Source organism: Opisthocomus hoazin, chromosome 2, assembly GCF_030867145.1.
Source record: "Opisthocomus hoazin isolate bOpiHoa1 chromosome 2, bOpiHoa1.hap1, whole genome shotgun sequence".
In the NCBI taxonomy this organism is placed as follows: Eukaryota; Metazoa; Chordata; class Aves; order Opisthocomiformes; family Opisthocomidae; genus Opisthocomus; species Opisthocomus hoazin.
This window is the reverse complement of record NC_134415.1, coordinates 103947796-104236153: the sequence shown is the minus strand read 5'-3', so window position 1 is coordinate 104236153 and position 288358 is coordinate 103947796. Positions and strand designations below refer to the sequence as shown.

The following is a 288358-nucleotide window of genomic DNA, read 5'->3' as shown; positions in this document are numbered from 1 at the left end:
GGTACCCTTGGTAACACGGGTGAAGAGACTGAGACCTGAGCAGCGAGGAGGGCTGAGCTGCGCCTGGATGGATGCAGACTTCTCACTGGCAGACATGGCACAGGGGCTAGGGCTGGTAGCCCTCCCCAGGGACCCCAGCACCTCCAGCCCCTGGAAGGCTCAGCTCATCTCCTCGCTGACGTTTGCACAAAAGATGTCAAATTAATCACCAAACCTCTGCCAGTAGCTCCCAGTGTTTTAAGAAGGTTTATGTTGAGCCATGCTGAGGGAGTGGCTGCACTAATTGAACAAATGGTTGAAATACTTGCTGTAAGCCAGAGGCTAAGCTTGACTACACAACGACGTGCTACACGCCCTTGCGAAGAGCTGGGCTAGCACCGATAAATGCGACCATCAATCTGGATCTTATTTCAAAATCAGAAACTTTTCTTTCTTTCTCCTTCTTTGTAACAGATTTCTTTTGGCTGTAGATCTGCATGTTACAGGCTGAGGGAGTTGGGGCTGTTCAGCCAGAGAAGGCTGCGGGGTGACCTTATAGCAGCCTTCCAGTACCTGAAGGGGCCTACAGGAAGGATGGAGAGGGACTTTGCACAAGGCTGTGTAGTGATAGGACAAGGGGGAATGGCTGTAAACTAAAGGAGGGCAGATTTAGATTAGTTATTAGGAAGAAATTCTTCACCATGAGGGTGGTGAGGCACTGGAACAGGTTGCCCAGAGAAGCTGTGGCTGCCCCCTCCCTGGCAGTGCTCAAGGCCAGGTTGGATGGAGCTCTGAGCAACCTGGTCTAGTGGAAAGTGTCCCTGCTCATGGCAGGGGGGTTGGAACCAGATGATCTTTAAGGTCCCTTCCAACCCTTACCATTCTATGATTCTATGATGTTGTACCCAGGGTTCACTGAAGCAGCAAAAGTCTGAGGCTGCGTTTTAAGACCACCAGTAAGAAAACCTTTGGAAGAGAGAGATTTTTATAGAGTGCTAAGCACCACTCTGGTTACGACACTCTTTAAAGCACTTTGAACTGAGTAGCTCTATGGGACCAGAAATACTCACATCAAACTGGTTTTGGCTTTTATTTATTAGTTTAACCATTTGTCTGTTTTCATTGTTTATCATGCAGTTAAACTACTCTCATGCACCTATAACTTAATCAATACATCATTGCATAAGTGAATCTTCTTAACTTGCATCTTGGAAATTTAAAAAAAAAAAGAATAACCACTCCTTAAAGAAAAAAAGGATCATAACTGGACTGGATATGAATTGCACAGACTATGGCTAGTCAGGTATTTTTAGCTGAAATTTTTTGGAAGGAGATACGAATGTCCTGAAATGAAAGCTTTTTCATTTAATTTATTGTTTTCATTTTGACCCTCCAGAGTGAGCTATTTCTGTGAATTTTTCAACTTGAAAACATTTAGAGAAATCATCCAAAGCAGCCTGACCACTGTGTTCAGTCATTCTGGAAGTGGAAATTCCAGCCCATCCAGTGTAAAATGAACACTGGCTTTGAAATAAGAGTGTGTGTATGAAAGTGTAAACATAAACAGACAAGCATGATTGACTGGAAAGACTTTGTAAATATAATTTTGAAACTTTTTTTACTAGAAAGATTTCACTTTTCGTTTGTGGTTTTGAACTGGAATCTACTCTCTAAATCTCATAAAAAAGTCAGAGATGTAAGTCAGGTTTCCTTCCTAGCTCTGGTATCATTGCTTTGTGGAACAGGTTAAAGGCACAAAGCAGTTATTAACCATGCAGATTAAAGAAGGGAGATCTAGCTTGAGTGTTACTGCCAAACCTTCCTCGTTTTGTTTTCCAAAGGAGATCAGTGTTACTGCTGGTTAGTAAATGCACAGCGGTGTGTGTGAACTGAGGAGGACAAGGGACAAAGGACAGAAGCTGAAACAAGAGAGATTCAGACTAGACCTAAGGAGAAACTTCTTCTCCAAGAGGACAGCCCAGCTGCAGAGCAGGTTGCCCAGAGAGGCTGTGCCATCTATATCCTTGGGGGTTTTGAAGACCCAGCTGGACAAAGCCCTGAGCAACTTGGCCTGACACCACAGCTGGCCCTGCTTTGGGCAGGAGGTTGGCGCTGGGGACCCTCTGAGGTCCCTCCCAGCCCGAGTTATCCTGTGATCCTAGTTTATCACGAAGGCTAAAGGAGCTACCTTTCCACCTGCCTGCCAGCACTTAAGCCTGTCTCCTGTCATCCACCTCTCTTCCATTGCACTGTGATTTTGGGCCCTTGCAAACAGCTGGCTGCTGCACGGCCCCCCAGCATCCCTGTGGCTCTGCTGAAGCTCAAGGAGTTGCCCTGCTGTGCAGCAGCCCAGCGCAGCGCATCCCATTCTTGCTCCTGCTTGCAACCCCCATCTTTGGTCATGTCCCTAGCACGTGACGCAGGAGGCAGAAAGGCATTGTGCAGGGGGGAGAGAGGGAAACCTCAGTTCTCCCCTTCCTGCTTGAAGCCTGAAGCTGTGCCTGCTGCTGCACGTGGAGCTGTTGCTATTCTCACGTGGTGATCTGTCTTCCTTGAGAGAGTATCCTCAAGGGATGCACAGTATTTATTTATGGTAACCTTTGGGTTTAATGTGCAAGCTGCACTGCATTTTATTACTATGTTTTATCTTCTGCAGAATATGTCTATGTAAGCCATCTCTCTGGGTGCAAAATTTGCTTTGGGGTCTTATTTTGACAGATTTAATGTTTCCTGATTTAGTTTAGCATTATTTAGCCTGTGATCTGTGAACTGCTGTTGCTCCACAGAACATCAAAGAGGTTCCACAAGATGATTGCGGACACCCCTCTCAAAAAAACCTCAAAAAACCACTCATATGCAGTCAAGCACAAAATGAAGCAAAATGAGGGAAATCAAATGATAAATGAGTACTTAAAGTTTACACTGTTGTTCTGGGTTGGAAAACAATAACATTGTGCTGGAATTGCAGGAGATAGTCTTTTCTTTTTCTCTCCAAATAGTAGACAGTCCTTTAATTAAAGAAGTTATCTGACATGTCAGTTAACAGAAATTAATTTAGATTTAGGTTTAGATGCTCTGAAAGACTTTTTGCACCTTATTGATATTCCGGCCACAACAGAGTACCTATTTGGGCAGTTAAAATTTCTGAGCATTACTTTTTTTAGAAGTGTAGCTTGCTAATGCCAACTATGATACTAATGAGATTTTTCATGATTTTGTGAGATAATGGATAAAACCTTCAGAAAATTCCTTTAATTGTATTGCCAGTGTTACTGTAATTGCCAACTGCGATACTGCAGCTGCATTAAATCTTGTTTTCTGAAGTAGAAGGAAAAGATTGCTGCCTTTCCACTCCGTGTTAAGAATGTTCTGTGAAAAGATGTCTTAGAACAAGTTTTAGGGGGTGTGAAAGATGTGTTGTGGACTTATCCCAAAGAATAATTTTGCCCTCTGCTAGAGTTTTATCAGTATGCCTTCACAGAGGAGTCGCAGTTAGCTCCAGATGCAGTTCATGTAGATGAGCAACCTCTCCTAAGCCTGGTTCTCTCTGCTACTACTCCTGAGAGCCTCAGGATCCTTCCTTCAGCCCATGGCCTGAGAGCAGGGCAAGTCAGGTGATGCCGCTTGCACGAGGTGGAGACCATCAGCAGTTAGGAACGTTTTTCTGATTGCCTGAAAGGAGTCGATAGCACAGTCCTCGAGGGCGGCTGTTGTGTTAGCCCCTGGCGCTAGCTGGAGAGCAGGCCGACTGGCCAGGCTCCTGTCTGCAGCCCCCAGCCCATTCCTCCCTGTGTCCCAGCCTCTCCTGCGGCATAGGGTCGGCTTCTCCCTTTGCTTCCTCCATCTGTTTTAATCACCTGACGTCTTTGAAGTCACTTCAAAGGTCTGCTGTTAAAAAATTAATATCCAGTAGATGATGCTCGCTGTTGTTTTAGGCAGGGAAACTGCCTCAAGTAATGGTCCTGCTCCTGTCTTGATGCTTCATTCAACAGCTGGGTACATTTCCCTGCATCTCCTTGCCTCTTAAGCGTGTAGTTAACCCTTCATAACCTCTTACAAACAGCATGCAGGAAAAAAGACAAGTAGTGAACACTAAGTGTTTTATTATACTTAAATGTGCAGCTATTGTACAAAGTTTGCTAGGCATGAAGTATTTAGGAATATTGCTTATTAATGATGACCACAGCATCTGTAGAAAACTGCTTCTTCTCCCGCTAGTTTTACATTTGAACAAACGCACTGGCCTTCACAGTGATATTCCTGCGTTTCAGTGATATGAGATTGGACAGAAATCTCACGTGTGTTTGTCCTTACAGATTTGCTGTACCATTGTGTAAGACAGGATCACCCACACTGCAGTCATTACTCACAGCCATAGCACATAAATATTCTTTTATTGGTGTTCGTGTTTTTATTTTGTGTGAAGCTGGAATGTAACCATTTAATATCCACCATTAAAATCCTACTCAGTATTTTCTAGGTATAACTGCCAAATGTGTAGTGGTGAGATGTTTTATAGGACTAAAGCTGAGAAGCCTGAGAGTTATCAGCTGGTGAGTCTGACCAATACCTCGAAGGATTTCACGGGACCAATGGGCAGGTTTTAGGCCTTAGAAATCTGTTTTGTCACAGGTAATTGGCTACAAATGGTGAAACTAGGATTCCCTCAACATTCCTTCCACTCTCAGCAGTACCTGCTTCTGTTTCAATTTGATCGCCTTCCAGCATGGATGTCTGGGGAGGGAGCAGAGACCGGAGCTCCACTGATCTAGTTGTAGTTGCTGTGTTCCTCTTTGAATTACAGATAACCTAATTACTCTCTTCCTTTCCTCTCAGTTGTGAACGTCTCAGCCCTAGAGAAAATACGACTCATTGTGTACGAGGAGTCTTCATTTTATCACTTATGATTGGGAAATTTTACTTGCTCTATAATGGCATCTTCGTGTTTCTGAATGCAGATTCATACATGCTGTTAATTTTTCAGCTTTGATCTTTTTTGTAGAGTGCTGTATGGGTTTGTGTTGGATCACAGTATTGCTCTTAAAAAAACCTGGTTCAGATCTCAACTACAAATGTCAGTAAAGTCTAATCTGCAAGATTAGAGGGAATGAAAACTATATCAAAGTGGAATTGATCAGTTCTCTAAAATTTCATCTCTGAATCTACTCTGAAATGACTGAGCAGATTTCTATATTCATGTCATAAAGGGATCTGGAGCCCTCCTTAGTGCAAACTATTTAGCTCTAAGGAGGGGAAAAATCAAGAACAAGTCCACAGTAATGACACTGACACAGTTGCAGTGAATTTTGACCTGCAAAACAAAAAAAAAATCATTAGAAAGAGCTTTTACTAGAATTACATTTTTTATTCATCTACTCTGAACTTTCTTAGACTGTCCTCAGGCATGGCACACCCCCCATGGACTATGAAGTCTGTAAGTCAAGGCTCTTGTTTACGGGCATGACTATCCATTTAAGGATACTCCCTGCTGACTCATCTGAAAGTGCAGCTTACAAAATATCAAGAAAGGCTCGTATTCAGTGGAGCACTGTGAACATGCCGAATTTCTCTGGGGTTGTTGTCTTGCATGGTGCACACCTGCCTAATAACAAAGGAGTGGAAGGCATTCAAGGATGAATGCATTCAAAACCTGCATGTCTGTGGAAACAGATATAAGATTAGGGTAGAATGAGTAACAGGCCTTCAATTAAGTCACGAGGTATGATATCTGAGCTAAGTTACCTCTTTGCAGTATTTCTCAGGCGTGTTTACTCCTGCAGATGAAGGACTTGTGATTCACTGGCGTATGTGGATCTCCCCCTACCTGCAGGCCTTCTTTGCTAAAGAAAGGAGTTTATTTTCTGGCATCGCAGGAAAATACATATTCCTTCATGAATATTAAAAGTTTTAGTTCCTGCTAAAGGTCTTCTTTAACTTAGCAGACGCTGTTTTCTTGAGTGGGTTCATCCTGAGTTCCACCTCAGAAAGGAATGTGTAAATATCATCCTTAATTAGAATTAAATAGTTCCCAAACTGTGTTATTCATGCAAGTTGTACTTTAAGTAGTAAACAAAATCTGAGACAGGTTTCTCCCATCTGGTATGATAGCTCATTCCAGTTCTGCAAACGGGAAGGAAACATAGAGAGAATACAACAGCAAGACTTCTGCAACAACACAGATAGACACTGAACAGTTCTTCATTTTTATTTACTGCCATAAGCCCGTAAAACTCAAGCCAGGGTGTGTCATGAGGATAACACAAAGAGAGCAGCCATAACATTTCTTGTCTTACTGATAACAGAATTAAATGTGACTTTTTAAGTAAAATCTCTGAAATGGTGAATACTGCAGGATAATGAAGACTGCTTACCATTATACAACTTGTTCGTTAAGCCATTTGTCAGGTAATTTGAACAATGAACAAGCTAACATGAGAAAAAATCTTAATATATTATTTTCCTGTAAGAAAAATCACCTTGTCCAGATACAGCAGTTGTGGGAGTCAGAGTGGGAGGGGTGGGAAGGGATGTGCACCATCTAATAATAGTCCTGCCATTCTCATGTGAGCATATGTTTTCAGCTTCGTATATGTTCTCCTTCTTTATCCATCTTAAGTCTTTGAATGAAAACACTGACTCTGCTCTTCTTGTCCTAGAGAAGCAGCATTATGCCTGTGAAGAGCTGATTTTGAGTAGCTGCTGGCAGAAAGCTGCTGACCTTGCCTGTGCTTGATCCATCTATTTACAAATATAGGAATACAGGTATGTGATGGGTTACCAAGTGTTTTCAGCTTCTCACTGTCCAGAGACATTTGGATTTGAGTGTACCTACTTATGCATTTGTGTGCAAAAAACTGTGGGAGGTCAGGAGATATGAAATGGAAAATGATGGAATCCTGGCTTATCTGGGTGTTTAAACACATCCTTTATCTCTATGTGTCTCTTTTTGTCCAAGGTCTATTGGAGTCCCCAGATACTACCACAGTCAAAAGAGATAACTGAAGTCTTTTACAGTGGACTAAAGTCCTAAACTCCTTTACTTGTTTTGCGATGCTATACTTGTCTCAGATAAGCTCATTCTTTGCCTATTCTTGAATACTTCCTTTCTTCCAGAAAGATAGCTAGAAGATGAATCAAAATGCCATTTCAACAGAAAATAGCTAGAATTTAATCTGATTACCACCTCAAACAAGGTTCTTTCTATAATATAATATGCTGACAGATGCATTCAAATAGCATGCCATCAACTTTAGGAAAGTTCTAGGTAAAAGCAAGAGATGCTTTTACTTGTTTTTTGCATTAGATTGTTTAGATTTTTGTAGAGAATAAATGAGTTGCTAGTCCTAGGAGGTATGCTTTGAGACAGAAGATAATTCTCAGCTTAGAGTACTTAATGAAGAATGAGTGTATGTTTTTGCATAGCATATCATAAGCAAAATGGTAAACTGCAAAGATGACTATGAAAAAGGATGTCCTTGTCAGCCTAAAATACAACAGTTAAAGGAACTGAGTGCAAATTCAAGCTCAATGTGGACACAGAGGCAAGATAAATTTGGGCAATGAGCTCCTTCGGCATTGGAAAGATCTTTTCTCACAAGTCATTGAGTCATAGAACCATAGAATGGTTTGGGTTGGAAGGGACCTTTTACATATCATCTAGTTCAGCCTCCCTGCCAAGGGCAGGGACAACTCTCACCAGATCAGGTTGCTCAAAGCCCTGAGCAGGTAACGTGTATCAAATACTTGCCTTTATCTGGACTTTTGTCCTTCAGTACCCTTAAGCCCATGTCTTTGCACAAGCAGCGCTTGCAAACTCATCTGAAAGAATTCCTTCTTTCTCCTCCTGAAAACAGAAAAATTAAAAAGTACAACCTAACAAACATCTAGAGATTGTAGCATTTATACTTTCTGTAAAGCTCATAATCCTGTATCTCAAGTCAGTGTTTGGAGTCCCAGATCAGGATCTTCAAGAGCCAAATATTTGCTCATAGCAACAGCATTAACTGTTCCTAAACTATTATTCCCTTATTCTGAAAACAGTCATTAAAAGTCACAATTAATCATACAAAAAAGAGAGAAAAAATCAATTAAAACTTTTCGGATATGAAGTACTAATTATTTCTTTTTAATTGTTTCCATTTGACTGTTGCCATAATTTTCCTAAGTAAAAGCTCCTGTGATATGATGATTTTAGGCAGTATTGTAGATTACAATACATAGCTTTCTCAGGTAGACCAAAAAAAAAATTAATTCAGGTGCCCTTTAGGTGTTTTTATTGTGAAACTCTGTTTTCCAAAGTTAAAGCAAATGTGTGTGTATATATAAGTATATGTAGGATTGCATGTGTAGAGTGGGCAGAAAGGAATGAAACACTGATTCTTAACAGAAATTTAAGAAAAAAAAGTAGAAAATGCATTTAAATAGAAAGTGCCCTTTTACTCTAGTCTGGAGATCGGTTTTCAGAATCAGAACAATTCAGAAGTATCTAACAGTAACCTGATGGCTTTGAAGAACTTTTCATGCCTTCCTTACACCAACTTCATTGCTACGAAAGAAGAGAGATGTGAATTCTTTTCAAACTAGTAATTTGGATTCATGTGGCGGTTTCCACAAAGACTGAAGAGTCTGAAGATCTGCATTTTGCAAAGTCAGATGCTCACTGATGCAGAAAAGGCACATGTCCCAATGTGGTGAGTGGCTCTTACTGAAATTGCTTACCTATTTTCTCTCATCACAAATGCAGTAATGAGAAAGGCCCTGTATGTCAATACACATCATTGAAATTCATCAAAAAGTATTTTAATTCCAGAGGAAAATTGTAGGACAGAATAAAAAATAATGGCTCTTTAAAACTATCAAGGTATTCAATCCATCTAGCATATGACTATTTCTTGCTATCTGTTTTATGGTATCTTTCGTGACAATCATCATTTGCTTACGACATATGCCATTTGGGTCTGTTGTTGGAATGTGCAGATAGTGTACTGTTTCTGTGGTGTAACACTGCCTTATCCTACGAATTGCCTAGCAATGAAGGGCTTTTGATGTTGTTGTTGACTCCTGAAGGTTTTACTCAATTAGTCTCATGTTCGTTTGGTGTTTTGTGGCCTAGAGATTAGAGATAGCTTGCAAATCCTTTCCTAAGATTGTAATCAGTGTCATCACTGTAGCCTACTATTAGACTTTCCATTAAATATGTTCCAAGATCTAATGGCTACATTGGGCAATGTGTAGGAATAAGAGCCTTTCTTATAATGAATCAACATGGGAGAATTAGATATCATCTTCCATGTTAACAGAATATAATTTTCTTGTGAAAAAATAGATATATTTACTAGTTCACTCAAACACATTTTTTTGCTGTTTTCTACACGACACAGGTATGAGAAATTCTGTCCCAGTAATTCTTAAAGAAAAAATGCAAGCATTTTGAAAATGCAAATTTTGTCCTAAAAGCGAGTTAGGTGGCTGCTTGTGCAGCACACTGGAGTGTTCAAGCTAGCAATGACTGAGCCAGCTGCAGGACTGGAAGTGCATGAAAGCCATATGCACCAGCCTTTCTGAAAAAATATTTACTAGCTGGGGTGCAGTGCAGAGCAAATGCAGCTATAGTAGTTCTGAGGCATAACTGATACATCCCTGCTGCCCTACATGCAGGGATGGCACAGCAAACAGGGCTAATCTGGGATTTGTTTTATATTATATTCACTTAGGCACTTATGAAAATGTTAGCATCTGAGCTGGATCCCCACCTTATTTGTTGTACAGCCTTGGCTTATCTCATACCGGTACCTCTGAAGCCGCTGTCTTCCATCACGATGAAGAAGACAAGTTTTGTCCACATCCAATTCTTTGACCATATGAGGGTCAGGTCTCATATCTTTGTACCCTGTTTGGACTTCCTTGTGGTTTTCCTCTGTCTGTATGTGGGCAGCGCGGTTCCTGTTTTGTGTGCTGCATAGGGAATAATTACATCAGAGGAATCAGTGCTTGTAAAACTAAATTAAGTAAGGTGGTGTAGCTGCAAGTAGATTTCCATCAGCCCTGTGTACACAAATTGGTGTCACAGTGGCACTTCCAGCATCTTCCTCCCTGCAATCTATATATTTCCCTCTGGAATCCAGTCTTTCTACATCCTTCCCTTCCTCTATTTAATCGCAGTCTGTAGTGTTTTCTTATTTCTTGGGGTCAAACCTAACTAGAATTAGTTGTACTGTGAGAACCTGAAGCAAGTTGATGAGCTTCATACACTTTTCTGCATGCTGATCTGTAGCATGGCTTGGACTACTGATGCTGCTAGGGAGCCCAGGGGGGTCATAAGTGATTTTGTGATTCCTCTTTGGTACTAAATCCATTTGGATATACTAACACATACTGCCAGTCATTAGTTCAAATGCTAAACTTCAGCACGCTATGCCTTGTAAAATCTGCTGCCAATACCTTATCACAGTTCTTGCTGGCATGATTTAGCTCTCAGAGGCTAGTAATTGTGAACATGTAGTTCTTAACCTTACAGCTGCAGAGGTATGTTACATCCTTTCTTGAAAAAACAGGCTGTGATTTCCCTGGTCTGAAAATTTCCTGCTGTGAGTGACCAAAGTATTCTTCACACACCTTGCGCTTTTCCTTGTGTGCTTTCAAATAGGTGTTCAAGTCAAAATGCAAGGTGGTTGTCTGTTTCCTTTCAGGCATAATGTTGCCACTAGGCATGAAATATGCACCCATTAAATCTTGTCAGCTCCTAAATCTGCTAGTATTACTGTCTGGATCCTCTTAAAGATATACTCTTCCACCCACAGCACACCTCTTTGCTGGTAGAAGAAAGTAACTTTATGTGATACTTACATCTTGGGTTCTGGCCAATGCTGGAGTCTGAACTATTTTACTGTTTGGAGCACCCCATCTTTGTTGGGTTGCCTGAAACTGCTCATCAGAGATTCAAATATAATGCAGTGTATTTATTAATGTCTTTCACAGTGTCCCACAGTGTACTGAAGCAGGCGTTATATTCACTTCCTTCTATTCAGTAAAGGTTACTTAAGATCTCTTCTTTCTCCTTTAGTAGTTTGCAATGAAGTTGTGTGTCTTCCTTGTGAAGTTGTGGAACTGTTGTATTCCAAACAGCACAGTCATGAGCACTTCTTCTGTCAGAGTATAACTCCATTCTGTGCCTGTCACAGATAGAAAATCCCCCTTTAATTAAAAAAATAAAAATAAAAAAATGGAGGGCCAAAGAAATTAAGAAAAGAAATTTTAGGTTGATCTAAAACGTTTATTTTTTTATTGGATACAGTATAGTTTTGTTGTCTCCTAGGCCTGGATTTTTTTCACTTTTGACCTTGTGTTTATTTTCTGCATTGTATTAGCATCATAGTTTTGATGGTGCTTTTGATCTTTCCTTGCCAATTCTCTTTAACATTTGCAGACAAAACTCACTTTCTCTCGACAGCCTCTCCTAGAAGCTGGACTAATATACCTCACAAAATAACCAAGCCTTTTATTATAAAGTTTTTATCCTCGATTTTTAAGGTGGATATCAGAATGCCCAACTCTTGGTGTTAGTTTGAAAAGATAAGGCAAAACAACCACCCAATTATCTCTCTGCAATGTCTCTCATTAAAAGTTTTTAGCACTGTTACAGTGTTCTGAGCATCATTCTTAAGACTGTAAAGCTATTATTTACTTTTTTAAAACTTCATTTTCTGATCTTTATCCTCCATGGGCATATCTGTGTTCCAAAGTGATTTGTAGCTCATAAAATTGTGCAGCATTTTAATCTGGAACACCAGCATTCCCAGTGGTCTCGGCCTCTGCATGCTGTTTATTTGCTTTGCTTCTTGTGCCTGTTTGGCTTCCCTGAGGATCACACTTTCTTTCTTCTTTGCAGGTCTTGCTGAACTGAGTGGTGCCTCACAGCTAGTCAATAGCACAGGAGGAATCCCCTTTCCTATGAAAACAGGTGTTTTATTTAAATGTCAGTTTGCTACAGTTTCAGTTGAAGTAACAGTCATGAAGAAAATCTTCTGAATACCTTCTTCTTACTTTTCCCTCCATTGGGATTTACTGCAGCATTCAAGTTCACAGAGGCTGCAGTAAGTCCCAAAGCCGGTCAGCTCTGTATCTGTGGGCCATTATGGCTGGATAGGCCAATGATCCCGGACATTAGTTGCTTGGTTGTTTCCTTCTATCATCAGTTGATGTGCAAGTCTTGTCATAAAGTAATTGCAGTTTAATTAACACTGATTTTCAGCTGTGCGTAGCTATAGATTAGACTATGGGCTTGGTTTTATTAGCTAAGGCTTCAACCTGCCTTGACACTCCCTCTTTCGAGTGCAAACTGGTTCCGTGGCAGCTCTGTCAAAGCTCAGGGACAAAGTCTCGCTTTATGTAAATTGTATGAATTCCAGTGAATGCAATGCACTAATGCAATTCTAATCCATCGGGCACATAGTTTTCTGAAAATATACTTAAATTTAAATTAAAAAACAAAAGAAAACATCTGGGCCTACATAAGCATAGATTTTTTGAAGGATGAGCGATGTAAACATTAGGGTATGGAGTTTTTCTCTGTTTTGTCATGAGGTCTACCAGATAATATGAACTCATTTGCTGTGTTTGAGAATCTGGCCAAGACTTCAGTAGTGATTTTGCCAGAGGAGGATGACAAGATATGGCCTATGTAGGTATTCTTTAAAGGCTTATTTAATGTTTTGCATTTTTGTCTGCTTTATACTGTGTCCCACGCCAAAACATAGACTACAGAGTTACAAAATACTACCATGTTTTATAGGGCATGAGATATTTCCATCTTTGATGAGTAACTGCTCAGAGGACTCTGCAGTCTATAAACTACAGAGTTGTTATGGAATTAGGCTGTTAATCAGGATTGTGCATTTGCAATACTCAGGCATGCCTGGAGGAGGAAATACATTGAAATAGCAAGAGGGCACCCGAATTTCACGTGATCCTGTTTTGTGGCACAATATCACTCAACTAGAAGGTTTGGAGTTGAGGTGTGACTCTTACAGGGCAATTCTGTTGTTTGTGGCCCCAGGTTCCAGATAGTGACCTGGTCTGGATTTAAAACATATATATTAACTTATGAAACATATTGTGTAGAGGACATTGCTCCCAATGAGCAAGGTCAGGACATGTATGCCTCTAGAACAAGCTCTACCATATCAAAACAAAATGTCACACAGTCGCTCCAACTTCACACAAGGAAATTCCAGGAGGGGTAATGCTACTGGTTAAAAATCTCATTTTAGTACCTATAAGAAGGTGTGGACCAGATCCTAATGACGGGGCTCAAAAAATATTAAAACAGCCTGTTCTTCATTGGTTTCCAGATTCAGAGTGTGATACAGAATATAATAGAAGGCAGTCCAGAATTTTAGAATTTCAATACTGTTCAGAAGATTCTGTCTTGTGAGAACTTAATATAAGCCTATATGGAGTCACAACATCATCATGTACGTCATTTTCAAAGCTGGAGCTTGATTTCCAAATACTTCTGTTTCCATAACATATGATTGGAATCAAAACATAAAGAACCCGATTTTCTATATCAAGTGGAACAAAGACCCTTGGCTTTAAAGATAATTAAAAAAAAAAGATTGCTTTTGCAATCCCACAAGGAGGTAGAACTTCTGCCTACACAGATTTGTCTGCATATTAATTTATAGATGGCTTGTCCTACATGGTCTGCTCATTACCAAACGAATATACCACATTTGCACATTCACATTAATAAATTTCCACTCTGTTCTGCTGCATTAAACTGATCTCTGTAGATTAGTTCAAGTGTATTGCAGGTTATTCCTATCAGAGAGTTAAAAATCCCTATAGACCTGCATTCAAATACATTTCAGTGCGTATTTTTTGTAGATAATTATTGCTTAAAGAAGTGAGGAGAGTCTACATCATATGCATAGACCCTGTATGCAAATCCACAGGGGAAAAGAAGCACACCAATAAGGAAGTCATTGTAAGATCAGTGTCATAGATTATTATATGCAGCAACATAAGGGAACAAAACATGAATTAAATAATTAAAAATTAGCTTAAATGGCAAATTAAATAATTAAAAACCATCGTAAGATATTGCCATAAATTAATGCCATTAAAATCACAAGCAATGCAGACAGGCCAGATGCCAGACATAAAGATCCAGCAGCGCCTGTTTGGCTGCAACTCAGATCTGTTTGTTCCGTGAGTCCAAGAGCGTAGACAGAAGCCCAGTAACCCAGCGGAAAGGATCCGACCTTCTCTTCTGTAGTGGCTCTTTTTTGCCAATTTTCTATAGCTGCTTGACCTACTACTTTGTCTTCCAGGTAGCCAGGATATTTTTCCCAGGTGCTAGGTGACACTAGCCTACAGCCGGTGCACTGGCCACCAGCCACCTTTTGATCATCTTTCTCTTGTTAGACTGTGAAAAATTCTTTTTTATGTATGGTGTCATTACTTTTTTAAGGTTCGCAAACCCTGATCACACCTGTTGTGAGTCTTTTGTCTTTCTGCACAGTATGAAGAGCTTTTGGTTCTCCCCTTTCCACTTTCACCCTGTATTTCTTTTTCATAGGCCTCCTAAACTGCTTTGTTCCATCTATTCACCCCAAACTGTGAGCGTGTAGAGCGCACTGAATACTGATGTTCACCACAATGTTGTGAAAATTAAATTAATTAGTATACTGATTGGTACTGAATTGCATAGACATGAAGACTTACATATGTGTTTATGTCTTAACTGAATTTTCACCTGAGCTCTGAAAGGGGAATAACTTTTCCCTAACATTGTATGACCTTCCCAGAAACAGAATATATATGTGACTGTTGCATTTGCTTTTGTGGAGTTTTTGCTAGGGTTTGTTAAGTGGTGTTTATTTTCGAGTAAACAAAGCTCCAAGGTTTGCACTGATTTTGTGTCTACACTCAGATCAGGATGGTCTCTTGTTTTGTTGGTTGCATTTTCGCATTCCTTGCTTTCAACATTGTGGCATCTCTTCCTTTACTAACAATGAAGAGGTCTCATCTAGACTGTATGTTCAGCCTCCTACCTGTGGCCAGAAGTCCTTTATCTATCGTTTATGAGGACTAGGGGGAAGCAAACTGAAAATTAATCTTCCAGGAAGCTCAACTGGATACCTGGCAGTGCTTGCTGAAGCATGTAGCTAGTGAGCAACACTGCCTGGCTGAAGAGGAGCAAATAAAAGGCTTTGTAAATTTTAGACTGATTTACACTCATGAAAGATTGTCCTTGCAGAATGGAGATCAAACTTTTTTTATTATTATTCTGCAAAATGTGTCCTTAGGAATGTAGTAAACTGCAGGTAATACTGATAATGAAATGTAAGAGGAGGCAATGATGTTTGCCATGTTACTTGCTTTCCTCCATCCCACAAGCCAAGGTACAGCAGACAAGTGCTTTAGCTCCATCTAGGAGGCAAAAAGACTATTACTGCATCTACTTAAAACCGGGTTCCACAGAGGTTTTTCGCATCTATAAACTGCATTTTAAAAGCTCTAGTTAATTAGTCTTGCTGTATCTCCCTGAGTCAGACTGCCATTTCTACCTTCATTTTTGTGAATGAAATTCTGCAATGAAGAGAGCCCAATTTTTCCCAGCGTAACAGCAGCGAAGTTTACACTGTAAATAACTCAGTTAAGTGGAGATAATAGAAGGTAAAACATTATTTAGACCAAATGAATTCATCCCTGAAAAGGGTGAAATTAATTCTAATAACATTATTGAAGGGGAAAGACCCATTTTAACAGAAACTGTGAGTAAAACATAAGAAGTAAATTTGGCTCTAAATGGCTGAGTCAAGGTCACACGGAAAGTCAGGTATAGGGATTGAGTCAGCCCCTGAAAGACCTTCTTCCACTTTACCCACCAGGCAATCCACTCCTTCCCAATTAGTAGTAGTTTGTCATGCTGAAGCCTGGGATGAAAAGAAACCTAGAACAAATTCTATCCTACAAAGAGATTGAATTTTCCATTTTTATTAAGTTTATTTTAGCTTTGTGATGTTGGGATCCCAAACACACTTCTGTTCTGACACATGTACCAGACCGATGTGGAATTGCTATTGTACAAAGGAATGGTAGATTTTTACCTGCCTGTTGTAGTAGTTATGTTGGAACATAAATGTCTTCTTCCCATCAACATCCTGTTTTCATTCTTTGCAAGACTGTTTCTCAATCTAGTCAGTATATCATGAAATCATGGTTGTTGATCTCCCACTTCTATGGCAGTCTTCCTGCTCGCTTCTTCACACACAGTTTCTACCTACAGATATTGTCAGCTCCTTGTACAACTGATTGTTCATCTTTCATCCTTTTTTTCTGCTTAGCAAAGTCTTCATTTTGCACCTTTTTTCTAAGCATTAAAAAAGACCACAGAGCATCTCCAGTTCCTTTTATATATCAGTGAGCTAATCCAAATTACAGAATGTTTTTCTGCAAGCCTGGGAGCATGTCTGCAGTTCTCCAATGTCTTAATAAAATATAATACACAGCTTCTGACATTAAACTCAGACAGAGACAGAAATAGCATTGTTACTACCTGCTGCCTAGTGTAGTTAAGCCTACCTAATTTATTGTCGTTCTGCATATCATGCCTTCTGTATACGTACACACACACACACACAGAGTCAAAATGTAGCTCCCAAATTAAAAAGGGATTTAAAAACATGTCTAATTCTAAGAACTGGTATGGTCTCCTTGCTTTTCCTTTTCTTATGCTTGCAGTTATACTCTAAGCATCCTGTCGCCCTGAAGCCACAATGTTTTTGAAGCTCTGAAGCAACTTTGCTGAATTTTGGTTTGTTAGGTCATACATTCACAGAGTACTTTCACTACACCTGAGTACTGTCACTGGATAGCTTTTTTCTGCTACCAATTACTTCACTGAATGTGATGGAGCTACTTATGACTAGTAAAGATGTCAGGGGCACCAGAATTGATCTTTCAATTTCTGGTCTCTTCTCTGTCTCATGACCATACCAGGGCTTCATGGCAGTACTTTATTTCAGTAATGGCTTCTTTTCATCACTATGTAGAAATGAGAACATGCAAGAAATTTAAAAGTCTTAAATGAATAAAAGCAACATTTGGATGTAAGTGATAACAACATTAACCTGGAGTAATTGCACCAATTTCCTTGAAGCTCTTCCAAATTTTATGGTGACACAGCTGAGATAACAGTACAAGCATAAATACCACTACGGGAGCAAAAGTATATTGGATAATGGACCTTGAAGATCATTCTTCTATGTAGACTTCAGAAGATAAAAGAAGATTAAGCAGCGTGCATCTAGGGAAAGATGATTGTAAACATAGATGTTTATATTCTGGAAGCTGTGGTTGCTTTGGATGCAATATGTGTGGAACACGGCTGACTGTGCCTATACACTGCCTAAATAAAATGCACATGGATTTCTGGGGCCTCAGCATTGTTCATTGCAGCAGCCAATGTGAGTGAGTTAAGAAACATTTCAGAATACTCTAAGCACTGCATTTATGTGGAGTATGAAAGTTTAAAGATCCTGGAGGCTTTAGATCAAACCTCTTTTCTAAACTCTCTGCATGAGACGTTCAAGCTATTTGTTGTCTGCAGGCTAAGCTCTTCGTTATAAAACATATACAAAGGCATTTTTTTATGAATATCTTTTGACGAGGACCCTGCATCTTCGCAGAATGAAAGCACTCAGCTTAAAACCACAGCTAAGCTTTGTTTTCAATCACAACTGTGCAGACAAGACCATATACCCACATAATTAAACATCTTCTCATTGTAACCTATATCAGTGTTTGCACAACAAGACCTTGTCACAGCAATTTAGAACAAAATTTGGAAGTACTGCTCTGGTACACAGTTTATTACAAGATGTGCAATTAGAAAAGGGGTAGGAGGAATTTAGCTAGCTCTCTTGGTTTACATGGCTAATATTCAATTTCTTCACACAAAAACAGTAAATGGAGGCATTGCTTTGAAGTCTTCAGCCCACCAGTATGTGGAGAACAAAAAATAGCTTGTTATTAAAAATGTGATTCTATAACTTTGTTGTCTTCCCTCATTTGCTTTTTTCTCCAAGACTGGTATAAGTTTTTGTTGGCTTTTGACTTACATGCTACAAAGGTTGACATTTTTACAAGTTACATTATGCACTTTTAATATCAGTATTCTTAAAAATACAAGTACATAAAATACTAGGATGCTTTTATATTTTGAGCAAATGTGCACTTTTTTCCTCCTCAAAATTGCTATTTTAGTTGTTTGTTCAGGAGATTAGACATACCTATGTCAATACAGCTCTTATACTTCTCTATGAAGGAGTGAATTGCAGAAAATTTGTTGAGGCCAAATGAAATTTTCTAGCCAGCTCGATCCTACAGTTAAATATGTGCAGACACATTAAAGTAGTAAAAGCCAGATAACTTTCAGTTGATGTTTAGTGAGGTTTTTTTCTTAGTCAGGCAGGAAATCCTTCAAACTTTCAGATTTGCATTTCCAAAGACTTATCCTTTTATTTGTAATGTTTGCTCTAAAAATGCATGATGTAGCCAGCAAAGACACCAAACTGATAAACAGAGACATTAAGAATGGACAACTCATAATAAAGTCATGGGCACAGGACACATTGCTGGGAAATCACTTTTCCAATGATGTCATGACCTTTAAATTCATGCGGTAGCATCTCACATCTAACTATATGCTCAAAATGAACCAGTTTACTAGAACAGAACTACAAAGTATAAAGATTTCTTCAGTGGGCTATAGTAATTTTAAAACCTTAGTTATATTTGTTGTATTTATGCAAACTCATCTTATTTGGGAACTTTTGCATAAATAGGTACTTCTTCATCTGGGATGTTTTCATTTTTACACTTGAATGGCTCTACAAGACACATTTCAATCATTGTTGAATATGGTGCTAAGGTTTAGCTGTCTCCATCATGTGACACTTAAATATTCACTGAACATATACAGCAAAATATTTGAAGAGACAGATTTCATTCAAAGAGATTTTGAGGGTGTTATGCAGATGTTTAAATAGCTAATCTTTCCCAAAATACAATGTTTTCCACCCAGTTGCATGCAGGCATGATTTACATTATCTCTTTGTTTTCATTCCCATAGAAGATCCCAGGATATTTTCCACAGGAAAAGGCAGATGAAACTCATTTCTGTATTTGTCAGTATTCGTGCAAGCATTGAATTGGGCTGCTTTCAGGAGAACATATCTGGTCAAAGTGTTCATTTCCTTTTTCTGATTCTTACTGGAGAAATGCTGGGCCATATTCTGTCTCTTCTGCAGCAGTTACAGCAGAAAATTAGAAGCAGGAGGTGTATTTGCTCTTCATCTTCTGCTGCTTATTAGGGATCAGCTATCTGAGCATTAAAGAGGGATTCTGAAGCCTGTTAGTAATTTTTAACTTAAAGTCAGGGAGAACAGAAAGAGTGACTGCACCAGCCCATCTGGCTCTGCATCATACCGTCCTCAATGTCTGTCGGGAGACACCCAGGGTACAAGGACATCAGGATGCTCTTTGAACTTTCAGTACTCTGAAGGTCAAGATTTCTTTATCAAGGGGTGGATTTTTTTTAATAAACCTTCACCAAGTCTTTCTTCCTTGGATACATCTAATAACTTTCTCTGAGCTATCTGAAATTTAGCATTCGTATCTTTTAGTCATTGTTACACAAGGACTTTCGCCGCTTGCACCTGCACTGATAAGAACTACTTGGTTTTTTTGGGAAGCCAGCCACCCTCTAGTTTTATTCAGTAGCCCTTATTCTTTTGTTGGAACACGTGGTGAGCAACTTTTTTGTTTTTTATTTTTTCAATCTCTCAGATGAGTCAGGTTCTTCTGTCTAATCCTCCTTCCTCCCAGTCATCTCTGGTGGCTCCTAAGGCCTGGTCTGGGTAAGTTAAAGGAGCCAAAAACAAGTGCAGCAGAGATAAGGAGGTAGTCATTGCTGGAGCTGCAGGATTACACAAACTTTTATAAAGCAGAAGAGTTAAAGGGATGGGAAGCAAACTGGTTGAGGACAGATGATAAGAAAACAGATGTTGTGTCTTTTGGAGGAACAGTTTCCCGTTCGACACTCATTCTGTGTTGTGGGCTGACTGTATTTGCCAACTTAACTTTAAAAGATGCTATTTGTTATATTATTAATATCCCTAGATCTTATGCCTCTTTTCCCTCTTTACTCTTCCTCCTTTACTTCAGCCAACAAGCTATGAAGTGAAGAACTAATCTCCAAAATCAGTGCTTGCTTTTATCTCTGTTAGTTATATGTTTTCTGTGCTAAACTCCAGTGTACTGAATCAGTACTGCCTGCAGCAAAGTACAGTATCACTTCGTGTAAAAATTAACTTAAAATCCACCAACCCCAAATGGTAAAAGTAATAATATTCTTCCTGGTGGGAATTCTAGTATGAGTGTTTATTACTACCCTAATAACTAATAGCTGCTGATTCCACACTGATCTGAACATATGTAGCTTACTTTGAAAGTGGTGATATCAGATTTAATGAATTGAAAATCTTGTGAATGATTTTAAGGGTCTAAGAAGAAATGTATTTCTTATGAAAGTTGACATTATCCACACTCTATGCAAAAGTTTCCTCATCTTTTCAAATAAAGAATTCCTTTAGTTTTTAAGGTGTCGTAGCAAAGGAGAAAAGAATGTGGCCTAGAGTTTTTTTATGTTTTCCATGTTCCTTTAGCACACAGCCATTAGTGAAGCAGAGGTGACGGTGACCGTGCTTCTGTCTCCCCAGCTGAAGTGGGAATGAAAAGTTTCCATAGTTCACAGACAGAATGAAATTTGCCCTCATAATGGAAAGGTTTTATAACAGACCTAGCTATATTAGGGCCAGGAAATATAAAGGTTGGACAAGCTTCTTAATTTTTAATTAAATTTTCCATTACATAATGGTGTAAAGTGCCAAAAACACTTTGTTTCACAAACTGACTGAATTATTTCTAAAGTTCCTAGTTACTTGGTCATGAACTTGTCTCCACAATTCATTATCTGGATACACTGTTTCTCTAATATATCTGACTATAATTTCTTGATACTGGGGGCTTTTTTCCATATACATCTCTGACCTTATAAATCAGCAAATTTAAGCATGACACATATGTGTTGAGATAGATAGGAACTACCTGTTCCTCTGTCAGAAAGCATTTTGGTAGTGGTTGTGTCACTGCCCTGTTGCAAACACATCTCAAACATCTCTAATAAAACCTACTGCAAATAGAAAAGATCTAATACACCTGCAAATAGCTAAATATTCTTCATGAAAGTACTACCAGACAAATAAAAGATGTAAATGTGGAGTTCTGGTCTTCTCAGTAGTTTTTCTTTCTAGAATTGTAGGTTCTTTTCCTTGAATAAGAATAGAAGTGGCTATATAATGTAGTAACACCAGAATAAACATTCCCATTCTAGACGACATCACTGTAAGCCTGCACATATTCCCCAATTATTGTAGAGTTCAGTCCTTGCTAAAGAAATTGCTTTAGTTGGCTCTAGAGACAATCCAAGACTCAGTTTAAGTTTTGCTGGTAACAGATTTTTCTTTGTTTGTAGTTTCCCCTTTCTCTTACTCTTCTAATCCCACATTACTTTCCTGTATCTACCATCTAATTTCTTGAGAGCAGCTGAGTGGGACACCGTGCAGTCTCAACTGTGGGTCAAAGATGGAGTTAGGCCTCATGTGCTGCTTGCTGTACATAACTTGATCTGTTGTGATGTTGTTCTCATCCCTCGTCCTGAAACAGAAACAGTATCCAGACTGATCTTATTCATGACACTTCTCACAAAACTCCTTGCGATTTGCAGTAGTCTGTGGATATCTGATTAAATCCTTTCCTTCCTCCTATTCAGCCTCCTCAGGACTGCATACAAGGCCTACATGTTTCTGAATCATAGAATCATAGGTTGGAAAAGACCTCCAAGATCATCAAGTCCAACCATCCACCCAACAACACCATGCCTACTAATCCATATCCCAAAGTGCCATATCTACACATTTTTTAAACACCTCCAGGGATGGCGACTCAATCACAGAATCACAGAATCACAGAATAGTAGGGGTTGGAAGGGACCTCTGTGGGTCATCCAGTCCAACCCTCCTGCCGAAGCAGGGTCATCTACAGCAGGCTGCACAGGACCTTGTCCACTCCACAACCTCCCTGGGCAGCCTGTTCCAGTGCTCCGTCACCCTCAGAGGGAAGAAGTTCTTCCTCATGTTCAGACGGAACTTCCTGTGCCTCAGTTTGTGCCCATTGCCCCTTGTCCTGTCACTGGGAACCACTGAAAAGAGCTTGTCCCCATCCTCCTGACACCCACCCTTCAGATATCTATAAGCATTTATAAGGTCCCCTCGCAGCCTTCTCTTCTTCAGGCTGAACAAACCCAGCTCCCTCAGCCTCTCCTCGTAGGGGAGATGTTCCAGTCCCCTCACCATCCTCGTAGCCCTCCACTGGACTCTCTCCAGTAGCTCTTCATCTTTCTTGAACTGGGGAGCCCAGAACTGGACACAGTACTCCAGATGAGGCCTCACCAGGGCAGTGTAGGGGGGAAGGAGAACCTCCCTCGTCCTACTGGCCACACTCTTCTTGATGCACCCCAGGATCCCATTGGCTTTCTTGGCAGCCAGGGCACACTGCTGGCTCATGGTCAACCTGTCGTCCACCAGGACGCCCAGGTCCCTATCCGCAGAGCTGCTCTCCAGCAGGTCCACCCCAAGCCTGTACTGGTGCATGAGGTTGTTCCTCCCCAGGTGCAGGACCCTGCATTTGGCTTTGTTGAACCTCATCAGGTTCCTCTCTGCCCAGCTTTCCAGCCTGTCCAGGTCACGCTGAATGGCAGCACAGCCTTCTGGTGTATCTACCACACCTCCCAGTTTGGTGTCATCAGCAAACTTGCTGAGGGTGCATTCTAACTCTTCATCCAGGTCGTTGATGAAGAAGTTGAACAAGACTGGGCCCAGTACTGACCCCTGGGGGACACCACTTGTTACCAGTCTCCAACTAGACTCAGCGCCGCTGATGACAACCCTCTGAGTTCTGCCATTCAGCCAGTTCTCTATCCACTTCACCAACCACTCATCCAGCCCACACTTCCTCAGCTTCCCTAGGAGGATATCATGGGAGACTGTGTCGAAAGCCTTGCTGAAGTCCAGGTAGTCAACATCCACGGCTCTCCCTTCGTCTACCCAGCCAGTCATGCCATCATAGAAAGCTACTAGATTGGTCAGGCATGATTTCCCCTTAGTGAATCCATGCTGACTACTCCTGATAACCTTCTTTTCTTCCACTTGCTTGATGATGGCCTCCAGGATAAGCTGCTCCATCACCTTTCCCGGGATGGAGGTGAGGCTGACTGGCCTGTAGTTCCCTGGGTCCTCCTTCTTGCCCTTTTTGAAGATTGGAGTGACATTGGCCTTTCTCCAGTCCTCGGGCACCTCTCCTGTCCTCCAGGACCTCTCAAAGATGATGGAGAGTGGCTCAGCAATGACATCCACCAGCTCCCTCAGCACTCGTGGGTGCATTCCATCGGGGCCCATGGATTTGTGGACGTCCAGATCACTTAAGCGATCCCTCACGCAGTCCTCCTCGACCAAGGGAAAGTCGTCCTCTTTGTAGGCTTCTTCTCTTACCTCCCTGGGCAGCCTGTTCCAATGTCTGACCACTCTTTCAGTAAAGAAATTTTTACTAATACCTAATCTAAACCTCCCCTCACACAACTTGAGGCCATTGCCTCTTGTCCTATCGCTAGTTACCAACACCCACCTCACTGCAACCTCCTTTCAGATAGCTGTAGAGAGCAATAAGGTCCCCCCTCAGCCTCCTCTTGTGCAGACTAAACAGCCCCAGTTCCCTCAACCGCTCCTCAGAAGACTTGTTCTCTAGACCCTTCATCAGCCTCGTTGCCCTTCTCGTGGACACGCTCCAGCACCTCTATGTCCTTCTTGTAGTGAGGGGTCCAAAACTGAACACAGTACTCGAGGTGCAGCCTCACCAGTGCCGAGTACAGGGGCAATGTACTGAATGTACAATGTAATGAAAATTAAGCTCAGCGTAATGAAAATTAAACTCTAAGTTACATTCTGAAAGGTGCACACAAAGTATGTGAGTTCTGTTTGGAGTTGTATTTTGTTTGGCACAGATTGCCCAAAGAGGTCATTTAGTCTCCATCCCTGGAGGTTTTCAAGACCTGACTGGAATAAGGCCTTGAGCAAAGTGGTCAGATATTGCAGCCAAACTTCCAGGAGAAGGGACTAGGGATTCCTGAGATCTCTCCATCCTGAGTTATTCTACCTTGTTCTGCTCCATCAACTCTATTCATTCTATAAGCTCCTGAAGCCCAGTAACACCTAAAATAAAAGATGGGATATGTCCCAACTAAGACATACTTATTCATACAACTGCATCTCACTTAAGTCACTTATTCTGCTGAAATCATGTAACTGTGTACTTCATCTATCCATGTCAGCTAACAACAAATAGTCTGGTGTACAGCACGTGCTTCTTATCACTGCCAGAGTTTCCGTAATAGCTTTTGGAGGCAGGATTCAGTTCAAGACTCCTATTTAGGTATCTAGGTGTGCTATAGGTGTTGAAGTTTCCATTACAGCCAATGGAATGACTTAGTTGACCAAGTATTATGGGTAGGATTCATCTGCTTCTGCACAGTCCCCTAGTGCCAGTTCAGACACACAGGGATGTGCAAGATGCCTACCAAGGGACACAGAATATGTGCACACCACCTGAAGTAATACTTGACATCAGTGTCTAGGCAGCTGAATTTCATTGTATGTCTCTGCTGAAGGATGGATTGAATTGCTTTCCCTGCACCAGTAACAGTACCTCCACTGACTGTAATGAGAAATGAGGCACTTGCTATGCCTGTAGACACCTAATAATTTAGGTATCTTCATCTCAGACTGAATCCCTGCATAGACAAATTCATCTGGAACTGAAGTTCATCTTCATAATAATTGATGAAATATATCTTTGTTTGGGATGAACATATGTAGCATTCATGGGCTGATTAGTGTTTGGGGAATGTAGACAGTAATAACTGCAGAGACATGTTAATATGTCCTGGTTTTATTTTGTGATTTCTGATCCATGTGAAATTTGTTTCCTGTAATGAATTTAGAAGGATTAAAAGGAAATCTAAAAGCTGGGAACTTGGGGGATTCTGAGAAAATGTGTTTACATTAACATACATTTTAATTCCTTTTGTTGCTTTGCAAACTTAACAGGAAATTTCTGTACTTCAGCAGTGGTCTGGAGTCAAACAATGAGGTCCACTCTTTCTCCAGTGAGAGTTTAAGCTAGTTAGATCTGTCAAATCCCTTCTATTGCATCTCCTCTGCATTTGAGAAAGCAATATGTTTGGAGGCACTACAGAAAAGTAGCCTTGAAGCAATATACATTTGAATTTGAAGTCTTTGGTAATTTCTTTAGTTTCATGAGGGCAAATTGTCTAAGTGGAAATTCTTTAGTAGTAACCGTCACTTCTTTTGATAACCTCTGGGACAGACTGGATAAGATACTTGTCTAACTTTGTTACTAGCCATGCATCCAAACGCCCCAAGGGGTTCTGATGGTCCTATTTCTGGACAGGCATGTTTTGCTCACTTTTCCAGACAAATCCTCACATGCATTGCCTGTGAAAGGCATCACTTCTCCTTCAGAACTGACCAGTTGGTGGCAAGACTCCCGTATCGCCTTGTGCAGACTCTGCATATGTATCATTTTGGCTGAATCCTTTACTCTCTCTCTGCTTGTTTCGGCATGCAATTACTTGGACATCCCAGATCCCCAGCATCCCAGCAATTATTTTATTTAAAAAGCAACTGAACTGAAATCATATTTCACTTCTTGGTTTTGATAGGGCAGCATGGACTCTATTCTTATGAAATCCCTGCTCAGCCTTCTGCTTTTTTTTCCTGTTTCTGGGCTTCATATACTATTCAAAATTGGTGTATTGGCATATTCTTTTACCAGTTAGGCACTTAAGATATTTCTCATGTATTTTATGGTGTTATGCTAGAGTACAAGCACTCACAGAATGGAAGACTAAGGCAAATGGACAGCTGGGTAGCACTAAAATTATGTTCACACCACATATTTCCCTCCTAATAAGCCTGCTGTCCAGAATAACATTCTAAGTTTGGGCCCTCTGCTTTCACCCAGAGAAGGTAAGTCCATGCCGGATTTTTTTACAGCACTGTGATTTAGTAGAGCTGTGCTGATGCTGTTAGTGTTGTGCTGTTGAGATACCCTGCCTCCCTCTATATGTGCATTTAGTCCTTTGAAAGGGCTGATGCACAGACCCAAGCACTGAGGTACTATTTCCTCACCATTGATTTCTTAGGATTGGCCCTGGCATGGCTGGGCATAATAGCAGTGTCACAGGCCCAGCTCAGAAGTTGACACATGCTGTAGATCACTCTCAGGGTAGTTCAGATGTGTCCACCTCCTGGTTTTGTGGAGATGAGAACTGAGCTGTACGTGTCAGCTGACCTTCAGTTTATGCAATGGCAGTAAATCCATGCTGTTTACTATGATAGACAAAACCTCTGGGTTTGCCAAACCTCTTCACCAGGAACCTTAACTAACAGATTGTTAATGGTGTTAATAATGTTTTAGCACAGCCACAATGTGTTGGAGGCTGGTGGGAAGTTTAGGCCTGGACAACCAGAAAATATTTATTAGTTCAAAAGAGAAGAGAGAGAACTGGATATAGGAATTACATTTTGTAGCAATGATCTTCTCTTTGAATTATTGCTAATTATCCCCTTTTATTGTTGTCAGGTCTTCTTAGCAATCACTAAAGTTTTAATTTTAACTCTTCTTTTCACAGCCACAGTAGGGGTATTTTCAGTTGCCTGCCAACAGTTAGTCATGAAAAAGTGGTGTGGGGGAGGAGGGGTTTCTTGTTTTTAACATACAACCTGAGCAGTTATCTTTTGGGCATGTATGCAGTGGGAGGTACGTGGGAGCTTCTCAAGATAAGGCAGCCTTTCATGCAAAGACTAACGCAAATCACAGCAATAGGAGGAAATTCAAAACAAGCCTATAATGCCCCTGAACCAAAAGTTTTCGAAACAGACCAGAATCAGCCCGCTGCGGGTTTGCTAGCAGTGAGTGTAGCTCCAAGATGGAACTTGTCTTGCTCTGGTAGCTCCAGAGAGAATGGCTGGTATTGGACTTCTGGCCAAGATCTGGGCATAGGGCATGACAGCACAGGCACTGAGGACTCTGACCCAGCCTGATGTGTCATGTCATTATACAGGGGCAGCTCAGCACAGAGAAACTTAAGCATTGCCATGGGACTACATCGTGATCTGTGCAGGCTTGCTCTGAACACTGTCTACAGGGTTGCTCCCAGGAGATGGATCAATGGTTGGCTTTTAAAATGAAATTCAATATCTCTGAAAGAGCTTAACATTCCCCCACCTCTTTTGATGAACTGTTCCAATGTTTAATTTTCATCCTCAGGGAAGTGGCCTGGCTTAAACTTCTAGCAGCTATCTCATGCTCTTATCTGTAGAACTGAAAAACTTCTCTATGTCCCACACCAGGTAAGTATCCATTACTTGTTACGGACAAGTGACCTCCATAGCTTTTTGCTGACTAGCTGAATGGAGTGTGCTCTTCAAGATTTACCATCACAGGGCTCCCTTTTTTTTCTGAATCTGCCCTCTTTAAATACTACCCATCCAACCTCTTTCAAGGGTTGAAGTGTAAGTATATAGTCAGTCACTCTGTGTTTGTCAGATATGTGCTAAGTCTTTGTTGCTGGCCCTGAATTAGCTGTGATGTTGCTTAGAAGTGATGTTGTTTCACCTGTTTTTACACAATCTAAATATTAGAAATATGTAAGCAGTTGTCTTCCAGATCTTTTTCCTGTTTTCAAAGATTAATTCCTAATGTATCATTCATTAAAGTATGTGATGTTTACAGAGCTTTCTGACTACCTACTTTAAGGCTGTTAGGTGTAGTTTGTCTGGGTCACACGCTGTCATGACCTGAAACTGTTTCATCCTGCCAGATCACTTTTGATGTTCATAAAAAATAAATAAATAAAACTTTATTTTCTACACATAAATGTAAAATCTTTTATACTTCAGATAGAGCAATGGCCTACAGACTTTCTTTTTCCAATTTTTTTTGATAATTCTTTTTGCCGTGTTGCCTACTGAGATTTTTTTTCTTTACTGGGCCTTGTCAGCCCCGTTTCCTGTTTCTGTATTAGTAAATCAATCAGCATGGTAAAAGCAATAGGCATGGCAACTCAACTGTCTGACCTATTTAATTGTTCTGTCTGTGCCTGGCAGCCTTGACAAGCCAATACTGCCACAAGCACTTCCTGAGCACAGTTTGGGATTTAGTCTTGTCCAGACCTCTTCTTCAGAGGCCAAAGACTTTTAATAAATAACATGCATGTAATGGCCTTTGAACCTCAAAACTGTGTAGTTTGCTAGTTTACAGGTGTGTTTCAATATGTAAATTAAAATATTTCCCATTTCTTTAATATGGATATTAAATGCAAAGTTAGAATTTGTGATGGTTTTGGTAAGAACTTAACTTTTCAAAGTTAATACAAATATTTCTGACTGGTCTAATGACATAAAAAGTTCATCAGTTAAAAAGTACAAGATATCAAATAAGCGTCTTTAACATTGAGATCACCAAAGCCATGATCAGTTCTCTTCTATACTTCAGGAAGACAAATGAAAGACTCATTTTAATCTTAGTATATACGTAGTATGACTGTAACACTTACAACCCCACATCCACTGTGACCTCCAGGTCGTTTTCAGCAGGCTGCTACTCTTCCAGCTATTTCGTAACCTGTTGTTATTTTTATGGGGTTATTCTGCCACAGGAGCAGAACTTGCACTTCTTTTTGCTGAACTTTCTGAGATTTCTCTTGGCTCAGTCCTCAAGCTTCTCACCTTCCCCCTAGATTAAAGCCCTACAGTTTAGCCCTCCACCCAAGCCCCTCAATTTATCATCACCTACTAATCTAGTTGATCAAGTAGGGTTTGCAGCTGGTAAAATCAGGCTGCCTGCTCCTTATCACTTTCCGGTCTTTCAAGTAACTGGAAATGGATTGCAAGAAGACGTGCTCCAAGACCTTTCCAAGGACTGAGGTAAGGCTGATGAGCCTATTATTCCCAAGGTGCTTCCTACTTCTCATGAAGATAAGCATAACATTGGACTTTTTCCAGCTGGCAGGGATTTCCTCCAGTTGTCATCTGCGTTTTGCAGATGATAGTCAACCTCCTCATGATAGCATGCTATTTCAACACCCTTGAATGAATCTCACACAGTTCCATGGATCTCACTACTACCAGCTTCTTCAAGTAGTCCCTAATCTGTTGATCCCCCACTGCTAGTTACCCCTCTCTATCTCATCAAGTTTGCAGATGACACCAAGCTGAGGGGTGTGGTTGAGACACCTGAGAGGTGGAATGCCATCCAGAGGGACCTGGACAAGCTTGAGAAATGGGCCTGTGTGAACCTCCTGAGGTTCAACAGGGCCAAGTGAGAGGTCCTGCACATGGGTCAGGGCAAGCCCCAGCATCAGTACAGGCTGGGGGATGAAGGGATTGAGAGCAGTCCTGCCAAGAAGGACTTAAGGGTATGGGTGGATGAAAAGCTGGATGTGTGCCAACAATGTGCACACGCAGCCCAGAAAGCCAGCCATATCCTGGGCTGCATCAAAAGCAGTGTGGCCAGCAGGTTAAGGGAGGGGATTCTGCCCCTCTACTCCACTCTGGTGAGACCCCACCTGGAGTCCTGTGTCCAGCTCTGGAGCCCTCAGCACAGGAAAGACAGAGTTGTTGGAGCAGGTCCAGAGGAGGGTGACAACAACGATCAGAAGGATGGAACAGCTCTGCCATGAGGAAAGGCTGTGGGAGTTGCAGTTGCTCAGCCTGAAGAATAGAAGGCTGCGGGAAGACCTATTGTGGCCTTTCAGTACTTAAAGGGGGCTTATAAGAAAGACGGGGACAGGCTTTTTAGGAGGGCCTATTGTGATAGGACAAGGGGTAGTGATTTTAAACTAAAAGAGTGTAGATTTAGACTAGATATAAGGAAGAAATTTTTTGCTATAACGGTGGTGAGGCACTGGAACAGGTTGCCCAGAGAGGTGGTAGATGCCCCATCCCTGGAAACATTCAAGGCCAGGTTAGATGGGGCTTGGAGCAACCTGGTCTAGCTGAAGATGTCCCTGCTCGTTGCAAAGGGGTTGGACTAGATGACATTTAAAGGCCTTTCCAACCCCAACTATTCTGTCATTCTTTGATCTCAGACCATACATGAGATGGGTGGTCACTGCCCTTTCTTAACTATGTTTTTGCAGAGCCACCATAAACTCATCTGACTGGTTCTAGTTTTCACACACGGTGGGTCTGCTTTTTCTGTTGCTGAGCTGGCTGGAACCAGATGACCAGCACGGGGCTGCCCTTGACCTCCTCCTACTTTCAGCTCACCCCTGAAACCCATCCCCCATACCAAACCCGTGCCAATTATTTTCAGTACACTCCTCAAGGGCAGGACTCAGCATTTCTCCTTGTTGGACTTCACGAAGTTCCTGTCAGCCCATTGATCTAGCCTGACCAGGTCCTTCCGAACAGCAGCATGACTTTCCAGTGTATCAACTGCTTCTCCCAGTTTTGTATCATTTGCAAACTTAATGAGGGAGCATTCTGTCCCATCATCCAGGTCATTAATGACAGCATTGATATTGGCCTTTGTATCACCCCCTGAGGTACACCACCAGTGATTGGCCTCCAGCCGGACATCATGCTGCTGATCACAACCCTTTGAGCCCACCGGTTCACCTGACTTACGTAGCCCAAACTTCACCAGTTTGTTGATGGGGATGTTATGGGAGGCAGTGTCAGAAATCTTAAAAACAAGATAAACAACATCCACTGCTCTTTCCTCAGCTACTGAGCTAGTCATTTCATTGTAGAAGGCTATTGGGTTTGTGAGGCATGATCTCTGCTTTGTAAAACCATGCTGAGTAGGCTTAACCAGCTGCTTCTCCTTCATATGTTTGAAAATGTCTGCTCTGTCACCTTCCCAAGGAACTGAGGTGAGGCTGCCCAGCCTTTAGTTCCCTAGATCTTCCTTCTTGTCCTTCTTAAAGATAGGAGTGACATTTGCTCCCTTCCAGTCCTCAGGATCTTCTACTGACTGACCTTTCAAAGGCAATCAAGAGTGGTCTTATAATAACGTTGACCAGCTTCCAAGCACTCATGGGTGCGTCACATCAGGCCCCACAGACTTGTGCATGTCCAGTTGGTTTAAATATTCCCTAATCTGGTCCTCCTCTTCCAAGCGTAGGTCTTCCTTGCTCCTGATTTCCCCCCTGGTCTTCAGGGCTTGGAATTCCCTGGGATTCTTGGAGGCAAATCTTATCAGTAGAGGTTGACACATTCAGCAGCAGTGCCCAGATTCAGCCAGCCAGTTTCACATGCCTCTAGCCTGATTTTCTAGCATACTAAGAACTAGCATCTCAAGAAGTTTTAAACTAAAATTTAGATCTTTATCTGTTTTCTTACTCTGCAGCTAGGCATCCAGAATTCAGTAATCCTTCCCAAAAGTGTTAATATTCCTCTCTACTGATCTCAATTAAACAACAGCTTATACACTTCCTGGACTCTGGTGCTTTGCACCCAGACCTGAAGTGCTAAAGAACACTAACCATCAAAACACACATACCTGCTTTACTTTACATGTAACATCCCTTGCATATCAAAAAGGTGTACTCTGCACCTGTGCATCTGTAATTAGTGATAAATTATAGAATTTTATAAAGTAACAAGTAACAAAAAAACAGACAAGTTTAATATATTTATTCCAAGATCAACTCTTGAAGGCTTGGTCTACCGGTTCATCCCACATCAGTAGGCTGCATTCACAAAAGAATACAGGTTGGAGGTGATTGCTGTAATCTGTACGTCTCCTCTCACTCGTATTTTAATTGAGGATTAGATAGCTATAGGGAAAATCTGGAATGTGTTCCTAAATGAGATGCTCTTTGGATGAATGTGGGACTTTGTCTTCCATTTTTTAAGTACTACAGCATTAGGTGGCCCAGGACACCACGAAAGGTAGCCACCCCAACACCTGGGTTATATTTATTTTTTTTTCTGGTGCGTTGTGTCTGGACAACTGGAAAATAGTTCTCTGAAATTAAAATGGCAGCAAATAACAAAGAGAAAAAAGTATGTTTCTATGTGATCGTTTAATCTGTGTAATAATCTCTTGCAGCAAAATATAAATAAAACCAGAAACAACAGTGAATGAATCTTATAAAACGTAGGAATTTTCCCTTTCCTATCCTGTTTTGGTGATAATTTCTTACTATAACTCCTCAGTATACACTGCATTGAGGGAATATTTATTTTTGATTAAGGAGGCATTTTTGGAATTTGAGTCCAACATGATCTTAATTAAAGGTTGGCATTTCCATTTTCCATAAAACCTTTTTGTAACTAGATCTATTGTAGAAATGATTACTTTTTCTTCTTGCTTTCGTATGTGAAACTGTATAATGATTTCTAAATATAAAAATTATGTGGACTAATGTTTCTTGGAAAGGTTAAGGACTTTACTCCAAAAGTAATTTTGAATACACGTAATTTATAGAGTACCTTAATATTGATACTTATTTCTCAAACTACTTCCAAAAGGGAGGGTAATTATTTCTCATAGCGTAACAGTAGATTTAATGGTCAAAAATTTTTCTTACAAAATTGACTGTGGTAATTGTGAAGGGATGCCAGGAGCGGCCACAACACCCAGCAGCCCTGGCTCGCGAGTCCCTCCTGCCCGGCCACTGGAGCCCAGCCCGGTGGCCCGCAGAGCTGGGGTCTCTTCCCAGGCTGGGGATGTGGCTGCCCCTTTCCAGTCTGCGGGCTCATCCAGCGGTGAAACTGAGCATGGGTCCCAGGTGCACAGGACACACACAGAGACAACGCTGCCTTCAGCAGCACCGACGTGTGGGGCTGACATCAGGGGTGAGCACAGAGAGCCCTGTCCCCTCCGGCAGAGATGGGAGGTCACTCTTGCGGGCATACACACGTCTCTCTCCAGGCTCACAAGCACACGCACAGTTGCAGATCCTCCAAGTACCACCATGGCCCCTCTGTCCATTTGATGCCCCTGCCAGGACCCCAGACCCTCTCAACCACCCCATGGTTCCCCGATTTGCCAGCTGGTCTAGCTCAGTGCTTGCTGCAGAAAGACAGACACACTCACATGCTCACTGCACAGGCACCCCACACCCGCCCATCCCCATGGACTCTCTACCCACCAGATATTCTTGCTCCGACCCGGGGCCTCCTATGTTCTAGTGAGTCCAGCTTGGAGTTTGCTGTTGAATGACAGATGCACACCCCATGCACACCCATTTTAGGGGTGATAGAGACACTTCCCCCTCCTCTCCACCCCCCCCCCCCGCAGCCAGCATCCAGCACATGGGCTGTGAACCACAGTCCTGCTCCTGCCACCAACGCTGAGATCCTCCGCTCACCTCACTCACACCAGCACCCCAGTAACTGGCACTCGGTCCTTGCAGCACTCACCCACATGGGACAGAGGGTGAGATCACATAGAGTGCTAGTTAAGAAAGGATGTAAGAAGACAGGACAGACTGCAGGGATCAGGTGCAGGGGTCCATCAGACAAGCATGTTGACTGACCCCTTTTTGCATGCGACCAGCCCCTTTTATACCCCTTCCTGTCAGTTCCCCCCTTCATTCCTCCTGCTCACTCTTCCCCTGCACATTCCCCCATCAGTGTGTATAGCTCCACTGACTCCCCTCCATCACCCTCCACCCTCAGGTCTGCAAAGTCTGGGTTTGCTTGCAGCTGCTTCATAGCCCACTAACTACTGTGCCTGACCAGATTTGTTTCTTGTCTTTGTCTCCATTATGTTTGTCTGTCAATTTTGTGTCTCTGTATATTCTTGTTTACGGCTTCCTTCTTTTCTTATTATCCCCTTTTTGTATTGAAAAGGTCCTTGACCATACACCCTTAAAAGAGCAGATGCTCTCTCCTTCCACGAATGCTTGGAGTTTATTCCATGGGTTGGCCAGACCACGTGTCTATTCCTTGCATGCTTCAAAAGGAAAAAGTCCAGCAGATTGAGTCAGAGTATAACTCTGCCATGAGGTGTGATATTAATTATAAAAGCTAAATATGTATTTCATCTACTATTGCCAAGTATTTTTGGTGCTTACAGACATGAAAGGAAGGCCCTGACTTCAAGAGCTTACCATATTTAAATAGAAGGTAATTAGAAAAAAGGCTCACTTCACTGAAGTGGGGTTAATGTTTCTAGAGACATTTTATTCTCAGTGAATGCAGAAGTGCCTCCAGAAGGCTGTTCAGACTTTTAACTCCTGTAGAGAAATCTTCTCGATTTCTGGAGGAGGAGCCTTGTAAGATTAACCTTGTAAGAGACATTGTCAACACTACCAGGCCAATGTCAGTTAACTTTGGCAAAAAATGCTCTGATGCTGTGTTTGTTCTTCCTCCATGCTCTCCATTTGTATGCCATCCCACATTTGCCATACCATACCCTGAGTGGAGGGCTGCCAGTCTGGATATGAAGGGGCAACAGTGCACCACAAAGAAGGTGAGAAAGAGGAAAATTGTGGGAATAGAAAAGAAATTAAAGGGAAGTGAGAGAGACTATGCCCAGTATTATAAGTATCAAAAACTAGAACTAAATAGTACCAGGGACCTAATATGGGGGCTGGAAGGGCCTGTGTAGACTGATCTTGGAGTATGCATTATCACATAGCCCTAGCTAGAGCCTTCATCAGCAGATGCTTCCACATCTGTCAGTCTCCATGGTCTGATTTCTCTCCTGAGGGAGACAGGATTAGAGCATGCTGATGTATGTTTCAGTTCTGATCAGCAGAGACACAACTTGAAAGTAGCTCAGACTTCCCCATTTAAACATACCTTGACTCAGTTTTAGAAGGAAGCTCCCTCTTCACTAAGTAGGAAATTAATATGACTAATCTCCTACTGTAGTTTCCAAAACTACAGACAGAGAGCATGAAAGTTGCCCTTCATGGCCTAATTAAAAAAACGTTTTCTACTTGACACCTTTTGAAGCAGATGATGTGTTGTGATTATGTGTTCATAGTCAACATGCTGATGATTCTGCAGTATTTGTTCTCAGTCAGTCCTGGAGTCTTGAAATAATTCCTACCTCTGATGATATTTCTTAGACTAAACCACAGGTTAGGGTGAACTGCTGGCTGAGCAATTATACTTGACTACATCTGTCGCTGTTAAGAAATCTTCATGGAAAAGATCCATTGCACCTCCCTGCTATATTTGGCAATAGAAGTTCTAAGATCTAGCAAATAAAGTTGCTTATTAAAGCTTCATTTTTCATACTAGTCATTCATTTTCACAAGGGATAACTGTTATACACTTAAACTACACACCTTTTTCAGAAGCAACATTTAAATACATGTGTCTACAGTCAAAATTAGAGTCCAAAACATTGGTCAGAGTACCCAAATGTGATAGTGCCTGAACTTACTGGGAGCTTCTGTCACTTTGGCTACAAAAATTTCAGTGTCTAGTTTGTATGGTTTGGTGCATGCTGCAAGTTCTTTCAGTCTTAGACACCCAGTACCATCTTTCCATGAGGATCTATACAGAAAAAATGGTGAATGAAAGCTTATATTCAGTGAGGGATTCCATATGGCAGGCAATTAAAGAATGCTTGGTCCTTAACAAATGTCTACAGGATCCGGCTTCTCCAATAATAAATTTACTGACATTTTCTCGTAAGTTGGGACTGAGGAATAGTTTTTACTCACCTAAGAATGGGCAGACCTTGACCCTCTTTAGCGTGGAAGTTTTTAACTCTGACCTCTTTGCCAGGATATAGTCTTAGGAAGGATCTTGCTCTTCCCCAGGAAAGCTGGGCCACTGCAGCAAAATAACTCGTATCTGAGTGTATCAAAGATGAGCAGATGAGATGAGCAGACAAGCATGATGATGTAGCCCACTGCTTCAGGTCATCTAAAAAATGGAAACCGTGCCCTTTACCATGATAGCAGGCACCATCACCACCACCTGCACAGCTGTTTTTAAGAATGAATATAGACAACTTGTCTGAAGAGAAGAGTCTAGACTCTGTGGCTGCTCAGTAGACGAAGGATGAGTCTACATTGTTGCTTTCACTCATATTGATAATGCACATTGCAAGGGAATCTCCAAAGCTTCCTCATTGACTGTGCTGTGATTCTTATCATGCACACACAAACTGAATTTATTTTGGATAGAACAGAACCGGGAGGTGTGCTGCTGATATGTTCTGGGCACTAGTGAGCATTCAGGCACAGGGACCAAGCCATCCTGCTCCTAGGAACAGCCATCTGAAACATTTGTAGTGTGGATGTCAGATACTCAGCACCACCTATTTTTCTGAATGAATTAGGGTCTCGGAGGACTTTCCTACTTGCTAATGTAGGCAGATCCAAAATAATTTCTGGCTTGATTGTCAAGATTGCAGAAGGGACAGATTTTAAGACCCTTTCATTTCTGTGAGGTTTTTTCCCGGGTAGCTTTAAGCACCTTCTCAATTTGAGTGTAGTTTTTTATTAGTTATCCTGAGGCACCTGTATCAGGGTACAAGAAAAAGGGTGCTGAACTTTAACTTTCATATGATGGGCTTAACTTGTAAGACTTTAGGTTGACAAGGGAGTCTTGGACTAACAATAGGTCCAAGACATCAGCTCATAACACCTTAAAATGTATTTCTCCATTTTCTAAATAGATATGGATTTCTAGTTGTGTTTTTCTGGTTGAAGTCAGTAGCACTGGAGGACTCACTTAAATGCTATTCTAATGAACTTCTAAATAAGATGCGTACATGCAAAAAAACTTTTGTAAACTGTAATCTGTGAGTTAATATGCTAATAGGTAAGACAACATATCAGTTGACCAGAGATATTAACAACCCCACATAAAGTTCAATCTATTGCTTTGGGGTTTTTTTAGTTACCACATTTTCAAGGCCAGGTTGGATGGAGCTCTGAGCAACCTGGCCTAGTGGAAGGTGTCCCTGCCCATGGCAGGGGGGTTGGAACTAGGTAATCTCTAAGGTCCCTTCCAACTCAAACCATTCTGTGATTCTATCATTCTGTGTTTCTATGATTCTGAAGAAAAGTTCATAAAAACATTGGAAGACAGAGGTTTCGATTAAATGTCAGAGTGAGGTCAGAGTATTTATCAGAGCCTCTGCAATGATTTGTCCATCTACTGGCTTCTTGCTTTCTTGTTCGTATATGCTATCAGATGTGTTGCTTCTCCCTTGTATTCATTTTGGTACTAAACCAAAAGCAATGATCAAAATGCCCTTTACTTTAATTTTCCCAATCCCATTCTTGTTAATGCAGGATGATTTCAGCAAGTCTAATTCATAAATATTCATAAATTAGCATAGATTTCTCTTTGTATGGATAAACTATTTACAGCAAAAGCACAGATTTTTTTCTATGTTAAGTTCCATTGTGTCAATTTTCAGTCAAAATTTAGAAGTTACCTTTGAACGATGGGATCATATTCTCTTTTTGTTGCATAAATCTAATCTGTAATACTCACAAAGGAAATGACTGCTTTCCTCTCCAATCTGCTAGCACACTGGATTAATAAACCTTCATAAAATAACAATTGTCCCCTAAAAAATGCTCTTTCAAGGAAGTAAATTCTTTCTTTCTTTGCGTGTGTTCTTTCTCTATTTTAGTAAGAAATTTCTGTCACCAGGAAATCTCCACCCAACTATATCTATCTATGTCTATGCCTATGCCTATGCTTATGCTTATGCCTAGATCTAGATCTAGATCTATATATGTATGTCTGTGTGTATAAATACATATAAAACAACTCTGTTTATGGTGAGTCACTTAGACATGCAGCACAATAATTTATTTAATCACCAAGCATCTAAAATTTAGTGCCATTTTACCACTACAGACACAAAGTCCAGTCTCATGTAGACTGTAATCTTCTTAACTCATGTAGATCTTTGGAATTACGCTGGATACACACTTTTGTAAAATTAGTATCTAATAAGTCACATTTAACCAACATTTCCAGTCTTTGGTAGCTGTAATCAAATGAATTTCTCTTCTTCAAACAGGAGCCAGACATGGGCTGGAAGGAGACTTACAGAATTTAGCAGTGGAAATTTCTGAGTTCTGCAGCCTCCTTTAAGCCACTATTAATTTATTTGTTATTTAATATATTTATTATTTAATCCACTGGAATAGGTTGCCCAGAGAGGCAGTGGAGGCCCCATCTCTAGAAACATTCAGGGTCAGGTTGGACGGGGCTCTGAGCAACCTGGTCTGGTTGGAGTTGTCACTGCTTGCTGCAGGGAGGTTGGGCTACATGACCTCTAAAGGTCCCTTCCAACCATAAGCATTCTATGATTCTATGGTTCTATGATTAACTATCAGATCATTCTTGCTTGTGTTGCAGACTCTACCTGCAAATAGTGGGTGGATCCTCAGCCCTTAGAAAATCACTCTTTCAAGGTTTCTTTGGCTAACAATACCTCAAGTCTGTATTACTCAACTTTTCTAACTTATGTATTATTTAAACTTTAAAAAATATAATTTTTTAAGTTTTCCTGAGATTTGTAATTTTTAATATTGATTTTTTCCTTATATACATTGCAGCAGTCAATCTAATACAATATATTTGAAAATTACTATATGCTATTATTTGATTTTTATATTAAATGAGAGTTAAGCTGTTGCTAAGTTTAACATGTAAGGATGCAGTAGTCGTTTTCTACAAAGCAAAATTATGCTGTCATTTATACCTATGTGCATCCACATGTATTAAACTGAGATCTGAGTTTCAGTCTCTGAATTCATTAATCTACCTAGTAATCTGAATAATCCAACATTTTAAATGACAAATACGTTCTTTGATTAGTCAGCGTTAAAATCTGAACAGACACAGTTCTCTAATGTAGGTACAAAATGGGAAAAGCACTATATGTCACTGCTGGAATTTCCACAGATTAACATCACTCCCCTACAACTTGTACTAAAGCAAGAACTATTTTTCATAGAAAAACCTGTGTGTTACCTATTCATTAGTATGCAACAGCTACTCTCTAAAGTATTACCCCATAATGGTAACAGAAAAATAATACTATAATGAAAGAAAAAGACCCAGATTATTAGCCCACAGAAATGGAAGAAAACTATTCAAAACCATAATGATAGATGTTCCGAAGAACACGAATTTAAAAACTATGACACTATTAAGCTATTTAAAGTGGTGTATGAAAAGGTACAATTATTAAAGAAGGAAAGAAGACAAATATCTTGCAGTTAAAATAAGTTTTGAGATGAGAAACTTTTTAAGGGTCTGATAAAATCAATATATAACACTAGTTGAAAGACACAAGAAAAATCTAAACTATACAGTCTGATACTGCCTGTAAACTTCTACAATGAAGTACTTTTTTCAGCTCTGCCAAGAAACCTATTCCCAATGAATTTAGTGAAACTGAGGAGTCATATGGAGAGAGGCTCAGCAAATCACTAAGTCACCTAAGACAATGAAACTAACTCCATGTCTGCAGGATTTAGAACCAATATCACCAATAACAGTGCCTCCTGTAATTTGCTTTTGGCAAGGACAGACTGCAAAAGTGATTCCACTGGACCAGAACTAAATTATGTCAGCTCAACTACTTGTTTATTTTACCTTCTGCTCAAGGATAAGAGCCAAAATAAAAGACAAAACTGTACAAAGGAAAATGTGAGTGATTACTTTCTCCCCGTTTAGTAGCAGTCCATATGCAGACAAAACACTTAAAAATCAGAATGTCTTAGATGGAAGTCGCCCATGAATACAGGACAAGAAGATCAGACACTGATGCTTTGCAGTCATGTGAACTGAGGTAGATCTATCACAGGTTTTAAGCTCCATATGAAAACAACCCTTGATTTCCTGATTTTCCACTGAAGAATCATCCCATTTTAAATTGTACACTCAAAGAAATAGAGGAAAACTCATACTGGCAGCCTGCCTCATTGGCATAACTACAAGGACAATTCTGTACAATGAAGACATGAAATGCAGCCATTACCCTCAGGCCAGGGAGTGCAAGTCACAGAAGGACAGAATTGCACTATTGCCGAGGTTGGAAGGGACCTCTGGAGTTTATCCAGTCCCACGCTCTGCTCAAAGCAGGGTCAGCTAGAGCAGGTCACCCAGGACCATGTCCAGTCAGGGTTTGAATTTACTATGTTTGAATTTATGCCCATTGCCTCTTGTTCTTTCCCTTGATACCACTGGGAAGTGTCTTGCTCCATCTTCTTTATTACCCCTGACCAACACATTGACATTTGTGTATAAATCTTCACCAGACTTAAAAATCCCAGCTCTTTCAGCCTTTCCTTGGATAACAGATGCTCCAGTTCCTTAGTCATCTCTGTGGCTCCCACTGGACCCACAACAGTATACCCATGTCTCTTCTGTATTGGGGACCTTAGGACTGACACAGCACTCCAGACGTGTCTCACCAGAGCTGAGCAGACATAATGGCAACACTCTTCCTAATGTAGCTCAAGATGACATTGGCTTTCTTTGCCACAACAAAGTCTCATGGTCAGCTGCCTCATGTTCACTGTGCTGCCTGCCAGGAACCACAGAGCATTTTTCTGACAAACCGCTTTCCATCTGGTCAGCTGTAAGCCCCTACTGGTCCATGGGATTATTCCTTTCCAAGTGTGTTTGACATTTTGACACCCTTTTCTAACTACCACCACCTCTACCATAGTCCTTCCTTCATTTCCTGTAGTAGCCTAAGGGGAATAAAGAGCTTCCCACTGACCCCTGTTACTCAGTTTCTGGCTGAAGCTTTGAGTGCTCAGTCTGCAGATCCAAACCCAAATAAGAGATCAAAGGCTTTTCCAAACTCAGTTCCTACTCTTGAGAGAAAACCTGGGATCTTCCCTCTTTTGATATTTCTTTCAGAGGAGCAAGTCTCTTGCCAGCCCTTACTTGGGAAAAGGTGGAGCCTGATTTTTCTAACATCAGGGAACAATCATGCAGATTTAATATGCTAAATGCATAAGCAATGCATAAATATGTTAAATTTAAGGTTTTAATTCAAGTAGAATTTGCTCTTGCTTCAGCATGAAATTCATTTTGAGGCCTGTGTAGAGGAGGTAGCTTGACACATCTCATACCTCCTTGTCCACTGTTGTAACATTGACTTCTATGTACCAACTTACATCTTTCTCACACTTGTTTTAACCCTCATCTTAACCTAAATCTCCCTTTTCTCCAACCACCTTTGCCTACTGCCAGTGCAGAAGTGAGGATATGCCACTACTGAGTCCCAGTCTAAAACATGTTGAAGTCCACAAAGTACCCACCCTGGAACCCACAAGGACAGAAGGACTTCCTATGGGGTCCTAAATCCAACTGCCTTCCCAGGTCCCTGCCATGATATTTATAATCCTAGTGAAACAACCAATGCAAGGGTACCTCAAAATTTTTTCAGGAGTTTTAAAAAGACTGCAGTTTCCCCGTGGAGGAAGGAGTTCCATTCCCAGGATATTTTTGTGTGGGAATGTAGGCAGCATAATTTAAGTCCCCTGGACTCATGGGCAAAGTGGTTTAAATGTTGATGTATGCAACAAAAGACACTTTCTATTGCTTGTGAATGTAGAATTCTCCTTTAATTTGGAAATATAATTCTAGTTCTATATTCATTTGGAGAAAAATTTGTGACAGAAAGTATTTAACAACTCCTATCTCTCAAAGGCAGAGCTGTTCCACAACAATCTAAGAATAATGAGGTGTACTAACTGATCAGTATTGTGGGATCAGTATTTTGGTCAGTAAAACACAGCTATTGTGGTTTATAAAACTTCCCTGTGCCAATGACAAGATTGAGGAGTGGGAGGTAGGAGGTGGAAGACGTTCTGAAAGCTAAAAAGGAACCCAAATGCTTCCCAAATAGAGCATCCACAAACACGCTGCCTGTGCTGTAAAGCGTTAGGCAATGCTGCCAATGTTCAGGGTGTCTATCACAAGGATACACAGTTACTCTTCCAGTTTATCAGAGGGATGCACGTTTATTCCTCCACAGTATACATTTTCTTCAGTGTATTTTCACATTAGACCCTCAAACTGTCTGCTTACTCACGAAGAGACAGTAGGGTTATCATGTCAAGGAGCAATATGGATCCTTATTATTTTAGACAAGTCTGGAATAAGTACAGTACCTAGAAAAAGTGAATATGAACATGCCTTTCTTGAAATACCAGATCTAAAGCTGTTCTTAAAAAGAAGATAACCCTGTTGCAAGATGAAGGAAAGAGAAAGGTACAAGGAAGAAAGTCACACAGTTTCTCTGCAGTTTGGTCGGTTATGTTACATTGGAATTTTGAACTTAATTTTGTGCAATGGAAATGCACATCTTATGGTTGGTCAGTCAAAAATTAATGAAAATACCACACTGCACTTATTTTCTTTGGCGCTCCCTCATGTTTTTTAATATATCACTGAATGACAGGGAATTGATTTTTGTTCAGCCAAGTTAAACAGTAGCTTTATATGTACTTGTATGTTGTTATAAAGTCATCTCTAATCTGCTTTTCTGCAGCCAAAACAACTTATTCAACCTTCCTTTGGAGGCCACATTTTCTAGACATTTCAATTATTTTGTGGTTCTTCTTTGACTCTTCCCAAATCGATCCACAGTTTCTTAAACCACACTGCTCAGGGACTGGGTGCATTTCTCCAGCTGGCATCTTGCCAACAGTAAGTGGAACTGGTGGATTATTTTGCATGTCACTCTTGTTTGTAAAACACGAGTTTGTAAAACTAGGCTAAAAGTATGCCTTTTCTCGTGATAAGGGTGGGACATTCTTTTATTTATTTTTTTGTTCGTAACTTCTAGGCCCTTTTTTTGAAGAACTGAGACCTGGTCAGCGTGCTGTTTATTATTCCTTTCTGAGTCACTTGGTTTCACTGAATTGCATCCTGTTTATTTTGGTTATTTCTTTATTTTGTTGAGATTATTTTGAATTTTGATCCTCATTGCCAAAGCACCTGAATCTATTCAAGCTTCACATGACCTACAAACACTGGCTTCCGCAGGTTTGTAGGGACTCAGTTACTGCCAAATAATCCACAGGAACAACAATTATAGGCTAAAATTGTCTATGCTGGGCAACCTCTACCTCCCTGGAAAAGTTCTGGAAGTCCACCAATTGATTGAAAACTGTTTGCATAAACATGGCTTATAGTTGTGTCACATGAATCAGCCTAATGTAGTATTTTCAACAACAAATAAATAAACAAACACACAAATAGATCTCATCTATTGGATCATACGTTTAGAAAACCTTTCTGTCCTAAGAACTGACAGTAAGCCTATAAATTTAATAGGTTCAGAAATCAGTAGTGTTAGCTATCCTAAAGAAAGGCTATAATATTAAGAATAAACATGCAATCAAAAAGGCATGAATATTTGTAGATTTTTCAGCTGTGTTCAGATAGAAGGTTTTACAATTCACCTAGAAGACCATGAGCTCTGCTGTGCATGTGAACCAGCCACAGATCTCAAAAATGTTGTTTTCTAAAGGCAATCTGTAACTATATATGCCAAACTTCCAAAGAATATAACAAATTTTGGTAATTTTTTAAATCATATCTCACATTAAATGTTCCGTTGTGTTATATATTTGGTCTATTTATGTTGGAAAAGGGGTTTTTTTTAGCAGACATAAATTTGAAGTATTTATTCATCTCTGAAGACTGCTGACAACAGGGGCAATGAGGGTGCAATCAGCTGTTAAACAGATTGTGGGACAAATAATTTCCTGTGCTGCTGGAATCTGAAAGCGGGTCTTGAAGGTGAGATGGTAGCCTGGCAGACACATGACTAAACATTGTACATGAGAACATGCTGCTACAGCAAACACTTGCTCAAGCAGACACATAAACCATCTGAGGAATACCAATGTGAGAATAAATATGAATGTTTTCATGACATTTGAATTTAATTATTTTCTGCCCATCCTGCTCCTCCAGAGTTTCTAGAGCTGGGATTAGCTCAGTAAGTGATTATGTAGTCCACGGTTTGAAAACCAGATTGCACCTGGATGTGAAATGTGAACATTTGGGACGGTAGAAATACTGTTCAGGGTGTGGAAAATGCTTAAACAAGAAGCAAGTTCTCAACTGAAGGCAAAAGTGCCAATTGTATGTATCCATTGGCCATAAATGATAATCAGTAATTGTTAAAGTTAGTTAAGTTTTACCTAACTATTGTTTTACAGGTTTTTTGTAAAAGGAATGCAAGTCTGCATTCTTGAGACAATCAGTGAACTGTTATCTAGGAAAAACAAGGATGATTGACTAAATCAATCACAGAATCACAGAATAGTAGGGGTTGGAAGGGACCTCTGTGGATCATCTAGTCCAACCCCCCCTGCCGAAGCAGGGTCACCTACAGCAGGCTGCACAGGACCTTGTCCAGGCTGGTCTTGAATATCTCCAGAGAAGGAGAATCCACAACCTCCCTGGGCAGGCTGTTCCAGGGCTCCGTCACCATCAGAGGGAAGAAGTTCTTCCTCATGTTCAGCTGCAACTTCCTATGCTTCAGTTTGTACCCATTGCCTTTTGTCCTGTCACTGGGCACCACCGAAAAGAGTTTGGCCCCATCCTCCTTACATCCACCCTTGAGATATTTGTAAGCATCTATTATGTCCCCCCACAGCCTTCTCTTCTTCAGGCTAAACAAGCCCAGCTCCCTCAGCCTCTCCTCGTAGGGGAGATGTTCCAGTCCCCTCATCATCCTCGTAGCCCTCTGCTGGACTCTCTCCAGTAGCTCCTCATCTTTTTGGAAGTGGGGAGCCCAGGACTGGACAATTCTGCACCCAGCCAGAATCACATTTATCAAGAAATAAGTCTTTTCGAAAGACTACATTTTTGTCAGGTGCAAAGCAAAACTATTTTCTGGGTGTTTTTCATACAATATTTGACGTTTTATCCTTTTCAATCCATTTAAAGGTATCCAAAATCCATTTATCGTGTTGTAGCTCTTAGAACAACACAGTGCAAATAAAAGGCTTGGGATCAGGTTTAGAATATCTTTTCCAGATTCCCCAGGAAGATGGTTCAGAGCTTTTAAATTTAATATTTTGGATCTCCATAAAGGCAACAAAAAGAGATCAATGAAGATCAGAACACTAATTCTCTAGCTGAAGGTGATTGCCCACTGAGCAGTGCTCACTTTTTCATAAGGTAGGAGAAAAGCAGAGAGAGAGCCCATTGATCCAACGAAGTTTGATGACTGAAATACCTCTGAACTGAGAAACTTGCTTCCAATTTCTGTGTGTCCCAAGGAAGTTCAAACCAACACATTTGAACACAAATCCACTCCCAGGGAGTTCCTAAATAATCTGCTGCCTACACCCTACAGAAAATGGGTTAACAATCAGCCAAGTGCATTGGCATGAGAATGGGTAACAAAAGAAGGAACCTGACCATGTAATCCAGTAGTTAGCTGGAAAGATTCTGAGGTCTAGTCCTGTCACTGTCATTTTTCTAGAGATTCTTCAATATAAAATGTAGAAACAATCCTGGCAACAAGGACTGGAATCCTTTGCTTCCTCCATCTGGAGAATTTTGCTTACTCTATTTAGCACCACAGGACAGCAGTGTCAACAGGGATGGCCTCCTAATCTGTCAGCTTTTAGCTTACCGATAGTGTCTCTGTCCTGGTAGTTGAGAAATACTGATGGAAACGTCTTCAGACAGAAGGAAGCCTACAGTGCAAGTTTACCATTAAACATCAGTTGAGACCATTATTTAATAAGGTTTGCTCTACTCTTGTCTCCTTTTCAAAGAATAAGTTTTTTCTTTGTTTAAAGGCATCTGGGATCAGAAGACTTGATCTGTAAATTTCTGTTTCACTTAAACACATAGAGCTCCAGAGAGGTAATCAACCCCAAGGGGATACAAATATCAGAAGCACATCTCAATATTTTTTATTGTGTAGTTTATGCGTAAATTCTGCTCAGCTTGTGTTCTCCTGGGAATCTGACTGTTAGACACATAGCACTTCATGGCACTTCCCATGCAACGTACAGGAGCTGTAGGTCTGTGAACCTGTCCTGGTAATACCACCTCCGGCAGTGAGGAAGGACAAAGCTGGATATGTGCCTTGTGGATCTGCACATACATAAATTCATTGTACATCACCATCAAGCAGAATTCAGCTATATATCATCTTCTGGGGGTAGTGGTGGATGAGAAGCTCAACATGAGCCGACAATCTGCGCTTGCAGCCCAGAAGGCCAACAGTATCCTGGGCTGCATCAGGAGAAGCTTGGACAGCAGGTCGAGGGAGGTGATTCTGCCCCTTTACTCCACTCTCATGAGACACTACCTGGAGTACTGCATCCAGCTCTGGAGCCCCTAACATAAGAAGGACATGGATGTTTTGGAGCGGGTCCAGAGGAGGGCCATGAAGATGATCAGAGGGCTGGAGTACCTCTCCTACTTGGACAGGCTAAGAGAGTTGGGGCTGCTCAGCCTGGAGAAGAGAAGGCTCCAGGGGGAGCTTATAGCAGCCTTTCAGTACCTGAAGAGGGCCTACAGGAAGGATGGAGAGGGACTTTGCACAAGGGTGTGTGGACAAGGGGGAACAGCTCTAAGCTAAAAGAGGGCAGATTTAGATTAGATACAAGGAAGAAATTCTTCACCATGAGGGTGGTGAAACACTGGCACAGGTTGCCCAGAGAAGCTGTGACTGTCCCCTCCCTGGAATTGTTCAAGGCCAGGTTGGATGGAGTTCTGGGCAACCTGGTCTAGTGGAAGATGTCCCTGCTCATGACAGGGGGGTTGGAACCAGATGATCTGTAAGATCCCTTCCAGCTGTTACCATTCTATGATTCTATAATTCTATGATTCTATGATTCTTTCAAATGAACAGTAGTTTAAAAACTTTAAATTGGTGCAGTGACTCAGCAGAAATAAAACTGGAGGGATTAAGATGCTAGTAAGGACTGTAAATACATCTTCAGATTACCCTGAAGGAATCCAGCACTACAGCAGTAAAGTCTCATGTCACCTTATGCACACATTGATGAAATGTATTCCAAAGTACTATTTGGGAAAAACAGAAATAAGAGCAAAGAAGATAGTATAAAACCATGTGTTAGTAATGTGATACACTGTAAAGGAATAAAAATAATGAAATGTAGAAGGTAGAATGTGTTTGGATCAAAATCAGTCTGGAAAAGAAAAGCACGTTTTACAAGGAAATGCTTTGAGTCTGTTATATGACCAGTTTCAAGCAAAAATAAAAACCTCTACAATCTTGTTAAAGAGGTAATTTTCTTGATAAAGAGATTATGTAGTATTTGTACTCTTTATGGGACTTTCTACTTTGAAGAATACAGAGAACATCAGTTACTCATGATGTGACAATGTACTCCTGAGAACAGATCCTCTTTCAGACTTAGTTCTAGAAAGTAGTGAGAGCTTCAGTGAAGGTTCGTTGACAGACACCGAATTTAAATTGAGCAATCACAAGCTGATTCAACTGAATGGAAAATATATAACCAGAATGCTAAAGCTAAAGCTTTTCTTTTACAGGAAGTAATCTGTAGCTAAAGGTTTGAGTCCATGTTATGAACCTTTAAGAACTGACAAAAAATGCTTGAAGTTCCATCCTTCTTTTACCTACCATCACTCACAGATTCCTGTCCCTAGACTCTTCACCTCTTCACAGACATTGGAGATATCTTTACTCGTGCCTTTTAAGCTGGTAATTTACTTTGGTCTAAACTAGAGCTGTAAAATGACACGATTAAAAAAAAAAATTATCATTTTCTTGTTGTTAGACAACTTGTTGAAGTCAGCAGGGGTTGCTCCGAGGCTCAGTGGCAACATGGCATATGGAATTTCTTTTAAGCTGAATACAAAATTTTGTGATGCTTGAAGCTCACATCAAGAGGAAAACACATTGAGGCTCTGTGTCTCCATAAATGGAAAGCCATTTCATACAGAATGTTAGAAATAAAGAAGAGCCTAAAAGAACTAAGGGGAAAATACAGTTTAATGAAGAAAGCTGAGCTCTATCTTGTAAACTGTGATGAACCGCAAAATGTTCATTCAAAAGCCATAAAAAACAAATGAAACAGAAAAGAAGTAGAGCTGTTCCTATACCAAGAATGAGGAAGATCATCTACATACGATGCCCCAAAAAAGGAAGATTATGTTTTGGTTTTCAGCAACACTAGTTTTTTAAAGTATTGGATTGTTACTGGGAATAATGCTACAGAAATAGAATTACTGAATTTAAGGAACAAACACAAGAGCATTGCATTCCGTAATCTCTCAACCCTGAAAGAAGTAGCAGATGAGATTAGTTCTCTGACACTTATGATTTTTAGTAAATACCTCAATCTGTGATTTATGCTGCATGACCATAGTATTATGCCCATTCATCTAACGTCAAGTTTTTAGAACACGGTTTAAGGGAAAGACAGACTTCAGTGGATATGCTTAGTGTTAAGCAAGTCCCTAAGACAGAAACCTGAACACAGTCTAAGCTTTGTCTAATCAAGATCTTGATCAGAATTCTATGTCATGAGCCCATCTTTCACTGAAATTGATCTCAACAAGGGTTTAAGAAGGAAGGGGGCAACTGAGGCCAGTGTGGCTAATTAAGGAATATGAAGCTATAAATCAATAAGCATAAAATGCTCACAAACCAAAAACTGCTCAGTAGAGAAAGCAGGCAGTGTGACCACAGTGAAGACAGAAGCAATCTCAGGAACAGCGAAGTAAAAAAGAATCTTTTAAATAGACACACATTTCAAAGCTTAAAAACGTGTTGGCTATGACTGGTGTCCTCCGGGACAACCATTTAGAGCCCATTATCATGCATTCGTATGAAGTTGTAAAACAGCTTCTAAAATGTTCTGTGTTTTTCATTTATGCTTGTTGGTTAGTTTTTTAATATTTTAGAATTTCCATGAGGTTCCTAGAGCTATTAAGCCTTTTTTCTGAACATTCTTCAGCTAGATCACAGAAGACATTAAAGACGAGATGAATAACTAGCTCTCCATATCACTGCACTTCAGAGCATGCACTGTGCTGATTTGGATCCTGTAGGAAACTCTCTGACTGACTGGGAACATGCCCAGTGAAGCTGGGAAGCTCTGAACTGTGAGATTTCTAGGTTGTTTTTTTGTATATTAACTCCTACAATCTTCATTTCAGTTACCCAGCAAGGATATAAGATGTCATTTGTAGTGCTAAACAGAGAATTTGTTTTTATAATAGCAAGCGTGAAATGCTCACTGTGAGCTGATCAAGATATGTAGCAAAAAACCTCAAAATTCCTGAAAATATTGAGATAAGCAAAATAATGAGTAGTATCAGTGTTTTCAGATATTGAATATGTTTCTGACCTTTTGTTTAAAATTTAAACTCCCCAGGAACTCCTATAAACTCTCAGACCATTTATTTCAGCCTAGTTTGGCAACCCTTAGATGTTTGAAAGGGACTTTGAAGCAGTTATATATCAACTTCTTTTTGTCTAATGATAGCTGACCATATTATGTGTTTCCTAGCATAATTCAAAGCAAGTCCCTAGCAATAATAATGCTTTAAAGATGTGCTAAACTGTGATGATTTGTGTCTAATATTGCCAGCATTGAATAGTCAATGTTTAATGGACCCCTAACTGTTCTTCCTCTCTAGCCATACTTTCTTGTTAATGTAGGGAAAAAGTGTGCTGCAAAGTAGTCTAGTTTAAACAAAGTTATGAGCTGTTCTATGAAATTAACTGCTAGTCAAACTTCCATTTTTATCTCCTGCAAATGCCAGTTACACAGATCTTACATCCCTGTATTTTCTAAAAGAAGAAAGTCTTTTTAAAACAAAAGGCTACTATACTTGACACCATAAATGGCAGCTTTTCAATTTCTTTAGGAAAAACAATACTTAAAAACCTCCTGTTTTCATATTTTGCAGACAACTGTTTAATGTACGGACTATTTCTTTGCTGTTTGTCATTCCTGTTTTTATGATGCTAACTCCAGTGATTTATTCCATTAAGAAGATATGAGACAAGTATTAAAGAAATTAGTTGAAAATATCCAGATAATGCTTTTCCACAGATTCTTGAGGTTTATCCAATGCCATCCATTAGTAATAGCTATTGCTGACAGAGAGATTGTAATATCTTTGGCAGCCATACTGCATTTCTTCTAGAAGGAAACACTGACAGCCTGTACAGGAACATTCATAGACACAGATTTGCTGTTCCCACCTACAGCTCTGTACACAGATGTGGACATCTGATAGATGTAAACAGGACATAAATAGGGTGTTTACATGCAACTGTTCCTAGAGTACTTCAAAATTTTTGTAATTATATGGAAGGATACCATTTCTCTCACAGAGGAGAAGCAGAATCTCCTAGACAAAGGGATTCCTTTCTTTTTACACTGTTAAGTCTGTGCAGTTTGGAGGTATGACTTGTTAAATAAAGATGGTCTTTTAGTAAAAATACTCCTGCTTCCTAGTTTTATAATTTAGGTTCATTTGAACCTTTTAGTGACTAAGGAATGCCAATAAATGTAATCCATTTTGCTGGTCTGGAAGAACTCTTCTGGTTAGAAATGTATTTGCTTTTTTATACTAAATATCAGATGAAATCAACCTAATTTGTTTTTGTAAGTATAAGTAGGTCACACAAACACAAACACAATCATGTCATGGTGTCATTACTCAGTGAGCCACAAGGCACAAATTTTCTTTTTTAGGCTATTATCGTGACCAAGTGGCAACTGCTGGATTAAAAATAGTATTTTGTTCATTAACAGTCCTCGTGACAAACATAAAACAAACAAAACAGACTATAATTTCACAAAACAAGTAGTCAGATTTTGAAAATCCTTCTCAGACCAAGCTGTGCATGCTGAAAATATACATCAAATTAAATGACAAAATTATGGAACAAAAACCAGCATGCTATTGAATACAAATAGTCTACTTCAAGGATCTTTGAAAGCTGGCGGGTTATCTGTGGGAAGTGTCATTGCGCTTTTGTTGCATTCTTATGTGCTTTCTGGGCATCTGCTGCCAGCAACTGAGGAAGAATACCGCACCTGATGGACCTTTAGCTTGCTTCAGCACAGTTGTTTTGCTTTCAGTGTACTGCATAGGTCCTGGGTGGGTCATTTAGCCTCACATACATAATGTAATGATACGTAACGTAAGAAACTCGTTGTTGAAATCACTGTCCAAAGCAAGAATGCTCCCTAATGGTAGCCACACATACAGACTGTGTGAGAGTGGATACATAACAATGCCTGTTGGTAGCTGTTCAAGTTGTACAAGAAAGCCTGTAGTATGCTGCACATATGTATAGTCATGTACAGCTAGAGCAGAGCGTCCTTCCCAGAGACTGGGGTGTGTGGATTTCGCTGTGGTAATGTGCTGTCACTTACTGCCATTCCTGTCTTCCCATTTTAGTACAGTAGCATGCTAGCTGGAGGGATCAGCTCCGGAACGTCACAAAATGCATAAGCCTCTGTTGACTGAGTTAGGTGATCCATCAGTGTTAGCTGTGTCTGAGGAGAGACCAACCATAAACTAGCAAGGTCAAAATGCCATCCTAAAATAATTTGATACTGATAAAATTTGCTTTCAGACATGTAATTCATTCTGTTGGCTTTTCTGGCATGTCTAGATGCAAAAGAAAACTGAATTTGATTGTTACTTTCATTTTGTGAGTCAGCTTCCACATTCGTGCTCTTTAAGACATTATACCATAGAATACAACAGAAGGTCCAAGTTCCACACACCAGAGCTATTTTGAACCACAGAAACAGACTTGACCCTAAGTAGGGTTGATGTATTTCTAGCACGGACAAGACTTGCCAAGCTACAGATGAATAAAATAGAAGTGTTTGCATAAAAGTACATATTAAATATGAAAAAAGGGCAGGAAAATGGAAAGAAAGAGAATGATAACCTTTCTCTTTTGGTGTCATTAAACATACACTTAACCACTTTGCTAGTTTAAGACATTCAAATAGCATAATACATGTTAGAAAACATCAGTTAGTTCTCAGTAAAGGTCAGGCATTTACTAACTTTATATTATATACCATGCTTCTGAAAGCATCAAAGGAGGCAAATATATATATATTCTTTGATTTTATTTTCTGTAGGGTTTGTTCTTTTTTTTTTTTTTCTTATATTTTAGGGATAATTAGGTGCCAGCTGCCTCTCAGTGTCACCTTTAACTCTCTCTGCTAAGGACACACTTTTCAGAATTACACTCTGAAACAAATATTGCAGTTGGCACAGAAAGGATTATTTTTCCTCCAGTACTTCACCTGAACAGCAGCTGTTTCTTGATATGAAAATTTGCATGGCTAAGCACAAAGCATTGGTTCTGCTGATAAACCAAGCAGAAATAGAAAGAATAAAAAAAATCACAAGTTTTCAGGAATGTTGGACATATTTCTAATATTTTCCCAACTCTTCATTTTGCACCTATTTTATTTTTTCTTCCTTGCACTTCATTCTTTTTTTAAGAAAGTTTTTTATTGTAAATGGTGCTTCACCTTCAGGGAACTGACAGATCACAGATCCTTTCTAATGCATTATCAGCCACAGATATGTTTGAATTTGTGCAAAGCTTTCAAATTATTGACCATTTTCTCCACCTGCTTATGGTAAAAATTATTTCATGGTTCAAGAATAGTACAAGTTGACTATAGCCAACAAAAATAACTATGAAAACCTCTCAGACGTGGATACCCACTTCTGTTCTCTTATGTATTTGTTCTGCGTAATTCTGTACCTATTTTTGTTCAGCTGCCTTTTCTAGCAATTAAATTCATTGTCAGAAATATTTGCTAAATAAAACCTAGATGAAATATTGATAAGAACAGGTTGCAAACTCTTATATCAATATCAATAATAGCAGTAAACTAATTGAGAAGTAAGACCATGCAACATTTTATATTCCAGCAAAATAATTTTTAGCCTCCATGTATTAGCAACATAAAGTCGAGGAACAGGTTACCAGCTAGCAGTATGCTGTATACATTATTTTATGTTTTACAGAGTTAATACATATAAAATTATCAAAGTCTATTAAGTTGCTTTATTAATGAGAAGACATACATTTATCTTGCATAGTATTTCGTCTTGTATGCCAGTTAAAATTACCTGAAGTAGTAGACTTCACTCATATTTAAAAAACAGAATATGCTTACAATAAACAAGTATGTCTAACGCTATAATATCAGCTGTAACTGGCCAGTTTCGAAATGCGAATAGTAATAGAATGAAAAGTTAGGAATAACAGATATTTGCCTGTTGTAGTTTAGAATGTTAGTTTAAAAAATATAAAAGTAAAATTAGACCTAATTTCAAAGATTAAATTTGTTCAATTAAATGTGTTCAATTACATTTAAGGTGCAGCTTGTAGCTCTTTATCTCAAAGATCCAAATCTCACAAGACATAAAAACAGACTTACATAACAGGTAAATCTTTTAAACACGGGTATAAAGAGTTAAGAGAAGAGAAAGGAAAATCCTGCATTGGTGTCTGTGAAGTAAACTGAAGAGAGTACAGCTCTCATGCACAGAATGGAAAAACAAAAATTTCTGAAGTGGATTCAGAGATACATTCTCTTCTGTACTTTAATAGGAAATCTAATATGTTAGTAAACTTCCCTTAACAAAGAATTTGCTTCATAACACTAGAAACTTCCACCTTTATTTTTGAGAAGGATCTGAGTCATCTGTGTTGAGTCCAGGTTGAGATCTTATGATTACAGCTCACAAAGTTCAATACACCAGGCACACAATAACCCTTTATGTTTACTGGGCGCCCATTCGAGCTTCACGCTAGAATGAAACCTTGTTTCTGCCTATCTTGAGCTTCATGCTAGAACGAAACCTTCTTTCTGTCTATCTTGAAGCAAATAACAAAGACACTTAAGTTCAAAACAAAGGTTCTTCAAGTTCCTTCTGTGGTCAGGGAAGGCTTCCAGACAAGCCTGTCTAAGACTGTGATTCTCTAGAGACTCTTCTGCCTTGCTTTCTCTCTCCACTCTGACTCTAGGATGATGACAATCCTGACTTGGATGTCTCAGTTCAGCATCTAAATTATTTTGGATAAACGTGACCATTATTCCATAGATAATAAAACATATGCCAAGAGGAGATCATCTATTAAATAGGATCAGTGTTCTATCTTTAGAGGCATGTAGGATAAATAATTCTGCCACCCATCCAACGCTGTTCTGCAGTTATCCTGCATTCCATGTGGAGCCAAAGGACTTGTTGACTTACCTGTCCAGAGGATTTCTTTCTAATCCTGACAAAGCTAAGACCGTGTAAGCAGTGAGCCAGTTACTGTATTGCATTCAATTTCTGATTGCTAGGGAAGTCAGTATTATTAACTTTTAATACTTCTAAGACACAAATCAGGGGAGTTTCCTGACAGTGAACTCTCCCTATTCCCCATGCATGCTCCAGACCTTGTTCTTATTCTTCCACTGGCAGGTGCCTACACGGCCTGCAGGGTCAGACAGGTTTCCCAAGGTTTGTCTGCTGACAGCTCATGAAGCTAGTTCATAGCTAATGTGGCTACCCTGTGAATGGCACAGTTAGACATACTCCTCATGGCTTAGACTCCCAGGGAGAAGTCCAGTTTAGCGAGTGATTTTTCACTTGATATTTCTTGTAGGTCCAAGTCTTGCTGAGTTACTGAGGGTGCAACTCAAACTGTCTAGAGTTGGGTCACCATCAGGTCCTTTAAAAGTGCTGATTACTGATCTGCCAGAAAAACATCTCTCCTCAGAAGAATTTCTAATGATTAGACGGTGAAAAATTGATGGAATTCAACTATCATCAAGCTTGCAATGGCTTTTTTGACTAAGATAGGAAATAATGAGAGGCACATAGATATTTCTTGTACTAAAAGGTGTTATTGGTTGCTGTGAATGGGTCTTTTCTCAACAGACAACAAGAAACTCAGTTTTAACAAAACAATGTCTAGTTCAGCCTTCTTCTGTCTTAAATATATGCAACAAGTAAAACTCTCTCACAGATTGACAGCTATAAAATTAAGACGACATCTCCTAAAGAACTTAGCCAAATATCAGAGCCAGGGCAGAGATGAGCTACATTTTCTGAGAGGTTTCCCTTTGACTGGTTGCAACAGAAGAGACATGCAGACTGTTTGGAAGAAAGTATACCCATGAGGACGAAAAGACAGGATGAAAAGCAGTCAAGCACGTGGTTCTAAGAAAGAAGCTCAGTGGGTGCAAAACTAACTGAGAAGATGACCGGAGGAAAATAAAAGCAAGGTCCTGTTTCTCCTCTGCTCAGGGAAAATGGGATTTGTATCTAAGATGAAGAAGAATCTCATTTTTGTCATTCATTTCTTCTCAAAACAGTCATGGGAGTTTCTGTCTACTGACTATCAGCTCAAAAACGTAATGAATAATGGAAGCCACAGAACTCTAAGCTGTCTAGGAAATCAGTTCTGCAAAAATACGTGATTGTCAGTCAGTGGAGAAAGCAAGTTATTTAGCACATACTAGCAGATGTTCTGCTGCTTGATTCTTCTTTTTGAAATACATTTCTGCTGCAGGTAGGAGAAATACAAGGGTTGTTTTTTATCATACTTAAGTGACATTAGCTTAATGATGATGTTAGATCCCCTGAGATCAGGCGGTCTGTTTCCCTCGAATCACTAACATCTTAACTATCAGCTACCTTAACTACTGTTCTCGGATGCTGCTTACATATTCACAGGGGATCTGAAAGCTAATTTTTCTGTATGTCAGTACAAATAGAATATAAGGCCAGTTTCTAGACAGAATACTTAAAAATAAATCTACATTGCTGATATGCTCTAAATTTTGCCAGGTTACATCTGTGTTAGCAAAGCAGTGATGTCCAGGTTCATGTTCCAGTCCTGAGGAGAATTGGCACAGTTTGGCTATGCCCCTATTACTAAACTGTCTCCAAGACAGGAGGATTCTTTATTCATTGACTCTAATGGGAATATTCCCTTGTCTATGCTAACTCCTGAACTAGTCCCAGAAATTGTTTGGCAGAGGAATTACTTACTAAAAACGAGGTCAAGAACAATTCTAACAGCTTTGTATGGTGGACACTCAAATTCCAGCACCTGGACTCATGCATTGGCACTGATGACAGTTTGAATAGTTTTTGTCACAGAGACTTTAGGTGAGATCTTTCTTTGATTTTTAACCGGTAGTTTTCTGGTTTAAGGCTATATCCTAATGTATACAATAGATTTTATTTTCAAGTGAAATGGAATAGTGCTGAGTCTGAAATGTGCCTGCCACCAGCAGGTTGGAAACCTTTCAAATTCTTCTCAAATAGAAATACTTTGTAAGTTTCCCATGAGTTGATGGTACTTCCTTAAATCTTTGTCTATACTCTATCTAAGCATCTATAATCCAGGGAGATATGTTATTGATTAACACAGAAACCCAGTGGGTTGTCAATTTTTCTGTCAACACAGAAACCCTGTGGGTTGTCAATTTTTGCTGTCAACCTAATATATGATCACTTTGGATTCCTTTCCCATTTTTTTTAACCTCTGTTGCCTCTTTTGTAAATGATCATTCATAAAATAAAAAGCAAAATCGATATTTTATTTTCTTATTCACTCCAGATAATGTAAGATTGCAACCAAGCAAGTATGCTCATTTTTCAGGCCCTGTAGGCTGTTGCTTTAGGGAAGATGAAGTGAGGGGGAGTAAATATCAATGTGCTAAATGTAGTGTGTATAGCCTTCTAGTGCCTAGAGTTGTCTGTTTTATGCTGAAAATGTGATTGTTAACACAACTTTGGTGTCTTTCTGGAAATGAAGAATCAGGGGGGGATAAAATCTTTCTTTAATGGTTCAAATGACTCTAAAACTGTTCTGTTTTTTCTTTGCTGATGCTTCTTTTTTTTTTTTTCGTAAGATATTTGCTAGCAATTTTATCACCTAAAGTTTTATAGCCCAGAAGTAAGTACATGACTGGAATTAGCACCATCTTCTTCTGTGCCAGATAAGGTGAGATCTCCCATGGCTGGTTTATTTAGCTCATGTCTTTGTAAGAAGTAAACTAGAATCCTTCAACTAATTTGACACCAGTTCTTCATTTCCTGGGAGCAATTTAAATGCAAGAAATATGTGGAATATAACACAGATTATAGCACTCCTTCCTTATAGTTGAAACTACTGCCAAAGTAATTTTTTCAAGTGGATCCCTAAAAACTTCAGGCTTTCTCTTCTGTCACCTAAGAAAAATTTCTGGAGTGCTTGGGAAGGATACAAAACCAAGTGTCTTTAAGTCAAGACATTTAGAAGGTTTCTTGATTTTTTTAAGAAGCATTTTAGGGGCTAGGAGACAAAAGCAATTCCTTGTGCTTAACTAGATCCACTGGCACATTGCTGCAATTCTAGTTTCTGGCTTTGAACGGGTTTTGAGACTGTGAGCAAGTGGAATAATTTAGAATGGCTCTAAGCTATCTCTAGCTCTAAGAACATCATTGGACTGCACCATAACAGAAGCCTCTGAATGACAGTAGCTGATTTGTCTAGTCATGCTCATGCATCCAAGGAAATATCTGTGTGATGCCACTCCATGTGCCTCTCTTCAAGCACAAATAATTCTTTGGGTTTCATTGAGAATGACATCAGACTTCCAGGGGCCACTAACTGACAGGAGTTGTACACATTCAGAGTGTACCTAGGCTTATACTAGTAAATTGAAACACAGTTTGGACATGGGTGCCCTGATTTGAAAAGTAAAAGAGGCAATTGCTAGAGGATTGTGTCTAGAATACTAATTTATCAACATAGACATAGTTTCGCTTTCATGATAAACGCCACTTATTTACTCAGATGGAAGCTCCCACGAGGGGCTGTGAGCTGTTGACAATGGTAGTTGGCTGCCTGCCTTAAAACACTGTGGGTTTCTTCATCAGCACTTAAGATGTGTTACATTTAAACACCACCCCTGTGAGCACCTGACCTAGACATAGTTAAGTGAAGCCCCCATGTTCCAAGAAGCCAAACTGAGCTTGAGAGAAGCCTTAATAGGTGCAGATTAAGAGCAGCGTCTGTTCATGCCTTTCCAGCAGCCTCCCTTCTGTGTAACCCTCAATAGGTAGCCAGTACAGGGAAGGAAGGCATTGATTAACAGCTGAAATAACAGGGCACACAGTCATAGTTCCGTTGTGATCCACTGCTTCAAGGGAAGAATATAATTTCAGATATACAGAAGATGTTAAAATGCTCGGTCTTGTGGATGCCTCTTTTTTTAATGGGCCGCATTGCCACGCTGGTCACAGTCTTGTAGTTCTGAGGTGCAAAGGTCCAGTGTGTAAGATACAGGATTTGGAATCAGAAGACATGATTTCGATTTCCAGCAGTGTGAATTATTTTCTTTGGGTCATTAGAAAGGGCTGCACATCTCTGTTTTCCTGTTTGCCCTCCCACATTTTTCTTTCTTGTCTGTTCCCTCAAGAAGGTCTTCAAAGATAACCAGGTTTTTAAACTCTGAATATGTTTTCTAGGCTACTGTGATTTTCTTTTAAATTCCACAGCTTGGAAAAAGAACAAGGCAGTTTGTTCTAACTTTCACGGACTTTTATTGATTTATAACTTCCATGATTTATTACCTGCGCTGCCTTATCTCATTTAACTAAAAACTCAGTCCAAACACAATGTGTATAGCACTTGTCACAGAAAACATCAAAGACAGTTCTCCTTTTACTAGGAAAATACATCCTAACTAAGTGAGCAAAGAGTGTTTCTGCAGGAAATAAATATTGAATCCTGTGGTATGGGCTGCAGGACCTGCAGCTGGAATCCACAGGAGAGGTAACCAACGGCTCCCTCCTTACATTTCAGCTCCTTCAGTAAGATGTAGGCCACAGTTCATCCATCATCAACCCAAGATCTGGGCGCTACTGGGTCACCCGGTAGTAACAGATGAAAAATATGGACATGAAGGCAGTTCTGACACTCAAAGAGCATATATAATGGGATATTTATTAAAGTTCTATGCTAGCTGTGAAGTATTAATGACTCCTGACCTAGCTCAAAAAACTCTTCAAAAAATTATGAACACATTTGTACTAACAGTGTTTGTACTGGTTAAGCAGTTCACATCAGGTAACTATGACCACTTTTATCTTGTCCAGTCCTGAAAGCAGATTTGCCGTCATATTGGGCCAAATGAAAAGGAAATACAGAGAAGATGGAAATGGGGATGGCCACTTGGGGGAATATAAAGACATCATCTAAGCTTGTAGGCATGGAGTTAGGAAAGCCAGAGGTTAGCTGGAGCTGAAACCAGTGAGGTCCGTGAATGAAAACAAGAGTTTCTTCATGTACAGCAGCCGCAGAAGGAAAACTGAGGAAAATGTGGGCTTACTGCTCAGTGTGCTCACCTAGAGACAAAGGGCACAGAAAAGACAAAGGTATTCAAAAACATTTTTCTCTCAGTCTTTAGTGGTAACATCTGCTCTCAGGTCCCGTGGGTCTACTAGCAGGGGGTGGGGGAATGTACACTACCCATAGCAGAGGAAGATACAGTTAAGGAACTCTTAGGCAAACTCAGCTCCATGGGATGCGATGAATCCAGTGATTCCTAGGGAAGCTGAGGAAGTGTGGGCTGGATGAGTGGTCGGTGAAGTGGATAGAGAACTGGCTGAATGGCAGAACTCAGAGGGTTGTCATCAGCGGCGCTGAGTCTAGTTGGAGGCTGGTAACAAGTGGTGTCCACCAGGGGTCAGTACTGGGCCCAGTCTTGTTTAACTTCTTCATCAACGACCTGGATGAAGAGTTAGAATGTACCCTCAGCAAGTTTGCTGACGACACCAAACTGGGAGGTGTGGTAGATACACCAGAAGGCTGTGCTGCCATTCAGTGTGACCTGGAAAGGTTGGAAAGCTGGGCAGAGAGGAACCTGATGAGGTTCAACAAAACCAAATGCAGGGTCCTGCACCTGGGGAGGAACAACCTCATGCACCAGTACAGGCTTGGGGTGGACCTGCTGGAGAGCAGCTCTGTGCAGAGGGACCTGGGCGTCCTGGTGGACGACAGGTTGACCATGAGCCAGCAGTGTGCCCTGGCTGCCAAGAAAGCCAATGGGATCCTGGGGTGCATCAAGAAGAGTGTGGCCAGCAGGACGAGGGAGGTTCTCCTTCCCCTCTACACTGCCCTGGTGAGGCCTCATCTGGAGTACTGTGTCCAGTTCTGGGCTCCCCGGTTCAAGAAAGATGAGGAGCTACTGGAGAGAGTCCAGCGGAGGGCTACAAGGATGGTGAGGGGACTGGAGCATCTCCCCTACGAGGAGAGGTTGAGGGAGCTGGGTTTGTTCAGCCTGAAGAAGAGAAGGCTGCGAGGGGACCTTATAAATGCCTACAAATATCTGAAGGGTGGGTGTCAGGAGGATGGGGACAAGCTCTTTTCAGTGGTGCCCAGTGACAGGACAAGGGGCAACGGGCACAAACTGAGGCACAGGAAGTTCCGTCTGAACATGAGGAAGAACTTCTTCCCTCTGAGGGTGATGGAGCACTGGAACAGGCTGCCCAGGGAGGTTGTGGAGTCTCCTTCTCTGGAGATATTCAAGACCCGCCTGGACAAGGTCCTGTGCAGCCTGCTGTAGGTGACCCTGCTTTGGCAGGGGGGTTGGACTGGATGACCCACAGAGGTCCCTTCCAACCCCTACTATTCTGTGATTCTGTGATTCTGTGCAGAAGAAACTGGCTAATTTCATTGACAGGCTGTTTCCTGTCTTCCTTAAAAAGTCATGACAATCAAGGAAAATTTCTGATGACTGCAAAAATGAAAATGTTGCATCCATCTTCAAGAAGAGCAAGAAGTCAGCTTCCACTCTAAATAGCAGAATTTTTTTCACAGAATTCAACAGAGATAATTGTAAATTTCCAAAAATAATATACATTGTGGTACAAAGTGAAACTTCCTCAGCATTCAAGTTCAGTATTGTTGCTTAAATGGGAATAATGTCATTATTCTTTTTTTGAAAAACTTGCCTATGAATGAATGTCCAGCAAAACAGTAATCACAGACCAAATCTAAAATCGAGGTTCAAAAGCCAGTCTCTAGGAGAGTCTTAGAGCAATAATTTAGTGTCTAATAACAGAAAATGCTACAGCTTATAGAACAGCAAAGAAACTATGTTTCTTAGGGCATGGAAAATGACAGTATTTGAAGAAAAGAAATTATTAACACACCATTTATTTAGGAAATGCACATCTTGCACTACAGGCTGGAAGAGAAAGTACTGCAAGTTACAAGACAATACAGTACAGTATTACAGCAATACAGCACAACATGATCCAGGGTATTATCAACACTACACTGTAACACTGCTTGCAATGGTATTAATAGCAAAAGGAGTCATTTGGCTGCCAGGTTAAGTGTATTCGCTCTTAACTGTATTCCTCCTCACAGGGTGGAAAAATATGATCTGACTAACTTTCCTCTAGTAAAGGGAGGGAATAATTTTTGGACAATGAATTAAATACCAGTTTCCTAGGAGATGGATTGATACACAGGAGGCAGTGTCAGCCCTCTTCTCTGGAGCATTGCTTGCTATCTAGTGTGCTCTCAACCTTCAATATTAAGCTCTGTTAATGGATCTGGGAATAAGAAACCTGTTTCTGTGTAAATGTCCTGAATTACTGAAGAGTAATTTAGGACAGTTTCCAGATTACTCACACTAGCCTCTCATAGTCTCCGTAGAAGGAGAGCTAAGATCCAAGCACAGACATTAAGAATGTATGTGTTACTAGAAGTCTGTGAGGTTATCTTGCCTGCATACACCACACAGGTACAATTTTGGGGGTCTTAATCTGCATACCAAAGTTGGAATTTCTGTGTTCTAAGGTGTACAATTATGCAGCTTTTGCACTGATGCTTCAACAGAAGGAGAAACCTGTTTTCTTCACTGTCTAAAAAGAAGGTTACAATGCTATATTCAGGAACGAATATTCTTTTCCTTAATTGTTTTCTTTTAAACTTTTTTTTATTTGCAGCTGATAATCTAATTTGGAAAACATTAAGTTCAACTGTAATCATCCATCTGCTGTTGTTTTGTGACAACAGTAGATGTATAGTTTATCTGGGGACAATTTGTGTATTTACAGTAAGCTGGATTTGCAGAAAAAAGAAAGGTAGCTGATTTTAAGGTGCAGCTTGCTACATTTATTGAACAGACTTTGTAGTGTATTCACCTACGAGTAATAAAGTACCAGGTATTTTATTTTTCCAAGGGAAACTTCAGAAATCTCACATAATTTCTAACACAGGAAAGCTAAGCCAAACCTTTTGTTATAATTAGCTGTGACAAGCCTTCATAATCTTGTGACCTGTATGAATGATGACACCTTCTAAAAGGTAGTTAAATTTTTTACCTTAATGAGTTCCACAGTCTATTTTTACCTTGTTGGAAGAAAAGCTGCTGGATCTATTCTGTATTTCCCACTTCTAATTTCATTTGGTGATTCCTTCTTGTGCCAGGAGTTAAAGATAACAGAAATATGTAGTTTGCCTTCCTTATGCTGTTCATTTTGGCACACTTTTACTGATATCCTTTCTGGCTTGTTTCCTGTAGTAAAACATCCCCATTTTTCAACTTCTTTTCGAAGACGTTCTGATTGTCTTTATCATTCTTACCACCCTTTTACAAAAATCTTCAAAACCTGCTGTGTGCTTTTTGAAGGATAGGTTGACTAGCACATCCAACAGTATTCCTGATAACACCACTGGTCTATTTAATGATACTATATTCTTGTATAATTCTCTACACTGTCTTTTCTCCCTGCACATACATGTTAATTAGAGACCTTCAACAAAGTTTAAAAACAATGTAACTAATAATTTGGGGTGCACTTACAACAGCTCTTTATTCAGTGTAGATTCTCAGTCTGATGGTCCAGCTCACTCTTATTATCTGGCAAGGAGAATGGAAAATGAAGAAGCAATTTAGAAGCCCTATAACAGAATACCTATATCTGTACATGGGTTATAAACCAACTCTGTTTAGGTATTTGTAGATGTGAGTAGATATTCTGAAGACAGAATAATATGTGGTTATTTTTGTACAAAATTATTTATTAAGCAAATTCACAGAAAGGAGACAAGAAAATAGTTAAAGGAAGGGAAGATTTTTTGAATTCTGACATTTAGTTTGGACTTAATGGACTTAGTCTGGACTTCAGTCAATGCACTAGTGCCATGATTTATGCAACTCATATAAATTTAGGTGCACAATTTCCCTTCCTTCGCCTCCTTCACTTACAGCACCTTAATTTTATGTTTTTACAGAAATCATAGTAAGGAAGTTCTGCGAAATTTGCAGATGTGGAACTGGAAGCTGGGATTAAGTGATGACAGAGTTTCCTATGCATGGTTGCAAGCAACTTGCTATGATGTGTACAAACACACAGAATCCTCATGAAGTTCATTAAGTATAATCCTGCTTGCAGTGACAATGTTTAGAGCTCTGCTGTGCTTCACAAGAAATGGCTTTTACACCTAGAGTTATGAAATCTACAAGAAAAAAACACTGAAGAAACATTGGGTATCATCTGAGAAGGCTTAAGTATTTCAAGAGGCAGGAAATTTGGAAGGAAAAAAGTGAATAATGCTTTTTTAAATAATACTTTGCCAAGTTCTGTTCATGCTTTAGCATGAGATCTTCAGATCTTTAGCTGAAGATATTGACTAATCATGATCCAGCTGCACTTTAACTGAGACAAGGCTGCCTTGTTTGCAAGCTATTTTATAAATGAAAAATGTGCAGCCAATGTAATTATATTTTTCAAATTAAAACACTCAGTAAATTAAATGTTGCGGTTAATAACACTGAAGTGCATTTCAACAACTATTTGGGTAGTTTATCTAAAATTTTGATTGTTTGAAACAAACATGACTTTAATAGGCTTGTTTTGTAAAAACATAGATGTAGCTATTGTAATTCTTATGTGGCTCTTCTTTGATTCCCTAATATTTATGGTTCTTCTTCTGGCTAAGCGTACCACCTTTCCAAAGCATCTAGACAGGAATAGCTAAACATAGTCTGGAAATAGGCATGCCTGTAATGAGTTCTTCTGGACCGTGTAGATGCCACTGCACTTTTAAGTAACAGGTGAAAACTGTAACAGGTAAAATTTGTAAACGCTATATTAACTGCACTGATTACAAGAAAGATTGTGTATGAGTGTAAATTAAATTATGCATAGAACTGAATATCACAAATAAGTGGTGTCTACTTGATCTTTTATCCTACGTAAATGAAATGCTTATAAGTCCTGAATATGAGAATGATTGAAAGAACAATTAAACTCAACTAATTTGTTTATTTGCAGTAGTGTATTGTTCCATTCTTTAATACAAGAAAGCTATATAGAGGTCATTTTGATGAGACTGCATAACTTTAGGCACCTGTGAAAACCCTAGTATGGGTTTTCTTTAGAAGAAGAGAGAATTAAGACTATCATGGAGTAAAAGTCCTTTCTTTCCTCCTATTCAGCCTCCTCAGAACTGCATGCAAGGCCTACGTGTTTCTGAATCATAGAATCATAGGTTAGAAAAGACCTCTAAGATCATCAAGTCCAACCACCAACCCAACACCACCATGCCTGCTAAACCATGTCCTGAAGTGCCACATCTACACATTTTTTTGAACACCTCCAGGGATGGGGACTCCATCAATTCCTTGGGCAGCCTGTTCTAATGTCTGACCACTCTTTCAGTAAAGAAATTTTTCCTGATATCCAATCTAAACCTCCCCTGATACAACTTGAGGCCATTTCCTCTCATTCTATCGCTAGTTACCTAGGAGAAGAGACCAACACCTGCCTCACTACAACCTCCTTTCAGGTAGCTGTAGAGAGCAATAAGGTCTCCCCTCAGTCTCCTATTCTCCATACTAAACAGCCCCATCTCCCTCAGCCGCTCCTCATGAGACTTGTTCTCTAGACCCTTCACCAGCATTGTTGCTCTTCCCTGGACACACTCCAGCACCAAAATATCCTTCTTGTAGTAGAAGGGCCCAAAACTGAACATAGTACTCGAGGTGCAGCCTCACCAGTGCCGAGTACAGGGCGACAATCACTTCCCTACTCCTGCTGGCCACACTGTTCCTGATATAGGCCAGGATGTCGTTGGCCTTCTTGGCCGCCTGGGCACACTGCTGGCTCATGTTCAGGCGGCTGTCGACCAACACAGAATCACAGAATAGTAGGGGTTGGAAGGGACCTCTGAGGATCGTCTGGTCCAACAACCTGTCAAAGCAGGGTCACCTAGAGCAGGCTGCACAGGACCTCGTCCAGGCAGGTTTTGAATATCTCCAGAGAAGGAGAATCCACAACCTCTCTGGGCAACCTGTTCCAGTGCTCTGTCACCCTCAGAGTGAAGAAATTCTTCCTCATGTCAAGTGGAACTTTCTATGCTTCAGTTTATGCCTGTTTCCCCCAGGTCCCTTTCCGCTGGGCAGCTTTCCAGCCACTCTTCCCCAAACCTGTAGCATTGCATGGGATTGTTGTGACTGAAGTGCAGGACTCAGCATCCGGCCTTGTTGAACCTCATAAAGCTGGCCTCAGCCCATCAATCTAGTCTGTCCAGATCACTCTGTAGAGCCTTCCTACCCTCAAGCGGATCGACACTTCCACCCAACTTGGTGTCATCTGCAAACATACTGAAGGAGCACTCAATTTCATCACCCAGATCATTGATAAAGGTGTTAAACAAGACCAGACCCAAAACTGAGCCCTGGTCACCACTCGTGACCAGCTGCCAACTGGATTTAACTCCATTCAGCACCACTCTCTGGGCTCGGCCATTCAGCCAGTTCTTTATCTAGCGAAGAGTACACCCATCCAAACCACGGGCAGATAGCGTCTCCAGGAGGATACTGTGGGGAACAGTGTCAAAGGCCTTACGAAAGTCCAGGTAGATGACGTCCACAGCCTTTCCCTCCTCCCCTAGGTGAGTCACCTGGTTATAGAAGGAGATCAGGTTGGTCAAGCAGGACCTGCCTTTCACGAACCCATGCTGGCTGGGCCCGATGCCCTGGTTGTCCTTAACATGCCTGCTGAGTGCACTCAAGATCAACCACTCCATAATCTTGCCTGGCACTGAGGTCAGGCTGACAGGTCTGTAGTTCCCGGGATCCTCCTTCCGGCCCTTCTTGTAGATGGGTGTTACACTGGCAATCCTTCAGTCATCTGGGACCTCCCCTGTTAGCCAGGACTGCTGATAAATGATGGAGAGTGGCTTGGCCAGCTCCATCAGCACTCTCAGGTGGATCTCATCCAGCCCCATAGACTTGTAGACATCCAGGTGGCATAGCAGGTTGTTAACTTCTTCCTTCTGGATTATGGGAGGTTTATTCTGCTCTCCATCCCTATCTTCCAGCACTGGGGGCTGACTACCCAGGGAATAACCAGTCTGAGTATTAAACACTGAGGCGAAGAAAGCATGAAGTACCTCAGCCTGTTCCTCATCCTTGCTGGCAATATTCCCCCTCACATCCAATAAGGGATGGAGATTCTCCTTGGCCCTCTTTTTGTTGTTGATGTAATTGTAAAAATATTTTTTGTTGTCCCTTACAACAGTGCCCAGCCTGAGCTCTAGCTGGGCTTCTGCCTTTCTAATTTCCTCTCTGCACAGCCTAATGAGACCCATGTACTCCTCTAGAGTCATCTGCCCTTTCTTCCATAATTGGTAGACCCTCCTTTTTTTTCCTGACTCTCAGCAAGAGCTCCCTGTTCAGCCAGGCCCGTCGTCTTCCCCGCCGGTTTGTCTCATGACACAAGGGGATAGCCTGCTCCTATGCCTTTAAGACTTCCTCCTTGAAGAATGTCCAGTCTTTCTGGGCCCTTTTTCCCTTCAGGACTTTCTCCCAGGGGACCCTCTCAACCAGTGTCCTGAAGAAGCTGCCCTCCAAAAGTCCACAGTGGGGGTTTTGCTGGCCTCCCTCTTTACTTCACCACAAACCGAGAACTCTGTCATTTCATGGTTGCTAAGCCCAAGACGGCCTCCAACCACCACATCTCCCACCAGTCCTGCTCTGTTAGTAAACAGCAGGTCAAGCGAGGCACCTTCCCTGGTAGGCTAACTTACCAGCTGCATCAGGAAGTTATAGGTGAGGAAGTTTGCTTACGCCTGGTCATGGGTCTGATCCTTGCACAGTTGTCTTTACCAGTAGCAGACACAGTCATTAAATGACTTCTTCTTCCTGCTCTCCACAGATTATGGGCTCATCTTGCAAAGTACATATGCATCTTTATTTTAAAGCGTAGATACAAAAAGATTTCAATAGTAGACAGAAATATAATTATCTGAGGCTCAAAAGCTGTCAAATGGCAAAGGGAAGAGAAAAATCTGTCCTTAATCATATGGACTGGTATTCTCAGGCACGAGATCTTCAGCTAGATTTGACTCGTAAAACGCAAGGTGACTGGAATGAAATACAAAAATATGGGTTTAATTCACTAATGGACTCATCTGATATTTCGGCTAGGCTAATTTCTGCAGTAGAAGGTTGATCTGTATCTAGACCTTTAAACATTTCCTGTTTGGTATTTTTTGGGTTATTTTCTTTTATTATCTTTTCTTCTTTTTGCAAGATGAATTATTGGTTTATGGTGTTTGACAGAGTAAATATCTGAGCCAGACGATGTCTAAGGAAAAGCCAGACACTGGATAACAAATAGCACTGACAATATTCTTTAATGCACAGCCAGGCAAGGCAAGACTTATTCAAATATGCAACTGACAGTAAGAGTTGAACACAGCATGCAATGTTCAATACTTGGGGAGCCGGAGAACACCACTAAAGGTTCTAGCTTTAGTGATTCTCTAGCAGAGACAGGTTCTGTTATTTATTCATTTTTGGCCCAGTATCGTCGTAGAGCCTGAACAGTCCAGCTCTTCACTGATTTGGTGTTCAGTTTTAGACTTCTTGCTAACAATCTCCTTGGTAAACATACACTTTATAGGTTCAGTAGCAAACTACAAAATAAAAACAAATCAGTACTGTCTATGCTGGCACAACAGTGCAGTTTCACCCCATAGACTGAAAGATTAGAAAGGGGTCAGATCAAAATGTAAGAAATTCTTTGTTTTCTTCAGAAATTATATGCCATTATATCTTCAATTTCTGATGCATAAAGCATGTTTTTCTATCATCACAAGAAGCCTCAGAACCGTTAGGGAAATTATGAAAAAGTTCTGCACGTTGCAGTGCAAAGAAGTGGATAGTCACTTAATAGCTCCTGTTAATATTTCATTGAAATTGAGAAAAATATTCATGCAGCAGTTAATTTAAAACAGGACAAAAGTAAGATCTTCCCTATTACCTAATGGAAATATTTTAGTAAGCTGTAGAAGATATAACGTAGGCATGGAATAAACTATCTAGACAGCAGTGAAGTTTTAAATGTCACATGAAAATATGGGTGCATAAACAGTATATGAAATCACACCTTAAGAAACAAAATAGCAAAGAGTGAACAAAGACATGAATACAAAAGATGTTGATGCCTTGTGAACTATTCTCATGAAAAAATACTTCTGTCTTGTTTTCTGATGACTTAATATAAAAATGGGAATCTCAAGAGGTCATACTGTAGAATAGTAGCAATAGATGATATAAAATCTTTGAGAAAAGATGTATTGAGAATCATTCTCTGTACCATACACAGGGCTAGAGAGAGTGCAGAGTGTCAATATGTGTCTGAGAAGTGGCGTAAAGAAAAGCAGGGTCAGTTAATTGGGACTAAGAAAAAATGGAACAGACACTAGGGAGGTAGTCTATCCAAGGAAAATGAAACCTACTGATGAAACTTAAAATAAAAATAGCTATGGGGAGGTTTTTAAACTAATGGTCTGAAAGCCAGTGTGCTGAAAAGCACACCATTTGAGATGATTCATCTGGTACTGAGGTTACAGAACGCTGTGCTGGAAGTGTAGTATATAGGACAAACCAAACAAAACTCAAACAAGTGACAGCAAAAAAAGACTGAATGAATAGAGTCTCATTTAAACAGGTCACCAAAAAAAACCCCAACCAAAACAAGACATATGTATAAATACCTCTGTGTAAAGGCTTGAAACCTTAAATGGAAGATGGATCACCTGAAATGGTTGTTTTAAATGAGGATGTTGGCAGGCAAGCTTTGGAAAGGAAGGAAGACACTCAGTAGCAGGTATAATTTATGTCAACATTATGCTGGACACCGGCACAGTCTGTAACTCTCTTTCAGACACTTCCTGGAAGAATTCAGCAAAAGCTGGAAATCACTTTAGCAGCCAGCACATGACCATGATATTCTGGAGAAAGGAAGGAAAATGGTTAAAATCAGGGATGTAAACCAAGTCACGCTTAGCTTGTCTCATATCAAGTAGTTCCTAACTACAAATGATACAGGAATGAGTTTATCAGTATTTGCCATTTAGAGGAAAGAATCACAAATGTTTTCCAAGGCCAGGTCATGCTCACATAAAATACTAAAAGGAATTAAATACTAAACTGTTACCCTAATAACTAAAATATGTAACCTCCAGATGAAAACAGTCCAGGAGACACTAAAGGTGTCAAATATGTAGCCAGAAATTTATAGGGCCTACAGAGGGTTTTGGAACACTGGACTGGTAAGTCCATTTTGCATACTTTGCTATTTGATGTAATACAGGTACCAGACACTTGAACGCACATAATAGAAAAAATCATACTTTTTTGAAGAGGAAAGGTACACATCACGTATCTGTTTCATTTCCCTTAAATGTTATGAGCTATACTTGTGTTTTCAAACATTTTCTGCTTTCAGGGTCTTTGAAATACTCTTTATGAAGCTAAATTATCATTTTGTAGTTCCTCTTACAGTTAATAATAAGTTCAAGGGGAGAAAAAAAACCCAGTAGAAATAAATAATTTTTTATGAAAATGGGAAAAGTTGCCAGTAGAAATCTATTACTAGATCCAGAGACCTACATTGGACTTGTGTTAGTCACCATATTCATGGATGATTTAGGAAAAGGCATGAATATAAAAGGTAGCAAAGTTTTTTAATGATGCTAAGTTGAGTAACAAAAATAAAATGATTGATGAAATGGAGATCCTTTCAAGCAGGGCTTGACTGAGGAAAAAGCATCACAAGTGGTACAGAAAAACTGGAATGGAAAATATTTTAATTTTTACAATATATGAACAACAACACAAAATTATCTGGCAACAGTTTTAAAGGCAGCACAGGAGGAACACTATAACAAACTATGCAAATCATTGCTTTTACTTATGGTGGAAACCAGAGGTTCAGATGGGTTCAGAAAACAATTAGGCAAAATTGCTGGGGGAAAACCATAATGACATATCTATTAACCAGACATAACAGTTTGCCTCAGGAAGCTGCTAACTTGCAGATTGCTCAAAGATTGGAAGTCGTAATGATGGAAAGTATCACTGCAAACTTGCCTTACCCTTATATTGTCCTCTACACAACTATTCCTGGCCACTGTCAGTGATACAACACTGGTTAGAGGGGTCTTGGACCTCATGCAACATGACCTGCTTTTCTGAGGGAGCAGAGAACAAAGAACCAGTCTGATGAAAGTAATAGCATGGTATAGTACTTTTGGTCTGATCTTACATCAGTAGGTCAGCAAACCTGAATACAGGCAATACAGGTCATGGCTTGTAATACAGGTGAGTGTCGTTTAGTTTTCGTACACCAAAAGTGATAGGTCACTCAAAACCGTCTTTGCCACTGTTTAGCTTCCCACTCTTAATCTGCTTGCTTTACTTAAAATGTACTTCCGGCAGAACAGAGATTTCTCCTTGCTGCATGTCGTAAAGGATAGACCCAGAACTCTAATTGCCATGAAAACCTTTACTATAAATAAGACAATGTTTTCTAGAGCATTGGGTGTTTGTGCTAAATTCATCTGGAAGGCCTAAAAAAACCCCAAAAATTATTTGTAGAAAGAAAAAAAGCTTTGTGCCTCTTCTTTCTTATTCCTTAGAATACGTAGTATGAAAGCATCCGTCTTGTCTCAGATCACACCAAAGATCCTGTGCTGTTTCCAAATGGGTCAGAGGCAGATGTTAGGGAAATTAATTTTAAGAAATAGTTTATATTTGGAGTTATATTTTCTCTGGCTTCAGAGCTCTTGAGTGCAATGTTGCATCCAAACTGCTTCGTTTAACAGCTTTGATGGACTTGTAATAAATTTGCCTTGGCTTCTACAACAATGAGTTCCAGTATTCACATAAACACAAAGTTAAAAGAGCTTTTCTTTTTTACTTATTTTAACTTGCTGACTGAAATTATCACTGGGGGTGCCTTGTCTTATAAAAAAAACAAGCAAACAGACATCCCTCTTTCAGCCTCCATATACAATTCAGAGACCTCTTTGGGAAACGTGTATTGTAATTTGTTCTATTGAGGTTGGATCTGTGCCATGATCATTAAATACGTTTGTTTTTAAATATTTGTAGACTTGATGAAGGAGTGAACACTGCAGATGGAACACCCTAATTTTCCTAATCAAAGCCAATTTTTTTTCTGAACTTTTAGTAATTGGCTGTTAATAAGCAAATGGCCCCAAAAAAGTGTGGAGGAACAGTGTACCTTTTTTTTTTTAATATGAATTGTACCACCTTGGAAGATATACCCGTACCATACAGGAATGATGCTGGGAAATTCTATTGCAGGTTGCACAACAGAATTTTCACCAAGACTCAGATTCTTACATTGCTTCCGGTTCATCTGAATTTGCATAACTAGACAGTGTATTATTTTAATTTGTATTACAGCAGCGTAACTCTACTGACATGAATGAAGCTACTTCTAATTTACAGTGGTGTGAATGAGACTAGGAAGAGACTGTTTCACTCCAAAAAAATTCTGGATTGGTGGATATTAATACTGAAGATGGTATGTTCTAACCAATAGCTGATGTTTCTTGTCTGATCACTACTAGAAACAGAGCAAGTTCTCTTAGCTTGCCTCGTTTTAATTGTGCTAGTGAACTACTAAACCAATAGAGCATAGCTGATATTCTTGCTATATTTGGGTAACTGTACCTTAGCAAGCTATTGGATTGCTTAAAAGAGGATCCTGTTGAACAAGATACTGCTTTCTACACACTAAGAGAAAAACGCCTGAGGTTGGCTAAACAGGGTTGACTGCTGGATGCTTTTTTACACCACCAATGGTTCCAAAAATTCAACATCAGGTTTGAATAATATCTCTCATGTTAAAACTAGCTTTGCCTCTCTAAGCTACAATTAATTACTGAATTAATTCTAAGACAAGAATGGGCCTAAAGGAAATGTGGTACTGCAAATGCATTGTGTGGCAGAGCATCATTATGTTCATTTGCAAGATTTGCTGATTAATTCATTCTTTACACAAAAAAATACAGTATTCATTTTTCTTTTGTGGCTCTTTACACCTTACTGCCTGGTAGTTTCTACCCTTATTAACCCACTGAATTTTATGGCTGTATAGATTTCCAAACCTGGCATTTCCTATCGATATTTCTCTCTTGCTCTCAGCTTCTCTCCCCTTGCTTATTTACCGTCTTCCCTTCTTCATTGTTCAGTTGATGATAGCCCATCTGCTTCTCAGGAACAACTTAGTGCAGTGGCCGGGGAAGCAGCACTTCCACCTTGAAATCCCGTTACAGGAGAAAAGATACCAGAGGGGCTTCACAGGCAAAGTCTGGAACATGACTGAGCAGGATTGCTCAAGTAAAAAAAAGGTAAAGCTGGTACTTTTCTATTGAACTGTCATGTGCCATACTGCTAAAGAGAGCGAAAGGGGACAGAGGAAAGCTGCTAAATGAGAACAGTGAAAGGAAGAAGGGAACGGAGGACGCATGCACACTGTTTGTCTCTGCTGCCAATATAGCAGTCAATTGCTCTTCAGCAGCCATGCTTGTGTGGTTTGCTTCCCAAGAATGAAAGCACCTTTTAAAATGTTCAGCAAAGGCTGAACAGAAACCCTCCAGCTCAGCTGCCTCTTAAACCAAGTTTGCAAAACCTTTAAAATTCATTCTGGTTTGATAAAAGGCTTCTAATTTAATATGCTATTAGACTAGTATGGAACTAATCCTCTGAATCAAATAGATTTTAAAATGAAAGGAGTAGTCTCTAAGATACGAGAAAATGCTGTCTATTTGTGTTATTAATAAAAACGTAAGTCTGCAATAGAATTATTATTATGGAGGGGGGAAATGTGTTTGACAAAGCAATAAACTTGGATGCTGAAGTAGGGTTGGTTTGTTCTCTGTGAATGTCAGTTCCTGGGAGCTATCAGATGCAATAAAGCATAAAATTGTGTTTGATTTATATTCACATGGTCTAATATCATATAATAAGTGGCATTGAAAGCCACAAGGCATATCTTCTAGGGCAAATAATTTCATTTCAGTATTTTTGCATTAGTGATGGAAAGTTATGGAATAGAAGAGATATCAATGTATGCAAACATTTTAGCTAAATAAAGTACCAGAGAGTACTCTCCTGAGATAGCAAGGTTAATAGATATAACCTTGAATTTGTGCTTCTGTTAAGTTCTTTGTAGCAGGTATATTCTTTGTTTGTAGGAGTTTGCAAAACCACATGTTAAACAGGTTTTGAACTGAAAAAAAAAGCAGTTAAAATAAGAATTACATACTTTTGAGCATTTATTGTTCACTTGTATATGAAAGGAACAGATGTAAACTGTTGCACTAGTCTTGATGCAAATAATATAATTAAAAGAAAAGATAAATCAGCACTAAAATTCATCAGGTGAATCTATTTTACTAACACGCTCTCACAAATTAGAAAGCCAGATGGGACTATTGTAGTCATCTAATCTGACCTCTTGCATACCGCAGGTCATGCGACTTTTCTGAATTAATTCCCATCTCAGCTAGCACTTATCTTTTAGAAAGGCATTCGATCTTGATTTAAAAATCTACAGCCAAAATGACTCAATTTGAAAAGTATTTCCTCGGTAGCAGAATTTTGTACATGGTGAGTATTTTCGCTTAGTCAGGTTTCACTCCTATGTACCTCAATCTGTTTTCACAGGTCTACTTACTAATACTGTCAAGGATCACATGAAACTTTCCAGCTATAGATTCACGATGAGAGTGTGCGCTTAGCTGATTACCCCTGATGTTTGGATCACCTGCCAGCTTCTTCAAGGTCATTGAACGATGGGTGTAGCAGAACCAAGAACTGACAGGAGAAATGCACAGTCTTTGATTCTTTGTCTACCATCACATTCTGAGATCTGTTAGTTAGCCCATTTTTAATCTTTATAATGTGCACCATATTGATTTTTTACTATCCTGTCTTCCTAATCAGAATTTGCTGTATCAATCAAAGTGAATGTCTTACAGTACTCTAGGAATACCAAATTTATGCAGTTTATCAATCTGCGTAATTATTTATGTCTTTATCAATCAAACTTGTAATTGTGTTGAAAAAAATGAGCCCTAAGATGTATTTTTCATAAAACTGTGTTGTTTCTTAATATTTATACCTTTTAAATTCAATTCCTTACTATTGGTGAGGGACAAAGAAAACAGGACTCTGTCAAAAAAGGCATTATCTGTTTCAGACTTTATGGCAACTTGGAAGCAAATATAGGAATTACAGACCAACAATGTCCTGGTTTCGATTGGGATAAAGTTAATTTTCTTCCTGGTAGTTGGTGTAGTGCTGTGTTTTGGATTTGGGGTGAAACTAATGTTGCTAACATACTGATGTTTTTAATTGTTGCAAAGTAATCAAGGGCTTTTTAGCTGGTCATACTGACCTGCCAACAAGAAGACAGCGAGTGCACAAGAAGCTGGGAGGGGTCACAGCTGGGACAGCTGACCCCAGCTGACCAAAGGAATGTTCCATACCATGTGACATCATGCTCAGCTTATAAAGCTGGGGGGAAGAAGGAGGAGGAAGGGGAGGACTTTCGGAGTGATGGTGTTTGTCTTCCCAGGTAACCATTATACGTGATTGAGCCCTGCTTTCCTGGAGACGGTTAAACACCTGCCTGCCAATGGGAAGTAGTGAATGAATTCATTTTGCTTTGCTTGCGTGTGCAGCGTTTGCTTTACCTATTAAACTGACGTTATCTCAACCCTCGAGTTTCTGCACTTTTACCCTGCCGATTCTCTCCCCCATCCTACCGGGGGGGAGTGAGCGAGCGGTTGTCTGGTGCTTAGCTGCTGGCTGGGGTTAAACCATGACAAACAAGCATGAAACATGAGTGTGGCTGTCTGTTACTGATCACCCAATGGTCATGCTCTATGTCTTTTCACCACTAGTGAAGACCATGACAAACTCCTTAAATGTGTCTCTTTTTGTGTATCAAGTAGACCTGCACTCCCGTTTTCTCAGGAGAGTTTAAATCACTTCCTGAAACTCCTACCTTAACTAATATAACCTTAGATGTTTTCATTGGTTGTGGAGTGTCTAATCTTTATTCATGATGCTTGCAAAGTCTGCCTTCCTAATTTATGTAAGATAGGTGCTGATCCTACCTTTGTATGTCCAAGTATATCTCAGTCTTTAATGTATTTAGCCTAAAAAGTCCACTCAACTTCCCTGTGTAATAGGAAAGGGATTTTTTCTTTATTTTGCAGGGAACTAAAGCAAAAAGAGCAGGTCTATAGAAATTGGTGCCCAAAGGGAGCACCAGGTGTAGGTATGCTGTATTGCACTTTGAACGCTATTGAGAAGGCTGCATACCTATAAAGAACAATTCAGGAAGATAAAGTACTGTCTGGAGCTAAGCACTACAGTGTTTTTTAATGTCTGCTTCTCTATTACGCTTCCGTGTTGGAAGTAGAGTGCCACCATAACAGTTCCTCCATTCCTACAGAGGAGCAGACTCTGCACTGAAAGGCTTAACTAAGCGAGGTGTGTCATTTCACAGTGGAAGTGGTGCTTATGTCGGACTCAGATGAGAACTGAACAGATTGTCTGAATAAGAGGGGTTTTTTCAGTCAGGGAGGGACAGGTTCAGAGCTATCTCTTCTCTTTTGGGAACTGTACACTGGGCAAAGTATGAAAATAATTCAAGAAGCAGTGACCAGGAGCCAGGATCCTGTCGCGCTGTGTAACTAGCACTTCTGGGCTCTCTTGAACTGCTTTCTGCCAGCTCAGCTCGATTCAGCATAGCTGAGGGACAGCTGCTGTCTGGAGATCCCAAGCTGGACGCTTGAAACAACCTCAGTGCAGGGAGTCTGCGTGCTAAACTCAAGCCTACAGTCAGCTCTCAGTGATCTTCAAATCCAATGAAATCCCACGCTTGTCTAATCAGTGCTCTTTAAGGATTTTCCCATTGGGGTTAACTCTTCTGTTTTGGCCCCACACCTAACCCAACTTTAAGAGGGGCACAGAAGGGAGACAGCCTCATTAGCCACTCATTTTTTACATTTTCTTTCACCCTGTGCTTCTCCACAGCAGCCTCCCACTGCCTTTAATCTACAAATATCTTGAATATCTAGAGTATTTAATGTGGAATGGTCTAAAGAGAAAAGCCTGTGTGAGATAGGGTAGGAAACCGAGGGGGAATAGGAGTCGGAAGAGGGGTGGACGGGTCGGGTGGGGGGGGAGATGCAAGTTTGGGGATGGGGGAAGGGATGCAGAGATGCCGGGGGGGGGGGGGGGGGGGGGCGGGAAGGCGGTGTGCGTGGTTTGGGGAACTAAAATCGACGTCGTCCAAAACGGAGGTGACTTTTCCAGCTGGGGTAGGTGCTGCCCGGCACCCGGGACTTGCAACCCGCCCTGACCAGCCTTTCCCCCGGCCGGGGGAAAGGCTGGTCAGGGCGGGCTGGGGACCGACGCGGATCCCCAGCCTATTCCCGCATTGGCTCCCGTAAGTTCCCGCGTCATTTTGTCTCCCCACACCCCGCTTTTCTCACTGACAACCACAAAGCCTCGATGGACGGGCGGGAGAAAGCTCGGATGCTTTGAGAGGGTCTGGTTTGGGGTTTTTTATTTCTTCTTTTGGTTTCCCCTCCCCCCCCAGCGCCCGGACCGACTACCAGGGATGTCCGGGATTCAATCCGAGGATGGTTCCCCTCCGTACAGGAATTGGACGACCGGGTCGGAACTAAACGAAACGCCGGAGGCTTTTTTAACCCCTTCCTCCGACTACGACGATGAGGAGTTCCTGCGATACCTCTGGAAGGAATATTTGCATCCCAAGGAGTACGAATGGGCGCTGATCGCCGGCTACATCGTCGTCTTCATCGTGGCTCTCGTCGGGAACGTCCTGGGTGAGTCGCGCTCCCCCGAAACTTCCCGTTAGCCCTTGCCGAGGTGCGGTTTGCCCGGATGGCGGCTGGGAACCGGCGGTGGGTTTCTCTTCTCCCGCTGGAAACGCTCGGGTCCCCAGCTGCGGGGGGGGGGGGGGGGGGGAGGGGGGGGAGTTAAGGCTGCACGGAAGGGCCCTTCTCTGCGGGACGGCGTGAAAACCGCTTCCCCCCCTGCTCTGCAGCCGCTGGGTGCCGGGGCCGGGCGGGGGGCGAGGGGCCCGGCGCAGCTGCCCGGGGCGAGCGGCGGGGGAGAGCCGGGGGCCGGCGCTGTCCGCCGGGCCGCGGTGCTGAAACCCGCCCGGGGGCTCCGCCTCTCCGCCCGCCCGGGGTTGGGGGGCGGCTGGGGGGGGGGGTTCCCGCTCCCCCTCACTGCCCCGGCCGTGCGTTGGGGGTAGGGGACGGAGGACGGAGCGGAGGGGGTGCGGGGCGCCGGGTAACGGGCGCGGGACGCGCCGCGAAGGGAGGCGACGGCGACTCCCTGCAGCAGCGGGGCTCCCATTGAGAGAAGCGCGGAGGGGCGGCGCCTCGGGGCCTGCCCCCTCCCCGCTCCCATTCACCCGTGAAGGAGGGCGCGGGTGGGCCGGCGGGAAGCGGGAGCGCTTACCGGGGGCGGCGTGGGGGGAGCGGAGAGCGGGGTCCGGCCGTCAGGAGCCCGCCAGCCGCTTCCCCTCCCGAGGGGGGGCTGCTCCTCCTGCCGCTGCCGGGGAGCTGTGGCCGGGCGGGGGGGGGGGGTGAGGACCTCGCCGTCCGCTGCTCCCTCCCGCAGCCGCGGGCTTTGCGTTGGGCTGGCAGCGGGGGGAAGGCGCCGGTCTCCGTCGGGTTTGTGAACGGGCACGCAGGCGGTGCGGGAGCCGGGGAGCAGGTCGCGCCGTGGGACCCCACGGAGCCGGAGTCACGGCCGTTCGCTTTGGTTCATTTACGCCGGTGAACATTTTCATGAACGGACTGGCGCACTAGCGCGCGCAGCCCTGCCATACGGGTCTTTCATTCATGTTTTTCAGAGGGATTTGTGCGTGTCAGGGCTGTCATCTGCGAGCTCCCTGGGCTTCCCGAGGCAAGACGCAAATATGTTTGCAGCCAAAGGGAAAATTTTGCAAGGCTTTTTTTTCCTTTCAACAGATTCATGACTGTTTTGGGTTTGTTTTGGGTTTTTTTTTTTATTTTTTCCGGGAATGGTGCGCCAACTGCCTGTAAACACCCAGTGTACACTTTGGCGAAAACAGTGAGTTTTCAGCCCAAGAGGTTGTGTTAGACCTGTTCAGAAGCCTGAGCATGTTTGCTCGCTCCATTCCTCGGCAGGCAGCGTAAAGATAATCGCCCTCGCAGAGACTGTACTTTAAACTAGGAAGAAAGGTGTCCTTCGTTCTTATCTAGAGCAAAGACCGTTTTAGAACTACCTGTGTTTACCTGTTCGCCTCCACCCGATCTGTAAACAGGCTGTCCTCTCCCCTCTAAGGATTCAAGGTCAAATCTGCAGCTGTGGGAGCTCTAGCCCTGTTTGCACTTTTTTCCCCTGAAGCCCCGAGGAGGAAAGCTTCCATCTCTGTGCACTTGCAAACAGAGACATCGGTGCTGGTGTAGAGCCAACCCTTCCTGATTTTTGTGTGTGTTATTTTTTTTGTTTGGGATGGAAGCCGGCATTTGGCTGTCCCCCGACCTTTCCTTTTCCTGAACTGCTGCTGCTCGAGCCGTTTGCTCTTTAAACTGCCTTTGTGCATTGCGCAAGGGACCTCACCCACCCAAACTGCTGCTTCTGTTTTACAGGCAAGTTGTTTGTGGGATCTGCAGGTGCTTATTAGCTGAACAGTCTCATCTTTATGCAAGAAAGCTCATACTGCACTGATTGCAGGCTCGGTGATTTTGAGGAGAGAAATGGATGTGGTCTAATGCTCTTTCCAAAGATATTTTTGTGAAACTTTATTTGGCTACCACTGAAAAGCTGATACAGAACAGTACATGTTTTGAAGTCTCTGAGAAGCTAATTTTTCCTGCTTGAAAAATCCATATTCAAGGTTAATCTGGGATTTAGTCACGGACCTTCTTGAAGCAGAGCAGAAGTTCTAAAGAGACTTTTAGTGGCTAATAGTGCTTTATGGTATCATCTTTAACAATGCCGTGTGTTCCTTTGTTTATGTTTTCCCCATGCTGCTGGACTACTGTGGCATGTGAAGTCAACGCTTTGATTCTATTTTGTCCATGTCCTATTCAGACAGCACTTCAGTAACGCGGAAAGACCCTTCCCTATGTGGTACTGGAAAATTGTATTTCTGCCTCTTCTTTTGATTTCTGCATTCACATGGGATGAAGAGGCTTATTGTGTCCCAGCAATAACATCTGTGCAAGTGGAAGGCACAGCACATCCCTCAGATATTAGTAATAAAGTAGATTGAAGCATTCTGACAGTTAATTAACAACCGAGGGTAGAATCACAAGCTTGAACTTTGATTGACATCTACTGGGCTCTTGAGTGAGCTGCACTGCAGGAATTCTACTTGCAGGAGCATATAACAAGGTCTGCCTTGCTATTTAGCTTTCAATTTAATCAGGGGAGTTGACATGCACTGTCCGAGCTGTTGCACAAACCAGCTAAAATGAAAACCATTAGCAAGTCTCTGCATTTGAATGCAAGTTTCATTATTGCATTCTGATTCTCGTGTATGCCCACATGGGCTGCTCACCTCAGATCTCAGTACAAGCCACTGAGTATAAACAGAAGAAGTTTTTAGGACATAGTCACACGAACATTCAGAGAATCTGAAATCAAGACGATAACATTAGCATGCTTTGTGCTATTTTCTGCTGCACTCGGTCACTGTTTATCACTAGAAGCAGAATAGGTGCTGAGGATAAGGACTTTCTGTTTTGCGAACAAGACCAAAAGATTTCTTTACTACTGCATAGCAATGAAACACTTGCAGCTTCTTTGCACAGCTAGTGCAAAACATACGACTTCTTAAGGGAGAATGTAAGTTGACTGTAGAGTAAATATCTGTTCCTTCTGTATTGGAAAACGTTGTATTAAATACACTTCTTAATAATAGAAAACTACATGATTAAAAAAGTAAATACATTTTCAGGACCTAGGGAGGTCTCTGGTGTGGTATCCACAGTAACCAGCTGCAGCAGTTAATAACTGGAAAAAAGACCACAAAGGATTAATAAGCAATGCACAACTCCATACATTTAACTCCATTTATACAGGTAAAGAATGGGAATGGTCCTTGTATAAGTTGTTCATTCGCATACGTCAGAACTTTTCTGATGAAATGGTTTCCCTTAGGGAACATGCATTCATCAAAACCAAAATATACATCAGAGGTCACTCGGTTTGACCAAAGACTGAAGGCAGAAGAAGCAGTTTTCTGCTGTCCCACCAGCTGGGCCGCTGGGCCTCTTGGCAGCCCTCCCCAGAGCTGGCAGGATCTGAGATCCTGGGGACACACAACCTGCCAGCACCCAGCTTGAAAGTCCTCAGCACTGCTGGCTTCCAAGGCCAAGAGACCATGGAGGACATCAGTGAGAGATTTCAGAAGCTTTCTTTACTCACACAATTTGATGATACTTGTTTTTCTTTCTAACTCAGAATGAAACCACATTTAATTGACAGAGAATTACTCTTCTCTGGATAGGTCTATTATTTCTGATCTATTTTGCAGTAACTTCTAGTTACGCTGAGATCTGTATAGAACCCCACTGTGGTCCTTTCCTCAAAGAGTTCATAGTCTGACTCATAGAGCTCAACAGCATGTTATAGTTCGATTTTTTAGGGCTGGAGAAGAAAAGGTTTGTGCATAGTTCTAACACCAGAGTTCTAGTCAAAGCCCATCAATGGGCAACTGTCTCAAATGCTGCTCTGTTATAATTTTTAAAGTATCTGGTGAATACTGAGGTCTATGCAGGCATGCACGTGTTGGTAAAATTGGATGGGTCATATATTCTTTTAAATGGTGCCATAGAATCGTGGAATCATAAAATGCTGTGGGTTGGAAGGGAACTTGAGAAGTTGTCTAGCCCAACACCCCTGCAGTGAGCAGGGACATCTGCAACTAGACCAGGTTGCTCCGACCCCCGTCCAACCTGGCCTTGAATGTTTCCAGGGATGGGGCCTCCACTACCTCTCTGGGCAACCTGTGCCAGTGTTTCACCACACTCATGGTAAAAAATTTCTTCCCTATATCTGGTCTAAATCTACCCTCCCTTAGTTTAAAGCCATTACTCCTTGTCCTATCACAACAGGCCCTGCTGAAAATATTTTCCTCATCTTTCTCATAACCCCCCTTCAGGTACTGGAAGGCCGCTGGAAGGTCTCCCTGCAGCCTTCTCTTCTCCAGGCTGAACAGCCCCAACTCTCTCAGCCTGTCCTCGTAGGAGAGGTGTTCCAGCCCTTGGAACATCTTTGTGGCCCTCCTCTGGACCCGCTCCAACAGCTCCATGTCTTTCCTGTGCTGGGGGCTCCAGAGCTGGACACAGGACTCCAGGTGGGCTCTCACCAGAGCAGAGTAGAGGGTCAGAATCACCTCCCTCGACCTGCTGCCCAAGTTTCTCTTGATGCAGTCCAGGTTGGCCTTCTGGGCTGCAAGTGCACACTGGTGGCTCATGTCAAGCTTTTAATCCACCAGTACCCTTACGTCCTTCTCATCAGGGCTGCTCTCAATCCCTTCATCCTCCAGCCTGTATTGATAGCAGGGGTTGCCCCGGCCCAGATGCAGGACCTCTCACTTGGCCTTATTTAACCTCATGAGGTTCACACGGGCCCATTTCTCGAGCTTGTCGAAGTCCCTCTGGATGGCTTCCTGTCCTTCTGGTGTATCAACTGCACCGCTCAGCTTGGTGTCGTCTGCAAACTTGCTGAGGGTGCACTCAGTCTCTCTAAGTCATTGATGAAAATGTTAAACAGCACTGGTCCCAGCACAGACCCTTGAGGGACACCACTTGCCACTGGCATCCATTTGGACATCGAGCCATTGACACTACGCTCTGGGTGCGACCTTCCAACCAATTCCTTATTCACCGAACAGTCCACCCATCAAATCCGTATTTCGTCAATTTAGAGAGAAGGATGTTGTGAGGGACTGTGTTGAAGGCTTTACAGAAGTCCAGATAGATCACATCCATAGCTCTTCCCTTGTCCACTGATCTAGTCACACCATCATAGAAAGCCACTATGTTGGTCAGGCAGGACTTGCCCTTGGTGAAGCCATGCTGGCTGTCTTAAATCACCTCCCTGCCCTCCACGTAACTTAGCATAGCTTCTAGAAGGATCTGTACCATGATCTTCCCAGGCACAGAAGTGAGGCTGTCAAGTCGGTAGTTCCCAGGGTCCTCACGATCCTCATGAATCCTATTTGATTACTGTAGAAGAGCCATATTTCATTTAATTGTGTTTTATTACGTTTAATTTTGTCCAGATTACTTGCAGAATCTGGCACTGAAAAGGCTTTACTTTTGTAATGTCAGCGTGAGAGTCACCTTAATCTGTTGGATGAATAGTAACTAGAGTCGCTTTATCATTTTTAAAAAGATACCATGTAAGAAATGATACAATATTTATACATTTCCTCTACCTAAGGTACAGAATGTGTGAGCTCAACTTGTATGAGTTTGAGCATCAGCTGAAGTGCATTGGTGTTTGCATAATGTCAGGATTACTGGCAAGAAAGGGTCATGCGCATCCTTGTGAGATACACAAAAAGTAGAAAAGCGTTAAAAGATGAAGCTGATTTGAAATTATGCCCTTTTCTTTCTAGATTCTTATATCGAGATGTATAACTAGTTCCACTCTATATGCTTTCTGATCAAAGAGTCCAGAGTTGGGACAGCTCTACATTCCTTTACCATTCTTTATGACGAAAGGCAACTCTGCCTAGTGTGAACAGTGCAGTCCTGTTGAACCCAAATCTAAAAAAGGGCAATGCCCAAGACTGAGGGAAGGTGAGCTGCCAGAGGTGCTCGATGTCTTGAATGGTTTTGGTTTTGTTGAATTTTACTTTCAAGATGTGCTCCTGATAAACCTGTGAAACTTTTAAAGAACTTTTCCCATCTGATTTTATACATTCTCAAAGCTGTTGGAGCTATGGTTCTGAAGACCAGCTCTGCTATTTCGACCCAAAACAGGGGCAACCTTGATGGTGGCAGGATATGCTGCCTCATATTAATTTTACATTGTGAGTGGTGTTGGAAAGAATCATCTGTCTATGGGAAGAGAGAAAGTAACTCAGCAGAGCTATTCAGCAACTGCACAACTCCAAGACCAATAGAAACAGTAAAGCCCTGTTTGCCAAGAGCTGAACAGAAACTAAAACATCTACTCCTTAGGTTATTGAAGTACTCTTCAGACAGAAGTGTCTTTGGGGCATTATCAAATAAAATGAAAGCTGTTGTCGCTTCCTGCTTTAACTCACCTTCTTTCAAAATGAAAAAAAAAAGGTTTTGGAATGCTTCTTTGTTTTCAAAGCATTATTTGCTTTTTGGTTTGCATGTCAAGTGAAACCTTTTTTTTGGACATTAGCAGCTAATTTACTTGCTGTACATCTCACAAGTGGAATTTGTCAGAGAAGAGCTAGAACGGACTGTTCCCCAGGGGAAGAAGAGCCAGGAGCGAAGGGCAGCAGCAAGACTGACAGGGCAGTGTACTCACCAACACGGTCCCACAGTGCCTGAGAGCATGGGAGGTCTGGTGATGTTTACCGAGGTTCAGTCTCCTCTCTGCAATCGCCAGACAAATCCATAGTGGTGAAGCAGGTCTGAGGTTAAGCCAGAAAGTCAAGTCCATGGGTGAGGATTACAATCAAAATCAGCAAGGCACGTGCATACTTGCAACGTGGTCTTCGCCTGAGTGAAGTGTGACAGCCTGAGCTTAAATACAGCTCCCAGGCAAAGAGGTGGCCCCCCAAAAAGAGGTGTGTCACACCTTTCTCCGACAGCTCTGTTCCCAGCAGCCTGATCCCAGCTTACATGCTGCCCAGTAGCAGAGCTGGCCTCCAGGCCAGGCAGTGAGCCCCTGGGCAGGGGCAGCGGTTGCAGAGTCTGGGGGCTCTCAGCCCTGGCAGGACTGTGCTCTGCCTCCTGGTTCTCAGCGCAGTAAGACTGCAAGGATTTTAGCCCAGTTTGGGGAATATTATATTGGCAATGTGGATTCACGATACTGATTCAGAAGTTGTACACTAGGCAAGATATTTGCTGTAGCACTTCACTAGCATAGTAAATGTGTTTTCTTTGTGTAGTCTAAAGAAAAGGGATTCTTACATCTACTTTAGAAACAGACATGGACACGGAAGGGTTTTTTCCTAGTGCAACTCCATTTTACACTGTCTGACAGACGAATTTTGAAGCATATGGTTTCAAAGTTGTACAGCATTTCAGCCACGGAGAATACCTTGATTTTAATGAGTCATGCAGGTTTAAACTGAATCACAGTGAAGCATGAAATCTTTTTATTGCAGTGTCAGGTGCAGTATGACAACTATATTTATGGTACTTCCATCTCTAACATGAAGTTTATGTAAGGATTTTGTAGGTTTTTTATCATTACTATGGATAGAAAAATAAGTATATCAAATGTGATGACGAAATAACTGGTCAATCAGTATAGTCAGCTCTGCAGAGGTGACCGGGGTTGCCAATTAATACTTGTAATGATTTGTGTGTGTATGCGCATGTGTGTGTGGTGGGACAATCTAAAACCAATCTGTCTGTGCTACTCAGTACAGTTAGCTTAGAAACTGTGTGATGGTTCACTTTCAGTTCCTCCAGAGCTGACCAAACCTGGCATCTTTGGCAGTCTGTTTTTATAGCATAGCTGATCTTCTGGTAATAACTCCCATTTCCAGAAGACTGTTAATTGTCTAAGATTGTGTAATGTGACTGAGTTAGAAAATGAATCCTGTGCCAATTAGATGTTTGTGCTATTACTCCCAATTGTAATCTGTAGAAATAAGCTTCCAGCAAGCAGAATTCAGTTCTTGTATTCTTCTCTAGTGCCACAATAATGAGGCAGTGCAATAAACACAGAAGAGGGCTGGAGAACATGAGTAACCCACAACCCTCAACTCCTAAGTCCCGTTAAAAGCCTGAGTACAATAGAGCACTTGGTAGCTAGAAAATATCTCAGAAAAATATATTGCTGCAAGCAAACTAGTTGCTGTATATCTGTTTTATTTATGTAGACTCTCGCTGTCTTTTGTGGGAGACAGTCCCCCTTTAGTATATTTCAGTGAAGCTGATATTCAACAAAATACTGTAAGATTTCACATGTTCAATGTTATGCAGATATATTCCTTACAGTTTCGGTATTTTTCCTAGAGTTTTACCAGAAAAAGGTGATGGAACCTGCATATACATAGTTGTTTATGTGTGACACATAGGGAGCATGGCCTAACAACCTACTCCTTTTGTTATGCTTCCATGGTTTTGTTCAAACTTGTTGACACAAGTAGCACGTCCTGTTGATGAGGAGCTTTTACCTCACTGGCAGGCTGTGTAATTCCTTCGTGTGTGCAGCCCAGAATATTGTCCATCTTTTTAACTGTCACATCACATACTCAGGGACAGCTGGGCATTATTATCAGCTGCAGGATTTTTTTCAATATTTCCTGTATAATAAATACTGTATAAAAATTATTTTTTGTTTGTGTCATTCTTTTTATGAATTTTTCAACATAAACTTGATCTTACATTGGATTCCTTTTTTCATATAAGATTAGTTATGTAAAAAATGAAGTAATGTGTGAGTTTAGAACTTAATAGTGGGTAAGAGATGGACAGCCCGGGAAGTAGATATCATCTTCCTATTCACAGAAGAGCTCACTTAGTTTTAGATCTTTTGTTCTCACTGCTGGTTTCAAAGCCCCCTGATTATATATACTCTGCAATTTAGTTCAAGTGCTCCTCACCGCATAATCAAGATCATCAATAAAGTTATTGAACGACTCATGGAAAGCCTTCCTAAAACAAATACAATAAGCTTAGTCTTAGGCACCTATTTTTTAAACTCTTAAATTAAAGCAGAAGAATCCTCAATCAGGAATCTTTCATAATGAAAATAGTTTCTATGACAGCATTTTTCCTTCCAACAGTATGCATTGATTCCGTGTTTCCACAGGGGCTCTACCTCTCCAGAATCCTGTCTGGTAGCCTACTCAGCCTTCCTTTCAACTTGACCCAGACCTTGATTCTCAGTGGGTAATGGCATCACCAAAAAAGACCAAGGAGGAGAATGACATATGAAGAACAAGTTTATTGCCAGATGGAAACAATTTTTTTTGTGGGTGTAGGGGGTAGTAATGTGTAACTCAAATCTTTTTAACGCATACTTTATATCACTGTTTGACTGTAAAATATTGTGAGGGAGTAAAGCTCTTTAGAAGCTTTCTGCCTCATGCATTTGGAGATGCTGATGACCAGTGCTTACAATCACAGCATTACTTCCAAATGACTGCTGGATGGCCATATTGTGATATTTCAGCCAAACAATTGTGATACTGAAATACCAAAGCAAAATGAAATTGTTGAAGTTTATTAGTATTACGGGAAAGAAAATAATTCTTTGTTTGCATTTACATGATTTGTTATTCACCAAAAATGAGGTAAGAGGTAGTGTCATTCATTTATATAAGGAAATGTGAGGTATTGCTTATTATGGAAATTATGTTTCTATTTTGGCCAAGAAGTCACACTGGAAGATGACCCCTTGAATAAGATGTTGATAAGATTTCTGGAGTGTTAGGTAAGTGATTTACGGTTGACAGGTAAAAAACAAATTGACAACTGCACCAGCAGTCCACCAGTGAAAGGACTGCAACACAACGTTTAATATGCTCAAGACAGCATAAATCTTCCAGGAGGCAAGCAGCTGCATTTGACACCAGCTGGAGCCTTTCGATTGTTTTCATACTCAGCTTGAGATACAATGAGCTACACTAATTGAATAGGCGGCATTACAGCCTCTAATTAAAATGTCCCAGGACACTAAACCAACAGGGATTAAATCTGTACATGAAAAATACCAATCTCACCGTACTGTCATATATGAGAGGGTTTTTTCTTCAGGAGGATGCTGAGGTAGCTTTCTGGATGGACTTCCAATAGCATCTCTCTCAAATTTTAAATTTGAGTTGAATTTGTTCTGTTCAGTCTTTTTTGGGACTTGCCTGTGAGACTTTTTTGGGGGGTGAGCGATCACGAACGTTTGGAGGATGGGGTGTGACACCGGCTTTCTTCTCGCAGAACTGTCCTCCTGCGGGGAAAGCTTCCCCCAGTTTTTCCACACAGTCACCCGGGCAGCTCCAGGTCGTTTCCGAGCCTTCACTGACACTGTGTGGCAGAGGTGGGAATAGCAAGCGTTTTGCTCAAAGCTTTGCTTGATCCTGGCAAAAGAAAATGAATGCCTCAGCAGTGAGATGAAGGAGTTATGAGAGTCCGATATCCTTAATAACCATTAGAAAAACAGCTGCCCTTTGTGGAAGCTGGCCTGTGTGTTTTCATTTGCAGCAAAGTTACTAACCGTACCTTGGAGAGTTTTTATAAAATAAAAACTGAAATACAGAAAGTAATAAAATACACTGGGCAGGTAATTAGGTTTCAGTACAGTTCTAGCAGTCAGGAAAATCATGCACAGTAGGAGCACGTTTCTCAGTTTCTTTACTCTCACTTTTCCACTTTTTTTTTTTTTTCCCCTTACTTCTGCTCCTCTCCAACGCCTGTGTTAATACTGTTTTCCCCACTTCCTCACTCTTGCTTATAGCTGGGAACATCAAAGGTTGCATAAAAGATTTGCAAATAATGTTAAATCGAGGTTTTTATTCAGAGCTATCTTCACTATTTCATAGATTTTCAGCAGAGGTCTGAAGAGCTCAGTTTATGCCAATATGTTGTGCCCTAACTGAACTGGCAACCTGTCGATTCCGTTGTGTTTCCCAAGTTTTTCAGCAAGGCTCGTGCTGCCCTTATCTCCTGTTTTATGATTTTGGAGTACTGTTTTGGTAAAACACCCTCCTGGTTGAGAATTTTTACTGCCTTTCTCATCATTGCTTCTTTTCGTCAAGCTGAGTGGAAGTCCCAGCTCTCTGCTATTTCACTCTGGGCAGGCAGATGGCATTTCTCACTCCACACGGCTTGCTTTCTCTGGCATGTTTCTTTCGGGTTTATGCAGGAGCTGAGTGCCTCCACTTCTCTATAGAACCACCTGAGATGAAAATGCATATTTAAAGGAGTAAGCACAGACAGTATACGAAACTCTTTTATTCTGGTGCTTAACTACTTATATGTGCAGTGGCATAGTCAAACTATTTTGAGCACCTATAAAATAGCAGTTTTTGAACACAGGCTAAAGCATCTTTTGCAATGACCTGCTAGATCACTGGTATATCAATGAAGCTATTGTCCAAGACTACTGAATGACCTTGTACTGTAGTAGACTCAGAAAGACATCGAGTCTGGAAAGAATATATTGAACTAACTTTCTGCCATTTAGACCATTCTGTCCTATTCAAATAACTTGCAGCAAATCCTCACAGCTCTCTTTAGCCTTGCACTGAAAGAAAACCTTGGCAGTGCTTGTGCAGGTTGAAAACAGCCAGGTCTGCAACCAGCAGAGGGCAATGGGTGGAGGGAAAAGCTGACTTCTTTTTAAAATACTTTCTCTTCAGAGCTTAACAGTCTTTCTTACACAAATTCATTTTTTATATACATTCATAGAATAAGTTTCTGGGAGACTTGATTATTATGGTAGTATGTAAACACACTAATTAAGATGCTTTTGTGCTGTGTGCCATAGAAAGAATGGAAAATGGTCTATTCTGCAAGGAACAGATGAGGTCAAGAGGGGAAACACAGGCATAAAGAGAGAAATCTAAAGTAACAAATCATCCTGCATTTCTATGCTTGTAAAGTACTATTTTTTCCACCGTTCAGGTGCCTCTTGCCCCCCTAGACTAGAATTCAAAGGAATTCAGAGCTATTTTCTGTACATTGGCTTTCCTGCATACTACTGCTCCCTGAGCAGCAAGGGGCACAGCCTTTCATATTTCTCTGAGGAATTGCAGGTGCTGGAAATCATCTAAATTCCGTCCGTGTTAAGCCAGTGTGATCTGGAAGGCTTAGTACAGAGCTGGGAATTAGGAGGCCAAGTTTCTTATTCTGTGTCTGATTTACTGTATGGCCTTTAGCAACTTCTGCACTCCACTTTCCTTGCATCAAAGATGAAAATGCTAATATTTTCTTAGCTCTCTGGGGTATCATCAGGCTTCATTTGCTCATACTCATTGAAAGATTTGAACACTACATGCAAAATGCTATGAAATGATTTCTGGTACAGTTTGCTGCCAATAAGATTGACCTCATATTTGTTAACTTAATGGATTTGTTTTACCTGGAATAATGCTTACTTTCAGGTGCTTTCCCCAAACAGGTCAGCACAGGAATGAGAACAGGCGTTGTCAAAGAGCATGCATACCTGCTTAAACCTGGCACCTTCAGGCACTGACATCCTTTACTGAAAAAGATGCACTTGCCTGAATCGGGTAGAATGCAGGCCTGTTGAAACCGTAGCATGAGAACTAAGTAGCTGACCACTGAACTTCTAAAACAACATTTTATTTAACTTTTGCCTATTAATAAAAGAAATAAAAAGTACAGAAAAACATTGCCACGCAATATTAACTTTTGCCTAAGTACAAGACAGGACCATACTTTCAGTATGAATTGTACTTAAGGCAAAGAACAAGCCATAAGTAAAAGCCCAAAGTGTTAAAATTGAAACAGTGTTTGTAATTTTTTTCCCCAGCATTGCATTTCCAACTGCGAACAGCTTTCCAGAGAGGCAGCAATGTATTATCTTCCCTGTTAAGTGCTGCCTCTGCATTGTCAGAATGTAAGTTACAACTGTAGTAATCCTGTGCACCAGGTGACAATGATAAAGCTCTGGATAGTTATGTTGTAATTATGATGCAACGCTGTGGAAATAATTACTTTATCAGGTAACTTAAATCACCCAGATGAGAAGGAAATACAATTAATATGATGTTCCCTTTATGGTTTTGATTTATAAGCTTTGCCTTTCAGATATCTGAGGCTATAGTGAAGAGAACCCGAAATTTTATATCCAGGAAGAAAAGAATAGAAGTAGTAGATACTGTGGGAGATTTTCTCCAAAAACAGTCCAAGAACAATGAAGAGCTTTGCAGAGGGGTTTTGACTTGAATTTACAGGAGTGTGATAAATGTATATCAAAGATTAAATTTATACAAGCTATAGAATTTGGAACTATGTCTGCAACACGGTAAAAGATTTGAAGAACATCTTTCGTGGCGCAACAGGGATTTTAGATGGAATTTAGACGGTTGTATCCTAAAAAACTGCTTGATAAAATCATCTTCTCTCAGAGAAACTGAAGGCCAGCTAGCCTCTCCCTCTCTCTTTGTCCTAAATTACCCCTAAATGTCTAAACATAGCCCTCATGATGAAGTGCTCCAGTCTCAGCTCCTGTTAAGATCTTGAATGAGTATTGTGCCAGTTTTGATCACTGCACTCTGACAACAAAGGTGCAATCCAGTCTGAAGAGTGTCCAGAGAACAGCAACAACAATGTTTGCAGAGGTTCTAAAAATTACCAGCAACGAAAGATAAAGAGTTCTGGAGTTCTACAAAAAAAAAACTGGGGAAAGGTGCTATAACGATCTTTACATATGTGAAGCATTGCTGCAGGGAAAAACTCTTCATTGCTTCTCGTCTACAGGAAAAAAAGTGATACAAATAACAGCAAAAGAAAGGCAGATTAGACATTAGAATTTTTTTTTTTAAATAAGGAAGCTAAACACTGCAACACATTTAAGAGAGGCATGATAACTGCACATATAATAGTTTTTAAAATGTAAATTTGGCAACAGCTGCTTAGTGGTAGTCTTACTGTAGTTGTGTTGGTCTAAAGACGTAAGACAAGATTTGTGTAGTGAAGTAATATACTTTATTAGATCAACTAATGCAGCTGGAAGATAGACACCAGCTTTCAGGCACACCATCCTTCTTAGGATCTAAAGAAGCATCTGATCTCAAGAGCTTATGTGCCTTTAAGTCTGTGTATTTTTTTTTCCAGCTGTTCTAGCAAGTTTAGTAAGAGAATGGCTTAACTCTAGCAGATTCCATTTTAGATTTGGACAACATCTTGAGAAGCCTTCTAACTCTGTTTAGCATTCTGTGATCTGTTTAGTATATCTAAATTAGGCATAGTGCTATATCCTGGCGTTTTAAGGAGACTTTGAATCTTCATCCAGATTTGCATGATGGATGAATTACTGTTTACAGAAGAGAAACCTTTGATGTACAAGGAGTTGTACTGTTTTGCTACAAGAAGTATAGCAGTCTCTACAGAAAAATTTGTGCATCAGTTTTTAAAAATCTTTTGGTAGCTGTACCCAAAACATTTAAAAGATATTGATTGCTACGCTCTCAGGGTTTTACTTCAAAAGTTGTTAAATAACTTATTTTTAAGCTAGTTTCTCAGGCTTAGTTTTGCCACTTTTAATGTATTAGCTTATGAACTTTCTGCAATCACGTGAAAAGACTGATTTTTCTCATTTCTAAAAGCCTTTCAAAATGAAAAAGAGGGAAAAGAAAAGATATAAAACAAGCTTTAAAGGCACATCTTGTAGAGTGTTTGCTACGTGCTGCTTTTGATCACAGTAATCATCATCAAAAATATACCACATTTAAATTGGGTAGTGCTTTATACTGCAAAAACTACTTTTATTTGCTTACCTCAAATGACAGTTGCCCAGACAACTGCTACAGATTGTCTGCAGATGTGATAGATATATTATGCCCAGCAAAATATTTTATAAAATGACTGTCATCTTCATACAGTACACAAGATTCCATGTGGTACTGATCTGAATTAAGCATCACACTATCATCAGAACAAGACAAACTTCTACAAGTGAAGAGGTGTATCACCGTAGAGCCAGTGGATTAAAATAGATGTGAAGAATCTTGTGTGGACAGCTAGTGAAAACAGTACTTATGGTAAAATAAACTGCTGCGGTCTCCTCTTTGTAGACTGTTTCTCTCTTCATGTACCCTCTTGTTTCCACTTTAAAAGAAAACCTATGGTTCTTACACCAAACTGCATAGTCAAATATTCTGTATTAAACAAAGGACACAAACATTTCCTCAATTCTGCAAAGCCAAAGGTTTTCCTGTTGAAGCATTCCCTAAGTCAGTTCCATCTCACTAATTTGTCTTTCCAAACTCAGTTTGCATTGCAGTGTGGAAGAATCATCACATGCGGACAGTTACCAACTATTTCATCGTGAATCTCTCTCTGGCTGACATTCTGGTCACAATTACTTGTCTTCCAGCAACTTTAGTCGTGGACATCACAGAAACTTGGTTCTTTGGGCAGCCCCTCTGCAAAGTGATTCCCTACTTACAGGTAGTGTTTTACGGCGTTTGTGTACACGTTACCTGTATTATGAAAAAGAGAAAGAACAATGCATCTTCCTAATAGTGGTAATCTAATGGAAGTCCATCCCTGCTACTGAAGTGGGTATCTCAGGGTACCTGCTGAGGATTGAAGGACTGTTCCACTTGTGAATATGTTTATGCTTAATAAATATTGTTCTTGGTCCTTCTGATTGTTAGACTTGGGCAATACACTTTCTGGAACGCGTGTCTGATATGCTTCACTTTTTTTGATCTGCTTTAATAATTCAGAGGGGATATAAAGCAATAAAAATGTCTGTAAATAGAATTACAGTCATTTGTACTCTGTGTGTGTGGACCTAAACAGCTACACAAGTGTGCAGAATAGAGAATCCAAACTTCTGAAGTGAGCCTGCGCTTTCATACATGTTTAATGACTTACTTTGCATGTTTCAGAAATAGTCCAAGTATCCTGTTTAACTGGGAGCTGATCAGATTGTCTGCCTTAAGCAATAATTGTCACCGCTCCTTGCCAGTGGGCTTAACTGGTTATGAGACCATCTGCCTCAAAATGATGGACAAATATCTTTTCTAATATAGCTAGTTAGACGAACTGACTGGGCATATTAGAATGGCAAGTGCTTGTCCTTTCAGCCATTATAAACCAAAAGAATTAAGCGGAACTCTGAATGTATGCAGGTGATCAGCTCTGTGCCTCCAGCACAATTTATATTTTCAGCAGACATCTGTATGGCTGAAGAGCCACATTGTACCATCTACTCGATAGAATCAAAATCACAAAACTTGTTTCAAAGCCTTCATTCTAGTGGAAGAAAAATCCAAAGAAGTGATTTTAAAAGCAGTCTTTTTCTGGGAATAATTTCTGTTTAGCAATTGCAGAATAAGAGCTAACTATGTTGAAAACAGAAACAATTTTTATAACTGGGAAAAAAGTACAATAAATAATTTTTAAAGCTCTGAAAAAATTACATTTACATGATATTTCCTTTTTTTTAGACAGTTTCAGTCTCTGTGTCTGTACTAACACTTAGCTGCATTGCTTTGGATCGATGGTATGCAATTTGTCACCCTTTGATGTTTAAAAGCACAGCCAAGCGAGCAAGGAACAGCATTATTATTATCTGGATTGTGTCCTGCATCATAATGATTCCTCAGGCTATTGTTATGGAGTGCAGCAGTGTGTTCCCAGGATTAGCCAATAAAACCACCTTGTTCACAGTGTGTGATGAGCGCTGGGGAGGTGAGTGTGTCATTGACCATAAAGACTGAATTTGTACTGCTGTTATGTGATAAAAATATCAGGACATATTAATATGCAGTCAAGTTGTATAAACACATCACAAAATGTTCTTAATTATATAAGCTTTCCTAGAACTACCATTTTTCAGATACTGTGAAATCCTATTTTCTTTTCTATTGCTAAGACTTAAAGTACATTTGAAACCAAGTTTAAATGAATGATGCTGGCTTGTGTCTTGACCGTGTTAATGTTTCCCAGCAGGCAGAAATGTTCCCACCCTTAAATGCTTATGCTCATACAATTCTGTGATCGATGGACATTGCAGGTTTACAAAGACTTTAGTATTTAGCCTTCAGAAATAACTGCATGAGGACAGAATTTCTGTTTACCTGATATATTGCTTTTATTAATTGATAATCTTTGACTAGTCTTCATAGATATCTCCTGGGACTTTAGTGCAAATTGCATGTCATTACAGAATTTATAGAGATGTCACCAATGTGGGGTAGCAAGTTAGTCTACAATTTGAAATTTGTCATGGACAAGATCATTTAAACAACTTTGTAAATGTAATCAGTTACAAATTATTCTAAGAAGTGTAATTCTGCCTTTTCAGATTAACTTTGAATCCAACTTGTCCTGTATTTGTATTCAGCTTTAAGAAATCATAAAGGTTGCCAGGGAGTAACTACGTCCATTTTGTCTCCGATCACAGCAAGTGGTGTTAGCCACCCACCCCAATGGTTAAGATTTGACTCTGGTGGGCCTTGGCATAACTCCAACGCTAATAGACTGTGTGAGTTACATGCTGTGACTCTGACGCTGGATATAATGGCCTTCAGTAATACCATTATTCACACACAGAAAAATAAAGCCAAGTTTGCCAAAGCATATACTGAAAGGTGCCTGTTTAATAGCCTCAAGTCAGACTAAAACACAATCAGATCCTCTCCCGGAGCTTCCTCTCTAAAAGAAGATTCCAGTCCTGTGAACAATTAAGATAAAATACAAATGGACCACCTGTACTTAATTATCATGATAAATTAGCTTAAGCAGCTTGAATTGCTGAGGGCTCTTCCATGTGCTCTTTTGGAAGTTCTTCCCCTGCTAACGGCCTTTGCAGGGCCACCGGGGAATTAATGAGAAGACATTAGCTATAGTATTCCCTGTTCTTTATCTCCTTCATCCCAGTTAGTCCTCAGGGACAGGGCAACGGGGCAGAAATAGCCATTAGCTAGCTAGGATTCATTGCAGACAAAAACGTGATGAAAGTTTGTAGGTTAGAGGAAGCCTCTGTTAAGCTACAAGTATTGTACTTGCTGTTTCATTGGAGAGGCCACATCTGCTCTTTACTTCTAGGGTTCTTTCTTCATCTGTGAACAATTTTGTATCCCATTCTACTGCTGGATGCTGCAGTATTTTTGTGGCTATTTTCTCTCACAGTGTTTGCTCCAGTTACAAATTGTGTCCCCTGATTTTGGCTGCGGAACTACTATGAAGTGCTGTCATCACTTCAAGGTTAGATCTGCAGCAAAGATTCTTCTAATCAACCTAGGAAATTAAAAGGATGGAAAGCACTTTAGTTAATTAATTAGGGAGCCAGGACAGCATTTTTTCAGGGAACACGATCTCAAAATCTTCCAGATCTGCACTGGCCACTTTTTTATTCCCAGCAGGAAAATGTTGCTTTTGAACTGCGGTGTCCGTAGTAGCCTTGGAACTATTTTACAGGGTGCCTTTCATTCAGGACTGCACTAGAGCAGTTGCAGGCCACAGATGTGCCTGAGCTGAAGCACACATTACACAAAATCAAACAAACTCTCACATGTTTTTGCAACACTCTACTGCTATGGAGTGTATTTTTCCAAAACGAAATCTATTGATCTTCAGGTTATGCTGTGAGCCTTTGCTTGGATGTTTGGAGAGGTAGGAAGGGGTATAACACAGGCAAGCACCTGTGCATAGAATTAAGTTCTTTTTGTGTCTGGCTTCAGAAATGAAGTGCAAACACCCCAAAATTACTTTTTTTTCCTCTTTATTTATATTGAGCATGAAATGAAAATCATTTTACATTAAAAATATGTTAAAGTTTTCTGAAATGGGAAGCTTTCATTTCCACCTAAAGATAACAATCCTATTTTTATCCTGCTGCCTTTTTAATGAATTATTCTTCTAATGATAATGATGGTTCATTGCTACTTCTTCTGCTGGAGCATTTCAGCTATCCATAAAAAATAACCCTCTCCACTTTCTAATAATAGCTATCATAGTAACTTGAGAGAAGACTTCTGTGTGTTAAGTTACAAGCAGGTTGCTCAAATCATGGAATTACTTCGTAAATATAGAGTTAACCATATACTATCAATGAGGATAAAACACTATAGCTTAACACATACCATTAACCTTGACATCCCTTTCAGACTATGGAGAATAGAGTGTCATTAGCTACCAATAATTTCCACTCAATTGAAAATGTCTAAGGACAATGTTTTGGGCCAAACTATAAAAAATGTAATTTTTCTACTGAGAACCTGGGTTTGAAACCACAAAGGCCCCCAAACAGAAAAACAAAAGGACATGGATAACAAGGTAGCAGTTTGTAATGACTGGTGAAACCTGAGGCCAGAGAAAGGAATTAAAAGCTAGTATTTTCAAAGAAACTAGTTGTCTTTTTGTTGGATTTTGTTCTGCCTTCTTTGACTATGGGAATATCTAGGGTCAAAGAAAGTTATCTAGGAGGAGGTCAAAGGAGAAAGAAATTCATGCTTCTATGAATAAGCCGTATTTGCAAAGAGAAAGTGGAGATGCAGGTACTGCACAGGCTCAAAAGACCTTGGGAAAATCCTGTAGGAGAGTCAATTAGTGTGAAGAGGAAAGGGATCATATTTGGGTGTTTACTGCCTTGTTTAGAACTGCATACAATTTATGCTGTCTAAAATTAGGGTACATCTGATGAAATCTTTGCAGAGCATCATGTACACTGTATGTTCTAAGGATGTTAAACCATGAATTGTCAAGGTTGGAACAGCAAAAGAGGTTGCTTAATGACACTTCCAAAAGTGTTTTGGAAGTCTATTTTAATGCTGGGAGCTCAGAGCTACTGAAACATGAGGTGCTATGGAAAACTAACTGGAAGGCGTGCCCAGGAAAATGTCAGAGATGCCAAAGCAGGAGACAGCACTGTACCCTACCCAGACTTCGGTCCGGCTGCTGAAATCCATAGAAGTCTGATGTGTGTCTGGAAGGAAGGTCTGATCAACACTGTAACACTTGGGCTCCTTAACAGTGAAAAAATAGTGACCACCCAAACTAATAAGATTTCAAGCATGCTGTTGGAGAGGTGCCAGTGACTGCTAATGGAGCAATAGTTCAGCCTAAAACAGGGCTCAACTTCTTTTTAATTGCTTCTGGCATTCCTGAGTATTAAAATTCATTGCCAGTTCTAGGCTGAGGGTTTTTCATTTCGAGTACTGTCTAATAACAATATTTTATTTGGGAATGCAGAAGGATCCAACATGTGACCTATGCAGACTCACTTAAGGAGCCAGTGTTGGCCACAGTTCTACAATAGTCTGTAATTGCTATGTGTTGAATTTGATGATAAAGTATCAAAATAAAAGAAATATATATTAAAATGAGTTCACCATGTGTCCAAGTCAGCTAAACACATTCTCTTAGAGCTGTTTGCAAAAAAGAGTGTTAGCCAAAATTCATTAGCCAACCCCTTTGCAAATGATAAAAAGAATATGGAGATAATCCTTTCCCAAAACTGCATGGCTGAATGGAGGCAAAGGGAAGACTTTCCGTTCCATTTCCTCTTGGACTACTCATAAAATAGTACAAAAAACATATTGTCTTAATTGTGGAAAACAAATAGCTAGAAATTGCATTGTTACATGAAGGTTTATACATCCTGTTTATTGAAGTGTTCAGAATTTAAGGAAAAACTTGAGGGTCATTTTAAAGCCATAATATTGTTAAAAAGAAGCCATAATATTGTTAAAATTATTCTTGGTGATATTGTCAATTGATAACACAGGTATAATGTATCAGGTTTGAAAATGTAAATTTAGTACTGGCTAACTGTGTAAGTACTTTGACTTAGGAATGTAGTTTGGAAAGGACTGTGTTGTGTCGTCAAATTTTCTACACTACAGGCACTCACTTCCTAACATCCCTATTTATTAGGCTTTATTCTAAAAGGGTACTCTTTTAGCTGCAGTGCTTCTTCATATTGGTAACTCCAAAACCTCGTAGGTATCTTCCTGAGACTATGGAACCTGGGAACTCTCTACTGATGCCCAACAAACTTGATAGTCTTGTTGCTTTCCCTATTCTTAAGGAAGCTGTCAAGGCTACCAACTTCATTATGACTGAAATCATTACCTGTGGCTTAAGGGGATATTTCATTTGCTAGACATAGCAAAACTGTTGGAGTCTGGGTTGTTTTCAGTTTGTATACATATGTATATGTATACATATGTGTATGTATGTATTTACACAAATATAATAAAATTCTGTCAAAAATCCAGAAGCTGTCATTTCAGTCTTCTGCCTCCTTCCTTCATTAAAAAATAGTCTAGGACTGGAGCACAGTGCTGAGAAAGAAGCTTTAGAAAAGTTTAAAATTTTTCTAATAACCCCTACAGCAGACAGAAGAAGGCTTGGTTTAGCACGCTGATCCTTCATCAGGTGGAGTAACGTATAACCAGTGCTGAGTAGTAATGCCGATCTCACCCCAGTCCAGTCCCTGCAACCACTTGTTTGCCTTTTGTCCTCTTCTCTCTTTTCAGTAAAACCATGGCCAGTAACGTGAGAATCGTTAATTTATTCTTGAAGAGATGGTTACTCCATCTAAGCACGATCTCCCTGCTGCCCCAAAGCCCATTAAGGGATCATGGGAGGCAAAAACACTTTTCTCCTCTGCTGCTTGACAGTAAGAGGTTCAGTAGTCCCAGTCAGGCAGCTGATACATCATCAGGACTGTAGACTGATTGATGTTCTCATTCAAGGAGCCTGGAACTCACCCACTTGATAAATGAATGATATCCCAAACCAGCCCTTCCTCCTTCGTGCTGCTGTGGTTATCACAAGGCTTTAAAGCTTTTCTTTGGCTTGAGAAGTTAAACAGTCATGCTTCTTAGGGAGAAGTTCTACAAAGGGCTTTGCCCTGGGTGGAGGAGGGACAGGTCTCCTTTGATGTTTAGCAGCTGGTACTTTCCAGGTGGCTAAACTTCAAAGGCAAGTGTTAGGATCTTCCTACAACCTGGTCCGTCAGCTCTTTGTAGATAGCTAGGCTCATTTAATGTTTCACTTTACTTGGAATGCTAAATTGGAAGCCATAAACTCCAGATGGCCTTTTAAATATGTACCGTCCTGCTACCTGAAAGAGGCCTGGCTGCCTGCAGAGCGTTGATGAGGCAGGTGGCACCTCCTTCCAAGCAGAAAGAATGTACTTTCAGCTCTGACCTCCTGTGATCCCAGTAAGTCACGTTACTCCAGTTTCTCCTTAATCTCTCCACCTGTGAAGCATGCATGTCAGTATTTCCCTGGCTGACAGGACAGCTGTGAGGCTGTGCTTTCTGGAATGCAAAAACAATTCTGAGATCATCAGCCAATGTACAAACCCAGGTTATCACCATTTATAAAAAAACCTGCCCCAAAAGGTCTGCCTTCCCCAGGGACACTGATGAGAGCTAGTAGCTGCAGGTTCTCAGTTAAGAGTTGGTAAGCCGGTTTGCTACAGTGTCTTTGAGCAAGCAAGGAGCCAAATGTTGCTCATCTGAATTTTTTGAATGCTGATCCATCAAAGCTGTCAAATATCAGTGGCAATGTCTCTATTACCTTTGCTAGCGATGAACATGGGCTGGATTTTGCTGTAGCAGGTTTCTGTTTCCCTGATACTGAAGATTTTCTGACTGGTGAGCCAGCTGGCTCTTTGAGGCCCCACACCGAGTGTGACATTACAGAAGTCTCGGCTTGAGGCTGAGCCTGAAATTAATGTGACGGTGTACTCCTCCCTGCTATGAGAGTTCTGGGCCAAGTCTGTGTATCTCCCTGTCTAATCAAACTCTCAGGGACTCTCCTGGCATGCAAAGGGACCTCTTCTTTGATAGCATATGCACTCTCAGTCACTCTAAGAGGCAGAAAATCAGTTTGACTCACCAACATTTTGATCTCATGCAACACTATTTTTCTTTCTTTTGCTTTTTCTTAAACTACAATCTATACAGAGTTTCAGTTGCAGATCTTGTCATCCTGCGATATTCAGAAATTCTGGAAAATAACATAAACATTCCTTCTTTACTCTATCCCCAAATGCAAAGCTTAGGATTACCGTGCAATCTAACTGCTCATACAGTGCATAGTTTCTCTTCTGCTACTTATTGTCACTCTGCATAATGTTCATTCCTTTTCTGAGGCCATCCACAAATGTTAAGCTGTAATTAATATCAACGTTTGGCATTACAAAACTACATTTGATGTTAGGAAAGTGTAAGTAAGTTTTCCAGGCCCCCACTGCATATTCGGCTATGATATCAGGACAAAACTTATGATACAACCTTCTTAAAAAGGCAATAGATTCACAGGACTTGTAAGAGTTTATCTCTAAGCAAGTAACATTCATAAGTTGTCTTTTGAAAAGACAGACACAGGAAACTGGAACACAATGATAGCAAACTCAATATTGTTAAAAGTGAATAAAAAAAAAATCTTGGAAGTTTCCTAAGTTTACAGGATTTTTCTGAATTAAATATATTTTTTTTTACTGTAATCATAATTCTATATATCACTGTGTATACCTTTAAGACACATTTATTCTGCCACCAAGAAGTGATTTCAGAAATGTCTGTCTCTCCTCCCATTAGTGTTCTGTGTGCTGTAGTCTACATTCTCTGTTTATAGGTGAAAGGCTATGCAATTCACTCAGGGATACATAGTAGCCTTTGTAGAATTAAAATTAAAGACTGTTACACAACCTGTTAAATACTTTTAAGATGAGGTAGGTTGAATAATTGATTAGCTATCGTTAGATAATGAAATGTTCTTTCACTTATTTAATAAAACCAAAACTTCTTAAGACTTCATACCTTAAGTAATAATGTGATATGAAAGCAATAATGTGATACGAGATGCCTGAGATAAAATCATGTTCATAAGAGAAGCAGAATATCTGTAGAAATGATTAAAAATCAATCCTGACCATAATATTATTGGATAAATCTTCCATTGTAACCTATTATGTTTAAAAACCACTTGCACATCTACATGATTAATTTGACTTAAAGTGATTATGAAAAGTATGTATAGTAAAAAGCATTTCTCCTATTTGAATTCTCTTTCCAGCTGAGGTTTACCCCAAAATGTATCACACTTGCTTTTTTCTGGTGACTTACATGGCACCATTGTGTCTTATGGTGTTGGCCTATTTGCAAATATTTCGAAAGCTGTGGTGTCGCCAGGTAAGTCACTTAAAATTACTTCTATTTGCTTGCTGTTGTGACTGTGTGCAGATTCCAACCTTCTTTAGATGCTCTGTGTTGTCACTTGGAACTTGGATTTTTTACATCCAACATCATTACCAGGTTCAGTGACACTGCTGGTTTACATCCCACTTGGACAGGCACTGAGATGCATTAAAAAATGAAGGCAACCAACCTGAATGTAAACCCCTTCTTGCTCATGTCTATGAAGGGCTTAGAGGGAGAGAAAGAGAGAAAAAGACAACAGAAAGATTGATTATAGGCAGAAGAAAGATCTCTCCCACTGTATCTGAAATGCTTACCGAAATACCCTTAGGTGACCTTATTTATACTGCTAAAATCTCCTGTAGCAGTCAAAAGTTAGGATTGACCTTCTCATTTTTTTGGTAGTTTGTACATTTTTTTTATTTCAGTTTTTTATTTTACAAAGTCTCAGGTTCATAACAGGTCTGATCCAAACAAAACTGAGACTAAAAAGTCCAGCTATCAGAACTGTGAGACTGGAATTGCCTGATGTGAAGCTGGCTGTTATCAGTAATGTCTGATGTGAATAATTTACAAATAATTGGCATGATTTCTAATGTCGAAGTCTTTTTTTTCCAAACTTCAAATTAATTATACAGGAAAGAAAAGTACGCAACAAAAAAACCACAAGCAAACAAGCAAGTACACAAAGAATATTTGAACTGAAGTGGCTAAAATGATGCAATTTTTTTCAGGAACATTTTTCCCCCTTCAACAATTTGAAGTGTTGTCATCTTGAGAATCATTTTCTGGATGCGAGCTGTAATCTGTCATACATCTGTCTGTGGTTCCCTCTGCTGTATTCTGCTTTGTCTGGAATTTATCTATGGCTGTAGTCCCCCGCCACCCCCTGCCCTGTCATTCTGTAAAGGACAATAAACTCATCCTGCTGAAGACATGATGCAAGATATTCCCTCTCCTGTCCTCTCAAATGGCTCTAACAGTGGTCATCAAGATATGGGCATGAATGGTTTCTCTCATCATTGTGTCTGCTACCATCCAAATTTCAGGCTGTCCTGGCCAGGTCATAATATCTGCCACATCAGGAGCATTTTCTGGGCAGTTCAAATTGGTCCATCAGAGAAATCACAAGTAGACTTTCGATTTCTGAATATACTTATGTTAAAAATAAAAATTAATCTTATGCTGACAAAACATACCTCTTGCAAATAGCTAAAATATAGGAAAAAACAGATCTGCTTTAAGGCTTTTTGTTATCATCCATTCATCATAATAGCAATTATTCTCATGTCTAATCATACTAGGGTAATCCAGAGTTGCTGTCTTTCTTGCTGTTTACCTTTATTATTTTTTACTTTTAATTTCTTCCATTTATAAGATTAAATAACAAGATAGTTTGAAGGTAAAATTTAACCTTTACAGTTTGAGGGGACTCTTCACCAGAGCAAATGATTTGCTCAGATAGTTTTGAAATTAAGTTCAGTCTAACATAGCTCTAAGATGCTCTGCATTGCTGAAGTTCTCTCTCCTCTAGCACCCAGTGTCCTTATCACCATATTCCTTCTTCACTTTCTCTTTTGTACTTTTTTTACAGTCTACCAAGTCTCTCAGACTGTGCATTAATTAAGTTAATACAAAGCAATTGTTCTTAACCTGCACATAGCTTGAGAACGCTGGTTCAGAGCAGCAGATGAATTAACTGGAAACCATTCTGGCTTTTGGGGAGTTTTTCCCCAGTAGTATTAGCTAGCTTATTTCTTCTTCACAATATTTCTTCTCCCTCTGCATCTTGTGTGCTGACAAGGGTAGGTTGATCCTTTTTGTTCAGTGGCAAAAAGACAAATACTGCTACAGACTTACTGCTACCAATGATGTAAAATTACAGATGTCTATTTTCCCAGCATAGGTGACAGCACTATGTGTAAGAGGCTGCACTAAGTGAAATTAAAACATCTGCACATCTATTATCAGCTATGACTTGGCTGCAGACATCAGGCATTTTTCTAAGTGAAACAGGTGTGACATAATCAGTCATGTAGAACAAATGAATGCAGTGCTCTTAAATGTATTATTTGATAATAGTTTCAATTAAGAAGTCATGCTGTTTACCAGAACTTCAGTTAAATGTAGTGACTCCAGTGCAAGGTAGAATGAGACTTCCAGATGTACGTGATAGAAAAAACACAGCAAACAGGAGATGCTTTCTATGCCTTAAACATTTCTAAAGGCTCTTTTTCAAAATGCAGCGTGTTGTGCATGCAAATTTTCAGATCATGAAAGGTGAGAAAGACAGATTCGCAAGCTATCCTTACCACACTTTGTGCAATAGCTCTTAAAGTTACTGATTGCATCTTTCAGGCAGATCTTTGAATACAAGCTTTACAGTCTTCTAATTAGAGATTCATCTTTGTAAAGACAAGAATAATCATACCACGAACATCAGGCTTTTTGAGTAATTTATTTTAATAATTTGCAAGGAAGTAGTGACTTAGAAGGCTATGTTCTTGCGTGGACTTTAAGTAGATTAAAAGTAACTTCTGAACAGATACATAGGACTGAATGAATTTACAATAAAAGTGTTGGTGCATAATTTGTGTTATCGAGTTCCATACTGTGTACTTTGATTTACTGATGTCCAAATGCATTGACACTAAAACCTATTCATATTAATAACTAGGAACCCTAACTGTTTTTATTTTGCCAGCTGAAATATACCCTTCCAATCTTTGCAAGCTGTTATTCTAATTGGAGAGATTTCCTCCGGTTATAAGCCCCTTGATAATAATTTGAGGGGATAGAAGAAAAGTGCATAAGAAAAGAACAATACATGAGGAAGAACTTCTTCCCTCTGAGGATGATGGAGCACTGGAACAGGCTGCCCAGGGAGGTTGTGGAGTCTCCTTCTCTGGAGATATTCATGACCCGCCTGGACAAGGTCCTCTGCAGCCTGCTGTAGGTGACCCTTCTTCAGCAGGAGGGTTGGACTAGATGACCCACAGAGGTCCCTTCCAACCCCTACCATTCTGTGATTCTGTGATTCTGTGATTCTGTGATTCTGTGATTCTGTGAACAATACAGTTTTTAGTACCTGTTGGATAAAGCTAGTGGGCTTTTAGTGAGTTATTGGAATTACACAAATTGTCCACGATTGTCTCTATAACTGATTTGTTACTGAAAAGCCAATATATGTATTATGCTGGCATGTGGGTACTTGTACATACATAATACACGTGTGTGCTTACATAAACATACATTTATAAATGATTCTGTATACACACACACACTTCTGAAGAGCTTTGCTCTTTAGCTGGTACTGCTTCAGCAATGCATCTGTGGGCATATACCTCTTCTTTTTTTTTTTTCTGATAAAATTCTTGCTTATTGGTGTAACAGTAGCAAAGCCCAGGTGTGTGCCAGATAAAGATTGAGGAAAAAAGGGCTCTGTAGAGAAGTTCTCAATACAAACTCCTGAAAATTTAGCATTTCAATATACACTACAGTAAGACTCTACATTATGTACAGTCCCTACTTTTGATCACCTCTTACTATTAAAGACTGCTTAAATACCAGAAAAAACCCTTCTACCCGCACAGACAGGTACAAGCCATGTACAAAGCCAGTCACATCTAACATTTCTGTAGAAGCAGCCATTCGCAATTTTTAGCCCAGATACTGTTTCTCTTCCTCTAAATTGCATCTAGCTACAGAAAAAACTGTTCAAGGAATTCTTCAAATGAATCTTTGGCATGATCAGGAGGGAGATGTTTGGCTGAGTTTCTCTGCTTCCATCTCCATTTTTTGATCAGTTCTTGCTACAGATATGGTAACTGAAATGAAGGAAAAGCTTCTGTTTCAAAGTTACAGCAACAGACTATCAAAGTACCCCTGATAAACCAAAATCAGAATCCTAGATAGTGTATTATCTCAGTGGTGCACAGCAAAGACACATTGCAGCACTGTGCCCCACGGCTAAGCCAGGTAAATCTCTTGCAATAGGACAGATGCGTCCGGGTATGAAACTGATACTGCTGATTTCAGCTGAATGAGTGGGAATCCTCAGCAGAAGTAAGTGCAAGGAGTTTTGTTTTGCTTTGTGTCCATAGAGACACTAGTGAAACGTAAATGTTATAATACATCCCTCATTCTGCTCCATTGATTTCCTGTTCATTACAACACAACTTTGCCAAAACAGTAGTTGTAAATCTGGTTTGAAGGTGCACATAAAGGCTAAATTAAAGGCTTGTCTGTGCAAGGAAGCTATTCACAGAAAAATAGATCACAGCTATTCTAGAGCAATTCTGGATATGCATGCTTTTGTTTCAGAACAAATATTTACATTTTAGCTTACTTATTTCTGAAATAAATATTAAAAATTTCATTCTCTTCTGGTCAGTTTGTGTGGATAAGCACTGATTTTTAAAATGTTACAATAGACAATCTGAATTTTGCAGATACTTTTAAACACGAACTTCTTCGCACCCCGCAGACAATTGCACTACGCATGAATAAAAATATATTTCTACCCAAAAGGTTTTCACAATCTGTAACAATGAAAACATTATAAATGTCATTGTAATAGAGTGCTCTGAGAAAGTCCTTGCCATCTGTAGTGCTTTACATTTCCTGTAGGCAGGAAATAATTTTGAGGAACTTAAGCAAATTCACTTTATTCGGCTTGGTTTATGAGAGGGCACTGAAAACAGAAACCGAGATTTTTTTTTTTTAAATAGCATGGTGCTACATCTACCTGTTGCAAGGTGTCTTTGACTAACCTAATTCTTCCTGTGTCTTGGCACTGTTCCGTGATTCCCCTCCATTCATCACTGTGTATACATCCAGTTTTGAAGAGCTTCGCAGGGAGTTCCACACTTCAGCTGTGATTTCTTTAGCTGTTCCATTGTCATCTAGATTGCATATTTGGAAACTTCTTGGCACTTGAAACTATGCAGGCTTTAAATTCTTGTTTTCCAATGCTGAAAAGCTGTTTATTATCTTTAACTAACAGCATACGAATGGGATAAACTACTCTGGCACATAAGAAAACATTTAATGTAGAACTTTGCAGAACCATATTTGCAGTAGTAGACAGGTAAGTGTGACAGTCTGAAGAGATAAGCAAGGCAAGGTATGTGGGAAGTAAAGACAATTTTAATACATCAGCTGACATATTAGGATAAAACACAATTTTTTTCATGCAGTCTTTCAAGTGTGTCTGAAACTGGGTTTGTTTCTTGCAGCTACATGTATTAATTTAGTAAAAAACCCTACTTCTTCCCGCAAGCTTACATTGTATATGTCAGCATATCTGTTTTTCTTGTTCTAGCTAGTACTAGTTTTTCAAAGTGCCCCTTATTTTGTCTTTTTCAGATCCCAGGAACTTCTTCTGTTGTGCAGAAAAAATGGAAGCCTCTGGCATCCTCAGCACAGCCCCGAGGGCTGGGACAATCAACGAAATCAAAGATCAGTGCTGTGGCAGCTGAAATAAAACAGATTCGTGCAAGAAGGAAAACAGCACGCATGCTAATGGTTGTCCTCCTGGTTTTTGCGCTTTGCTATCTACCAATTAGCATCCTCAATGTCTTGAAAAGGTAAAGTTTATCCCAAAACGTAAACACTTGGTAAAGCTTTCTGTCTAAAAACAATCCTTGTTAAGAGATTCCTGTTACTTTGGCAGATACTTTTGAAGGATAAGCTTACTTATTTCACGATAAAGAAATGGAAAATAAGCATGCAGTTGCAAGAAAAAAATATATCCAACCTACCCATAGTACTTAAACTAAAGGCCATATTGTGGAACCCATAGTACTAAGCTCTTCCTCATGAAAATGATCTAGTATATCTCCTCATTAAAACCTGTCATTTAGATGAGATTACATCTTGTTTGCTGCAAATGAGCCCATGGAAGTTCATTAAAAGCAGAAGTTGAAGGTTAGCAGGAAAGTGTAGCGTTGTGGCTTGGCCCTGAAGACTGTGAAATGCTGGGTTCAAACCCAAGCCCTATCACGTACAATTTTGAGACCTTAGGCTAACTCTCCAGTTTGCCTATGAAGCTGTGTTTTACTTCTTTATCATTTTCTCTCCTGTTCATTTGAGATGTAATTGTTTACACTCTTATTTTTTGTACACTGCCTGACAGGCTAAGGCTTTGATATAGTTGTATCTCATGAGACCTCTGGAATATCAGTAAAGACGTACAACAGAAAATTTGGATATCCTAAAGAGTTAGAATGCAAATGGGTCCTCAGAGATAAAATTAGGCTAAAAGCTGCCAAATCTTTTTATATGATTTCTAATTTTGCCATCTTTAAGGTTTGTTTTTCTTTTTCTGTAGGGTTTTGGGGATGTTTAATCATGCTGATGACAGAGAAACTGTATACGCCTGGTTCACGTTCTCACACTGGCTTGTATATGCAAACAGTGCAGCCAATCCTATTATTTATAACTTCCTCAGTGGTAAGTTACAGTTACCTAGAATTCAATTCTAATGTATAGTTCGAACGTAATGAGCCACAACAAGTGAGATTAATGACTATGTAACATCAGCCCAGCTCCTCTGGTGCGAGCTAGATCCTCTCCTTGGAACAAGTTGCACAAAGTATCCCATTACCTTCAAGCTGTCTACCTACAACTAAACAGTGCCAGGGCCCGAGTCCAAGTGCTTGCATTTGACTGTCCATGCCATTAATTTGGTAGAGAAGTCCCTGGCATGACCTTGGTCTGAAACAATTACCATTCCGCTAAGCAGTCCCCAGATGCTGTCTGGGGGGGTAGCGCAGGCCCCAGGGGCTGTCCCCAGTTGTCACTTTATGTGCAGGTATTGCATTTTGGAGGCTGCGAGTCTTTAACAGTACGTGTATGTCCAGAGTGTGCCAACTAGGTTTAAGGCCAAAGAACCAGCCAGGATGCTGTTAACTTACCAGTACAGATTTGTCTTCGTTTGTCTTATTTGGCTATAGACAGCAGAATCAAGACATAAACTGGTGTCATTACAGCTAAATACAGTGAGGTAAAAGACTGTTGATCCTCACTACACATTTCCCCACTCTAGTTTTTTGTGAAGTATACTGTGAGGATGATTTGAACAATTTACTCTGAGCCTCCAAAGCAGACTAATGGATTGTTGAACATCTTGAATCTTCTTTTAAAATGTATTAAGGATGAAATACAAATTACCCATGTCCTCTCACTTCACACATCAAGTAATGATTCAGCCATTTAAGCCTACGATTGCTGTTACTTGTTTTTGATAGATATGTTATTAATCAACAGACTGTCCGTGACATGATTTCTCAAATCATTCTTGTTTATCCATTGTGTCTAGACAAGAATAATTTAGGTTTCATACCATACATCACATATCTTCTCACAAAGGTTACATTTTTCCAGTTTTCTCCATGATGTTGAAATTGTGATTTCCTACTTCTGCTTTAGAAGAATATCTGGGTGTTTTGGGTTAATTTTTCTTTAGATCGCTGCTTTTTTCTAATCTATAAAGTTTGTTGAAACACAGTTTATAGTTCATTTCTTTCATGAGTTTATTTTTATGATTGACAGGGAAATTCAGAGAAGAATTTAAAGCAGCATTTTCTTGTTGCATCTTGGGCATTCGCAGTCACCATGATGAACGGCTCACCAGAGGTCATGCCAGTACAGAGAGTCGGAAATCCTTGACCACCCAGATCAGCAATTTTGATAACATTTCAAAACTTTCAGAACATGTTGTATTGACCAACATAAACACACTTCCAGCAAATGGTACTGCACTTATTACTCACTGGTAGTACACTTGTCCCTATGTCTTTTGATGCTGTGGAAGTAAAATTCAACTGTGCATACAACAGTATTTGAATCTGGGCACAATGCAGTATGAGAAGGGTGTTTACAATTAAGAACTGACTGTAAGAATACTAACTTACAAGAAATATTTTATAGAATAAGCTACAACTTTGGTTATCTATTGATGAAACAGAATTTAACCTCATTTATTTCAGAAGTTGAGTTGCAATTGGGGAGGGGATAAGGTAATCATGTTTCATACAAGTATTTTCTTTGGATCCCTACTTCCTTTAGATTCATAAGTGAACAAAGAACATGTACCTGAAGGTATGAAAACCATTTTACCTGGAATTGCAATGTGTTTATAAACAGTTCTGTTCTACTCAGAGCTAATTCTGTGAAGTCATGGTCTGTTTCATAAAAACTCCAAATTGGGTGCACAGATTGAACTACCTGAATGACCTTGACTATTTCAAATGATCTGTTTATCATGCATTCTGGTGAGGGTTGGGCTGATCAAATAAGAAATTCACATTAATTTCTTTTGTCACATTTTCTGCTCTTTTTGCCTGTTGGGTGGGTTATTGTGTGTATTCAGGAACAGCTGGGAAGCCACTCTCGATTTTTCTCCAACACAGGTTGATAAACAAATGAACACAGCCTGAAATCAAAGGCAGAAGCTGTTCAGGTTTTCCCATTTCTGGGTAAACACTGAAATGATTGTGCAATTCCCTAGCTTTGTGAATAGATGGAAAATGGCATATCATTTATTATTTGCTATTTCTCATTACATCACATGTTATATCACTGCAGGGTTTTGTAAGAGACTGCAAGCACAGGATTCATCTGTCCTCTCCTAGGGATGTGAACGTTGGTTGTCTAGAAGTTATCTCAGACACTATAGGCTAGGACTATATAAGCTCTGTATTGATAACAGAGAAACCGGTATCTCCAAGGACAGCTAATCTGTTCCTAAAATATAAGTCTACAAAGAATTAGCTAAATTACCTCAGAAGAAATCTGCTCTTTTCACTTACTGTGGAAGGAATGTTTTTTTCCCAAATTCAGCTTGCTTTTCTCCAGTGGTGTTACCATTCCTGTAGGTACGGCACAAGTAAGGTTACAGCCATGAAACCCAGATGACAGTGTGGCTGTAGGCGATGATTTACTCTTTATCTATTATTTGTCATTGTTCTCTTCTCCTTGCTTTTCTGTGCCCATGGCAGGGGGGTTGGACTAGGTGGTCTTTAAAGGCCTCTTCCAATCCAAACCATTCTACAATTCTATGGTTGACTTGTACATAGGAAGCTGTAGTGCTCTGCTGGTCACAATGGCATCTGGAGAGGAACCACATGGCAATTTACCAAATAGGGTGTATTAAATAAGTAGTGGAACACACTAAAAATGCTTAAAAGTAGAGAAAATTAAGATTTATGCATCAGAAATACCCTTAAAATCACTAAAGAAGTCTTCACTTAAAATTTGCAAGTGCAGTTTGGAACATGTTCTGGCAGACCATTTTGCTAATAGATCATCACCTATATAGTGTTCAGAGAGTGACAATCACAGGTTAAGCCAGTCAACTACCTCCTACAAACAGTAAAATAATTTTAAAATCTTGATTTTATCTTACAGGTATCCCAGCTACACTCAGCCCATTGAAATCAGTGGAACTGCATCTCCACATACCAGGGATGAACATGACTTCAAATTTAGATGAAGCTGTCAGAGTGTCTGCAGAAGACACTGGCAACACAGGGAATGCAGGGTGGGACAAATTCATTCCTAGCATAACTAAACTTACCTCTATGGAGTTACAGCAAGGATGACTTTGGCTCAATACATGTAATAGCACCAGAGAATCACACACGCTTTTAGCTGTATTACGGACTACAACTGGACAAAGGGATTCCTTCAAAACGACTGCCTCTGTTATTTCTTCTCAGTCTTACATAAACCTACTTACCTCAGTATGAGCTAAAGAACATGTCTTTACAAGTCTTTTTAAAGATTGGAATGTATCATACTTTGTAAATACTGTAGATATTTATTTTTATATATTTTAGATGCTGTGGAATGTTCTAAAATGTATCATATAAAGAACTCCATGTATTTGAAAGAAGTCTCAAATGTAATTATTTATATCCTGTTTCTATAAACGAGTAACTTATTTGCAAGGAATGCTTACTTATGCACTAGTGATAGTCAGGAGTTACTTAGCACTCTTTTTCTGCTAATTCACTTCTAGTAAATTTTACATTCATTATGGAAGTTGGGCTTCAGATTGATTTGGGGAGATTCCAGGCTACTTTTCTAAGCACAGACATGCTTTTAAGATGTGCACCCAAAGTGCTGTAAGTCACACTTGTTTTCATAAGATTATACTAAATAGCCAATTACTTTTTTTCTTCAGACTCGAGTGCCTAAAAAGTAACTACTTAAATAAAACTTCTGTGATGCTCAAAGGTGCTATAAGCTCAAAATTCCTACTCAGGCCAATAGGAATAACAAGTGTCAGCACCCCTGAAGGACAGGATATTTTAACTTTGGTAGCTCATTTTAGTCCATAATGTCTGCAAGTGTTGCTCCAGAAGATCTCTGAGGATCTTTAAAATAGAAAATATTTGTTATCTTTCTTGCTTTCATGATTTCTCTCTCAGCTGCCATTTAATACTAATGATACAGACAATGAACAGATTTATATGCCAAGAAAATGTTGACTTTTCAATGATTAAAATCAAACATTTCTCTCTGGAAATTGTAGAGGTGATATCTCTTTGGACCAGTAGATCAAGTACTCACCCGTTTTCCATTTATGGGAAAAGTTCCCTGGCCTGGGGCTTCATACCATACGTTGTAATTTTTCTTCTTAAAGAATGAAAATGGGGCATCACTGGAGACTTAGTGTCTAGGGCAACAGGGCTTACTGGTTAGAAAGAAGTTAATCTACAAGAACCTGGGCTACAATCTCTCTGTGGCACTATTGCATTTCAGTTAAGATTTTTCAAAAGGAAGGGGAAGATGGGAGGAGGGATTTGTTTTTCAGTAAAAAGCATTTGTCATAGAAAGAAGACATTCTCACATGTTCAAACATTTCTGAAAAGCCAGTTATTCATAGAAAAGGTGTTATTTGATTAACTTATGTAAATATTTTTTCTGTGTTTTGCTTTGATGTCATGTCATGCGATGTACTGTCTATCATGACAGCTATGGTTTTATGAAGTGCTCAATCACTTTATGCTTTAGCCTTCCCCAACAGCTGTTTTACTTGACATTGTTGCAATTACTCCAAGTTTACATTGGTGTAAAGTGAGAGAAAAAAATTTGCAATTGCTCATATATTAAAGTTTTCTTTTTCTATTCAAGGAGAAAAAGGAGAATATTCTTTTTCTATTAAAAGAGAAAAATGAGAAATACCTAAATGGACAGAATGCTTAAACATCAAATAAAATCATAGGAATTCCTATATTCCTATATTCCTATGTGTAAGCTTAATTATTGAGTACAGCTGTTATGTCATTGTTATTTCAAGAAACTATTTTACTTTGCCTCTTCTAAGAAAAAAACCAAATCATTGTGGAAAATAGAGCAGGTTTTTATTTCACAGCTATTGCAATTCTTTCGCCATTAAATTTCTGGTTTTGCTTTTCAGCCACAGAAAATATGGTATTCATACACTCTATGGAACACGATATAATTTTTCTTTATCATTTGAAATGACCGGACAAACATCTTCTGAATTAAAACATTACAGAAATGGGAGAACAGAATTTGAAAAATGTTCTATTTTTTCTTTCCTTTTGACATAAGTAAATAAAAAATCAAAAAGTTAAAAACTAGTACGGTAATCTAGCTGCAAAATAATTATCGCTAGTCATTTAACTGTGCATCAACCCACTGCTGAAAAACGTCAATTATGCCAGAATTTTGCAAAATTTTACTTTCGTTTCAGAAAATGTATTTTCATCTTTTCCTTTAAGAGAGACCAAAAAAGTAGTAAAATAAATGGCTATCTAAGAAAACGTTGTCACTGTAGAAGGGGAGTAAGCATACTTTTCAAACATAAAAGGTCATGGGGGACTCTGGAAGCCCAGCAACATTCTCATGCCTTGTCAGGCGTGTTGACCAGTTCCTTGTGAGATGAACAGGGAGGGGTTGTGGTGGTGATGTTCATGGAAAAACCATAAGTTGCATCTTTCTAAAGGTTGTATACTGCCTGTCAATTCAAATTGTCTTCTTCTTGCTGCTGCCTTAATGCCAGTGGGATAAGTTGTGTTAGTTAACCTGAGGTGAGAACACCACTAAAGGTCATTGGTAGCTTTTTACTCCTGCAGGTCTCCTGTGACATGTTAGAAATGGAGGTTCTGGCCTTAGTTTTGTCTTTTGTAACAGAAAAAAATTCTCTTTTGTTCTCTTTGTTCTCTTACTTTCATTTAGATACTCAAAATTAAAATATTCCAAAATTCCTAGGAATTTCTTTTAGCCATAAACTTCAGCTTAACAGTACTATTTGTGTGGAGAATATAAATAAAAGATGAGACATTTATTGACAACAGATTCTGTGGTTTTCTCTGGCCAGTTTTTTGTTGAGTAAATACTATATCTTTGAGATACAAGTGATACAATCAGAGCTTATTTAAGATTTTAAATTCTAAGGATAGGTAGGGAAGTGTTAAATAATTCCTACCAGAGTATATGGTTACCAGGCTAAAGATTGGTTACATCTGGTTATCAAGTTAAAAATTTGGTTATTTTGATGACAAGATTTGTCATTCAAATATTTCTGGTTTTTTGAAATAAATATTTTTGATGCAAATATTCATATGTATTTGTTTCTTTAGTTTTACAAATTTTAAGAAATACCTAAGCATTTTCTTCTTTAGTTCAGACACATTTTCATGCACCACTTCATCAGAAAAATTTAATGGGCATTTAAAAATCTACTGCTTACCTGTGTAAAATAGTTAAGAGTTTTTTGCCAGTTCTAGGACCTTTTACTCCAGAAAGCTCCAAATATTTGCATACATTCCAAATATTATCTGTCTGGATTTTTGAATAAAAATAACCACTGGGAGTTTTCAGTAAAGATAAGCCTAAAAGTGACCAGTAGATATTAACAGAGATAGAAATGGCAGCGAGAAGACAGGTTAAGATTTTAAGATCGATATGGAATTTAATGCCTTTTGCATTTGACAGAAATTATAGCATCTTAAAGAATTCTGGGCTTCCTGTCCATCAAAATAAGGTCAGGTGAGGAAGGAGCATTTCTTATCCCATCTATTAATACTGAAAATGATCTGAAAGCTGAGCTTTAATTGGGTTTTGTTACCTCTAGCTGCTCTGGTATTCCAATATCTCCACTAGCAACTCAGGAGCATAAAAATGAAGTTCTCATGCCAGTGTTTCTGCTTGGTCATGGCATCATTAGACATAGAGTTTAAATCACAACTTATTTGTTCCTGCATACACAAATTGTTGTGCCACCATCACTCTGGTACTTTGTCTCTCTACATATTTATTTCACAGTCTTGGAGGTCTGATATCCTGACCTCCTCCTCCTTTCCTGTTGTCACTGTAGTGATAAGCTTGTGCCCAGCAGTCACAAGGACTGCAAGACAATCTCTCCCCCTCTCCACCTCCAAAAAGGCAATTTTTTTCCGTTTGTTCTGGACTGCGCAGAGGGCACCATCTCATTTCTCTGATATTAGCAAATTCAATGCATGTGCTTAACCTGGAGAGTGCATTAGAGGAAGGACAGTACACTAAACATCAGCTTAACTCAGCCCTCGCTGTAAGACGCGTCGCAACCTATTGCTGCACATTACAATGGATTAAGGCAAAGGCAAATTTAGCCTTCCAACCTAAAATTTGTCTCACAGATAAAATAATGTTCATTTCTCAGGTTAATCCTTTTACTTGAAAACAAGGGGTTTTTTCTGAATGTTGGATATATTGGGTGAAATAGTATTTTATTTTATTGCATACACTTTCCAAAAAAAAGACAAGTATGTAGAAACCTTGGGTCTAAGAGTTTAAATGGGGAATACAATAAATTGACTAAGTTAAAAACTGAGCTAAAAAATGAAGAACTTCTATGCAAGATTGAAATTTCCTGAGCTAAACAAGAAAATAAGCAAAATCTGGACTTTGCTCAAGTTTTACTTTGCCAATAGGGACAGGATTTCACTCATTATATCTCTGTCTCTGCTGGATATACTGGAAGTTTTTGTTTTAAGCATTCAAGGGCCAAATCCAATTAAAAATGTTCTGTATGGGAGAAGCAACTTGTGAAAACAAGACTCATGAGTAGTGTGGTGAAATCGATAGGGATCTGTTGTTTACTCCTCCTTCCAGTGCAAAAGCAGAGGGCATCCAGTGAAGCCAGAAGGTGTACGGTTGTATGCTTTATAGCTTATTTATTTTTTATAAGTACCCAAGTCAGCTGCTCACTTCTGTACGGCCAACAGTTTTTTTCACGTATTTTAGTGAAACTCCTGAAGTGACCTTATAGCAGCCTTTCAGGAGCTGAAGGGGCCTACAGGAAGGATGGAGAGGGACTTTTCACAAGGGTGTGTAGTGATAGGACAAAGGGGAATGGCTGTAAACTAAAAGGGGGCAGATTTAGATTAGAGATTAGGAAGAAATTCTTCATCGTGAGGGTGGTGAAACACTGGCACAGGTTGCCCAGAGAAGCTGTGGCTGCCCCGGCCCTGGCAGTGTTCAAGGCCAGGCTGGATGGAGCTCTGAGCAACCTGGTCTAGTGGAAGGTGTCCCTGCTCATGGCAGGGGGGTTGGAACCAGATGATCTTTAAGGTCCCTTCCAACTCTTATCATTCTATGACTCTGTGATTCTAGGTTAGACCTGCAGTCCAGTGGGGGTCTAGACTATAGGCCAGTTGTCTGGTCCTCTGGTCTGCTCCACAGCTGCTCGCTCTCCTTGATAGATCACAATCCTGTTCCACATCCAAGATAAAATCAAATAGATGCACTTCTAAAACGCATTGAGCAGTGCTTACAGAAGACGATCGGACACAGCAACACGCATTTTCCGGAGAGATTGTGGGCAGCAGCCGCAGACTTGCTCTGTGACCTCCTCCGCAAGCCGAGTGGGACTGAACGCGGAGGGCTCGCCAGATCCCGTGGAAAGCCCCCGAGAGCCGCGTCTCCCCTCGACGCACTCCGGCTCCACGATGGCGGCAAGAAGAGCGACGTGGGCGAGGGGCGCACCAGCGGGGTGGGGGGCGGTGCGGGGCGGTGTGGGGCTGTGGGGGGCTTCCCCCGCGGCAGCTGCCCGGGCGCAGCGCCGGCGCCGGCACCGCCAGGGTGGCGGCCCCACGCCTGCCCGCGGCCCGCCCAGCGCACGGGCGGGGCGCTGTCCCCCGCGGCGGTGCTGAAGGGGGCGGGGCCTCCCCGGCACCTGCCGCCCGCCGCCACCGGCCGGGCGCTGAGCTGCAGCCGCCGGCCGCCGGCCATGGCCGCGCTCCTCCGCCTCGGTAAGTGCCGCGGGGAGGGGGGGGGGGGGCGGGGATCCTCCCCGGGACCCTCGCTTTGCCCCGTCGCTCCCGGCCTCTCCTCTCCGCGGGTTCCCCCTCGCTCCCGGTCCCGGGGAGCATCCCGGCAACCTCCAGGGGTCCGCGCCCGGCGTGCGGGGTCCAGGCCCGGTGGGAGGCGAGGCAGGGCAGCCGGGCCGGCGGTGAGCAGAAGTTGAACGGGCGAGGGGACCCGCGGGCGGGATGCCTGCTCCAAACGAACTGCCACTCGCTTGCCAAGCGGAGTGCATTTAGCGCTGGCAGCGCTGCGCAGAGGGCTGTTGATATTTCCCTTTGGGTTTGAACAGAGGGAGAGGGAAAATCAACATAGCTGCTACAGAAGAATTTGGTAGAAGAGAAGATGATGAGACAAGTATATTTTAATTTGTTTCATTCTCCTTTCCCACTCCCTACGTATTGTATACGTGCTGCCTTTCTCTCTAACATCCCACTACTCTAAACTCGTATTCCACTCTTCAAAACCTCCTCTAGGTTCAGTTAGAATAAAGTCGTCCTTTATCACTTTTTAACTATATTCAAACTATATTCAGCTATAGTTTGCCTTTCTCCTTCGGACCTAGCTATCTTGCTGCTCTTGCCATTGGATAGAAACCATAGCTTGGCTTCCCGTTTTTCTCTACTACCTGCCAGATAATAATTCTGCAGTCTTGGGAGAGACACTGTAATTCCTCTGCTCCTCAGTTCGCAATCTTCAAAATGAAGGTTCTACAATCTCCTTCCCCCCCCCCCCTTGTCACGTTAAACTCCAAATCCTTCAGAACAGGGAGTTTTATACCTACCCAGTGAATCAATAGACACCTGTACAAAAATACAGACACCTGTAGAAATCTAAATTTATATGTCTTCATGTCAAAATGGATCCCTCTAATAGTTTTAGCTGCAAACTAACTCTGAGATGCCCTGAACTCTTCTAGGTAGAAAACAGACACTTAGTATTCCAAACACCAGAGTAAATAACGCAGGTGAACTACTAAAGTAATAACTGCCAATTTAAGCAACTGATTCTACAGTCATATAGGCCAGTTTGTTTCCTGTAGGCTTGCGACAGTGTGTACTGCTGAGGAAACAAAAGACCTGTCTACTGTACATCATTAAATCCAGAGAAGCCCTTTCTTGGACTGAATTAGCTTCAATCATAGATTACGCCACTCGGCTCTTCATTTTGCAGAAGCATCTCCTCCTTTCTCTGGGCACAGTTTCCAGGCGGGCTGGAAATAAACACACTCTGAAATAACCCTCACAAAGGGGCAGGAGCTGCTAATTGGCTGCTCAATCAGTTCTACTTCGGCTATTCATTTGCAGTCACTGGTTCTCCAAAGCTGTCTTAACAGGAGGGAGACAGCACAGAGTCTTTGTGCTGCAGATCCTAATCAGAAGTGTAAATCTTCCATTGATTTAGTACCTACGAAACAGGTAAATGGTCATCCAGCAAAATACCTTCCTGGGTTTCTAATTTTGTATTGTCTTATATGTACAGTCATTTTCACCTGTAACATGTTTGGCAACTTTTTTTCCTCTGTCATCTGAACAAATGGTGAGTAATTTCACAACTAGAAAGAACTTTTGGAGACAATCCCAGGACTAAAATGCTGTCATAATGAGCCAAAACTGTTCCTACGGATGGACCAGCTGCACATGCCTCAAAGTCAAGTGGCAGGAGGCATTGCCATCTATCCATCTTCCAGGCTGACCGACAGGGGAAGCTAAAAGAGTGTTTCAGCCTGGAAATCACTGAAATCACAACCAGCCCCGCACAGGTCTGAGAACTGGCAGGAATACGAACAACTGGGGAAGGATTAGCACCAGCTATAGTAAGCACATGTGGCCTCTTCTGTGTCTCATAGGCACACTCGATGCTATTGCACCTGTCAGTTATAAAGCATTATATGCTTTATACAAATGCTTCATCTTTATCAACATGCTTCCAGAAAGCGTTCCCTATGGCAGCACTATTATATCACAGGTAAGCACCACTTCAAGAAGGGATAGCAACACCTCTAAACAGCAGTGGCTCTTCAATATTATTGAGTGGTATTTGATATTTAATTTCTTATTTCTTAAATGTATCACCGGAAACATTTCGTTTCTCTGGATAGAGTCTGGACAGGTCCCGAGACAATACTTCATGCGCTTCGCAGATGATGTTTAAGGAATTAAACAATGCTGGAAATTCCTCAATAACACATAAGAACTTGCCTGACCAAAAGGGAAAAAACAGTCTTTGTCTGGGAGATGCTGTATCCTTCAATACCTAACGAAAACACTCCCACCAGGTGCTCAGCAGCTACTTTGATAAGGCCTGAAATCAGTATCTGAAACTTAATTTTATAGAAAATTAAGACACATGGTTACAAATTAGAGGCTGTGTTACCATGGGAATGTTGATGAAAGAGCTAAACCCCAACTGATTTGTCTTTTCTTAGCAAGGCAATTTAATTTTCTACTGATAAGCCAGAGGTGGTGCTGATTTAAAATTCTTTACCTTGAAACCTCCATATCAGTCTTTGGTTTCAGAACTTTTTCATGCAATTAACACGGCCTTTAGGTTCAATGCACTCAGGGAAGTAGATAAAGACACAAATGTGGGGGGTGCTTTCAAGAAATGATGCATCTGTGAAGTAAAAATAAAGAGAGTGAGCAGTACTGTATTATGAAATAAAACCTCATTTATTATCTGACAGTTGTGTAGCTGTCAACTCTCTTTCACACAGTCTATTCATAGGAATTCCGGTGTAGTCTCTAGCTTGATGAAATTACAGTCCAAATAAAATGCTGTTTCCTCTGAATTTTATACTGTCTTCCTTTCTACAATTTATTACAGATCTCAGAACTGCAGTCATGTCTATAAATCTATGGACTGATGTCATATATAGCTATGGCTGATGTTATAATACTGGGCTAAAAACAATGCAAAATATGCCACACTCTGAAAATTTAAATTTTATATTTAACTTTCCATTTGTGAAACTGTGGAAAAATTTTATTCTGTTAAAAAGTAACTTGGTAGAAAATCTGAATCTATAGATAAACTACAGTAAATTATAGTGTTATAATCTAAATGTAAATGAAAAAGATCAGTACAATACCTTTTGCATTAAATAGCCATCATATTATTTTATTTTTTTTACAGTGTTGTTCATGCACTTCACAAGTATATCTACTACCCAGACTACTGACTGTCTGCACTTGAGGGAGCAATGTATAAACGCTGCAAACGGATGTGACAGTGTCTGGAGTGTTGTTGAAGATGTCTGCAATATTTCAGGTAATTCTTTATGGTGTACACAGCTTTATTTTGAACTGCTGAATGGTTGCATATTCATAGTTTATCATAATATTGCTGTGGTAACTGAATGAAGTCAGTGAAATTTCAAAAAGAAAACGATGGCAAAAGACGGTCAGCTTCTGAAATCCCTGGCAATGGCCAATACTATTTTCAGTAACAATCACACTGGCTCTTCAGTAAGGTGACAAATGAAATTTCTGGACTATGAACAAAGTTGGACTCTGAACCAACTCAGGAAGTCTGAATTCAGCAGACATTATGCTCTTGTGGGATGCTGTTAAACAAAGCCACCATGCAGATGGAAAAAAGTTCCAACCTTGCTTTCCATAATTTGGTGGAGTTGATCTGCCCCCTCCCTGGAATCGTTCAAGGCCAGGCTGGATGGGGCTCTGAGCAGCCTGCTCCAGTGGAAGGTGTCCCTGCCCATGGCAGGGGGGTTGGAACTAGATGATCTTAAAGGTCCCTTTCAACACAAACCATTCTATGATTCTGTGCTCTCACACTATACCCAAAACAATGTAGTAGTTACTTAGAGTAATTTTCCAATATTGTATCAGAACAAGAAATAAATCAAATAAAACATGCTTCAAAGAAAGTAGTGTTGTAGGGAGGCACATTGTATCTATTCAGTGAATAATACCTACATGTCAGAGTGATTCACTTGCAGGGAGTGATGGTACAATAAACTGCAGGTTATGATGTGACTAAGCCTCCTTGAATTGTTAAACAGATTCTCACATAAATGAAAGCAGAAAAGCAGCCTCTGTCTCGGTTTATTGTACTTCCAATGCTTGGTGCATCATTTCCAAGTAAAGTACATTTTAAGTGGAGGAAGACCAGGTGTTATAAGTTCGACCTGAAACTCATCCTAATCTCTGTTGTTGTTCAGATGAAGATGTTCCTTTCTCCAGGTGCCTATTATCTTCTTCAACCAATCTTGGGTATCAGTCACCATCTCTCTCTTTCTTTAAATCCCTCCAAGACCTTGCTGTTAAATGTTGAGTATTCACTTGCTAGGTGCTGTGAATACAGAAGGGAGAAGAAGAGTGGCAGTACAGTGTGGTAATGTCATTAGACCAAGATAGTAATGACGCCTTTGTTGACTGATAAATGTCAAGGGCCTTGATCGGCCAAGGCTACGTCAGTACTAGCAAATAAAATGGGCCAGGGAGTATTTGCTGGCCCTGAGTTCATCTGTCATGGGGCAACATGTATCCATACAACTAAACCATCTTACCCCCACGCCGGCTGCAGAAAACCGCCTGTTGGGAGTGACTGCAGCCCCACGTTATCTTCACAGTCTAGCTGGCTCAGTCCAGACTGGGCACCATGCAGAAGTGCAGCATTATAGACACAGTCACTTGCCATTAGCCTAGCCCATGCCTTGATCCCGTTCATAAAGGCAGCCAAGGGTATTTGGATACATAACTTTCAGTTCCGGCAACTTAATAACATAAGGCAGCTTCTCTGTCACTGTAAATCAGAGGTATCTATATCTCCATGGAAACCTCCCTTCTTCTTATATTGACATTATTTGAACAAAACCAGCCATGTCCTGATGCCATAATCTGTTCTGAGCCTCAGTTGCAGCAGAGCTGATAAAGTGAATGTCCCTCTTCCTGTCTTGACGTCAGGACCCAGTCTCACATTTGGTCTGTGTGGGAAGCCAGGCAGCAGAAGATGCTGCCTGACTTCATCCTCAATAGCCCATTGCTAGAACATTCACCTGCAGTGTGAGCTACCTGAACGCCTCTGTCTGGCTGATTTGTTGCAGAGATTTGAACACAAGTGTCCCAAGTCATAAGGCTGTATTTAAAATAATTAGAGCAGAAGATGCTCTGAGAGGTCCTTCTTCGTGTGTCCTGTTCCAGATACATATCTGCTTTGCATAGAATGGATGAATTCTTTTCAGAACAGATAAAGCAAATGAAAAATACATGATAACCTAATGGTTACAACAGTCCCCAAAGGAACTGGATTTTAGCTCATTTTCTCTTGAGTTTTTAAAGATTTTATGTGAAACGGAACAGTTTCAAAAGACATAGCTGCTGTTTGAATAAAGTATTGTAATATGCAGTACATTCAGGCTCAAGACCTAAAGATGAGGTCTCTAGAATCAAACCCCTTCCCCAAACCAGAGGAAAGTGAATTTGCTTCTCTCACACCATTCACAAAGGCTTGAACACCAAGGCTACTTGACTTCAAGTATCACAATTTGTACTGTAGCCTGTTCTTCGTCATACCCTGCAACCGGATGAAGTGGGCCAGCATGATGACTTCTGTGGTCTCTCCTTTGGTTTTGCTGCATTGTCTCATGATATGTGGTTTCCCTCACTTATTGTCCTGTGTGCTTTCTTCAATGATAATAACGGTATTTGTAACTGGGTCAGAGAAACCTTCTGCAAATAAACTCCTCCTGTGATTGCTTGTTTGGTTTTGCATGTATATATTTCCTTAGGATAATAGCCTTTGACAAGGACTCTCCAGCATTGCAGGGCACTCAAATATGGCATTGGGTCTAGGACAAATGATTCCAAATGTGGTTATTAGGTGCCATGACCCCAGAGGGTGTAAACCCGCAGTCAGACAGCTGATGGTACCTCTCAGTGAGTCACAGCAACAGTGGCAGAAAATCTACCAGCAGCATTATGAATAAGAGTAGCATTATACTGTCTGTCAAGGGTACTCTACATATGCAAGACTGAAAACTTTATGGATGAGCTGTATAAATGGAAAAGGCCCTTCAGTGCTGAACGTGGACATGTTAGTTGAAGGCAACAGGCAAGGGGGCAAATACTCCCTTTGCTAGTTTCTTTATGAAAAACCTAACTAAAAATGATAATTATACTCCTACTTTGTGTATGAGTTCAATAATTCAGTCCCTCAGGCTGTAACCTCGAAGTTAAATGTATGCATTATCAGGACCTCCATCTTTTGCTCTTCAGAGCAGGTCTGGGGGCACTCCCCAGGTAACTGCCTGAGTCACTCCTTTCTCTGTCAAACTGCCCATCACTACTCCTCTGCTGCTACAGCAGCATTTTCAGAGTCTCAGTTTACAGCCCTCTAAGTCCAAACTTTCTTCCACTTCCTCTTCTGTTCCAAGATACAGTGAACAAAAAAAGGGTTAAAATGTTTGTGAGTCAGCTTCCAGGTCAGGATGGAAAAGACTGAAATATTTAATTTTGATGGAATCAAAAGTTTTCACTTTGAAAACATCAGAAATGTTTCAGCACTGCAGAATGAAGATTTTGAGGTTTCAGATTTCGTGGGTTTTTTTCTTCCTTTATGTCACTGAAAAAAATAGAAAATTCTGAGCTCCGATTTAAGCACAAGTATACCTTTTCTTAATTTTTCAGACCTGGAAACATCTGGGTTCAAAAGAAAAAAAAAAATCTCAGATCACTTAAATATTAAGGAATCACATTTTTAATTAGGTTTGGAAGAGTTTATTTTTCTTAGAATAACAGAATCATTGAGGTTGGAAGGGACCTCTGGAGATCTAGTTCAAAGCCCCTTCTCAGACAAGGTCAACTGCAGGCTGTCTTCCAGGACTGTGTCCAGTTGGATTTTGAATATCTCCAGTGATGGAGGCACCAAAACCCCTCCGGGCAACCTCTTCCACTGTTAGACCACCCTCACATTAAAAAAAAAAATTAAAAAAATCTGACCTTTAAATGGAATTTCCTCTACTTCAGTTTGTACCTCTTGTCCTGTCACTGGACACCACTGAGGAGTCTGTTCCTGCCTTATTCATCCGCCTCGTATCAGGTATTTATATGCACAGATATGTCTGTAGGTACGCTCCTGAGCCTTCTCTGCTCCAGGCTGAGCAATCCCAGCTCTCTCAACCCGTCCTTGTAGGACAGATGCTCCAGTCCATTAATGACATCAGCAGCACTTTGCAGGAGCCACTCCAGTATGCCCATGTCCCTCTTGTCCTCAGGAGCCTAGCACTGGACACAGCACTCCAGATGTTGTCTCACCAGTGCTAGAGAGGAAAACCCAATACTTTCCTCTGCAGTCTTCAAATGCATTTCCCACTGAGATGACTGCAGAGCTGACTGTGCAAGAACAGAGATTATCACCCTGGAAGTGTCAGCTTCTACCCTGTCATGCTTCTATCTGTGGTTCCATGTACTTAAATTATGTATGCATGAATAAACTGAATTATGAACAATGGCTGCCAAGTATTAGGTCAGACAACACTTTTTGTAAATGCCTTGGAAGCATATGTATCAGCTAAAATATATTACCTAGAATTGATCAATGATAAAGCAACAATAACTGAAAATCAGCAATCAAATATTTTCTGCTGTTCATAACAGCTGAATCAACACAGTGTACAAACAGACAAATACTGATAATAGGTTATTTCTACCCAGCTTTCAAGAGGCCAGGCAAGCGAACCCCATAAATCTGATGTGCTTCCTGAGTCTGTCTATGCCCTTTGTATGTTCATAACCCCACAACCTACCTCTCACCCCCGGCTGTCAGCTGCTCTGATTCAACGCAATCTGCTCATGGTGCACAGGGCCACTGTGAACAGAGCCCCTGTACCTGACCCCTGATCACAACTTGTTAGTGCCATGAAGATAAATGAGCTAGGTGAGGCCGGGTTGCTGCATAAAATATACTGGGATTTGTGTTTCTTATTCTCCTCTCCTCAGGACCTTGAAGAACATAGTAAAAAATTTTGTAAATTAGCTGATTTTTACACAAGCTCCGCCTGATCTTTGTTGTTCTGTTTCTACCTCTGGAATTTGTCCTTTTGAAGTTCTCTCCCAAAATACTTTCATTACCTCTTACCCACTTGATAAAATATAGAGTAGAATATCCACCCACCCGTCTCCATGGGCCTCCATAGTTCCCATGTCACTCCATACTTTCCACCCTATCTTTACGTGAAGTAAAGGGGAGTGTCCTATGTCTATGACCTTCTGTAGCTATTTAGATCTCCTGAGCTCCTTGGCTATTGGGAAAAGAAAAAGAAAGAAATGTGAGGGCTAAGTGTCAGGGTCATGCTCTACTTCTGAAAATGCAGAAGGCAAGTTGGAGTGGGACTGAAGAGATACAGGCACGCCTGGGTACCATGACCTCCTCCTTTGCTGATACAAGAGGTGAAGTGGGAGCAGAGGCTGGGGGCTGTAGCTCTTGCTGGACTGCAACATGCCTCTGTAGCAGTGCACATTTTAACACATCCCCAAATCCTCTTCAGTCAGCAGCAGCAACTGGAGAAAGGGCAACGCAGACACTGTTTGAAAAAGGATTTTGGGGTGGCAGGATGGGGATGTGCGCTCTGGAACAGCTAACACTCATTCCTTCAGGCACAGGCAAAATGCACTGTCTCCTCTTGCAGGCCTTCTCCTAGACTGCCTGCTGCTGCTATTTGTGTCACCTATATGTAAATGACATTAAAGCCCTAACCACATTAAAGCTTGTCCACGGTGGTGGTGACACATGGCTGCTAGCTTTGAAGTTTTACTAGAGCACACAGTCTCTGCTGCTTCATGCTAGTCATCTGGGAAGAAGCAAGGCAGGAAGCCAGACACCACCGTTGTCAGGGCAGAGACAACAGCGTACCTGCTCAGGAGAGTAAAAACCGATCCTTGTGCTGTCCCGTGACCAGCCTGGATCTTGTGCGCCGCATACTCCTTCTGCTACGTATTGCAAGATACTTGATATCCATGAAGCAAAGGGAGGATATGTGCTGGCTTGAGGACCTGAATACCTGTTTTGACAAGGTAGATCATGGCTTTCACAAAATAAAGCTTTCTTAAATGGTATTAAACTGCTTTTATGTGACTTTCTTAAGTAACCTGTAACTCTCTTAAGCAATTATAAGTGATGAAATACTTTTAAAAACATTAGCCCATAGAGTGTTGATTGTTTAATCTTTGTACCACAAACTAGTACATTCTTTTTATTTTTGCTACACATAAAATGAAAATATGATCTGACAGCATTTGTGAGCGTCTTTGTCACTGGGTCCAAGTATACATGCAAGCAATGGGCTTGAAACTGGATTGGCAAACTAAGGTTTCTGCATTTTTTATGTTAACTTCTCTCTTATTTTTATTATGAAAAAATAAAAAATCAGAATATTCTTGGACTACTTTAAATTTGTTGTCATTGCCAAACTTCAGCAGTGAAGTTGTTCTACAGAGTAGCAGTCCAAGGGCATATCCAAACAGCCAGGCATTTGCAGGCTTGTACCATCCTCACGTGAATGAGGGATCTGAACCAGACATGACATCCCTCAGGATGGCCTTAGCACCACCATCATCATGGGACTGTGCCTGCCCTCCTACGTCCCCTCTCTTGTGCCGTTACATGGCAGTACCTCACCCCACACTGTGACTTCCCATCCCTGTACCAGGCACGTCATTTCTACACAGGACCAAGTGGAGTGTTTCAGTGCCTCAGGTCAGGATGTGCCCCTCGACTCCCATGCACATTTTTAGTTTAGTGTCTGTACCTCATCTACCTAGAATAAAAGGTACGGGTTTAAGGTTTTATGTACTTTGGAAATGAGAACAGAAACAGATGTTCTGGCAATGAGTCAGATAAAATAAAAGAAGGCAATATCATACCCACAATTTTATTATATCACTCTGAATGGTATTAAAAATTTGTAAATTATGACAAGTTTTCAAACAAAACTAAGTTCAAACCATCTTCTCTTGGCAAAACATATTATTTATGTGCTTGAATTGAATTGTTTTATGTAACCATATCCCTTAAGCATTCATGAACATTAACAACATTATAATTTTAATGGTAAGTTCTAGGTAATAGATGCAAGGCAGAAGATGCTATTGGATGTAATAAAATCATCCAGGTCCTGGCTGATGAATACCCAGAATTTAAAAGCTGTGTCTGCACTACAGACGATTTCTGTAGCATCACAACTTTGCTTGGGAAACAGTGCAGCATTGATAAAGGTAACTAAACACAAAGATTTAATTGTGAAGAACAAAAAGACATATATAATTTTTTAACCTTCGTTTTAAGTGAATTCAAGTTTCTTTACATATTTCTCCAATCTGATCATTCGCCCAAAAAATTTGTTTTTTCCTTTCTATGATATTTGCCCACTGACATGCATATGATAGCAATGCCATATCTACTTTAAAATAAACAAAACCAATAAAACGCATGTGAGCTCTTGCTCATTCCAACGGAAAGCAAGAGTGATAATACTACATATGTTGAGGGCTACTTGTTGCCCAAGCAGGCTTGAGCGCCACTGGATCTATGTTACATATAGAGAGCCGCATCCAGCCACCTTGTGAATGGAGCGTGGGTGAATGGGGATGCACAGCTGTGCAGTTGTGTCACTTTGTGTTGTAGGAGCACCTTCACTACATCTAGGAGAGGTTATTGGATGCGGGAAACACCGTTACTACCTTCATAAAGCCGTACTTAATATATAAAGTGCATCCTTTTTAAAATTCCATTGAAAGCAATGAGCCCAGCTCCTTTAAATTTATTTATTATCCTGAGAACTCTTTTCCCTTCAGAAAACCTATTTCTATAATTGAAACTTACTTGGTTCATTAAAGGCTTGCAGTTTCTGATCCAATGTCTGCTGGAGTAACGACTAGCAGAGCTGACATGAGAGAGGTAAAATCAGCCAGTGGATGAGAGTCTGGAAAGTAAGCCCCAAGGTTCACTCCCAGCTCTGACACATCACTCCCTGCTGGCATCAATCGGTGTGCAACACACAGTAGTAGAATATATGGCTTTGTTGCACAGGAAATAATAGCATCCTGACCCAAACAAGCAGAGTGGGTATCTAAAACCTGATGTTGATGTCACTGGAAGTTGCTTTGCTTCCAGCAATTTGAAGTAATTTTATATTTTTTGCTGACTGAGATTACATTTCTCACCAGTATAGCAAAAAGCTTGGATGGAGTTACACTGTTATTGGTTTTACCTACAGGTGATAACTTATGGTATTGATAGATAGTTTCAGGGGTAATTCTCCCTGTCTATATTAAATGGCTATTTTAGGTAATGAATGAACCATCTTCTGGAATGCCCATTCTCTCTTTACAAATTATGCATTGAATTAAGATGATAATCCATGATATGTCCGATCTGTAGGTAGTCAAAATTATGTGAGACAAATCCCTTTATGCAGTAAGGATTAGTGAGAGTTTCTCGTATTACTGTTAGCACATGAATTGTTAAAGTAGACTGTATGACACAGCTACCAGGAAACAGTAAGCATGAGGAAGATGCATTAGTCTGCAAGACTCTGAAATTATTACATATTTACATGCAGCTCAGAATGAAACTAGGGCTGTTTCATTAACTTTATTGCATTAAGACGATTATCCCTTTCCTGAGTTTGTTTTGAGCTGATGATGCTCCATCTTCCATTTGATTTATATCTCTGTTGGTGTCTGTACAGAACATTTGGAAACTTCCTCAAGATCAGATACTGAACTGAGTTTTAGGCAACACAGAAACCCCAAAGACCAAAGACACCTGGAAGAACTAGAGAACGACTGCAGTATTGCAAAGCAACGCTGTCGAGAGGACCGCCACTGTTTTCCAGCGTATAAGAGCTTCCAGCGAGCGTGCCCGGCAGACACAGCAAAATGCCGGCTCCCAGTGCTCAGCCAGGAGTGTCTGTCAGCATGGAAAGAACTGAGGAAAACAGCGCTGGGAGAGTGCAAGTGTTCGGAGCCACTTCAGATGAGATGCCTTAAAATATGGAAGGGAATATTTAACAACCCTTGTTTACAATACTCTCAAGAGAGCCAAGCTTCAGCAGCCAGTGAAAATGACGAACATGGTGATGACGATGATGATGATGATGTTGATGATGACAAAAATCAGGACACGGCCATAGGTTAGTGGTATTCCAGCAGTCTGAACGCTTTCATACATAACAGTTGTGTGCACAAGTCTGTGAAAAAAGGTTTTCTTAATCCTTTACAGTTTAACATTGGAACAGACTAGTTTTGAGAGGCTTATTTAGATGTGAATGAATAATCTGATAGCCAAATTATAGTCCGAGTTCAAATACTATTGTCCTTCAATGTGTTAATTTGATACAACCTGATCCAAATCTGTCCCTTGTAGTATTACACTACAGCTAGAAACAATATAAGACCAATAACAATAATTTTCTAACAGCAGGAATTGTCTGTCTGCTTTGACTTTGGCTCATGACAAGCAGTTAGTTCAGCCTGAAAATTGGGTGCACTGATGAAAACATTAAGGCCTCTGACCTTTATACATTCATAAGAAATCTGAATTTATACCGTGCTCAGCAGCTCTAAAAACTCTTCTTGAGTTCGCCGGACCTATAATTATGTAGAAAATGTTATCAGCAGACATTGATAAACTCTGCTTTCACTCCAAAACTCATGAATATATGTAACAGTGATTTTAGAGTTTATTAACAAGCTGAAAGGTCCTATTTGGTCAAGCTAATTTGTTTTATTCTTATTTATTTTTAGTACTGGCACTACGCCAGCAACATGGGCAACACTTTAAAGTTAAAAACTAAGCTAAGACATGATTTATCACTTATGCCTATATCCATCTCTTTTTGTTCTAGACAATATTAGCATGGAAACAAAATTACAATGGAGTTTATCTGCTCTCTCCAAACAAGGTAAGCCTGAATTTACTTACGAATCCTAACAACTGGTTTTAGCTCCTTTTTCAGATAGTGTAGAATGTGTCTTGAGATTAAAATGAATAATTTTCATTCAAGTTACTGAAGATCAGGGCATCAATAGAGTCAACATATTTTCAGTTAAGCTACTGAGTAGATAGGAATCCAAAAATGTCACGTAAGAATCCTGATGCTGTTAAATTTACAGAGGCAAATCTTATCCCACAAACATTTAAGGGTCAGAGTTATATAGATCTTTTTCGAGGTTATATAGTGTAGGCTAGAAACACCTAAACTAGCTTTAAAAGCACAGAAATGCCATTTGTATTCTCTCCTCCATTACTTATTATGTAGCCTAGCATGAGACTGTATGCTGGACATTTCAGCAGTTTCAGGTATCTACTAGCCACTAGCTTCCAGAAACTGTTACATACCATGAAAAAGCTTCCATCTTGCCAGTTTTCCCTTTCTTCTCCCTTAGTTATCTGGCAGGGGTAGAAAATTGCAGGACGGTTGCTTATGTGGGCCAAGAAGTGGAAGGGAGAATTACGAAGCTCATACAATGGGCTTAAAAGAGACAGTGCTGGAAGAGCTGGATCAAAGTTTTTGGGAGACAAACTTGGTTTTAATGGGAATGTTGCAGGCAGGATGACTACCAGTCATCACTTGAGAAAAATTTTGTTGTGATTTCATTTTAAAAACTACTGTTCTTTTCCACATACACAGCAAATGGAACCTGTTTGGATGTGAACAAGGAGTGTGTTGAAGATGAAGTATGTAACCAACAGTTGTCCCTGTACCTTAAGGTTTGCTCAGTAAATAAGAAATGCAACATGGAAGAATGTGAAGCAGCCATAAGGTTCTTCTATCGAAACATGCCTCTTGAAGTTGCCGAAATGATGATATTTTGTGATTGTATCCAGCCTGATGAATCCTGCCACAGAGCCAAAGAACTTCTCCATGGCAAGCCCTGTGCAGTTACTGCAGTTCCACCCCCATCATGTCTGAAGGTAATCCACATGTGTGAAGAGAATGAACTGTGCAGGTAAGTGGAAGAAAGATTTTGCCCAGTAATGTGCTTTTGAAGAACGATTTGATCAAACAAATTTTATTTATACACCATATATCACCTCTACACCAAAACTCTTTTCTGCACTGTATCTACTGTATGTCCTCACTTGTGTTTGACATCTTCACAGACGTCTGCGTCAACTGTGGCAATTCCACAAGTGATTCCACGAGTAAACTGAAAAGGTTCAATGTCAGAATGGTCTGGAATCTAGTGTGGGCTTTTCTTCTGCCTGTTTCACGATACTTAACACCATTTCTGCTGGACAAACTATGCCATTGCATATTTTCATTACTGCTTTCTTCAGATAACATCTGCCAGTCTGCACCTTTGCTCTCTAGCAGTTTGCACAAATTGTGCAGCAGATCGGACGAAGTTTGTTTGGTTAAAGTAATTACCTCTTCCGCTGTGGAGTCCGACCTTTTCTACCCAACAGCTACGCAAACAACTTGGCCAGTTCAGAAAACTTTCGTCTTTTTCTTTTCATCTCAAGCATATCGATACTTGAAAAAAGCTGCCCTGAAACATGCACTGACCACCAAACTCATGAAGAATAATGCAGTTTTCAGATCAGGTTTTATTTTTAGAAAGCATGCAACAGGATTAGCCCATATTCGTAGTTCTACTTAATTGCCACCTTTTGTGGACGGTTGGTTGACCCACTTTGGTTTTCAGTGCCATCACCAGTTCACTTGTGGGTTAGACCTGAATTTTACCTGAAAGCTGTGCTCAAATTAACCTTCAGTCAAAAAAGCAGGAGGCCAAGAGATGCTTTCAGTTCTGTGCAGGCTATTCAGATTGACGTCAGTGGGAATTGCCCCTTTTGTGTCAAGAAGAAATGGGCTACAAATGCATGTCTGTGCATATGCATGTGTACACATGTAATATCCTAATGGAGACTTGCTGAAATACCCGTTATTACAGGAACATTAATGTTTCCTTGTACTGACAATAAGTGGATATAATTAGCAAAATTAGTCTGTGAATTATGGCTAGCCATGTCTATAAATCAGGAGGTGAATAATTCTATTAGCACAGAGGTGGCATCTGCTTTGAAACCTTTTCTTGTGTATTGAAAATATTTACGATAATCTCTCAGCCAGTATTGCAACAGTCCATGCTTTTCCATGTGGCTTGCTTGTAATCGCCACACAATACCGACAGTAAATTAATAACCTAATTTTATGATTAAGGGAAAAATGTTTTAATATATTAATATACAACACACAACAGTTTATCTTTATCATCCCCTAGCATTTTATATTTTGTTAGCATTTGGGAGGGGGAGGGGTTGGCATTGGATGTAGATTATTTTATGTAAAATAAGTTGAATATTCATTCTTCTTTCACACTGCCCAACAAACTGATCCACTAGAACAGCACCTGGTGTGGTTTCATTTTGATGACTGGTCTACTTCCTCTATCTGCACTGCTTCTCTGAGGATCTGAGGCTGTTGGTATTCACGCTGACTTCTGCTGGACCTTGGGAAAATCTCCCCAGGTGCTGGTTAGAAGCGCAGTTGCTTTTTCTCAAAAACTTTTTCAATAAAAACAAGTTTTTCCTCAGATTAAAATTTTACAGATTTCAGTCAAACCCATTAGGTGAAATTCAGAGCAGAATTTTGGCCAGCTATCACCGAATAGTATGATTTTAAGACTTAAGTGGTACCTTGGGAATACATTCCTTAAATGTTTTTTTGTGAAATCAGAGAGTTTTTAAACTGTCGTTGTATACTTTTTTTTTTTCCACCAGGAGAAAATACACAACTTTTCGGTCAAAGTGTTGGAGACACGTGACAAAAAAATGCTACAATGATGAAGCTTGTCTTGAAACTTTAATCAAGGATGACATGCCCTGTTCCGCAAATTCTGACTGCAAAGCAGCCTACATTAGCAGCTGGGGCACGATGCTGCGTGCAGAGTGTACCTGCCAGAATTTGCCTTCCGTGGAGCAGTCTTTGTGCCAGCTCTTCCATCACATGCTTCACAGCAAATCCTGCTTCCGTGAGTTACGTGAGTAGCACATAAAACTTTAAAGAATAATTAGTTTTAAAGAGTATTTAAATGCTGACTTACATGAAATCTTTACTATATCTTTGCTACCAATGATTACAGCAAGATTTATATCTGTGGGATATTTAATCCAAATCCAAATGCAAATTGCACTTACAGTTTTTTCCTGTGGTTTGGGGAAATATTTATACTAGTAGTAAACGAATAAAATTGACTACATGTGTCACTACATGAATTTGCTGTAATAACAATAACAGAATAATTTCACAGATTAGAAAACTCCAAAGCCTTCCTGTCATTGGCTTAATGCTGTACTTCGGTACACTTTTTTTACAGTATGACAAATTACATTGTTGTTTCTTTCTTTTCTTCTTGGAGTCTTAATATTAGCATAGCTTACTTGCATTTAGCAACAGACTTCATTCCACAGAAAATAACTTCAAAGATTTAAACAGGCCCTCTCAAAGAAGAAGCTGCTGTGAATGGAGGCTTCAGGATTTGGCCTTCTGTAAAAACCCTGGGGTTAGCTTGGATTAAATGTATGTACTTCCTCAGAACCAGTAAAACCTTTCAAGTGCCAGATCAGCTACTTATTTTAGTTAAATATAAAAGTCCTTGCCAAGTCTCTGGTTGAGAGAGAATTGTTAGTGCAGTGAATGGCCATATGGGATCAAACATTCATGTTTTAGTTCAAATCAAGAGTGTGCCTTCGAAGCAAATCCCCTGTTTGTCCCAACTTTATTGTGCTGTGGGTCACATCAGAGGGTGGTTCCACATCACAGGATGGTTCCTGGACTCCTGCAGCCTAAAACTGAACCTGAAGGTTCATCTGCCACTTCCGCGACACTCCAGCTACATCCAGGCATCTAGTCCATGCATCAGATTAAAGATCAATGTACTCTCTTCTAAAATCTCTGATCTATCACACCAGCTATTTTGCTATGTAAATCCTTTTAGGATTGCTGGTGCCTCATGGATACCTTATAAATGCTTATAAATATCTAAAGGGTGGGTGTCAGGAGGATGGGGCCAAACTCTTTTCAGTGGTGCCCAGCGACAGGACAAGGGGCAACAAGCACAAATTGAAGCACAGGAAGTTCCAGCTGAACATGAGGAAGAACTTCTTCACTCTGAGGGTGACGGAGCCCTGGAACAGGTTGCCCAGGGAGGTTAAGGAGTCTTCTTCTCTGGAGATATTCAAGATCCACCTTGACAAGGTCCTGTGCAGTCTGCTCTAGGTGACCCTGCCTCGGCAGGGGGGTTGGACTAGATGACCCACAGAGGTCCCTTCCAACCCCTAACATTCTGTGATTCTGTGATTCTGTGTTTCTGTGATTCTGTGATCATACCCAATGCCAGTCATCTGCTATATATAATACATATATTCTCAACCTAGCTTGGGAGAGGTAACTATATCTACAGATTTCAATGAAAAGCAACGACTATTTCATAGTTCCATCTGCTGGACTCTTTTTAAAACATGTGTTAATTGCACATATGCATTTCATTGAATGAATTAGCTATTTTTTTAGTATTAGCCACCAAAATGTTACCACTGATAAGGGTGCAATTTTTTTCTTGTCACTCAAAGTCTTCCCAGAAATTACAATCAGGTTGCTGAAACAAAGCCCTTAAGCTTAGTTAATCACTACTAAAATTCAGACTCTGAGAAAAGATTAAAAATCATATAACAACTGCACTGGAAAAGTGATACCATAACACACTTAGATTTGAGACTACTGGCAGCTATTTTGCTGATGAATGTTACTTATTTGTTTGCTTGCTTTATGGCTGCATTTAGTGGTCCAAATTAGTGATCACATCATTGTGTTAGTTATTCTTTACCTACAAAGAAAAAAGATGACCCTCATGTCATAATAATCAAATAATTGCTCATGAGCTTTTGCCATTCCCTGAAGCGGTCTCAGGATAAAATGGGGTTTTTCTGTGATGGATATTTCCCTAACGTAATAGGGACTGAAGAACAGAAGCTTGCTTGCTCCTGTGGTGTGAAGAATTCCTGCTAGTTGAATAAAAAACAGTTTGGGGATCCAGGGCCTTTGACTGAGTAAAGGATTGGCACCCACTCTACAGAACATTTGCAGAGTCTTGTGAATCTTGCTTTTGTTTTTTCTGGATGTCTAGTTGTAATGCAGCTAAACTGAAGAGAGGGATGATTATGGGTTTGACTGTAAAGCACAGTGTTAAATGCCATTATCTGCATGGCAATTCAGAGACCAGACCTCATCCAACCCCTTCTGCTAACTCCTTCTTCTGGAATGGGTGTTAACTTCGGATAACTTTCACTCTTACAGTGGTGATGAGTTTTAACATTGAAATCTTTCTAAACAGGCAAATACCCAGGGCTAGCAAAAGGAATCTTTGCCTCTAGAACTGGTGTGAACAGACCCACAAGCAGTGTTTACACCATCACGCTTTCCTACTCTTGTATGGCCCTGCCTTGCTACACACATCTGCTCTAGTGGCTGTGCTTACAGGATTAAAGCTTACTGCAGGCTCAGGAAAAGGCAAGAACTGGCTGCTATACGAGACAGAAGCACAGTGTGGATCAGTGCCAATGTAGGATGTCACAATAGGAATAAGCAAAAATGCCAGTGACAGAAAGTAAAAGGTGAAGTTTCCAAAATATTTTCACTCTGGGTTGTACTTTTGGATCTCACAGAAAAAATACTTCACAAGGAGATTTAGTCCATCGCTATTTAGATAATCATGTTCCAGGCTGCAAACATGAGCCTTTGTTATATTGTTTTCATTCCTCTAGGGAATCAAAATTTCTCAGCTTACAGTTCATGTGAGTGACCATGCACAGTCTTGTATGGTTTAGCCCCTTGCTCTGCAAACTATTCTACTTAGGTAAATATTTTACTTTTCATTTCAACAGAGACACGTATTTTCAGCTGTATTAATGAAATTATGCCCACTAAGAGGACAGGCCTTTATGAAAGAGTTGATTGAGGTCTAGCAGTTCATTTGGAGAATAAGCACTGCCTTTTGGAAATTACTTCAAACTACTACCTATTTCTCATCACTTCTACATTGGTTTGGTGGGCCCAATTCTTTCGGTGGGCCTATTTCTAAAACAGTTTATGTGAAAAGAGAATTTACACTGTTTTGAGGCAAAGAATATCTTTAAAGCACGCTTGTCCCCCATAAGACAAAATACACTGGAGGTTTGACTGAGATGGCAAAGGAAGAACTGTTCACTTTGATCACCAATTATCAGTAAATAATATTTTTAAATAGTTGCCTTTATAAACTCTGTGACTTTTCTCAAAACAAGAAACAGCAATATTCACTTAAATTATTATTTTAAACTAATATTTTGAATGGATATTTTCTCTCCAATGTTCAGGTCAAATTTCCATTAAGAAGAAAGGTTTTAATTGGGCAAACACAGAAATGCCAGGAAACAAGCTTTCCAGAGCACACCTCCATTCTTCTTCAATTAACGGTGAGTTTGGGCAAAGCAGTCCATGATTTCAATAGAAGTACGCTTGAGACTTCCCTCGTGTATGATAGGAAAGACTAAAGGTTGGGTCCCTTGGATGGATTCAGGCAAGTGAGCTCTACCTGTTGCTCCCCCATTCAACTTAATGTGGAAAAATCTCTCTACCTGTTTGGCTTAGCTTATATAACCACAAAATAAAGATAATGAGACTGAACCGATTTCTCTGATAAGTGGTTTTGAATTAGATGTCTCATAATCACTATATTATAATTGGGGAAAATTAAGCTATTAGGCATGCTGGAGCCTGACTCTCCATACAGTCACTAGAGAGTAGTAGTCATAATGTGTGATACAAATTATTTGCTTTGATGTCACACCTAATTCTTTCCTATCTCTCTTGACTTTTTTGTGCCATAGTAGTTACAACAACGAAATTAGGAAGCCACAGTAAGTGGTCTGAGAAGGTGCCTGTGTTACACTCTGTCAGACTTTACCTTCTCATGTAACAGAAGGGCAGATAATTGCGGATCATGATTTCCCATGGTCTGAAGAGCTGCATCTGGTTTTATTTCCACGCATTTGCAGTAAGCAATTAAGTGACATAAAGTTAAAGGATATTGAATTAATATACAAATTCTCTCATGGATGAAATAATATTAATTTTATATTTCCTTTTGAAGGACCCAATTACAGTGAGAACACTAAAGAGCTTAATGCACAAATATCGACTGTAACAAGAATGACTTTTTCTACCTTGCGTGGGGCAGATTACAATACTTCAGACATTACAACGCATTAGTTCCCAGAACTGTTCATGCTCAACACCTTTAATAGGGAAAAAATAATTCAAGATCTGCATGCAATACAAAATGAAGGGACTTCTATCACCTCCATCCTTCAACTATTGCTGAAGTGGGCAACCTGGGAAATATAAATATAGTTTCATGGGAATAGGATTCCTGAGACCTGTATGTGAATAATTCAGCTGCACTTTCAGCATTAAAATTACTTGAGAATCATGCATGTTATCCAAGTGCTCTGTGCAGCCAGAGTAGAAAGTCAGGGACCCTAAGAGGAGGACTGATCCCACATTTTCAGACTGTCCTTGCTGCAAGTGTTGGCTTCTCTTTGCCAGCTACAGAGGGAGCCTGAATCTCTAGCTGGAATGAGACTCTAATGGTTAAATAATGCAAGTTACAATACAAGAAATACTGCTTAAAGTAAGGAAATGTAAAATGAGATATTTCACCCCTGTGACTTGTTCTAACTGCAGATCCTTTCAGCGCGTAAAATGTATTATACATTTCCTTCAGAGATTCAGATAAACTTTTGCAAAAAGCAGACTGCACCCAGTTAATTGTGTTCCCACTGAAGTCAGAATACTTTCCAAAAACCTGTCCTTGAACTCTTAACAGAATTTTGGATGGCCTTAGAAAAATAAAAAGAATGCTGACCAGTCTAAACCATACAATGAAATATTCCTTCTATCGGAGCTGTCATGTACACTTGGTGGGAACTCTCTAAGCTATAAATGTCTCATAGAAAGCCAGGTCAGGGAGAAGTATCTGATTCAGGGTATCTACCTGATGATAAAAACCATATTGCAAATTGTTTCATAAATTCCACTGCCAAAAATCTAACCCAGTATCCTAAACTCATGTGCTAGCAAATGTGCATTACTCTGGCTGCAAAGGGAGTTACCATCTTTACAAAATATTTATCTTTACTGAAATCAAATCCCAAGAAGAATCCCAGGGTGCAGAGGCAAAATGGTTAAGTTGTTAAGTATGGCCTTTTGTATGTATGAAGATATTTGAAGATCTTTGCTTCTTGGTTATTTTCTGCTTGCAAAGCAGGAGATACGATTTGCTGATGTTTTGTCCCTACACCAAAAACTCAGAAGAATTCTTTATTTAGCTTGTCATCGAAAATACAATGTCTTTAACCAATTCAAACTAATGACCGTCTACAGATGAACATGCTCAGAAGAAACTCAATATTTCTTCAATTTTTTCTTAATTCTATAATTCATAAAAACACTTACTGTTCAAAAACCAGTAAAATTTCTCCACTCTATTGAGTGGCATTGCAAATCATGCCACTGGATAAGATTGGTTTTAATAAAAGGAGTCTTTCATAATAAATAATAAATATAAACATATATACATATATTCATATATATTTGCAAATAAATATAACCTTGTTCAGCTGCTATAATATTATTCTATATGAATGTGATAACCGGATCGTGTAAACATCTTGACAACCATTCACATACCCAGGAGGGTACAGGCCCACCCAGTCATCTGTGGGCTGATACAACCCTGTTAAGGAGATGTGATGTCGGCAGAGTCCTAATCATGTAAAAGTTTTTACCGTAAGCTTAGATGGGGGTCAGAATTCTGTGCCATTTTGGAAACAGCATCAAAAAGTGATAAATCAAACACAAATTCTCCAAACTTCAAAAATGTCATTATTGCCTACCTTGTTATGCATGTGCAGCCTGGTTTTGACTTATCCTGTGCAAATTATCTCCATGATTGTACACATCCACATAATTTAAAAGATTGCTTCCTACACTTTAATTCAAAAAATGATTCATGTGTGAAGATAAGCATTTACTTTCATCAGCATAGAGCTTTGGAGCGAAAGTATTTTTTGGCTGGAAGAGAAAGCTAGAAATACAGAACTCTTATCCTGTTCTTGTGAGATACAATAAAATTGGGATTGATCCAAAACTGTTGAAATTAATCTCATTTTGTCTTAAATTGTAGTGTTATCATATATTTCCTACTGATGAGTTTTGCCATGCTAAGAATCTAGATAAATAAGTAATTGGCAGGGTTTATCTATAATTATACCATCTGCTATGGGAACTGAGATTAGTTCAGCTCCAGCGACTTTAATTTGTAAGGTATTAAACTTTGTCAATCTGATCGTTTTAAAAATGTAGAAAAAAGCCTGTGACAAGCTGCAGGGAGCCAAGAAACCTCTGAACACCAGCCAGAATTAATCTGCCCAATAAATATTCACAACCTTTTCACAATGTATCCATAAGCAGGTAGATTTACACAAGAGTGTAATCCCACTAATTGTTCCAGCTGCTGAGCCCACAGCTATTCTCGCTGAACTTCATCACTGGAAATGTCCATCTGTCTGTGTAGACAGCTCCAGTTAGTACTTCAGTGGTACCTGCAGCCCCAGATGTTGTGTCGCTGAGGCTTGCAGCCCATCCTAGGAAGGGCAAGGCACGCATCATGCAGCTGCATCTTAACTTCCCTAGCACTGTTTCACATTTCAAGAACTGATTGAATATAGATTAATAGTGAAAATTTGTATAAAATATGCTTTGGATTTTTAAATAACAGCAGAGTGCCTATCTCTACACAAAGATTATAAAGCCTACACAAAGAATATATAAAATGAAGAATAAGCTCTTCAGCCAAAAAATTGTGCCCTCTCCTAGCCTTACACACTCCCTCACTTCTCAGAAGGTAGGAGAAAATATATGGCTTCTATCATGATCTCATCATTAACATTTTTCTTGTGTTCCCCATAGAACTGAAAAAGTTGTAATCAGCATCTCTTTTACGAGGAACTACTTCACCAAAAATACTGCATTTTATAAGACTTTGACAAAAAATAGAACATTTTGATTTCATTTGATCATTTCAGTGTTTTGTTTTATCGCAATTAAACACTTTTTCCAACTTTTTAAAGAAAAATATTACAATATTGTGGTGAAATTATACTAGCCCATTTTTAACCATCCATGTCTGTTTCTCCTAATAACTTTCCTAGTCTTGTGGTAAGCGATGTACTTTAAAAACTTTTATTTGCCTTAAATATGTGTTAACCTCACTTTCCACTTCAAAATAATAGGAAACTTTTGCCGCTACAACTGCCCCTGCAATTGTAGAAAGTTTTAAAAAATGACAGAGTATACAATTAAGATTCAGAAAATGCAAAAAAAAAAGTCTAAAAATTATTATTTTCCTAAAACTCATCATTTCAAAAGAAATGTTGTAACTTGAGAGGAGGGCCAACCGTTGATCTATTTTTTAATGTATCATATTAGCAGTCCTGCAGAGACCAGGACAGACCTTGCCCCTCAGTAGCTTGCTGCATTAAGTGGCATGTTCATTCTGTGCAACTTGTGATGGTTCAATCATTGCTTTAATTTTTCTCTTTTTGGAAAACCTGACTTATGGATTGATTTTTGAGAAAAAGTGAGCGTCATCCTGCAATAAAAACCAGGCAGGTTCAACCCCCCGCTCAGCTCTTGCCCATTGCTTGCCTCATTGTAGGATACATATTCACGCTCTCTTACTGGAGCTGCTCCAGTATCCATACTGCCTGTGCTTGTATTACACCACATGCTACATCTGTTGCATATATGTAGTGTATACAGAAATGTCTTGTTTAGGGCCTGTGTGTGCATGTGCACAAACACACAGAACATACAGTAACTGATAACTGATTCAGAGACCAGAATTTGGCCTCCTCACAGCCCAGATAAATGGCCCAGTGATGGGGCCAGGACTCCATCTCTTCCTCAGTGAATGTTTCACTGACTATGTAAGGTGAAGCAGCTTGGGAACAGCTAAGGCCCTCTGCATTTGAGTTCCTATATAAGCAAAACTTACTTAATTGTATAAACATAGCAGAATCAGTGCAACAGGAAAGTAGCAGAAAAGTCTCCTGTTTTATGCTTGCTGCTCTGGACTTGAGTCCTCCTGTCAAGCCATCTAAACTCCACAGCTCTCCATCCCAAGTTCAGGGTTTACATTACATTCTCAACTGAAACTTTTCCTTCAGAATATTTGATCAAAACTGCAGGATTCATTCCTCCAGGAAAAATAAGTTTCTCCTCATTTGGAAAACAAAAGTTGAAACAACTCTCAGTTTTTCCACAGTTGGAATTTTTAGTACATAAGCAGCCCAACTGAATTTTTGGTAGGAAGCCTAACAGAAAGAGGAAACTCCAGGGGCACAAGGCCCAGAAACACAGTGTTAGATCCCATTTTACATTCATTTGATTCTAGATCAAGTATTGCTGCACACTGCGATTACGGTAATATGTGAAAAAGAAAGGAAAAGAGATCTAGAAGTAAGAGCCTGGTCTCCTCTGATAAAAAGAATAAAATTAGCACCCTAAAATCAATGGGGAGAATACCCCAAAACACAAATCAGAGCAACAAGCTGTTCTCCTGGAACAGAGTAAAAGGTAGTCCTACACATACGAAGTGTAGAAGCACATATGAAGTGCTATTGGAGCTGTTGTTTACTAAACACAGTATGAAAATTATTTTGCACCAACTGGTGAAGGGAGAGTTATTCCTACCTTTGGCATACCACTAAGCCTTTTTCCTCCTTTTAATTACTTATGTCAGAATTGACAGTGATTTAGCTTACATATGTATGCAACCCAATTCAGATCTTAAATCTGCTTCTTATTACTGAAGAAGTAAATGTTTCATGTCTGCTTGCTGTTTTTTACTTATAGGTGAAAAAGTCTACATTATTGCCTATTCCTCCTGCATAGTTCTCATCCTAGGAATAGTCCTGTTGATTCTCCTCAAGATCAGGTAATTTGATAGGGATATTAATCATTGGTTCTAGGAAATTGGAAAAGCAGAAAATAAAATGTTTTGACTTAGTTAAGAGGTTGGCACTGCGATTGTCTTTAAAAACAGTTCGGCATGCCCCAGTGATGGAAAGAACTGACATTGCGGGTGTCAGCAGGGAGGAGTGAAATACGATGCGTATCTACAATGCCCTCCATTCATGCGGAGATCCCAGGCTTCGGGAGGTTTCATTTCCTGTCCCATGGCAGGGGAAGGTGAAATCTGAATTCAAAAATTCTGTGAGGCTACCTTCCTAGCCCTGTAGCAGGCAGAGGTAATGCGGAAAGGAAATGAGAACATTCAGCATTATAACATGTTTAGAAACCGAATCGTGAATGCTGCTATTGTAGTTAATATTGTTGCCAAACGCCATTTTTGTTGATCGGGTTCTGTAAATATTCTCCCCCACACAGCATGAGAAAGTGCCCATACACCAGCGCTTGGTAAGAAAACAGAAATGTGCATTCACTTAGTCAAATGAACATGGCCTTTTCCAAAATGATACATTTTCTTAGACCAAATTAAATGGCCAGATTTCAAGAATTACACTGTCAGATGATAGGTAACAGAACATGATGTAGCAGGAGCTATATATAGTGGGAGGGATATGGAGTCAAATTTCATTATTAAATTCAGAGGCAGATCAAAGAGGAATCATGCAGAAAAATGCAAGAGGCAAGTCAAGGATATATGGGAACAGAGACTTTCTCTTTAGGTTTGCAGTTGCAGGAACATCAGCATATAAATAAAACTCAGATTTAAAGAATACATGGAATGGAAGAAAGAACAGTACATTAATAATGGTGAAGGGAATTATTTCATACCACAATGTTCATCATAAAAAGAGGGAAATTTTGCCACTGATTTCAATTAAGCCAAAGTTCAGACCAAACGTTGTATAGTTTATTGTTAAATACATGCACATTCTTTGTTTTCAGAGCCTGCAGAACAAAACATGAGTCAAGAAGTCCCTCGCCAGACCATTCTTCTGAAACATTTATGGTCCATTATAAAAGTCACAGATGAACTACTCTGTTGCTTATGCTTTTTAAGGCTATTCTTGAAAGCCAGCCTGTTGTACATATGGAATAATGAAATATATATTAGAAAACCTACTATAAATTACAGAATTTTGTAGTTGAGCACACAAAAGATTTTTATATTTATTAACACATCTTAAACCTTTCACAAGCTAAAAAAAAAAAAAAAAATAGAACTGTACTCTCATTTGCGTAGATTCACAGATCTGTCCTGAGCTGCACATTTCCTACATCTTTAGATGCACACGACAATGGTATAAATGCTGTATCAGCATGAATCTGCCTAGCAGTGGCAATCTTTGAAATCCACCCTTCTGATCTGAGCTCCTCTGGCAGAAAGGAAGAAAATCCACTCAGAAACATCTTAGAGAGCTGTTAAAAAGTACATATGTAGTGGTCTTGTATGCTAGGTTCCCAGGTACCAAGGACCTGACACGATATCTGTGAGGCAGCAGTCACAGGTAGGCTGCCTGTAGTCTGATGCTGGAGCAGTTGGTGGGGTAGGAGGATATCAGGATTATAACCCCTTTGAGTACGATGAGGGATTAAACTCTGGCTCTCTGGGCTAATGCTTTGACCCTAGTATGTTGTTGCTGGAACTGTTTTTTCTTTCTCTTTCAATACGCTTCAGAAAAAGAAACAAGTGAGCCTTGCCAGTTTGAATATAGTAATGTTAGAAAGCATTTTCTGGTCTGAATGCCCAGTGGAGAGAGCCACTTACTTGGGGCTGAAGTGCCTGCTTCTCAAGAGGGAAGTGATGACCCGTCTCATCATCTGTGTTTCCTATTCATTGTCTCTAGGCCATACCCGAAGTGCCTAATTCTCCCCGTGCACTGTACTGGGAGTCATGGTCCCTAACACACCACTCTGGATCCCACTTTCTGGCTATGAGTTCTGGATTTCTCCCTGTAGCCGAGTTGTTTTGCTAGATTTAAGCTTCTATTTACCAGCAATCAGTTGTCTTTGTTATCTTTGTAACGATCTGGTTCTGGTCAGCACACCACAATGGACTGGCATTTATTATACAAATGTTACCGAGAGCAGTATATGCATTGCCTTGTTATGATAGCATCTGATGAATTAATTTTATTTTGAATTTGATTAATTTTAATTTTGTATGAATTTCCACTAAATGTAACTCACACAGCAAACAGTACCAGGAAGGAGATACCGGTTCCACTGATTTCAGCCCCAGTTTTGACCATGGCTGATTCAGATCTAGGGCTAGAAGTTTATGAAGTGATCAGAAGAGCAGGAATCTCTACTCTTCAATGCAACTTTTGCTTATGGCTTTGGTAGCTTGTGAAATGGTTTAGCGTGAGCGCAAAACCTTAGGTGTGCAGTTCTAACGGGGAGAGTTTTAGAAATTTTTAACAACTATTACAGTATGCATTTTCTCTTTCTTTAGGATCTGCACAAAACCAAAAATTCCTTCTTGTTTTGCAACCAAATTCTATCTCATTACTAAATCAGCCTTTGGACCAAAATACAACAGAAAAGTGCAAAGTTGGTTAGTCTGATAATCAAAACAATCTCCTTTATCACTCCAAGCAATTTGCAGCATTTAGTTTACCTCCTACCATGTAGGTATTTCGGAAGTAGTGTATTAATATTCTTCATCTTAAAACTGTGAAGAAGCAAAAGTTTAAACTGCAAATACTGTTGAGAATATGTTCTAATCAGCGTTGGACGAAAACAATTCTTTAGATAGGAAATACACATCTGAAGTGAACCCTGTGTTGGGTCTCAGTCTGACTTCAAAAACAATGATGCAATGCTGAACCCTCTGTGTCACAAAATTTGAAGAGATCTGTTTATGTTCAGATTTAACTAAACGTCAACCATAAAAACATCTTTTGCAAATTTCTGTCTTATAAACTTCTTGCTTTCTAAATATCTTCTGTTTAGATACTAGGAGCTCCACTCATATATGTGCTTAAACACACACACACACTCACACACACACAAGTATGTACAGTGCATGTGAAACAGGGCGAGCATGTGAGTTACTCTGAAAGACAGCAAGATACTTAGTGGCTATTGTGTTGCTTCTGTAATTTTACAGGCTCTCTTCATTAGGGCTGACTTTAATGCTTAATGGAACAGTACATTTCCTCCATTATACATGTCAAATGTGTTCTTTTGGTTTGTATTTCCTAGTGACACTGTATTCTGTCAATTGTATCTAGGCATTAATTATTAAATAAAGGAATTTCTGCTGGGATGATCTGTATTCAAGTGATCATGATTAGACTAACTGCTTCACGAACAGTTTCATCATGGAAGAAGTAGTATCTTTTTAAGAGCTTCATCATTAAAATGTTTTCCCACGAAGATGATCCACAGAGGTCCCTTCCAACCCTTACCATTCTGTGATTCTGTGATTCTGTGATTCTGTGATTCTGTGAAGAGAGACATCTGCACCTAGTCCCCAGCTGAGGAAAATTAAGTCTTACTGCTGGTTTGGGATTCCCAGGACATAGGTAATTTTGGGTAAGGTTGTGGCATTCGTGCCCCTTTCCACTGGAGGGGGGAAGATTGATTGGGCTAGAGGGAGAAAGAGTAAATTTTAGCCTTGTAGCACTCTCACTTGCAAAGGTGAATACTGGGTTCCAGTTTTTTAATATTGTTTATGTAGTTTATCTAAAGATTGTTTCATATTAATTGTGTAAAGAGTTTTTGAGACAAGCAGGACTAGCTATTCCTTATGCAGTACTGATGCTACAAGGCTGTAAAGTCCAAGTCTCCACTTCCCGTCTTGCCACAGTGAAACTTGAATTCTTCAAATAGAAGATTTTCCTCAGCCATCTCACCTGTTCGTGAGGCGAGAGAATGGGCTGTTTGGAAAGGCAGGTTTGGACTCAGCCTTTTCAGGCTGTTGTGGGAATCGCATCCTGGTCCTCTGAGCCAGATGTCAGATCAAGCTAGTAACAGAGAAGATGGACAGAAGCAGCACCAACACCATCCCCAAGATTGTGCCTTAAAAGAGTGAACACCATTCAGTTTTTCCAGAAAAATTACTGTGGATGTTTTTCCACCAGGGAAAATACTAACTGTTGGATGCAAGCTGGTGAAGATAACTAATTGCAGCTCATGTTGAGGCACTTCAATGGTAACATGGGGTAGGGAATTTCACTGTTGACTTTTCCAAGAAAGTTCCCCTATCAACACGCTGATGTTTCAGACCACATGCTGAAGTCACTCAGTCTCCCATGAAGTGTGTAGGGGGTCTTAGACATTACTTAGAGGGCACAGACTTCTACTTTGCAGTGCAACATCTGAAGTGAGATAATGCCTCATTGCATTTTTCGACTCCTACCTCCATTCCTGGCTGTAGCTTCTAATGTTCAGTTTATGGAGAGAAGAAATGTTTCCCTAGTAACTTAGCAGAGATTTGTCAGCTATAAAAGCACACAGGAACAACTGATAAAAAGGTAATCCTAAGAAAAAGCACTCCAAATGGATTACGATGTAACAAAGTCAACACTGGCGCACATGTCAGGGTGGCAGCCTGTATTTACTCATGCCGTATGCATGAGCGGGTTCGCCAGAGCTGCTGAATCTGGTGTAATACATGAGCATATCCGTTTCAGTAAACACTGAGACAGATTTTATTTCAGCTTTAACACTGCATATTACAAAATCACAGATTCATTTAACCAAGAGGGTACATGACAATTCCTTAACAAACATATCATCTCTTTGACATCAGGTTCAAAGGACTAAGTTGACTTTGGCTGTAGTCCTCCTGCCTGCTGTGTTATTGCAGCAATGAAGATCAACACTGTGTTACTGCAGGACTGTAGAGAAAAATAATCTTCAAACATATCACATAACAAAAGAAAGCACTGATCAGCAAGTCAAGAACTGGAAAGCAAGTGTCTTTCAGTTCTCCAGACTGATTCTTCTGTTCAGTCAGTTCTCTAGACATTTCACAATCAATAAAGAGAACTTAAGGCAGTCTGAGCATCATACAAAAATTCAGTGGTAAAGAATCCTCATTTTCAGGTATTACAGTAACTGAAGAATATTTCTATCCCTTAAAAATAACTCTGTGAAAAATAAGCAGATCTTACATGTTCACACTAACTCTTTGGAAAAGTACAATTTCATTGCCACAGCACTGACCCCAAACATAGGAATTTTACCTCACAGACTTGCAGTCTTCATTTTGTGACTCCTGATTACAATAATGAAAGTTTTATGGACTTAAATTATGCTATTAAGAAACCAAAATTAGCCAAAGCCTTTCGGACTTATTCACAAGATCAGAATATTCACTTCTTATTTCCATAAACTCTGGTTATACATGGAAATGAAACATTAAAGTGCTGGTCCAGAGCCAAGTTGCCTTAATACATAAAAGTTTAAACTACAAAGCAAGCTGCTGCTGGAAGACATTAGCGCTATCCATGTACGGAATCAATGTCATTGCTGTCTTGTGAAAGGCACTGAAGAACAATTATGCCCATAACTAACGGAACTGATCAACTTCTCATCCAAAAAATCACAGCAGCCATGTTTTTAGAACAATGCAGTATCTCGAGCAGCCAAACAAGCTGGTATTTGACTTTTCTATTGCCAACAACATGGGAAAAACTACTATGAAAGTACTGAAGAAAATTCCAGCAACTTGACATGGGTCAGCTGTCGAATATTCACAGAGTAAGACCAGGGCCAAGACTGAAGGCTGCCCTGGGAACTCCAGTTTACGTATTCCATGGCCCTGGCTCAAGTAAGATGATCTCCATGCTGCTCTGTGAGATCTCTGCAGTGACTTTGATACAATGAGCCACAGAAGAACGTCTCCAAGCACAGAAGTACATATCTTGGTACATCTAATAGAAATGAATTAATAGTCTAATAAGACTGAGAGAGGGCAGCCAATAACTACTTCTCTCCTGCATGCTCTCAGAGTTCATGCTATCCCCTTTTCAGCATTTACTGAGGACCATCAGCAAAACAGGCAGGGAGAAAGCATGTCCCCACATCCCAACAGTGTTATCATGATAGCACTCCATTGCTTTTTCTTGATACCTTTCAACAAATATATATACATTATTATACTGACGTAGTAATAGGAACATGGGTTCATGGAAGCTAAACACCTGGATGCAAGCCATCCGCAGCCAGAAGGTTACTTCAGGGTGAAGTGACAGCACAGTGGGGGACACTGACAGAGATTAATGAGCAAGCATGTCCAGTGGTGAGTTACTCTTAATATAAGCATTAAGATTTAGAAATTCAGAAGCACTGGAGGCAGTAGCACCTTTCCATCACTTACAGTTCTCGCCATGTTTTTGAAGGGATGTAGTCTCAGCTGCTTTATTATGTGTTGAACTCCATGCTGCCTATGTGAGTGATACATGCTCATGGCACAGCTACTGGATTAGCCCTTGCTCTTAAGGGTAATATATGCCTATTTTGTGAAGCCAAAGATTAGGCGTAAAAATGGTCTGCATAGTCAAAATGATGCCAGCCCAGGAAAGCAGAGTAGCAGCACTTTATGTGCCTAACAAATTTTAGTAGTGAGAACATGAGATGTCTCGGGATTCTCAGTCACATTACAAGTAAAGGAGGGTTTTGTGGGGATTGCTTACCTGGACTCACAGGCCAAAATTCATCCCAGGTGGCACTTTTGGCACATAAACGTTGGGGTTTTTTTGAAACCAGCTTTATGTTTCTTCCTCCCCTGTAACGACCCTGACAAACAATCTATTTGTCTGTGACCTCCACCCTGGATTACTGTAACTCACTATGTGGTTGAAGCTGAATGTGTGGGTAAAGCATGAGCTCCAGATGTGACTGCTCATCTTTTCCAATGCTCACATCATTACAGAATAACAGACCTGCATCTAAGGCTCTCCACAAGCTCCCAAGTAGTTTCTAAAACAGACCTAATAAAGAACTGAGGCATTTTAGGCTTTTCATCCCCATGATTTAATAGGTTCTCTGTTTCAGTGCATAGGGACTGTAAAGACCCTCAGAACTGCAAACTGGACAGCCCAGATGCTGAGAAGCCTAGGATGCACAACGCACAGAGGCATATCTGAAAACTCCTCCAGAGTGTAAGGGTCTCCCAGTGTCAAACTTAGCAATCCTTCATGGTAGTTAGGAACATAGATGTCTAGAACTTCCAAAGAACTGAGAAAAACTAGCTCTTTTATTCTATAGTCTATGTTCTACATAGGTATTTTATTTAACACAAAAGTTGCGGTAGTGGTGAAATCGCTCACTTCTCAGACGTTCTAGTTAGTATACTTACAAAAAAATATGGACAGTATCAGTTCAGTTCCTACCCTGGCCTATAGTTGAACCCCTCATCACCATCTTCAAGGAAAAAAAACCTTATCTGTTGCAGAGACAGTTTTTCTTGTTATCTTTGTCGTCTCAGGAATTTTGAATTCCCTCTTGCCCACAGGCACAACTTCATCCCGACTTACTACAGTGTTCTTTTTCAGTTCTGTGTATAGCCTAGTGGTTAGACCCATTTATTAGGATACAAAAAAACGTGCATTTGAATCTCCTCAGGCTAAGTAGCAAGCTAATCTCAGATCAGTTTCTTCGTCCCACATTCAGGCTAGTATTTAAAGGCAGTCTGCATCACAGCTACTTTTTTTTCAAGGGGTGACTTCACTTTCATTCTGTGAGAAGCTCAGTCTTGCTCATGTCAGTTAAACTTGCTCACAGGATCTTGGCTCGAAGAAACTTCATCAGGCCCTACATGACAGCTGCACACTTCAGCTCAAAATGAGCTATATCTGTGCCAGCACAGAAGCAAACTAAAGAGGAAATTTTATTGTTAAACAGTAAAGTATTATAGAGTGGCTAGTCACCTTCAGGGGTAAATGGCATCGGAGTTAGGCAGTCCTTTCCGGCACCTCGTTTAGGCTTAACTACTACTTATTAGACTAAGTACAACCTAAGTACTGCTGCAGATTCCTCACTTCTTCATTGGATCTCACCCATTACAGAATTTTGAAATCTGTGAAAGGTTCAAGACACAGTTTTATTAAAGTTTGTGTTTTTATATATTAGCTGTAATGGCTGCAAAATAACAAAGCCCCAGCTGAAATATGGGAAAATGAGGACAGAACATTTTCTCTGGTGATCCAACTCTCCATCCAGAGCAGGCCAAGCAAATCAGGGGGTTCATGTCTTTAAGCGTACTTGAAAGTCTTCTCACTTGATACCACGGGAAGGGGTGCAATTTAATATTTTGCATTGATAGGCAAGAAATTTCCTGCCTCACTTAAACACATTTCTTTGATATTCTTTGCCTCTTGCCATGAGAAGAGTGAAACAATGAAGCTTATATTGGTTTTGACTATCATCACAGCGTAAAGAGGATAGAGGTTTTATATCAAGTTCCTAGCTTTGCGTTACCTGGCATGCAAAATTTGACTTCCTTAGCCGTGCCAATTATTCTAAACTACAGTACTGGCTAAAAGATCTCAGAAAGGGTTCACTTCAGAATTTGAAAGGCAAGCTGAGACTCAGCTGTAACTTGGCAGGGTTGAGTTCCAGACAAAAACAATTCAACCTTTTCTTTCTTCACATATTGTCTTCCACTTTCTTTCGTCTTATCTTTTTCCAACCTTTCATATCTTGGAGGAAAACAGAGAATATGGAAAACGGTCATAGTCCAGGGTTTTGGACTTTCATGGTAACAGGCTATTTTCAGAAAAAATCCAGGTTAAATGCACAGAGAATTAGAGAAGGATCCTACACAAACAACCAATAACAGCACTAATGTTTCAGACTGAAAAAATGATAATATTTTCATGGTGCATTTGAACAGCTTATAGAAGGGATAAGGCTCTTCTTTGAATTTGTCCGTTACTGATCTAAAAATGACAATGTAGTTCACTGGCATCTTGCTGAACTAAGACATTGAAAAGTACAGTGTCACTATCAGTACAGTACAAAGAAAAATTGTAAGTGGTTCCCTTCATGTAAGCTATTCCAGCAGAATATTATTATCCTCAGAAATTCATGACTTGCAAGTGAGAATGTCAATTCATAGATTATAGATTTAAAAAATCAAATGTTTCTGTAAGACTGGACAAAAATTTAGCCCCTTCCACATTACTCTATCCTGAATGATGATTGAAAACCTTGCCAATTTTTAATTGTTTCATATAATTAGGTTTTAATACAGTTGAGGAAAAAAGCAACTACAACAAATTTAACATATGTAACAAATAAAGAAATTTGCATTAGATTTGGAGGATCTGGCAGACTGCCATTCACCACAAAGTCTTGGAACAAGATAAAGTCATCCATATACTTAACAGATGTTAAACAAAACAAAAATAAAAAAGTGCTATTGCTAAAAAATTCTTCTGGTGAATTCAGATTTGGCTCCATGTTCATAACACAACTGACTTAACAAATTAAAAGTAAAGATTCAGATAAATAAAACACATAATAGAATGGCCACACACACAGTGTGGGATCTCATAAACTACTGCCAATATTCGTACAAATCTAAAAGTCATCTTGATTAAAAATCAACTACGTATGTGCTGCTTCTATTCAGTTTCCCTGAAAAGAACTAAAATTCAGTTTAAAACATGGTAAAATGTCTTTGTGTTTATACGTTTTCCTCATCTGTAGAACTACCAAGCACAGGGTTCTGAACTACAGTCATTTATTTCTTACTTACAAATCAGACAATTCTTGACAAGACAGTACAGTACAGTATCTCTTCCCATAATAAAAAGTTACATATGGGTTCTATTTTGGTTCTTTCCTGAAACAGTTTTCTTATATTTGTTTTCTTGTCATAAATGTCCTTGGTCAAGGTAGATGGCAAATGCAATTAAGCTGAACCCCCCCCCCCCCCCCCACATTTATTTGATAGGTCCAGTATTGAATGAAGCTTGTGCAACCTTTGAGTTTGTTTTCTTGTTCAAAGCTGTACAGATGAAGTTTCCAGCTTCCATCACTGTGTAAAGATTTACTCCCTAAGAAAGAGATGAAAAATGTTAAGAATAATGAATGCACATGTTGCAAGGTTTTTTTCTGCAGGGTCTATTTTTTGCTAACAAAGGGCCTGATTTATGTCATAGGTTGGTAATGGAGATCAGTAGAGTTGCAGTGACTTACACAATAGTCACAGATTCCAGTTGTTTGGAAGGTTCTACTGCTTTGAGGGTGACTTCTTATCCTAACAGCAGTAGACTGAATACTCTGATGCTATCTTTGAAACTCAAAAGAATCTGGGATAAAGAACTGGTATAAGAACTTGAAAAAACTGGAAGAAAAATATAATGTCTACTTAATGTGCTGTACTTATTTATCACCTAAAGCTAAGAAACTTCATGCTTATAAGTATCCCGTTTGCTCAGGAAAATGGAAGAAACACACTTGTATTGGGAACTGAGTTCAGTGAGAAACAGGATCCTGCATTCTCTTGAATAAATATAATCTCCTTCTTGAAGACGCTCCTTTCAATGCAAAATTACAATTTGCGTTGCTAGCAAAACAGCAAAAATTTGCAGCTGTTTGATCTGCCCTTGCTAAAAAAATGTTCCTTGAGAAAGCAACTGTTTGTTAACTAACTTAAGATATATATCAGAGCGGCTTGATTGCTAAAATGAAATCAGATCACTGATCAAAGAGGAAAAAATACTGCATTATTAGTCTCCTGGATTACTCATGGATAGTAGAAGTTTTAGACTTAGATCTCATAAGTCATGTAAGCATTCGCTCCAAAGATCAGAATTCAGAAGCCAGTAAAGTTCCTATAGAAGGGAGGCGAACAGGAACTTTAAACCACCAACACACGGAGCAGTCACCCAAAACTGGGAGAAGTGTGTCACTCGACATTTAAGAGTACAAGATGTATTGCACCAAAAATACACTTTTATAACACTTGTGGATTTATGCACTAAAGTTCAGACCAAGATTTAATTTAGATGCTTAACCCTTTAATTGAATTTAGCACTTATTTCCATGTTCTATAGTAAACTTTGCCTCTTTCATTCCTGGAATTGGCTAAAAATGTGAATGAGAACAGAAATTACTTCACGGAAATGTAATCAAAAACATTTTTAATTTCAAAAAAAAAATGCTTCGACGTTTCCAATCAGCTCTAGTACATAGTCCCATCTAAAACACGTTGTTCAAAGACACCTTTTTATAACTGTCTCATTTTAATACAGTTATAACAACGGTGATTTCAGCTCTTTCTGTTTATCCTTTACTGGTCTTTGCTTAGGCTCAGTTTGTAGAATGCTATTGCACATAACGAAATCTAAAATATTCTTCGAGCATCTGTGCTTTTTTACTAGGAAGAAATGAGAAACACACCAGCGTAGGCAAACTTCATAGTTACATTATGGAATACGGCAAACTAAAAACCCTAAACTATACAAAATACACATTTCCAGTGCTGTAGCACTGCATAATGTGATATGTGTTGATAAGAAACATATGTTCACAATTCATATTCATTAAATGGAATACAAACATCTCTGCCTTTTACATTTTCTTTCTTCTGTAAATGTCGTGAACAAAAGAGGATTACCACGAGGGTACAAACCCCATCATTCACAAGCATGACTCATAGACGGGGATGGGACAAAAGTAGTGACAGGTGTTTGTAAGGCTGTTGAGTCAAAATGATATGTCTTCAGATAGATACTCAGAAAGGTACTTAAGTGTACTTGGTAACCACTCCATATATCGAGAATTATTCCTTGACACCAAGGAATGAAACCACGAAACACAAAGACAAGTATCTCCAACAGTATCTATGAACTTGGATAAGTGCCTTAAGGCAGAAAACTTCTGTCAGAAGGCAAAGTCCTTTAACTCCCATTGACTTCAATTAAGCAGTTCTCATTCAGTATTCATAAATACCAAGTCTATTATGTCTCTGAACTTTAGTTTCCGTGTCAGTAATGAGAGGCTAACAGCACTTAGTTGCTTCTCAGAAAGGCTTATTGTTTGCCAAGCACTTTGAAGGCATCACAAGCATAAGCACTATCACTGTAATTACAAAGGAACCATATAGAAACTGTTTTTATAGAAAGTATGTGTCTCCCTACAAAGTTTCGTAAGCATTAATGATATATGACGTAATTATCTGTCCATTACCATGGTACAGCCAATAAATGTCTTTGTAGATGGGCTCTGCTAGAAAATTATTTCACATTTAGTCTGCTGGAGATTCGTTTCATACATCACTTCTTGGTTACGTGATCTGAAGAACAGTATAGAACAATCATTAGTTATTATTGTGATGTATCTAGTCAATCTGAACTCAATAATGCACGCTTAAATACTGTCCATCCTTTGGTTGACAGCTTCAGTGACTTCAGTCAACAACATGAAAGCTTTAGTGCATAGCTGAGAGGAAGATGGGAAAGCACTCCTTGCAAAAGGACAGCATTAGCAATTATAATTTCATTTTGTGCCATTACACAAAAAGGGGCATATTAATGGATTTTTGCAAAAGTGATTTTACAGAATTGGCCATGGTACCAAAACCAACCAACACTACAAAGATGAAAACTCATATATTAAGGTAATAATCTTGAGGCTCTGTGTCTCTCATCCAGTAAACCACTCTTTTCTTAATGGACCAGCAAAACGTCAAGAAGAAAAGCCTTGTGTTTTGCTATAGTATAATCTAAAATTAAAAACACAAAAGGAGAACAACGTGCTTGATGGTGAGCTTCTTATCTCCATGGGATTTACTATCAACCTTTAGGACAAGCTAGATGAGTGCTTGGACACCAGATGGTTAACAGATTAATAAATCTTATCAAGAAGCCTGGAAAAATGTATATTTCATTTAATCAGGATATTTTTATTAAATTTATTCCTTTTCCTACCAGTCAATTGGAAAAGTCAATGAGTATTTTGCCCAAGGAAAGACTAAACGGAAAGCCTAAGTCTAAGGTGCACAACAATGTAAAGTGAAATGCATGATTTCTTATTCCAAAGAATCGTGTTGTTTCAAAAGTATAAGCACCTTCTTCATGAAAAATAGCCACCCCAAAGCACATACGAACAGTTCGAAACAGAGTCTACTTATACAATGAACACCTGCGATTAAACCTTTTCTAAACAGGTATCGGACATCTACCCAGAACTCCCCAAGAAGCACATGAAAGCAGATAAACATTACAGTGAACTCTGTAAGGTACTGAATATGCTCTAACAGTGCTCAGGGGATGTACAACTCAGAAACAAGTTCCATGATCCTTTTCTGTCAAGGAACTCCGTTGGCAAGTATGCCACACCGAACTGCAACCTACAGACAAGTGATAAGCTCCCCAGTAACTCAGATCTTTCTGTTTCAGACATCAGGCTTTTCAACTTCTTTCTGCAGTAGTTCAAATGCAAACCACAAACGTTGCAGTTTTGGCGGCTCTTTATGTGTTCCCCTTTGAACTTGACTCTCAAAGTCTATGTCTAAGTTAAAGGTAAAGTCACTGTATTGCTTGAGTTAGTACAAACTCATTATGTCACATTTCCAGAGCAATGATGACCAACAAGAAGACCAAAGAGCATATTCTTGGGAGAAGGCAGCATTACTTTGTTCCCAGGAATACAGAATAATTAACATGCCAGCCAAGCCAGGGATACTCAGTGTGTGCTCTTGAAGTGTAGGTGCTCACTGGTGAGGTTCACTAAAGAGCAGCTCAGTGCAGATCAGCTGCTTTGTCCTCTCCTGCAAGAACAGGGCTGGAAATAGAAATGACTGTGAAGTCTGCTAGCCGGTAACGGATTTTGTACAATTTTGGAATATATTATGTGGATACCTGAGAAATAGCAATGCCCTGTGTTTGGGCTCCAAATACCACAATTTTTTTCTACTTTAAAGCCAGAAAAACTGACAACAAATTAATAAGCACTATGAAACAAATCCGAAGCTCTGTGAAAAAAGTGGAGGTCCGCTCAGCCTTTCCACTGAAGAGCTGATCAGCCTGCTGGAACAACGTCTACAGCAGTGATGTTTTTGTGATTACTGAGGCAGAGCAATGACTCAAAGCAGTTGCCACTGAGCTTCTCATAGCTTCAGGTAGAGAGACGGGGGTTAATCAAATTCCTGTCAAATGTGCAACTCTACATTGCTAGTGAAGACAACATCATTCACGTTATGCATTGAGCCATGTTAAAGCTCTAAGTTTGCAAAAACTGTTTTCTCCCAATATTTTATTGTACAGCACAAGTAATCGTCAGGTATGTATCTCACGTTTTCTAGAAAAGTATTTTTGTTTTCCTTAGTGTCTTAAGTAAAAAGTAAGATTATCTTACTGTATTGATCCCCAGACCATTAAGCATGTATACCACATCCTCTGTGGCTACATTTCCAGTAGCACCTTTTGCATAGGGACAACCACCCAGTCCCGCAACAGATGAATCCACTACAGCAACTCCCATCTGGAAGATAACAACACAAGAATGCAGTATCAGCACAGAGTATTATTTATAATTATTCTTAAACAGCAGGCTATACATATTAATTACCATGGATAAAATACACATTTCTCCACAAATGGATGTGTTCCTTGGAGGAAATTGCTTACAATGGCCTTACTCCTGACATCTTTATAAGGTAAGAGTCTTCAAACACAGGATGTGGACCAGAGAACTAACAGTCCATTACGTGTGATTTTGACAGATAAGATGATTGCTGTTTTAGAGCCAAACAGAGGTTTATGTTTTTTCTCTCTTTATCTCTCTACGCATTGTTTTTAAATAGCCTGCAACTATTCCTGCAAGGGCTTACATGCAACCAAACACAATCAGTGTGTTTATACAAACGTATAATTTTAAGCATATGTATAAGTCTTTGCAAGTTGGAAGTCTTAATACTAGCATCTGACTTATGCGTCATCCAAATGATTTTGTGACATCTACACTCTAAAATGTGTTTTGTATTAATGGCTATTCTTCCACACAGAACGTACCAAGCATTTTCTCTCTTCTAATTTTCTTTTCTTTCCTCTTTATTAGACATCATGAAGCTAGCATGTAAATAAATTTTTGTTCTTGTTTTAGAGGAAGACTACATGATGTTTTCACCTAAAATTGAACACCACAATGTAAGGAAGAATTACATTTTGGCAAATGTTAAAAAGTTCATGGGTTGAAATCAACTGCAAATAAAAGTTTAAAGAACTTTATCCTGGTGGAGCTGACCCTTTATGTATCATATTCACCAGTCTAGAAGAAAACACAACTCTCAACATAGTAAATTTCACACCCTAGAAGTCCTGGAGCAGCATTCAAAAGTCTTATCTTTAAGATGTTTGGAATAACTGAATAGCTTGGATAGCATGAAAATTCTCCACAGATACAGGTTCTGAGCTTTACTCTGAATATTTTTAAGGGGATACCTGGTGCACAATGTTAAGCTTTCTCATTTAAATTAAGTCTTGAAAAAACACTCAGCTGTCACAAATTCATAATTCTCCAACTTTTGTCTTCTTCCTACTGCATCCAAGTGCCTTCTCTCTCCTGATCCTCTGTCAGTATATTCATGACAAAAAAAGTAAACCGCTTACCAACTCTGCCCACCAGAGAATATTAAATTTCCTATGGGATAAAGCCTTCCCTGGAAAACTGGTCAGGGAGGGAAAAAACCTGAGCCTGTGATTTTCACTGATTTGCTTAGTGAGCTCTTGCACCCTCTTCTTTCTGTGATTAGATTTTCAAATAACGCTGAAATTGGGAAGCATTTTTTTCTGCTATAACATGTTAGGTATGTGATCCAGGACACTGGGTCTCCCTTGTCGGAGAAAGCACTTCAGTGTTCCCCTTGAAGAAGATTAGATGCCTTCGGAGGCATTCAGGCTCTAGAGATAATCAGAGGCAGGCAATGGTATTAGGCAGAAAGGTCATCAGGTCTTCAAAGACACCGGCTTCTCTCTACCTTAAGCATACTAGAGGCTTCTCCTCCCCCTATGGCTAATTTAGGCAGACATACACCGAAAGTTTAGAAGGAGAAGTCAGGCAGACTGAATCAGAGTGCATAGACAGCTAAAATTCAGGACAGGAGTTTCTGTCCAGAGATAAGTTTTCAAAACTCCAACTCTGACTTCGGGTCCAGAGAGATTCAGAGGTTAAACCATGCCTCTCACTCACATTTGCAAGTCAGTAAGATCAGCTTAGAGGCCTGGATGCACAGAGAGCTGATTTCTGTTGCTCTCCTTCTGAGGGACCTACAGGTCCCCGCAGGCTAGGCTAGGAGCCTAGGCTTCTCCTTCACAGCCATGCATACAACCAGCTGGCAAGGTAGGCAAAAGATGATGTCCTACATGTTGCAGTTGCTAAGTCCCTCATCTGAATGATTAGGTGTTTTTTTTTTTTTTCGTTCTGAAATAAACCTCCCTAATGTTTTGTTGTATTTGTTGCTAGTTTTAACAGTGCTTTTCATAGTTTTGTCATTGGTCTTACAGGCTCTGAAGTTCCAACATTTCTGGAGGGAAATAATAAAGAACAATCCAATGACGTGATGTCCCAGGTCCTATTCTGAGACAGGGAACATTATCATGAGCTAGGTAGCTGCTCAAAGCCTGTAATAAAGACCTCAAAGGAGCCGAGGTGCGTAACTGTGACAGGCAAGACAGTACTGCTTAACATTGCTCACACAATGAGACTCTCTAAGAAGGGATATTGTACTTTAAAGTACACTAACCTGTGGATTATGGAGTGAATCACCAAAGTACCTTTCACATTTCAGTCACTTGTCACACACTTTGTATGTGTAACCCACCGGTCGGAAAATGTGTTATACAATACATCTGTGCCCAATACACAGGGAATATGCATTTATGATACCTTTCAACTGGAAATTCTGACTCTTTTTGCACTAACTTCTAAGATTCATACATTTACTCTGCAAGTCATTGCTTCAAGATCCACAGTGGCAGCTTTCAGGCTTGCAAGTGTCCCTGCAGAAACATACCTAATGCTTCTTAGTAGAAAGGTATGGTGAAGGTCTGGGCAAGAAAAAAGGGTGATTAACATGTAGATGTGCTGGGATGATACAAGCATGCAACCCACTACCACATCTGCTATCTGAGTCTAATTTAAGATTTCCATCAGAAATTACTGTTTCAGAGATGAAAAGGTAGAAGAAAGTGTCTTTCACGGAGTTTCTAACCCAGCTATAAGGTTATGTCATAACCGCTAGAGCATTCTTCTTGATGTTCAGTACCTTCTACATGGGGACAAAAGCTATAGGCAAATAATGTGCTGAGGTACATCACGGCTGTTACACTCCCAAGGGAGATCAACAGACTCAGAAACAGATTTAGTAGCATATAAGCAGTCATTTTCTAACCCCAGTGAATAATCTCATGAAATGCTTGTCCTTGTGCAAAAGCAGCAAAAATATCAACTAAATTGTATTTGGTGAAAACAGTCAGAAAAAATTTGCCAGGTCAAAGCCGGGAGAGCCTCTCTGGTGCTTCACAGGGCCTTCACTGTGAGAAAAAAACAAGAAAAAATACGCTGCCAGCATTAAAAGGGTGTGTCTTCCAAAGGCATTGGATATACATACATATGAATTTCTTGATATGCCTCTGTAAACACTTGTGATGCCACCATAATTCTTCATTTGCAGTGCACGTCTTGTAACACTGGGGTACATGTTGCTTACTATTATCTGTTGAAAGTGTTTGTGAGTACTTGGAGGGGTATGGGATACCACAGCTACACGAAGGTAACATGAAATACCTATCTTTGTCTAAGCCCTTCCTAGCAGTCTCAGGCAGCTTTGTCTAAGTTAATTCAGACTACCTCCACTGGAAGCTGGAGTAAGCTGAGTCAATTTAGCCTAATGTAGATCCAAGAGCATAAAAAATGATGCCTTCTGCTGGCTAAGCAGTGGGAGCAGTAACCTCCAGATGACGGATGCTGATAATTGCTATGTCTTACAAATCGTCAACTATTATGGCTAAACAGAATAAGGAGAAAGTCTAGTCACAGCTTTACATTGGTGTGGTGACTTTCATCCTAGCACAGGGCACTTAAACCATTACCTCCCAGAAGTAGTGTATAAACATGTTTATCTCTCTGTAATTGTATCTGCATCAGGATAGATTTGCCATTTTAAGATTCAGTCAGTTGTAGACAAGGTCTTCACACGATGTATATAATACAGCAGCTCTGACTAACCTCTGAATCTGACATGTCTTCAAATCAGTGCTCTTAATATGCAGTGAGCAAGTGTCTCTGCCTTTAAGATACTGTCCTTTAAAGCTCTCTTCACAACACTTCTGGTAAGAGTCTACTGCAACATACTGCATTTCAGTAGCAGGCTCAGTTGCATCTGTCTGTTCTTGCCTGTTGTACAGGCAAATATAATGTGTTTTCTGATTTGTGTGCAGAATCACTGCAGTTCATCTCCAGTGTGGCCCCATTCAAAAAGTCCTTAAATAATCCATAAGACAAGCTCCATTCTAACAGTGCTAAAAACAGATGTTGGAAAACATCCTTCAGCAGCACTACTAACTAATTTGGAGGTTAATATTACTGCCCAGTCTGTCCAAGAACATAGTCTGAAATAGCACCTAATAAATAACTTCTCTGCAAGTCTGAGCAGCTATGAAGCTGTTTTGCTTTTGCAACCATTAAAAGCCAAAGAGGCTCTAAAAGAAAAGCTAAAAATTGACATAATGTGTAGAACAAGGCCTCCTCCCTCATCACACGTCCAATATTTGTCAGGCTTTCACAGGAGATAATGAGTTTCAAGCCTTTCAGCAATCTCAGCTTGCAAAACATTCACTGTCAGTACCAGATCTTTAAAAAGCCCACAGTCTCGTTGTCACTTCCTGACAGGCACTAAATTGTGCTGGGATCCATGAGAAGTTGCACTGCAGCTATTTTGTGGGATATGTCCTAGCTGAGCACTCACTGAGCTGCTCGTGTATGGACATGTGTGGGTGAACAATGGCTTGGCTTCCAGGACAGCTTAAGTGCTCCAGTCTTTTTTGACACTTGCAGAGTTTTGATAATCACTAAATTCCTGACAGTGGTTCCTGAACACCTTCCAAACTGTAGCTTTGGCTAGCTTTAGCTTACTCTCTAGAGAAGGCTGAAAACTTTTTGCTCCTGTCCCATGCTAACTTCCTAACTCCCCAGTGAGAGAGCAAGGAATTAAATTCATCACCTTTGTCAAATAGCCAGTTCTAACAGGAAACCATTATTGCCAGTGAATAATAAATGCTTCGTGTTTCTCAGTTTGCTTTACTACCTTCCCATAACTTCTTGTTGGGACAGTCAGTCTCCTTCCTTACTGATCTTTAAACCTGGCTTCATCTGACAGAAAATTAACTTTCTCCTTCTTTAAAAAATGGCAAGATCAGCATCAGTAACTCCAGGGATGCATGGGGTATAAATCAGACACTATAAACTGGGTCTCTCATAAATTGGGATTTTTTTAAGGTATGAAATTTTGAAACCATAGTATAAAGGATTCCAGGTATGCATAAAATAGTTATTAAATAGGAAAAGATGTGTTGTTCCAGAAAGTTTAGGGGCCACAGCATTGTAAAGTTCAGAACCACAATGCCTTAAAGATAGGTGCACATAGATATGACAAAATATCAGTATGTTAGTTCAGCATTTATTCAAGGAAGGCAGAAGGAAGGGAGAAGGAAGGGAGGAAGAAGCAAAAGGAGGACCTACATGGGTTAGGTCAAAGACTGGCCACACAGCAGGCAGCACACGACTAACGCTTCCAACTGTTTAATCCTGCAGCCCTGTCAGTGCCTAGCTGGCACTCGTGGCGTGGTACTGTCCTTTTACTGTGTCCCTCTGGCATCAGTCTGCTACCCATCACTACTGATGGTACGCCATCAGGGAAAACTCCTTCTCCTGTGGAGATATAGACAGCCACAGAAATATAAATAACTATGCCAGCAATGCTTTGTAAAGTGGCTGTCCCACAGAGTACCTTCCAGGTGTTATATCACCAAGTTGTCTAAAATCCAGGCTTGCCACCCCCCTTTATTTCAATAAGAAATGTATATAAATAAACATTATTTTCGTATTTGAGCAATTTGAAGCACATATTTCTACAGATAAGGCAATAAAGTGGGACAACATCTCTCTGTGGAAAACCCTGAAAGTTAACTGCCTTTCCTTCCTGTTTGTTTTTCTCTCCACTGTTGCGGAAGATTAATACATCACAAATGAAAACACTACTTTTCAGAGTAAACTTCATCACAATTGACCACAGGGTGTCACTGTTACATTAAAATCTATAATGTCTCCGTTTATTTAGTTAGAAAATTAATACATTCAGGAAAAAAAAAATCCTTTCCTCCTGAAACATACTGAGATGCAAGCAATTTGTGGGCAGACGTGCTGCATACAATAGGTTAATACAGCATTCGTTTAACTTACTGCACACATCTTTTCATATTGCTACTGACACATTTATTATAAGCAAAGCTGAAAATGACATCTAGAGTTAAAGTTCCCTAGCACTTTCCATCATAAGGCCCTATTTTCAGTTGTTTTTTACTTTGTCAGCCTTTAACTGCTGGAGCTTCTATTTTCCATGCTTCGGCTCTCCTTCGGGCTGGAGTGTTTTGGAAAGTTTTAGTGAAAAATGTGGTTGGCCACTTCTAAGAACAAGTTTTGGGGAAGAAAAACACTTTGTTATGCTAATATTCAATAATGCTAACATGAGCTTCTTGGAGGTATTCTTGTAGGTTTGCACTCTCATGTTTGGCACAAGAGGAGCACTGATTCAATTTAAGAGATCACACGGTCTGGACTTAGTCTCAGCTTAGGAAAGTTCTACTTTATTGTCAGGAACTGGTCAGCCCAGTAGCTAAAATGCCCCAGGGTCAAGAGAGCAGCAGCTGACCATGCTCTTTCACTCAACCTCAACAAAGAACTCGAAAGCAATTTCACTGAAACTGAGTTGGGAAACATGTGCCTCTGGCTGACAGCATCACCTGCACAGAACGCCTCTCACCAGCAGGCTCGAGCAGCTGAGATGTGGGTTGTAGAACCAGTTCTTCAGAGAACGGTCATGGATGTTTAGGGGGAATGAATGACATTAAACATGAGACTGATTTTGAGATTCTGAAAAACTTAGAAACTCCTAATAAAAATCCTCCGCCATAACAAAATTAATATTGGGAAGCAGACGTTCACAAATCACTATCAGTCTTGCCTATGAGATATATTTTGCTCCCTTTCTGAATGTGCGCACTCTTATTTACAAGACACTAGAGTTTGCTAATACGGGGCTGTGCGCTGCTAGAGCTGCTCCCCTGCTAAGGATCACAAAACCCGCAGGGGGAGCAGGAGACACATTCCAAGGTCTTGTCGAAATCCCTGAATGACCATCAGAGCACTGCGTGACCTTCCAGTCTCCCTTCCTTCCCCCTCCCAAGCAACCCAGGGTATTGCCAGATCTCCCAGGTCAGCTGCTGCTGATTTGATGTAAGCAGTTATTGCCCCAGATGCTCTTCAGCAGAAGTTGCTGCTCTCAAGTAAAACTCTGGTGGTTTAACAGTTTGTCTGCTTGCTACGTGTAGTGAAATAATCCAATCTAAAAACATGAGATATTCGTTTTATAGATTTAAGTCAGGACACAGTCAGAAGACCAGCTAAATAGGTACAGCAGAGAAAATAATAGTCTTGGGATCTGGAGGGAAAGGGGGAACCAGAAAGGAAAGGCAAAGGGCAGCTTCAGGGTAGGCAGGGAGAGCATCATCTAGTCCAGAGGTGGAACAACTGCGCCAGGCTGTCTGTGCCCTACGTGTAACCAGGTGATAGCCAGGTTTTTGCCATGTGCTACGTGACAGTGTAAATGAATAAAAATAAACTGAAGGCATTGAATGGACAGGGAAGATACAAAGATTACTTAACTTGATGGTAAAGTTACTGAGGGTTGCTCTGGGAGAGGAAAAATTTGCTGAGACTGGAGAAAACATGTTTGGAACTGCTGACAGTGAAGGCCCAATGAAGAAACAAAATCAGCTCACTTTGCAGGGGATGGCTCATGGAGGATAAGCAGAGTCGAGATGTACCCACTAAAATAAAAGGTCTGAATTATCATGATGGCTGAATTATGAGATGTCAGCTGAGAATGGGTTGAATGCAGGATGGAACCACAGGTAAAATCAATGTTTGAGCTGCAGACTGCAGGGAATGCACTTCACTGTGAGTTACAATATGGAGTGCTACTATGGAGAATCAGGGAAAGGCACTGATCTAGTATTTGAAGCACACGTGGCAAATGTGGAACATGTGAATTCATCAATGAAAATGGCAAATCTGACCTGAGCATCAGAGTATCTGAAAACGCTACTTTTTGCTACATTCAAGGAACATATAACTTAGTTCATACATTTTAGGTATCCCTTTTAATGGTATCTATACCTTATAAAGAAACTACAAAATCTTTTGATCTTGTTCTTCAGTCCTGGTTAGCTTCTGCCAACTCCCAACCCTTCTAGTTACTGGAAGACCAATTTCTGTTGATTCACTCCACGGCTTAAGCTGAGTGGCCAAAACTGCTTGTTGAGGTCTAATTTCCCTCACTTTGTATAAACAGAAGACTTTCAGCATGATGCACCAAGTGGCAGAGGACACTAGCTTGTACCAGTGTGAGCAATCAAGATAGGTGGGTGGCAGACAACATCTATTTTTATAAAATAAATTACTAGCAATGAAGCCATTTATAAGCAAGCTGGGAAAGCAGAGCAGAACTATTTTCATTCCATGCTAGTATTACGGTATGTCAGCACCAGGAACTAAAGGAATAAAATGGTAACAGTATCTAAAATCCCATCTGACTTCAATTCAGCCAGAGCCCTCACACAGCAGCACCTGACTCCCCTAGAGCCAGGAACATCACCCACCCACAAACCCACTTTGTTTTGACTTTCATTCCCCATCCTGTCTCTGAAATCACATCCACCTGCCACCCAGTCAACAAAAATTGGGACCTTCTGTGCATCCACAGGGCTCATCTCCAGATGTGCTGTGGAGCCCTACAGAAGTATTAGCTCCATGTCTGGGGCTGATAACCCACACAACATGTGTGGTCTTCACAGGCTGAAAACCACCACTGGCTCACTGGTGTGGAAGCTGGGGAAGCTCAATGGACCAGCATGGGTGGAGGGACCCCAGCATGACATCAGGAACTCTAATGGGTTCTTCAGGTGCCTGTAAATACTAAGCTCAGCCTCTTCTCTGCCTTCTTCTGTGTCGCTTTCTCCAAGGAATGCTAAGGCAGATTAAAGATGCGACCCCAGTTTAAGTTGTTGAACATTATGACTGATACCTGTTGGATACTAAGACTGATGTTAGTTCTAGCACAAGGACATTTTCTTCCACAACTAACTCAGCTTCACCCAGTGCTGTCATCTGGAGTGCATAGTGAGCTTCCACATTTAAGAGTGAAAAGGCCTTTTCAGATATTAGTGACTCACAGTATTGTTCCCAAGCACAGCTTGACAACTAGACCTACACCTGTTTCTCCTGGATGAGATGATATAGAAGGTGAGGGAGCAGTTGGTAAATATCCTGCAATCCACGTCTTCCGTGTCTCTGCCACACACCAGAATGTCTGCTGAAGGTTTTGGCTGCTATCCCAAACACAATGGCAGTAACAACATGTTAAATGATCTGATGCACATTACAGTTTAAAGTGTATGACTATTCCTATCTCATGCTTCCAAGGCTTTTCCTCTGATGTCAGCACCTATGCTTTTAGTTGCTCAGGTTACTGTTGTAACTAACATCTTCCCTCACACTTCACCTATTTAAAAGTAATCAAGCTAGGCTACAAACTTCCCCCCCAAAAACCATCCCAGAAATATTTCACTGACTTAGAAATGGAGCAGATTCAGCACTGGTGACACAAATACATCGAGCAGTCTAGCAGTGATAATATCCTACCTGCGGCTCAGGTTTTTTTCTTCAGCTTCCTTCTATAAATGTCCTAACTATTGGGTAATGTGGGACACCCAGGTAGTGAACCACAAAACTCCTGCCTATGGCTTTTTCTCATTTGAGAACCAAACTGCCCTGTGCTTCATAAACACATGGCAACATCCAAAAGGAAGATTCTGTTGTAGCTGAAGTTCTCAGCTACTTCAGAAACACCAGGATGGTGGTGGGTTCTGCGCCTGTCCCTGAAAAGCCTAGCCCCTCCTTAACTTCATCTTTGCCTCTCCACTTTTCAATCAGATTTTGCTGGACTTTCAATCTCCTTATGCAACAGTAAGATTTAAAGCTCTAGCAGCACAGTTAACTTCTTAGAAAAGTCTGGTATTTTATACAGACCCAGATCTTTTGAAACTCCTCAGCTGTATAAAAGTGGATTGGACTAATTCTTACTTTACTGAAATTATTATTCACTGGGAGCTTGCTTGAGCAAAGACATGGACTTCCAGAATGTATCATTAGCAGCAGTAGTAGTAGTAGTAGTAGTAGTTCTAACCTGCAGTTGGAGTTCATAGATTTGACTCCTCTTGCAGACCTCAATAACAATCAACAAAAATCAGAATTTATTAATAAGCAGTCAGAAAGAAAAGGACCTGATTGTATCAGAGAACAAAAGTCTGTTTTCAACTTTTTAACTGTAGTTACCATTTTCATCTTTTTGGGGAAAAAAAGAAAAGCAACAGCTCTGTTAATTTCCAGGGCCACTTATTTTGCAAAAGAAGATACCTGAAGCTTTCTAAAGGGAGTCACACATTATATAGTGATACAATTTGCTACTTAGAACAGGGAAATTGCTTTAACTTTCATCAAGTGTATAAAAGTGTTATCTTTATGCATTGTTCTAGTTATTCAGATTAATTCAAAATGTATTACAAGGACACGTAGAATTTTGAATTAGAGTTTAGTTTTTCCATAATCCACAAGATCTTCTTCATTTTATATTAATATACACTATCTATGCTTCAGGCTTACAATAGATAGTATATGCTCATAGCAGTTATTTTCTAATGTGAGAGATTCCTCTTCTCGTTTCTGGAGATATATTTCACAACAGAAATGAAGAAATGTGCATCCTATCTCAAGCTGAATAGCTGTATATCTCCACCATTCACTATCACTCCGTATGAGACTTAAAGTCTAAGCAAAAAATAACTTATACAGTTAATGCTGTTAAATGAAACCTGCAATTTTTATTCGGGTATAACTATTATTTTGAGCCTTCCAATTCTATTTTCACAATTCCCTGAGTGAAACAATACTGTATTCTATTTTAGTATGTAGGATGTAAGGAAGTTCAGAGATTCTGATCCCTAAAATTCATTGACAAAACCTGCTCAGCATAAAGAAAAGCAGATTGCCAAGATGTATGGTAAACTACCCTTAGAAAAAACCTCCTGGCATTTATTACTTCATCTGGATTACACAGGTGCATATCCATCTCACACATTTGGAAAATAAGAACTGCATTCTCCATTCAAATGCTTTTAACTTATTTACAGCTAGATCTGGAGACTTAATATTTATCATCACAAAGTATAAAGCCAAATGTCCTTTTTCTTCAGGAGCACCAAAGATTAACAGATTAGAATGTTTTCCACATGTCTATTTTACTGTCAAGAGAATATTAAAGAAGTTTTCCAGCTTCCGCAGCTCAGCCAGATGTCAATGGATCCCACAGTGAAGCAAAATTGGCAGAGTAGCCTTCTCATGACCCCAGCATTGTTTTATCAAGGATCAGTTTAAAAGTATAAAGGGCCATTTCTTGCTGAGATCTGTAATGTTTTTCAGCCCTTTTCCCCTGCAATTACACAAAAGTGCTGACTTTGTTGAACTACTGATATGCAGTAGTATTTCTTACGACTTCTCTCACACTGTGCTGTAATTGCTGTTTGTGTTGGCACAAGAAGAGTACCACGGCTTGTTTCCACTGTACATTTCCGGACTCTGGTTTCAGTAACATCAGTGTAGGATATTGTACTGGGCATATGTTTTGTTGTGTAAACATTAACTGGTAATTTACCCTGTCAATCTCCACAGTATGGCCTCTAATTACCAGAGGTTGAGGGGCTTCAGATGGACATTTTATAAAATATTTACAGCACTTATACTGCTTCTTTTTTTTCTTCACTGCTATCTGTGTTCTGAGAATCATTGCAAGGGAAAAATACAACAACATCAAAAATCATAAAACAAAACACAACAACAAAACCAAATGTATTCATTCTTGCACACCTCATTCTCTAAAGGAACTAAAGACTAGGTTCCAAACTAGTTAAGCAAACATTATGCCAATATTGCAGAAGACATTACAGTATAATAAAGTGTTAAATATTTCTGTTTCCTTTCAATTTGATTATTCCTTTTTACATCTTTTGTAACAGAAAAATAGTATATGACTGCTATCAGTATTTGTTTTCTTAAAATTCATTTTCACTGAATAGCCCCTGAACTTCCAAACAGCTATGCACATACTTAATTTGACTCATGACTCAGACAGATGTATTTAACAAATGGGACCACTAAGGTCTTGTTGGAAAATATAGCATCTATTGCACAAAGTCAGAACCAAGGAGCACCGTCCCTTTAAGAGCTCTGGAATATATATTTTAGTCATTCATCTATATAATTTCAAGGAAGTAGAACTTTCCATTTGGTGCTAAAATATAATGTCCTGAGTAGAATTCCAGGATGGGATTAAACAGTTAATAATTAATGTGATGAAAGAAGATGCAATCAAATAGGGCATCTTTTTGGATACCATAAATTAAGTGAATCTTTTAGTTCAAGTGAAGTTTTCACCACGATTTTCATCATAATGCAGGAAACTAAAAAAAACAGTCTAACAGTTTCTCAGCTTCTACTATTCCACTATAACTGGATCAATTTTTTAATGTTCATTACATTAGAATACCTTATCACATTACAAGAATGTTCCCTTCCAACACATTGACTAATTAAGTATTAGCACTAAGGTGGGAAGCCACAAAATGTAATCTGCCTTGCAAATCTTTTCCCCTTATTCTGAACAAAGTTCCTTTTTTAGAAAAGATAGTTGCAAATCGCTCATCTGATACAACTTCCAACAGTAAAGCCAGGACACTTATTTAAAAAGGCGTTCAACTTAGTGTCTTATCTTTTGCTATAGATGTGCATTATACTGCCTTGCTAAGTCTACTTTTATTCTGTTTCCTCAGTTTATTCTTTAGAAGAAACATGCTACATCAAATTAAAAATTCCTACCTATTGCTGCAACTCTCAGTGCAAGCAAAATCTTACTATCATGAACACAGATCAGAGAAAAATCTTTCTGTCTATAATTGTTTACTTTATGCATTTGAAAGGACTCTGTGTGAAGCAAATCACATCATTTGCCTCTGACAATCTGTCACCATACAGCACTTGCACTAAGCAACAAGGAGAAAAAAAATTAAATAAACAGGAAAATATGCAAGCTGGCAAAAATTATGGAGTTTATAAAACTACCATTCATTTATCTTTAAAAATGAACAAAAAGTTTTCATTTCTGAAAGCCTGGCTGTTTCAATTTGTACTGTAATATTTCAATAGAAAAAAAAATAAATGCCAAATGAATTGACTCAGGAGACTGATTCAGTGTTGCTTCATCACAGCACAGAAAGAAAAGATGATTGTCATACTTTAAGTACTGCATCAGCCTTGGTTTCTGTCTTAACTGAAGAGTCATCTTCGACTTCTTGCACTTGCGCACATGGTCACTTGTTCTCATATGGCTACAAAGATCCACCCAACACACTCATTCAGAGTGAGTGCAGGAACTTCAGTCTGCCTGATCATCGTCTCTCTGGATTTTCAGCAGTTTAATTTACCTTAGGAAACACCCTGAGAGCTTGTTTAAAGCCACCTGAGGTATCTCAACAATAGGAAGAAACTCTCCTTCATTTTTTGCTGGATGATAACAGAATTGGTTCCGAGGAGCGATAAATATGCAAGAACGGCCAGAGATTTCATTCCACCCCCTCAGCACAGCTGTCTGTAGAGCTGCCCAAAGAGGAAGGAAGCATCATCCTGTAAACACTGCGTTTCCCTACTGGAGACACTGGGATTTGTGATTTCCCAGGACTGTTCCTGCCACAGCAAGTTCCTCTGGCCCTTGCTTGGGTCTGAAAGTCAGGTTCCACGCAATACCATCTTTTTCAGGCAGAAACTAGAATAGGCACACTTGCAAATACCAAAAGGTAAAGGAAAGAAACAATCATTTTCAAGCTGGAAGCACTGTAGTGATTCTGTCCTTATTTTACACTTCTTGCTAAACTTTAAGAAAAACTACTTCAGGGTAAAAAGGCAGTGGCAGTCATTTCCACTGAGTAGAAAAATACATATGTCTAAAAGCCATTTATCTTCTTCTAGCTGATGTATACAGAGTCACAGCCTGAAAAAGTACAATATGATTATAGGGAAAAATTCTAAAAACAAGTCAAGCAACTCTTACAGAAATAATTTCTTTTTCAAAATACCATTGAAATTCAAGGAGGAATTAAATTCTGAATAAAAACCTGTCTTTAAAGTTACTTAAAATAACTGTATGCTCACTGAAATTTTTAATTTTTTCTTTCAAAATTTTTTTTTAAATTATGTTGAAATACCGTATGTGATTTCTGTCACTGCACCACATACCTTTATAGTCTGCAGCATGTAAGCTCAAAACAATGAAAAAGGAATATGAACCATAGTCAACCTAGAAGGAGACTACTTGAAAAACGCAAAGCTAGATACACAACTACTGGCATACTCATATGTTCTAGAGCAGAAAGTATCTAAAACTCTACATCCTAGAATCATCACCACATGTACATCTTAATCACAGGAACAAACAGGTGGTCTAATGAACATAAACCTAGTATTCATCTAGAACATATTTCAGATTGCTATTTTTTAAATACAGTCATTGATTTTTGTGGTATATTTAAATGAGAAATTTAATACATATTGGTGTGTTAGCCATGTCAGTTACAAAGACTGGCCAACATCTTCCATATTCAGATCCTATGACACACTGCTCAGAGCTTTGCCAATCTTTCACTAATCAAGCTGATATCTCATGGGGCAGAGATCTGCCCTGCACTACAAGAGTCCAGCTTCTCAGAACAAACTTAAATACACACTTGAATGTGTCATGTTAGTAAATGGTGATAGATTCCTCAAGTTTTCATGCTCCCATGCCTTGAATCAAAGATGTGTAACATAGGGAGTCCCACGTTAGCCGTAGAGATGGGTGCAGTGTACAGATGTTCAAGGAAGACCTGTAACAGCTCCGCAGTGAAATACCCAGGGAGGCCAGCAGCACACTCAGAGCTGACCAGAACCTCTGAAGTTTCAGCTCTGGAGACATCCTCCAATGGCCACTGGAAATGACAGCAAAAATCTCTCTTTTGCGCTGTCAATGCACAGGAACGTGTGCTCCTTGGTGACTATATATATGACCAGTAAACTAAATGGTGTCAGGACTGGAACTCAATTGTCCACTGTGTGTAACTCTTGCCACAGCTCCCAGCACAGCTTTGGCCTGGGCTCCACCAAACGATTTCTGGCACTGTCTGGGAACTAGCACCATTTAGGGACCATTTGTAGTTGGCAGTCTGGAAGTGCTGACGTTGTTTTGGAGGGTAAGAAACTGATTTTATGGATGCAAGCTTTTCATATCTATTGGCCTTAGTGCCAGCGAGACCCAGGAGGTATTGAGTCTGGGAACAATTTAAAGGGGTGATACAGCAACTGTAGGAGTGAAAAGTCTACTCAGACATGCAGTCTCATATCTGAAATTAACATGACAGCTGATGAGATAGAAATTTATTGTGAAATGCATGCTGGGGGGGTGGTGCTGAGAAGGGACAACGGGAGGGCTTGCAAGGATGGAGCAGTCCTGAGATGAGCCAGTTCCACAGGACACTTCTCTGTGGAAATCCTGCTTCATTTGTCGTGAAAGTTGGAAGGTCTGTGATAGACAAGCACAACATCATAAAACTAAAAGGGACCAGGTAACAGCTGTGGAGAACTAGCTTGTCCTTCTGTGAATAACAGAGTGCCTACATGATACTGAATGAGGCACAAAAAACAACCTTCAGACCAATGAAGACTTCATTTTCCAGTCACCTTGATAATCCAGACTCTGATTTTCAGGAACTGAATCAAAAACTGTTGCAAAATAACAGTTATAAGTTCAATTTCTTATTGCTATGGGTAGTCAGCTCATCAAACCTACAGACAGCCATGTAGTCTCATGTAAAAAAAAGTGCACAATACTACCTCTTTTATGCATGCAATCCAGTTGAGGCACAACAGAAAAATGTACAGGGAATCTGACACCAGTGTGCCCTCACCATATTTTTTATGCATGCTACAGATCTGTGACTTCAGTTCTCTAGTGTGATATTTTCACAACTCCAAAAAGTACTAAATATTTATTTTAAATTGGGCTTAGCATTTTGAAAACTATTTTATACTAATTTGTTCTATAAACACCTGAAAGCCTTTTTGAAAAGCCTTCTTACATTTCCAGCATTTGGAAGTAATTTGTTTCTAGTCCAAAAAAATGAATGTCTGTCCCTAACAGAAAGAGCTGGATTATTGCCCAGTCCACTTCAGCACTGGATGATGCTGACTCTTGGCCATTTAAATAGTCAAGTTAAACAAGGCACAGTTGGGATGATAAAAGAAGGTCTGTAAAAAGACTATTGCTCTGGCCATGTGGACTTACAACTATCAAACAATGACTAGGAAAATAGTGAAAGAGAGGAAAAAATTAACATAAGTGCCAGGGAAAATATTAGGATTAGGTGAATGTAGGAGCACGGTATCTGTTCATATCCCCCTTCTTTCAAGTGAGCTGCCAGCCGCATATTTACTCCACTTAAGCACTGATGGAAGAAAAGAATGGCAAAAAAAAGGCATTACAAAGAAGAACAAAGAAGAGGGCAAGAAGACACTAACAGTCTGTACAGAGTACTATCCTCAGATGGGCCTATAATCTGCTGGGTTTGTATCTAAATTGTACTCTGTCTTGTTTAGTGTGAGCCTTGTTTGCCAGCACAACTCTGCAAGCCTCTTATTAGCTGGCAAAAGGTAACACTACACAAAATTGTCTTGTCTTATTCTATTCATACTAATTCTTTCCCTTTTACAAACTATAGTTCCAGATCAAACTATAGTTCCAGATAAAACTAAAGATTAATGCCGCAGAACAGAATTTAATGAAGACCTAAGAATCATTTCAAGTAAATTCTCTGAATCTGTTTATTCTTGCATGAGAAGAAGTTCATTCATAAGAGGAGAAAGATGCACAGTAATGGAAGCAATACTAGAACACCTTTTAGGCACTGGTCAATCAAATCAGTATAACCTTAACACTTTTGAGATTTAAGAATCAAAAAATCATCAGTGAACCTCAAATTGGAACATATCACTGATGCTAAAGAATAAAACATGCAAATGACTGTCACTTAAAGGATGGGAAACTCAGAAATGAAAGCATTTAAGACGTGATTAGAGAGTTACAATAACACATCATTCCAAGAAAAAAGTAGAAGTAGGCAAGGAGGATGCAAGTACAGAAAAAGAGAAAAGAGCATAGAATATTTGGGCTAAATTCATTCTTTCTATAAATCCACAGTTTTAATCCTACTAGTACAGGAATTATCTTTGCCTTAACAATAGAAAACTAAAACCACTTCAGATTTTGTTTCTGTAGTTGCTGCAGTGATTTCTCCAGTCATATTCCATTTAGACCTAGGGTGATGAAACTATATGAACTTGCAAAGATATAAAGAGAGATGCATAGATTTGCATGAGAAATTCAAGGTTTAAAAATGTTATAAAAGACAGCTGAGGTTTGACTTTTAGCCAAAGGGAAGTTGTGTCTACTGCTCCAGTGAGGGAATTTGGAGATGAGAATAATCTATAACTGATGAAGGATCTCTTGGTCTGATTAGTGTCCTGAAACAGACTTAGAGTTGAGGTTTGTTGGTTCAGTAACTAGGGTTGAAAGCTTCTGAAATTCAGTCATCATACCAGAGGCAGCTAGAACAATGTAGATGTCTATTATTTGTTAATCATTTACAATATACTGAGTTTCATTTAAAATAAAAAACAAAAACCACAAAAACATACAGGCTACCTATTGGTATATGCATGTAAATACATCTTTCTCTCAGGAATTCTGGCTGCTACTTCAGTATACAATTACAAATATATTCCCTTACCTACCCTAAAAAGTTCAAAAAATAAAAATGTTGAAACAATGTCTACTGTTTACACTTTTTTTTTCTAGTAATAGTGCAACAGTTGTAATAATAGCAATGAGGAGTTTATTTGTGAACTACCAGGCTATCCAGCTTTTCTGAAGCATAGGGAGAAAGGTCAAAAACTTTCAGCTCCTCAGAAATTGCACACTACACACATTCTGCAAAAAGCAGCAAAAAGCAATGAAACTAGAGTTGCTACTTCTTTTGTACTGAGCTGAGAACAGAGCAGGAGTGGCACAGTCTGTTCATTTGCTTGCTTTTTTTTTTATTTTCTGAAATTGTAGGCAACAATGTAAAACCAGTACCTATTAAGAAAAAAAAAAAAACAACAAAAAAAAAAAAAAAAAAGAAGAGAGAAAATACTGGAAAACCTCTCTCAGATTTTCTGTATGAATACGTATGTTTTCATTTTCTTCCCATATGTAGGTCTGATTTATTCATTTGTGCAGTATGCTTTTTCACTTACAAAAGTAACTAGCTGACTGCACATAGTAATCATACTTTTTGATAAAATGCAAGTGTTTTTCTACTTTCCTAAAGCACACATCCTCTTTTTAAGTTTTCTTCACAGAAACCTTGCAGTCTGGTACTTTTTCACAATTCACCTGCCATTTTCCCCCCAACATATCTGCTTTCAAATGCAGTCTTATTCACCTCTGTTTTGTTAGCTTTCCATCTTAAACAATTCTGCTGACTGTTTTCTTTCTTAATATCATGTATTCCCTCAGTACAAACATCTGAATCTTTTAATTGCTAGCTTTACCAAAGTGTAGTGTTGTTTCTCTGAGGAAAAGGGAATAAAAAGAAATAGGAATGAAAAAAAAAAGCAAACTGATGGTTTCTAAAAAAATATTGTGCTATTGCTAATGGCTCATTTAGTTTGCTGACAAATAATTTAGAAGTGTTGTTTACACTTTCAAATGCAGAAAATATGTGGTAAGAGCCTAGGATAAATTAGTTCCGGGAGAAATTCAAAAGTAGAAAACTCTAGGAAGACCCTTTTTAAAAGGGGTGGCATGCTGTAATAAATAATCTCTTGCTTCACCTAAAATTATTGTATTATTATACTCTTACTTTTGAACCCAAACATTTTCTTTTGCGTGTTTTAGAATATTAGACAGATTTACACCTACAAATTGTGGTAGCTATCCTGTTTCTCACAATGGAAGTCTAAAATTTCGAAAGTTTAAGTTCTACAAGTTGGAACAATTGCCCTTAACATGAGAAAATTATTCATTTACACAAGAAAACCTGGGACCCACAGGCTAATACTTCCACAACCCTGCTGATGGGTGCTTTCCAGCTTGAAGAAATTCTGGTTTATAACTCCATTTGTTTCCTGCCATTTAGCCAACTTTCCACTTATTACATGCCTCCACGCCTTAATATTAACTCCCAGTACAGAACACTGTAAATTGTTTTCTGAAAAATCAAAGCATATGATATCCACTGTATATCCTTTGTCTTCTTTGGCAGTGATTGCCTCAAAGAATTCCAGGGAAATACTGAAGCATGAACAGCCCTTCCTGAATCTCATACAGCTATTCTCAGTCAAGCTTTGTTTTTTCTAATGCTTCCCTATCTGAACCTTGAAATTAGTTTCAGGCGATCTCTGTTAAGTCCTCTGCAGTTTCCTAGCATATCTTTGTAAACAGCAGAGGAAAGCAAACTTATGAGGTCTGCTAAAACCCTTCCATTTCTAAGCATTTCTCAAAATAGGAATGCAAAAATACTAACATTGTTTCAAGATCCCAAAACATGTGTGTGCTTCATAAGGGAAGTCCTTCCCACCCTCACGTTGTGCTACAAGAATCCTTCAGAGTGCCAGGCTGTGCAGGGGCAAGGAAATGCCGTATTACAGAACTCAGATAATTTGAATGGGCATGTATGTATTTGATTCACTTGCCCACTCATATAATCTCAAAACTACATTCCATGCCAAACTTAAAATCCGTTCAGTTTCTAAACTTCAATTTAAAAAATAAATTTTAAATCTGGACTACATAAAGATAATTTGTATTTGTCTGATGCTCTTCCTCTGTAGATTATTTTTAGCGTGTCACAAACTAAAATAGGTGAGCCTTATTCCTGTTCTACAAACAAAAAATTGAAGAAAAGTGATGTGCACAGTAACATGTCAAATCAGGAAAAGACAAGCCAAGATGTTACTGTTCCTGCCTCCTGTACCTCATTAATTTCATAAAATACCTCCCTATTGTCTTAAAAAAAACAGTCTTTCATACAGTGTTGAAATTTTAACTAAACTACCACAACTATTTTTGCTCTGTTAAAAAATAATTTAGATGTAAATAATTTCATTGCCAGGCAGTGGGTACCCCAGCTCATTGCTGATAATAGAACAAAATCCTAGTGCTATTTAATATATTATTCAAGCAGGAACTTTGGCAGCCCACTACATACAAGTTCATTTCCTTAATTACTACATAACTCCCATAAACCAGTACTTTTTGATCTGTGTAGCAACAGACAAATATGGCTAGACTGCCTTCCTCAGCTAGAAAGTCCATATTCACTCTCACATGAGACATTCCTAGCTCAAGTCTAGCACAAGTGCATGAAAGCTTCACACTTTTTCATGGTTGCTTATCTATCTTTCCTACCCTGTAACAGAAGTGTCAATTTATTCTACTACACTACAGCCACAAATGATTGTGCTTTGCAGAGAATTAAAAAGAGAGCATTTCTTCTAAACAAAGAATTATTAGGTGTCTTTTATCTTTCTTTCTTTCTTGATACCATCTTGAATGTCCAATTTTAGGTTGCTAATGGGTTAGACCGGAGTTGAGAGACACAGATGTATAAAAAATTTATAATCCTACCACGACTGTAGCCAATGGTCACTAGGAAGAAGCTGAACTACCAATGTTGAACCTAATGCGTAAGAGTCAATGGTAGATACAGCTGGAAGACAGGACAGATTTTAAATCTTTATTCAAGGCTTGTGCATACAGTTTGTTCCCTGCTTTACAGGGAGAAAGGGAAGGCATTCAGCAGTTGGTTAAACTGAGACTGTAGGCAGCTAAAAAGCAGTCCTAAATTTTGATCTCCAAAATGAACCATTTATATCAGTACATAAATAAATGTGCATACCTGAACTGATGATGCTTTGAATTAATACTGCTTTCTTTGTTCTCTTACATAGTCTTTGTTTTGTCACCCAGCATGCTGTGGATTCTTTGATTGCAGTTGCATACTTAGAAACTCAGGGAACCAAGAGTTTTTAGTTTTACTGTTTAATTTTTACTTACATCATGTCCGCATTGGTCTCTCTAATACAGCATTTTGCAAGAAAGCTCATCTAGTTTGAAAATCTCACCTAATTTTGTGACCCTGTTCAAGCAACCATCCAAAAGATCACAGCCCAGATATGGCTGTGAATTAAAATTATGAAAAAGGGGGAATTTCAACATAAAATGAGGAGACACCTGCTGGTTTTAACTCTGTGTCCGTTTAGGAATGAAATCCAAAGAAGAAATCAGGACATAAAGCTCATGAAAACTAAACCAAAGGAAAATGTACTCATGAGTTTTTGCAATGTCAAGTTTCATAAAAATTGTACTTCAGAAAATTATCCTGCTGCTTCATCCTGTTGCTTCGTTTTAAATCAAGAGATTAAAATGTGATTGTATGCATGCTGATACACATAACTCAGTAAAAAAGGTAACAAATCACCACCAGAAATCCTAGAACATTTCATATGTAACTAGCATATATATGTATTTGCCTTAGAATCATAGAATCAAAGAATCATAGGTTGGAAAAGACCTTTAAGATCATCAGGTCCAACTGTCACCCCAATACTGCCATGCTTACTAAACCATGTCCCGAAGTGCCACATCTACACGTTTTTTGAACACCTCCAGGGATGGTGACAGCACCACTTCCCTGGGCAGCCTGTTCCAATGCCTGACCACTCTTTCAGTAAAGTAATTTTTCCTAATATCCAATCTAAACCTCCCCTGACGCAACTTGAAGCCATTTCCTCTAGTCCTTCTTCCCATTTGACCTCCCACCATTGCTATCCATACCTTCATGCTATTTTACCGTTATCGCTTTTTATTACTTTTCTATTTTATTCAGCTGTTCTAAGCTCTGTGGCTTCTAGCTGTACATACTAGTCATTCACAAGGATAAGCTAGCATGAGCCCTGCATCCTTGTACACATCTACTAAAATGGGCAAATCAAAGCTAAAAGAACTGGCCACGGGATAAAAATGCTAAGTGAATTTTCTAGTACTGAAATATTCTTACAGATTCTGTATTTATTTAGAAATTCATCATTATGGGTATATTCTTTTAGGTCAATTAGTCCCAGAAATGCAGGTCTAAAAACTGCAGAGAAGAATTGCAGTGAAAGTGGTCTGGCACCTAAAAGAGATGTTGAAGTTCATGATACCTCTCGGACACAGACACCAATTCTTCAGGCTGACTTTTTGGACTCTCTTTTTTTCCCCAGCAGGGCTCCCAGTGCAGAACTGTTAGGGCTTTGTGTACACCCAGACATCAGTAAATGCTTTCTAAATTTAGCTGTGTGGCAACATCTTGCCTCTCTGCAAGACAAAGCCTCCAGCTGAGCTTGAAGATCAAAGCACATGAGATCTGCTAACTTCCACAGCTGCTGCATCCCCCAGCTTAGTACCAGCTCCACTACCTGCCATTCAGAGCAATCCTTAAAGCTCAAGATACTGGCACTAGCAGTGCCTCTAAATACTCGACTGTCTCAGGTAGCAGCAAGGACAGACGGCTCCATAAAGGAAGGCAAGCGAGGAGCCAAGAGTCACAGCTAGGCAGGCAGTGGCAGCAACCTCAGGAAAGGAGTCAGGAAGTTAGGTCAGCAATTCAAGGTCAGAATCAGGTCTGGAGACAGTAACCGAGATCGGTCACAGTTCAGCGATCATCCCGCAGGTCCCCAGTGATGAGCCAGGTCTGAAGTTAAGCCAGCAAGTCAAGCCAGCGGCTGAGGATGAGGGTGAGAACTGGGGAGGTACAAGACTGGGAGCAAGCGCAAATGCAACGTTGCTGCAGAGCAGCTCAGCCGGGGGCCAAGAACAAGAGCTTCAGGTTTAAAGCCACCCCCAAGTGAAGAAGGGGAAGCCCCCACTGAGGCTCCTTAGCAGCAAGCACCTCCTGAACAAGGGATCTTAGCAGTGAGCTGGCCTCTGACCACCAGCTGAAAGGAGTCTTGACAGCCTGTTACTGCAGGCAAGCTCAGCAGCCATGAACAGCAAATCCTGCATTAGAAAATGAAAAAAAAAAGGAAAAGCCAGGTACTAACCAGGAGATGGTTTTGGGTGCAAAATTCATCTGACCTTCACATGTAAGCTCGTAAGAATCATGGAAAAGAGGAATTTTAAATGCAATCTCTTTTCAGTTGCTTAACTTGGGCTCTACCTTTTCAGGCTTCTGGCCGTTGTGAACTCTATTGTTCCACGATCCTTGTGAATTAATAACGCATGAACTTCAGCATCTATGTTCAGATTCCTCTCCTGGTTCTGGCACTTTAAATTTAGCCATACAAATACTGAGTGCCTTTGTGTGAATCTAGTCCTTATTAGACAAGTAAACTGGAGCCACAAAAAGACACAAGTTGGTTAGTCTCCCCAGCATGCACCAAAGGGGCTAGAACCTATTTAGTGAAGTGATGAAGCAAAGAGGTCAGCAGCCAGTCATTTCTGTTGTATTTTTAAAAAAAGAAGTTTATTTAATCTTTAAAATTCAAGGATTTTAAAGACATCAGTGAAGTGTTATTAAATATTTTAAACTCTCTGTAAGGAGACATATTATAATATCTGTAATGAAAACCTGTATTCACAAATTTGGATTTTGCAGTCTGAACCTTGAAAATTTAATTAAAGGCTTGCTAAATTCTGTTTCAGGTACTAAAGTGTGGATTTTATTTTAAAAATCCTGTTTTCTAGAAAAAGAAAGCTCTAATAAAAAGTCATTTCGTTTGGCAAATCACCAATCTCATTCATCTCATTGTGTCCAATAAGGTGGAAATGATTACACAAGGTGATAAAAATCCTTGCTCCCTGGTAAATCATCAGAGTTTTCTGCTTGTTTTCTTGAAGTTAGGATTTGATCCCAGTAGTGCAGGGATCAGTCTGTGTTAATGAATTTCGACAGCAATTTGAATTTGATAAAGTTCTATGGGATTACCATGTGATTGTTTCATTCATTGAGGTATGACTGCCAGGCAGAACTCCTCTTTGCCTCTTCACGTATTCTTTCTCATGTTCAGATATGTGCTATGAAACCAGACAAAGCTATTTCTGGCAACTACACAACCTATGCAAGAAAAGAGTTCTGTATCACTTCCACTGAAAAGCTTCCCCTTTCTTATGCACTCTCTACATACTACAGGAGTCAATTGTCAAGGTAACTCAAATCTCCCCAGATCAATGTTCTGACTTATTGGGGCCCCTCCAGCATAGAAGTTTCCTGACCTATCTTGTTACCTGGAGGTCTGTAACAATTTCCCATAAATGTTTTACTACTTCTTTTAGCTACATTTTATGTTTGTCGCATTAGCAAACCCACACATGTAATTTTACTCATAATACCACAACCCCTAACCAGATCACCACATTGCTTCCCATCTTCCAAATTTGCCTCTTTGGTAAATTATATACTCTGGTATTTTAAAATTAAACCATTTAACCAAGAGCCAGTCACGTTTCTAACCTTAAATGTTTACTGTTTTGTTCTGATGCATCACTTCATGTTCCTCACATTTTTACACAGATTCTCTTCATAAAGGAAAGTGAATTTCCTTTCTCTAGGCAATGCTTTCTATCCATATTATTCACTTCAACAACTTAAAAAATTACTTGTCCTTTAAAAGTTGGCTAATCTCTCTTCCATCTTTCACTACCTATCCTTTTGCTAAAACAACACACATAAAACTGAATACTAAAATTACAAGACTACTTCCCTGCTAATTTCTTATACAGATACAGCCTGTCAGTTTTAGATGACTTTGGATCAGCCCCAAACAAAAGAAAATATTCTGGGTAGTATAATCCTGCATGGAACAATGCGATCTGTATATAAAATCACTTACTGAATCACCAGCACGTCTTTCCACTCCTATGAGATCTCCCATCGAAGCAATGCCTGAATTAGTGTAGAGTGATTTGTGGCTTTCCAGTTGTCATTAATTCTTAGGAAATACAATATACAATACAATAGTACTCAGTCTGAGGTTGTAGTCCGCAACGTGTTAGGAAGGGTGCAATTTGCCTGTTGAATGTTCTTTAAAATTGTTTTTGAACAATAATAAGTAGTCCATTATTTCTATAACCCCTCAAAAACATTTCACTTCAGATGAAATATTGCGTCAGTCACACAGACCCATAGAGGAGGAAGGGTAAGGAACTGCGTCTGCAGAGAGTCTGGTCTACAGAACGAACTGCTGAGCTGCAGACAAGGGGTTTTACTCTAGTACTTTGCCATTCGTGTTTCTTTGGCAGAGAGGGAAAGCTCAGGCAAGCCTGACAGCAGGGGTTAGAAGTGACTCGGGCACTCTGGTCCACTGGATTTGGCACTTCACCATCCATCTGACCTGTACAAGCTGCCTTGTTCTAGAAATAGTATTGCTTAGCTATAACACACCGCTAGCTACCTCCTTTCTTGCACCAGAGACAGGAGAGGATGCTGTGACGTACCAGCCCCATCTGAGGATCCGAGAGCCTGGGGACCTACCTTTAGAGCGAGCCAAGGAGCTGCTCGCAGGAAGCCAGCCAGAGAGACTGTGTAATGCCTGCTTCATCAAGGACTTTTGGCAAAATCTATGACAAGTTCAGCTCAGCCAAACATACTACACCTTCAGACATGCATTGTAGCAGAACTGGAGCACATAGGGAAGTCTTCTGGTGGGTCCCAGGCACCTCCGGCTTCTCAGTAATCTGAGAAGGCTGTGCAGAGGTTTTTTTTTAGATCTATTGCTCTCTTGCATTTACATGTTAATTAGCCTGAACTGCACATTAGGTGCCTAAGAGCTTTTTTCCGCTTTAACTCTTACACGGTTGATTTAAGAAGTAAATAAAAAGATAGGAGCAGGAGGTAAACCTGAAACAAGAATCACTTACAACACATACTGGAGTTAACAAAGCATAGCCATCGTTCAGTATTTAGTAGGCACCAGGACAGCAATTATTTTAAGGAAGGATTTGAAAAAAAATGCCTTAAGTATTTTCATGGCAAACTCCTCCCATGCTCAGGGGTTTTCATGCTTTTAGCTATTACATCTGCAACCACAGCTAACTGTGAAATTAGCAATTTATTTATCCCATGGTACATACACACACAACAGTAAAAGTGAGTAAGGGTCACTAGTGAACACTGTGAGTAAAGGTTAGAACCTTTTTTCCAGATTTTGTCATTCAGTATTTAAACAGATACCTGTGGATTCCTATATTGAAACATTTCCTTGTTCCTTTTTGTGGCTTATATCACTAATACTGTTAACAAGCTGCTGTTATTTCTAAACAACATAATACGAGCTCTGCCAAAATCGCAAGCCAGGACAAAGGAAAGTTGACCTTAAAAATGGCTGCCTGAATTGCAAAGAAGCAGAAGATGCCACCAAGGATAAAAAAGAACAATAAAGGACTATGACTTGTAAGCAGATTTTGATTCTGTAACATTTAGTAAAAATAGGTCTCCTTAGGAATGCATGCACACATTAAGACATTTTTCAAGATTGTATCTTTACAGAAAATACCTTAGGACTTGTAGTCTGTTTCTCATATTGTGTCCTATTCTTAAGACTATATAAACACAAAGGGAAAAATATCTCTTATGGAAATTAACTATTTCTGATTATTTAGCCACAGATTTGAAAGAAGATTAAATAGGATATAAAGTTGTTGCTAATCTTATTTGGAAGGTATAATTGATAAACAAAAAAGCACACCGAAGGCATGTTAATAGTGATAAAATTACCTAGACCACTCTGTGTACATAATTACCGATAATTTAGATTTATCCATGTGAAATGAAGACATAATTATGCATTATTCTATTTTATATTTCGACACTTGTGTAAAATAGAAATATTAGTTTACTGAACAATGAACATAAAGATGTTCCTAAGACAAGTGGAATCCGACACACCAGAAAAAAATTATATTTTATCTCCCTCATTCATCCAAAATCAATTAAATGTAATAATCACCACTCTTTCTTCGTGATTTTGTGTGGAGTTGAAGGTTATAAGTAGATAAGAACTGAAATTTTCTTGCAAAATCAACAGCAGTAATACCTGGAGACAATCTGATGTGTGCGCAATACTTTCCAGAAGTTTCGTAATTGCCTCTTTCCTTTTCTAGTCATTTCTTTAAGGCTGGAATTTTTTTTAAAATGTGCATTTGAATTAAACTAAGACTATCACTATCATACACAAAAAATGACAACCCGAGTTACCTGTACGGCTGTGAGGATATTGGCTAATGCCTGGCCATATGTATCATGACAGTGAACAGCAAGAGCACTCAGAGGAATTTCTTTCATAACAGCTTCCAGCATTCTTTTCATACTTCCAGGAGTCCCCACACCAATTGTGTCCCCCAGAGAGATTTCATAACAGCCCATACTGTAGAGCCGCTTAGATACCTGATTGGAAACAGAGAAACATGAAGAGGTCAAGATAAAAGAATATAAAATACAGTCAAGACCACACATTACAAAAGACACACTTCTGTACAGGTTTCAGGTTTTGGCCCACTGAGGTGGACCTATGTATCAGAAACTCTCTATTCATTCTTGAAAACTGTCACCCAAGAAAAGCGTCCCATAGATCCTGTTATTTTAAATTTACAGTTCTGCTTCTGTATGTGGAATAATCCAGCCAAATACATCAAAAACTTGTTTTTTGACTCTCCTACAGAATCCAAATAAGTACGATTGTACGCTATGAATTAAGTTTCTGTCAAGGCCTTTCCCAGCATTTTCTTCTCTCTGGGGATTTCCCAGCTGTTTGGTTTTCTCTGTACTGTTCAGCTTACAAGTTGTGCAGGGTAGACCTGCCCTTTTGTTTGCTTATTACACGGAGCTAAGCACATGGCTGAACTAAGACAATAAATAATTAACAAGAAGCCCGATTTTGCTTTGTCTTGGCACTGAAAACATCAATGAAAACTGCAGTTTTAACACATTCATTTTGCTTGCTTTTCATGAAATTAAACATTAAAATACTAACAAAGGAAAACTGTAACTTAATTAACATTCTAGTCTTTAAGATTTAAAATTTTTATTAATACCAAATAAAGCCCATACAAATAGTTCTTACTTAGGTAAGCAGAGCCCTAAATGTTTCTGGAATTATGTCTTTGAGCAGTTCTTTCTATGAGTACGAGATCTGAGATCTGGCCCGATAATGTTTGTATGGAGAGAGACATATACTAGGAAGCACAAAATTGCGGTTGCACCAAAACTACTGCTTTAGAAATTGAATGCAGGAACTTTCTACCTTAGATGTGCTGAAATTATTTGGAAAAGCTTTCACCTTTTCAGTTGCTGAGTATGTTTGTCCCCTTTAGCATTCCTCACTGTGTATCAACGATTCCAAAAGGCCACTCCATGGGAACAGAATCCCAGTCTGGAAATTAACTGTTTAGAAAGGAAAAAATACGACCTTTTTCCAAGACATCTTCAGTTGCACTGCACTCTGCTGTTAAAGCAATTCCAGGACTTCATCAGTGGGATTGCTGTGAATGTGTCTGAGGAAGCTGACAAAGTGCTGCACCAGCAGTCTCGGAAGTGCTGGATTAATATTGCTGTTCACTTAATTCAAAGCACAGCTGAAAAAGAACTTCAAGTAGTCTGAATCACCCTGCTTAAAGCTTGGAAGTGCTATGACTATTGCAAAGGTAGTAAAACTCTTTTTGCTTTAAAGCCAAAGAGCCCCCAGTTCGCATCAACATAAATTCAATGCACACTTTAAGAAAGGGATATTTACCAGATTGCAAAAAGGGATCCTATCTTGCAGCATATTTTTATGTCATCAACACACTGCAGCTGTCTTAATGGGACTACTGTTGTAAGAAAAAAAAGGATCATCTGCAGTTAGTGGTGGATTTCCTCTAGTTAATCCTCAAACCTCAGTTTTTATTTAAGCTCAGGGTAAAGGAAGCAGACTGCATTTTTTTGTCACGTTCTTATTAATTCATGATTCAAAGCTTTTCGAGATGAGCATTTTAGTGATGACAAAGAGACTACATAAACTGCTAGAAATCATATTGCATTCACTTCTTTCCCGTCTCCAGTCCTTAGCTCTTTCAGCTTTCTGAAAATAAAAGTTCTGAAAGATGAAAGAAGAGAGGGGGATACTCTGCTAACAAGCCGAGCATCATCACTGACTTGTCATGACCTAACCTTAAACTGACCCTTAAAAAGAGATCTATATTTAATTTCCAGAAGAATGTGCATGCTTGGAAGTTGAATGGGAGTTTTTCATAGTGGATTTTCTATCCTACCATAGTAGGAGGCAGCCTGTTAGTTACAGTTTTGTAAGTTTTCAATGTGGATTTTCAGGAGGAGGGTGGGGGAGAACACACCATTTTGTCAATGTAATCAGCATGTGATAGCGAGCTTGCAGCTTTGTTGATTGAACAGGGTTGTGTTCTGCACCACTGAGCAGTTTTACTATGCATGAGTCTTGTGCTGCTCCCCTTGGGAGCACTGCCCTGACGCCAAGCATTGATCAAAATGGGAGCTGGTGACCCAGCACTGAAATCCCTTAAGCATGTGAACAATCCTACTGCTCAAACTACACCCTTAAATTGAATACAAAAGGTCATAATCCAGTTACAGATGATTTTAAGAGAATAACAACATAAAAGCACACTGCAGTCTTGTGGTGTAAGGGAAACTTTGTAATAATCTAACAATATTCCAACAAGAATAGGTACGTTTTCTGTAGCCTGATCAGCCTGTATGCTGGATAATACTTTAATGCATTTCTTGACCTAGGTTAACAGGAAGCTAAGGAGAGAAAGAAGCAGGCATAAAATTAAAAAAAGCAAAGTATATGCCTGGAAAACAGTGGACAGCACAACTGCCTTCAAGGATGTTACATGGTGCTTCCAAAACTTTCAAGCCTTTTTTGCCCAAGGTTGAAATTCACAAACCACAGGATGATAAATGGTTAAAAAGTGACTCTATTTCAAGAAGCAGCAGAGTGATAAAAAAGGACTATTCAGTTTATTTTAATAGATGAGAAATGTTGGGTTTATTTTAAATAAAGAACCATATGGATGTACCAGATGGATTCTAGAAGTCTGAAGGCATTTGAAGTTTGCACTCACTAGGTATCTCTGTGTAGAACAGTTAGGTACCTAGTAAGCCAAGCAATGCATGTCGTCTAGTTAATAAGCTATCTCTCCTAATTGCTTTTGCTTCAGCTAAAAAATCTTTTGCTCAAAATAAAATATCTAGTCGCTGTCATTGACCGTGGAAGAAAGTCTAAACCTTTCAATCATAGCTGCCCATTGCAGTGAACAGTCAAGGGAGCCACACACTGCCATCCCAAGAGAGATGATGACCAGAGCAGCTCTCTGAAAGGGTTTAGCAACATGGCCAGGAATTCTGGTAATTCTGATTCAGCAAAGGATAAGTGCATGTGTTTATGTAAAATCCATTAACAGCTAATCAGACGCTACTATAGAAACATCAGTGCTTGCTGAATCAGGGCCTCAATAACTTTAATGAGGTAGCCTTTATTCTTAAACACATACACAATGGTGCACAGGTACACAAGAAGACACTTCTTAGGATGAAGACAGAAAATAAAATGGCTATGTGAATCAAAGTTTGCAGGTTTGGAATATTAAAGAGCAGTCCCACTGGCAAACTGAAAAGGAGCTCTTCTGCGGAAGGAGAGTAATTAATTTTAAAAAATGAGCAACACATGGAAAGAAGCCTGTTGGGGAACATGATATTGCAGTAAGCAATTTACCAACAGCACAGCTGAATCTGTCATCACTGCTCTAACTAAAGCTGTGTCACTTCTAACTTTCACTTCATATTAAACCCCATTCATTTAGAAATATGGAGTACCTTCCAATTTAGGTATTTTTTTCAAAGCTGTGAGTATATGCGGCTGCTGTGGAAGAATTACCATCACAAGTTCCATCTGGAATGTGTACCAGAAGGTGGTGCAGGAGAACAGGACCCGAAAGCACACATGCAGAACAGAACATATCAGGCAAATGTTGACTAGCTGCTAGTGCTACAAAGAAGAAGAAAAAAAAGTGGTCTGGAAATTCTGCTAGATCACCAAAAATAGGTGTTTAAGTGTAACAGAGAAGACAAGTCCCTCTACAGGAGGAAAGCCAGCTTGTACTGTCCTGTGCTGCTTGAATTCTCTCTCCGCTTCCACCTCTACTGTCTATTTCAGGTTTGATACCCGCTTTGCCCTCCTCCAAAATTTAACACCTGTGTTTCACTAATCTCTGATGGAAAAAATAGGCTGGACTAAGACATCTTCTTCCTTCTTCTTTATCCTATATGGGAAAAGTGGGCAGGGAGGGAAGGTGCAGCTTATTCCACCATAGCAGCAGAGCAAGTAGGAAATCATGTTGGGGGTGAGTTTTGATTCGTGTGTCAATGACATGACAATTGCCAGAAGCAAAGTGTTGTAGCAGTGGCCCTAATGGGTGACAGAGCAGTATGCTCATGCCAGCGCAAAGTGGATTTAATAGCAGATTCCCTTCACAAGAAGTTGTGCTGGAAACCATCTCGTACCACATGGTCCACTGACACATGTGCTTGAGTCTATTTCCTTAAGCATTTCCTTACCTTCTTGTTGAAGGAATTTTTTTCTCATGACTGGAAATAATCAAAACACTTTATTTTCCTTAGATGTGACTGCATACAGTTGAGTAAAATAGTGAGGTTATGCACCCAGTTCTACAATTAGCTATGTTTTGTGTTTGTTTTCCTGAAATGTTATCCATTAAAGATCTTATTAGGACTAAAGTGAGAACACTACTCATAGACATTTTTGAATTTTTTTTTTTGATTCATTAAAAAGACGAGCCAGAAGTTCACTCTTACTTCTGCCACTTTAGCTGGTACGATGTTTCCTTCATACGGGCATCCCAATGCACATGACACATACCTACAATAAAAAAAACAACACACAAAGATGCTTCTGTTTTACAGTGCGTATCTGTATTCATCTCTGTTACATTAAAATAAAAGTTAAATATAATTTTGAATATTTAAGACAGTCAATGTAGAAAAAATATTTGAATGGAAAGTTAAAATTACATCAGATGAAAATAGCAGGTTTATCAATTTTCTTTTTAAATCACAGAGCAGAGATTTGTAGCTTTATTTATGCTCAATGTATGTCACAAATTATAAAGGACTGGCAATGCAGCCAAGCTAATGCTGCTGTAGGACACTTCAGTTTTTCTTGGTATTTGCTTCTGAAGTTGTAAGAGCCAGCTCAAGTTTTGCCTTGCCTGGCCCACACAAAGTATTCAGAGGAAAATATCACTTTCTTTCTTGTGCCAGCTACCCAGATCATAGAAAACAACACATGGACACAAGCAACTTATAACAACCCCACCATCTCGTAAGTCATTAGAATTGTGGTGAATGGGGTAGCTTTCACCCTCTATCTCTGTACTGGCATTTCTGTCCCACTGCCCCAGAAGAATTATAGCTCTATTGTAAGCTGTAGTTTAGGTATGCCTGGATGAAGAAGAAACTGAGAAACCATACTGTGCCTCTTGGCAGCTATTGGCTCCACAAAGCACAAAAACTGAAGGCCACAACTGAGCCTTCAATGTTCAGTCTTAATGCTGTGTTATGTACAATTTGGTTTAGATTTCCTTTTTTAAATGACAATTAAAAGCCATGCAATTCCAATTAAACTTCTAATTGTTTATCTTAAATTGATTAGGAATAGGATTAAACTAACCAGGAACAGCCATTCAAAACCAAAACAAGTGTGGCTATACAGGGGTTTACAACAGATTCAGAGGCAGGCAGAGCCCCAGTCCCAGTGGGAGGTTGCTCAACTGCTTAATAGAAGAACAAGAGCCTTCATCGATCCCCCTTCATTCCCTTTCCCTCAACACTGAAGGATATAATGCAAAATTATACACTGTATAATGGAAACAGGATTGAACAGATGCCAGTTTGCATGTAGTCAAGGTCCGTAGGGAAAAGGATGTATTGTTTCTTTGCAGTTGAAGGAGAAACTGATTGATAGAATGTGAAAACAGGATGAATAACAGGCAAAACAAATTATGAAAAAAAGTCAACACTTTAATGCATAGAACATATTCCGTCCCTTATATAAAGGTACTGTGTTGGCACACTGGAAGTAGCAGTAAGAATGAAGCAAACTTTGAACCTAAAAAGAACTTGATTAGCCCTGACAAAGAAATGGAAATGAATTTTGTTTCCACAAAAGTTGTTGGGTCCGTTACATCCTGCTCATAATTTTAGTCCAGATGCCTACTAGGCATGATTTCAATTATCTGTACATTATTATGAAAACCAGGTTTTTGAAACTTGGCCATAGATTTCATTACATATCAGCCCCAATTTAGATGTCACCATTTAAATTTCAAAATTCTAAATTTTCTTATCTACATAAAAGATAAAAAAGTAGCTACTGCTAACAGTTAAACACTGCTCTGCTTTTCAGTGACACATAACTCAAAAACAGTTCAGGATAATTTCCTTAACTTTTTTTATGCATACACAGTTTTTCAAATGAAACCAAGCATGAAAAATTTCAGACCCAAAGAATTGCTTTTTACATAATACCACAGTGCCTAGAGCTAGTGAACACACAGATTTTTACTGAAATTATTTCACAACTTCAGCCACAGCACTTCATTATGAAGTGAGTAACAATACTAAATACAAAGTAAATGCAAAACATACAGTATGTATTTGCACATGTTCCCTTTAATGACATATATCTTACGTATTCCGAACAGCTACATATGTTAGATCAAGAAGACTTGCATTTGGTAGTGATAATGTGGCATGAATGACATCTGGAAAGGAGTAGGGCAAACAAAAGTAAAAGCAGGCCAGAAGGTATCTAGAGAACAAGGGAATACTCCCTGTGGTTCACACCACTGAGCAGAAACTCGCCTGAGCTCACATAATTCAGCTGGGCCTGCTGCGGTATGAAAGTATGCGGTGACCCGAGGAATCTGCCTACTACAATGTACAAATCTGTTTGAGATTATGAACTCTCTGCATGCTTACACCATTGCGACTAGACTGACATTTTAAACAAGGAAAATATGATAGATATAATCTATCCAGGCATCTGATATTCAATATTAAACTGGAGAAAATAGGGATTACTGAAAGAATTTGACAGGTAAAGAACTTCTTACCAGAGAGAGAACAAAGTCCTGTAGAGAATGAAAGAACTGTTTTCCAGTAGAGTTCATCAAGGATGAGTTTGGCAGAATTTTATCTAATATTTTCATTTAATGAACTGGCATAAAAGCAGAGATGTGGTGATAACATTAAACTTCTTGGCAGTGTCAATACAAAAAAAAAAAAGGACTGGGATTCCATGGAGAAAGGACAGCAGCAAAAGAAATGGGACTCAGTTGATGGCAATAACAAAGAAAGCGAAATGCTTAAAATGAGGCTGTAAAAGGGTGAATTGCACTCCAAACATCTATCAGGATAAGTATTTTAAATAGAGGACATAAAATATGAATTCCATTTGACAAGGTCTTGCTATATTCATATTGGAAATAAGAGTTACAATTTGAGTCACTTGCAGAAAAGGTAATGCAAGCTGGAGCAGATGCAAGCATGGGCTGAGTGCAGATAGCAGGGGTACTGAGAGCCTGGCATACGGAAGGAGAAAATATGCATGTTTATGTGAAAGAGGGAAAATAATCATGTGTATCTGCTCTGAGCATTTGCCAGGACTTCTAGACTTAAGGCAGCGCCGGGTGGGATGCTTTGTAATTGCATTTGTGTGGTTCCAAATTAATGAGCTTAAGTGAGAGGAAGTAGGTTGCAATAGGAAGGTAGATCTGTTATCTACAGATACATTTGGCTGTTAGGTTTTCTTTTTTGTGCATGAAATAACCCGTAAGGCATGAAAAGGACAAGAGAATCCAGCCAAAGCAGAGCCCCAAGACCTCCCCCCACACCCTTCCAAAATGGGAGACAACTTTGAAGAATATGCTGAAGAACTGCTTAGAAAGGAGAAAATTGACAAGACGGAGCCACAGAAAGCAACAAAAGACACAAGTTTAGAGAAGTGTCATCAACTGCAGCAAACACTACTGACAAGAAGAATGAGGATAGACTACTGTTTCTGAGATCTTGTCATCAGGGAGTTTGGTGAGAGCTGTTGCAGTTGCAAGCAAGGAACAGAAGCCAAAGTGTAGGAGTTACGGGAGGGAGTCACAGAAGAGGGTCTCCAGACAGTAATTATAAACAGCGCCTTCAATGAGCTTAGGAATGAAGAAGAGATAGGCGATGAGATACGATATGAAGAACCAAGTAGGGTCAAAGGTGCAATATTTAAGAGGCAAATGCTTGCTTATATTGCAGTGGAAAAGAGCCAGAGGAGAGTGAGAGGTTAAGAAAGAGAATAAGGGAGGAGAGAAATAAGAGGAAGAACAGAACATGGGGTCACTGGGGCAAGTGGAAGGGGTACAGATGGAAAGTAGACAAGAAACTCCTGCTGCTCTGACAGCATTAGGGGAGGGGAGGGAGAGGAGGGTGACAGAAGAAAGAGCATACTGTATCTATTTTTCCTTAGTAGAAAAAGCAAGAACCTACGTGAAGAAAAGCAGCAGAGGAAAAAAGAGGGAAGAGTTACAGAGGCAACTGGGATTTAATTTGGGGATTCAATTAAGTTGGAGAATACCGCTGTTTTCTAAAAAGATGGCAGGACTGAAAGCAAAAAAGACTTTGTCATGAAAAAGACTGTCTTGGTCTCAAGATATTCACCAGAGACACTCCACAGTGTGAGAGCAGAAGCAAATATCTGGGAGTTCACAAAGCAGACTCTGCAATGGAAGTGTTTAATTCTAAGTATGTGCTTAAATCTTTGTTGAATCAAGGCCAGACGTTTTAGTAGCTTAACTACATCTTTAGCACGCAATCAAGAAAAGAGCCCATGCAGCCAGAGGTGGAAAGAAGGACTGCAATAAGTGAACGTGAAATACAGCTGCTTTAGGAACGCATGGGTAAATGCTGTTTTGCTCACTCATGTTCTGTGAAATCTGAATTCCTCTCATTAATAAAAAGTGAGAAAAAGAAGTTCTCTACTTCTTTCACCTGGCAGATATTATCCAGTCTCTTGCCTGTTCTACAGTTTCACTGCAGGTGAGTATCATTTGGTCTTCTCCTAAATTGTTTTCTATGCACACAAAAACAATTAACAAAATAAATAAACCCCAGCAAGTTTATTGTGTAATATTTTGGACAAAAAATGCCGAACAGCCTCTGGGGATGGGGAGGGAGAAGGAAGAGGAGGAGAGGTTTCAGTTTCTTCCAGTAAGCCAAAACCAAACTGCAATGTTCCACAAATGGTATAGACAGTATATGGTCCCCACGATCAAGGTCACTAGGAATGGTGAGAACCACCACCCCAGCCCAAAGATTGTGAAGTGCAGGATATAAAACCACAAACAGGGTAAATGAGCAAACTTTTCATAACCGAAGTGTGTTAAAAGGAAAATGAATCCAAGCAGAAACTGAACTCCATTTTGTAATCAGCCCTTTGTCAGCTTGTTTCAGCAAGAGTTCCAGAGCCAGATCCACAGCTGCTACCACAGCTGGAAGCATGGAGCCTCCTGAGAAGCCAGTTGCAGACTCAGATGCTGCTGTTTCCTGTTTATTATTATAGTGTAAGTTCGCATATAATTTACCATGTTCACTGCAGATGTATTTGTTTTTATTGGGTATTCGTGCTAAAATGTATATGTCTATCATTTGGTGAATTCATAATATTAAGTTGATATATATTCTCTCTCTTTGCAAAGGAAGCCATTTGTTAAAAGCAGGCAATCTTTACTGTAAGGAAAGGGGAAAATACAAAGAAGACAAGAGCGAAAGGAGACTCTTCCAGAAACAGGATCTCCAAGCCCAAAATGTGTAAATAAGGCCAGGATTTTTTTACCACATTTAATTTAAAAACAAAAACAAACAAACAAACAAAATCCCCCCCAAAAACCAACAAACCTCTCCATGTATTTAGTGCCCAGTTGCGAGTAATATATATGCTATTCAAAGTGAAATCCTATGGTAATAATATTTGTTATTATTTTTAGAATGCTCAGAAAACACCATTAAATTGTGAACTATGTTCTAGAAAATAACTTCTTCTCCAAAAATGGAATGAAACTGTTACTATAATAAAGGGCCACTTTAACCACTTAACTTTTAATAACTATATTAAATTATACGTGGAGCAATCAGTAACATACTAGCAAGCACATTGTATGGCTACCTTGTAATTTCACACTAACATTGCAAGTCTGATTTTACACTAGCCCTTAAGAAGAAACAGGGATCATTTTTATTTTCCACAGTTATACCTCTACTTTTTTTAAAAAAAGAAGCAGCTCTTTTGCCTACTAACAATACTTTCTACCTGCAGGCACAAAAACAATGGGTAAAATTTGGTATAAAGTTATTTCTAAGGAATATCCCTCCTCTTATACAATACAAGCATCCTGTATGATAGAGTTACTACAACGGCTCCTACACCCTTTTTCTTAACCTGTCCCCAGTACAAAGCAGCGCACCAAGTCCCCACACCCCAGCAATCTTCAGCTTCTCAAACTCCGCCAGGGGACTGTGACCAGCTGGCTTAATACTGTGTAACTCTGTAGATTTGTTTATCATTTGCACACTAAAATGCATTGCTTCCAAGTCTACTAAATGTTCATCTACATTTTGTTGTTCCCATAATCTCAAATATAGGCTCACGTATAGTTTAATTGGTTTTACCATCTAAAGAAGTGATAATGCTGTAAATCACCCTAATATCAATATAATTGTGGCTATGCTAAACTACATAGTGTAGTCTAAAAGTGGGGGTTTGAAGCAATGCAAAAAAAGTATGTGTACTCCAGCCCTAATCATTCCAGAATACCAGAATATAGGAGTTCAAAATTTCTGTCTGTATTCATTAAACATACACAGCTTTAAACTGTACTGATTTGTGCAAAACTGAATTGCTGGAGTTTATCTCATGATACTTCTAATTAGGTGTATAAAACACAGTATTGTAAGGCCATCCAAAAGTCCTGAATTAAGGTATTTAAGATGAACTGTACTAAAAGAAAAAAAGGGCGTTATTGAACTCTTGATAATCAGAATGTTTCTTTATAAACAAAACCGACTTCATTATTAATTTCCAGAATTACTCATTATAAAGTACAATAAAATAAAATGGATGTGTTCTTCCACATGTATTTTTTTCAAAATAAATCCAAATACCATTAGCAGAAGAGAGAGAAGTAAAATCAATTCCTTCTTTTAAAGTTTCTACTATTTTGTGACTTACCTGGTGTATTAGCATCAAAGTAAAAGAGTAATTATTTCCTACAATCAACAAGGAATTATACATTATTATATAACTTTTATTATAACATAAAAAGTACCAGCTGTACTATTTAAAAACACCAAAGAATATTGCAATACAATCATTTGTATGGTATCTACTTGTCATAGCGAAAAATATCGCTACATTTCAAGTATATCAACAAGTATTTGAATTCTATACAAACAGAGATGTAAGCCAAATATTGATACATTTCTATATGCTTTTATTTATCTTGAACTTCATCATACTGCTCATTCTTAAAAGATGTAGGACTATAAACAAAGGAATTGTATACACCAGTTTAGAATTAATGTGTGATTACATATGCTTTAATTTATGAAGCAGCAGCTTTGTAAGAAAATGCTTCTAAAGTTATTTTACAGCAAACATTTCCATCTGTTTTTCTAACACTGAACCTCTAAACATTTGCATACACATTGACATTTGCACATGCAAATAGACCAAATAGCCTCAAAAGGGCTATTCACATGAAAATTTTTCAGGACTGGGCCATAAATACAGCTTTTAATTGCTGGTCATGAAGTGGTGCTTTTTAGTAGAGCAAAAAAAATTACAACTTTTCAGCTCTTATATTCCCAGTTAATTTTTTTAGGACTAAGATAGTCCCATACAGAACTGAATCTTTCAAAGGGAGACAGTCTGACTTTATTTTACTGTCACAGGACACAAAGTAGGGCACTGAAGTACATTTGTGGAAAATGGGGAAATGCAAGTCCTTATTTCCTTGCTGTACTTCTATTGTACTAATTGCAATATCTTTCTGTGTCTTTTAAAATTTTGGAGTACATTAACTTGGAAGAATCCAGCTTAATCAGAATTTACTTTTCATTTTCTTCATATGACGTTCAAATTAAAACAATGCAAGTGACTACTTGCAATTACCATTTGTCAGTTTTTCATCAATCCTAGTTGTTTGGCTTCATTTTAAATCACTTAAAGGATGGGATGTTTTTAATAGTACCTGAATCATGCATTAAAAGATGCAATTCTAACACTACAGTATTTTGTGTCATTTCACGTGCAAAATATGCATAACAGTAATTAGTTAACCACACAGTTTATAACTGATTTGGCTCAGTGTCTTCACAGAATGTGTCCCAGATGTTATTGTAAATTTTTTATGCACGTGCAAAAAAATAAAAGTAAAAATCCATTTATGATGCTAATAAATAGACTAACTTCTAGCACTATAAGCAAGATTTCAATCCTTCATAAACATTTGAACTAATTTAGTAAACATTTAGAAAACTGTGTACTGTGCTACAGATTTTAAATGCGACAGCTGACAACATAAATTTTCTGGATGATGATCGAGTCAATGTTAGTGCAGCTGTAGCAACAGTAAGACATGCAAAAGCTTAAAGTTTAGTTTCAACTGTTTGAGTGCATTTTTCATAAGATTCAAGGATTGCCAATGATTTACACTCACTACATAAATTCTAAATTGCCAGTAAAAATACGAAATAAAATTTGAACTCCTTAAAATTATTTTTGGAAGTATTTTTCAACTACGCAAATAAGGAGCTAGGGTGAGGCACTAAATTATACATTTCCTGCAAATAAATAACACTTTAAACAATAATAGTGCTTTAGAAAGGAAACAATCTCTGTATTGAAATTAATATAAATACAATTTATGCATATTAATACTTTTATTACCTAAGTAATTCAAGCAAAACATTTAGCCTACAAAATTTATATTAGAAGTCAAAAAGTGTAATCCTGGGAGCCTGCTTGAGCAAAGGCTGCAGGTTTTGGCCATGGTTCTTTAAAAGTAACCAATCTCTAAAAGAGTGATTAAAAACAAAATGTTGATTTTCAGTGCACAGAGTATATCTGTCCATGTAGTCCACAGCTTCATTTTGTGTTACTTTGCACCAGAAAGCCTATTAATACATTTCTTATATCTATTGTAATTTACACAAATTTCAAGGTGCTAATCTGTAGCCTATGGACAGGTAGGATGGGATTCATCTGTTCTAACTTATCTGTTATCTTACCCTAAGGCAGGTACTTTAAAAAGCATATACGATAAATCACAGCCTGAAGGCTGCCTATTTGTCTCTAGTAACTACTACAAACAGATTTAGGATGACAAGCACAGACTTGTCATGTTGTCATGCTCGGATTTGACTCATGTTACAACAGCAGCTGTAAACAATATATAATTAAGTAAATAGAAGACACATGACAAAATAAAACCTGAACTAATCTTATCCTTGAAATTAAATAACAACTAGTCGAAGGATGAGCACCAATTCTAAATACTGTATGTCAGCTGAAGAATTATGTAACATCCCATTCGTTTGCTTCCAAAATGCTGGGTTTGAGGTCATTCAACAGAAACTCCCAAATTTCAATTTCTGAAACTGTCAGTTTCTGCACCTTCTTGACTTGTCTATGTGATACTTACAGATCGAACACGGCATAAAGAGCAACTTGCCACAAAGCCTTGACTGTCTCAGCATTTAGAGAATTTTGCATGGAACTGGGATACAAAAATGCCATTTATTTTATGTGTCACTAAAAGCAGTTTCTTTGGTACCAGCTAAATACGGGTTCATAAATCAAGACTATAAATTACAGGCACTGATAGCTAATTCTTTTTTTGATCATTTTATCTCCAGGAAAAAGTCGCCTTGATTGCACGCAATATTTCTATGAAATCTCTGCTTAAGTTTCACTTTCTGATTATCTTTCCCACACCCTTCTTCATCGAGGAAGAGAAGCCTTGCATTTTATGTCATTAAATACAATGTAAAACTCCACAAGTCTTCTAAAAGTACTGCAATATTTGGGACCTAACGAACTGCTTCAGCTGAAGTCCTAACGAATTCCCTGCAGTAGTGCAGGGTTTTGTTCAGTGTTAATATCCGAGAAAATTATGGTTTAGACTTCAAGAATTAAGCTGGAAATGATGGTCTGCTTCCATGATCTTCCCCCTCTTCCATAATCTTCCCCCTTACAAGCAACTGAAATGTTGTAAACAGCTTTATTTACTTCCTGGATTTGGCATTCAAAACTAATGCTTCTTCTTTATGGGTATTTTTTCATTTTTTAACTAATCACAAGTTCTAAGTACATCTAGAGCATTTTTCAACTGCTAAGAGATCTACCATTAACAAAAGTCCTTGTGAATTCTGCATTTCTATGTTCATGCTCCTGCTATTTTTTTTCCGGTCTTCAGAATTTTACTCAACAAAAGAGAGTACACCAGAGCTTAAAAAAAATTTCTGAGGTAGATGGACACTAAACAATCCTTTTTTATTTTTATTTCTGAGCAACCACTCAACCTCAGTGCTTCCTACAGATTCCTGTAACTCTGCGACCCATGAGAAGTGCATTTAAATGAGTATGAACATGCAGGAACAAGACTCAATATATCACAATACTTGGTAATCATTCTCTTGAAAACCTATTTGATCCATAGCAACATTTTATTTTTCATTAACTACTATTTTGCCTCCTAAAAATCTACCTGGGAGGATTTTTTAAAAGCACATTCAAAGTCCCAACAGATTGTGTTAACCAGTTCTCTTTTATCTTCTAACTTATCAGCATGCTCAAAGCTTTCTTTTCAGTATTTTCATATACTGAAATCCATATTCAACGGATGTTTCAGATACTCAGAATTATTACCCCAGTTAGGTTTTTTTGTTATGAAATAAGGCTGCATATTCTGCAATTTAGAGTCTCAGCAGATTTTTAGCAGATTAGCCACTTTATTATTGAATTATATTAAATCCCCCTGGACAGTCCAGACAGTCCTCTCCTAAAATTCTTGATCTGCTGAAATGTAACGTTAGTCCAGCATCTTACCTCCTGATGCTTCAACCTCTAATTTTCACTGGATAAATCAGTTCCCAAGCTAATATCCTGTGATGAAGATAGCTGTAACATAAACTTAAATGTAGTTTCTCTTCAATATACTTATCTTCTCTAATCTGATTTTCTGCTTGGGTTCTAACACCACAAACCGAGTAAGTCTGTCAATAGCTTCCTACTTCTGAGTGATTCACTTTTCTTAGACCTGTTTGCCTGAGGAAGAAAGTTACATCTGGAGTGAACTTACATCATTTTCATTCACAACTTCAAATCTGTTCACTTTGTAGCATATCTGATATTAAGCAGTCCACTGATGAAGCGTTGTGTAACATACTGCACGTGGCACGACACTAAATAAAATTGTCCTCCATGTGCTGTGCAAAGTTTGCCTAGCTTTTGCACACTGAAGTGAAATCACAGATCTTTGTACTCGATGCACAAAGTAAGCACTTTTAAAACTTAATCTGATTGTATTTTCTTTGAGTTCAATTATCTCATCTCTATTCATCTCTGTACAACTGTTTTTTTCTGTTTGCTTCTCTACTGTGTCTGGCTGAGATGGAGTTAATTTTCCTCATAGCAGCCCTCACAGTGCTGTGCTTTGCATTGGTAGCTAGAAAGGTGTAGGCTGGGCGTGGGAAGATCTTGGGAGGCGACATAATCAGGACAGCTGACCCAAACTGACCAAAGGGATAGTCCATGCCACAGGACATCAGCTCAGCAACAAAAGCTATGAGAAAAGGAGAGGGGAGGGGCATTCGTTATTAGGACGTTTGTCTTCCAGAGCAAGCACTACATGTTTTGAAGCCCTGCTTCCCAGGAAGTAGCTGGACATCACCTCCTGATGGGAAGCAGAAAACAAATCTTTGTTTTTCCTTTCCTTCTGGGTGCGGCCTTTGCTTTTGTTTTACTAAACATCCTGACCCATGAGTTTTTTCCATCTTATTTTCTCCTCCCACTCTTGTCCTGCTGAGGAGGAGAGTGACAGAGCAGCTTGGTAGGCATCCGGCATCTACCCAAGGTCAACCCACCACAGCTTCATTACCTGGTTCTTGATATCCCTCTCTTTGTATCTCCTTGCTTGGTTATCCTTCTGTTTATTCTTAATTATTACAATATTATTTCTTTCTTTTTTTTTTGTGCTCCGCTTCTGTTTGACCATTTTCTGCCTCTTATTTCTTCCTCTCTGTATGTGCCTTCCCACCCTGCTGCTTTCTCATTTTTTTTCTGCTGTGTGCAGAAGAAAACCTACCACACACAGTTCATCAGATAGTAGACAATAAATGTATGGGAGTGTTGTAGAATACTATCATGGGAACAGTCATTTCCATCATGTCACTGTATCAGCGCCAGAATAACTGCTACTGGCGTTATTACAAACGCCTTAGACATACAATCTGTGGAAAAAAAAAGCAGCAGGTTGCCACTTTCTTAAACATGTGAAACCTAGGGCACAGAAAATAAGCTAGTGTTTTAAGCTCCAACATCAATCTAGTGTGCATCACAGGGGCTTTTTCATCACCTGCAGTTTACATCTTCTGGACCAGTTGCAAAGTCCATTTGTTCATGCCCATAGCTATCCAAAAAACATACACAATGCATAAGCTTTGAGGATTCTCTTGATGGTTGGTTGCCTCTATTGTGCCACTTCATTGAATTTTTTTAGTGAAATACAGGAATATGAAACAGAAAATACAGCCTGACATGCCTAGACATCTAAGAAAACCAGAAAACAAAAGTTTAGTGTGAAAATGTTCACCGGTGCCTAAACTTGTTGCTATACACATGCTGTCTTTTCTGAATTGACTGTGTATTGCCTTATCCACACTTATCTGCAACCTAAAATTCAGGCATCCCTGACCTTCATCCTCATGAGGAACTCAAATTGCTAGCCATGTTCCCAGCTCAGAATTGAGTTGCAGAAAAATGTGGCAAATAGTGGTGGTACGGACCTTTTAAAGAAACTGACTTCTTATGAAAGAAGTTGCTTGGGAAGGCAAACCCTGACTCTACCTGTTACATTAGCAGCTAGGTAGAGCATTTAAGCTCTGGTACAAGTTATTGTTTCCTCACATAGTGAAAGTTCTTACTTCTCTATTCAGTGATTTTCCACCTGAAACATACAACTAGGCTAGGAAAAACGGACCTAAGCTTTGTAAACTATCCTTGATTTGATGTGTGTGTGTTAAAATCCTTGGGTTGGACAAGTTGACCTCCAGAGGTCCCTCTCAACCTAAACTATTCAGTTATTCTGTAATCCTCTGAGGCTGAGATATACCTAGAAGCCAGATCTCCCTTTCTCGAGGCAAATGTTCAAACTACCACACTACTGTGCAAAAAGTGAGCAGTAGCACGACCTCATCACTGTTTCTGGAGGAGAGAGCCCAGTATTTACTCCCAGACAGGTTTTCAAGCACTTAGCCTCTGAGGTATCTACCTCTGTTTTCAAGACCAGCTATTTTCTGAGCATGGTGTAGTTTGCATTACTAGTAATCCTCAAAGAATCTCACTGTTGAGTTTCTCCTTGAACCTAAGCCTTTCTGCATTCATAAGGACCTTCACAAATAATCACAGAATCACAGAATCACAGAATAGTAGGGGTTGGAAGGGACCTCTGTGGGTCATCCAGTCCAACCCCCCTGCCGAAGCAGGGTCACCTACAGCAGGCTGCACAGGACCTTGTCCAGGCGGGTCTTGAATATCTCCAGAGAAGGAGACTCCACAACCTCCCTGGGCAGCCTGTTCCAGTGCTCCGTCACCCTCAGAGGGAAGAAGTTCTTCCTCATGTTCAGACGGAACTTCCTGTGCCTCAGTTTGTGCCCATTGCCCCTTGGCCTGTCACTGGGCACCACTGAAAAGAGCTTGGCCCCATCCTCCTGACACCCACCCTTCAGATATTTGTAGGCATTTATAAGGTCCCCTCGCAGCCTTCTCTTCTTCAGGCTGAACAAGCCCAGTTCCCTCAACCTCTCCTCGTAGGGGAGATGCTCCAGTCCCCTCACCATCCTCGTAGCCCTCCGCTGGACTCTCTCCGGTAGCTCTTCATCTTTCTTGAAGTGGGGAGCCCAGAACTGGACACAGTACTCCAGATGAGGCCTCACCAGGGCAGTGTAGAGGGGAAGGAGAACCTCCCTCGTCCTGCTGGCCAGACTCTTCTTGATGCACCCCAGGATGCCATTGGCTTTCTTGGCAGCCAAGGCACACTGCTGGCTCATGGTTAACCTGTCGTCCACCAGGACACCCAGGTCCCTCTCCGCAGAGCTGCTCTCCAGCAGGTCCACCCCAAGCCTGTACTGGTGCATGAGGTTGTTCCTCCCCAGGTGCAGGACCCTGCATTTGCCCTTGTTGAATCTCATCAGGTTCCTCTCTGCCCAACTTTCCAGCCTATCCAGGTCACGCTGAATGGCAGCATAGCCTTGTGGTGTATCTACCACACCTCCCAGTTTGGTGTCGTCAGCAAACTTGCTGAGGGTACATTCTAACTCTTCATCCAGGTCGTTGATGAAGAAGTTAAACAAGACTGGGCCCAGTACTGACCCCTGGGGGACACCACTTGTCACCAACCTCCAACTAGACTCAGCGCCGCTGATGACAACCCTCTGAGTTCTGCCATTCAGCCAGTTCTCTATCCACTTCACCGATCACTCATCCAGCCCACACTTCCTCAGCTTCCCTAGGAGGATATCATGGGAGACTGTGTCGAAAGCCTTGCTGAAGTCAAGGTAGACAACATCCACGGCTCTCCCTTCGTCTACCCAGCCAGTCATGTCATCGTAGAAAGCTATCAGATTGGTCAGGCATGATTTCCCTTTGGTGAATCCATGCTGACTACTCCTGATAACCTTCTTTTCTTCCACTTGCTTGATGATGGCCTCCAGGATAAGCTGCTCCATCACCTTTCCCGGGATGGACGTGAGGCTGACCGGCCTGTAGTTCCCTGGGTCCTCCTTCTTGCCCTTTTTGAAGACTGGAGTGACATTGGCCTTTCTCCAGCCCTCGGGCACCTCTCCTGTCCTCCAGGACCTCTCAAAGATGATGGAAAGTGGCTCAGCAATGACATCCGCCAGCTCCCTCAGCACTCGTGGGTGCATTCCATCGGGGCCCATGGATTTGTGGACATCCAGATCACTTAAGCGATCCCTCACACAGTCCTCCTCGACCAAGGGAAAGTCGTCCTCTTTGTAGGCTTCTTCTCTTACCTCCAGGGCCTGGGATTCCTGAGGGCCAGTCTTAGCACTGAAGACTGAAGCAAAGAAGGCATTCAGTAGCTCTGCCTTCTCCGCATCCTCCGTCACCAGGACACCTGCCTCATTCAGCAGCGGCCCCACGTTGTCCCTAGCCTTCCTTTTGCTGCTGATGTAGTTGAAGAAGCCCTTCTTGTTGTTTTTGACATCCCTTGCCAGCTTCAATTCCAGGCGAGCCTTGGCCTTCCTCGTCGCATCCCTGCACGCTCTCACCACGTTTCTGTACTCTTCCCAAGTGGCCTGTCCCTCTTTCTACATTCCATGGACCTTTCTCTTCTGCCTGATCTCCGCTAGAAGCTCCTTGTTTAGACATGCAGGTCTCCTGCCTCCTTTGCTAAATTTCTTTCTCAGGGGGATGCATTGCTCCTGTGCATGGAAGAAGTGTTGTTTAAAGAGTGACCAGCACTCATGGACCCCCCTGCCTTTGAGAGCCCTGTCCCACGGGATTCCTCCCAGTAGCTCCTTGAAGAGGGCAAAGTCAGCCCTCCTGAGGTCCAGGGTTTTGATCCTGCTTATCGCCCTGCTTCCTCCTCGCAGGATCCTGAACTCAACCATTTCATGGTCACTGCAGCCGAGTCCACCTCCAACCTTCACATCCTCCACCAGTCCCTCCTTGTTTGTTAACACGAGGTCCAGCAGCGCGCCTTTCCTTGTTGGTTCCTCCACCACTTGCATCAGAAAGTTATCATCGATGCTCTGTAGGAACCTCCTGGATTGCGCCTGCCTAGCTGTATGGTCTTCCCAGCTGATGTCAGGGTGGTTGAAGTCCCCCATGAGAACCAGGGCCTGTGACTGTGAGGCTGCTTGCAGCTGCCTGTAGAAGGCCTCATCAACCTCCTCCTCCTGGTCAGGTGGCCTGTAGTATACACCCACCGTAATGTCACCCGTGTGAGCCTGTCCCTTAATTCTAACCCACAAGCTTTCAACTCGCTCCTCATTTGCCCCCAGGCCAAGCTCAATGCATTCCAGTTGCTCCCTCACATATAGAGCAACTCCCCCACCTCTCCTTGTTGGTCTGTCTTTCCTAAAGAGTCTGTAGCCATCTATGACAGCATGCCAGTCATGTGAGTTGTCCCACCACGTTTCTGTGATGGCGACCAAGTCGTAGCCGTCCTGCTGTATAATGGCTTCCAGCTCCTCCTGTTTATTGCCCATGCTACATGCATTGGTGTAAACACACTTGAGCTGGGCTGTCAGTCGCACCCCTGACACTGGCACGCCAAGCCTAGGCTCATCCCTAGTGAGCTGGGCAATATCCCCTTCCCCTTTCGAACCTAGTTTAAAGCCCTCTCAATGAGCCCCGCCAGCTCGTGGCCAAGAATTCTTTTTCCCCTTTGAGACAGCTGAGTTCCACCTGTCGCCAGCAGGCCCGGTGCTGTGTACACCTCCCCGTGATCAAAGAAGCCAAAATTTGACTGATGGCACCAGTCCCTGAGCCACCTGTTAACCAGGTGAGTTTTCCTGCCCCTTTCAGTGCTGTCCCCTGCCACTGATGGGATGGATCTTAGATAAGTAGCTCTGTGTAATGCAAAAGAAAATGGAAATTAAAAAGAAAGACTGTTTAAGGGTAAGTACTATTCCAGATTGTTTCAAGTTTAAAAGAAGGTACTCTAGAGAAAGATATATACTGGACAATTTCAGAGTTTCAGGCACTAGAGACTCCAAACACTTCAATGCCTGGAGTTTTCAGAATAAGTTATACTGAGAATATTTTTTTTCTTAGGAGTAAATTTGTTCTATCACTTTTATACCTTGAAGTGATATATTATCAATACCATAATAACATAAAAGTACACAGGGTATTTTTTAAGGTGCAGACAAACGTGTTACGAGTTCTCAGCAGCACAAAATAAATATTAATCTGTCATCTGCGATGATAAAAATAAATCTGTATAATAAAATGTGTACATTTATACACACAGCTTATTTTTTTCATTTTCCAGAGAAAACTAGTCACCATCAGCAGTTACAAAACATAGAACAAAATTACTAAATATATTCAATCTTAAAAAAAATCATAATAAAGATTATTGTTTCATTTCATCTAAAATGTAAACATTTGGTAGTATACTAGTACAAAAGAATCCCTGTAACAGTGACTCCAATAACTCTGTATTACTTAAGAATCTTTATATTTACCCACGCACTGGAATATTCATATTCCTTGCAGATTTAGCAACTTCTTCAAATTTTTCTATGCTTTCTTCAATTGAACAATTAATATTCATTCTGCTGAAAGATTCAGATGCTGCACCAAATACTGAGACTTCTGTAGCCCCTGCTGCAATCTGAAAAAACAGAATCATAACCCTATATTCAAAGATTAGATTAAGTATTTAATTCTGTACAACATCACAGACTTTTAAAGTACATTATATCATCTATGTCTAAAATAAAAGTATTATTCCAATTTTTTTCATATCTATTGCATAAAACCAAATTGAATCAAACCTTGAGTTCATTCACTACAGCATATTTCCCTCCTCTTTTTAAAAATATGGTAAACACATTTTTAAAGTTATAAATTATAAAGGTATTAAGATGTAGGAAATCATGTGAACCAACTATGAAAATAACAATGATTGATACTTACATTCATTTTTCACAAAAAGGAAAAGATCACATAACAACTCTGAAACATCCATCCTCTGTACAGAGCCTGTTTCTCATGAATGCCAGGATGTCATTCTCATGCTTAGGAAAGCTCTGTGTCTGCATGTGCCTAGAGCCGCAACAATAACCAACAGGGATTTCCTTGTTGGAGCCACCTCTAGGATTAAGGGCTCCACTGGTCTTCATGTCATAGTCGATACGGATAATATGGAAAATGTGTATGTGAGAGTCTGCTGAGAAAAAGTCTCAGAGCAAATACCAGTCTAGAAAATGTGCAAATGTGGTGACTTCACCGAAGGGGCAAATAGCCTGAGTTTGTACTCAGTATCTCAGTACTCGATAAATCAACTAACATGAGGTAAATTTGAATACTGAAAGCCAAATGACAGGAGAAGAAAACATTTAACTTAGGAGAACAGCTAATTCATTAATTCTGACTCTCCAGGGAGAATAATACTCTTGTTCTATGAAAAAGAGTGGTGCTTTTCCCTTTACTCTCTGCTTCTTCAGGATAATATCTAAGCTTCAGCAACCCTTACAGGAACAAATACCATTTCAAATAGAAGGCATAAAAAAAAAATAGCAGCAAGAAAGAACTCAGCAATCACCTACAACTATTTTTGCACTGTTTTCCTTTCATTATATCAATAAATATGGTACAGAGATATAGTAGATTTAATTCAACTCATACAAGTTACCACTGCAGACAAAGCTGTGGCAATCTGACTACTAACAGTTAACTCGTCTACATACAGGATTCTATTTTAACAGAGATTTCATATGTATCATAGAAACAGAATGATAAACTACACCACAAACATCCACCAAGCAGTATGCTTTCCAAATACAGTATGCTTGCCCCATATCTAGACAAAAAGCATAGAAGTACGAAAATTTTCAGAAAACGAAAGTGTATGAAAGATATGACTATCAATGTGTGTATTTTAAGAAGACTGAACTGCTCCGTTTTCACAATTCCAAACACTTTGAATCTATAATTTTGAATATTTGTTTTCTATGAACTGAAACAATTCAAATTTTCAAACCCTACCAAAACAAAATGCAGAATTTAATATATCTACTATATCCCTATAAAGTATTTTCATTTAACTGACTCTTTCCTCATTCTTCTTCACTACTTTTCAATAAGACACTCTTCAGAAACTTTTCTAGGGCCAACAAGTCAAAGAAGGAGAAGGAACTGTCTTTATATCTAAGCATCATTTATGGGAACTTGCAAAGATGGTTTGGTCAATACTTCCATTAAAATATTAGTATATATAGTTTAACATCACTCTGAATTTGCCTGTTTTTCACAATGAAAACTGGGATTTGTAATTAAAAAAATATATCTTAGTTCTAGTAGGACAGGTTATATGACATGAAATAGCTACATTATGGTAATGAATTGAAAGTGTCTGAAACATGAAAGGGGTAATTGTGGACTTCTTCTCTGAAGGCACTTACAGCAGAATGAAAACCTTGTAGATTCGGCGTGAGAACAGGATATTGGACTCCAGGATGCCGCTCAATGCCCCTCATTACTTCATTGTGATCTGCCATCTAAAATATATAAATAATTTCTATTACCAGCAGTTATTTTCTGATTTTATGCAGCTAAGCAGAAATTGGCTTAGACTGTTCTTGCCTTCATTAGTTATACAGTTCATACAAAAGTTTTACAACAAAGGGGTTAAAGTGATGTTATACAAGCATTATTTTTTTAGATTTCTTAACTTTTGCGTACTTCAGTTACAAGCTTTCCAGTTGTATATGAACACAGAATTTAGGCTAAGATTTCTACGGTGTTTCTTTTTGTGCACCATAAATTGATAGACTTGTGATTATGCTGATCATCAGCTGTTATCACGACTTTAAACTTACCTCACTAGACTCAATAGGTGGAATTACCAGAATATCTGACATTTTAAAATAATTCATATCACGAAAACTTCATCACTCTGATACATGTGACTTCACATTCTTAAGCATAAGTGAACCTGAATTACTCAACACTGTAATCAGCATATTTGAAAAGACTAATCACAAGTCTATCCTTAAAAATGTAGCAGAATCCAGTTCTCTGCTTAGTGTAACATTTTAATATATTTAGAATTTTCTTTCAAAAGAAGAAAATACTTTCTTATTACAGCAAAGGTCAGAGACCATTACTTTATTCAAGCCTTTGTTTTCCTTAACCTTCCCTCACAAAAGAAACACTGCCTTTTTAAGATATTACTCCACTTTTCTCACTCAAGATTAAATATACTGCCTGTACTAATCAAGAAGACGAATCAAAGACTTATTGAAGTAATAGACTGTAGACTATTTAGACAAGCACATTTTCTTGGGAGAAGCGGAGGAAAAATGGGTTTATTTTTTAATGGTGTGTGTGCCTGAAAACAATACATTAAGAAAACATATCCCTCATTATTTCAAGTCTTACAGATTTCGAGTTTTAAAAAATTAATAGTGTATTTTAAATGCTTTTTAAATCAGCTCTCATAAAAGCAAATCTTCCAATCAAACAATATTAAATTGGATTTCTGATTCTTTCCACACTGATGAAAAGCCATTTGAAGAGCACCGTATGAAAAGATGTATGAACTACAAAGCTTTCTTTACTCCTTATTTTCAGCTGATATTTTATTGATAGCTTTGCAGTACTGCATTTCCACATAAGTCATATTAAGTTATACCAGATTATTAAGTGACAATACCACTGGCAATCTGTAATCTTTGTCTCACTGGCTTCCTACTATGAAAATGAATGGATTAAAAATATCAGAAAAATGACTGTATGCCTCCTCAAATGTGAGCCTAACATGTATCTGCAAGGAAGTGGATATACAGTATGAAAAGTATCTTATAGCCAGAGCCAACTCATTTGTCATAAGGAATCAAGTGATGGCACGAAGCAACTTTTTTAAATTGCTTCTACATGAACTAAATCAGTGTGACCACCTAACACATCTGATAACCTCACAAATAACCATTTGGCAATGCCTTAGTTTTTTAAGAACAATTTTTCATTCCTTAATTTAATAAAAATATATTTCTCAGGGCAAGGAAGAATGTTTGAAACCAAATGATTAATTAAATGGCAAATGTTGGAACTAATGCCACACTTTAAAGTAATAGTTTGACTTAAAATATACTAGAAAACCAAAAAGACAGTTTTTCAACCAATCAGAGCTGCCAGGTCCAAATAATATTTTATGTATTACATTCGTCCCGTTACTATTTTTCCTGTAAGTAAAATCCCATTTTAACATATATTGCATGTTACAAGATTTTAAACTGTAATAAAATATTTCTTTTCCAAATGTCTTTACAAATAAGCTTTCTAATGGTAGGTATTTATAATTTTTGGCTGTTTAGGTTATAGGTGTGGGATCCTGTTTTACATGGCACCTCGCTACTGTGGAACTTTCTCTTTCAGCTTTTTTCAGTTAAAAAAAAAAAACTCTGCCAAAAAAAACAGTGGATGGGAAACCATAAAAGAGCTTTAATATACTAAAAAAAGAAATAAGTGAATGAGTGATCTAAACGTAACTGTGAATTCTATTCCCATGACCTATGAAAAGAAAAAAGAAAGGAGCAAAGAAAAGGCAAAGTCAAGACTGCAATCCATATCAAAGCAACACAATATTATCTTTTAAATAAAAATAATCTTAAAAACCAATTAAGCAATTAAAATAAAGTATTCAGACAGGAATTTAAGATAAGAAAGGATTGTTAATTTTTTTCCAAAATGGACAAATCTCTGCTAAATTTGGTACTCCTAATGGATCACAGGAAAAGGAAATAATTAAACAAGAAAGGAAGAAATCCACCTTTGCTTTAGACTATTCCTTCTAATGTTTAAATGTTATTCTCTGCTGCTGTAACTGCCAAAGTTTGATGGCACTTGGAAAAACCTTGTCTAGCTGCTTTTAACAGACACACTCTGAAAACTCATCACCCCTGCAATGACATCAAAGAAATTCTGCATTGTCACTGTTCTCTTCCCCTTTCCTACTAACCTTCCTTGAGGCCCTTCCCTGGTGATCCCAGGAATGCTGAAATAAATCAAAGGAGTCCCTTAGAGAGCACTATACAGAAAAGGTATGATCGTACCACGTTTTTCTGAGAGGAAAGCCTGGAATACAGTCCAGGCTCAGTATGAATTCTCAGTTTAAAACGGACAAGCTTTATATACATTTTCACAGAAGATGTGCAACAAACAATGTTAAAAAGTCAAGTATTTTCTCAAATCAATTAATTTCATGTTTTACTTTTTGTAAACAACTTACTCAACACGTAAGTACTCAAATGCTTCTGTGCAAACAAGTGCACAATTTATTGAAAATGAGTTTCAGTGACACAGACAAGATTTATTTCCTTACTCACAGGGAATGATTAAGTTTGCACAAACAGGAGCTACATGGTATACTTCAGGACTAAGCCTGAATTTGAAGTGTTAGATCTCAGATGAAAACCTGGCGGTCGCCACGCCAATGTAGTTTTGATGCTGACTTCAGAAAAGCTGGGATTTCTGCTGAATTGTACAAAATGCAAAAATTAATTCTGGAAAAATAATATGCAAATTATTACGATTCATCAAAACTCATTACGGCTGCTGATAGAGTGCTCGATCTGCAAAATAATTGATGTGCCTAAATACTACTACATGCACGTAAGTCCCAAATTTAGATCTTCCAAACACAATTCCAAATGTGCAAAATCAAATTTCTTTTAGGGGAAAAGAAAAAAAGGTATGCTACCTTTCTTTTTTACGTCAATGACTATCAGTTCTCAGAAGAGTAGGCAAGAGGTAGGAACAACATTAAATTATATTCATTATGTGTCACTATCCCAATTCTTTAGTTACAGCTGAATATTTACCTAAACAATGAGCAAAATAAAATGCACAAGTACTTTCTTTGTCTCCATTCCACAATAAAACGTTAACATTGATTCTAAAGAATTTTCTCTGTATTATTAACTGCAAAAAGTCACTGCCTCTCTGTGAACAAATTCAAAATCAGGATAGAATATGCAACACCTCTCCTTAACTAGAATCCTTAACGTGTAAGTGCATGTGAGTTTTTATGTGTCTGTATGTTTATAATGTTCACGTTTAGAAAAGGAGGACTGCATGGTGGACAGAAACATGGAAATGTATAAAGTGCAGCAGTTAAAAAGTGGTGGTTGCCTTCAGGAACAGTCAATTTTCCACAACAGTCCACAAAACCCCTAGGCCTAGCGAGTCTGCTCCCTTGGTTTGGTGCTATGGAGCTCTGTAAGGAAGCTTCCCCAGTCTGCACAAGCACTGTGCACCTAGGTTTTTGTTCTCTTATTCTAGGTTTCTGAACCGATGTTGCTTCCCCAGGAAGTCCCTTCCACAACAACTGTCCCCCAGAAATCAGCCCCACTGCTGTTCATCTCAATGCTCAAACTCAGCACTCTGCATCCTGACAGCTACATATTCTCAAATCTTGATCACTATGTCTACACTCAGCATCCTATATCACAGCTGCCCTTTACTCAGAGGGTTGATACATCGTCCCCATACATCTTCTTCCTACTCTGCATCCTGTGACCCAGTTCTCTCACTCCCCATTTGCTGCTGTCCCTTGCACGTACACATTCATACAACTTCCTACCCTTGTGCTGCAAGAGGGAAATCGGGAATCACCTGCTAAATCATTTCTTTGGCGAGTGATGACAGTATTTAAGATTTCTCACACCCTATGTAGTAACCATGCCAAATTGTACACCTAGCATTTCTGTTGATCAGGGTCTCCCCTTCTGAGAGTTCAGCTGCCTGCACTCAAGGATAGCTCATCAGTAAGAAGATATCAACTTGAGAAGCCTCAATCAGCCTTGCAGCTCATGAATAAAAGCTGGAAAGCAGATCAGCAGAGGCTCCTCCAAACAGCTCTGTAAAGAAGCCTTAACGTGGCTTACACTCAGAAGAAACTGTTAAGATGAGACACTCTCGTGCTTCCTCCCTGTCTGAGAAACAGTGCAGCTGCACAGCAGCAGCCAAGCCTCTGCACGGTCGTGTACCTTACTGATTGGATCGTGACTATATCTTGCAGAGTTGACTTCCCAGCTTGACCCTGGACCTGCGGCATCACTGCACACTCACCTGAGTATGTGTACTCTTGGCTGCCCTGGTTACCCTCACCTGGCTTCCTCTGCTCTCATAGACTGTTGGACTGCCCTTTGGTCAACAAGGCTACAACCTCTGCTCCCCTTGTTATTGTGCTTGGCTTCCAGTTCCCCTTCCCTTCTGAGGCAACTTGCTCCCTAACTCTGCTGAGTTCGGGACTTAATCAGCTTTCTGCATAGCTTGCTGGCTTTTCTTCAGTTTTGACTACTTTTTAATGATTAGCCCAAATTCAGCTGACCTACATAAAAGCATTGAAAACTGCGTAAACGGTGTCTGACAACAGCATCAGATTTTGCAAATAAAACTGACGTTATTTCTGTTCCATTTTCTTGTATAATTATACAGGCTACACTACTGGAAAACTCCACTGTATAGAATGGCATTTAAATTGAAATAGTTGTCAATGCTAATGATTTTACATACCTGAGGCACCCACTTGGATGAAACGAAACTGGTCACTTCTATTGCAGGCAGGCCTGTTCTGGAAAGCCGGTTGATTAACTCTATTTTGATATCAGTTGGGACTATCACCTAAGGACATGGAGATATATCACAGTAAATTATTTCATGCAGTAAGAAACTTTTTAAAGTGAAATATTCTTAGCACATAATCAATACTTTTTTTTAAATAATGAACTGTACTCATGCATTATACCACAACTATACTGTTTCATGACAGTAGGAAGCTACTGCACAAGGAAAGCACTAGACAGTATACATGATCCTACTCCACTTTTTGTCCACCACAAAAGAATGAGGAAGCACTTCCATGCAATTTGTTACAGATCTAGCCTCACTAACCAAACACCAACCTAGCAAAGAAGTGACAAAGGAAATAGTAACACAGAACAGTCCAACCAGAGAAAAATTTAAAAAAAGCTCCACAGCTGAGGCAGAGTAATTCTATTCTGTTTATAGTATTAGCACCTTTGATATCAGTAGCAACAATATATGCAAGCTTATCCTCCTGTCTGTGGAAAAAGATGATTGTTTTGATACATATACTCTATGTTACACAGCCTCTTTCAATCTTCTTCCATGCTTCACTACCAACTATTCCAGCGAATATTATGCAAAGAGTAATTGCTTTTTCTTTCCATGCCTGTTCAGCAAGAAGTGTGACAAAGCCTGTTGTACTATTCCTACTATAGTAGCACATGTAGCACAAACACATGTAATCAAGATAGCCAGTGTTTCGTGGTAATGTACAAGTTATGTCATAACAGAAAGTGATTGATTGACAAGACAAATATCAGAGAGAAAAATGGCAGCAGAGTAACAGAAAGGCTAGTTAACTAAGTATAGCAAGAAATTATATGATTTAACTACTAGCTAAATAGTAATATGCCTTTATTCTAATACACAAGACAGTTATTAATACATAAATCAATAAATATATTTATAGTACAAAATGGAAGAAACACAATTAGCAGGATATACGTATTTTACACAATTAGCAGGATATATGTATTTTACACAATGAAAATAATGCTGATATCCATGTCAAAACACATTCCCAAAAATATAAAAGTTACCTTTTCATTTTGTAATCCATCTCTCGGCCCAACTTCTACAATCTTTACGTACTCAGGCAGTCCAGATGCTTGAGATTCCTGAAATACAAATCAATACTGAAACACAAAACAATGAAGGTCACCAAGATCAAAGGTACACTTTGTACTTGTCCTCTCATATGATTCTGGGTATAAACTCATATTGTCAACAGTAACTTTGCTCACGGCCTTTAAAACTCCATAAGAACATGTTCCACACCTTGAGTTAGGGAATAAAGTTAAAAGGAGAAGTTATCTGCACACGTGTTCCACTGCTGCTCTGAGGCCACAAATGTTTATCATAAAAACGTATATAAAACCATAAATGAACATTGTGTTTTATAGAGTGACAAATATTCCCATTTCAAAAAGCTTCCCAATGAAGGATCCAGTCCTCCAAACTTCTAACTGAATGTTCCCAACTTAACTGAACAATTACTTCTCTGTAAATGTTTGCAAGACCAGGCTATAAATCTGAAAAGAACAGAGCAGTCAAGAAATGTTGAAGAGATTATTAATGAAAGATGAAAGTAATTCCTCTGCCTGAAGATGAAGGTTTTAAAGAAGGATTTAAAGGAGAACAAGGAAGGCCCCTGGCAGACAAGAAGGATTTTCCAGGTGTAAGGCAAGATCTGGAAAGGCAGGAGGCTGACAGTGAAAGGAGGGAAGAAAGGCAGCAGTAAGGTCAAACAGCTAAGAAGAGCACAGGGAGTTGGAGGAGGAGGAAGGAGAAAGAAGAGCAGAAGAGCAGGTGAAGGGAAATGAAACTTCCTTTTTTATTATTTAGCTGCTCTGTTATTGAATCAAGTTGACAGGTGTGGCAGTTAACTTAACCTGGGCCTTTAAGTCCTGGAACGGTTCAGAGCAGCTGCCGAGACTGACCCCCGAAAAGCTGCTGTCTTTAAACAACAAATCAAATGGGCAGCCTGGGGCACACTGCCAGGACCGGTACAAGCAGACAGGAGGGATGCAGGCAGCCCCACCACGAGCTCTGGAGACGCCCTGTTCTCTGCACTGCACTGAATACAGAACCCGACCCAGTGCCTCTATCCCAGTGCTGAAAGCCCATGCTGGGATCTCCTGGGGGCCGGCTGCTCCTGCAGGACCCCCTGCCTCCCCTGAGAGCTAAGGGCCATGGGAAGGACGACGTTGTCAGCCCAGGCGACAGCTCCCTACGGGGCAGCCACAGCTCACCCAGGCACCAGAAGTCACTTTTGCAGCACGTCAGTATGGCCATTGATCTCCCATCATCCACGACCACCTGACAAAGCCATTCTTCATCCCTCCCTGGCTAGTATGGTCAGGGTTGTTTCAACCAAATGGCTGCTAATTTCTCCTCACGGTAATGGAAAATGAGCATTCCTACAGCACCGTTGGTTTCTCCCCGCATTCTCGGTGCTCGTGGATAAAAGTAAGTTCTCTGCAGCAACAGCCGCAACACTAGCCAAAATACAATAAACATATTTCAGAGCATTTACTGCATATTTATGTGAGCCCAGTAAAAAGAACGGAAACAGCTGTATAGTATCTATTTGATCACGTGGAACATCTGGTAAGTTAAAACTCTGTCAGGCTGTGCTAAGCCCACACTTGCTGACAGTATAAACCTACTTAAATGTGAAGGTAAAACCTTCACATCTGCTGCATATTGTTTCTCTTTTTTTAAGTTATTTTCACAAATATGGCACCGCCTCAGCACTACGGGCATAAATCTGGGTTATTTCATGATTATCAGATTCTTCTTGTTACCAGACGAATGCCACAGCTGCACTGTAAGTAAAGCTGTGACTGGAAAAGAAAAAAAAAAAAAAGGAGCTAAAATAGATTATGTGAACCAAAGCTTAATTTAGAGCATGAAAAAAGTCCATAAAACTTCAGTGGCAAAAATGTTCCATTTCTAGGCCAAAGCCTGTAAATCCTATTCAGTTCCTACTGTGGTAAAACTTCTGCTGAAATCAAAGAGCTGTACCTGTCTTTACAGAACAGTTCACACAGCTACAGCACATGCAGTGGCCACTCACACAGCCGTTCAGGGGATGTCTGGAGCCCTTGGATTTTGTAGGGGACAGAATTTTGGAAAGGGCATTGTAGAAAGGCATTCAAGTACTGATTTTTACACTCCATCTGTGATATTACAGGCATACAATCTCTTTGAGCCGCAGTCCAGGTCTCTCACCCCCTGATTTTCTCTAAAGCTTTCCTGTCCACTAGCCAGTCCCAACTTGAATTCACTGCTCTTGAACACGATGCTGAGAACCATGTACCACGTGACTCTCACAAGGGCCACACAGTGGAAACTCCAGGCAGTACTACAGACAAATCCTTACACTCTTCGAGCTGATGAATTAACAGCTTAGAGTAAACATCTTGGCTCTGAGTCCAGAAAAGTCTTGCTTTGAATTGAATTTCAGCTAGTTTCATCTGTAGTATATTGATTGCTCATGTCTTCAAGGTCACTCAGTTCCTCCTGTGTGGTATCTAGTGTGGTACTGACAATGTCTCCTGTCTTTCTGTCATCAGCAGATCTTACCACCTTGATACTTTCTGCTGAAAACATTTGGACTAACATGATTACCTTATTTTAACATCTACTTCTATTATCTAAAAAAATTTGGGTTGGTGCTATAGAAGAAACACGCTTTTAAAAAAGACTTGAGGACCTCCACCAGCAATGTCTCTTTGGTGTAATAAATCTGCTTTCAGCATTATCTCCTATTTTATCCTCAGCCAGATTCTTACTCATCTCACAAGTTTTGTTCTGATCATCCGTCTCCCCAACATAACTAATAATTTCTCTCGTGCTATACTGATAAAGTTCAGATAACAAGCAACTAAAAGGCAGGCAGATTACCTAGGTTCAGGCCTCCGTGTACTATTTATCCATTTTACAGTGCATAATCACTGGATAACACTCAGAAACAAATTAGAGACTATAAAAGTACATGTACCATCTTCTGCTAAGATAAGTCTAGCATTTTTCCATTCTGTGGTCCAAGCTGAATCAAAGGATTAAAGGAGTACCTCTTCGCCTTAATCTCCCGTCCTATGAATGCTCAGTAACTATTCTTCCAAGACGTTGGGGATAGGTGCTTGACAACGTTGTCAAGAAGAAAAAAGAGACTCCCTGCTTTCTTGAGAAATTTTCTGATCACAGTGTAACACTTGCAGAATATTTCGACATCACTTGAAACACAGCTGAAGAAGTCACCTGAGCCACCAGTCACATCCTGTGGCAGGCTCAGTGCCATCTGCATTCACTAGGCAAGCTTCAAATCCACAGAGCAGACTGAAGTCTTTCAGAATTTATGCAGAGTTTAAACACTTCTCTGTTTACTATTGTTGTGGGTTTGTGTGGCAAGGTTTTGGCAGCAGTTTTGGCAATTGGGGTGGCTTCTGTGAGAAGCTGCCAGAAGCTTTGCCCATGTCTGATAGAGCCAATGCCAGCCGGCTCTAAGACGGACCCGCTGCTGGCCAAGGCCAAGCCAATCAGTGATGGTGGTAGCGCCTCTGGGATAACATATTTAAGAAGGTGAAAACCTTGCTGTGGAATGGCAGTTCCAGAGAGAGGAGTGAGACTATGTGACAGAACTCACAGAACTCTGCAGACACCAAGGTCAGCGAAGAAGGAGGGGGAGGAGGTGCTCCAGATGCCAGAGCAGAGCTTTTTCCCCTGCAGCCCATGATGAAGACCATGGTGAGGCAGGCTGTCCCCCTGCACCCCACGGTGGAGCAGACATCCACCTGTAGCCTATGGAAGACCCCACTTTGGAGCAGATGTATGCCTGAAGGAGGCTAGGACCCCACGGAAAGTCCATGCTGGAGCAGGCTTCTACAAGGACCCGTGGACACGTGGAGAGAGAGAAGCCCATGCCAGAGTAGGTTTGCTGGCAGGACTTATGACTCCATGGAGGACCCACACTGGAGCAGCCTGTTCCTGAAGGACTGCACCCTGTGGAAGGGAACCACGCTGGGGCAGTTCATGAAGAGCTGCAGCCCGTGGGCAGGACTTATGTTGGAGAAGTTTGTGGAGAACTGTCTCCTGTGAGAGGGACCTTACACTGGAGCAGGGAAGAGTGTGAGGAGTCCTCTCCCTGAAGAGGAAGGAGTGGCAGAGACAACGTGTGATGAACTGACCGTAACCCCCATTCCCCATCCCCCTGTGCCGCTCAGGGGGAAGAGGCAGAGAACCGGGAGTGAAGTTAAGCGCGGGAAAAAGAGAGGGGTGGGGGGAAGGCGTTTTAAGATCTAGTTTTATTTCTCATTATCCTACTCTGATTTGACTGGTGATAAATTAAAAGTTTTTCTCCCCAAGTTCAATCTGTTTTGTCCATGATGGTAGTGATCTCTCCTGTCCTTATCTCAACCCACAAGCTTTTCATTGTATTTCCTCTCCCCTGTCCAGCTGAGGAGGGAGAGTGATAGAGTGGTTTTGGTGGGCACCTGGCATTTCTCCGGGCCAAACCAAAACAACTATATGGATGGCATTACACCTTAACCAGGACTCGAGCTGTTCCCCAAACTCTAACCAGAGGATTCCAAATGTGCACTTTTATAATGTCCACATATAATGTGCACATTCTATAAAATGGGCACATTTCCTCAAGGGGATCCTTGGGTAAAAGGAAGGATTTTCAGAACCAGCAATGAGACAAACTTAGAGAATTACAACACCTTCAAGTATGGTATTAAATGGTCTACAGACATTAAATAGGAAATAGAAATAAATAATCCAAAATAGTTTTTATATTTTAAGAGAATACAAAAAAGGTGAACTTCCAGAAATAAAGTACTTACATTAAACACTAAACATGTCAAGTAAATAATTTTGTTGCAGAAGAAAAAAGATCTACTAAATTGTATTATATGAAGTATTTTTATGTAACAAAGTATAAAAAGTAGTTATAGTAGATACTTAGAGGTGACTGCTTATTGAATTATATAGTGGCTCTGTTAAAAAGTAATGACTACCTAAGTACAATGTTCGAAATATCAAAAAGGAAATAGTTGACATAAAAGACTAAGAGCCTGGAAAATTTGTTTTTTCCATGTATCAAGCCTTGCCAAGGGAGAACAAAAAGCATATAAAACCACAAAAAACTGCCTCCCTCAAAACAGAATGCAGCCAAAAAGAGTCTTTTTTAAAAAAATAGAAAAAGGAAAGCCATACCATTCAGCTTGAGACACCGAATGCCAAATTTCTATATGGAAACATTTTCCCTCAGCTATAAATAGCTGAAAATTCAAGTTTATTATAGAAAATCCTAGTAACCCTTAATTAGAGCAGTACAATCTTATTAACACAACCATAAGTGTAATCAAATTAAATAAACACACTTTTTTAAGCTCTGTCACTGCTTCACTACTTCTAGTAAAGGTGCTGAGGTTCCTTCAGCCTTCTGATTTTTATTCCATGCAGCTCATTCATATGGGCAGTCATAGCACTGGCAAATATTACCCAGAGCTGCTCAAAAGTAACTGAAAGGACCCAAAAGCAAGGCAGAGGAATCTGGAGGTTGAGGTCTTTTCAAACTTTTTAACCAAGCAAAGATGAAGCTCTGCTTTGCTTCTCCACAAGGTGGTGTTCTGGCTCAGAGGACAACTGAACAAAGGCAGGTCCATCTTGCACAAGGAAGAATTATTCAGGAGAGCAGTTTTAAACAAGGGTCAGCAGGGAGGTGGCATCACAACTCCACATCTATATGTGCAGTGACATGGACAAATGCCCAAAAATCGGGGGAAGGCTCTGAAATAAATAATACAATTGCTGGAAGAAGAACAAAGAAAGCAGTGGTCAATCTTCTGAACAGATAGATGTCTCTAAACTTTACAAGACATAGAGGAAATAAACAGGAAGAAATGAAAATCTTATTACATGATCAAATAATGATTGAAGTGGTATTGCAGAGACTTGTTTATATAGTTCACACTGCTGGAAGGTAGATATAAAACATATTAATTCCCAGGTTAAGTAGACAGGAAACAGAGAAGATTCACCTGTGAGATATTGATAATATATATAGATATTCAGAAAAGAGTGGGACACACCTGGTGAATAGCCCTCAGTGAAGATAAACCAAGTATGTGTCCTAGAACTTCTGCCATATGCTGCTGACATGACCACTGGGAGAACAGTCAGAAACAGGCCCTGACAAAAAAACTCATCAGCCCTTGAGAAGCTTTCATGAAGTACATTTTTCTTATGATATCATTGCATATTCATGACCTGGATGATAACATAAAAATACCACAAACAAAGCAGTTGCAAGCGCTTTAGACAACAGGACTGGAACTCAAAACTCCATAACACAACATTTAGGACTATCCTTATTGTATCTGACGCTGACTGACAAAAGAATTTTTGCATGTTGTCCTTTACAAATCCTATCACGCTTATTTCTCCATTTTAATAATTTTGACTCCCCCAAAAAAGATTTTTGTAAAATAGACAATAAAGTCTATCTGACTAAACAGGAAAGGACTGGGATATTAAAATGAATATGAGTCAATACTGTCATGCTCTCAAGGGAAGAAAAAAAAAAATGAAATGGCAAATCTGATCCTGGGCTATAAACAGGGATGTCACAGATAAAACAGTAGCCTGCCACTTATTAAGTAGAAATACTGTGTCTAGTTTTGGAATTCCTACTTCAAAAAAATTAATTCAATTAACTGGAGATCGTTCATAGAAGGGTAAAATATAAAATGCAAGTAAATCATTACATAATGAAATCAGTTAAATGCAGAGTTAACTTACCTGGAATAAACTAAATAATTGTTGAGCTCAGAAGGGACCTCTGGAGACCACCTAGTCCAACCACCCCTGCTCAGAGCAGGGTCGACTAAAGCAGGTTGCCCAGAACCATGATCAGCTGGGTCTTGAGTAACTCCCAGGATGGAGATTCCTGGGCAACCTGTTCCAGTGTCGACCACTCTCATATAAAAAAGACTTTTCTGATCTTTAAATATTATTGGTTGTGACCATTGCCTTGTCCTGTCAGTGACTTTGTCTTCTTTATTCTCCCCACTAGGTACCTGAGTCTTTCCTCCAGGCCAAACACTCTCAGATCTCTCTGCCTCTCCTCTTATGACAGATGCTCCAATCCATTAATCATCATCATGGTCCTTTGCTGGATCGGATCCAGTACATCTACATCTCTCTTCTACTGTGGATTAAATCTACAGGTATTACTTTAGTCCACCTCTTCAAATTTAATTTGAATGTTCTTACAACTTTTATTAGAGGGCTTGTGTGAGCTCATGAAAGAGTAGTGATTTACATATACCAGGAGATTATCTAAACTGACTGAGAATTCACTGTAGGGATTTCTATTGTAAAGTAATAGCTGTAACATTTCTACTGTCTTCTCCATCAATTATTAAATTCTAATATAATCTGCTAGTACACTTATTAAATTGTTGCAGGGCTGTTTACAAAATACAAGTCATTCATACGAAAACAGAAGAAATATGATTTTAAACATAGGGGAATTCAACTAAACTATAAATGCTTATGCTGTTGGAGTGGCCAGTTGTTTGATCTAATCCTATTTACAAAGAGCACTTTATTGGTAAAGACAAAGGTCATAAAGTGCAAATAATATTAACTAACAAATAATAAGAAGACTATGACTTTTATGTAGAAATTAGAAATTCATATTTCGCAAAAAGAAATCCATCAAGTGAGCAGAATTCTGATGAACTGACAGTTCAAAAGGTAACAAATGATATTAATAAGGAATGATCCAGAGATTGTAAAAAAATGTTGCTGTGTTAAGAATAATATTCTTAAACAAAACTAGACAATTCAAGTCACACCCTTAACTACACTACTTATGGACACACAGTTATACATTTAAAAAAGACCATCTAAACATTACTATTCCCTTTGGAAATCCTTTAGAATAGGTCTTCCAAAGCTACAGAAGAAAGGGTTTAAGAGTGGTATTCAGCTCAAGGCTAAGAAACCTCAGCTTATTCCTGCTGTCTAAACATATGTACGTGGAGTCATTCTGGATGACGTGCCTCCATGTGCTGCTCAGGAAGGGCATGGGTCCCACTTCACCCATTTACTGTAGGTCTCATTTCAAATTTATGAAGATGTCTAATACACTGCATGGCATCTTAAATGGCACTAGGCACATCTGTTAGGCAATTGAACTGAGCTTCTAAACGGTTCCCCCCATGCAGGTGTCTAAAGGCATGCTAGATGTCTAAATTCCCATTGCAGCTGAAGGAGCTTTACTTAATAACGCTGATGGATAAAGAATAATTCAGGTCATGCTAAGGTTCACACCTAGTGGCTGATGATCTCAATCGCCAGATTTGTATAACTGCTTGGGGACTGCACGTCACTCCAGAAGGAAATAGGTGTCTTGTCTGCACTGACTATCACAGGAACTTCAGCTGCTGTAGACACCTACTTATGTCTTAATTTAGATGTCTTAATCCCAAGCAGACATCTGCCTCGAACTATATATCAGCTAATAAGTTACCAAGAGAAATCAGAAGAACTTCTTTTGAGTTGCTCTAAGAGCTCAGTAGGTGGTGTATTCTTTTTGTCATTCTAAGTTAAGTTTTCACCCTTCATTGCTGACATAATTCCCAATCCATTCTGCTGCTGCATTTCATCTTTGCCTCTAAGTTCTCCCTCACTGAAAAACTGGAATACAGATAAACACATAGGAGAGAGGAAGTAACATTACCCCTTGTAGCAGATTGTTTCAATCCAAAACATACCCATAGCAACTGATATGTTGATACATGTCAACAATTTTCCAGGTATATGAAAGGCAACACATAGCACATGGATATTTAAGCAGTATCAATTCAGTTAAGAGGTTTCTAATTCCTGTTTCAGCGCATCTCTTCGGAGCAACTGGCATGATTTCTATTCTTCTGCCCAAACTATGCATTAGAAGCAATTCAAATCAACTAAATTCTTGCCTCCTTGTTTTCCCATAACTCCTCTGTAAACAGAGCATTCACATTGATCCAGACCTTGACCCATGGACTGACTTTCCAGTTTGACGTTGGACTTACCACTACAGACCTGCCTGATGGTCACTGGGCTTCATGGCCAACCCTGATCACCATCACTGGACAAAATCCTGACCATGACTCACCAACCTGCATTCCCAGCTCTAACCTTGGACCTCCCTTATCCCCACAAACTTGCCCAATGACCTCGACTCTTGCTAGAACCCGCCTACCACCTCTAGGCCTACCCTGCTCACCTTACCGTGGGACTGGGCCCTGCCTGGTGACCTGGCAGCCCTGTCACCACCACCAGCTGCCCTGTCTTAGGGAGCTGCTGGCTCTCGCTGCTCCCTGACAATCAAACTAAAAGAAATCTCTTATTCTAGAGCCCATTGCAAAATCTTATCCTTGCTCCCTGACATCCAGTTCATATATATATATATATATATATATATATATATATATATATATATATATATATATATATTCCTTGAACATTTCTTTACCCCAAGTCATACATGCTGGGAGTAAAATACAGCCTATTTCTCCCTCTCTCCGCCCCTTTCTATCAGTTATACTTAAAAAGAAAGTGCAGTGGTTGTTAATGGCTAGCACTGTAAGTAGAAACTTTATCAATGGAGGCCAGTAATATCGCATGCTCCAGACTGCAGCAACAGCAGTCATAAACTATGTCTGAAAGTTAGTACTTTGTACACTAACTCTCTCTGATCCTACAGCACCAGCTCCTTACCCAGTGGAGGCTACAGCTATCAGATGCTGTGAGAGTAATCCCAAAGGATAATTCTCGTCTTGTTGTAAAGCAACAAACAAGGGTTTGACACAAAACAATACACCTAAATCCAACTGACCGGAAAACAGCTCTGTCTGATACACAAATACAACTCTGCTCATAAAAGAGAAAACTGAGGCATGATACGCAGTTGTGCTAAATCACTTACTGCACAGAGAATCACTGGAGGGATACTAACTGTGCAAACTGATGTCACAGCACAGCATCTCCCAGGTCTTAGCAAAATGTAACAAGACATAGCAAATCAAATAAGCAACTCCTTTCTCTATGAAGCAACTCTTCTTTCAGGCCAAACAAAAAAAAGCACATTTGGCAAAAGAGCTACAGAGTTAACAAATCAATCTAATCTCTGCCTGTGGGAGTTTAACAGAAGGAGCAAGATAAGGAATTTTTCACTTCTCAGGCTATTTTCCTTTATACTAGACCAGAAGAGGTCAACTCTCACACACTTTGTGTGAAACACCTGCTGAATATTGTTTTCTGTGATTTGCAGTTTACCCTTTTGCTTACAGTGGCTGTGCTTAGCAGCTCAGGGATGCAAACAAAACCTGCAGCTGCCTCCAACATATAATTTGCCTCGCATAATAAATTCAAGTGAACTCAGCTTGAACAACAAATAGATGCACACTGAAACTGTGGCTCTTTCCATTTTGTTTAACTGAAAGTGTAGTGATATGTTTGAATACTGTTTGGAGGTGTCTACTTTCACATTTATTTCAAAGGCACAGGAATAAGCTCTAATATTAATACATTTTTAAATACATGAGAGGATGAAAGTTGTTTTCTGTTGTACTTTTCATATCACATCAAAGACTAAACTTACGTACACTCTTCAGACTATTCCTCATTTTCCTCTTTCATGAAGAAGTGCCGAGTTCAGAAGTAATAAACAGGCTTAGAGAGCCTTCACTGTTTTTTTATTGTGTCATGGGTTTGGAATGCATTCTGAAACTACTACTCTCAGTCAAACAAATTACATGGGTTACCATATTGATCTTGCAACAATAGTATCCTGTATTTTTATGACCTTCTCAACGTCTTCATAAACTAGATTTCCTTCTTGATCCCTCCATTATTTGAAGAGAACACAAAATGTAACGGTATTTCTTCTGAGATTGAAGAGGTACACTGAACTACTACACTGGGCACGTGTTTTTCCCAGCAGCAGTATATAAAACCACAAATTGCTAGCCTATATTCTTAAGCTTCGGTTCTGATTAAGTCCTTGCTTTGTAACTTTTCATATATTGCTTTCAACCCCCAAAACTGTGCAAAGCATAGATACAGTGAAATGACAGAACATAACTTAACTGGTAGTTTTATCTCAGGTACACAGTAATCTCTGTTCTGGATAGAAAAGGAATAAAAGCTGTATTTCCCACCTTACACAATGATAAAGAGCAAAATCTATTAAGACCACCCTTTCAAATATAAACATTCACGAAGAAACATACAAAACATCATTATGACCTAAAATACAACTACTAGTATTATTTCAAATATTAGAAACAAATATTTAGGGAAAATACAGGCATATAAATATCAACATTCTAGATTTATCATTAATTTATATATTTTATTGGTTTGAATTTTATTGTTCTTCAAATATTTTGATATCGCAATTTATATGAAGCCAGTGAAAGTACATTGGAAAATATGTATAAAAATTATTATGACGTGAAGACAGTTACAGACCTAGAAGCCTTTCCCTGGAGCAAGCAAAGGAAAGAAACGTGAACACTTGATTTGCACAAAGTTCTACTCATTTCAAATTGTGATCATCAAAATCATGACATCAAAAACCTGCTACATTCTAACTATATGGCCAAGGACTACAACTGCTTACATGTCAATATAGAGTCACGCAAACATTTCTGGTGGTCATGGCTTAAAACTTGCTAAATGCGAGCTCCAATGGATCAGCAAATTCCACAGGCAGATGCAGGATGACAAAACTGCTGTTCCAACAGCCTTTCAGAAAGGAAATCTCAGGAACAGGAGACTGAATGTCTAACAGAAGGAGTTCTAAGAGCGACTGCAAACCATGTCCAACTGTCTGCCATGATGTTTGATGCTCTGAAAAAAAGTAGTAGCTTTACAAGACAAATACTCAGAAGGATAAAATCAAGCCCAAAGACTGCTCACAATCTTTGAAAACAAAGAAATCCCTTCTTTAATATTCATGTCTGTATTTTACATAAAATCATTCATAACCTGACAGAACCAAAAAATAGGCCAAATCTATCAAGTAACAGTCTCCTGGATGAGTCTGAACTTTCTGAATTATCACTGACGACTTGCCATCTTATAAAACACATTTGTTGCCGTTTTCAACAAATGTTGAGCACGTGGAATCGCAGAGGTTTGAATACAAGTGTCAATTATAGCTAACAGTTCATGCAACTTAAAAGCAGACAGATGTGCTGTACTCACAGATTATTTTTAATAACTTGCAAAATAATAATGAAGGGAATGTATTACTAGAGTCAGGTGGTAGCGGAGGCATAGACAACCACAGTTAGACTTGTGTTACAATGGAATCATTAATAATAAATAGTGTCAGAGGCCTCTGTTGTTAGTAAGAGGCCAACACAGCCAGTCACTTCAGCAAAAATTAAAAATGTATTTTCAGGACATGGTGTATACATTACCTTTTTCTACTTCCCTAAATGCTTCCCTTGGCTAACAAGCAGCATTTCTCCATTAACCAAGTTGATACGCAGCCAACTCACTTTCATCCATATCCCTATCTTGGTCAAAGTCTGGAAAAGCAATTACACTCTGCCATCTGGGCTGGATGAAAAGGATACAGAGAACCGAGATCAACAGCATACTGATGACACTGGAGCCAAAACCTCCCACACCTTCCTTTACTATTATTTATGGTAATAGTATTATGGCGTGTATGGTGTTTTACGGGCAAGACTGAAGACAGAATCTAGAAGGCAGAAAGAGTGGCGTTTTTCCACACACACTGAAAAAGCAGAGGCGTGATTACCCTTACAAGACAAACATGTGAAAGTAATTTTCCCTTTATAATGCTTTGGGATATCAACAAGGGGAAAAACAAATATATTGATAAGCAAGCCCATCCACCCTATCAGACAAGTCTCTTTAAATACCTTGTTGTCAGTGAGTTATGCATAGTACTTAAAGGACTCAAGCAAAAAGCTGGAAGTATTTCAACTATTCTCAATTATTATTGTCATCAAAATCACCTTCTGTGTCCAAAGGCAGTGCCTAAAAGATCAGGGAAATCTTTAATTCAAGTACAGCTGGCCCACCACTACGTTTTCCATAGCTCTCTTCCCAAAAGACACTGATAAAAATGACAGTAGTTTAATGGTTATTTATTTAGCCACTGTTGGCAACTCATTCTTCAGGAGAATTTAAAATTTATAAAGCTCTTTAGAAAAATAACATCTGCAAAGTGTTACCATATTAGTTTCCCTATAGTAGGAAGGAAATTATGGTATCTTGAATGCTACACCATTCTTGATGTTACAAAAATGTTCCATTTTCAAAATGGAATCAGTCAAATACAAGCATATTTAAAGAATATAATTTTCTGCCCATTTAACTGATAATAATTAAAGCTAATGAAAATTTTCCTCATATGAAATTTAGAGAAAAGACAGATACAACGCCTTATTTTTAAAATAAACATATCAAAAATTCTATCTGTTTTTACGAGCTTATTAAAAAGTACTCATATTAAAATGATATATCACAGCTTCTGCTGAACTGGTTAAATTTCTAATTTATCACGTTAAACAGTAATGTAATATGATTTTAGCATGTTGTAATCATGCAAACCTGAAAATAGTGGAACAGAACAAGCAGAAGAAGGACTGGTACTAGAGAAACTATGACAAAGAAAAAAACAAAATGGGATCATATAATTTCAGACTATTTCAGAAGATTAAGGGTTGTCATGGCAAAATTAATCACGAGATTTCCTATTTTTTTATTGCTTCCACTTCTAGACTTTGCAAATCTATGAAGATTTTTTGCAGCCTCCATATTCTGGATAAATTGTACAACAGATGAGAAAGAAATGTGCAGTGTTTTAAAACTGATAATAAGACCAGTGGGTCAGTGTTAACTGAGCATGAAATAATTAAAAAAAAGAAATCTAATAGCATTACCCTTAGCTGTACCTTCATTTTACTGTGACACATTATCTTGATCAAAGGATTGTTCTAAACTGATGATGGATAATAATACTTAGTGACTTTTCAGTGTCCTGAAATGTTCTTAATGGCAGGATTCAACTGGACTTTTAGACACCTGAACGGAGGTATCTACACATTTATGTCTACAGCTGTGCTAGGTATCCCAGTACAATCAATTTACATATTCACATACAATGTCTTACGGTTGCCTAAACACAGCACATAGGACACAGGACCTGTGCCTTTTTTGGCAGTTAGAGGTAAAGCAGGATACTATAGGGCATCTTAAATGGCATCAGCAATGAAGCATGGCTGGCTGAACGAAGCCCCTTCTCAACACTGTCAGCAATGGCCAAAACCATACGAAACAACTCAGCAGAGTAGTAAGGGCCCGAGTCAGATGCCTAATTACAGGCACCTAGTGCACTTGAGATGCATCCCACTTCCAGCTATCACGCACAGGTCTCCCATAAACCCTGTTTGAAATCTTCTGACCCTATAAGCCATCTCAGCTACCTCAGGGCATCTCACACGGCACCAGACAACTGAGCTTAGGCAATTGAATCAAGTCCTCAATACCAAAAAATGGCAGGGAGACAACAGACAACTCTCAGTCACCAGCTGGTTCCTCTCTGTACAGACAACAGCCAGCTGGCTTAGTAGCTTAACTTTCCACCTTCTTCATACCATTCAGGCAAAAGCGAGACATGGCAGGGCCAAGGAACTTGCCCATCCTCTCTCTTCTCTTTCCCCAACAAATTCTTCATGTAAGCTGTTTTTCTTTACATGAAGCTAACATATAGTTCAATTCCAATTATGTTTCCAGGCTTTTACAAATTCAGTTGTGATCAGCTGTTGATTCTGTTAAAACCTTTTCCTAATCCCAGTATTCCACATGATATATCTTCATCACTTACCTTGCCCCCCCATTCTCACATACTAACACCTATATTTAATCCCATCTTAACTACTTGCACTAAAAGGAAACCCCAAAGCCACATGCAGTTCCTTTCCAGATGCTGCTGTTGAATTATTTCCCTATGGGTTTCACCTAACATTCCACCAATGTCCTCTGGCGCTTCAGTCCACACATCTCATGCATTCAAAGCCTTTAAACTTTTTTGTCCAAGAAACTCATAAACTAACACCTTTATTCCCATACAAAACAGCTAACATCTGTGGACAAAAAAACAGCCAAACAAAGAAGAAATGTCTACCCAGCACAGTTTTTTACCAAAGCATCTTTTAGCAGCTTTTGCATGTAATAAATCCGGGGGGTTTTGTCCCAAGAGCTGCTGAGAATGACTCTCACAAGTATATTTAATCCAAAGAACAAATTCAAATGTAATATAACAACTGGAGTAACTTTAATTTATTTATACCAAACCAAAAAATAAATCTCCATTTAACAAGGGAATTTTCTAAAAATTGTATCAGCTACAACAACTTTCTGACAGTAACTATAATTTCCTTCTTATCACCTGCAGCATCTTTTTCAACTTTTGCAACATTAGAATTTTGTCCAAAACTATTATCAAAATCTTCGCCATTCATTATTATGTCTAACCCAGTAAAAGTCTGAAAAGTCATGAACTAATTACTTCCAACTCTAATACCTTAAGAATGAAAAGCAACCCTTAAAAATATCCCTGAAAGTGCTTTCCTGAAAGGTAAATCACGCGTTTACTAGTTTTCTGATTCCTTTGGAGTGAGAGATTGATTAAAGGCTCAGACAGAAAAATAAGGTCTGCACCTGATTCATATCCTCATATTTAATACACTCTTTATTACTCATTACAACTTCTGTCACTATCAACATATTACAAAATAGAAAAAACTTTCATCTCCACTGCATTATTTAGTTTTAAAGTGTGCACACCATTTTGACATCTCTGTCCCAAAAACGCTACACAAGTGTACATTAATGCAGCAGTAATAAAATATTTCCCTTTTGCTCTAAAGCAAAAATGCTGAATTGGCTTTACTGGTATTCAGCACAGTATGAAAGCCTGATTTTGATCATGGAGCTACAGGCCTCATACTATATGCTCTTATCTCAGAAATTCCGGATCAGCCAATAAAGTAACTTTTCTCAGAGTTTCAATATCCTGACGAGTTTTTCTACGTGACAGAAGATGGATGGATTAGATACCCAGAGAGAACCTTTCCCTATAAATCTATGCCTGATAGCTTTTTATTCCCATTCTCAAAATCAGTGTTTTTCTGTTCCGGTGTTTTCTGAAGTTCAGTTAATTGATGAGCCTTACTGAACGCATGGTACTTCATTACTCTGTATGTCATGATCCACATATGTATTATGATGTATATTGGCACACATTGTAAGGTGGTACGCACTCCCAGGCAAGTTCACAACACCGCGCACCACCTTTAATAAACATTTCTCTTTCATACTTCATCTATCTTTTTAAACATACATTTGGGGGAGAAGAAGAATGCTAAAGAAAATATTTCACTTCTGTTAAATGAATGAGAGAGCTAAACAATAGAAGAAAATTCAACACAGCCTGAAGTATTCAGTAACTACTTTTCTGAGGTCCCCTACGGTTTCTTTAAACATAACTTCTTCCACATTTGACACATCAAAGGTTCTGAATAACTTTAAATTCCTAAAATTTCAGAGAACCATCACCTTGGTTAAATGCCTCAAGTATTTATGTTGTGAAAGAGCAGAGGGTGACAAGAACTCATTTCAGCTTTATATCTGGACTGTACCTACGCTGCACCAGTTTCTCATTGTGTGACACTCACATAGGAACTGGTATTAAAACACACACTTTCATAAACAAGTGAATTTTCCAACCCAGACGTTGCAAGAATTGGAGCTACCTTTTTCCTCTGAAACACCAAAAAAAGGCCCTAGCAGAAAAACTGAGAGAGAATAATTGTAAGTTCACTCTAGTTACCCCGCATTCCACATTTAAGCCAAGTCTAAGTGACTTTCAATCCAAGCCACTACAGAGATGACTGTTACTACTATTCATTAGTCACCTCATCAGACAGATCAAAAGATACAAAATCTGATTAATTAAGAGCCGCAAATATTTTGCTTTATGAAAACTTCTATGTCTGATCAACTGGTAAGTCTTTCAGCAGTCTTATAAGGCACTTGTGAGACTTTTTTACCCAAACTAGAACCTACAAGGTCCACAAATTGTCAATAAAATCATTTTTAAAACCTGAGACAAAGATAATATTCCCATTTATTTCAGTAGGAGTTAAATTTGGACCTAGTTGATCCTAGGCAAGTCACTTATCTTCACTCTCAGCCAAGGCAATGAGAAAATGAATTAAGAAAAATGATCTCAAGATGTATGAATGTTAAAATAATGATTTGACACATGGCGTGCCTGAAATTAGTCTTTTTCCTTGAGCTGGCAACAGAGGAAACGACAATCACTGTGCCCATACGTAGTCTTTGAAGGAGGTGGAGGTGGGACAAGTCAAAATCGGGATCTCACCAAAAAACAGATGTTGGGTCTGAGTAGAAATTTCCTGTGAGTTTTTTTAATTCCCAAATTTGCAGAGCAAGATCTGTAAAATCCTTTACAACACTTCCGGCTGTATTACAAAGTTCTAAACCCACATAATAATCCCAATATAGCATAAATCTGTATCAACCAAAAAGCTCCTGTTATCTTTCCACTATTTACAATCCAATTGTACAAAAGAACTAAAAGTCAGTGACTCCATTTATGTCAAACTTACACTTTATTATCAGCCTCTTAACTTCTAATATCCTGTTTGGCACCTTTAGGAAACCAACTATGCAGCTTTTTCAGACTTTCTCTCTTCAACATTTTATCCACCTATGTTCTTGAGCTCTCATTCTTGTATTTCATTCCACTTAAGATTTGGTAAAGGCTTGTTTTGGCGTTTAAATAGCAGGCTGTCAACTCTGTTTGAACATGTGACTTGCTCTCCTCCGTTTTGGTGAGAGACCGGGCAAAAGTTAAAAGTTGTATTTCGCTGAGCACAACAGACGGAGCTGAGCATTAACGAAATCTGGTGTCAGCTGATGGAATGTCGTCTGCACGGTGTGCTCACCTATCGACTACCCAGATCTTGTGCAGATCCAAATCGAAAGCCTTTGAGCCCAACCTGCACCATATGTGCAAGTCTGTGGTTCGGGGGCAAACAGCACGGGAACATCTGTTGGAACTGGGTACTTGAGAGTGTCTGTTCCAGCTGGTAGCACGCTCTTTCAGAAGCGGGAGAAGCAGCAAGTCATGGTCACCAGAAGAGACGGGGAAGCAAACACTAGCTCAGTAAGAAAGTGTATCCAAGTTAGAGGCTACGCTGCCATGTTTTATTCTCTTTTACCACCAAGGTCTTAAGTGGTGTTGTGCTGGTATAATTAGAAATGCTATTTGACTTCTTTGAAGTCAATATTTGACTTCTTTGAAGAGATGAACTGAAGGTGGGATACTTAAGCACAGAGGGATGAAAAATAAGAATTATAAATACTATTTTTGTTGTAGTAGGTCATAGAAGTTCTAGTCAGAGGTCAGGATGAGGAAGAACTTCTTCCCTCTGAGGGTGACGGAGCACTGGAACAGGCTGCCCAGGGAGGATGTGGAGTCTCCCTCTCTGGAGATATTCAAGACCCACCTGGACAAGTTCCTGTGCAGCCTGCTGTAGGTGACCCTGCTTCGGCAGGGGGGTTGGACTAGATGACCCACAGAGGTCCCTTCCAACCCTGAACATTCTGTGATTCTGTGATTCTGCAGCATAAAGAATACCCAGGCTGAAAAAACTGGCATGAGTCTACTGAATGGATCTTCTGAAGCGGAAACTCCTCTTCACAGAAAATTTTGGAAAGAGCTCAGCATTGAACTTTCTCTACTCTGGCTAAATTCAGTGGGAGCGCAGTTTTGTGTTTTATTTACTACCTTCAGTGTCAGCTTGTATCAAATGTCATTTATCATCTCCAAATTCACCAAGAAAAGATACAGCATGCTGATATGAACTTAATAGTTTGTAATTTAATTTTAAATTCTAAAGTTATAGTAATCTTTTCTACTTTATTCTTGAATTTCTTTTATTAATAACTTTTTATGTCTTACATCTTATGAACATTAAGAAAATAAATGTTGCTTGAGAATCTGCAACAAAACAAAAAAAGTCCCATTCCTGTGATGTATTCTTTGAGAAAAAGAGGCATCTACTGAGCTCTATATTGACAAGGCCTCTACATGTAGAGGAATAAGAAGGGCTGGAAACCAGGAATTTCATAGTCTCTTAGTGATCAATTATTTAGTCTTAAATTACACGAAAGACAATGTAAAATCTAAACACCTTGGAAGTTCAGGATGAAAACACAGACTGAGGTAAGAATGGCGGGTAAAGAAAAGACAAAAAAAAGGATACAAGATCTCTGCTCCATGTAATTAATAAAATTTCTTTATACTGGTTTCATTAAGCATCTTTAAAATCATGTCTTCCTTTTAAGCAAGAAACAAGAAATCTGCAATATAAAGTTCAGGACACCTAGCTTCTCTTTTGTGTATTAAAAACACACTTCATATGCAATTTTCAGCAGATAAAAAGAACCTGAATGTAAATTATGATGTATTTCTTGCATATTTTAAATGTCATAATAAATTAATACATTTGCATATTGATGATAGCAAATTTTTATAGTACTAAATAAATAAAATTACCTAAATAGTTATTTAAGGAAAGCCTGCAAATGTCAATTTGTTCCTGGAATATATAATTACACGGGGATAAAAAGAACTTGAAATACAGTATGTCTCAGATCAGCTGCTCTGAGGTGTAGCTAAAAGATTAAAATAAAACAGACATGCCTTCTCCTCCCAGGTAGCATAATACCATATGCCCTATTTTTTATGCTGTAATTTGAATCAAGAATCAAGCATCGAATACAAGAAGTGGTTAAGACAAATGTACACATTGTCATATGGACTGTGGTTTTTGTTGTTATTCTTGAGTTACTTTAAAAATAAAGTTGAGAGGTTTCTAGCATATGGTTAAAACATGATAGTCTATTGCAAATTCTAAACCACCAAATTGCAAAAGTAAGACACTTGTGCGCATGTCTTGATCCAAGAGTGTGATGCAGTGAGGACATGAGGGAATCTCAGGCTGTGTGGTTTGGGTCTGGATAGTAAAGCACGTAGCATATAAATCATTGCAACCTAGGCACTGAAACAGAAGTTAGCTGTCTAAATTAGAGGACCCAAGCTTTTCTTCATTATTTTACGTATGTAGCATGTAGAATTTGTGTTCCTCTCCTCTCCAGTTGTAAAACTGAAAATAAAGTACACTGTTCTTTCCAATGATAATATACTGAACAACTGTTAATAATTCTGAGTATTGCATCCCACATGACAGCCTAAATCTGCGACAGAAATCCTACTAGATAACCTAGCACACATTAGCATTATTTAGATAGATTTACGCCTCCTAGAGTCACAGCCACATCCAGCAGAGCAAGAGATCAGAGTTTGATTTTTCACTTATTTTTGCTTTGCTTGTGGTAGATGTAGGCAACCCTTGCCAAACCATACAACTCCTGATATACTCCTAATATACTACACCTCTTCGTATACCTAGCTAGCGATACGATAAACCACAATGGCCTGAAAGAAAGGTGCTTATTACTTAGCTATGTTTAGCCACTACCCTCTTGTAGAGTAGGATGCACTGATTTAAGGTGGCAGAAGATGAGTATTCACACTGAAGTTGACAATCTGACCTTAACTAATTCTATTTTTTCCAAAGTATTGTAAGCCATGCAATGTCATTTGGAATTGTCTCTATTTTACATCTTTTAAATATCTGGTCCTCTACTCCTTATTATATGAACTTTGAAATCTCTTAAGAATCCAGTCATTTTCACCGCTATGGAAACTACATCATATAATTCTTTTTCTAAACCTAAATCCACAGGTTATTCACCCTCATTATTTTGATTAGTAAGCTATTAAAGAATGTCACCACTTCATACTTAGCTTTTATTATTCGACTATGTATTGTAAGTGTTTGTGTGTGGCAACATATTCCTTTACTTCAAGCAGCTCTTTCCTCTTCTTCCCTCCCTGCCTGCCCATACTCCAGGTCTTAACACTTGATATCAAATAAACCAAAGTCATTTTACATTTCATTGACATTTTTCTGACCATTCTAGTGCAAGACCTAACCTGTCCCAGCTGGAATTCAATTTCTTGAACATGATTCGCCAAAACTGAACAAGCCTCAGATAGTCTTCTGCAATGGCACTAACATTTCCCTGTTTGACTGGAAATTTCTTATCTGATATATCCGAGGACTTAATCTGAGTCTTAACAGCTGTACTGTACTGGCAGCTCAAGGTCCTCCTATGATTACTGAGTAATCCAGGGTTCTTCTGTTATTCAATCACTTCTAACTGATAAATGTCAGTTTCTAGTTTGGATTATTACTCTCAAAGTATCTAATCATTCCATATCCTTGAATTTCACACTAGTCTTTTACATCCCTTCTTTAGCCATCCAGCTCTTCCCTGCTGTGTCCTTAGCATATTCCTAATGCATTAAAATTCCAATTTAACCTACATGAGAACATAACATGAAGTCAGATGTAGGATAAGACCAATGTCCATTCCTCTCAGAGCATCTCTCCTTCCAGCCAGGTTCCTGCTGAGCTGAGCCAGAGGACAACCATCAGCAGCGGATGAACAGCCAGCCTTCCTCCCTGATGCTCAGCCTCAGCTTTTTACAATACAGAACACAAAATACATTACAGATTCCAGTGAAGTGCTATGAGTCACCATTAGCAGCAATCTCGATCACTGCAGAAATCTCCTTAATACCGCAACATCTACCGCCACCTCCTTTCTAACAAATTCTCATGTAGTTATAGGTCCTATTTAGTAAAATTAATCAGACCTTTAATATTAAATTAATCAGACCTATTAATAAAAACAGTATACACTGGGGTAATGCTAAGAGAAAAAAGCAGAACAAGGATCCCCTTGTATAAAACATAAGACAGTATTTCTGCAGCAAACAGGATTAAGAAATTAAGAAAATGGAATAAGATGAAGATACTGGAATGTGGTGTACTACTGACTACTCAAGTGTTTAATAGTTTACATAATACAGACTAGTCTAAATAAGAGCAAAATATTTATCAGTAAATTCTAATAGATAGAAAAATTCTGCTTATTTTCTATCTAGCCATTATCTCAATTACCTTTTGCTTTTCACCTCTCCTTTACAATAACTTTGCTCCTCAATTAACCCGACGTTTTGAAGTCAAATATAGTTGTAAAAATACTACAAAGCTGCTGGATAAATGAAACAGGACAATTAAGGGAAAACAAAGACATCCCACTACTCACTCTAAGACCTCCTATTTTGCCTCAGATAAACCTCCAAGTAGTTAAACCTGGACCTTCACAAATTAGTCAGCAGAGTATACAACCATATTTATATATATTTGGTTTTTTTTCAGAGAAAATTGAATTATTTTATTTTTACAAGGGCCCTAGTAGCAACACACTAGTAACACCTACATTTTACTTTGTGTTTAAAGAAAAATCCTGAAAAACTCCTGAAAATTTTCAGCAAGAGAATCAGTATTCTCATCAGACATGAAAGCACTAACTTATTTCTGGGAAACTGTTCTTACACCTTAAGCCCTTTCCCCTGTTTTATTTCTTGGTGTACCCACATAAATGTCATAACAGTGGTGTCCCCGTAACTGTCTTGCATACACTGGTCAAAACAAAAAAAACCCTATTTGCAGTCATTGAGATAGTATGGTTTCTAGATCACATAAAGAGTTAACGTGTTTTTTTCTCGAACAGGCTTGGTACAGAGTGCACTCAAGCACAAGGAAAACCTTTATAGGTTTTTTTAAGCATCTATGTGAGAAAAAATGGAAATTTGAACAGATTCATATAAAGCGAAGAAAATTATTAAAATGGTCTAATAAAAATCACAGCAAGGTAATGCAGAAACAAATGTTAAAACATTAACATTGACCAGTTCCAGACCTAATTAGCGTCGATGGACTCAGCAGACTGTAGAGCTTACAATCACATCAATGTGCACCGGGAGGATAAGCAGCAAATTCTCATGTTTGTGCTTTACTGAGGAAGCCATTTTTCTGTAACTTCGGAGGAAGATGTTTTGGAATGGTGATGAAAATTAAAGAAGCGCACTGCAAAAATGAAGCAAAAGTTACAGGCATCCATTAACATAAAGAAACGAATTTTTTTTCTTGATCTGTGATTTTCTGGGAATATATTATTGCTTGTCTTTGACCTCATATCCTCTCGGTTGCAAAAGCCCTTGAACCTTTCAGATGCTTTGTCTGATAGGGGGCAGAGACTGATGCAATCAAGCGACATATTAAGGTATTTTGAAGGAATTTTTTAAAATTGTTCACATCTTTTGAAAGAAAATAACCCACCAAAATGTACCAAGGGCACATGAAGAAGATTACAGTGCGTTGCATCATAGCTAATACATGAAAGCCCTTTCATTCTCTGTTATTTATTTTTACAGTTAAAAAAGAAAATCTGCTTTTACAGAAACAACTGAGTGAATTATGTTTGACTTTTTCTGCAAAATTCAACACTGGATAGACACTATTCTCAGGGAATTGTGACAGATGGAGGTTGTATGGATCTTACCTATACAAAGTCCTGTGCTCACAACAGTATTTTTTATGGCTTGGCAAAGTCTGTATCTACATCTCCCATAAGTATCGCTTTGCATATTTCACATATGTACCTTTTGAGATATCAAGCCCAGACCACCAAAAGCAAAATGACAATGCAGTGCTGCCAGCTTTCATGGCACTCAGAACACTGTATTTGTCATGATCTCCCCATCTCTCAAGTTACATTGCTGCCTAATAATTAAATTTAACTTCCAGATGCTGGAGAAAAATGGAAGATGTACCCCCGGTATATCTGAAAGTTGTAGAAAACAGATGAAAGATGTAATGAACAAGTGCATTTTTTTAAGACATGATTTTTAAACCAGTTTTGTTGTAGGTTTCGTTCATGTTTTTTAAGTTAGACTCGAAATGAATGATAGTTCTGACACAACACACCCCAACAATAAGCGCGTTGTTATAGTAAAGACAATGTCATGCTCAAAATTATTTCCTTCAAGTGCTTCATATTGACATCTTCCTCCAGCGTCTTTCCAGATTCAACTACCCTCTCCCTACAACTCGCTGGCAGCTTTCCCTTTCCTCCATTCCTTTCCTTCCAAAGCCACGATTAGGACAGTCATGGCCCACTGTCTTCGTTCAGTCACCTCCTTGCCCAACCTCCTCTCCCGCTCCCCACTGCCTCCAGCCACTCTCCACACCCATTCGTAGCTGATGGACAGGAGGGTAAGCGAGCACCTCCGCCCCAGCAGTGCTGGGGGTACTCCGAGCACCCCAGGCCAAAAGGAGGGCACAGCTCTTCTGGAGGAGCTGACGGCTCTCCCTCTGCACCCCGACGGCTGCAGTAACCCCACGGCAGATAGGCCCAGCATGCTCCGGCTCGAGAAATACAAACTCTGTCTAGCAAGCGCGACGCCGAGGCCTCGCCAAAACACGCGTCGCGTTTTATGACTTTTCACTGAGTGGATTACGACAGGTGAGGGGAGGGATGGATGAGTGGGTTTAACTCTGCCTCACCCCTGCCCCCAGTGCCACCAGAGACGCCCACCAGCACGGGCACTACCAGTCACACACGTTTTAAAACCAGCCGCCTTCTGAAATATTGACCAGGAAAGGCCCAACAGCGTGTGGGGAAGACAGAGAGACCCCCAATCCTCCATGCGCGCAGCTACACTCGAGGCCGGGAGGGGGGCGAGGGCCAGGCAAAGGCAGCGGGGAGGCAGCGTACATGCGTGAGGGGCGAGGCGAGGCGGCGGCGAGGGGGCGGCGGTGAAGGGGCGGCGGCGGTGAGGGGGCGGCGGCGGCCCCCCGCGCCCGGCAGGCCCCGGCCTCCCCCTGGCGGCAGCCGCGCCTCGCAGGGCCGGCACCGTCCCATCCCTTCATCCCCGCCCGGCGATACCTGCCCGGCGTGCAGAGAGGCGGGCGGCGGCGCGGCCGGCTCCCCGATCCACAGCTGCTCCTTGAGGAGGTGCTGGTAGCTGAGGCAGTGCTTCAGCGCCGACGGCACCGTGCCCATGGCGGAGCGGCGGGGCACTCGCCGGGCGCCCGGCAGCCAGCCGCAAGGTCGGCGCAGCCTCCCGGCCCGGCCCCGAGCGGCGCCTGTGATTGGCGGAGCGCGGGAGCCCGCCGCGCCGCCAGCCCCCCTCGCGCGGCGGCTGCGGAGAGCGGCGCGCCGGGCACCGCCCGGCCCCGCTCCCGCCTTGCCGGGCAGGGGAGCCCCGGCGCTGGCTGCCCGCGTCTGGTGCGGGCTCGCCCAGCGGCACGGCAGCCTGCCGCTGCGGGGGGGAGCCCCTGAGGAGACGCGGGGAGCTGGGGGAGAGCGGGGGGCACCACCACGGGGACAGCCGGCTGCCGGGCCCCGCGTCCCTCCCGACCCGCCGCGCAGCCGGCGGGATGGGGCCCAGCCTGGGCCTTCAGTGCTGGCGGCGGAAGGCATGAGGGGAGAGGGGGGCGAGGAGAAGGGACGGGGCTGCGTCGAGGCCGAGCCAGCTTACGGTGGTGGGGTCCTGGGGCTGCGCAGGCGGCAGGAATAAAACCTGTCTGGTTGACCGGGCCGTTGGGGTGGCGGCGGGGCTTCGACCGCAGGCCTTACGTGCACGCTGGCGTTTATGGTTGTCGCTTGAGGGGCAGAAACTCTAGAGCGTCGCGAAAGGAATACTTTCCAGGCTTCGGCGGCGTGCTCAGCAGCAACAGGTTGTATTTTGTCATCTCCTTCAGTGCTCGGCATGTCAGCCAACTTTCCACACTACTCTCGAGCGAAATACCGTGTGCATTGGAGATGGTTTCTGGATCGTTCGTTTTCCGGGGTATCGGGGATTTGGTGTTAAATTCACTAGCCTTTCCCTTGGTCAGTTTCTGCAAAACATTATTGGGTTTACGGCCAAGTATCTGTTCCAGTCGTTCCGGGACAGATGATGCTCTCCAAGCACCGTCCTCTTCTTTTGCTGTTTTGCGTGTCAAGCCTGGTGTTCGGTGCATCCAAAAGCCTCCCTGTTTCTGAGTGCCATTGTAAACCAAAACTGGATACTGATTGATTGGCTGGGAAATTTCTGGTTTTCGAGGATAATAGCTTTTCAAAAACAAAATATTTAAAATACAGATTTATTTTAAAATATTGCAGGTGGGCACCTCTGCAGTTTCAAATCTGAGAAGTGCCAGGGGGCTTCTCTCCTGGCTGTGACCTGCAAGCAGTTAGTATCTTTTCTGTCTGCTTCCAGTAAAATATTTCTGAATTCATAATTCTTCTATTTTCACAGTTCAAAACTCCACTAAGTCTCCATTAAATGCTGGCTCTGGGTGCTTGCTTTGGTCTTGTTACCTGTAAAGCTAAAGAGAAAATGTACAAAGGCTGGCCAAAAAATCAAGCCCTTCTCGTTTGTTTCCCAGTGAGACACAACTGTGTCTATGATGTGGTAATGTGAAAAGAAAAGCATTTTATTGAGGTAAATCATTTCATTTTGCACTTTTCTACACATTTCATAGCGAGTTGGAAATAGGGTCAAAAATGCAATCAGGAGGAAGTTAGAGTACGCCTGTGTATAAAGTGTACCTCTCCTACCTATCTGCCCTGTTCTCAAGTTACTCCAGCACTGAAGTCAAGCTTGCCTTTAATCATCTTTCTTACAAATACCTCTGAAATTAGCTTCGTTATAACCCTCTGCAGGTAGCTTAGCCATCAAACCGCTGTCTTCTTCACATTAAATCCCTTCTGATAGCATTGCTGCTTTGTCTCTCACTGTTACTACGAACATAACTATAAAACATACTGCCAGAATTGAATGCCATTTTTGTGAGGCTTAGGGCTTCAGTGTGCTCTTCCAGCCTATGTCCACTGTGAACACTTTCAGACACAAATCTGCTTTAAGACAGAGTACCACCAAGTATGCTGAAAAGGAGCATCTTTATTTGAAATCCCAGTGTTCTCAGGCGGAGAAGGAGAATATAACTAATATAACTGTAACTAATTCTATGTAAGCAGTTGTTTCAAAGTCATGAGACTTATAAATAAAACCCATTAATCTGAAACTCCCATGTTTCTTGGGAGAAGGACATGATAATTTATCGATCAAAAAAAGCACTGTGTGTTAAATTTAAGCACTGTGTGTTAATTTATCTATCAAAAAAGCACTGTGTGTTAAAAGCTTTAGAGCTAAACCGTTATTCCCAGGCAAGAGTCACATGGGACAGCACAGTGAGAAAGCAGCTCCAAGAAGAGCGCGTCTTAGGCAGGCGTAACCATGCCAATGCTGTTCTTTGCTTGCAGGGGCGACAAAGCTTCCTTCACCCCACTTTGTGAGTTAGCATGAGGGTAGGTAGGGTGCAATGTGCTGTTTAACCTTGTCTACTTTCAGTGGTAGTACCAGTATGTTTACTGATGGAAGCATTTGCAAAATCATGTAAAGAATAATGGAGACTTCTGGCAGATCTTTCTGTAACAGCATATGGGCCTCTCACAGTCTGGACCTTTATATGCCCTGTGCTGTTCTTTATTTTGATTCTGCATATTTTTTGTTCAACAATGGCATTTTGGAACAACTTCAGTTTACTAGAACACATGGAAGGACTCAGATGTGTTTAGTGCTGCATCAGGATAGTGAATAGAGATTGCACATGACTGGCTTTTGGCTTTCCATCTGTCTCTTAAAACTATTTATCATTCTGATACTCCTCTGAATCTATCGTTGTTGGCTCACACTGTATCCTGGTCAAAGGTTTTAAGAAGTTTATTAAAAGGAATGCTTTTCACTAAAATAAATAATCTCTCATAAAAGTCATGCCACCAAGCTTACCAGATGGGGAGAACGGGCAAATTTGTGTAATATGCAGAGAAACTTCAAATATTACCACGAGAGGTGTTTCTGTACTCCTTATTGTTCCCATGCAATTACACAGGTAGTTGGCAGTCAGATCATTAGGAGTGGAAACATCAAGTTGTTGGATTTCCTCCAGTGTGACACAAAACCTTGGCCAAGAAAGGCATGGTAAAAATAGGTTGTTCGTTTACAAGCATCTAAAAGAAAATAAGAAAGTTGTTTAACGAGTGATTTGATGACAGCAAGAAGGACAGAATCAGAAGCAAGGGAGCTATTCATACTGCTGATAATCCTAAAGTGCCAAACTGGCAAGCAGCCAAGGTGCCTACTAGGCAGGGATCAAAGACACATATGGTGAGTCTCAAACAACAAATAAGCCATAGAATTCTGGCAAGCATTGCAGGAATAATGTGCTTCAGCCCTGACAAAGAAGATGCGGGCTAAAGAAAAAACAATGGGGTTACCAATAGTGGATGATACCTCAGGGAAAGCAAAGCTTTCATCATTTCGGTTTTATTGCAGAAAAACGCAGATATGTTCTCACATATGGTAGGTTTGGTTGATCTAAATTGATGGGAAGTGTAACACAATGTTAAAAAAATCCTTTACAGTTGTGGCAGTAAATCAGTGTTCCATTAGCAGCGGCATCATTCAGAGACGGCATTCTTCAGAGAGTTAGTAATAGATTTACCTTGCCAAAGCAAGACTACACCCCAGGTGATAGACACCTGGCATTTGAACCAGACACAATCAAGAAGAATGTCCAAGTTACATCTTGCCAGATGTTAGATCCTGTTCTTTTCTATTCTTTCACTAATTCGGTCAGATCACAATGTAAAACACACAAACGAAAAAAATTCAATCATTTTAATTTTATTCTCATGCTACTGCACAGCAATAAATAGGAAAAGAAGGAAATTCTGTGAGCTTAGACCTAGTTTCATAATCACAACAGTTATACACCTATATACAGAGTCATAAAAGAAAGGGATGTATCATAAACTGTGTTAGTTTATACTTATAAAGGGCACTGCCTTTTACACTGGTAAAAATGGTGCTCTGCAGCCCATCAGGTGATGTCCGAAGTACCAGTGCTACATAGCTACATATAATTGTTGTAAGGCATATCAAAGGCAGCAGAGAATTGTAGCAGAAAGTGCTTATATATGGAAAACATTTTCCGTTTGAGATATTTCCATAACTGACAGAAATGCTGATGAACCAAATGTGTCCCTTGTCTGACTCCATCGTTTAGACTGTAATTTCTTCGTCTCAGTGACCTGACCTACCGCTCGGCACTATCAGGAGAAACTATGAGCCAATTCCTGAATGGATTTTCAAGGTGCTATTGTAATATTTAAGAAAATATTTCCTTTTCAGAGCAAGTATTTTGCCTACTGTTACCCAGACTACACTCCCATCTCTGTTTTCCACATAAATGCAGTTAATATCTCCCTGTCCTCTCCACCCAGTCTTTTCTGCCAATAAATACTGATGTGATTTCTTAAATGGATTATAAAGTGCAATATGCAGTAACCCCTGATTTCCTTCCTTCCTTTATGTTGTTAAGAGCCAACAAAACAGTATTGATTGTCAGTGGGGCCAGTTTTCTTAGTTTTCTTGCTTTTCCAACAAGTGACCTCTGTATGTCATGTAGTACAAAGCGAAACAATAAATCATCCTTAGGAAATATTTACTGAATAAGGAGATGCTGGGACAACTTTCATGCTGTACCCGTTTCTTTTCAAGTAGAGAGCATTTATCAGAGTTTAGCCAAAACACCACAAAATAACCACCTGGCAATTGTACCTGCACTGCATTTTGGGGATAGTGATTTCCAAACAGGAAAAAAGAGTTAAAGACCTGCACCTTTTCTGTGTCTTCTGATTTATTTTAAACATGTATTTTAGGATCAAATAAATCATATTCTAATATATGCATTTGTCTCCCTGCTGACTATAGAGAGCCTAGGGTAACTACTCAGATGTTCATAGCTGTGTTAGCTACATGGACACGAAGGAGTCCCACACCAGCTAACATTAAGTCCATTACATTGTCACCGCATTCGACTCTATACCTAGTTTCTCCCTGTGCAGACAAGGAAAATCTCATACCAGTATACTTAGCAAACTTGTTGTGGCTTCAGAGAAAAAGTCACCAAGGAAGCTGCAAGCACACTTACAGGGAAGGTATAAATGAAATGCAACCTACAAATATCAATATATAATCTCATTGTATACTGCAGAGCTTTTTTGTCTGTTAAAGGTTATGTGGCAATAGCTTCGAGGCAAGTAGATAAAGAGATGACTAGAGAGTGTGCCTCTGTGGCAGGCTGTCAGAGCTGGATGCAGTTTCAGTGTTAAGGGGAGGGAAGACGATGGAGTAGAACTGGGTGTTTCTGGGAAGCCCGGATAGTCCAAGGAACTGTGCATTTAGGCAATGACATCGCAAGAAAAATAGCGATTGATTAGTTGCTGGCTTGCTTGTTGGTGATTTTGTTACGAACACTAGGATCTAATATAGTAATGTCTAATATACTGATATCTAATATGCAATTTCTCTATTATTCAGACATTTCCAGCAAGTGAAAATGAATTAGGTATTATCTAATAAAGCATAAATATATGTATATGATATGAATCCAAAAGTTGTATTTCTTTGTTCTTTTTGGGTTTATTCTTCTAATTACTAATGTAATGTACAAAAAATATTTCGTGGGCATACCAGAAATAACTGAATTTTTTTTAGGCATATGCCATATAACTGTCCTCTAAAAATAACTTGGGGTACTCAGCTGCTATGTCTCTGGCATTAAATTGTTCCAGACTGACAGTAACAGTTTAGATTTTAGTATAGTGACCTATCTGTCACTAGAATTTTTCTGTTTCTTCTGTCACAAACATTACTCAACTTAGGACCAAAAATAGATGGCGAAGAAGTTTTCTGTTGCAGTATAAATTTGCCTAATTGCAACCAAACAGTAAAAAAGGCAGACATGTTACTGAACAGACAAAGCAAAGTTTATATTTGCACATAAAGGATGTGCTTGCAAAGGTAGTCTGTTTATGTTCAATACAGCAGTTTGATGTTTTTCAATTTATTGTGCATCATTTTGCCTAAACAATGTATCATTAAGCTGCATATTCACAATAACTGAATGCAGTTGTTAAATTAGCAAAAGCTTTTGGGCAATATACTACTAAATAATGAAAAATAAATTGAAATAGTGTATAATGTGGAATAAAAACAAATATCACATGCACCATAACACAAAGTAATCTGAGATCATCAAGTAAATGTGCACATCATTTATCTCTTCCATCTCTGTTTGTATTTAAGTTGAGAGTCGGATTGCAGTTTTCCGCTGTGTCCTGCGATCTAAAATCCTTTTTGATAGCATGCATAAGTTAGGACAAATGACTGTGGCTTTTTGGCTTCAATAGCAAAGACTGAACCAAGCAAATGAGTACTGTAACTCTAGAGGAAAGGCTGACAGAGGAAATGTATGGAATGGTATTGACGTTCAAGAATTCCCTTTTCAGCATGATGGTAGCAACACCAGGATAAAGCAATCATGTGGAAAAACTCTAGATTTTTTACATCTTCTTTCTCTATCTTCATTACTAATACAATATGTAATTGCATAAAAATAATGTATGTGCCCTACTTCATGTTGCGGTTGCAATAATAAGCACTTTCTTGAGTCTACAGCATCTCAAACAAAAATATATCTGTAAGCTCCATCTGAAGGGGGGGGGGAAATAATAATGCCTTTAAAATAAAATCAGGATGCCTAAGCAATATTCTGTGAAAGAAAACAGTATCCTTCTTTCTCATAACAAGAATGTCATCTGCAGTATCAACCATTCCATGCTACGCTTAATGATTTCTTTCCCCAATTTACAACACAATTCACTTCCAAAGAAAATGTCTATATACCAGGACAAGAAGGGGCTTATTTCATGTAGTAGTTCTGGGGGTATTAAAGTCTGTGTCTGCTCATAGAATTATGTAACAACACAAGAATTATTAATTTTCTTAAGAAAATTAGCAATTTTCTCATCTTTCTGGTTGCAAAGAATGACTTTAAAATGTGACAGTGTAGTCCTAGTACAACAGGGTACTGGTTTTGGCTGGGATGAAATTAATTTTTTTCATAACAACTCTTATGTAGCTATGTTTTGCATTTGTGATGAAAACAGTGTTGATAACACACCCATGTTTTCACTGTCTTTGACCAGTGTCAAAGCATTCTCTGCTTCTCACCATGTCCTCCTAGCAAGAAAGCTGGGGATGCACGAGAAGTCAAGAGGGGACACAGCCGGGACAGCGGACCCCAGCTGACCAAAGGGATGTTCCATGCCATATGGCATCATGCTCAGCAATAAAAGCTGGCAGAAAGAAGAAGGAAGTAGGTGACATTCAGGGTTATGCCTCTTGTCTTCCCAATTAAGTTATGCATGATGAATCCCTGTTTTCCTGGAAATGGCTAAACGGCTGCCTGCCGATAGGAAGTACTGAGGTAATTCCTTATTTTGCCTTGCTTGCGCACACAGCATTGCTTTACCTAGTTGACTGTCTTTATCTCAGCCCACGAGTTTTTACACTTTTACCCTTGTGACTCTCTCCTCCATCTCACTGGGGAAGGTGAGCATGTGGCTGTGTGGGGCTGAGCTGCCTACCGGGGTTGACCCACAACAAACCGATACAACAGTCTATCTGCATGAGACTGCAGAGAATTAAAGTAGGTATGGGCAGCACTAGTTAAACCTCCTACTTCAGCCATTTAGATTAGGCATTGCAGCATTTATGAGCCTTTTGAGAGGTTTAGGCTGCCTAAGCTGCGTTTTTCTGCAGAGTTAGTGGAAAGAGCTAGGTGTCCGCATCACCCTCAGGGAGTTACTTGGAGCAGCTTAGCTATAGACTTGGTTCTCCACTGCGATAAAGGAAACTTAGGTGTCTCTTATAGGCAGCGCGGTATGTCCATGTGTTAAACAGGTTGCCCTTGAAGTTTGGCCGATAGGCAACAGCAAGCACAGAGGAATAGCCGTGAAGTTTCTGGCTCAGAGTCTGAGAAGCCCTCAGAGTATTGAATCCACGCTTCTCATTTCCTAGGAGACAATCCTAAATGCCAAACCAAATATTGACACTGGATCACTGTACAGCTAGGAATTTGAGTAATAAAGAATTTTAAAAAATGCACAGAGTATTTCTTGAAGTTCTATGGTAATATGTTAGTGTTACGGTTATGACATTTATTTGACCTTTAACTATTGCTGGACCTATGCTGGTCCATCTCTCTGCAGAGAGATGCTTAAAGATCTGGATTCCCTTGAGGACAACAGGTAAATAGACTTTTGGACTTAAAACTATTCTGTATTAATTTTGTAAAAAAATTTTTTCCTCTCCTGCACATACAGAACTTCCACTAACATTTTTGAGGTGTTTCATATCATGTTAACGAACATAATTTGACCCAATGCATCAATTATTATAAATCAGATTTGTAATTCAGAGCTCGAGGAGATTGCTCTCAAAGGTGTGAGGTATCATACTGTTAACAGAGGTAGTCTGAGTTCTTATACTCATCTTTCAGTAGGCCTACTGAGGAACAGGAGAGAAAGAGGACAAGTCGTGATGAGGCACCAGAAGACCCGACACGGACAGGAGAGCAGCGCTGTAGCCACAGAGGCAGCAGGACTGCTCCAGTGCATGACAGCCAGGAAGGGAAGCTTTAACTTTCTTTCACAATTGGTCCCAGAGAGACTTTGGCTCTTCAGCCTCATTAACATCCATTTCCTGCTCCTTGCCTTAGTGTTGTCACCACACATGTTCATGAGACAATGAACTTGTGTTCCCGTTGTAAACACAGTGGTGTTTACCCATGGTACATCTGTGCCTGAAGTAGCGACCACTGTATTTAAATTGCCAAAGATTTTCCATTACAAAAGTATGTTCAACTGTTTCTAAAAGCACAGACACCTCCATGTCTTGTAGCAAGAATTTGGAGTTTAACAGCAGGATAGCCTGGATTCAGGAACATGCCCTCTGTTGCCCTGGTGAATATCAATTTAGTTTCTAAAATGTTGAGAAATGTAATTTTCTAGCTACATTTTGCTCCTTTATGTTTGCCTGGGGCTAACAGTTAAGCAGTTTAATATTCCGGTTGCTCTGAGCAGTTTGCTCTTGCATGTTGCTCCAACATGGGAAACAATGCTGAACCTACATCTGGAGCCAACTCAACTCAGTTCCTGCCACTACCCCACAACAAACACTCTCAAAGAGCAAAACTTAGTGAGACACTAAAGAAGAGTTCTGGAATGAAAATAAAACTTCACCCTTTAGGGCTTTAGACAGTCTCTAAGTATTAGAGCTTAGGATGAGACCTCCTGAGTAGAGAAATAATCCAACATCTGCCTACTGTAAGGGTTTTTCTACCTTTCTGTAAAACATCTGGTGCTGGCTACCGTCACGGACAGGATGCTGTGCTTCATATATTACGCATCTGATTCATGTGTTTTTTATAGTATGGATAGAAAGTTCACAGCATGCTAATTCACGGAATGCTAGTTCTAAAGGAAATCAGTTGTATAGAATCATAGAATCATAGAAAGTTTTGGGTTGGAAGGGACCCCTAGAGGTCATCTAGTCCAACCCCCCTGCAGCAAGCAGGGACACCACTAACTAGATCAGATTGCTCAGAGCCCTGTCCAATCTGGTCTTGTACCTGTGGACTATTTTGTTTCTATTAAAACAATGATTTCCAACAAGAGATCATTCAGCTAATGCGTATAAGATGCTAATTATGGACATACGAAAATATAATGATCCTTACATGTTTGTCTTGAACTTGACTGTATCCAGACACAAAATAAAACGTGGTTCCTAGTCCAATTTATAAAAATGAGAAAAGAGAACAGAAATATGGGAAAGGAAAGGTAATCAAAAATAACCAGCTTGAAAAGCCTTTTATTGACATAAATGATACAAAATATCCAGCCCTGTTTCTTTTAGACATCTAGAAAAATGCTATAGGCAGAGTATAGGTTCTTTTGCTATTCTCTGTTTATCTGTGTCCTAACTAGATTTTATGGATTAGCATATTAAGTGAGAAGGAGCAGATGCATTGCTGAAAATCCTTTAAGAAAACCAAGAAATAATCTCTGGTTTTCATGGTTAGCTATCTGAGTGAATCATTACTACGGCATTTAAGCAGTGGTATGGTACAAAGGGAATAAGATGAGCCCTTCTTAAATGGAGAGGAAATTGAAGTCAGGGTCTAGGAGCAGAGGAATAGATGGGGTCTCCAAAGCTGGAGGTAAAATTCTAACCAGAAGGAATGATATTTTAACACTGATGAAGGCTCCATCCAGAAAAGAGTTGTATGGAAAAAGCAAAAACAGTTGAAGTTTCTTTTCTGCTGGAAGGTGTGAAGCAATCAGCTAAATTAGGGAGCGGATTCACTGCATGATGAATAATTCACCACCCTTATTCTTATTAATGCTCTAGTCTGCCCAGGCAGACTTGGGATCCTTCTGTAGAAGCATAAATGGTCTGTTAAGGGTGGTAATTATTATATTACATTCAGAATGTGGTTTATCCAGAATGTAGTGTCGTGAATTATTGTGCAGCTAGTACTGTATACAGACACGAGAATTAATTACAGCATTAAAGTAATATGAAATTTTTCCTGCCAATGGGTCTTAACTGTCTTTGTGGATAACACCAATGATTTGGGATTTTCAAAGCACAAATCAAAGTGAGAGCAAATGAAGCCAACAATCAATGAGAGGCACACTCAGGGTAAACTGGACATCATTAAAATAAGTGGCCTATTCTACACATCACATAAGCAATTCCAACAAAAATGGAGACTTAGGAAAGAAGGTGTTTGAGAGATATCTTTATGAAAAAAAAAAATATCGTGCTTAAATAGATTGTGTAGCTAGTCTGAAATAAAAATGGAAGCGGGGTATAATTGAAAACATATTTCTTGAGGAATGATATCTGAAAACTGATTCAGCTTTTAAAAACAAACTGCAAATTATATTCCCATACCATTAAGAAAGCAAATGATTCCTTTGATTCTTAACACATGTCATCATGACAAATCAGAAAAGTATGACTTTTTAACCAAGGTTAAAATTGAGTATGTCACATTTTTCCCCTATAAACCAAGGATGAATTTTATGGCAGGCAGAACATTTCCAACTGGTAAAAATATTCTTATTTCAGTACATATTTAGGCAGTTCTTAACTAGTAGGCATTGTTATCTTTGCATAAGATATCATGGTAGCTAAGAGCTTAGCAGAATTCTCAGAAAGACTAGTGTCTGTATACATGAAAAGATAGCTAAAAATGAAAGGTTGAAAAATATAACAGGTATTAGAGAGTTTTACTTAGAAGCAGATTTAATTATTCACCACTGTCTGATGTCTTGTGGTAACTGATGAGACAGGTCATGAGACAGGTTACTTACTAGCTAGACCTTACACCTGGTTTAGGTGTATCTTAATATGTACATAAAGAGGTATCTTAATATATACCTCTGATGTTAACAAAACTCATTGTGTGCAATAATATGTGATGTTATATTTTAAATATGAATACTAATCAGGTAATAATTTTAAGGGACATCTTCATTGCTCCCTTTTATAGTGCTGTAACTAAGCACTTCCTTCTCTACCACTACAAAAGATAAGGCTGTATATAATAGGTGAAAAGACAGTAACTATGATAACTTGAACAACACTTAGTCAGCTGTGATTTCACAATAAGTAGCGTGTCACTTAGCAACAGCAGTATAGGGGCATGAAGGATGATGTCAGAAGACAATAAAGTTGATGGATATGTGGCTGTGATGAAACCAACTTTCTCCTAAAAAGGCTGCCTAGCAGCAATTATATAAAGAATATCTGGGCAACAAGGGACAACTGACTCCACACGAGATATGACCCAGGACTCTGACAGCAGTTCTTCTTTTTTGGGGGACTGTGGGATAAGTAAGCAGAACATCCTATTCCTGATGTCACTTAGTACTGTGCAGAAGGAACAGAGCTGGCAAGCAGCTGGTCATTGGCCTGGCTCCCATTATTAGCCATTACTGGTGCACTGGTCTGTACAGAGATTTACCATGAAAGTCTGTTGTCCTGATTTGTGCTGCCAAAACACAACTGCAATGCAGAAAGAGTTATTTTGGCCTCAGAAGCAGAATTAGGATTTACCCCAAGGGATAAAAAGCACTTTATTTTCCTCATGCAATAAGAAATCCTGAAATCTCATGTAATGGCAAAGTATTTGGCCTTTGTGCAGGTGTTGCGCATAGGGTCTGGAGAAAAACAAGTTGCCAGATGTTCATTTTTGCTCTTAACCTGGCCTACCTCAATATGCCCTCACTGATATGTTCATAATTGATGCAAAGCTCACCTTTCTTTGAAGCCCACTGCACCATCACCCGTATTTTCTCACTTATCACTGTCTTAAGAGCAATCATAGCATTTAACACAAGAATTTCCTACATGAAACTTCTTCTGCCAAATAAGGCTCAAATACACCTTACAAAGATATCAATGAAACCCCACATATCTAACCCTGGGATTTTATGCTGCTGTCTGTTACTGCAGTGTTTGAATGTTTTCTATATGGAATCAGTAACAACAGCAATGTGGAAAAAATAAACTCTCTTTGGACTGGAGCTTGTTCTTGAGATGCAAGATTTTAGTCATTAATTTCTGTTTACATGAATATATTCTCAAATGCTAACACTAGAAGCACTGCTGTGGCATGACATGCACAAGAAATTTGTAGGCAGATGCAATATCTTTAGTGGGATTAATCAGTATATTTGGAAGAAAACAGATAATCCCTTGGGCACATTAATCCTTCCGAAGTGAATCAGTTTTTTGCTACAGCGACAAGGAAGCTGACTGGTGGAGAGATGTGGTGTTTTTATAAGAGGAGGACAAGTCAGGGTTTTGAATATTGTTCTGCAGCAGTAAAGTTTCTTCAAAAGAGGATTTTGTTGGTAGAATGAGAAGTTTAACATTAGAAAAAAAAAATCTGTTTTGTCTAGTTTTACCAGATTATCTGGTAAAACAAACAGAAAACTTAGTTCCTCTGGAATATGATCCTGTAGATTTCCATGTGTTCCTGTTAATTTAATGCCTTGTATGTACTTTTACAGCTGGATTCATGAGCTGAAGCTGTTAAATTTAATTTCTAGCAAGCTAAATAGCTTATGGTCTAGTTTTATTATTCATATTTCTGAACCTTAAGCAATAAGACATTGCCTGTAGGGATGTGTTAAACCAACACATGACTAATCCACCCCACGAGAGCATGAGTAAAGGAGGGGCCATATATCCACAGCTGATCCCCAATGACTTTTTCTCATTATTCCTGCAGACAAAATAGTATCATTTTAAAATTAGTGCAATAATAGAGAATAAAGCTTGGTGACTAACCTGATGAACTGCTTAAAAAATTTAATAAAGCAAAACAAGACTGAAAGATAGAGTGGGCTGGAAGGAGTCTTCTTGGTATCATTCTTCACCTTTGACAGACTCACCTGCTGTGAAAGGAGATAAAGGACATTTCCCACTGAGATGTAAGCTTTTTAGACCCTGATCCACAATTCACAGAGCGTGGAAACTGGTCTGAGGTGGGCCTTGCTTTCCAACTGGAATCTATTTTTAAAAATTCTTGTATTTTGCAGACACATACTGTTTTGGATACCTATATTAATCTTAATGATAAAGCACCGGTTTTCCTTTAAAGCAAGAATTCTCTTTTATTTTTAAACTCTACCTATGTATTTCTCAGCAAAATACCAGTTATGCATATTTTCCTCATGTAAAATGACAGGTAAACTGCAGTTCTGCTATTTGACGTATGATTTATGCTCCAAATTACAACTGCTTTCAATTTGATCCATTTTGCTTAGGCAAAAGCCTCTGTATGGATGAAACCTTCCTCACATCAGGTGAGAACTTCAGAGACTCATCGCACAAGTTTGACAGAGCTCAGCACATTTGGCAGGCTTCGCCCCGGAGAGGCTGTGATAACCCTAGTCTGGCAGATCAGAAACAAAATGCAATGAGAAAGCAATACTGGGATGGTTGCTTGGCACATGTCGGCAATATATTTCTTTTTACCAAGGTGCAGCCAGTTGTGCAATATTGTAAACTGACCTCTTACTGTGAAGCAAAAGCAACAAACCTGAAAACAGCAAACCGCGGTAACATGTGAACAGCATAAAATTGATACCAAATCTGAAAAGTGTTAGCATAATGTTAGCATAATGAAATGCAACTGTATGACTGTGCTGCTTAAGGACTCTGTTTTGTGAGGTGCTGAGCACTCTCAACTTAAGACGCATAATATTTTAAAATGAGGAGCTGTACAAGGCAAAAAGAAAGGCATTTCAGTATGTTGTCAGGTCTGGTTAGCAAAAGTAACAGTGCTTGAGTGAGCACCCCGATATCCTATATGCCAGCTTTATATGAAAGCTACTGAAACCTAAAAGCCTAGAGTCCATAGGTCCCTCAACACCTCCAGTGTCTGAGCAAATTCAGTGTTATTACCGTTTTGTTCTAGAGAACAAGGCTGTGTTACAGGCAAAAGCATTAGCTTTTTTTTTTTTTGAGGTTCTGTTTTAACCAAAACCAGGACAGCTACCTTGTTTAATGTAAATTTAGAAATCTAGATAAAGGCAGTTCCTACATAGAAAGGATATGTACTGAGCCCAATTGGATTCCGTAAGCATATGGCTTGGAGGGTGGCTAATGCATATTAATAATGTATGTTAAGCTGGAAGAAAAAGTTCCTTTTCTGTATGTGTGGAAATGTGCTAGATTTGAATTTCCAAGTATATATTTTCTAGTGAGAAAATTTGCACATGTGCACGCACTCACAGTGAGGTGTACCTTTTATTATTAATACTGAGACACGAACTTGCACAGCATGCACATGTATTTCTACCAGAATTTAAATATTGACATATCTGCATCTATTATATCTAAATTACACACAGAGTGAGTGTTTACTCATGGAAGCAGCACCAGACATAACCAGTGAACCATCCTTTATAAATATTTGCAAAGAACAGTTTCCCTTATGGCTTCTCCACAATTAGTTCATCTGGGCAGTGATTCAGGTTCATAAACATGGATGCCTGATATCTGTAAGCACTGTAGTTAATAAGACATTTGTATGAGGCTAACAGATATGAAATAAGAGATGCTACACATTTTGTGTGGGATTGGCAGACATATGGGACTGTGACCTTTGCCTTGCTAGAATGGCTGTGCATCTGCTATAATTGTCTAAACAAGTGGTTTAAGGTTAAAATAAAGATAAGCAGCTCCAGGCCCTCCAAATTTTAAGCTCTGTCTCATGCTGTGTCACAACAGCTTCTGTTTTTATTTTCTAATGAGCGAAACAGAAGGAAAGAAAGGGCATCCATATATAACACCCCATCTTACTTATTTAGCTATGTATTTTGCATAATGCAGCAAGATGAAACAGCTTTTCGGTCTTCATTTCATGTCTTCCGTGTGGTGGTGGGGAGTGTTGAAATCTATAAGCTCATGAAGATTTGATCTTCTCATTCTGAGAATCATCCCCAGTGTTTTTTTTACGAAAAATTAATGATGTTGTTCTTTTGCAATGGTATGCTGCGGGCCTGATGACTCCCGTATCGCTGTAGTGAGAACTGATTTTGTTGGCTCCCAGCTTTGTAAAAAAACCCCAAAAATTTAATTTTCCAAATTTAAAAAGATAAGCCATAAAAATATTAAACCTATATTTTTATATTTTTTCCTTCACTATTTATATTTTGGAGGGGTATTTTATTTTTATTATTATTTTCACAGCAAAGTACATCTGAAATGCTGAATTTATCCATAGCTTCAACAGCCCAGATATGAATTACAGCATATACAGCAGCAGACAGTTCAGAAAACCAGCCTTTTTAAACCTTTCAGAGTGGCTGGAAATATCATCTGCCAAAAGCACATGGAACACCTCTTAACCAGACACAAAACAGTATGCTACAAAGGACACTGAATTCAAGTGCCCTTTAAAACAGTTATCTGGCTTTAAATACAAGCTGCAGTGAAAGCCAAAAGACATTCATGAGACTGAAACACCACAGCTTGGACTTCCTCAGACTGCGTGCTGAAAAAAAAGCTGGACTGTAAAAAGTCATGAGCTGAGCTTCCATTGACCTTTGCTCTGGCTTCTTAACTCTGAAGAGCGCAGTGCTTCAGGACTGTAGATAACCATAATCATGCTTTAAGAAGAGATATTCCAGATTCAGGATACCTGCTAAAGTGCATGTAAGTAGCAGAGGGGGGAAAAAAATCAAATCCTCAAAGGTAACATATTTTTACTGGGTGATTAACCACAATAAGGTGGTTTAAGAATAACATTTCTTTGTGACAACAGAATTTTTAATTAATGTATTTGAAGCTCAGTACTAGTTGCTTTTTTTCAGTGGGTGTTCTCCTGTGTTGATTTCACTGAAAAATTACAGGAGGCTTAAAGATGGAAAATGATCCTCGTTTTGGCAGTCCAGGCTCTTTACAGTAGGTTGAGAGCACAGTCTTGAGAGCAGTCTTGTTTTTCCAGAGCTCATTTTGGAAAGAAAAGGAATAGCATGCTCCATTTCTAATCCCTTCTCCTTTTCCTTCCTTCTTTGCCTATTTCTGGTCACCAGTTGCAAGAAGCTTGAGTATGGCCTATGTAAGCTGTACTCACTGTTGAATTACTGCGTTTTCTACTGGTTCTCACCAGCAACAGCAGAAACAAACCTCAAGTGAACTACGTAAGCAACGTCTTGAACTATCTTCAGCTGTAACTGAAGATTTGCAGAAAACCAAGAAAAAAAAGTGTCAAGTACTACTCTTTTTTAGCTCTGTTGTTAATACCATCTTACCAGGTGTGAGATGGAGCCTCATATATGCACATAAATGTGTGTTGTGTATGTGACAGAGAAAGAATGCAGCTTAAATGTGTCCAACTCAAAGTTACCAGCTCGTGTGATCGCTGCAAATAAAAAGGCAATCGTCTAGTGACTTGTTTAATCAAAAGCGTAATTGACTAATTTTTTTAAACACCTGTCTTTCGCAGCTCGGGGAGTTAAGAGCTGGACCTAACTTCATCCCGTATCAATTTCAGCTGTTGAGATCTGCACTGTGCCCACGCGAGTGAATCTTTGCAAAGGACTAGTGAGCAAGGTGTGGGAGCAGGAGGCCACCTTTTCTGTTGAAGGAGGACAGTAGTAGGAGTAGCCAGTAAAATGATAAAGTCAGGAGAGAAGAATTTTCACGCCTTCAGTAGGTAAAAAGCACAAATCAGAGTCAGTCCTGTGAATTCACATCCCTTTTGAGTAGCTCTGTTGAAATTAATGCCCCAGTGGCCTCATTCCGGATCCAGGGAAGCCAGAGACTTTAGTGGGCTTTCAATCAATGCCTGAGTGTGGATTTGGGGGAAGAAAGGGGTGTTGTCAAGATTGGGGCCAGTTATATTTCCTGCAAAATTCCTGTGGAGAGAAGATGAGGATATTCCCTTTTCTGTCCTCCCCCAGTGCTACACCTTCCTTAAATTATGTCATTATACTTGTGAAAGGCTTTCTTCAAGGTCGGAGAGGGAGGATTCAAAGTAACTGTAGGTGAGGGTGAACTCAGTACTCAAAGGGAGTGATAATAGTGTCTGCTTTTAACATTCCTCAGCATCCTCTCTTTCCTTGAAGTGAGGCCCCCCCCAGTACTTATTACAGCAAAGTTGTTCTCTTCCTGTAAGCTAAGTCTAAGTGATTGCTTCACCATATTGGAGGCAAAATGCGTACTTTGAGGAAAGCACAGTTCATATTTTAATGTATTTCATCACTCAAGGGCACAGCTGGCCAATACCAAGCAAGCAATCAAGAGACTAAGGACTGTCAACAAAGAACAGTTCTTTACATCACAGAATCAGACACATTTGCACTCAATTAACACTTTGATTAAAAATAGACAAAGATAAGCCCTAAAGAGTGTGGTGCCCCACAATCCCATCATTATACACACAATAGCAATGGGTAGCAGTAGTTATCTTCATGCCTTACCACTCCATTTGCTATAACAACAAAAACACCCACTATCAATTCCTTATCGTGTTTTGGATATATTTAGAGATATTATCATAAAGCTGTCTCCCTGATATGGTCAAAGGGATGATAATCTAGTTTGTTTTAAAAGTGAAATTTATATAATCTTATTCTCTTTTCCTTAAATTCCTTAGTGCTGATTAAACATAAGCCTCTGTCATGTAAGGGTGGCAAAGATGACTTCATGTCACTGCTAGTGTTCTTGAGGTTCAGCAGAAACTTTTGACTGTGGTAGAAGTTAGCTCTGCTTCAAAATTACACAAATCTGTGCATAGACCCAAAGATATAGGGATCAGTGGAGCGCAGGAATGCTCTGGACTAGCACCTCTTCATGGAAAGCCTACTTCTTTTTAATGGCTAAAAATCAGTTGGTACACAGCTTTTCAGTCCTTTTCCATCACCGTGACATGGGGATTCATGCATGCAGGAGAATTTAAATCTGCATAGATCAGCTAGTCCAACAGCTGTTTTGCAGCACCTGAGTAGTGCAAAGCAGAGAGAATTAGGCTGAGAAGAAAACTCATATTATAGCAGGTCACAATTCAGTAAAGCATTCAGCCTCGCCTCAAACATTTCCATCTGCAAAGCCCTATCTGGAGAAGGCATACAACATTTACAGAGCACTCAACAAAAGAGTAAACTCTTTGTCATTTTCCATAGCAGCTTTCTAGTGAAGGAAAACACTTGTAGAACAACAGTAATAACTTTCCTTTAACAGAAGTATAGTCCACTAGAGATGGTTCCCACATGGAGAAGAAATGCCTCAGATTTTTTTTAGCATTTACTTGGCACTTGGGACCCATTTATTACTTCATATACTTGGATGTAATGGCAGTTAACACACAGTTATGTGGGGGAAGTGATGTAGGATTCTAAAAGATACAAATTGCAGTACGTATTAAACTTTAATTTGCTGCCAGTCTCAAGTCCTTCAGCTTTTTTAGGACTGCAGGGCCCCTCCAGAAGAAGCGTGGTGGACATGAGCTATATTAGTTCTTAGTTAAACCCAGTGCTGCAAGCCAGCTCACTGGTGGAATGATATCAGTATCGTCTCGGCTCCCTGCACTTCCCTGATGCTATGGAGAAGATTTGCATATATAATTGCAGTTTTTGCAGAAGTCCAAGGGTACAATACCCAGCTTCCATGGTCACCTTACAAATAGGTGATTTACAACATTTGCATTTGTTGCAATACGTTCTCTAAATCCTCACAGTTTTACTGATTACAGTGGAAGTACAGGAAAATATCACAATTAGTTATAAGATTAGGTGCGTGATTAAGACACCTGAATTTATGTGTCTACATGCAATTTTCTCCATGTGTGCTAGACAAGTGAGCTCCAGTGAATACTTAGCCGATACGGTTCCCAGCTCCAGGCACAAAGTGAATTAAATGCCTCTGTAGACTGTGCTGATTAGATAACTGCTATCACAGGAGCTTAAACACCCTTATGGGGATTCAGTTGCCTAAGCTTAACATGCCTACCTACAAAACCCCAGCGCCATTTGAGGTGCCCTAGCTGCCAGTCTAAAGGAGTAGGTCTCCTGAAGGCCCTGTGACATCTGTCAAACCTGCTGCAGATGTCTTGGACACCCCAGAACACCTTGGATGAAAATGCTCAAAGTGAGGGATTATCTTCAGCTCCATCCCTTTGAAAGTTTCAGATACTTAATTACAGATTAAAGAGATAATTCTTTCTGATGGTGTTCCACAATTTGGAAACTGGGGGCAATGTTTTTCTTTCAAGAAAACAAAAACATCCAAGTACCTTCTGTTTAGCCGATAGTCCAGTGGTCATGGTCCAGATCCTGCCTGAGCAGAGCTGAGCCCTGGTGTTTAACTGCAGAAGTTCCTTGGCCATCACTGTAGCTTTTCCAGGGGTAACACCCATCAGCAGGCCATGGAGTTACTGACTATTCATCACAGCCACTGACTTAAAAACATATAGTCAGGCAATGAAAAACTTTAATTAACGAGAAGAAACTGACAGCTCCTATTCCCTGAAACCTCTGAAGTCTGGTAGTTTAGAAAGACTGTTAGATTCAGACCCTTTCAGCCAAGGGATGCAACTAAAACCACATTTCTCATCATTGCTAGGTGCACTTCATGTTCTGGAATTCAAAATGAAATCTCTGCTCTCTCTAAGCATTAAGACTGAGTCATCTGCAGATATGCTGAGAAATAAAATTTGCGATACATGAGCAACTTTGAAATCATAAGCTTAAATACATAGGAATTTTATGTACTGCGATTAGCTAAGGAGTCAGAAAATCTGTGCTTTAGTTAGGCTGCTGAACAGAGATTTAGGTATAGAAATTCTGCTTTAATCTGTTATCCCATCTCTGAAGTAACTCATTTAGCAAGAAGGTCATTGTCTGGTTATAGCAAAAAGTTGATTTTAATATATTCAAAGTTTTAGAAATCTTTTAACATCAAGTTAGAACTGAATTATCACACACATTATATGTAAATCTGCCATGCATTAATATTTTATTTTTCTGTCTTGTACCTTAAATCATCAGGTTGCATAACGAAAAAGATACCTCAAACACAAAAGCAAGCATATTTTTCAGCAGTCTACTGAAACTTAAAGTAGCTGTTAACTTGTGCTTCTAGAACTTAAAGGAATGAATGTATCTTTTGTCACACCATAACAGGATGCATTTTTACGTCTGCTAAATACATTATTCAATACTGAAGTATAAAACTACAAGGAAATGTCAGTGAGAGCTTGCTGGGATGAAGTCAACTCATCACTGCAAAAATAAATATAGATTGCAAATACAAATTAATCTGGAAAATAACTATGACTATTTTTAGACAATGGCATGCCTCTGCTCCTTGAATGATGATGCAGTAACCTTCAAGTTGGAAGCACTGAAGAAACTTTCACTGTCTTATGCAGCAAGTATAATCTCAAGAGAGGACAGTATATAGAAACGTGGATCAGATTTTTTTTTTCTTTCAATATTGCCTACTGGAAAATGCTATCATGATTCCTTTTTCCTTTTGATCCCATTTTTCTTGCCTCTCACTTTAAAATATTTACTGTTTTTTAGAAAGATGACCGAAATCGGGACTGCACTGGCAGTCTAGTAGTTGCATTTGTGTTCATGAATACATTTATGCTACTGAAGGGATTCGCAGTGTTCAGACAGGACACATTTAATAAATTATTTAAATTGTACATATTTACACTAGAAGCATTCTGCGCTGGAGTGAAAAGACAACAATACTTCTTCCAGCCTGAACTGTATTGTACTCAGATTCAAATGATGAGCATTATCTTTCAGAAAAAGAAAAAAAATAAAGGTCTGTTAGCGCTCTTAGGCAAGAATGGATTAATTTTTATCTTAATCCGGTCTGTAGAAAAGCATTTCCTCCTCTTTGATGTGGTCTATGCTAAGTGAAAACATAATGCTCTACCCATCAGAATCATGCAAGTGGTCATTCTTTCTTTTACACTGATATTACAAAAGGAGATAGCCTGCATGGCTGGAAGGTATCCATGATATTAAACAGTTCATGGGGCTGTGAAGTGCTGAGAGCAATCATGCAGAGCAACAGGCCACAGGAATGCAAATCATCCACAAAGCCAAAAGTGGAGCTAGCAGGTGGCCTCTCCTATTCATCTGATGTCAACACACTGTTCAGATCAAGCCCTTTTAACATCTGGGTAGGCCCACTATTGCTTTTAATTAAATATAATACAGCCATTCGATGTTCTCGCATAGAAGAAAACCACACAGTAAAAAGCATATCTTCTGCACACTGAAGGTCACTATAGTTATATAAATAAATAGTACCGTTTAACTTAGATTGCAAGGTAGTTTAAATTTCATATACTTTCCATATACCGTTCAGTGTTCTACAGTTAGAGCCTCTTTGACATTTCGGTGACTGACCATATTTCCATGGAAAATGTTCTTGCTCCTTCAGAGGATTTAGAAGGGGAAAAAAGCCTTATAATTAACTTTTTCTACCTTTGAAACATTTCCACTGTAAAAGGTTTTGAACAGAAACATTTGTTCTCAAAATTAGTTTACAGAGAGAATTTAACTGTGTTAACGTATAAGCCATGGAAACTGTCATAATATCTAATTAAATTATTGCTGACGTTTCAATCAGTAGCAAGAAAACATCTGTAACTGTAATTCTACTACAGAGGAAGTATAATTAAATCTATTCAGTAATGGGTAACAAGCTATTGCAAAAGTATACTGCAATGCTTTAGAAAGCTGGAATGCTTCAAATATCTTTTTCAAGTATAATAGCCTTTTTTTTTTTACATGGGAACATGAATATATGGATTCTTCTGAAGACCCTTTATTAGGATTTAATTTCAATGCATTTATGATTACATTAGTTCTTCTGTTTGAAACAGACTGGAAAAAATAACTGCCATCATTCAGAGCCCAGGACAGAGAAGCACATAAGCGCGTTTTCCGTTTATCTCTATGGAGAGCCAATGGTAACGGAATGCTTCCTTTTAATTTCACGACATAACTAAAATAAAGCACCCAGTGGAGTGTTTGCTTGAAAGGAAACATTTCCCAGAATTGGAGCCAGAAACGTGTGACAATGCTGAAGTGCATTGTTGTAAAATATTAAGAAAGTAGATGACTCGGGAGGAAAGTAATAGGATGTGAAGCATTTAAACTGAGGTCGCAAGGTCAACAGTTGGTAATGGACTGAGAGTTTTAATGTAAATGATGGCTGCTCGGTAGCTCTGTGTAAAGAGAGATAGATGTCCAGACCTTAATGGGCAGATGGGATCATCCCAGAACTCCATCACAGTTGCGTTTTTTTCTTCCTCCAGTCAGAAAAGACTGCATCCAACTGGAATATCAGTCTACGATGCCCTTTCCCACCCGCACTGAGGTACACTAATAGGTCAATGTTTGGCAAGCAGCATTGCCTAAATTTGTCTGCATTGTAATTGTACACCTAACGTGGGTATTTGCTCCCCCTCCTCCAAAGCTGAAGTTATTATGGAAACATGTAAGAGACAACAAAACCTGCAACAAGTCAGACTCCCACCTCAGCCACTCCAAAATGAATTACAAGCAGTAATGTTTTTCTACTTCCCTGAATATGCCATCCATGCACAAATTCTGTTTCAGTAATTCAGATACTCAATAGCATATATTACAAATAAACAACGTCTAGTTTTCATTCATTATCCTGATATAAAAACCCATCTGTCTACTAACAGTCATGCCACATACAAGAAAATGGTACCTCAATAGCACTTCCAGAGTGAACGCCAGGTTTCAGCTGCATAACTTCTGCTGATTTGCACGGGGTTATATGCCTAAAAGCCCTATTAAATGCTTTCAAAATTTATGGCTAGGTAACTTTTCCCAGTGTGAAGTTAGTCTAACTGTAGGCAAAAATATGTGGTACAAATATGTGGCAGTCGATGTGCAGATAAGAAGTTTACTGGCCTGCTAGAAGAAAGGAAGTTTAGAGAGTGTTGCTCCTACTGAGGTCATTGGCAAAACTTCCATTGACTCCACTTGCCGCAGAGCTGGGCCTGGGCGGGAAGAGATTTTCTTTCTCTTTTATGTAAATTCTGCTGTGGGTTTGGTTTGGGTTGGGGGTGGTTGCTTGTGTTGAAGAATGAGGAGGAGGAGAGAAACTGCAGCTTCACGGCTGGCAAGGGTGTTGACATTTCTGAAAAGCTTCAGGACAGGCGGCATCACATGGAGTAGAAAGCTGCCTATTCAACAGATGGCTATTGAAGAAGAACTATATAATAATCATGCAGATTAATCTGTTCTGATCACTTGGTAGCTGTTATTAGACAATAAGAGCCAACAGATTTACAAACTGCATAGTTAAGAAACAGCTATGAGTGGTTATGCTGATCAGACACCTAACACTGAAGCATTTTGATATTGTGTAAACAGAAAAAGGACACTATACAATTTAATTTTGGTAATTGTATAAAATCTCTATAGTTTCCCATGCCCAAAACATCTGTTTCATATATTATTAAATGATTCTTTTGGGACATAATGGAATTTATATATATATATTTAGTGAGACATCTTATCAGGCGCCTGTCTTTTTAGCACATTTTTTTTTGTACCTGAATGTGCTTTCCATAGTTTACAACCTCTTCAGCAAAGAAGACAGAAACACAATCTGAAGTGATCAAAGGGAAATAAGTGTCCCCATATGTATGGCTTTCCAAAATTTTGAAATCTCAGAAAGACTGTAGAAGTTCCAAAATTTCCAGATTTATCTTAGTTGTTAAACCAATTCGGCAATTGAAAACCTATTCAGAATTTTTCTGTTATGTCTGGTAATGAGGTGTGGTGTTTTTGAAATAAAATCATTAGAAGAATTTTCATAGACTTTAGGAATTCATTTTAAAACCCAACTAAAATACTTCTCCTACCAATCTATGTCTTTAAAGTCCTACCGTCACATTAAAATAATTGGTATTCTGGAGGCCATGTCCTGAGTGCAGATATTGCTCTTTTCTTGGAAAGATCAGTCTGTTTTATTCTTCAATAAAATGTGTAGCGTTTCAGAATTTTTGAAGCCTCTACACCTTTCTGTTTTCCGTTTCATTGTAGAAGTAATTATGTTTTGGAGGTGTTATCTCTGTTAAATACTTCATGACCTATTGTACACCTGTCAAATCTATTTTTGCAAACACGATACTCTTTGGGGGAATTCTGAGGCACTCATACAGATTTCAACTGGATTAAGTGCTGTAATGAAAATGCTGCCCAAGTGTATTTTATACTACAGTAAGTACTTATTTCAGAATTCAATTATACCTACAGGAATACATTCTGTGTCTTATTATCTGGGAATGCCAAAGATACACAGTGTTTTCGCAGAGCGACTTCATAAGTTAGTGCTTTTGAAGAGAAGATTGAGTGAAAATATTACATACACTCTGAATTTCCTCCTCTGCTCTACCAAACAATGGCATTTACTTAATGGAAGCGAGAGCAAGAAGGCTACTGTCTTTACTCCCTCTCACATGTGCTCTCCTGTGCTTTTCCACTACAGCTACATGATTGGAAATTATTTGAAATTACAGCTTAAGAAAAAAAAGAAAAAGAGTATTGTGGTGTGGGCCAGTACAGTGCTTCATAAGAGCTAGACTAAGATCCTCCCGCAGTACAAAGAAGAAAGAAGAAAAAAAAGAAAAATTTTTTGGCAGAAAGATGGATTGCCTTAATATTTCAATCTGAATATATTTTGAGAAATAGCAATCTTAAATTCTTACTCTGTATTTGATTAACACTGATTAAGAAAAATAAATAATACTTCTGTTTGGATTTCTTGCTATTTAGGTCATTCACTCCTAAGCAAAATTCATTGACAGTCTCTTCCACTTTTAATTCTAGCGAGATCTTCTGATGACGTCTTGATGCACATTCAATAGCTGGTTCCAGTTTTACTGGTTAATAGGGCTGCTTGAAGACCGCACATTCAAACAAATTCCATTTTACCATGCATTTGAACTGAAGTTTGTTATTTTGTGTAGATGTTGGTTTTATGAGCCATTTAGGACAGATTCTATTTCTACTTACTTTTTTATTGTCTCTAAACATTGAATGATTCCTAAATTATAGTGTGAAATAGTTTTTATCAAAATAATATTACTTTTAATATGAAATATATTGCTGTTGTGCACATAAAGAACATAAAATATACAAAATCATTAGGACTGAGGATGTTACTGTTAAATATTAGTATCATTTTGTTTAAAATTTTGCACCTTTTAATCCTTTAGTAGCTTTAGTATGCGTTACTTACTGGCCCTTTCTTTTGTCTTTATTAAAAGAAAACTAACACATTCCTCTCGCCAAATCTCCTGTCTTTCTGACCTCTTAATACAGTGAAACGTTTTAAACTTTTTAAAGTTTTACAATGTGTTATATGACAGTTCCCACATAGAATTGTCCATGCCTTATCTTAAAAAGAGTTTAGAAAACTCTCTGTACTTAGCAGATAACCAAAAGGAACTTACAGACATGCTTAGAAGAATGGATCTGCAACAGACTCCTTTAGGCTGTGATTTCACAAGGATTTTAGAAGGGCTTTGTATATTTATTAGATCAATGGTGTTGGAAATTACAGATACATTTTTAGGAACACAGGATGTGGCTGATCTGAAATGCAGGCAGCAAACTTCAAGCTAAGTGCAGACTGATTATAACTCTTCTGAATTAATTATATCGCTCAGACAATTTGAATAAAGGAGGATGTCAGCAACAGGAAAATTAATGAAGTTCTTAGTCCTTAAAGAGCCAAGAGACACATTTTAGGGAAGCTTGTAGTCCAGAGACATATCTAAACCCATTCATTTTTTTTCCACGTTTTCTGCTCTTATGCTTATACTGGAAACACCAGTTTACAAGGTAATTCTCAAAACTGGGATCCCTTGCGTTTAACCATCCTATTCTACACATTATAGTCAACAACTACTCTCCTAAGATTCCTGTAACACCTCTTTGCCCAAAGCAAGCCAATGGTTCTGTCAGGCAGGTAATTAAAGAAAACTTTCTAATATATTCAGGATACCAAAATCTCAGGTATAAGATAAAAAAAAATAGTCTGGAAAGCAGTGTAGCCATGGCTCAGTGCATGCAGAGATGAGTTGTTTGCCGGTGGATCGTCTGTGCCCAGCAACTTGTACAGTTCTAACTCCGGTATAGCAGAAAGTGTACTCAGTGTGAGTGGTGTCCTCTTGCTTGGGCACATTTCAAGAGAAGCAAGTTGGTGTGGCGTACCTACACCTGACTTGCAGGTGCCAGTGTTATAAAATGGAATTTATAACACTGAGTCAAGACTCTGTGTTCCCTATACAATAAATTGGGAAAGTTATCTGCCTTAAGAGGGTGTGGATAATATCAACATACATGAGCATGAAGGACACAGGCAAAGGAGAGTGTTCAGACCTCTGACCCTCACACATACTTCACCTGCTCTGTAAGAGGAGACTACTATCAGCACCTAGAGCATCACATTTGCTCTTTGGATACAAATGATTGGCCTGTTCTTCAGATAAGAAGCATATATACCAGCATTTACGTAGTATTGTGCCACCTAAGGTATGCGGCCAAAGTCCCACCTTAACCTCAGGTTTGATATGAATCCTTATCTTCTTCCGGGATATGAAACCTTTTGTTGACTGTCCTGCTGAAGGTGCACCACTGGCCTGTCAAGAACACAAACTGTGGAACCAAAAGGAGTTCTAGTTCTTATGACAAGGGTAGTGAGACACTGGAACAGCTTGCCCGGAGAAGTTGTGGATGTCCCATCATCAGAAGTGTTCAAGATGAGGTTGGATGGGGCTTTGAGCAACCTGATCTAGTGAAAGATGTCCCTGCCCACAGCAGAGGGGTTAGACTAGATGATCTTCAAAGGTCCTTTCCCACCCAAACCATTCTATGATTGTGAGAGCTCTCTGTACAAGCTTGCGTTTTTCCATCTGTATTCTTTACACTGTACAGAGAGAATAAAGAACATAATCTTGATAGCAAAGACTGAAACAGATAGTTTATTATTAGATTATGCTGATGGATTTGGCTAGAGAAATATTTCCTAGATCTCTGTTCTGATCCTAACTAGTTCTTCCATATGACTATGCAGTGATCTTGACAAATATAACCATCATTATTTTCACTTCATGAAGAGCAGATTACAGGAATCACTGACTGCCTTCCAGTTAATTTAATTGAAATGACCAAAACCGTAAAATGTGACATCATGTCAGACAAAGTTCTATTAATTTTCAGATTATTAATACCTTTTGTTTTGTAACTGTCTATGCTAATTCTATGGAAAACAGTTTTGTTTAATTAAAGTTCTGTATAAATTAATTACATCAATTTGTAATACATTAAGATAAAAATATCTATAGTGTTCAGAAATTAATCTGGCTATAAAGTATTATCCTACTTCTAAAGAATTCAGTGTTTGGCTTCATGATCGTCTTAGCACTTCTTTCATCCAGGCTCCTATAAAGTCCTCAAAATATACAGAATGATATATTGTGTTCTGTGTGATCACTGGGCATGTGAATAGATGCAAGTGTTTTAGATGGGAAAAAGTGCTCTGAACTATATTTTTATGGTCTATACTTCCTTGCTTATGTCTAAGCAAACACAGAGGAGCCCAACATTATATATTCTCTTAGTGAAAGAGTACTATAATCAAGCTGATATTCTTCCCATTTATATAAGCATAGGGTTTTTTTCCTGTTTTTGGAATGTTCTTAACTAACATAACCCATCTGTGACAGCTGCTGTTGATAAAAGCTCTCTGAAAGCTGCTCTGCTTGAAAACATCACACGTTGCTTTTTTTTTTTCTCTTTCACAACACTAAAAATTATTAGAAACAATTTCAGTCTGGTATTCCTTTGTATTATGTAATTTTCTTCTTATATTTCTTATAATTATGATTGAAGGAATTCTTAATTTATTGGATTAAAATTCAGGATACTTATGTAAAGAAAATATCAAATGAGGTAGGAAAATATCTAAGTGATTAGGTTCATTATTCATGAATAGCAATTCTAGAAAGAAGGAAAGATCAAACTGAGGATATTTTTTAGCAGTTGATTGGAAAATAATATTAGGCAAATAGCAGAGAACTAATTAAAAGAAAAAAAATCCAGTTCAAGAAAATTTTGCAAAGCAGACAGTAATAAAAGATTATGTATTAGGAAACAGAGAATAATGCACATTGTGATTAAGACTTTTGTGAAAAAAAATCTGGTTGTGTTTTATACTGGTGTAAACTACATGTAGTTTTCTATATTCATGTTTTATAAAATCACATTTTCAATATAAACACTAACAGAATGGAAGTGCATTTTATTCTAGAATTTCTTAAATTTTGAGTATCTGAATATACTGTTGGATTACAGTTCTTTTATGTGTGAAGAAGATTTGGGGTTTTTCCTTTTAAAGGGAATTTAAAAAAAAATAGAAAAGAGAACAGAAACCTTATGTAACTGCCCTTTGATCTCCTAGTACAGCAGACAAAAATTCTTCCACTTGAACAAATGAAGTAACTTGATAACACACTTAGAGTGGTCCTCTTCTTTGTTCATTATCTCTAGAAGGGGTAGGTCCTGTTAGCATTTGCTGATAGCAGCATGATGGCAGGGAGGAGTGTTGGGTTCCGGCCTTTGGTAAGTAAGGTCTTTTCTGCCTCCTGTGATGGACCTGTTCTGGTCCATCTAAGGTGCACTGGTTTTAGCCTTTTCACCAAACTGAATATATGGTTACCGAACATCTGAGTTTCACTACAAATACCCTTGTTTTTTCCTTCCACAATGAATCTTTGTCCTGGAGGTATTTGTATACTGCATGCATCTGTTCTTCTGGTCCGAGAAGTAGCTCTGATTTGGCTATTGAGCACCGAGAAATATCAAAGAAATGGCTACTATGCATGCATAGATCAGGAAGTGTAATAAATTCAGTACATCAGAGAGAGCCAGCTAGGTACAGTAATTTTGGTATATCACAAACAAAACCTTTTACATTAGGTGCATGTATATGCTGCACATATTTGGTAGTATAAATGCAGCCATGTTACCAGATATCAGAGCTAGAGGATGGTCTCTGGCCCTTTTAGATCACTGAAAGATGACCACCAGCATAATCTGCAATTACTGAATATATCTGCTGAATGCATAATGCCTTGTAAATCTTGTCCTAAGGACTTGTAGGATAGGTGTCAGACACATGTGTTTTGACAGCGATACAGCCTGGAGCCCAGTCAATCAAGAGACACTAGAGAGCAGCCTACAACCAGTTCATGTTTTTTCATGCGGCTGCAGCAACAGAAAAAAGTTGCTGTTACAGGGCAGGTTGCAATTTCTGAGGTGCTGGCTTAAATGTCAGCCAGATTTGGACACATTGTCATTGAAAGAGCATTCCCCTAGACTGGCAGCCACCAATATGCCAGTCAAGCTGGCAGTCATCCTTGCTACTGTGGAGGCATGGGTTCTCACCAGAGAACTGTGTTTTTTAATGTGGGAAAAGAAAGGCACTGCTTATAAGCAATGTATTGGTGTCCTTTACTTTCAGGAAACCACTGAAGAGGCTTGTGTGATAGCTTCAGATAAATAAGCACATGCCCATTACAATCTTCTGAATCTGAGGTGGGCTATTGACTTGAACCATTCCAGATCGAGTAGTTAAACTTCAACAACTGGAAATAAGATTTTGTAGTGGAAAGCGTCAGGCAACTTTAAATAAACAGAGCTGGCAGCCCTGTTTGTAATAAAAAATGGCACATACACATATGTACACACATGCTTTTCCTCAAAAACCGCATTTGTGCCCATGCATCTGCTCCTGGACAGACCCAGCCAAGCTGGCCAGATGCAGAGGGGAAGAATAGAGTTACGAGAACAAGCGTGAATTCTCTGGAGTCAGACAGAAAAAGAGGCTCCCACTGCTGCAGACATTGCTCACAGGTTGTGGTCAGGCAGCATGTGTGAGTGATAAACTCAAGAGCTATGAGTAATTAGAGCAGCTTACAGGTCATACATACACAGATGTGACCAAAGGGCAACAGCACGGACTGGACACCAGTTCTGCTGATGGTGATATGGTGGGTGGCATCCTTCCTTTCATGTTGGCACTAAATCAGCTCCTCTGTAATATTCCTTGACTGAATGAATAGCTGTCAAACATGAAAAAATCCTCCTTAAGATAGAAGTCAAGAGATGCTAAGTGTTTCATTGCACCCCTTGACATTGTTCCCATTAGGCTAGCTGCCGTGAAGATTGGAGAGAAATGTGAACTGTACTTCTTGGAGGGTGGGTGGCCTCCTTAATGCCTATAGTAGTATGTGGTTATTAATGTACCCTCTCAAAACAGGGGAAAACCACTAAAGCTGCATGTTGAGGGAGTTTAGGGGAGCTCCCATAGACTGACAGCTTCAAGGAATGCTTTATAATAAACACAGGTCCCTAAGAAACAAACCAAATAGTAATAAATTATTAAAATTAAAACCACATTATTAAAAGAAGGACATTATGATAGTGTTTGGACTATTTTTCAGGTTTCTTGGCTGACATTTGCCTCCCTGCTGTTCCAGACTTTCCCACAAGTATTGTCATAGCTATAGGCTTCAACAGCCCTTCATCTGCTCTTGAGATGCTTACAACATTTTTTCCCCATTAAAAACTGCACATGGAGCTCTTTACTAGTGCCAGTTTTGCTTTCTTTTAATATAAAAAAGTAAGATAAACTGGGCAAACTTCTTTCCTGAAATGAGGAGTGACAGCAACAAATGCTAACACAGAAAGAGAAAATATCAAAAATACTCTTCAATTTCTATTTTACAGACTTTTTGTTTTTCCTGGCTTCCACTTATACTGCTTATTGTTTCTTTTTTTACAGTGGTGGGCTCACCATCCTCACCGTGCTGGTTTTCAGTACTGTCACTGATTAGCTACATAGTGGAGGTCTGCTTTGGTGGGGAAAAAAAAAAAAAAATCTGGACGATAGTCGGCTCCATGGCTCAGAAAACAATCATTCTCTGCTTTGGGCACGGGGGAACTAAGGAGTGGATAAGTACTGGTTTGGGCTGTCTGAGGAATGTGTAGGTTCTATACGCTGGAATCAATAATCTGTTTACCAGTCCTTGTATTTGACTAGACCACGGTTGCTCTCCAAATAGCTAAGCAATAAATAGGGTGGAGATATTATTTTGAACTTGTTCTTATAATTAATAAATAGTGCAGGAGACTGTTCTAATACTCTGGCACTTTGATAAATGGGCAAAAGAGGAAATGGATTGTCAAGTTATAAATAATTACATCTGTTGCAGCTGGTACTGAATTTTATTATCAATGGGCAGAGTCAAAAAGAGGTATCTGCAGATATTGTTCCCTAATTATAAAACAGGATATCTGGTTTTGATTTCGTTCTTTGTCTTCTAGGAACATGACACTGTTTGGTCCCTTTCTAAAATAAACTGTAGGGAAGCATTGTCCACTGGCTCCTGAAGCCATTTAAAACAGCAGCAGATATCTACACAATACTTAGGACATTCTCCTCATAAGGGCAACAGCTGTTGTCAAATCAGATCTTTCCAGAAAAGAATGAAGACATTACATTCACAGAGATCATGTCGAAACATTAAATTTAACCTTGTATGCCTAAATGCAGCAACACTATGATGTAATCAAATGTGCTAGAACATCCTAGGAACAGTTTACTGTGCTAAGGTCTTTTTTTTCCCTAAAAAGTTCAGTTTCAGGCACCATGAAATTATACATAAATTCTGCTGAATTCATACAATAGTTTCATCTGGTTTTCTTCAAGCTAAATTTTTCACCTGGTGTGAAGATCTTTCCTCTGCTCTTTTTATAATCCAGTAGCTCAGGGCTTAAAATACTCATCAAGACAGTAGCTAATGAATTGTCTGGGTTAAATGATTTTAACCCTTGTCTTTAAAGAAGGACTTGAAAGTTAGAAAGTCTTCTGGGAGCAAGAAGGAAAACTCAACTTCTTCTGTCGAAGCTATACTATTTAATGTAAACACATTCCCACTACATCAGGGACCAATACACAAGCATCTACCAGTTGGTTGAGTAACTTAACTAGACCCAGTATTTATATTATTGAATATCAGGAACATAAATTAGTCCTGTCCCATGTATTACTGGGTCTGGCTCCTAAGCCTCCTGCCTTCCCAGATCAGTCACAAGACCAGTTAAGATATTGTCCAGCAGAAAAAGAGCTTCTTAGTTTGGGCTTGATAGCTCATATTTGTTGTGATCACACCTTATCTTCCAATATGGAAACCACTTGCCTGAGTTCACAGCATTCATCTGGAGGAGGATGACCAAAACTTAAATTTCCCTGATTCAGAGCACATATGGTGACACATAAGATAGTGTTGGAGGGTCAACCCTAGCTTGCTTTGAGGTATGTCTCTTCTGTCACTCAAAGGAGTACAGGAACAGGTTCTTTAGTACTTAATCACTGGAGAGTTTTCTGGCTGGTAACTTGTGCCTTCCATACTCTGGTTTCAGCCTGTTACTTCTTGACCGGTTCTTCACTGACCAAGAAATCAGATATTTTTCTTCCTCTTTGTTTATTTCAAATCGTCCTACCAGGTATGCTTGTGTAAGCTTAACAGAATTCATTTATTCTTTCTGGATAAACCATATCTTCAAGATCTCAGATTACTCCCTCTGCTATCCATTTTTATTTGAACTATATTTTTTTCGTGAAGTGTGAGGCTAAAAACCGGGCATAGCAAGGCTTGATCAGAATGGAACGATTATTTAATGTGCCCTACAGTCTGTCAGTCTTGCATTAGAAAAGTCCTTTCTTGATACTTCAGCAAATCCTGAAAACTTCTTGCCCTACTGTGAACTGAGTCCAGGTTAGGAGGCGTTAGAGCCTTCTCCACACTCCTGCCACACCTCCCTGCAAACCATGAGGGGGTTAATGACTAATTGAACCCACAAGCTTTGGCTTTTTCCTACATCTGATAATTCATTCTGTCACAACAACCATGGAATTAAAACAAAATAAAACAGTCATTAAGAAACCAGGTTATCCTATGAAATGACTTCTAATAAGTAAGCAGTCCTTTAGGCCAGTGACTAACTCAGCCAGGTTTTTAGACCTCCCCTTACCCAAGACACAGCATCAAATTTCTTTATTAACTCGGTGTAATGTATCCAGGAAATCATCACCCAAAAATTTAGCATGTGGGTAGTGAACTGTACAAATAATTTCTTTCTCTGTATGACCACAGAATCAGAACATACAATACAATTCTCATTTCCCCTCTCACTAACTGAAGTAACATTAATTAATTACTTCTTAGATATTTTAGGAGTTTAAAGAGGAATTCACAAAGAGTGTCAGGGAGAATCATCACACTATATTCTACAGGGAAAGGCTGAAAACATTCCAAAAAAGAAGCAAGTAGGAGGCTTGAGCAGGACATCTTTTAACCAAATATCCAAACTACCACATTGCATCTTAACCATGGGTGCAATGGCAGTGGAAAAACAGGGTTTGAAGCGCACCTTAGACTTGCTGTGCACCAAATCCTAGGCTTTAAAGCATCTGGATATTTCTCATTTCCAAAATTTGTCTTTATTTTTCACTTAGTGGGAACAATTAAAGATTATTCAAGTCAAATTTGCAACTGTTTCTGAATGACCGCTACTTGTATTTTAGAAAATGAGGTAAAGATATTTGTTACTGGAAGGAAAAAAAAAGCATCCAACTTCAGCAGTTAGACAGTGTAAGCAGAGCACACATCTGAGTCTCTATTCAAAGCAAAACACTGGAAAAAAACCCTGTAAATTTATCATGACAGTATAATAAAAATTTAGACAATATAAACCACTTAAAACTACTATAAATAGTAACTTTTACTTAAACTCACATGCAGATGAATTTTTCTTAGTGTGGAGAGCAGGAGATTAAAGATGTTCTGCCAAAAAAACAGGATTAAAAGTTAGAGTTCAAATGTATATTTAGGGCTGGGAAAAATGAGGGATGGTAGTGATTATTTTAGAGCTCCACCAAGCACCTTTGTCCAATTAGCCAAATGCTTTCTTTTTCAGAACAGCTTGGAGGAGTCCAGAGCTGCTGGCTCGCCTATGGAGCAGACGTAAGTACTGCTGCTGGAGATTGTTCATCTTTATTGTCTTTAAATTCGATATTCTGTAGAGCAAGAGAGAAACACTACCACTTCTTCTAAAAAGCAGAGTGCAGGTACAAGAGCTGTGTAAGCACAAAATGACTTTGTTTCATTAGAATCTTGAAAATGTGTCGTTTCATTTCAGTTTTTCCTTATCTCACCTAGACCCCAAGCTTCAGATTCTTCATTCAGAAAAAAAGTTTGGGTTGTCTCCCTGAGGGGTCCATTTCCCTGATTGCCTCAACAATCTCAGCCTGGATGTCTATTTTTCTTGCGTTTTCTACAAATTCGTACATGAGAGTTTAAATGAACTAAAATACTTTGGTTATTCTGCAGGGATCTTCAGAATAATTATTTTAGCACATACTTTTTATAAAGCTGAGCATCTTCAAATATAAAAACTAAAAATTACTCCATCTGAAGGTCACTGCTAACATCAGAAGGTTCTGATAGGAAAGCTTTGACTAAGGCTGAAAAACAATGATTAGAACAGCTGGTTATATTTTCCTTCTTCTTCTCAGCATATGTGACACAAACTGCCAGATTAAAACCCAGGCAGGCCAATGTCCAACTTTCCCATTGGTAGAAGACCGTGGTTATTTGTATAGCTGAGAATGCTCAGATGGTTCCAGAGTCTAGTTGCTTTTTCTTTATTGTATCAACTTCAGAGTACAAAGATCACCATAGGGGATGTCTCTTTAGAGCTAGAATAATTAACACAATGATAGCTGGACTGCTAGAATAGTTGTTATTAACTTAATGAGTCAGCCCAGTGTTTCCCTTAACAAACAAAAGGGTTGAGTCAATACAAAATGATTAGGTAGGTCCTTTTATTTAACCTCTTTTCACTTAGTTAAATTCTTAAATTAAAATCTTTTCAAATGCAGGAATAAGCTTTAGCTTTAAAAGTGCCAAAACAAAAAGATTTTCCACTTTTGGCTGAAACTATGCTCTGAATTCATTGACGTTTGCTAGTTGTTTCAGTCCTCATGAAACTCCTGTTCTGTAGGAGTTTGCAATATCAAAATGTTTCGCCAGATGTACATAAACACAGTAATCAAGTCACCACTGTCTCTTCTTTTTGATAAGCTAAGCAGACTGAGGGGTTTTGGACATTTTCTCCAGGTCTCAAATCATGTTACAGCCTCTCTAATTTCTCAACATCCTATGCAAAATGCAAACACCAGAGATGTCTACAATGTCTTTTAGTATTCATCTCATGGGTGGATTTGGATGGAAAAAGTCAGTTCCCTAGTGTGTCGGGAGAACAGAATAAGAAAAACATTTGAAGAGAAATACAAAGGGACAGAAGAGACTATGACCACAGTGGAACTACTCTTCCTTTTAAGCTGAAGATGAGTATAGGTGGTAGGAAGACTATGGCTATGTCCACGGGCAATGAAGTGGCTTTTCTGTGAACAAGTTCAGAATGCCCTACACATCTCATTGGAAAAAGTAAGAAGGTTTGCAGAAGCTCAGCCATTTTTACAGCACTGATTTCAGAAAGGTGGTGCTTCAGTTGCAGAGAGGAGTTGATGCAAAGAAGGAAGCATTTCTCCCAGGATGGTGATGGTACACATCTGGAGTCTCACTGAGGAAGGAAGGGAAAGATACAGAAATGTGAAGTTGCCTATTCTGTTTGATCAAGCATGTCTACTCCAAACTCTGCATCCCTGTGGATTTGATTCAACACAAAGCATGTGCTGCCTTGAGGGCTCAGTGTGCACTCAGTGGGATTACTTAATGGAAATGAAGGAGATGGCCAGGAAATCCGCACAGTCTGAAGCTACTGGCAGAGGAAGGGGGAAGGGTTTAGTCTTCAGGCACACAGTCTTTTGCCATCAATCCCATCTCCTGTTGCTCCATCAGAGAACAGCTGTGTTGCAGGCATGGAAGCAAAAGCAGAGACTACCACAAGAAGCACTCCAGCATTAATGTCTCAACTTTTCTGTCCCTGTAACCCTACTACACTGATCTTGCAGACACCCCATGAAGTACACTGAAAAAATCAGTCTGCCTGGCATACTCTGGCAGGTGAAAAAAGGCCAGTAGAGAAGAAGAAATACAAGTACAAAAGTAAATATAAATGCATGGTTTCTTTAGCTTCACTCTTTTGGAGTCCTATTAGGAATTGTGTGCATGTTAGGAGTGGGGTATTTAAATTCTTAGACCATGATTCCACTACTGTGTCAAGTGCCAGCGTCAAAGCCAGTTAAATCACACAAATTCGTGGCACACTGTTCGCTGCAGCAGACCATCTACACCAGAAATTTGCACCGGAACACTTCCATTCCAGGAGAGGGAAAACATCCCAGGCAGGACTAAAAGGAGCAACTCAAAGAGCAGTGGCTACTAGAGTGGAAACCTAACCCTGCTAAAGTCCATTAAGCATAGTGAGGCCAGGATTTCACCCCAGCCTCTTTTTTCCTGCTTTAAGTGTGTGATTTGGCAGGGGAAAAGTTCAATTGAAGGCACACAGTTAGGCTATACATACAACAAAGAGGCAGAGAGGGGAAAAAAAAGCAACACAAAGGATTACTTTAAAGTTAGAACTCAGCTCCTTTAGCTTTACGCAATGAAGGAAAGCACATAGGTTTCAACAGGATAAAAGCAGACTTTATTTTGTAAAGAGATCTCAGGGATGAAACAAAGGACTGTAATTGTACCTCCTATCTGCAAATCTGAGGTGGTGAAGGAAATGAAAGTGGGTGGATGGTTAACAAGAATAGCTTGAAACCTTGCTTTGTTAACAGAGTAAAATTAGCTTGCTGAGAACCTTTATTTTCCACTTTAACTTTTAACAGCAGCATTATTTTACATATCTCTATGGTAGAGAGCCCATTTACAAATTTGTAACAAGTAACCACTGAACTTGAGCTAATTTTTCTCTCTGTTTTCTGTTTCATCTGCTTAATTAACGACAACACATTTGAGTCGGGTTGCTGGCACATCTATAGCTATAAGCCTGTCGGTGTTTCCATTCTGCACACCCAGGGCACTTTCACACAGGCTTCATTTCACCCTGTGAAATACACCCAGTCAAACCTGGAAAAGGTTTAGAGGTAAAACTATATTTTATTTCTAAAAAAAATATCATTCATGCAGCTTTGTGTAAAATGTGGGACAAACTAAGATTAAAACAGAGGAGTACTTAATTCACTCAAAAAGTGATACCCCTGCCCTCTCCTGCCATACCTCCCAGCCACTGCCATAGGATTGTCCCAAACATCTGTCATATAAATGAGTCAAGGTCTGTAATTTGTGCTTTCTTTTTTCTACAGTTACGTTTTAGCAGATGTATACCCTCCTCTTCTTCTAAGTACAGTTATATTATTGTCAGTTCATTCTGCCGTTTCTACAAACCATCAGTGGTGGGGCACGCAGGAACACATTTTTGCACTTGAATGTTTGTGTTTGCGTGGTGCTTAACACCAAGGAACTGCTGAGGCCTGTCAGTGCTGCCGTCCAAAACCAGAACTCAGCAGCCTGTTTCAAAAATCTGGCAACTCCTTTCTTTTTCTTTTCTAACCTTTTCTGCGATCTTGCAAATGCAAGATACAGACTGTCCTCATCGTTCGTTTCAAAACCTGATCTTTTTTTGGCTGGAAGTGCCCTCTACAACTCCACTCTCAAATTCAGAAATAGAGATTTTTCCACTCATTTTTCAGGACTTCTCTACCTTGTGGAGTGAATTTCATGATGAGTTATGTCATGGCAGGTGTTCATCTCCCCTCACCTTCTTAATGCAGGAAGCATATGGGGCATTACCCACAATAATCACCCCACTGAATGTCTCTACCAGCAAAGATGACGGGAAAGCCAACTGGCCAGTCTGGAGTTCCCTTTCAATAAGGGAAATTCCGTGGGAGTTGTGGGGCTTGTATAATAATAGCCTTATTCTAGAATATTTTCCTATATGATCTTCATGTTCAGGTTATGGGCTTGGCGAAAAGTTTTTTAAATAAAGGAGGTAACGTTTCTGAGTAACAACTGAAGAACATGTCAATGCAGATTTAATTTCAAATTGTCATGTTTTGGGGATTATAGATTCAGACTTCTGATCTTATCAGACTATATTTTTCACATGTTTCATTCTTTTTTATAAGTGTTTGAGTTCAGTCAAATTTATTTAGCAGATCCATCTTTGGAGGAGGAAATCCCAACATTATTAAATTCAAGGACTCAAAGGAAGGTAGAAAAAATATTTACTACTTGGAAAAATATGTTAATTAATACAGAAGGGCTCTCTAACTAATTTAAAATTAAGATTAATTGGAATCTGTAGAATGTATGGAAAATCATTCTAAAATTGTGACATGAGAAACTGTATTTTAGTCTTGAAGGTTTGATTTCTTCTGCTACACCAGAGCGAATGCATATTTGCACTCTGAATTATACATGTATTCAACTCATATCCTCCAAGTAAACTCTTATTAGAGTATTCATTAAGTCCACAGTTATACTATTTTAACTTTATGTACTAGCATTTTTTGCAACACAAGCATCGCAATCTACAAAATACAATACAAACCAAATCAAATAATGACTTAGCTACAGAATAGATACATTGGAGAGTTTTTACAGTGCTGCTTTTGTTCTTGGCGTATTGCCTAAGGATTTTTTGCACCTAATTTCCCTTTCTGTCTATTTAACACATCAGTCAGTCTTTCTTTTCTTCTTCCATGGTTTTGGCCAATGTGCGCTGCCCAGTTCAGACTGCGTGGTATTGTTTATAATGAGCTCTCAAATTGAGACACAGCAGTTTCCCTGGTAGTGGGAAATACAGAATTTCCACCACTCAGTGGAAGTGCTATTCTAAAGCAAGCTTCTTGCTGGGCCAGATAATGTCACTATGCTGCACAACACCAGTTGAAGATTGGCCCGAATGCATAGATTTTGCAATGTTTCCATAAACTCTTATGGTAAATCCAGCCTAGCTATTGTCCCTCTCTCCTTCTAGCAAAGAAATATTTGCTAAGAAATCACTGAGCTAGCCTGTGAAAAGCAGAATGTGAAAAGAGCTATTTGTGTTCTCTTTTCTCAAGTGAATGTACAAAAAATAAAGAAGCATAATAAGTAAATTAATACATTGAAAATAAGTGTTGATTCTACTCAAAGATGGTATGTAGCAACACAACTCAGGGTCTTACAGTTAGAGACTGGGAGTCAGGGTAAACACGCTACAGCAGAAAAGCAGGCCATATGACTCCCTGCTGGTACCCCACTTGTGTGACAGTGAAGGCTACACCACCAGACAACCCTCTGCAATGGTGTTCAAGCCAATAAACTCATGCAGACGCTTACCTATATGAGGCTGCCTAAAAATCTTGCTAGTGCTAGAACTTGTGTTTTCAGTTACGTCTAAGTTTCCCCACATTATACGTGGTCGGGTATTGTAAGAAAGATCTAACTGCTGTACTGGAGGACGACTGAAAATGCTCTTTCTTTCTTAAATCTTTGAAAAATTAACTTAAACTTCTGTGACCTAGACTGATCATCTGGGGACAGAATATTTTAAAAATGAGAATTAAAGAGCCTTTGTACGTGTGGAGAAAGGAATAAAAAATGAAACATAAGAACTCTAACTATGCCTCTATATAAGCCACACTCTGCTCAAGGATGCAGGTAAGCAGCCCTCTGGTCCCGAGCAGAGCTTGATTCTTTTGTCCTTTCCCATTATGAACAGTTCCCAATGACAAGACTATGAGACTGGGACAGCGGACTCCCAGTGTTATATTTTAGTGTAGTGAATAGCTCTAGCCACAAAGACTAAATGGTATCTTCAAGCTAAATCTTAAGCTTTTTTCCAATTCAAAATTTCACTTCTACTAATGATTTAACTGTTACTTCACTGTAATAGTTCAGTAATGCACGTCAAATATCTACAGGCCAGATGCAATAGAAATTTGCTTAATCTACTTTTAACACTAGTTATGGATGGAATAAACTCATAACATTAGAAGGAACACTAGATTTCAGAAAGCAGCGGCAATAGTGCATTGTGACTATAAGAATTCCTGTGGACAGATTCTGCTCTCACACAGATCGGTGCCTCTGTATGAATTATTCTCACTGCACTGCATTTTAAATTAAGAGATTTTCAGCCCTTTGACTTTCCTGGATCTAATTAATGTAAGGTGAAACAGGATAGAAGTCCACCAAATTAATTCCACCATTTCTAACGTTCAGTGGTCTTATTCCAGATATGCAATAGGCAAAAACAGATTATCATCAACACCAAAGGTTCTGTGACAATCAGGAATAAAACTGCTTTGTTCACTGAAGCTGGAAGCTAAGAGGATTTTCTAGCTAAACACCATAGCATCACAACTAATGTTAGGATTCAAAAATGGCAGGGTGTGTACATCACAATACCAACTCACTTTCAATATAAACTGCTGCAGAAGTTTTTGGTAAGGTCCAAAACGCACCCCAAATTGTAAGCAGTTGTCAAATTGTTACACTATCAGTCATCTTAACATGGTTGGTCTGATCACTGTTTCTCAGCCACTTACAAATATTGGTGAAAGAAACACGTAATACTTCAGAAGATTCTCCTGCAAGCCATCTTTTAGAATAATAAGATGGCTTATTTCCAGAAATATGTGATGTTTTGTGTCTTCTAGCATTCTCATCTGTATATTTAGGCTTTACTAGTCTAATTCTTGGGGGTTTGAAATATACTGGTAGATGTCCAACCTCCCTCAGATCCTGTCTCAATGGGCTCTTGCAGCAATGAGTTCCACCAGCTAACCATGATTGGTATGAAGAAACATTTCCATACGTCACTTTCACATCTGCTGCCAGGAAATCACTCTGGTTTTCCTCCTTTGTTTTAGCCAGCTGATCTTTCTACTGAACAAGGTGATCCACCCAAATCTAGCAGCTGCGACTCGCTGTGATTCACATGGTGAGGAATGTGGTGTTACATGGAATTTTGTACTGAGGCAGAAGCAGACTCATGGTTTTGGAGGGCTAGTCTGCAACACACACTTGCGGCTTTCTTTGCAGACACATTCTGCAGTAACCTGTAGAACTAGTTTACAGTGTCAAAGTGGATGAGTTAAGTGCCACTGAGGTATTTTTTGAGTGCCACAGATATTTTTCAAGTAATTGTCTGTATTCCTTTGATGAACTTTGCCTGAAGGATAATGACTGTAAACATTCCTACATAATAGAAGTCTTCATTTCAGCAATTGCCTTTGCAAAGAAAAAAATATATGAGAGCTGCATGGCTTGAAGTAAACAGGCTTTTTTTTGTTCTCTTTTTTTTTTGAGTGAACTGAATGTGATGATGCGGTGGCTGCTGAATTTTTCTGTTTAATAACCCTGTGTGTTCAATATGCTTTCCCCAGTGACATTATGAAACAACTACATTTCTGTGACACCAGGAAGTTACTAGGTTTGCAAGAAAAAAATTTTGCAAAATATTGCAACTTTTTTCTTTTCTTTTATTTTTTCTTTTTTTCTTTTCCTTTTTCCTTTTTCCTTTTTCCTTTTTCCTTTTTCCTTTCTCCTTTCCTTTCCTTTCCTTTCCTTTCCTTTCCTTTCCTTTCCTTTCCTTTCCTTTCCTTTCCTTTCCTTTCCTTTCCTTCGCTTCCCTTCCCTTCCCTTCCCTTCCCTTCCCTTCCCTTCCCTTCCCTTCCCTTCCCTTCCCTTCCCTTCCCTTCCCTTCCCTTCCCTTCCCTTCCCTTCCCTTCCCTTCCCTTCCCCTCCCTTTTTTTTAAGATCAAATTGTCCTCTACGGAGTTTATTCACATTCTACAGATTTGCTGACAGTTATTGTGAAATCTGGCTTAGTCAGTAGCATGGACTGTTTCAGTTGCTTTCCCCAGCTCCAGCCAACTAATGTTATTATTCTTTATTAAGTGACTAACAATGTTGTGGACTTTTATGAGCTTCTCCCACAAGATATGTAACATAGGTAAAATCATAGAGAGCAGACTCATCCTGGAAAAGACGACATACATGGCAAATATCCACCTTGTACTTGAGAGATTAAAAGTGCATACATTTATTCAACATGCTTTTCTATATAAAGTGTTCATTGTGTGGTCTTTTGAAAGCTAAAGATTAGATATTTTTTTCCAAAATATCTCTTGAAGGTTTTTGCCCTTTTGTCATTGTGGAACATTTGAAAGAGGGAGGTGTGGAGTTTCTTTGTTTTTCCGCTGGAAACAAATATCTGTGGAATAGACATTGACACAAACATTTTTTTTCAGTCTTAATCAGGAGGAAAAAAAAAGACATGAAAAAGACAACAGGAAAGGTTTTAGCTTAATTTTAAACTTGGTACACAAAAGTGTTACAGGAAATGCAAGACATATTAGAGTGTTTTTTAAAATGAATCATTGATAGTGTGATAGTTTGTAGACAAAACTTTTCTGTATCTACGAATCAGCGGGAGTACAGATCACCCTTTCCCCACCTTTATTACCTTTATAGTAGTTTTGACAAGGTGTCACAACTGCTGTCAGCAAAGCCAGAAAGCACGTAGAGCCACTTCTCTCCGAGTGACACTACAGCAGTTACTCCACCTGGCATAGCCTACCTTTGCTCGATAGGAATGATCTCCGCATGCCCACAGACTGCTGCTATTGATTTCACCACATTCCTTTCTTAGTAATTTGACACTGAGGACTGCGGGCACCCAAATCTTTCAGCATGGAAGGTCTTTATCACCAAGGTAAATAAGAAAGCTACAGTTTCAGTAGCTGAAGCTCCTGGTAGTTCAGCTTTTAATTATCTCAGTCCTATAATGACTAGTAATCTCATCACTTTGAGACTTACTGTACCTGCTGATTTCTGCTTACTCTACCTGAAAAAGAGCAGTGGTGGAGTCTGCTCTTCCAAGCTACGCTGCTGCTAACTTTACATTGTAGACCTGTTGGTCCACCCCACCCCACTGGTTTAACTACATAGAAATGCTACCGTCATCTACATTGATGAAAAATGCTAAAATGTGTGTTATATAAAGGCTTTAATGTTAAACTAAGAGTAACCCATAGGAAGACTTGGTAACCAGCCATTCATTGGTTGGAGCTGATTTTCTCTCAACAAATTCAAAGTTCATTTGCTATTTTAAGGGAATTCAGTAAGATTTTGTTTTGTGAGAGGATGGTGCAGTGGGGAAACAGTGAGGTTTGGCTTGCAGCCGGAATTAGCTGGAGAATTTCTGGGTTCTGGCTGCACTTGCTGTAATAGCAGATTAGTCTATGCTGAGAGATTTACTGGGGCCTGCATAAAATTAGAAAACCAAATCTGCTTATGGTGAAAACTTCTCTACCATGTCAAAGCCTGCTTAGATACTCTCTGTGCAATCCACCACTACCTGCTTTCCTTGGATGTCCGATGTCTGGATCATAGCAAAGCCATCTGAGAACGTATACTTTGGTCCCTTGGATGTGCTTTCTTGGACATATAAAAATGGAAACAAAGACAGACACGGAAGGGAAAAAAGATAGACCTTCATTCTCTTCATTGTTTCTCCATAGCCTAGCAATTATTCAACACATAAATGCCTGAATTTTAATACACATGGCAAAACATCTTTCCATGAATATTTGTGAATGAGCTACAATTATGAAATTGTTTTGCTGTCTCTCATTTTTTGGCCAAACCTCCTCCAGACAAGCTGTAGTTGTCATAGGAATCTGTGATGAGCATTTTATGCTCAAGCATAAATTTAAGCTCGTTTATTTTGATTTCACATCAGTACAGCTCTTTTTAGCTCATGGCATTTTTCCTTGTTTGAAACAGTACACAGCTGAGCAGAATCTGACTTAGTAAAGAGAACTAAGGTCCTATGGAAAGTGAAATTCAATTTTTTTTATCAGAAAGGCTCTTATACACATGTCAATATTAATGAAAAGTGTTTCATGTCACAGTACTTAGTGCATAATTCTTAGTAAATCTTAGTTAAATCTTGGTTTGCTCTATGGGATCCCAGTGTTTTCTTCTACATCATTTCTATAGCTTCTTCTCTCTTTGCTCACACAATCTGTATATGTGTGTTTTATATTGGGTATCTTTTAACAGAGAAGAACTTTTTGCATGTAGAAGTCAAATTTAGGAGCAAGAAACATGAGAAAGCTATTTCGTGGGTTTCTGGCCTAGCATCAGGAAATTGTGGAGAAGTAAACATTACAACTCATCTACTGACCATGAGGTCATGGTACACTTAGTTATGAAAAGTCATTTATAAATTACTAGCTCTGTGATTTGGGGGGGGTGTGGCTATTCTTAGTTTTCACCTTGAAAATCATAAACCCAAAGGATTCACTCTTATGTGAAGAAATCTATGAGTTATGTTAGTCTAGGAATGGATGCTGCTGTTAAAAGTAGGGGTTTCATTATCAAAAAAAATTAAAAATAAAAAAACTCCACACTGGGACAGGAGGAACAAGTTATTTGCACTGTTGCAAGAAATCCTTGGATCAAGCAGCCTTTTTTCAAAGTGTGATTGTGGAATGTAACAGCTGCTCAAGATTCTGCTAACTTGTGGGAGATTCATGACCAGTAGATTAATTTGCTTTTCACCAATTATAATTTATCTTACATCAGGACTGTTTACATTTTCTCTGTCATCTACATGCATTAGCACCAGGTTAATGTGCAAACCATGTACTAAAATATGTCCTGTATAAATCTTTCCTGCTAAATACCGTGGTCCTTGTCCTTACTTCCTGAGAATAACCTTTGATCTTCACATCAACAACAAAAATAATTACCATCTCTGCCCAACCCAGGACAATCATTTCACTCCTAAATAGCTGCACAGCTGGAGACAGATGTGTTCTTCTCCCTGGGTAGATCCTACAGGGTCTTCCACTAGGCTTTATATCATACTTGTCATTCGTTTATCAGTGTCCAAATGTTGTACACTGGAAATGTGTGTAAAACATTCTCAGAATTTCAAACAATAACAAATCAGAATGGGGGAGGGGGGAGAAAGGGCTGCAGGAAAAAATAGAAGTCTCCCAGCTGTGCAAACTGAATTAGCTGTATTAGCAGTAAATGCACTCCAAAAGTTACATTATTGCCATCTTCAGCAGAAGTTGATTCAGGGAATGCATTGTCAGTTTTCAAATCCAGTGCCAGGCTAATGAAAAAAAAGTTTAAAATCTTCCTTTAGCACGTACAAAGACATCCAGACTATGGTATCCCATTCAGAGGAATTATGTAATTTTTTCTTTTTTTTCTTTTTTTTCTTTTTTTTCTTTTCAGAAATCTGGTATTTTCTGACTGTGTTGTAGAGCACAAAAGACTTCTAATCTTATTCCTTTTTTTTCAGTTAAAGAAGATTTTTCTGTCAAGCATGTGTCTTAATGTTTGATTCTGGTTTTCCCTTATTTTTTACCTCCATGTCTTTTCTAGACATTGGGTTTTTTTGTTCCTTAATCGTATGAAAGATTGTATCGTTTCTGCTACTTTAGAAAAAAGAATGTTAAATAAGCAATACTGTTAAGGGAAATTATGTATTTCAAATAATTTTTAATGATACAATAAAGAGAAATAACCTAAAGGAAAACAAAAATAGAAAAGATGATAGATTAAAGAAACATTTTCAACATTAACTTTTGAAATTCAATATCACAAGTTTATCACAATCAATTATATGACTACTGATAAATCTTGTATTAGAGTTAAGCTTAATAAACAAAGATGTATATCCAAGGAGGAATACAAAAACCTTCAAAGCCAATTTAATGAGCCAAGTGATATTAAATAAAATTTTAAAAAACCCTCTGACATCAAACGTCATAGGAATTTGTTCCAATAGGACATGTGCAACTCATAATGAAAAAAAGATGAAGTTAAGCAGTCTGAATAATTAATCTTTTATATACTTTTTTTTTTTTTAATTCAGAAATCAGTAGGATTCAATTAGAATATGTCAATCATGACTAAATGAGGGAAGAGTTGCCTAATTAGGTTGGGGTTTTTTTCCCCTCTCCTTTACAGCTATTTACTTTGTCATCAGTCTTCTCTGGTCTCTGCAGGGAGCATGGACAGTCCCGGGTTGCTGCTCCTTTGTCCACCACCACAACCCTTTCCACCTGACAGTGGCACTTCTCCCAGCTCGCTTCATTTAATATGTCAGAGTGAAATCAAGTGCAGAAACAATCTGGAGGGGGAAAAAATGAAATGCCCTGTTGTCAAATAGCCATGTTGACTTGGGTAGCCTTTCTATATTCTACTATTTCAGAAGTCTGGACAGACCAGTCTTCTTTGGCTGAAACAAAGATCTCATCCTTACTGAATGCTCTTATTCATCCTGGAGGTCGATGTATCTCCTTCTGTCAGTAGAAACTACATTTCACCCTGTGGCTGAAAGGACAAACGGTTTGGCACAGTGCATGTCCAGAGAGCTAAATCCACTCCAGTCCCCCTGCGCAAGACGTCCTCACCCATACTGCCTGTTGGGAACAATTCCCTAGCCCACACCATGTCTGAAGTGAGATATGAGAGAGTGCTAACTATCAGGAGCCAAAACTATGTCCAGAGAGAATATTAGCAATTATTAATGAGAAGTTTGGAGATATACAACAGGATGGACACAGAAACAAGATGAACCCATGCCCTGCCCTTGTTGAAGTTACAGTAGATACAGAGTGACTGAAATTGCCATCCTGCTTCATGAGATATATTTCAAAAGTATAGATGAAGCAAATCAACAAAGTTTTTGTGAGCAATTGCTTATCTGTTGTGCATGGTCTTACTATTTTTTAGTTATAGGCAATTATCAAGCACTGCAGTCACAAAAAAATTCCTTCAGTCACATGAAAAACAATTTTATCTGGCAATCGTAGAACATAACTGAAGCTAACAATGCAAGACAAGGAGAAAAAGCTACTGTACTTTTAAGCTGTTTGCTGAAATACAGTTGTACAAGTAATTCCTTTCTTTTCTGCAAATAGTGAGCTGGGTCTGACGAAAGTCAAATCAGCTACTATGTGAGGGTCTCACATTACATTCACCAGAGAAATGCAGTGAGCTTTCTCAGTCTACATCTCTTTAACACGTCTGTGAATGGGAGGTTTCACAGTGACCACAGGGTTCAGAGTCCAGATTACATGTCCTGAAACAACTGGGGAGTATCACATTCTGTATGAAACATTTTCAGCTAATACGACAAGCATTGATACTTTCAAAAGCTTCTAAGGGACTTAAAAGTGTAAGTCCCCTTTCCAGCCAGGACAGTGGTCTGTACAGGGTAGTCATCAAAAAGCTGAGCACCACAGCCCTGATGGTTTACATATCCCACCATGCCAAGATGGAGTCCAGAAGCTGAGTGCAGAACTGACTACGCTAATCAGCAGGTACTGCTAAAGCAGTTTTGGAACCTTTGCCAGAGAAGGCGCCCATGTAGCTGGAATTCATGCCACAAATTCCTTTGTGAACTAATATTTTTGCAGTCTTAGGCACAAAATGCGATATTGGTGGTAAAAGGTAATCAAGTCAGCATTCCCTTTTACCTAAAAAGTTGAGTGTTAGAGACCAAGATGCGGTAACTTGGGGTTCAGAGTAGCTAGAGGGGATTACAGCCCACATCTCTCATGTGAGTTCTTCAGTCATTAAGGTAATGACCCTCATAATCATAAGCATATTTTCTCTCCTACACAAAGATTTAAGTATGCTACTGAAGGAAGAACAATTCTGTCAGACAATATTAAGACCACCTTATCCCAAAATATCCTTCAGAACAAAAAGCCACCTTATAATACCTAGTTAAGGCATATATGGCTGAGAATGACAGGTTGTATGCCATGTACCTGGGAAAGCAGAGAGGATGAGGAGGATCTGCAGGAATAGTCCATGGGTGGAAGATGACAGTGGCCGCGCAGACTCCCATAGGATGGAGTAGGCTGGGCTAGATGCTCAGCTAGGTCCCAGGAAAATCTGGCAGTGTCCAATTCTGTTCTTGAGTCACCTGCTACCACAGAGACAATTCTGGATGTGCAGTAGCTCATGTGATATGGTCAGGTGATTTGACCTCCAAACGGGAGCCCAACTTATACTGCTCATGAGCAAACAGGGACAGATGAAAAAATAAAAGTGCAAATCTTCCACAGTTTAAGTGACTGGAAACTGAACCTTCACAGCCACTGGGATGGAGAAAACTTCATAATTCCTGTGTTTTTCATGTGGTCTATCCCAGCATGCTCTGAAGTTGGGCTTCCACAGCAGTCTGAACCAGCTGATGGTCCTGCCTACCCTTTGCTCCCACCCTTTCTGCTACACTGACTTGAACATTTGACCAGTGTTATGTTGAGCCTAGTCAGCATGCTGAGGAAACAAATGCCTTTTTTCACACCCATTTTCTGTTGGATTTGCATGCAGAAATGACTCAGCAGAGAGAGGGCCAACAAACTCTGAAAGGGAGAGGTCTGGACTCTGGCAAAGGGTGGGACCCTGGCACCCAATAATTAAGTCAGGTTGTGCTTGCACACCAGCCTGTTGAACCAGCCAAGGAAACAAGTAGGGATTGCCTGGGCTGTGCTGTGAGCAAAGTTACTAAGCAAGTGTAGCCAGTCCTAGAGCTCTCAAGGGGAGGTACTTCAGCATTTTTAGGGAACTTCACCAGAAGAAATCAGGCTTTAGGCAACTTGAGGATACAGTGATGCCTAAATTAAAATTTTCCTGAATTTACACTTGGATTAAGATTTTTTTGTAACAATTACATAGCGTTTGGTTTCCTAGATCAGTTTGAGATTTCTAGTTCCTTGTATCAAAGCCACTTTTGAAAATGTGGTGAAAGTGCCTAATTTGCCTAGGTATCTTTGAGAATTTTAGCCATTATATTTCCAAATCATTCAAGGATAACTGTAAATGCTGTAATAACTTCTGTGTTTTACAAGTGACTCCTGGCTCCAGCTGCAGTATAGGACTAAGTACCATATTATGTAATACTCAGCTACAGCTTGCTTGGAAGACTGATTGTCATTACAATTGTCACAAATTTTCTGACAGCAGTCTTTTCTGATAGCTATTATTACTACAGTGATAGAAGAAGTGGCTGAAATAGATTCTTCTATTAATCACTTTTGAATTGTATTAATTACAGCGCTTACTTTATTGGCTTACTCTCATGCAACCTTGTTTCCTGCTTCTTAGGAAAGAAATTATAAAAACGCAATCTGTAATGTCTTATTCTCCATAAGGCACTTTCAAGCAAATCTTGAGCAGATTTCTCTCACTTCCTGATATCCTCCGTGGGCAAAGGCCCCCAGCAGCATCCAGCAAACCCAGCAGTTCTCGTACTTTTACCTATTCTTCAGACAATCACA

The 288358-nt window shown here is 39.6% G+C and overlaps 3 protein-coding genes across 11 annotated transcripts; 2 read left to right on the top strand and 1 right to left on the bottom strand.

Moving 5' to 3' along the window:
* The first annotated feature begins 77222 nt into the window (after positions 1 to 77222).
* Positions 77223 to 111312, top strand: HCRTR2 (hypocretin receptor 2). The gene is made up of 8 exons (XM_009942336.2): positions 77223 to 77451; positions 92735 to 92913; positions 93921 to 94164; positions 101512 to 101627; positions 107001 to 107221; positions 107965 to 108086; positions 109188 to 109388; positions 111045 to 111312. Exons 1-8 carry the CDS (start codon positions 77223 to 77225, stop codon positions 111236 to 111238), a joined length of 1506 nt encoding a protein of 501 aa, XP_009940638.1. The 3' UTR covers positions 111239 to 111312.
* A 5511-nt stretch (positions 111313 to 116823) lies between these two features.
* On the top strand, positions 116824 to 145315 carry GFRAL (GDNF family receptor alpha like). Of its 4 annotated transcripts, none has more exons than XM_075414652.1 (10): positions 116824 to 116902; positions 120090 to 120224; positions 127028 to 127186; positions 128662 to 129105; positions 129820 to 129876; positions 130606 to 130924; positions 132702 to 132961; positions 136335 to 136433; positions 141937 to 142018; positions 142996 to 143977. In XM_075414652.1, exons 1-10 carry the CDS (start codon positions 116881 to 116883, stop codon positions 143081 to 143083), a joined length of 1665 nt encoding a protein of 554 aa, XP_075270767.1. In that variant the 5' UTR covers positions 116824 to 116880; the 3' UTR covers positions 143084 to 143977. The 4 variants fall into 4 exon arrangements, with proteins under 4 accessions (XP_075270767.1, XP_009940639.2, XP_075270766.1 ...); XM_009942337.2 differs by lacking the exon at positions 116824 to 116902 and adding an exon at positions 118843 to 118922 and having other exon boundaries at positions 143898 to 145315; XM_075414651.1 differs by lacking the exon at positions 116824 to 116902 and adding an exon at positions 118843 to 118922 and having other exon boundaries at positions 132702 to 132952.
* On the bottom strand, positions 117150 to 238508 carry HMGCLL1 (3-hydroxy-3-methylglutaryl-CoA lyase like 1). Of its 6 annotated transcripts, XR_012763247.1 has the most exons (11): positions 238336 to 238508; positions 213306 to 213383; positions 212194 to 212301; positions 209636 to 209671; positions 207078 to 207173; positions 205137 to 205285; positions 188397 to 188460; positions 183765 to 183953; positions 156373 to 156498; positions 154204 to 154309; positions 151986 to 152066 (listed from the first exon to the last, which is right to left on the bottom strand). XR_012763247.1 is itself a non-coding variant. In XM_075414655.1 (10 exons), exons 1-9 carry the CDS (start codon positions 238450 to 238452, stop codon positions 119481 to 119483), a joined length of 927 nt encoding a protein of 308 aa, XP_075270770.1. In that variant the 5' UTR covers positions 238453 to 238508; the 3' UTR covers positions 117150 to 117230; positions 119442 to 119480. The 6 variants fall into 6 exon arrangements, 5 of the variants coding, with proteins under 5 accessions (XP_075270770.1, XP_075270769.1, XP_075270773.1 ...); XM_075414655.1 differs by lacking the exons at positions 151986 to 152066; positions 154204 to 154309; positions 156373 to 156498 and adding exons at positions 117150 to 117230; positions 119442 to 119570; XM_075414654.1 differs by lacking the exon at positions 154204 to 154309 and having other exon boundaries at positions 151951 to 152066.
* Between the last annotated feature and the right edge of the window lie 49850 nt (positions 238509 to 288358).

What these genes read in the sequence shown, in the direction of transcription:
- HMGCLL1 (XM_075414654.1), bottom strand. Translation starts at nt 238,452, where the DNA reads ATGGGCACGGTGCCGTCGGCGCTGAAGCACTGCCTCAGCTACCAGCAC. An exon ending in CCTCTCTGCACGCCGGGCAG is followed by an intron (nt 213,384 to 238,335) that starts GTATCGCCGGGC and finishes TTTGTATTTCAG; the next exon opens with GAATCTCAAGCATCTGGACT. An exon ending in ATGAATATTCCAGTGCGTGG is followed by an intron (nt 188,461 to 205,136) that starts GTAAATATAAAG and finishes TTTTTATTGTAG; the next exon opens with GTATGTGTCATGTGCATTGG.
- GFRAL (XM_075414650.1), top strand. Translation starts at nt 118,859, where the DNA reads ATGCTTCATCTTTATCAACATGCTTCCAGAAAGCGTTCCCTATGGCAG. An exon ending in ACAGTGCAGCATTGATAAAG is followed by an intron (nt 127,187 to 128,661) that starts GTAACTAAACAC and finishes GTGTCTGTACAG; the next exon opens with AACATTTGGAAACTTCCTCA. An exon ending in AAATCAGGACACGGCCATAG is followed by an intron (nt 129,106 to 129,819) that starts GTTAGTGGTATT and finishes TTTTTGTTCTAG; the next exon opens with ACAATATTAGCATGGAAACA.
- HCRTR2 (XM_009942336.2), top strand. Translation starts at nt 77,223, where the DNA reads ATGTCCGGGATTCAATCCGAGGATGGTTCCCCTCCGTACAGGAATTGG. An exon ending in TCTCGTCGGGAACGTCCTGG is followed by an intron (nt 77,452 to 92,734) that starts GTGAGTCGCGCT and finishes TTCCAAACTCAG; the next exon opens with TTTGCATTGCAGTGTGGAAG. An exon ending in TATTTATAACTTCCTCAGTG is followed by an intron (nt 108,087 to 109,187) that starts GTAAGTTACAGT and finishes TATGATTGACAG; the next exon opens with GGAAATTCAGAGAAGAATTT.